Source organism: Nesoenas mayeri (genome assembly GCF_963082525.1).
Source record: "Nesoenas mayeri genome assembly, chromosome: 5".
Lineage (NCBI taxonomy): Eukaryota > Metazoa > Chordata > Aves > Columbiformes > Columbidae > Nesoenas > Nesoenas mayeri.
The window spans coordinates 12849697-13091022 of record NC_137548.1 but is presented as its reverse complement, the minus strand read 5'-3'; the positions used below and the strand labels follow the sequence as shown (position 1 = coordinate 13091022).

Here is a 241326-nt window from a genome sequence, read left to right as displayed (position 1 = left end):
ACCAGCTCAGCTTATTGTAAATGCCTTCTGGAAGTTCCAGGGAAAGGTGTGCCAGATAACTTGAAGGTAATTTTAAAGTCAATACATTTGTGTTCTTGAAATCCCAGTGTTTAAACTTGAGTTTTAAACTTACATTTATGACTGTACATAAACAAAGCAAAACTATGTGTAAATATTTTTAATGAAAAAATAAACATTTTGTTATACCTGGTGTGTATTTCACTGTTTTACTCCTGTTATTCTTGACAAGTTAGTACTCAAGTCTATAATGGAATTGATACTTGAGGGGGAAACAATTAATATGCCATCCTAATTGATTGTGAACACACGCGTTTCTCTGTACTTGTTCATGTCTCTTTGGCACAGAAAATTGTCGTTATGCTTTTCAGTGCAGAGGATGCTCTTTGACATTCAGACAGGAGCTGGGCTATTCTACAGTGAACAGAAAATTCGTTAGGCCATAAACGTATATTTGCATATATATAGATTGCTTGTAAATGTATTTTAAATTTGCATATTTTAACATACATGGGATAATTGTATGGAGTAAATGTCTAATCCAGAAGTCATGTATAATAGCAACTTTTTCTGTGTAGCATCTTTTCGTTCTTCTGATTTTTTTTTTTTTAATTGGAACAAACACAAGAGTTTTTTAAACCATTTTTCACATCCATTCTTCGGGAATCATTGCACATATCGTGTTGAAAAGTAACTGCATTCTGTAATATTACCCATGTTGTTGCTTAAGTTTAATTTCTGTCCTGAGGCATGATTCTGGTGTCTGATGTTTATACCTCCTGAAATGATCTTGCAAGTAGAAATTTTAGACTATTTATAGAGGAGGAGGGAAAAGCTTCGATTTGATTAAAGGTAGTAGAGAAAAATAAAATAAAAGCAACTTGATACTGTATAATCCTAAAGAATATTAAAATTGGAATTGCATTTGTGTTAGATTTCCAAGATGGCTGAAATTTTAATTACTTATGAGAACCAGCCAAAAGTTTTATAATGCAATGAAATTATGCTCACAGCATTATCTTGTTAAAATATCTTCTAATATAAAACTGATTAAGACACAGACTGAAATTTAATAGTTGGAAATATTTTAGCATAGTGGTGTCAATTAAGTTTTCATTATGATTCAAAGACATATTCTTCCTTGTAATCTTATGCAATGAACTGTAATCAAAAAATATCCACATTGCTCCATCATTCTGCAATTACCAAATACTGTTTGGGCTGCAAACAAGCATTATTATGGTCAGATGAAGCTTTTCGAGTGTAATGAATTGTTGGTTAATTAATTTTATTCATAAAATTGTAATCTAGAACGGTTTAAATATTGCTTTAGGAGCAGTTCTTCTAGCTTTATATAGAACTCTCTAGGGCATCATATGCTAGAGGCAAAGCAGAGATCTTCAGCATTTTGAAATGGTTTAGGCTATGTAGATAAACAAACCAGATTAATTTTAGTCTATTTTATACTGTACCAAAAAGTAATAATGCCAATCTCTACCACTTTATTATTTACTACTGGACCGTTATTAATTTGGGGTGTCAGAGGATGCAAGCTATTCAACTGTCTTTATCTCACAAACCTGCTAATTAACAGGCGGTTATTAGAATTATTGTGTTCACTCAGCTGAAATACTGTTGGTGAGTCACTCTATATTTCAACTCTAGGACTAATCACAAAAATAAGGTGTGGCATTACAACGGGACGACTCCGTAGGGACAGGCAAATGTAAAGCTACCAGATCATGGCAGAATAGAACAAAACAGGAGGATCAAAAAATCAGGAGATCTCAAATTTCCTGTTATCCTGATATATGAGTTTGGAACTGCATTCGACAGAAAATATTTGCTCAGCTTTCTTTGGGTACCTTCATCTTGTTCTCTTAATCCCAGCTCCTCCTAACCACTGCTCGCATCTGCACCATTTAATTTTCAGTTTCTCTATCCTTGTTTCAGCACCTTGTCTTCTACATTTTAATGTATAGTAGCCTGTATGCTTGCACTACCTTCATCTTCTTTTCAATAAATTTCTTTTTCCTGTGCTCTGACTTGTGGCTTTCAGGCTTTTGTTCCAGCTGTCATTAGAAAGGTAGCCAGAAATCCCAGAGCACTTTGCACTCCGTTCTTGCCTTTCTCTGTTTTCCAGTTTTAATGAGGCTTACTGCTTTTGGAGAGTCTCACCTCTTTCTTAGCCTCTCTTCTGTCTGCTTCACTTTCTACTTTTGATTGTTTTACTGTCTTGCAGATCCTTTTTATTATAGCTGCTCTTACAAGGTGTACCTACATCCATGTTTTAGTTTGTCAGGAGTGCACTTCTTGGGAAAAAATAATAATAACAAAAAGAAATCTCACAGTTAATGCCACTTACAATGCTTTGTTTTACAGAGCACACAAGTTGCGCTTCTTTCAAATGAAACTAAATGAGAAGATGTGCTCCAAGAGCGTACTTAACATGTCCCAACTGGTGGGACTGGACTGGAGATAGTTCAGAGTATCCCCTAAGCCCAAATGAATGCAGGTTAGACGCTGCATTTTCAGGAGTGAGACAAACTCTACAAATTTACTCTAGTTGGGCATTCATACTTGCTAACATAAACGTAGCTTCAGGAGTTTCAAAGAGTCTCTGGCACCTTCCCCTTTCTTTGAAAAATCTCTCACCTATCTCTTCGTGACTCACCACTCTGTGCAGAGTGCTCATATGTCTGATGTTTTCACACTTCAAAGAGTGGAAATGCAGGAAATTAAATTAGTCTATGAAGGAAAAAGAAAGCAATTTTAGAAGCACTTGATCTCCCGTGGTAGTAAGACAAGCTGGCGCCTGCCCAGAGCTTGATGAATTCTGCCACATGTGCAGAACATCTCTGAGCTGGGACACGGCTGCCTAGTCTATAGTGGGAATGGTGAGTCTCTAGGTGGGAGTGGGAGCTTATTCACCTCTGTTTCCCAGTCCCTGGATATCCCTCTACACAGGTTTATTAATTGTAGAAGCCTACCAGGAAGTACCCAGCTACTGCACAAACATGATAAAGCTTCATCCAAATGTGATTCTTGCTACGTTTTCACCATTTTGAATAAGTGCCTCTTAAAATCAGTCTGAAAACTCTTGCAGGAATTCTTTGGAGAAGGTCGAAGTTCACCAAGGTTGAAAATGCCTGAAGTTACAGTCCAGACAGCTTCAGTGAGATCCATTTGTCTTCAGTTTCCATCAGCAGGGCCACTAAACTCATGTAGTGTTTCTAGTTCCGAGTAAGATTTGTACTAACAAATTGTTTGAAGTATGTCCTTAGAAGAACAATTTATGTAATAACTTGTAAGTGTATTATCCATGGTACAGACTTGATTACCTTGAGAAAACCATTTGCTTGTGTTCAGATTCTTACCACTCTCTTATAAGCAAGCAGCAAAGAATTGCCTCAGAATATCATTTAGATATATATCCTCACCTGTGAACAGTATTATTTTTTCATGTTTTAATGCATAACCACCTCCTTTGTTACCTTCTCATTAAGTAAAACTAGTAAATTCCAGAACCCTTGCACCTCTCTGTGCATAGGAAACTATTTAATTTGAATATGAGGTAAAGATTATCGAATCTTATAAAGCAAATTAATTATTTTGATTTCTTCCCTTTCCTTGATTTGTTTATGCTTGCTAAGGAAAGATCATCTTGTTTCCAAAGAGAATGTCTTATAAGTAAAGATAAAAGATCCATTAGCCCCAGCCAGTCTAAGGGGTTAATTTGCACATCTTTGTGATTTGTTTCAATACACACAATTCCTTGAAATGTAGTAACCATTTCAAATCATGTACTGCTTTTAGTACAAAAGTGAAAATGCTCATTATGCCATTAATATGAAAGATGTGATCTGTGAACTGTAGACATGACATGGACTGATTTATTTTTTTTTTTCCCCAGCCTCAGAGAGATAATATTTTCACCAGATCTATGGCCTCTGAATCTGGGCAAAAGCAATGAAGTGAAATCTTGATCATATCCAAAAGCTCATACAGATCTTTGCTTTGGTCAAACATCAAACATGAGGATTTGTTGTGGTTTGTTTTGTTTTTTGTTTTGTTTTGTTTTGTTTTTTTAATTTTCTAGGAGATTCTAATACTGATGAGGGAAAAAGACATGGGGTTCATTCTACAAGTACAGAGGAAGTAACATTTCTGTTCAGTTCACTGGTACTAATCTCAAGCTCTCTTCAGTGTGTGTTCTTTCCTAATTTTTAATGCCTCAGAAACTAAACGGCTGTTGATGAGCACTCAGGTGTATCACACCCTAATGTAAAAAGATATCTGAGTCATTTCACACTTTCCATAGGATACATGGTATGCAAGAATTGAATATACACAGAAATTCCTCTTTTTTTTTTTGTTTTGTTTTAATCAGACACCATTTGTATATCACAAATTGTAGAATAATGACTAATACCAAGGCCCTAAAATCCTATAGTCCAAGGCTCAATTCTGCAATACTTTCTGTAGTGCTTACATTGAGTGTGTGCATGACTGTTCAGAGATGCGCACAGGAGGGAAGGGGGGCAGCACGCAGTCTGCAGCACAGTCTGTAAAGCTTTGTAGACTAGGAGGAGATTAGAAGGTAAAGGGAGAATGTGCTTGGAGGATGAGCAGCAATGTCAGGTGAAAAATTGTGTAAGAGAAGATAAGAAGAGAAAGGCAAGATGAGAGTAGAGAAGAAAGGAGTCAGCTAATCACAGAACATGAGGAGATTAGAAGAGCTCAGCACTATTCACAGAGGTGTGCACAGCATGGCTGTATCAAGGAAAGGAACTGGCCTGGCCATGAAAGTGAGGGCAAATATGAGATGTGAATAAAAGAAGCTGGAGGATGTAGCTCTGGGAAGACCTTTAGATTTCATAGAATCATAGAATGTCCTGAGTTGGAAGGGACCCACAAGGATCATTGAGTCCAACTCCTGTCCCCATATGTGACAACCCCACAGTTCATGCCATGTTTCTGAGGGCTTTGTCCAGTCTCTTCTTGAACACTGTCAGGCTTGGGGCTGTGACACCTCCCTGGGGAGCCTGTTCCAGTGCTCCACCACCCTCTGGGTGAAGAACCTTTTCCTGATGTCCAACCTAAATCTCGCCTGGCACATCTTCCTGCTGTTCCCTCAGGTTCTGTCATCGGTCACCAGCCCTTGTGAGTTTGCCAGCAGAGGACCTGTTGTGTCCTTGGGCAAGAGGTTGGCTGCTTGGGAAGCTTGAGCAGGCTGGGGCAGTGCAAGCTGACGTGGGTGAAGCTGGGAAGGTAGGTGCCAGTTGATCACTCTCTCCAGGCAGTGACCCGAGTGGAGCCTCCATTCCTGTCAACATCTCAAGTTACTACAGCTAGGGAGAACTCAATGGTCCCTTTCCCATGTTTTTGCTAATTTGCTGTGTGCATACTGTGAGCCTGCTAGAGCAGCAGAACTGCAGTAGATTGGTGACTGCCTCTAGCTAATAATAATAAATCTGCCTCTCAGCTGGTGTTGCTTGCTCAGGCTGTATTGCCATGCTAGCCAGAGCAGAGAGCTTTTCTTTGGCTCACACTGCACCTATCATAACAGATAACATACATTTGCCCCAGGTTTGTGTCTGTGCTTGCACGACAACCCTGCAGCACTTTAGTTTTCAATTAGTAAACCCTGGCAGTGCTACAGCAGTCTGGTCACGGCTGCTGCAATGTCAGGTGAATTTTGCAACCTGTGTTCTTCCTTGGGTAATTGGCATTTTGAGAGCATTACAGAGAAGGCAGTGGAGACATTGTATCATTATTAAAATGAAACCAAATTTTTGGGGGATTCCAGCTTCTGATATAATTTACACTTGAACACCTGGTCTCTACTTCAGAAGTGCAATTTTTAATAATATTTTTATTAATGATGTATAGAATGTTTACCTTGTTTGCCAACATACAAGCTGAATATCAACATTAATTATGCACCTATAGGGATTTTTGCTATTTCGTGCATTTTGAATGCCTTTCAGAGAGAGGGAGGTTTGCAACTCAGAAATCTGACAAGGTTTCTCTGAGCGAAATGGCAATTTCTCCTTTTACTTTTTGAATTACTTATATAAAGTTGCATGCTTTCTTTGGTGCAAATTAACTAAATGCCACTGGAATAACTAAAAATGTGTTCTCTTTTTCAAAATAAAATGTAACTAGGACAAAAGGAAAAACAATCCTTGGCTTAAATGTTTGAATTTTGGCCAATAGTTATGGGTCTGTACTACAAAAATCCCGTGTTCAAATTTGGATGTGCTCACACAAATACTTGACATGCAAAGCAACCTTTGGAAATGGTGTTCCACCAAATGAAAACTCTTACATTCCTTCCTCAATATGGCTCTTTGGTGAGTTTGGGCCTTGGCACTGGAAATATTGCTTTTTGGTTCATGTTATGTTGCCACAGGAATGAGTGACAGGTATCCCTGAGATGACTTCCTTGCTCCCCCTTTTCTCTACACTCCCATTTTCCATACATTATAAAGGATACTGAAACATTTCTTCAGGGACTGCAGTCATAAAAAAATGTATGCGTATACATATATTTATTTATAAAATATGTATATATTATCCCTTTCAGTGTGTTCTAAATTGCCTTTTACATTTTAAAATGCCTTTTACTTAGATGTCTGTCAAGAGAGACCTTTGAAAGAAATCGAATTGTTCACAATCTGGACTGACAGCTGACAGTAGCATTTTTATTCAAGTTAGGAACCCTATCTGTACTTAACTTTCCACTAAACTCTTCTAGTTTGATAAATTCCCATTAGTTTTGCACTAATTATTTCTGAACCTGAGATCTTGTAAGGTGGCAACTATATGAGGGAATACAGAATAGTTTAATGAGAGAACTTGTTAGAGGAAAATTTTGGCAGTAATTTGAGTAAATTATGACAAAAAATATCAATGGGCTCTTCAAATATTTTCTGGAGGAATGCTATTTTTCTTCATAACATAAGGGCTCATCATTGCTCCTGAAATTAATAGTTCTGTTTTTATTTTTAGCATTCATAATTAGACATTAATTTGCTCTCTGAATGCTTACATTTCAAATTCTGTAATCATTCCTTTTTGAGCAAGTACTACTCTAAATCTCTGTGAGAAAAATTCATGACTATTAAGTACATTTGAAGTGTTACTACGTTATCTGAGTGATTTATTTTTACGTTCATGTGGGACATGGTTCAATCGATACTGAAGTCACTGCCAGTCCTTGATGACTCAACAGGAATTCCAACAAAGGCTTCCACAAACGTCACTGTGCAGGTCTAACCCTCACAAGCTCCTACACAAACCTCTTCTTTCTGCTCTTAAATATAACTTTTACCATTTCTCAAGAATTCTTTTAAATTGCCTCATGATTTCTTGCTATTTTTTCCCTCTGCTTGTATTATTTTCTCTACTTCTCGGTCCTTAATGGCCCCTCAGGACAAGGACTACCACATTGCTACCTGGTGCTGGAAGACATTCAGCCATCACTTTATCTGTCTTGTAGAGAACATGCTAAAGCATCGTGGAAGTGGCTGTGGCTGAGAAGTTATTAAGTACATATCAACACAACAGCAGCATCGTTGATCTCTCTATTTTGAATGCCATCTTTGATCAACTAAATAATATGATGACTTGTGAAAAAGGCATACATGAAACACATTATTTTCTGTTCATCTAAGTGTGCTACCCAGTTTTCCAGAAACAAGTTTTCAAAACAGCCTGACATCCAGGCACCTGTATAGGAACATTTTCTGGTGTTATGGTGTATGCATCAGTGAGATGGTAAAGCTTGTTTTTTCTCTATCACTTCTCTGACCTATTGATGCATCTATGACATAGATGACTGGCTTGAGACTATTCTGCTTACTCCCCATAGCCCACTGATAAGGTAAAAAGCATATGTTCTTTTTATCGTATTGGTTATAGAACAGGAGGTCCTGAAGTCGTGTTTGCAGAGGACCACTTCACAGAGAAGACATCAGGGTGAGAAATGCACTTACCAGTTCTCTCTGGAACTTCCTAGGAGAGCCTCACCTCCTGCAGAGCCCTGTGAAGGGACAGGGAAAGCAAAGGACCCTGTAAGGTGCAGCCAACACAATTTTTGCTCCAGGAAGGCTGACACCTTTGAGTGCTTAGCACTCACCTGCATACTCATGCAGCTGAAACACCCCTGTGGCTGCCACAGGGGAGACAGCATCATCTGGGCCACCTGAAGGTCTTCGTAACTGAAAGTGTCTCTGCTGTATTGATATAGGACTTCTTAGGCTGTACTTTGGAAATTGCTCTTACAGGATTTTGGAGGATTTGGGAGCAGATGTTTTCAAAGGATGTGCAGGCCTTGCACTGAACATTTGACACATAATAATGTGCATTTGCAGAGGGAAGTCTCGCTAGCATGGGTAACACCCACTAGTACACATGTGGTCTACAGGGTCCCAAAAAATGTGCAGGCAGTGAGGTATTTACTTACACCACCTCTAACTCAGACGTTGGTCTTTGGCTCATCCAAGCCTGTGAGAAAACTGTCCCTTTGCAGAAATGCTGAGAAAGAGGAAAATAGTATTTGATCCTGAGGGTCTCTTCCAACTGGAATGATACTATGACTCTATTTGGGGAAGGAAAACAAACTGCTATGCACTTTTGTATTGTAGTAGCATTTTTAGGAAGTGTTTTGAACACTTTAGTGCAATAAGTAAAAGAAGTAGAGCTGATAGGTTGCCTTGCACCTTTATTGTGAAGAGGAAAATGATCAGTAGATCCCATATGCCAGGAGTCTGAACACATCAGATGTCAACCTGGCATAATGAAATCTGTGCCGTAGGCTGCACAAGAACCACCCTGCAACTGGCAGCTGTCTTGGGTAAGAGTGCCTGCTGCAAGGAGAGCTTTTCAGGAGGACGACTTCCTCATCTTTCAAGGAATTACCCTGTTTAACCAACATATTTGTTCCTCACTGTAATGTTATTGTACGGTTTTGTATGCTGGTTAAATTCTGTCTTTAAATGCGGCTTTTACTTTTGTGCTAGTATCCTGCATTTAATGTCTCTTCTGTGGCTGGAGGAGAAAAGTACATCTAGCTTTTATAATGCAGCCAATTTGTTTCTCAGGTTTCAGATCAGCTCTTGCTGTAGGGCTGAAACTCATCTAAACTGGAAAGTTTTTAATAGTAAGGAAATTGTCACAATTTAGGTATTGGGAATAATGCATGTAAGTTTACAAGATCAATGGTAGAAAATATCTTTGTCATAATCAGGATGTGGGTATACATGCAAAGAAAAATATCTTCTATTTTTCTATGCAAACAATATAATACAACAGTCAAATTGTAATTCATTTGTTAAATAGAATTCAGAGCAGGTTGCTGTAGCTGCTGGGGGGGTTATGCTGACAAGGATCAAGATGAGTAGTTTATCTGCAGTTTGTGTTCTAATTTGTTTAAATTCCTGAATAATTTTAATGTGATTCAGATGTGTAAGGCAATTAAATGTGACGTTCCACTGCCAGATAGTACACTCTGTGTATCATCAGTAGGTTTAAAATAAGCCCTAAAGCCTTTATAAGATTTGGTGTGTGGGATGTCCCCAGAATGGCTAGAGGCATGAATTGAATTTACTGTAAATAAACTATGGCATGAAAAATTTCACTATTGCCCAGAGAGGAGAGAAAATGCTGATGGATGTCAAAATGATAACATTTGAATGCAGTGGGTAACTCCTGCCTGACACATGCATAGGGCTGGAGCAGAGAAAAATTAATTGATTCAGCCAGCACAGTGAGGTAGAAGCCTGATTCTAACATTACCATTAATTAGGAAAAATTCTGAGAGGTAAGTCCGGTTATACTATATATTTTTTTACCTCTGTTCTGTATTTCCAAGGAGTTGCTGCCCCAGTGCCTGCTCTGCAGATGTGGAGCTACAACACAAGGACACATGATGATTTTCTCTGGTCTGCCCTGTCAGCCTGTGGGAAAATTCAGAACTGATCCTCTCCTGCTTTCCAGGCTCTGTTGCCTGGACAATGGGCAGCAGGCTCAGCAATAATGATGGTAAATCTCACCATAGATCCTGAGGCTCTGGAAGGTCCCCAGGTTTGACTGCTGTTTTCTCCCTTGTTCTCTGATGTGTCCCACTTAATTCTGTTTTTTGTCACTGCACAAACCTGGGCTGAGATTGTATATCCCAAGACTTGAAATGTAAATGTACCTTTTTCTCTCTTGTGCTCTTGTTTTATTTTTTACATTTTTTTACATACATATATATATAGATGTATCCCCCGCCCCAGTATTCACAGCTGCGCACTCCCCTCACATTGTACATTCCCCAAATGTCAAAACCTTCCCAGATGGCCCATGTTACCTTTGTCACTGCTGTAATGAGGAAATGTTGCTGTGTGGAGTACAACTAATGCAACAGCATCTGCATAGCCTTAAAGGAATCATCCTAGGTTTGTACTGGTGTAAATGTGACCAAAATCTGACTAACTGTCACCGGTCTCTGAAAGAACTACTGAAAAAGAGACTTTGCTTGTTGCCATCTGTCAGCAACATTACATTTATGAGGCCTCTTGTAGACTCTTGCTAGTTAACCACCTGCTAAAGAGAGTGAACGTGCTCTGCAGTGAAGTGGGTTCCTCTGGAAAGTCTTTCTCAGATGGCTGGTATTTCTTTGTTGCCTCGTTCATAGCTGTATCAGTCCAATGAACTCCCTGCACAGTCCTGCCTCTTTGAAGCCTTCCATTTTTTTATTTTTTTCCCAGGAAAAGCTATTTCTTTCAACAGTTGTGTGAAGCAGTATCCACTCAGCAGCAGAATATGAAAAGATTCAACTCAGTCCATAAGCATTGATTCATCCAGCTAGCGTGGATGGCACTAATGGAAGAAGGTCCAGATGTGTCAAGGTAGTTTGTGTCAAGGGTGTTGCCTTTTTTATTAGATCCTCCGCATAGATTGATAAATAGCTTTGGCTTGCAAGAAAGTATAATTATAAACTGATGAGTGTTAAGAAATGTGATACATGCAATGTCAGTGCCTGTAGAAACACGAGGTGAAGCCCATCTGCTCCGTAGTAATTTTGGAATACTGTACATTGAGACATCTGCTTTGTTTGAGTTTGAAGGCTTTGTAAGGAGAAAGGACTAGCAGAGGAAGGGGTGGTTCACAGTAATATACTTTCTGCAAATACTGGAGGGCAGTCAAAAGTCAATGCTAGATCCTCTGGTTCTGAAGAGCTCTGGCTTTCATCATGTACTAAGCCAAGCCTAGAGGGCTGGAACGGCTATGGTTGGGATCACAGAGGCTGCAGTGGTTCCCACAAAGGCCCTCTAGAGGCAAGAGGAGTTTCTTAGGGGCACTGGAGGGATGTGTAGGCAGCCATGTTCATGTTAACAGAAATTATTCTACCTGAGGTGCATCCGTGAGAAAAATGAACATGTTATGTAGCTGATTAATTGCTGGTTTTGGACATAAACTAGATACTTGACCCCAGAAAGCTGAAAGTCCATATTTTTTCTGAATCTTAGAGAAATGAAGGGGACTATTTGAACTTCATCCAACATGTAAGGTATGTGTAGCTCTGCAGTGAGGTACTGTTGCGCAGGAACTGGGCTATAAAGAGGAAATTTTAGATTTCACAACCAAAGGGAAAAAAAAGCTAAAGAAAACATGATATTTAGTAAATCTAGGCAGGTAATGCAATATGCATGGCCTATGCAATTACAATCAAGAGACTATTATGTCAAGTACTGTATAATCAAGTAATAAGAGACAATCTGTCCTTCATAAGCTTACAGGATAAAAAAGATAGAAAAAATATCCTAAATTTTGATAAGGATAAAATGCTAATGTTGGACAAATTAACTGTTTGGCAGAGTTTGGGAATTGTGTGTGTGTTTTCATGAGTTGCAAGTTGGGTTATTTGAGCAGGAGCAACACTTTCTCCTTAAACAAAGCAGAAACTTAAAGCTCAAAACAAAATAATCTTAGAAGTGAGAGACAAGTGGAGTTATGTGAAGCTCAAGAAAGAAATCAAGTTTAATTGGTGCCGTCTAGAGTGCCAAAAAGTGCATTTCATCTTCAACATCAATAGAGAATGAAAGAAAAGTAAAAGGCAGTCTAAACCTATTTTAAATAAAATACTTGTTCAGGATCTTTGCAAGCGTGACTTCAGTGAATTTGTTGTGTTTCCATACCTTGGCTCTCTGGGGTCTGAGATCTCAGTAATGAGCTACTTACTGACATTCTTTTCAATTAGACCATTTCTTCTTGAGTAACAAATTTTCTTTTGTTTAACTGATTTAGTTTGGGGATTTTTTTTTTCCCTACTGATACAAGTCAGGTCATTATAGACATGGCTGCCAGCTCCAGCAAAAAACCCCATGTCACTGTAGCTTGCAAAACATGATTTTGTTTTTCTCTCTGAAAAAGAGAGGGGAAAAAAAGTTAAAATGAGACTGAAAGAAAATAGTTTGTGTTGCTAAAAGCCTTTTCCTGGGACTTTTTCATAACGTACCCTAAAGATCAGGGAAACACAGTAAATGTTGTGACTGGAATGTTTTGCTGCATTTTGTGCTGACACAGCCATCATCCTTGCTCTGTCTCCTTTCTCTTATCTATCCAGCAGCTTGTCAGGAAAATTCAAGCTGGTCCAAAAAAGCAAGCTGCAAGTTCTCCACTCAGTTATGTATTTTTTTCTGGGAAGCTGCATTGTGTGTGTTCTCTGGTAAAAATATGAAAAAAACCCCTGTTTTATCACACGTGAGCACTAATGTCTTAGAAATTATTTTGCATTTTAATAGTTTTGATGTACAGATTCATTTCTGAATTTTCTTTCTTCCATTTTCATGTCTTGCCTTCTTCACGTTCAGGCTGTTGTGGACTCTGAAAGCAGAGGTAAGTGGGGATGAATAAGAAAATGATGATTCAGTTCCTGTGCTAAGACCAGGCTTGAGAAATCAAGCTTTCATTCTTTATCTCTTTCTCAAGTTATATCATAAGCAGAAGGCGCAGATTCTTAAAATCTGCTAGAACTAAAGTAGCTAACTCCTCACTATCTAGCTGGATTAGGCATCTCATCTTAGTGGAACTCTACAGGCTTTGGGGATAAAAGCATTTCCCTCACTTCTGGAGGATAAGGACTGTGAGGTTCTGAAGGTTCATTGAAATAAATTGTCAAATTATGGTCAAGTGAATCATAAACCCTGACTTATCTCCCTGCCAAAAATAAGCCCACCAGAATCAGTGCTAGAAATGTCTCAGTTAGAAGTGCTGCTGCTGTTGTCTCTACCTCCTCAGTTTGGTGACACAGAAACTTCCTTGTGAGAGGCTGTGTGCTCTCTGCTATTTGGTAGAGGGCTTCCTCCTCATACCACCTCACACACAACTGGTGTCCAGACTAAGAGGCTTTCTATTGCAGGAAAAAAGCTAAATGAGGGCTTGACTGGGAGCCCACTGAAATTCGTAGCCCTTACGTGCTGAGAATACTTTTTATTCACAGAGTCACACAGAGTTGCAGAATGGTTGGGGTTGGAAGGGACCTCCACAGAAGAAGATTCCATGTGATCTGTTTTACAATGTCACTTGTGAAGAACCGGAAAGGGAAAGGATGCTGACACTATGAATTTAATTAATCTGGGACTTGCTGCTGTTCCTCTTCTTCTAAATCATAGAGCTGTCATGTGTAGTAAATATTGTGGCTCTGCAGCTCTTATGTGTGTCTGCTCTGATTCATAAATTACGAAGAAAAAATCTAGATGGGCGTATAAATTTAAATATGAATTCATTAGAGCTGTCTTCAAAAATAAGAATTAGTCTGAATAATCATAGTTAGAGTATTAATGTATGTAAGTTGGTGATGGGCATGCTGCTGAGAAGGTATTTAACTCTCATCGGGGGTCTTTTCCAATGATTGCATCTATTATCAATCACATTTTTGACCCTCGCAGATAAAGATGTTCTCCCTGCTCAGGGATGTAATAACTGTCTGCAGGGATGATCTTTGCCTCAGCAAAAGAGGAGTGGGGTAGAAGGGACCTTTTCACCTCACACAGATGTAGGATGTGGGGCTGTCAGCAGCTTTGAGGAGCTCCCACCTGGCAGAAAGCAGAGTGCACTTCTCTGCAGCATGAGTGCCCCAGAAAGACAGAGGAGAGGAAGATCAGGGGCACCAAACAGAAACCTTCCAAAACCTGCAAGGAGGTTATCAGGAAGACAGTGCCAGGCTCTTCACAGTAGTGCCTTTGACACTAAGCTGGTGTCTAAGCCAACATTGTGAGGTAAAAAGCTGCCTGGGGACCACTAATGGATGTTCACCACCTGAGCCTCCTGCCCACCTCTGTTGCAGGTGGACACTTTACTCCAGGATCTCTCTGGAATTCTGACCTGTATGGCCAGCTGCAGTTTAAGTCACATTTTAAAAGGCTTTAGGAAACCTTGGTTTAGTGTTACATGGCCCTAAAAATGACATTAGGATCGTGTTTCTCTTGTGATTCCTCGAAAGAGTGGCATTCTTATCTGCTCTGTCTTACTAATCAGAGGTCTGGGTTTGTGGGTATTTGGGGATAGTTTATAAGACAAGTTACTTGTCTTTTAAAAGAGAAAGTCTTAATAAATATAAGATAATTATGGATTAAATCTTAATAAATCTATTTGCACTTTGAAACCTACATTGAAGACCTGTTTGTTAAAATTGTTTTATTGTAGGGAAATGTCATTTTAACTATACTGAAGCAATTAAGAGGTTATGAGCAAGAAACTTATATTTATCTGCTTTTCTAGTTAACGCTTAACATCAGTATAGTTTGGCGTGAAAATGGTTAGTAGCTATTCATTAGAGACAGAACATATATATATATATATACACTTAACTATTGTCGTAAAGGATAAAAATATATTGCTAATACTTAGGCAAATTTTCATGGCACATAGTGGATCTACATATAATGGTGCATCCTCTCCAGCCACGTCATATAGGACTTTGTTCAGCAGAGCACTTAAGTACACACTTCTGAGGTCAAGTTTCTCCTCAGGCACTTATTGTTTAATTTAGAAAACAAATATGGAGGAATTAACATAGACTGAGGAGTGATAATTGCGGCTTTGTAAGCAAGATAGCCTTTGGATCTGAGTGTTACAGAAGATCCCACACTGGGAGGTGGAGAAGAGTCACAAGAGAAGCTTTCTCAAGTGAGGGGAGAAAAGTCATTTTTTCCTCAGAATAAAAATGTAAAACCAGCAAGTGAAAAGGGCAAGACTAAACATCAGTGGAGGCACATCCAGTCCACAAGCAGCAAAGCCTTTCATTGCATGAGAATCCTAGCTATTCTTTTTAGCTCCAGCTAAACAAAAGCTCTCAATTCCTAAAATAGCTTTACTAATATAGTCAAAAGAAAATATCAAAATACCACAACTTGAGAGGGGAACTGGAATTAGTGACAGGCTATTAAAGAATGACCGAATTAGTAAAGTTGATTTATAACAATGTGGTTTTTAAAAAAGACATGGAGGAAAGATTGGGAAAACAATGAAAATCTTCTGATAATGTTGATATAATACCACATGGACAGGAATGTGAAATATTTAACACGTACAGATCAAGATGTCTGGCTGAAGGTCATTAGAAGCTGCTGCTTATGCTGAGGACTGTTGTTAGAACCAAGGTACTTTTGAAAAGTTGCCTTAGCGCTTTTCTAAAAAGTGACATAGATTTCTAAGGCCGGAAATAGAACTGCTGTATGAGGGTTACAGACTTAGAAAACCTGGTACTAAGATGACTCAGGTCTATTCATTTTGGGAAGTACATTAGAGTCTAACAAACTTGCAACTAAACCTGTGCAGGACTTGAAAACAATGTACCTGAAAATGTATCTTCAAACTTAGCAGAGATGGAGGAACAAGAAGAATACAAATCAACTCTATAGGGCTCAAGTCCATCATGAGCAAACCCAAAGTTTCCTCATGAACATCCAGTATGCTACTGCATAATAGCTGAGGAAATTACAGACAAAACAAAAGGCAAGCATATGAAAAATGCTTGCTTTTCAAATGCATCAATTTCCAGGAGACAAGCTGCCATACTAGAAACATGGCCTGGCATTCTTTGCATGAAAATTCAAACCTTTAAATTTGGCTATATGAAAATACATTTCTCTGAGTGAGGCTTCTTTGCTTGTGGATCACTCTGACCAACTACCTATAGTTACTGAGAATTTCAGTGCTGGGAACATCCCACATGCAGTTGCTCTGGTCTGTGTAGTCCCCCCTTTTCTAGTACTGCTTTTCCATACAGTGCATTTGAACAACTCAGTGTTCATATTAAAATATTCTGGTGTTCAGTAGTAGAAAGGTGAGGAGGATGTTCCTTGAAAAAATTAGAAACAGTCCTGAAGGGAGTATCTTCCAAGGAAAAGCTGAGACGACCACATCTGCTCAATTTAAACAATATTTAAGGAAAAACAACATAATAGTCAGTAAGGATTACAATATTGTAAACCTGAATGGGGGACAAGAATTTTATAGGAAAGTTCAAAAGATGTTAATTAGTATTTTAAAATTAAACAAGGCAAAATTAATCTAAGTAGCTGTATAATCATGCTCTATTATAGATGTTGGAGTGAAAATTATTTTAAAATAGAAGTGCTGGAAGGGGAAAATATTAGTTTGATAAATTTTCTAGTTTAGGAGAAGTAAGAAACTGTTGAATTGAAACTACCTGTTTTGTGGCTTGCCATGATTGAAACTCAGAAATTACAACTATAGAAATAGCTTCTAAAAAGTTTAAAAGAAATTTGTATGTGTTATTCAAAATTGAGATTTTGCCTCTTTTTTTTTTTTTTCAGCCTTAATTTTGAGTGAGAAAACGATTTTCACATCTCAAAAATGCATTTGCTTTGCATGATTTCATAATACTTATGCACTGTTGTTCCTAATGGATCGTATCCTATTTCCCTGGTATCTTTTTTGTATCTGTTTTGTATCTCTTTTAATATGTGGTTTGATATGCCTCACTCTGATCTCTTTAAGACTCCTTTGTTTTCCCCTGATCATTGTTCTGTGTCATGCACATTTTACTTTCAGTTTTCATTCATTAAAATGACATTTCTCATCTTCTGCTTCACTGCACTGCTGAGGACTTGCCACTTATTTTCCTCACCCCCTCTGCTCTTACTCATGGCAGATGAAATAATTAATCAAACAAAAAATTCTGCTGTAGGTATCTACAAACCCCTTCAGATGTCACTTGGAAAAGTGAGGTTTTGTGCCAGCATGGAGACACCTTGGCATTTTTATAATGTTTAAGAGAAAACTGGGCATTTATGTCCTTGGGAAAAGGTATTTCAAGGCAAATTCTCAGCTAGTGGAGTGGAGGAGTCTGTGGCATATTTCTTTGTCTGAAGATCTGTTTTGCATTTTTGGAGTCACTTGTCACTAAATGAACCCAAGAGTAGTGTCAAGTTCATCAAACCACACCTGTTTGAATGAAATATAAATAAGCTGTTCTGAGGACAATGTTTCAGGTGCTGCCTTCCATCAGAAACGTCCTACAGAAGGTAAGAGCTCTGAGGAACATTGCAGCAGACAGGCCTACCACTCCTTTCACCTGGGTCAAACTAGATCTTCTCCTTCTGAATGATATATTATTGATTTGCTTTCTCTCTACTACTTTTCTATTTTTAACCAGGTTCAACCTCCTAAAACCTCCATGACTATTAAATCTCTACTTGGGCCAAACATGTCATCTGGAGGCCCAACAGAGCCCTTCTAAATTCACAGCACACAATGGTGAGTCTGGAGACAACAAGCGAAGAATATCACCAATGACATACTCCAAAAATCTTCTCCATGACTGGATTCTTTGGATGATTTTCTCTCACTGCGAAAACTGAAGGTATACAAAAGATTGAAACGCTACCACAAGGAAAATGTAAATCTATTGTGAAAACACTTAATGTATTTCTAGTCTTATGTCAAAACAATCAAAACAAAACATGCCAAAACAGAAGGAATATCTTCTTATAATCTTTCAAAGGTCTTCTGTTTTGAAAAATTAAACCAAACTATAGCTAAACTTGTAAACCTGAGAAGATTTTGGTGATTTTTTTTTTCTCATGTTCATAGAAGTTTTGCAAATTTACTGTCAGTTTTTCTGATCAAGGAGAAATTAAAATTGAAGTTGAATAGCTTTTCTAGCCATTTTGATTAATTCAGTTGAAATTCATTATGGGGTCACATATTGTTCCATAACAGGATTCATTACAGAAAAAATATTGCAAAGTCATAGGCTATATTTCAAGGAAAACTCCATACTAATTCAGTGTAAAGGCTGGTTTTGATCTACATATCAGTGCACATAAACTAGGAAAAAGAGTCAAGTGAAACATAGAAGCTGAATTTGAAACTGCAGTAGTATGAAAGAACATAATAGAACAGGATATTAAATAATCAGATATATAATATCTAGTAGAAACTTAATTTTGTGTAATGGCCAAAATAGCAGTTTAGTGTCAAATAATGAATGATATTATAAAAGAGTTAGGCTGATACTGTGTTCTAGTTCATAAAAGTAATGATTTATTTTTCTATAGCTTACATGTTTTCTTAGGTTAGATAACAGTTAATTTTAACTTCTTACATTCAAATCCTTGTATTCATTGATCAAATAAGTGGATGTCCTGCCTTAGAGATAGTCTAAGTGTTACATACCTGAATGAGTCAACAGTGAAATTTTTTTTGCTTCTGTTTTCTATCTTAGTGTTTCGAATGTGAAATAGCAACTTTTTTTTTTATTTCCAAGTCTATTTACTGCAGATCAGATTCTGCCATAAGAAGCAGTTGGCCTTGGGGAACTTTATTCTGTGTGTTTTTTATGGACTTAATGGAATTATTCGTGGCATGACCTGCCACTCACACTCTCTGTGAGCAAGTATGGGAGCATAAAAGCACAAGGTGTGTTACAGCTTTTGTACTGAAATAAGCCTCGCTTTAGAGTTATGTTGTGCCTTATCTACGTGATATTGTTACCTACCATTATTCTCCACAGTGCCAGTAGAGATCTTGGAGGTGCTGTAGAGATTGGATGCCAGATCTTCAAAACAGCACAGCAAGTGCTTACACACATCAATAATGGTCAAATTTTTATATTATCCATGAAGAATACAGAAAGCAGTAGGAACTGTTGATACGAAATGCACTGAATCTTGATTTAAGATACTTATGTGAGAAATGAGCAGTTCTGTATTGCTGCTTCATAGTTACTTACCAGGTACTTATCAGTTACTTACCAGTTCTCTTTCATAGAATCAGCAGAAAATATATGGGTTTTTAAAATAGATATTGAATGGTAGGTTATTATTTTAGCTCTATAAGGAACTATTTTAGACAGCCACAGTGATCTCACTGATTACTACCACATATTGAGCTAAATAAGGTCTTGCCCCATGCATGAGCTGGTAAGAGTCAGTATTTCAAGTATAGGATACATGTTCAATGAACATGACTTAAAATAGTTGTTAAATATTTATGACTGTATTCTGCTTGTCACCAAGTAGCAATACTGAGGCTAGGAAGAAAATCCACAGGATTCACCTTCCTCTCTTCTTTGTTTTTCTCATTTTGCTCATTTCTTTCTGCTGCTGACCAAGTTGTGTACTCCTTGGAGGTGAAATTATGAGAAACAAAAAATTCTGCAGAGGAAATGCAAAAACTACAGGTAAAACTACAGCTCCTGAGAGCCAGAGGAGAAATTTCCTTAGGCTACAGAAGGCCGAATTTACCTTAAGCTTTAGAAATATCTCTTAGAAATACCAAGCTACATATGAAAAAAAAGGCAACTGTAGAAGGTAGCAGCCCTAAAGACCAAAAAGATTGTGTTGAATATGTGTGACATAGAGGAAGTTAAGTGACAAGTTTTGAGTTTTCTGTGTGTAGAGCCCTGCTTAGTGAATTCAGGCTTCTTGATAAAAATTTTGTTCTCTTGTTTACTTTCCCCGGGTTGATTAGAAGCAGTCCTTCCACGTCCAGGGTTGTGGACTGAGAGCCAGTGCTCTGGAGCTTACAGAGAAAGAGAGGCTCCTTTAGAAAAAATCTAAACCAGGAGCTTTACTCATTAACTTCTGCTGGACTGATGCCACCCAGAGCAATGCCATGTTCTATTGACCAGAGTGTATTTTAATGAAGGAAAAAACCTCAAACCAATGCAACAAACCCCAAACCAAATATATCCACTGGTGTCTTTTATTAAGTAATGCAAAATACAGTATTAATTATGACACTGCATGCATTTTAGACAATATAAATGCAAGCCTACAGAAAATGTGACAAAGAAACCCTCAATTACTTTTGAGGTAGTATACAAGGAAAAATAGGAAAGCAGAAACACAGTGGATTAAAAGAACAAAATATTAGTATCACTTTGTGCATACATTAGTCACTCATAAATACATTTGTATGAAATAATTTAAGATACAATTCCATTCTTGTTAAAAAATATACTTATTCAAATTCACCATTCTTTTTTGTTTTGTTTTCACATGACATTTTATGGTATTTTATCAGGTGGATTTATTTTTTATCACCGCCGTCATGATTTTACCCTTTTCCTCCAAGAGTATAGGCACAGATGGCCTCATGCACAAAAATAAATAAGAAAGCTGCTTGAAGGGAAAAGAATTCTGCTCAAATAGCTTAGGATAGTCTAATAAATACCATTTTGTTTATAAAAATATTTCAGGTTTATAAAAGAGGGGAGGGGACAGTCTCCCATGTGGAAAGGATGTTAAGTGAAAAGTGCTGTGTAACATTTTTGAAGAGATTTTTTTTTAAACATATAGTACCATTATGAATATAATCCTGTTTCTTAGAACCTTATTGTTCACCAGAAGTATCAAATGCTGTTTGCTTCCTTTTGTTTGTTGTCTTATTGCCGTTTTGGAAGATGCCTAGTTCAGAAGGGTTCCGTATAATTGTGCTTTTGTAAGGCTGTCCTTCCGACTCAAACCAGTACTCCCAGTCCGTTGAAACTGCTGCTGTTTGGTGTGAATACCCGAATGGCTTCCTTGCTCCATGGAAGACTGGTGGATTTCTGAAGCCTCCACTGAACTCTGGTTGAGGGACTCTGCTGAGCTGTTGGGGCTCACGTCCACGTATTCTCTTTTCAATACTGGGCTATTTTCGATGTTTTTGCTACTGCATAACTGGACAGTGATCCTTTCATTTTTTTGGTCTCTTGATTCTTTTGTTTTGTAAGTGGGCAATTTTTCCTGTTTACAACTAGTGCTGATGTCAATATTCAGACCACTGTCTGTTCTCAGGAAGCAAGAATCCACAAGTCTGCTTTGGCAGATATCATCTCCTTCTGAGCAGCTATCTGCTTTGTAACTAGCATAGATGGGGCTTGTGCAGCTGTCTCCCTTCTTAATTGGGCTGCTGTAGTACTGCTCCGAAAAGCTACAGGGTGACAGCCTGCCAGTGTTTCTGTAAGAGTATGCACCAATGTCCTCCACGCTCAATTGCCTCCATCGCCCAGGCAAGTCTTCTTCTGAAAGGTGGGTGCCCCTGCATTCATTCCTCATTTTCTGGTTTGCTAAAGCCTGCTGTGGTGTTATGGCTGAGAAATGAAAAGGTTCATTCGCATAAGGAGACAGAGTTCTAGTAAAACTGGGTGAGTTCTCATTGTCATCGGCAAGCTCCATGTGCTGCGCAGGTTTGGACTTGGCAAACCTAGGACTTCCCTGATGCTCGTAACCTGCAGGTGACTTTCTTTCAAACAGTTCATCTCGGCTACTCATGTAGATCGCTTGCTGAGAGGCCGTCAGAGTGTTGGCTTGGGCATTCTCCTTCTCCTCGGAGGTGACGCTGAAGCTGGAATAGGAGCTGGAGGTTGGCAGGGAGGTAATGTACTCTGGGAAGGCTTCATGAGAGAAGCTAGAATGGAAACCATCTTCTTCAACGGTGCTGTCTGTGGAGTTCTGGGACCTCAGGAACCCCACATCTTTCACCTGTGTGTCCACGCTCTGTCTCCTCTCCCTTCTCCTCTCCTCTGGGCAGTAAAGGGCGGTGTCACTGCAGTAGATGTCTGACTTGTACTGGGGCCTTTGTCCAAGTTTTCCAGTAGAGTCCTGAAAATCCCTTGTAGATGGGCTTGACAAGTGTGAAGACAAGCTGTTTGGATCTGGTTTTTCCAGTACTTTGGCAATGACACAAGTGGGTATGGTATCAGCGTATGATGTGTGGCACAAGGGGACAGAAAGGCTGCAGCCGTGTTTTTCCAGATGGATGCTGACTCTTTCCTGAAATTCGGATGGCAACTGTAGCATAAAGAGATGGCAAAGGGGACAGGAAAAAAGAGTGAACAACAGTGCTGGTGTTTGCTTGGGCCTATACAACATTGATAGAAGAGTGCTCTTTACAGTATATGGCTCACTATACATGGTTCTATGACTAATGTAATGGCCATGATCTTTGTGCATTTCTGAAAACAAATGTAATCAAATTACTTTCACTTATTAACATTTGGAAATCTTCATCTTCTTCCCCTCATGGAAAACATTGTGAAATTGAAATGTTTCCTGCCAAGTTAATTCAGGTTGTAAAGAATGTATTAAACAACAATTTTAAAAAGGCAGGTAGGGAATTACAGCCTACAGCAACACTTTCCAGACTGTGTGCATATGTCTGATTTGCAGTTGGAGTGGAGGAATGCGGAGGTCTCTACTAAGGTGAGGAAAGAGGAGGAAGAGATCACATCTATTCTATTCTTCTTTTGCCTTTTTTTGAGCTCATCTTGCCTCCAACCTGGTGCCAAATTGGCTCCTGCCATCAAACATTGCATTTGATATACAATGCTCTTTGAAGAGGGAGGAAAGTTGGTTTCACTGACACTTAAAGCCATGGTACTGACTGCTGTGACAGGAGCTTTCCTGTGCAGGGTAAGAAGCAAATCAAACTGACTGCTTTGCCCCAGCACTCGGACACTGCTTGTCAGATCACCCATCTATATAAGCCTCAACATCTTCCTTTCCAGCAGCTGCTAGCTGACTGCTTTTCTGGTTTCTTACTACACTGACAAAAACAAGAGCTGAAACCTGAATATGCATTATGATTCCTGGGGCAAACTATTCAGAATTAATCAATAAGTCTGTTATGCATCATAACTCATATTGTTTTTGGAGAAAGTCAGGATCAGGACTGTGGACAGTGGTTCCACCTGGCATTCTGTCATGTGGACCAGAAGAGACTGAGACCCTGTGTTCCTCAGTGTAGCTAAAAATCCTGGTAGGTGATGCCGAGGCAGGTTTCGCCAGGCATGCTTGCCTGTCCAGTATTATCCTCCTTGCTCATTTTGGATCTCAATCAATGATCAGACAGGGATATGAGAGAGTGCTGCATGGTGGCTATCTCTCAGTATTTCTTGCTGGAAATCAAAAGAACTCACGTTTGCACTAGGTTTCAAGTTTGTAACTGTGATAAGTCTTTTGATACCCATGTTGATCTACACTACTTAGGAGTTCAGCCCTTAAATACTTGGCTGAACTCTGATTTACTCAGCACTTGTGTTTTATAACTAGAAATCATGTTCCTCTTTACCAAATATTCAGTGGTTTCCCTTCTCATCCTAACGAACCACTCCCTCCTTTGTTTCTCTAAAGAGAGAACCCAACAAATACTGAAGTGGTGTCCTCCTGTTGCTATTTTAAGAAAGAGAAATTTAAGATGCCTGCTCGTTATAATGATCTTATGTTGTATAAGGTACAGAGCTCCTCTTGTAGATTCTTTGTGAAGTTTTAAAAATTGTCTTAGTCCCCCCAACTCAATGTATTCAAAATATGGCATGTTTTGAAATGGCATTCTTAATGTGAAGTAGAATGAATGTTTTTTTAACCGACAGACCTTCCAGGATATTTTGGATTAATCTTTGTGTTGTTAATGAGCTCATATGTCTTCCATTGGAAATAAAGAGTGTGATATTGCCAATCTGCTGGCAGACAGCAATATTAGTCATAGTAAGTACAGATGCAGCAAAGATTGAATAAACAGGTTGTAAAATAGGGCTGCTGTAAATTGCCACAGAAATGAGGAAAAAATACAGTTCATTTAATACGAAACTGCTGTATGGGGCAGCTATTATTTTAGTATACTGTAACACTACTGTTTGATCTATTTTTTTATACATTATATAGATTATGAAATGTGTTAAGAAAAAGAACATTATTTTTAAGGTATTGCACTGGAAACTGGAATAACTATAATGATATTGCTGTCACATTACTGTATTGTACTATAGTTTAGGCTTTTGGATAATCTACAATACTTTGTCAGGCAACATTTGCATTTGCAAGGAATTTATTGGCTGTGACAGCACATTCATACTTCCTAAATTAATAAATACTTGAGCTTAAGAGTGGAGGCCTTGACTATTCAATTGAGTGTATGATAGGCTGGGAAATGGTGGGGAGATCCCACAATTGTGATAGTTTTCTACAAGTGAACCACTACATTTGAGGTCCTAATACTTGCTAACAGGTAGGGTGCTTTCAAGTGTCAGTAAAGTCCTGGTAACTCCTGGATATGAATTGCTAAGCAAAGTCAGTTACCAGGAAAAAAACAGCATGACCAGGACAATGATTAATTTGGAAGTTCTGTCTCAGTTCCAGAAAATCATTGCCCTTTTGACAGAACTTTTGCTCTATCCTTGTTTACCAAAGTTGTTTAGTGCTCTGGAGCACTCTACTGGCTCAGAAATTGTTTATACATTCCACATTCAATTTGCATTATTCTGCCACAGAATTGCACGAGTGAGACCATTTTGAGGGGACATTAACCTGATGGGATTGATAAAGAGAAGACTTTTATCCATGACCTTCAACAAAGCAATACACATGAGGAAGGTGCTATTGCTTTGTGTAGGTCTTGCATCCCTAAAGACGGTCTTGTTCACTAAGATAATATTTGCCTCCCCTTCAAGGAGTCTGTTCTCAAGCCAGGTTTCCTTGGAAGCGAGGATTACTAATTAAAGTCTACACCTGGAAATCAATCATTCAGTGCTCTGGTTGCTTTAGAGAAAGATATTTGTTCTGTCAGTCCATTTTAAAATTCAGGTTTAGAAATTAGCTGGACTGGAAAATAGCTTCAGGAGGAAAATTGATTATGTCAGAATCTCTGATGCCTGTAGCTTGTCATTTCCCGACTCTCACCCCCCCGCTTGCCCCCCTGCATTTTTCAGTCTAGTGTTCTCAACACTTTGGTTTTGCTAAAATGTTTGTTTTTCATGTGATCAGTGCAGGCCCATTCTACCGGACAGCCGAGATTCTGAGGAAGAGTTCACCTTCCAGTTCCATCACTGGCTGTGGTTTTGTCAGCACAGGGCACCAGCAGGTGCACAAGCCCAAGGGTGTGTGGAATCAAAGCCTTAAGGCCACACAAGTTCTGGAATTGATGCATGTAAAATAATCTGTTTTCCATAAAATATTTATTTATTTGAATATTCACCAAGTTCGGTCACATTACCTCCGAAAGCTTATGTGCCCTGTCGTAATTCTTGCTGCACTGGAGCAACTGAGCAGCTAAATTGCAGTCCTTCCTATAGAGTTCCTAGAAAAACAAAAAATAGCCTGTTTTTCAAAGTCTGCAAGTAGCTTGTGGCTTTCAGCCTTTCTTTCATGCCTGAGCAATCTTTTAAAAATTGACTCTGGGGAGGTGTGGAACACAGTTCAATTTAAGGTTAAGATTCCGTGTTTCTTCCACAGTCCTGAGATGTTTGCCCCTTTTACTCCTTGAGGGCAGATAAAATTACTAAAAAGAGAATTTTGAGAACTCTTACTACAGAACAGTAATCTGCATTTCAAAAGATGGATACTTACCATTAGGAACTGGACTTTGTATCGTTAACATGCATGGCTCTATGAAGGCTAAAATAAATCTGATCTTTTAAACAAAAAGAAAATGCAAGAACAGATAACTTTTACTGAGTCTTATCCAGATCAACACTAAGATACTACTTTAGAAAATGCTTAAATAGTTTTATGAGACTGTGGGAGAAATTCATTGCAGAAATACACATTGTATTGTTTTATAAAAGGACGGCCTTTGTCTTATGAAACTTTCTTGCTGGTTCCTGGCTCCTTTCATATCTTGCAGAATGCAGCTACTCAAACATATTAAATCTCACTGCAAATATTTGATACTGCAGAACAGGGTATTTTCACTTGGTAAGAAATTACCATGAGAATTCCACACAGGGAAAAAGAGAATTTCAACAAGCCTCTTATACTTTTTTTGTATTGAATGGCTCCCACAGCCTATTTAATGGGAAAACTCAGTACATAGATTTGCCCTTCAGCTAAATTTAATTTAGCACACATGACTATAACTGTATCCTTCAACCAGTATCTTTGGGTCCCTGGAGGTAAGAGTTGTATGTTGCTTCTAATCAAGGTGCCATTAAAAACCAAATTGGCTTCAGAAGTTGACTTTATAGGTGGGCATAGATAAGACAGACAAAGCATAAAGGTACTATGGACACAAGGCTGGGCTAACCTGTAAAAATTAGAAAATGCTTATAGAGAAAAGGTGTTGAATACTGAAATGATTTTAATTTTCTTCGGTGCTAGTGTTTTAATTTTATCATATGCAGATTTTTACTGTTCCTCTTGTTCTTTGCAGAACTGATAAAGAAATTTTCTATGAAAAGAAAAGGTGGAAATTCTCTTTGTTTTGAAATACAATTTTAGAACTATTCTGTAATAACAGATACAATGAGACATTCCTGGGAGTCTGTGAGGCATGAAGGTAGTAAAGGTGTTTTTTCTATGATCATTAGTTCATTATATCTTCATATTCAAAGGTCTTTAGATACTCTTTTGTGTGTGTGTGTCTATATGATCTTTTATACATGCCACTTCTGCCTTAAATGTACTGGGGAGATACATTCATCTATGCAAGTCTTAAAATTTATATTGGTACACACTATTTTTATTCCTGAAAACAGATGCAAACAGTAGGACTTCAATAATTTAGAAGCAAAATCTGTTGCATGTGCAAGTGGTTTTGACATGTTACATGCACATTAAACACATAATACATTGCTGCACAATATACAGCACAGACAAGTACTCCAAGTTCCATATGGAATTACTAGGCACACAAAAAATTAAATCACTCCAAAATCTAATCCTTTCTTCAAAAGCTGTGAGGCTCTGTTTCTGTGAAGCAGTTGTCATGGAGAGTACAAAAAGTATTTCTGACACTTTATTTTTAGTAGCTTTAAAAATTGCGACAGAAAAATTATATATGGGTTGAATGTACCACGTGTACTTTGCTCTCAACATGCAGGACATGCCATGGGACTGGGGTGACTTTCTGTCTTTTAATGTTTATCTGAATGGAAACTAGCCACATCTGTGGCAACTAGAACAATAATTGGCAATTAATGCCAAAAGTGTTCTTCATAGTCTAAAACATGTTTTTGCATCAAAATCATCCTTTTACATATCTGTCAGAAGAATAAGGGGAAATATAATCAAAAGAAGAAATATTGGCAAGACAAAAACCTGTTCTCCCCATGCAGGATTCTTCAGTTTAACACTCTCTACTTATTAGGCATAATATTTTTTTTTCATAGTTCTTTATTTTAGAGTTCAGAATCTAACCTTTAGCTAGTCATGCTGCACAACTAAGGGTAGAATTTTGTTTCTGAATCAACCTCGATTATGAAGAAGTGGTGCTGTTATTTGAGGCTTCTGGACTGTACTCTAATGTTCGCTGTAGTCCAGAATAATTCTTGGAAAAAGAATACTCTGTAGTTCAGTCCAGTCTAAGATGCCTTTTAAAAGCTATGATTATTGAAAACACACCTTCAAATCTAGGCTCAGTCCTGACTCAGAGAAGTAGTGTAAATGCATGAATACATGTTGGGAGATTGTTACAATATTTTCCCTTTCATTTTAGGCCTGAAATAATGCCACTGATATCAGCCAAATTATTCTGGATTTATACCCGTGTTTCTAAAACCTAAATTTAGTCCACTTCACTTGCCAGGTTCCTTTAGTTACAGCTATTAGAGTTATGAACTAACCATTGTTTCAGCACAATTTCTGTAAAAAATAAAGGGCCAGATTGAGAACTCTTTGTTTCCGCTGGAAAGCTATTAATCACATAGGCACAATTCACATCAACAGTCACATTAATGGGATCAAATGCTCCCTGCCATGATTAAATGTTCATATGAAATATGGGAAGGTTTAATGTAAGATGCTGAAAAATAAGTGCTAAGAGAAACATGTCTTCTGTAGATGAATTTTTATTAGGTGTCTAAGGAATGGCACAATAATGAACTAAATGCCTGCAATGTTCCTTTCTTTGCCCTCTGTTTTAGGTTTGTCCCTGGAAGGTTTTCATGAGTTGGGTTGCCAGCTGCAGTGTACATACCAGTTTTCAGCAGTGTTTAATGAGATGCAGGGTGACAATTGCCAAAGATATTCCCTGTTTTGTTCTACACAGAAATTGTTAAATTATTACAGATGCACCACAGCTGGGAAAAACCTGGCTCCTGATCCCCGAATAATCTGAGTGACCAGGTTGGGTTAATTCTGTCTTATGCTAGTAGAGCTCACTTGTGCTGAGTATCCCATTTGCAGAGGAAATGCAGTAAATGTCAGGCTCTACCTGGTACCTAAAGTCTTTATGATGAATCCTCACCCCATACATGCATTCACACAATAGCTCTGAGCACGTACGTCCACCAGTTTGCTCTGCCAGACTGGAACCAATGACAAAATCAATGTGGAAATATTGCCATTTCTTGGAATATTTTTTTTTCATCTGTTTTAGGTTAGATGTAAGGAAAAAAACATTAGTGGAAAACCTCACCACAACACCATATCATAAGGAAAACTGGATTTACAAAATTACGAGGACAATCAAACATGACTTTTAGCTGTCAAGGCGACAAGTTACTTTTTATGTAAACAATAAGAAATTATTCTATAGTTTCCTGGAAAGCGCATGGCCTAATTTATTTCTGAATATAATCTCAAGATGTATCCATAATTAAATACTTACATTGTCTTCTGACAACTTATCTATTGTCACCTTGGCCTCTATTAAGTGATTATTGAGTGCAATTATTTCATGGCTCAAAGCCCGTTTTTCCTCTTCGTAATGTTGACCCTGTATAAAAAACGGAGTAGTCAGTATTTTTGCAGCTGTCAGAATATTTCAGAAAAAGACCCAAAGGCTGATGTTATTCTCAAATCCAGGGAAAATCACAACAGACCGATATATTTTTTACTATTTTTTTGTTATCTTTAATCAGTAGATGAGGCAACGTATTTTGAAAATGTGGAGGTCAAATCGAACTCACATTAGAAACCTTCACAAAAGTCTCTAGCTAGTCCATGCAAAAATGTTAGATAGAGCATCAGCTATTCCTTATTCGCTACAAGGCAGGTTTCTAGCCTGGAAGTGACTTGGGCTGCTCTTGGCTTTTGCTACAGGAATGTTTCACTTATGCCATTAGCTCCCATTCTCATAGGCGAGAAAGAACAATACTTAAAAAGGAAAGTAGCTGTGTTTGAGCCAATTTCATTTTAGTTGTTGACTGTTCTGACTGCTTTAAAATCCATGAATGAGGTTGTTCATTTCTCAAGATGAATGTTTACCTGATTGCAGGGTTAACACTCATTAGCAGAGTGTGACCCACTGTGGGATAACAGGAAAATAGTCTTCAAACTTCTTGCTGCCTGCTAATTTAATCTTGTTACCAGTAGGCTGTAACTCTGTATTATTAACACAAAGAAATCAGTGTAAAAAGTAAAGTGCCACTGGCCCTTCCCATACTGTGTTTCATTTTCATGTTGCAGTGTATATTGCACCGCCTCATACATTAAAAATTGGTTTGTAGCATTTATAACCCTCTCTCCAGCCTTATGTTACTATTAAAAAGTGTGATAACTTCTGAATGCTCTAGCTGAGATCAAGGCATCTTCCTTGTACTCAGAGCTGTACATGACCAGGTAACAAAGAAGGTCTGAGAATTATGTGGAGGGAACTTTTAGAAAGCAGCGTTGCAGTAGGAACAAGAAGTAGAGCAAACTTTAATGAACATCTGTTTTGTTTGCAAACTCATTCCAGTGACAAATTCACAATCTCACTTCCCATTCTAAAATTGTTAGAGTCATTTGTGAAGGACTTTCTCCAGCAGGATGATTGTATTAGCTACTGAAATTTCCCAAATGCCATATTGCCAGGGTCACACAAAAATCTTCCATCAACACACAGTCGGCACTGTCAGCTAATTGACAGCAATGGGAGTTGTGTGTTTTGAAGTCCAAATGAATATCAAGGTTAATTATACAGCTGCAAAGCACCAGGCTATATTAAGGAAGGGTGATTAAATTGAAAGTGGCAACTCTCATCCCACATTGCTATTTAAAGAAAAACACCTTCTCAAATGGTCTAAGCAAACCCACGGCTTGCTTTAAACAGTGCAGATATGATTAAGGTGTCTTTGTGAAAGTCTGGACTGGCCTGTTTTAATGTCAGCTTTTCTAAGGGCCATCTGTTTCCCACCATTCCAAGACCTCTGTCCTTACAGCCCAGCTCTGGTTCAGGCTTGACACCTCACCCATCCTCACTCCCATTGATCAGGTCCTGCTCCCAGCTGCCTGGGGACTATATCATGGAAAGCCAAAGCGTAGTTTTGAGAGCTTCCAAGAGCTCCAACCTCACTGATTTTAGGGGCTGTGTTTTTTAATTAGGTGGATCGATGTGGTTTTATATGAGGCCCTTAACTTGCATTGATTTTATTGTGAACTAAAAAACTAGGCAATTTGTAAACCTCCTGTACATCTGCGCACCTCTAGAAATCTGTCTCCTTTGAGAGTATGACTGAAGATTACATTTTCAATGGTATTTAGCTGTGTAATGAGGTAGACAAGTACTATACTGGAATCTCCAGCTACCTAAGCACCTGGGAAAGATGTGTCCCCTCAATTTGCCAAGTCATTTCATGCTTCTGTAGGGTCTAGGCCCACTGAGCACAGACTTATTCTTCCAAATAACCATTTATGTTGAAGATTTTATTAATCCTTGTATGACAATCTGTTGTCAATGCCAGGGCAGCTGATTCGTAGGAATCCCTTTTACTCTCTCTCTGATTTCAATAAGTGTTGCTCTTGCCTAACTAAATTGAACTTGACTCAATATATTCTACAGTTCAGGAAGATAATCTGATCAAGGATTTATAGTCTTCAGCATAGAAAGTAGCTCATAAAAGGACAGCAGATTCAGGCTTTGGAAGCAACATTTTCATTGCAGAGTCATGCTGAATCTCACTGAATTATGCTTTCATTTTATTTCAATTACTGATAACTTTTGGGCTGATGTTTCCCAGGCTTTGTACCTGGCCAACTCTGACTTCAACAAATATTGTGCACTGGTAGATATTGGCATCTTTCTCTTGAAATCGCTGTTGTTAACATGAGCAAAATGTCTGTCACACTATGACAAAATGAGGGAGCCTAAGGCTGGACAGGACCCTGAAAGATTTTGACATATTGACCACATACTGCGTGTCCATCTTATGAAGTTCAGGACTTCAGATAGATGTTATTGTGGTCCAGTGGTGGCAGCAACAGGGCAGAGGCTTAATCCTGACACCACTCTGGGGAAAATGGTGCAGCTGGAAGACATAGCATTGTAGTGCTGGATCACTGAATTAGAAATGTTGTCCGTTACTAGGGACTGCAACTTTGAGCCCACTAGTTGCACTTGGACAATCATATTTTCAGCATTGGGTACAAAAGACAGAAAGGGATGAATCGAGGACAGAAATCATGATATCAAGCTATGACTGCAAGTTACAAATAGAAATGCTTATTTTATTTAAACTACTTTTGAACAGACCTCTCCATGTTTAGTGGATTTTAGATGTTTGCTCCTCCTGCTCTTCCATAAGGCTGGTGACCTCACACGTCTCCTTTTAACATCGATTTCTGCTCTGCAGGTGCTTACAAATTGTCTCTCAAATGGTGTTATTGATATGCCAATAGCTTGCAGCTGGGCTGAAGGCTCCTAAAGTCCACTCCAAAATGCCATAGCTATAGGCTGCAATGGATTGAGCTTCTGGTGGATCTTCGTTCAGAAGTCTTTGTTGAGTCAGCTTAGTGCATTTTGCCCCCACCTCCTCACCCAGCACAGAGCCAGCATAAAAGAATGCAGCTCCATAGCATCTGACTAACTTGACAGAACTGCAGTCATGTGCCCATGTCTGAGTCAGATCAAATTCATACTGCTGGATGACTTCAGCAGTGCACAGCACTGATATTAATGTTGGAAGAACCAAGCATTCGAAGCACTTGCTCCTACCCAGGATTTGACGTGAACCTCATTGCTGCCTTCTTGAATCTGATGAAGGAACAGAGTATTTGCTCCTCACAGTGGGATCAGATATTTTATATATATATATATTAGATATTGCCTTTGCCTAGAACCTTGTTTTTCTTATACTTGGTATCTATCACAGTGACAATATCTATCATACCTTCACAGATCCATAAAAATATCATGCGTGACTTTCAAAAGTGTTCGGTATCATCTAGTCCCTGCACCTGTTATTTGTGGTTTAAGTGGGCTGAAAAGGCTTTTGGTAGGTTGGTATAGCATGAAGTAATTAACAGATCAGTGTGATTTGGAAAGTTTCAAAAGCAGGATGAAAAGGTCTGCTTTTCTTGTGTATTAGTGGATCCACAAAGGCTCCTGCTCTAGTACTTCAGCAGAAATTGAGCAGCCTAAAAGTTGGCTCTCTCTCTGGTAATGTTTCAGTCTCCCTTCAATGCTTTCCAGCAACTGGAGAGTGTCCTACTGTAAAGCAGTGTCAGACTATTAGTCATGGCTAGGTTGGTTACTGTCATCTCTGCTGTCCTGTGGGAGCTTTGACTAAAGGTCTTTTGAAATCAGCCTCAATTTTGCAAATGAGCAGTGCTGGTCTATGTAAATGTCAGCCTTTTCAAAGATGGCAAAGTAGATCTGTTCTTTATGTTCCTGTAAGGAACATTTCAATGAATAGCATGTAAATGCTAATGTGAGAATCATACAGTGGTAGTTGAGACCATCAAGGCAGGCCAGCAGCGTTCCATTGGAAATACCCCTGAATGACAAACAGAAAGAGAGACTTGTTCTGTTACAAGTGTCACCAAAGTGGCAGTGGTATCCCACCTTGAATGCCTGGACAGAGGTTTACTGCAAGGTCTTTTGATGTGGTATACAGGCAGAACTTTGTTCGTTTTTTTCTCACAGAGCACCAGTCATGATCTTGTCATTGCAGATATTAATAGGTGCTGTAAGGTATCTGCCAAGCAACTGCAATGTGTTTACTGTTGTTCTGTGGATGGTAGTTGGCAAAGAAGTGCTTGTGGGAGCATATTTTCAAAACAAAGTCTATATATTTTTAGGTGGTATTTTATAATCTCATTGAAATCATCATATGAAGGATAAAATACTAGTTGCAGATGACACAAAACTGGGAGGAGTAGCTAGTATACTGAAGAGTTGTTCTGCCACCCAGAGGGACCTCTACAGGATGGAGAAATGAGATGAAGGGAACCTCATGAAGTACAACAAAGAGAAGTATGAGGTCCTGCACCTGGGGAGGGAGAACCCCATACATCAATATAGTCTGAAGGACACACAACTGGAAAGCAGCTTTGCAGAAAATGACCTGGAGGTCCTGATGGACTCCAAGTTGAACATGAGCCAGCAACGTGCCCTTATGGCAAAGAATGTAACAAGAGCTGTGCTGGGAGAAGTGTTGCCAGCAAATTGAGGGAGGTGATCCTTCCCCTCTATTCAACATTGGGAAGGTCACATCTGGAAAATTGTGTCCAGTTATGAGATAGATATGGACATACTAGAGAGAGAGTCCAAAAAATGTCCAGGAAGATTATTAAGGAATTGTAGAATCTCTCATGAGAAAAAGCTGAGAGACCTGGGACTGTTTAGCCTGGAGAAGACAAGGCTCTGGTGGGATATCATCAATGTATATAAATATCTGAAGGGAAGGTAAAAAGAAGAGAGAACCAGACTCTCTTCAGTGCTGCCCAGTGACAGGACAAGAGTTAATGGGCACAAACTGAAACATAAATCAGGAAACACTTTTACTGTGAGGGTGACTGAGCACTTGGAAAGGTTGCCCAGAAATGTTGTGTAGTTTCCATCCTTGGAGATACTCAAAAGCTGTCTGGACATGGCCCTGGGCAACCTGCTCCAGGCGCCTGAGCAAGGGTGTTGGACCAGATGACCTCCAGAGGTCCCTTTAGACCTCAACCATTCTGCAGTTCTGTGAGATCTGTAACTGATTATGACTATCACACTTCACTCAACTGCTGTGATAACTGGTAAGCGGCATTTGGGGTTGATATGATATAGGGTATTTTAAAATCCTTCCATTAGGAAACACATCTGCCATAGACATTCTGCAAAAATTACTTAATATATAATTAATACATGTTTAGGTCCTAATAAAATAGGAAAAAGGTATGCATTGAATATGGTCTAAGTTTACTTATGTTTCTCCCTGGTATTCCATCAAGACTTCAGACAGACCTCAAGTTATATTTGATGCATGTGAATGCCTGTCTTTTGGAGTCAGTGAAGCATTGTCTAATTATTACTGAAAATTACATTAAGAATGGAGGATGAGGGTGTGTTATCTATCACAAAGAAAAGGCACCCAGATGCTCCATGCATTCTCAGTAATTGTTCAATGACAGTACTTCAACAACGAGTGAGGATGAATTTGTTTTATAACATCTGTCAGTGCGTATCTCATATCCTGGTGAGAAATACATAAAATAGTCATCCCTTGTGGAACTGAATGTTGGGAAAGTATACAATAGTCTCTCCCACAAGGTGTGGAGACTTTTAACTGTTGCAGAGAGTAATAATGTAGCTTAGTTCAAGCTTATGTACACTCTTCTTCCCATCTAGGTGTGTCATGGTCCCTGCTGAGCAAGACACAGGTTTGAAATACAGTGTTTGAACCAAGGGACCTCTTAGCTTGCTGGTGGAGTCTTAAATAGATACCAGGGTGGTGGAGGGGATGGCTAGCCCAGGGGCATATCTAAAAATGTAAAGAAAACAAGAATGAGAAAACTTGTGGTGGAAACAAGACCTTTTTTTCTATTGTAACTCTTAAAGTTAACAATTTTTCTATCTACAGTACTTCCCTATAGACCATATGCACAACATATGTTTTATCAATTGGCTCATAAAAAACAAAATATGGTTTAGATTTGCAGATATCACTGGATATTCTCTGCAGCAATTCATGATTTCAAGCTTTACTGCATGTTAGTTTCTGCTCTGCAGATCTCCATGCTGTTATGACAAATGATGCGTTTGTGTCTGTACATGTTTATGGATGCTTTGGAGCTATGTGAGTTTTTCTGACAGTTTAGAGGCTCGCTATGGATATCTCCTACTCACACTTGCCTGCACCCATGGGTAGAAACTGTAATAAAGCCAGTGAACTGACAGGATGAGAACAACAAGTAAGAATAATGAAAGACATTTCAATGAATAATGAACCTGTATCAACTGATAACAGTTCATGACATGATCCTTGGGGTGCAGGATTTTATTCTGATCATTGTCTAAGAGCATTATTTAGTACATATTTAATTTTTTTATTTACTTCTTTGTATAACAGTCTTATTTTGGTTTAGCAGCAAAATGAGTATCCGAGGGAGCTCTTCACTTACAGACTCACTGACCCCACAAGTCTGTTAAGAATACGCGTCTTTACTAGCAACTAGAGAAAAAGAGTCAAATGTTTAGCTAATCTGTTAGGTAATTCTTTGTCAAGCTGCAAACAAATCTGCAGGAACCTATAGTGATGTATGCAGAATCTGTGGTAGCATCCTGATTGCACTCGGTGATGCACTATTTTCTCATCTTTGCTTCCCACTGTGGTAATCCTCAGGACACCCATCCTTGTTGCAACACCTCTTTATAATGCTATAGAGCCTGGCTTTCAGGAATGGTATTACATTACCATAAAGAGTAACAGTTAATTAATTTTATTTACTCTATGGTACGCTAGATAATTATTTAAAGGAATTTTCTGTTTCCCAACTGCCAAGGACACAGGTAAGGCTGCATTCTTCTGAGACAAATGTATGGCATTAAGGTTTTAAAATGCTCACTTTTCTGAGGCCTTACCTACTGCAAAAACCTGTATCATGTTGGAGTTCTTCCACATAAAGATGATAGTGGCAAGACGATTATTCCAGTGCGACAGGCCTTTCTTATGACGAACACATGGGATAAAAGGAAGTGACAGTTGTATAAGCCGTGGATTGGCTCAGGAAGAGACTCAATTATCTGCTCTTGCCATAGAATAGTTTTTTGCATTTTGTGACTTTATCTAGGAGCTCATCAAAATAATTTAAAAGAGTTATGTGGTAACAGTGAAATGAAAGCAATAGAGGCTTCAACCGAACTACAGGTAAGAAGTGGAATGTTTTGCAAAGAGGAAAAGAAGTTATGTCAATAAGTAGCAAAGGAGAAATACCATTACTTCAGGCCACACTAGGTGGGTTTGTCAGGCTTGCAGCTTGAAACTGTCACTCTAATGACTGACTGTTTGATGCTCAAATTTTCTAGCCATGTAGGTTCATCTCTAGAAATGAAGAAATTAGTGGAGATACAATATTGCTTAGATTCTGCTTAAATGGACTGGGAAGAGAAAGTTTCGTTAATTTCTCTGATTAAAGCAGTAAAATGGCCTAGGAAGGAAACTGTGGAATTCTGAAATTTGGAATCTTATATTAGTGCATAATAATTTCAGATCTTTGTAATATGCAAGTGAATTCTAATTAGAGTTGACTATTTAAGCAAGGGCAATTTCCCAACCAAACAACAAAACTAAGGTTAGACTGTTTACAGTACTTTGCTCTTTAATACTTTGTTCTGCTCTAGGAATTTTTAAATACACATTTCCTGTCACCTCTTGACTTTTTTTTTTCCTAATAATTAGTTGTGTAGAATAGAAATGAAACTCCCCTTCCCCCTGTAATTACTGTCTTAAAATAACTATTTAGCTAGATGCTCTCTCTTGGGGGTTAAGATATTTGTCTCTCAGAAAAGTTTGTTCTGATCTATCACGCTCCTGCGGCAAGGCTGACTTTTCCTCTCTAGGTACATAGTAGAACTTGAGTGCAGAAGACCTATTCTTGCAGCAAAGACTTATGCTGAGCCAGATCTGTGCCCAAGCCCTGCCTGGTGGAGCCTGGCCAGCGACAGCAGCTCTGCTGTCCCTGCAGCGCCTGTCACCGTAGGAGCCCTGGTATTACTCTTATTGCTGTATTATTGTCATTCTGTCTCCTGACCACCCCAGCTCACATCTAGGGCTCTTCCTCTTCTTGAAATGAATCATTAAAAACATATCCACATCCAATGTGTATGCCTTTATATGCTGCTATTTCATCGGTTAAATCTAATATACATTGAAACATCAACACGGATATTGATTGGAAAGATTTTGTGAGCTGGCTGCAAAATTGAGGGTGTAGTACAGGGAATAAGCACAATGCACCTGTGTCTTTTCTGTGTGAACCAGTCCTTTTTTTTTTTATTTTTTTTTTTTTTTTTTTTTTTTAGTAAAAATATGTATATATATCTGCTATTTACTTGGTAAAATCTCATGCTGGGTAAAACTATTTAAGGTTTGGTGGTTTCCATATGCCTCAAAGCAACCCCAGCTCCTTGAGAACATTACGAGAAAATCCCTATAAGTTCTTTTCAAGTCAGATCAGGGGAAGTTCATTGAAGTAAAATGTTCTGCTCAAGTATCCAGCCCTTCAGACTCTGCTAAACTGCATATTTTTGTCTTTTTGGCAGCATCCCAATTCAAACTCCTATAATCAAGTACAATGACTATATTAAATAACCAGTATGAAAAAGTTAAAAAAAAAAAGAAAAAAAAGTCATTACGTAAATTGCTTAAACAAAGAGAGAATTTTACTTCCAGTTCTCCTAATATGTTACTCAAGTCTCCTCTGCCTCCTAATGCAGCTCTTTGCAGAGCTGTTTTGGTGGTTGCTGTTGTAGTGCTTTTTTATATGGGCTTAATTGTAGCTCTTTGGAATTGCTGAGAAAGCCTGGGTGGAGGGACAGGCAGGAGTGTGCTGGAGAGCTGGAGTGAAGTTTGCTGTGTGGTTGTGGTCACATGAGGCTTTGGAATAATAGATATAGTCACACTTGACCCTTATATGACAGCCACTGTTTTTGCTGACTAGTGTTCAAGGAGTAAACTCTCCTGGTATAAGGAAAGGCTGCAGAATGGATGTCTCAGAGTACTGGTTAAGCTTTACTATAAAAGAAGTGCAACATTTCCTCCCCATCGGACTGCTGAGATCAAATCCAAAGAAAACAAAAGACAGATATATTTTTATGAAATATTTGCTCTTACAAGCAGATAGGAAGCTCAGTGCTGTATGCTCCTTACGTTGCTAGTCAGAGTGGTCACTTAAACTGTTGTCTCTGGAGTTTGTGCAGACAGAATCATGGAATAATTTTGGTTAGAATCTGCCTTTTGGTCAAGAGAAATGTCATAACCTTTCTTCAATGTCACAAGATGATTGCTATATGGATCAACTGTCTTACTTGAATCAGCTCTACTCTTCTCTATGCCATTTCAGAGCTATTCTGGAATTTTTTTTGCCTTCTTAACTGCTCTGAATTATGCTGTAACTTCATAGTCCTTTTTTTCAGGGGTGAATCTGGTTTAAGAGGCCTTTGCTGCCACACAGCAGTCCACAGCTCCATCAGTTGTGCTGGCACAACTTCATTGCCATCATGGAAGTCTGGTAGCTGAAAAATAACCATTTAAAATGGAAAAAACCCTTTGTTTGGGAAAGAGGTCTTTTAAGCTCTCTTTGCCATTAAGAAAAGTGTACATGGATTCAATGCCCTCAGTATTTCTTTGAGGTATTCAGAAATCTGGCTCACGGTCTAAATATTTTCTGGTATCTCAAGATTCAGTTTTCTTTGACCCTAGAGCTTTGCAAAAATTTGAACACTGTGATTTCTTGATGCCTTTTATCATAGCTATTAATATATCTCCTAATAATATTAAGTCTCTAAGGTATTATTTTCAGAACAGCTTATAAACATTAATATCCTCCTCAGCAGAGGTTAAGGCAGACCTTATTTATATGTCTAGAGTGTTGTTGTCCAAGCCTAAGCCAGTCACTTTCCTGTCTTCCTTCAATCAACATGGAAATTTCTTCGAAGCATGAAATTCCTGATTGTATAGTGCTTTTTTGAGCATTATTGGAGTAACAGCTCTCCAACAGTGCCTGCTTTTTTCCACTGGCTAATCGAGATACTGAGGATGGAAATGCTTCAGACATTTACATGCTACATAGATATCTAGCTTTTAGATGCCTAAAACTAGGTAATATGAAGCTTATTTTAAGCAACTAGCTCAATGTCATACAAATCATGTTTGGCAGAGGCAAAGACTGAATCCATGTCTCTCAAGATGTAAATCCTGTAATTCCTCAGTAGCTCGCTTGTCTGGGTCTGTAACTGTCCCTCGGGAAGGGGAGCATGAAGAGATTTTGGAACTAGCTGAGGTGGGTTTTCAGTAAATTGGTTGCAAATGACCTGTTGCCAGTTTTGATGGGACAACCTCAAGAAATGGACAATATGCTACTTCTCTGGGTAACAAGACCTCTGTGCCTCTGCATTTGCAAATATTTTTCCCCATTTGAATAAGTCTGGTTCCTGACTGTAGTCATCATTCTTGTTTCGTCTGATTAAAAAAAAGCTCTCTGATATTTAGCATTTTCTCCCTGTGAAGAAATTTATACAAGTCAGTTGCTTTTCTTTGCTACGCTAAACAAGTGATCTCCCTGAGTCTCTTGCTGAGGCAATTTCTTTACCTCTCAGTTTTATTTTTTCAGTTGTCAGTCAGATTGAGTGATTTTCCACACCCTTTTAAAAAAATTCATCCACTGTACTCAAACTGGATTTTCCCTTGTCTGAAACTCTGGCAAAATCATTGTTTTAGTCTATTCACTTTTTCCATGGTTATACAAGTACTATATTTGTCATGACATGCTGCTGGGACCTCCTGTTGAATTGTTCAGCCAGTGTGACTTTCAGAGTCACTGACCTTTCCTGAGTTACTGTTTTCTAGATTATGGCCCCCACCCTCTGCTTCCCACTCCCTGTTTTTTGGATACGGTCTGTAAACTATCTCTGTAGATTTTATGCTTCTAGTTGTCTGTGGGAAAAGATATTTTGATTGAATGGGCACTCATCACCAGTTAACAATGTTGCTAAGCCTTTTGATTTCATTTTATCAACAATAATTTTATGTTCATTTTTAGGACACTGCAGAAAACAGTGATTAATGCTGAAAACTGTACCAGTCACCGAGCTGTCCTGATCCAGCCCTCTGAAAAAACTCTTTTATAATGTAAATACCCCAGTGCCTACTACTTTTTTGAGATGGCTTTCAGTCACTTTGCACCTCATCTACTTTTGATACTGTATCGCTGTGGCTTTTTAATCAGAATCTTATGAAGAGATGTGTGCCATGTCTTACTATTCAAGCATCTGTATTTGATTGCCTTTGCTATGGAAACCATGGTTTATCTAAAAAATTTTCCTAAAAATGTGTTGACTTCCATTATTTATACTCCTGTGATTTAGTTTTGCAGTAACTGAACTTCATGAACAATCATTTTGTGTTTTGTACAGCTTCTATTTACCTCATTCTATGCTTGTTCTCTTGGATATTGGTGCAGATGGGCATTTTTTTTTTCAGCCTCTCAGTATTATCCCAACATTCAGAGACTTATTTAATATAAACATCATCTAAACACATTAGTATGTGCTTTTAATTTAGCTTGGAGCTGGAAGCTAGGAATCCACTCAACCAGTTCTTTTAGGACTCTTAGGTGGAAGTTTATGTAGGCTGCTGGTTTTTTGTTTAATAAGACATATTGGTCAACATCATCTGTAGTTTCCATTGAATTTGGAAGTTGGATTACCAACAATAGTAAAAAATCTTCTGGCTTAAAACAAAGTGTGGCACAAGAGCTCTGCCTCCTGCTAATAACTATTCAGTGAAGAGGGAAAGATACTCATGTGTTTTCTGGCCCATGTGGTAAGGCAAGGACTTGAAGTGGCACGAAGTGCCCCATTTATGTGAGATGGAGATGTTTTCCAGCACAGGCAGTCTGAGATATTGGCTTTGCAAAGCTGGTGTAAGAAGCACATGACAGTTATACTATAGTGAGGAGGGAGCTGCTTCACATTTGGACAACTCAGGGACATAGAGACAAGGTGGGGGGACTTTACTCAGCATTATTGTCCCTGAGTTTTAAGGTACCCCAGCAGCAGTATATCTCTGGGTGCTACACCAACTGATTTTGAAAAACTCTTCTGCAAAGGATCAGAAACTCTTTCTGTAATGAACTTTTCAGTCCAACCTTAACACAATTTGTTTTTTTAGCTGTGCCATTTGTTGAGTGACATTGCTTTGAAAGTTAATTACTGCTTATAACTATTTCATTTACTTTCAGATGCAGCTCTCTGGGAAAAACTAAAACCAAAACCCAATACTCAAAGCCAAACTAAAATACAAAACTTCCTGGTAAACAGACAATGTTAAAATGAATTGGTTTTAATCTGCTCTTCTAGTATTTTTTCACCTTCTCTAAGGGGTGGTCCTTCAATCATGGACGCTGAAATCATCTAACAGCTACTTCCTTCCTGTAAAGGGAAAATGGAAGACTTTGGGAGCCTGGCATGTAAAATATCCTCTGGCATTTAGAAGATTAGAACTTAGGAAGAAACTTTATGGGGACACCCTTTTTAATCACAAAATTTGGGAAAGAATGGAAAATATTTGTCAGAGAACACTGCCATGAAATTAAAGGTTGCAGGTAGATCCAAAGGCATCACTTTGGAAAAGTCCATATCCTTCTCCTCCTGTTGCTTGCCTTCTGATTCCTTCCATTCTGTGTCTCACTGTTGTTAAAAAGTATTCCTAGGAACATAGTTTTAAATTCATGAAACTTTAAATCTAATTAGTAAGACTTTGTCCCCAACTTTTGTTTTGCTACTTTTGTTTATGACTTGGTTTACTGGCTTTTGTTTTCCTTTTATTTCCACATAATTCTGTTTGAAAGTGTCCTCCACACAATGTGATAAACTGCATTTACTAGTTGTCTTCGGAACTGAAATCTAATTTACTGGTCTTTTTCTAAGACTTCCTGTCATAACATTTTGTGTTTTAGGAGTAGATACATAATCTGCTTTTCGGCTTTTGAGGTCTGTTTATTGAGAGAAACATGCTAATGTGGAAGGACACTGAAGAGCTGTGCTGATTCTCAACGGTGATAAGAAATTTATATCAAGGCTTTAGACAAATTCTCTGATGGTCAAAAGGGCTCTTTTATCCTAATTTCTAGCTGTAGCTTTGAACCTTAACAAATGATCTTTCCATTTTGACACTCCAAAATAAGAGAATGAATACTCTTCCCATGCATTAATATATTTGAGGCAATTAAGACACTAAGCTTTAGACAACCTGACTGCTAGAAACTAGTGCTGGATGCCCCTGCACTAGTCTCAAAGTTCAGCAGAAGACATAGGTGTCATTCTTAGAGGGGAGAAGGTCAACTGTATGCTGGATCAAAACTTGTTTAAATTCCCTTCTCTAACCTGCTGTGCTAGAGAAAGGTATTGGTGTGTTCCAGGATCTAGCTCTAGTAAATGGCTTAAAGTCATCAGAAAAAACAAAGCTTGGCTTCCTCTCAATTTGCTTGCTATAGGTCTAGGAAAAAAAAAAATCTAAAATAGATATTTTAAAATATGTTAAAGTAGAATTTAATACAGGCAAGCAGGAGGAAATAAAATTACTTTCATTGCAGGAAAAGGGAGATCTATACTATTTAAACTTCATCAGAGCCTGTGCTAACTGCTTATGGTGATAAAACTAGGCACTATTGGAAGGTAAAGAAACACTTCCTACCAGTCTTGCATGATTTCAAAGTCCATATTTTCCAGCAGATTAGATACAGAAGGTTGATTCTAAGCAATGCCCTAATTGCTATTTGATTGCTAACAAAAATGCAACTTAAGAGCTGGCATGAGGTGCCATGTCAGATTTTAGATTCTCTAGATCTGTCTTGTGTGAAAATGTGGGCATTCATAAATAATTTAGCGAACCCAGTCAAAGCAACATATTTTTTTAATAGGCTTTCTATGTCAGAAAGAAGACCACTGTGATCAGCTCATCTGTTCCATCTAGTTCATGCCATAAACATTTCAATCAGCAAATCCTGTGTTTGAAAAATAGTTTTTTTTTTCTTTTTTTTTGTTGAGTAACTCCCTGAAGACCCTGCAGAAAGGTCGCCAACATTTCATGAGATGCTTCTTGCGTAGTTGAAGAAGGCTGAGTCCATACATGTCCACAGTGTGTCCCATTGCAGTAAGAACCACCCTCCAAGTGGTTCACTGCTCCACATAGTTGAAGGTCAGTACCAGATCAGCACTTTGGGTTTGGCATTTTTGTGAAGGATTTGAGCTGTGGTGGGCTACTCTGAATGGCCATATGAATCTGTCCAGTTTTCCCTGGGAAAGCCTCAGGAGGGCTCACCACAGATCAGCTTCAGTGAGAAGAAAAACTGCATTGAATAGGGCCTAGAATCAGGTCATTGACATGAGGGTGATTGGGAGTGTGAGGACTGTAGGAGACATCAAAAGGAAAAATGAATGTCAAACAGTGAGATCTTTAAACTGTACAATATGTTAATTGTCACTATTTATCACTGTCAAGTGACCACGGACCTGTTAGAAGTTTAGAATTGAAAACCTTAATGTATTCTTTATAGGAACAAAAGCTCCTGAATTATGCAGCAGCCTAAAGTGTTCCTACTACATGTGACTCAGCTTCTCTGTGCATTATTTAGAGAGTCCTATGATATCAGTCTGCCGCTATGTAGCTGCAATCTCTACCACCCATTTTCACTGGCATTTTTTTTTTTTACAAATCCCTAATTCTGATTGCAATAATTGGAAACAGTCCTGCTAATGGATTTCTGCAGTATGCATTCATCTTCATCTAGCTTTGTGGCTGTCTCCAACACTACTTTAAATATATAGCAGAACTGATGGTGACTCCTTTCTAATTTTGGAGAATGAAAGCTGGAATCATATTTGCATTTCTAGTCTAAGAAAAGACTTCAAGAACTTCTAAGCTCTGTGCTAGGGAGTCTTCTGGAAGATGTGGAGCTGCATAAGAACAGTAGGTTAAGATACTCAAGTCCTCTGTGAACAGGAAGGAAGAGGTGGAAACAGCACCTTGCAAGTGTTTACACTACCTGTGAAGATAGAGTAGTATACCTTGACTCAGGTTGGTATTTCAATGTTAATGTGATGCAGATGCAGAAAAAAAGCTCAAGTTATGACTTCTTTCCAAGTTTCAATCAGAAAATCCCTGACCAGAAACCACACATCTTGTACAACTTCAACAACTTCTACAAGTCTTGAAGATGTATATTTCTTTTGTTGTTGTTGTAGTTGTAGTGTTGCTTAAATATAGTGGCCTGAACATTTAAAAATATTAAGGGATTTCCTCTAAGGCTGATTTTCAATTATTCATATGTTGCTAAAAAATGTTCTTCAAATTATTACTAAAAAAGCTCTCTTCTGCATTTCAAAACACAATGGACAAAACAGAACTTTAAATTAGAATTTGCTTCCCAGGCTTAAAATTGTAAAACATTACTGTGCTCATAATACAAAAGATGCACAACATTTCTTTTAAAAGAGGATTAAATATACAATAATCTCATTGGGAAATACTGTGGCGTCAAAACAGAGTTGATGGGAGAACCATCATACTCATGAGGATGAATAGGAATTTCCAAATTGAAGAATCAAGTGTGTGTGTGTGTGTGTGTATAATCCCTCCAGCCTGAGCCTTTTTTTACACTGATGTTAATTTCTCTCCTGTCCCAAAGCTCATTTTTAAAGGCACTTTTCAATTCTCCTGAAAGTGGGGGAAAAATATGATTGACTGTTTCTGTAGTGATTACAGAGGCAGCCACCTCTTGACTAGTGGGAAGGACTGCTGGATAAGAGTCAGAACTGACAATAAGAGCCTGAATAGAAAATGTGTCCATTTTTCAGCTCCTCAACTACATGCAATAGTACTTCTTGATGACAATTACTATTAGGACCCATTCTCAAAATTACTCTAAGTTACTTTGTATATTAACCTGTGCAGGACTCTGAAAGTCCTGCTGTTCTGGCATTCCTAACTATGGAAAATCAAGGGTTAACAAGTACTGAATGTGCTCCTGCTCCCTGAGGTTGAACACAAAGGAACTTTAGTGATTAAATCTGGAAAATTAATGGCCTGAGAGTGCTGAGGAGCTACTTAATGCTCCTACCTTCAAACGCCTCCTGAGATCAGGACAAGTGAAATGTATTTTGCCCTTTAGGAAAAATTAAAAATAATGTCAATTATGACAGTAGTACTGGAAGAAAAAAATGCAGGTGCCATATGGTGTTATGGCATATGCAAACACTGCAAGGATGATTGCTCACTGAAATAAACAGAAATTTTCTACTAGGATGTTACTGCATTCCCTAGTATTGCAGTAGAGCCTGGGAGACTTATTCATGGATCAGGATCCCAGTCAATAGCAAAATGCCATGTAGAGAAGAAAAATGAAGAGATCCCAACATCAGCAGGATCATTGTAGGTCTCAACTGCCTAAACATACCTGAGCTAAATTCTATATTCTTGAATAAGGGAGCCTAGTTTTGTTTGTTAAAAGAACCCTTTAAGACTCATGCTATTCCATCTGCATCATCAGTTTGTATTCATACTTAAAAGATTACTCTTGTCCAAGACACACAATTCTCGATACTCTTCAGTTGGTGGAAAATGTGGCGGGTTTCAAATATGTCACCTAATATACACACATTTTCTATAAGCAATGCTCAAAGAGTGATGGATGAGGGCTGCTGCCTTGCACAGGAGATGCTGTCACAGAGATGCTGATGGTCATCTAAAAATGTGATTACATGGTGGTATTCAGAAGAACAGAAATTACCTTTCATATTCTATTTTAGGTACTGTTTCTATGTTTTCATCTGGATATAATAGTTCTATATATAAACAGAGTATGCTGGTAAGTCCTTCGCTTCCTCTGTCCCCATTACCTCCCCTTTGCAAACAACCACCCCTGTCACTTTTGCATTAGCCAGACTGCAGCCAGATGGCTTGTAGCTGACTCCCTGCTTCCGTGAAATATCAAGGAAACAAGGACCTTTTTCTTCTGGCCTAGATTATTTTGGCTGTAAACCCCTGGTAGCCTTCATTTTCATTTCTGGCACAGAACATGGCCCCTGAAAGAGTATATGATATGAAAGAAAATTTGTCATCTGCTGAAGAGTAAACACACTCAAGTAGGTGTAACGAAGGAGAGTAGCCCTGTGACTGCAGACCTCTTCTAAAGATTTGGCCTTTGTTTCTGTGAGGCATGAAGGGCTTTGAAAATCTGGCACTACACATATAATTGCATTGAATACAGAGCAATGCTGAGAAAATGCTCTGTTCAAAACCAGAAATGCTTGAGGCCAAAGGTGCATTTGACCCTGTGAGTTAATGAGTCTCACTCCTTGCTATTGCAGGCAGCTGTGCTGTAAATCCTAACTGTAAACTGACCACACTCCAGCATCAATGTAACTAAACAGTGGAGATGCCCCTAATAAAAGTTGTTCTAGTCCTCTGATGATGTTCAACCTTTGTCTAATATCCAGCCTAAATTTTTTAATGGCTAGTGTCTATCCATTTGTTATTGTAGCAGCAGTGTCTTTTAGTTTAAATACTTTTTAGCCTCTGCTAAGTTTATTGAAACTTAGACTGATGAGTTTATAGAAAGCAGACAGAACCCCCACAACTTAATTCTCCTAGGCTAAACAAGCCAGCATCTTTTACTCTAATTTCAGAAGATAAATTCTTCATTTCCTTGATTATTATAGTCCTGTTACAGACTGAATTAATCTTCCCGGCATCTGGGTGCCCAGGACTGCATATTGGATTCCAGATGGCCTCATCATGGCCTGGTTCTCTAAAAATGCCTCACAAGGGACATCTCAAACCAAATTATTTTTACAGCTATGATTGACTAATCAAGCAAGAATTTTCTTCCTTTCTGGCAGCTTCAGTGGGCAATTCCTAATTTATAACAGATTTTCTTTGTTAGAGGGCATAACTTTGTTCTGCCTATGGCTGGGCATCTACCTGAACAGACTGTTGAAGCTCATGTACTCAGTGGAGTAACACAACCAATTCCTCCAAGAGACTGGTTCATGCTCTAACTGATGCTGGAAGAGCTTGTCTTTCCCTGCTGACTATAAAATTAACACAGGAACTCCATGTTCCTAAATTGGGTTACTTGGCAGGGTGGGCTGAATCTGGCCAGAGATGTGCAGCACACACCTTTTAGCGTGTGCTACAAAATTCCGTCTTGTTCCTATGACTCAGGGGCATCCATTCTCTTGTATGCTTCCCAGTTGCCACCATGGCAGCACAATTGCTGGGTCTAATGTATAACAAGTGATCACTGTAGAAAGGCCTTATACTGGCTTTCTCTGACCATAAAATGGCATCCTTGGTTCCCTAGAATGTCAGTGGTTCAGCTGCCTTTTCCCTTAGCAAGATCATGTCCTGCTTCTGTGTGGTAATTTTCTATTTAATATCTTAATTTGTATGAGTTACACCTTTTGCTTTGCTCTGTGTGCTCTGTGCTTCACTTCTTTTTGGGCTGTCCTAAGCACCAAATTCTCTGCTCTCCTCTTAGATAGCTTCTTTTTTCTTGTCCAACTACTATTTACACAAAGTTCCTTTTACTATATATTTTACTTTCCCTTGTGAAGTCTAACTCACTTTGAGTTTTGGCATTTGTAACTTTATTTCTACGCTTCATGGCATACAAGTTTCTCCTTCCATGCCTTTCAGATGCTTTCTTTATTAAAAAATATTACCTGGGAGGCAAGTCCTCATTCAGCTAATCCCAGAACTGCTGTATACAATTTACCCCTCTAATTTTCAGTGCATAATCCTGTATCTTTGATTTCAAGAGCTTTCTGGTCTTTTCCACATTCTTGAATTATTTACTCAATTTAAACAGTTCTTTTACTTCCTCTGAATTCTATTAGCCCAGAGGAATATTCCTCTTACTTTTTCTGAATTATTCTGTAAAATCTAAAGTCAGAGCTGCACATGCAAATCTGACATTACTCTGTCTTGAATGTCTTTCTCAACAAAGTGTTTTTCTAAACATTAATTCTTTAATGGCAACCATTTGAGTGGTCCTGCAAGCTAGTAGTAGTTGAACTTCTCAAACTACCTTTGCTTAGTGTGGATTATATCCCATTTACAACTGTGTGAACCTTTTCTGTGCACTGATCTTGTGGTGCCATTGTAGTGACTAAGCAATCTCTTTTAATTGCACTCTGTGCTCTGTGTAGAAAGCACCGTCAATAGATAGGCTGATAAAAATTAATATCAAATAAGGAAGAAAAGAAATGAACTTGTGTTCTGTTACACTTCTAACTTAACTGTGGCTGTAGCTGTTCCCGTGACAAGCAGTGAATTAGTTTCAACCTAACCAGTACCCCACATTTCTATTGACTGGATTTTAGTTACTTTTTCTATTTTTGGAGGAGAATTATAGAAGAAAACAATTATAAGAGCTGTTCTTCCAGGCCATTCACATCACTATGGAATGAACAACTTCTCAATTTTTCCTCTAAGTTTACAAATATGGCTCAAAGTTATATCTCTTAGCTTTGCAGGAAGGGTATGAAATAAAAAATTGGTATTCTTTACTCAGATCTCAGCCATCTAACTGGCTCACTTTCAACTAGATTAAACTTATTGCATTGTAATTATAAGGTGCGTAACAGCAAAAGACTTTAGAAAAATTAGTGACTCATGTGTTAAATTACAGTGCTATCCACAGCAAATGACTATCGCAGTTCCATATCTTCTTACAATTTCTTACCCAATTAAGCCCATTCCTTAGGCATACCTGTTTGTCCTAATACACCAGAGACTAGAGCTAAAAATCCTCCTGGACCAGTAAGGCCTGGAGCAGACTGGTGACATACAGCACATGCTGACCACTGTGCTCATCTAAAATAAAGCATGGGTTAAGGACTTTGGTCAACAGCTTCTTTGGTTGACAGTTTGATTGCTCTAGCGTGCTCACCTGTGTGCCTCCTCTCCTCTCCTCTCCTCTCCTCTCCTCTCCTCTCCTCTCCTCTCCTCTCCTCTCCTCTCCTCTCCTCTCCTCTCCTCTCCTCTCCTCTCCTCTCCTCTCCTCTCCTCTCCTCTCCTCTCCTCTCCTCTCCTCTCCTCTCCTCTCCTCTCCTCTCCTCTCCTCTCCTCTCCTCTCCTCTCCTCCTCTCCTCTCCTCTCCTCTCCTCTCCTCTCCTCTCCTCTCCTCTCCTCTCCTCTCCTCTCCTCTCCTCTCCTCTCCCTCTCCCTCTCCCTCTCCCTCTCCCTCTCCCTCTCCCTCTCCCTCTCCCTCTCCCTCTCCCTCTCCCTCTCCTCTGGAATTAAAGCTGGCACCTTGGAGATCCATTTCTGATCACCCAGAGAAACTTCAGTGAGATGTGTTTGTTTTCTTTCACAGTCTCTATCTTGGGATGTTTGGCCTAAGATAATTTTAGCTCCTTGAACTATGTTAAAGCAGGGCTGGGATTTCAACTGTCCTTGTAGGAACTAATTAATAGGTCATAAACATGTCACTGGAAGAAAATATTTACCCTAAATTTTGAAAAGAAAGTAAATTTGGAGATTTTTTCATCCTCATAGGAGGGGAAAACTCTGCTACAACACCAGTTCTGTCTACCTTTTAATTAGGTTATTTAATCAAGATGCTTTTGATCTGAACATTATTGTTCTGTGTTGCAGTCTGGAGGGACTGATCAGTCTGAGATTCAGCTTCCCATGGATAACCAGCAGCACTTTGTTCCAACTACCTGGAAAAAGGCTGCCTTAGAAAATGGGAATTAATCTTGACTGTGTATTTCAGTTCCATTTCAATTCTTTAACTGTTTGCTCAATGGAAAAGAAAAGAAAACTTAACTGACATTCTGAAAGGCTTTTATGCAGGCACCTGTGCATTTCGAGCACATGGTAACTTATGTAGAATACAGGCTGGTGATTTAAATGGGAATAGCACTGGGAAAAACTGAACAAATAAAATGGAACTAGTACATTAATAATTTTAATAGCATTTAGCTTGCCTCATAAAGAAAGTGGCAGCTTTTATTGCTCATACAAGGACTTCTGTCACTATTAAAGAACAATGCTTCAGCTACTTCTGCTCTAAACTGCAGAGTGTGAAAAACCCCAGTGGACTGAATTCTATTTATTACCTAGCACCTAAACAGCAATTGCAATATTTAAAGTCTGTTGGTAGGGAGAAGAATATTACCTTAAACAAAAACATTTCGCTCAGCATGTTGAGATGTTAAATGTTTCCAGATTCAAATCTGTTGATTTTTATGTTGCATTAACACAGCAAAGTGTAATAGGATTAAAGCTTCATTGAAACATCATTTTGCTCTAAAAAGCTTAGGTGGTACTATTCTCAGTCACTGTAGAGAAATCTTGCTAGATACACTATCTCTTCCTATGCCTGCCACTGATTTTTACCCAATTTTTGCATTCAAATTTTAAAGAAAAGTCTGTCACCACTGACAAAACATTTTGGATCTCATGGTTTCAGGACTTGTGCTGCAAAAATGAAGGATGAGGGAGAGAGCTGAACTTTGGTTTTGGCCAAAAATGTGATTTCAGAAGTGTTCCCTCCAGAAAACTGAAGTGTAGATAGCTCCTGCACGCTTCTGTTTTGTGAAATGGGATCCCTGGGCTTCTGATGTATTCTGTAGTCTATTTTTGCTCTGAATCACTGCTGTACCTCATGGGAACTGTTGTTCATTCAACACAGATGGTGCATAGAAGTCAGTGAGACAAGGACCCAAATGACAAATCCCTGAGACACTTTGGTGCCATTTCTGACACAGTGTGTTCAGTCGAGTTTGCAGTCACAAACTGAACACCTTTTGATTACTTTCTAAATGAAAAGCTGAAATTTGACCTTAAAAATTTGCCACTGTCTGAGAAAAAAATCCAGCATCATCATTTTGGAGACGAAACATCAGACTGGGTAAATTTCCACGGAAAAAGATTTAAAACAAAACTCTTCTACCAGCCTTATAGAAGGCCTTCTAGGCTTTTACTCTCTGTTTCTACTAAGCTAAAATCATCCACTCCTGCAGAGAGCATTGTGGCTGTCTGTTTGCCCTGGATATTTCTAAATCAAATGCAAACTCTGATCATTCTTTAACTTTACACATTTACTTCTTTACACCTTTACTGCTTTACGCCTTCACATCTTTGCTCATGTATTCCCCCCTTGCAAACAGCTGGGGATAGATTCTGACAGAATACTGAGCCTCTCGGTATGAATGGGGTAGCAATTTGCTACTGGGCTAGGTAGAAAAAGATGAAGCAGGAAAAGTTGTGAAAAGTGGATATAAAAATATCCTGGTAAGGTATCTAACTAAGAAGGAATGAAACAAAAGCTGTTTAATTTTCATGATTTACCCTTCTGGTCTATGTGTGTCAGCTTGCATTTTTCAAGTTAAATATTATATTGAGACCGATAAAAGTTCTAAACAACAGAAGAAATGTACTAGTGAGGCCAGAGGTGTATCTACCCTATTACCTGTTCGAGAGCAGCAATGCCCAGAGAAGTGTGTAGGGACAGCGCAAGCATTGAGTCATAATTTCCCAGAATATCCTCCTAGCCTCTGTTAATTTGCAATTTAAAGGCTTCTTTACTTACAGGTTATACTGTAGGAAGATAGTATTGTCTTATAACTTCCTTAATCCAGATGTGATTTCAGCATCCATAATATCCTGTGGCAGGAAGACTGTTTATCTAGATGATGTGTGGATGTGTCTCCCCTTTTTTGTTTTGAATCAGTCACTTGCCCCTGTCATTTGATGTCCTCTGGTTCTTTTATTGACTGTCATGAGAAATCATGCCTATTTACTTTTTCCTTGCTCTTCCATTGCTTTTTAGGTGTTTTTTCTGGGATCTTCCTCTTTCTGCTGTTTCTTCTACAAGCTGAGGAATTCTGTCTGTGTATTTGTACTTTGCATGAAACACGCTCCATAATTTTCTCATCTTGTTGCTATTTGCTGTATTTTTTCCATTTCTGCTATATAATATTTGAGATGGAGAAACTGAAGCTGCATACAATAGTCAGCTTATGGATGCACCATTGACTTTTACTATGGCATAAAAATGTTTCTATTCTTTAATCCTTTATAATAGAATCAAATAATCATAGAATCATTTCAGTTGGAAGAGACCCTCAGCCTCATCAAGTCCAACCGTAACCTAACTCTAGCACTAAACCATGTCCTGAAGAACCTCATCTAAACCCTTTTAAAAACCTCCAGGGATGGTGACTCCACCACTTCCCTGGGCAGCCTGTTCCAATGCCCGACAACCCTTTTGGTGAAGAATTTTTTCCTAATAAGCAATCTAAACCTCACCTGGTGCAACTTGAGGCTGTTTGCTCTTATGCTGTCACTTGTTACTTGGGAGAAGAGACCAACACCCTCCGTACTACACCCTCCTTTCAGGTAGTTATAGAGAGTGATAAGGTTTCCCCTCATCCTCCTTTTCTCCAAGTTAAACAGCCCCAGTTCCCTCAACTGCTGCATAAGACCCTCCTCCTTCATCACCCTCCTCTGCACGCTCTCTAGTACCTCAATGTCTTTCATGATGAGGGGCCTAAAACCGAACACAGTATTCGAGGTGGGACCTCACCAGTGCCGAGTACAGTGGCATGATCACTTCCCTAGTCCTGCTGGTCACGCTATTCCTGATACAAGCCAGGATGCTGTTAGCCTTTTTGGCCAACTGGGCACACTGCTGGCTCATATTCAGGCAGCTAACAAACAACACCCCCAAATCCTTTTCTGTTGGGCAGCTTTCCAGCCACTCTTCTGAAAGCCTGTAGTGCTGCCTGGGATTGTTATGACCCAAGTGCAGGACCTGGCACATGGCCTTGTTGAACCTCATACAATTGGCTTCAGCCCAGCAATCCAACTGGTCCAGATCCATCTCTGTGGCATTCCTGCTCTTGAGCAGATCAACACTCCCACCCAATTTGTTGTTGTCTGTAAACTTACTAAAGGTTCACTCAATCCCCTCATCCAGATCATTGATAAAGAGATTAAACAGTACTATCCCCAAATACTGAGCCCTGGGGAACACCACTAGTGATCAGCTGCCAACTGGATTTGGCTCCATTCACCATAACTCTTTGGGCCTGGCCATCTATCCAGTTCTTTACCCATCACAGAGTACACCCATCCAGGCCATGAGCTGCCAGCTTCTCCAGGAGAATGCTGTGGGATATGGTGTCAAAGGCTTTACTGAAGTCTAAGTACACAACATCCATATCCTTTCCCTCATCTACTAGGTGGATCATCTTGTCATAGAAGGAGACCAGGTTGGTCAAACAGGACCTGCCTTTCATAAACCCATGTTGACTGGACCTGATCTCATGGTTTTCTTGTATGTGCCATGTGACGTCACTCAGAATGATCTGCTCCAGGACCTTCCCTGGCACCAAGGTTAGATTGACAGGTCTGTAGTTCTCCAGATCCTTCTTCTGGCCCTTCTTATAGATGGGCATCATGTTAGTCAACTTCCAGTCAACTGGGAGCTCCTCTGTTAGCCGAGGTTGCTGATAGATAATGGAAAGTGACTTAGTGATCACCTCTGCCAGTTTACTCAGCACTCTTGGATGTATCACATCTGGCCCCAGATGGGATAATATACAGAAAATATACAGAATAGATTTAAATTGGTGTTTTATTAGAAATATCTATTATTACTAAAAACCCTGAGTGGTAGTAGCTAGTTCTGAATCTCTTGGGGCATGTGTGAGGTTGGAGCTGGGTTTCCAACACACTGTCAGGCACTCTGCTCAGAAATCCTTCTGCAGATTGTCACAATCTCCTTTTGCCCTCACTGCCTTCAGGGAATGCTCTCATTGCACTGGCCATCTTCCTTTTACAGGACATCCCTAAACATGCACTGCCCCTCATTTTGATTCATTGACAAAACGAACCAATTACATTTACTTTTCTAACATTTATTATCTTTTAACAGTAGGAAAACACTAATTTATATCCAGCATCATCAGTTATACCATAATTTAAATATAACCACTTGTCTTCTGTACGTTTTCTAAATGTAACGTGTTTAAATTTCAGCAAGTTTATAACAATAACAACTTTAATGCCTTTTTTTTCTGGTTGCCAGAATACAAGCACTACAAGGAACACACCTTGACTTCCACATCATGTATTTCTAGTGCAGATAATTAGAAATAATGCGTGTGAAGTTATGAATCTGGAGTGGGCCGGTTTGCTTAGACATGTAATCATTGTCCTCCTTCCCCTATCCTCATTCTTTTTATTTTGGAGAAGTTTTATCTTTAGCAGCTGAAGAAAAGTTGGAGAGAAAAAGCTATGATACTGCTCCTGGATCCACCAGTCATCTGCTTGGTAGCCCATTCTAATTAAGTACGTGTACTGCCAACTCAAAGGCTTTAATTTTCATGTTTTGCTTAGTGTTTGGTTGGAGAAGAAGTGGGAATAATTGGTTGTAATAATGGACTGTTCATGCCTGGAAAGTAAAATGAACACATTCATGGGCTCACTTCCTTCTGCTGCTGTTGCAGACTGTTTTATTCAAACTGATTTGCACTGGAAGCTTATCTCTAGGTTCTGGCTGTGAGAGGAAAAGTAAATAAGCTCAAGTAATTAGAGTAATGCTCATGCAGGTGCAAAGAGCCTGCACAAAGCTCTATTTACTCTTGCCTTCAAGCCCCTTTAATCATCATTGTGGAGCTTAAGTTGTACATGAGAGTTTTGTGTGGTGTATTTCTCACATGGAATATTTGAGTGCTTCTATTTCACTATGGAAATCCTCAGCCCTAGAGACATATCTCGTACCAAAATAACTCTGAGCATCTTCTCAGTCCTTGATGGAATGAGCCACTTCAGTAATGAGTGGATGAGCTGTACAGACTCCATGGTCATTCAAAGGTTTATAGTTCTGCTTAGTAGCACTGTAAAATAATAATAATTCTGATCTATAAAATTCTACAAACAGTAGGTAAAGGTGACAAATGTAAAATGATGGGAATCAAAGACTGCTGAAAAACTTCAGCACTACATTGGTAATTATCTACATATCTAATGAAGTATAAACCCCTATGGAAATCAATATACTACTGGGATTGTCTTTTCTGTAATTTAATATTTTGCATAATTTTTTTTCTTTGGTAATGAACTCTCCATTTGTTTTCTTGCCCTGCCACTACTTTAAAATTGAGCATTTAAAGCTGTATTGCAAGGATTTTCAAAAAAAGCTTTATTCATGTTACTGAAATTCACAAGAATTGCTTATTTCTTTCTCTTGTTGTGCATCCTAAAATATTAAAGCACAAAATGAGTGATTTATCTATTTAGGCTTACATTAGTGTTGGCCTTAAGGGGATAATTTCAGGCAGAAAGTCTGTAATATTTTCTGCAGCAAAGCTCCTGCTTTAAGGGCAGAAAAATTACAAGGCTGTTGAACTGACACTTCTATTCTCTGATAAACTACAACAAAAGAGCAATTTTACCCCTTTTATTAAGAAAAGCTTTAAGTATAAGCAAATATTTGAGCATGTGTGTTTTATTTTTGGATTAAGGATATGTAAAATTGAGTGAGTCATAGGTTTTAGGGTTTAAAGATAATATTAAATTAGATAATATAATCTCATGTATGAATTAGTTCATTGAATTCCAATCTTGCACTAAGGCAAATAGTATGTGTTGGCTGAGGAACATCTATAATGTAGGCAAATTTCATTGTACCTCCTGTCAAAATAATCCTTGGGTTCTTGTGTGTATTTTTTTTTTTCTCCCATCAATGTGTGATTGGTCTCAGACACAGGACTTGAAGGTAGCTGAAAATTTTAGGCATTTATTTTTATCCTTGGTCAGTTATCAGACTTTGCACCCATCTGCTACCACATCTCTCATCAGTTCTATTCTGTGGAAGACTCTGCATATCTGTTTTTCCGTTGGTGTTTTCTACTCCCAGGCTGACAGGATAACACATTTTCTCCCTGCCAGGATATTAGAGGGAGGATAGGGAAAAATACTGTTAGAAAGGGATCTGCAGCCACCATCAAGACAGTCTTTTTATTCACCCTTTGTCTTTGGGAACCAGAGACCAGTCTCAAACCTGAGTGACAAAACTGGCCCATGCATCTCACTGATGTAGGTCAAATTTGGACTTTGGAAGAACTGTAGATAATGGGGTAGAAACAGGCAAAGAGTTCAGTGTGGATCCACACAGGAATCTTACGTTTCTACCTTCTTTCCCCCGTTCCTCTGTAGTACAGGACTTTTCTCACCACCACATAGCTGACAATCCTCACCATTTCCCACAAGAACAGCCCTGGTCTCCATCCTTCCTCTACAAACTACTGGGAGGGGAAAAGATACTGGTACTGATACTGTCACTACAAGGAGCAGCAGGGACATTATGGCTACTATTCACTACTGTCCCATGTTCTACCCAGGCTGTACCATAAATGCATGACCTCCATGTGCCCTTCTGCTTCCTGTGCTTGTGCTCTCCTCCTAAGCCAGAAAACTTTAAAATTTTTGTAGACAGCAGAACTTCAGGTTTCCTAATTTTGCAGTCAGTGGTACTAATTTCCAGTCATTCTGATGATTCATTTTTACTGTGTCCATTTTCCTTTTCCTTCTTATTTCAGTATTACTTAAATGTAACTTCCTTTTGTTCCCTATCCTGACACCTTTATGTCAGTTTTATCTTCTTGTTTGTTTGCCACACAATCATTTTTTTCACTGACATTTGTGCTACTCTTCAGTCTATCCAGTCCCAAACCTGCCCAAATCTATCCTGTTCCAAATCTGTCACCTCACAAGCCCATTCTATCCTTTTTCTTGGGGAAAAGATACATCGTATGCCTGAAAGCCATGTATCTCTCATACACATTTCTGTTATAACTCTAGCTGTTCTTCTCTGAATTAACTGTCATTCTGTTCTGCAAATTCACTAATTCTGCTTCTATGGGTAGAGACATTCAGCATTGTCTGGGTTGCTGTAGGTACATGATAAAATAAAATGTATACTTTTGTGTATTGATGAATGTAATGGGATACAGGTATAAAGAACATCAATAACAGCATCTCACTGGTAGTTGGTTCTACATTCAGGCCATAAGTAATATCTGAATCATTAAATACTTGCTTGAAGAGATACAGAAGGCATCTGCTACAATGACCGAAGGATGGTAACTACTGACCTAAGGTATAAGCCTTTTTGGTAGAGCCTTAGTAGGTCTGTACTCAATGGGTTAATGTATTTTCCCACTTACATGTTCAGTTAACCTGACAACTGAAATATAAGATTTACTTTTCCTTTATTTTGTCTTTTGTACAAATATGTTTAAATTATCTTCTTTTTCATAGTGCAAATGTAAGGTGTTTTTTCAATTATAATGAAGAAATTAATCTTGTAGACACCTGGCTACTTACTCTTTTGAATTATTTTACTTCTACACTTGTTTGTTAAAAAAGTAAAAAAATGATAAGTTAAACCCATCAGCTATTGTTGCAAAACAAATTTGAGAGCTGTGGGGTTTGCAAATGCAAGAAACTGTCCTTTTCCATCTTCATAATTTTCCATCATTATGGCAAAGTAGGTGTCTCAGTTTCAGCCCCAAACCTAGAAGATTTTTGCAACCACACAGCCAGTCACTTATGAGTAATGACTATTATGCTTAAGAAAAGGGTGAAGGTTTTGTACGTAACACATTTAACAGAGGCTTAAGTATGGCATCGTCTAGTTGAAAAGTACTGAGTAAGTTGTAATTTTTCTTTGTGAGCATACAGCAGCTGATGAGGACTTCTTTGGGAAGGAGATCTGATGGACACTGGGAAAGGTAGAAGATACCTGGGAGAAATAAGCCTGGAGTCCGTGGAGGTGACAAGACAACCATGCATGGAAACTGATGAATGAGGCTATGGTTCTTCATATCCAGTTAAGGACTTTGCCATTCAACACCCACACTTTGATATCAGGAAGTACATTGAAAACTAGCACCTCTTAGTACTAAATTATTAAGACATACCCTTTCTCTGGAATGCATTCTATAGCCCCTATTTATGGGAAAAATGCTGCTGGAGTCACATGCAGTATAGCAGAAGTCTCAGACTGGATTTAAGTGAAATAACATTAAAAGCCCCATGAAGTGCAAATTAATTGGAAAGAGTTTAAGTGGGATCACCAGTTTATTGGGATATCTCCCAAGGAACTTATTTAGTCTAACGAGAATGGATGGCAGTATCTGCTGATTAACTGGAAGAGTGTTAACATATGTTGAGCTTAATGGGGAGGGCTCCGGCAAGTTTTGAAGTGTGTTCAAGGTTTTTCCTAGCTCAGAAGGGTAAGGTCTGCTTTCCTATTACTATTGTCAGAAGATAATTTATTTAGGAATTAATCTCATCCAGACTGTTTTGCATACAAGTTCTTCCTTCCACCAGCAGATTGCCCAACTGTGGTATAATAAGGGAAATATATATTTTTGAAAAGTCAGACCATCTGTCTTCCTACAATAAATATAATTAGAGATAGCTATAAGGTACCTTAGCAGAGGAGGAAAAGCAATTCTGCTGTCGATGGACAGAGCAGGCAAGACAGGATTGACAGATGCTTGTGATATTTTAGCAGCTATGTTCCTAGACTTTCTACTCTATCTGCCTCAATTGGACGCTAAAAAATATTCCTGCACTTATCACTTCAAGAACTCATTGTTATATTTAGCTAATATGCTTAGCTTTACAGAATTGTTGAAACCCCAGCTTGATCATGCATAAAATTTTGCCTTCAAAGTTCCTTTAAATGCCATGTCCAAGATGCATCTCCAATAATTTTTCCTTACACTAACTTTACATATCCTTTCCCTGTGAAACAATCTGTGTTCCTCTAAAATTCTTGGCATCCCAATTTAATATAATTCAGAATTCTTTATGCAGTTTATGCTATAATAAGCTGTGTCTTAACATCTGTTGATGTTGCCATTTAGTTATCCTTAATTGCTGTATAAAGTCTCTTAAGTAGAGAGATTTCAGTTCAAGTTTAAAAACTCTCTCCGGTTACAAGTATGTCCTGCTGACAAGATTTTGATTTAAGACCTAACTCTGTTTAACTTGACTCATGCTTAAATAGTTGTACTGCTGAATTTTAATTCTTTACCTTATATGCAGGGATTCAGGACAGAAAAGTTTGAGTGCAACAATAATCCAAATGATTGATATCAAAGTTGCCCAACTTCTTAATGCAATGTTAATGTTTTCTATAAAATTGTCAGTTAATTTGTCTATTGTGGTATTAAATAAACCTGACTGCCAGAGGCAAGCTGTGCAGGAGTTAGCTATGCAATTATTAAACACATTAAATTAGAAGATATGAACAAAGAGCATTTTCCTTTCTCCTGGCATCTTTCACTTGGTGCAGGTATTTGACTGTATTTCAGGAGTTCTAGGAGAAAATTTATGAAAACAGGTTATTCTTCAGGGCCCCATTTTACTATAAAGACAGTAGTTTATATGACCATTCTGCTCCTTCTTAATTTCTGCTGTCAATTCCTGTTAAGTCTTTCTACTTCACAATCTATTACATTCTTCCTGTGTGAGACCAGACCTCCCACTGACAAAGTGTGGTCATGGAGAAACAATTCCTCTTTTCTCTCTTGCCATCATTTCCCAACCATCAGCCTGTTCCCATCAAGGCTTTCAAACATCTGAAGACTTCTTAGATTCAGTTCCCTGCTCTCCCCACTCAAAAGTTTTTCCCCATCAGAAATAGTCAACTCTCCTCAGCCCACTGTAAGCATGATTTCTTTACTTTTGTACCCACACTGTCCTGTTCAGGACAATAGCTGGTCCTATTCTGCAACTGGGCACTTAGGGAGGGCACTTGTGTACCTCATGGTCTATTTTAATCTTTCTTTTACACAGGTGACTCTTCTTTATGCATTACCAGAACAAATATACAGCATAGATTTCTAATCTAGGGGGAATATGAAAACAGAGTGTTACCTACTCCATGGGAAGTGGTCAAACTTTGAAAAGATTTATAGACTTTTTGAGCCTATACAAATGAACTGTATTATCACACACCCCAAAAAAAACCCCAACACAACCCAAACCAAGACAAAACCAAACAGCAAAAACCAACAACCTCCTGCCAAGAGCCTCCCAGCCCACTGTTTCCTGCAGCAGCTGTATACCAATAAAAACATTTTATACTCCAGAAGGAGTGGTGTGGGGTGGAGCTGTATGTTTTAAATAGGAAATCATGGATGTCATCACAAGGAAGTGTTCATCCAATTACTGAGTCACTTTCAACATAAAATGTTGCAGCTGAGAGTTGACTTTGGTACCTATATCTGTTCTGCAGAGTTTTGCAATTGAATTCTATAGATGCAAGGTTATGCTTAGAAATAACTACTGTATTTATACTAAGAAACCTACATTGACATCATTAAATCTGATCTTGTCACTCTTCCTCTTCAGGTGAATATTTGCCTGAAACTCACTCTATAGTGTAATGGCACAAATGGAAATTCCCAAGAAAGTCAATAATTTAGAAAACAGAGTCAGGAATTGTGGTCTCTGCTTATTGCATTACCAAATTTTGACATAATAAGCAAGAACTTCACATCCTGCAGAATCAAAAATTTCTGCAGAATTACTTAGGCCACCTGTTGTTGATGCAGGAGGAGGGAACAGAGTCTGAGTAGGATGGAGAAAGGTGAGTGGACCCACTGCAAAATCATCATACAGTGTAAGACTACAGGAACTCTCTTCAAAACCCAATATGCTGCTGCAAATCTGAGCAGACGTCAGTGTGTTTGGCAGAAGAAGATGAGAGCAGGTGGAGAGGCTCAGAAAATTTGTAAGAGGATCTTTGTATAAATGACCTTCTTCTGAGGCTTTCTCCAACAGTTGAAACCTTAGGAGAGGATGATCTAAGCCCTTAGAGCTTATCAGATTTTGATTTAAAAACCCACAGGCTTTAAGCTACAGGGACACCCTTCAGGTTGTGCAAAGCCTTTGTTCACTTCAGGTTAAATCTGATCTCCTGTTTATAATAAATAAAGATTTTCTAACTCCTAGGCCTCAGTAAAGGAACTATTTTGTTTTAGAAAGCACTGTTGGAACAACAGGAACAGCTAAGCCTGGAAAGAGCAAAAGATGAGATTTTGTACCCTGCTAAACACAGCATGATATTTAGGGATGCTACTTGTACAGTCATCTCTACAAGACCACATCCCCTCACTCAAACATACTAACAAACACCTATTGCTGTTGAACTTAGAGAATCATACCTGGAATGCGAGTGTAATTTTTAGATAATAGATGTGAGAAGAAAACCATCTGAAAACCACCTAATCATAAATGCCCTAGCACTGGGTAGCTATCTGATAATTCTGTGGTGTTCTTAGCTTAATAGAGTACAGTAAATATGAAAAACATGTTTAGAAAAGGGATTATGCTTTAGACCAGGGATGTCAAACTCATTTTCACAGGGGGCCACATCAGCCTCACGGTTGCCTTCAAAGGGCATAATTTTAGGACTGTATAAATGTAACTTTTATATATATGTATATATACGTAAGTAACATTTATATATAATATATATAACATATAATATATATAACCCTTATATATAATATATAACATAGTACATTTTGGCCCTTTTAAGGCAACCACGAGGCTGATGTGGCCTCCAGTGAAAATGAGTTTGGCACCCCTGCTTTAGACCCTTGAGGACAGCTCTGCATACTTAAATAATAATTCCTGAATTGTTTTTAATAGTTGTGTCCAAAGGGTGTTTATGCCTGTATGTTTCAACACCTGTATTAAGATATCACAGTCATGTTGTTGAGGTGTTTCTATCTCTTATTCAACTATGTAGGAGCCCGAGGACCAGCTGAGCCCTTATACCTAATTAATAAGCTAAAAGCAGGTGACATGAAGCACACATTTTGTCTTAAGTTCCAACTACCACTTCCCTGTATTAACTTTGTTGAAAATCTAGTAGGTGAACAGCAGTGAAGCTCTTAGAAAAAAAAGTAATAAGACCTTTAGTTCACTGCTCATTGCATTTCCATTTTTTATATAATGGCATGTTAGTTTTCTTTCAGTCTTCTGAAAATTCTCCATGGTTATTAGTAATACATATTTAAACCTCAAATGCATGTTTTATATGGTCATTAAAAAATGTGAAACCGTGATTATAAAGAGTTGCTAAGTTAAAACCAACCATTTTTAGTTATCTGTATTTTCTATCATACTTGCTTACTGTTAAAATATAAAATATTTTGTCACCTCATGATATAAAAATATCTTGTTTTCTTGAACACAAAAAGCTCATTGACTTCTCCATTACAGTACTAAAGCCAATGTACTCTCTGCCCTTCCTAGTAGGTAAAATAAGAAAGTAATTTAAATTTCTTCTAGATATATGAACTTCAGATGCATAATTATACCTAATATTGTAGATTTTTTTTTCCTGTATCTTTGTGCTTCCTTTATCTATTCTCTATATTTCAGGGCTTGTAACTACTATTGACTGCTATTAGTTCTTCTTTCTACTTCCTTTGTGTTTAATGCAATATTTTCATAATCAGGCAACTGTCATTGTAACTTTTTAAATTGCTTCTGACGAGCTCTGTACTGGCTGTAAGTGACCATCAGCACAGGTCATTTAAAGGTAAAGATGACAGCATTTTTTTTCCTCTGTGTGGTGCAAATAGCTGATTATAAAGGTATTGCACAACTCATTGCAGTGTGATGGTCTGTAGCAGACACAGACCAGCATGTGATCTGCCTTTGCCTTCTATTAATAATTCAGGAATATTCAAGACTCCTATTTTAGAGCTGCCAGGCACCATGCAGAATGCCATTCCCAAGCTCTGCAATCCACTTGATCTATCCCAAACAAGCTGACTTGCATTAACCATTTCATTCACACAAGTCTTTTCCATGAGCTCCAGCTAAAGTCTGGCACCGATGCATATGCATTGCTTCCAGTTCTTCTGGTTTACTGCTAGATTCTTAGTGCTGACACATAGGCATCTAGAGAGTCTCTTTTCATAATCCTTGGTGACTGGATTGGTTTTATCCTTGACTCATTGATTCATGGCAAATGAGAATACTTAATTTTTTTCCTTTCCATCCCTCCTTCCCCCCTTTTTTTTAATGTTATTTAGGTTGATGCCTGGGTGGTACAGCTCACCAGTTCCACAGACAGTACTTTCCTACTAGCTTTAGCAAAATACAGCTAAGACCAAACAGCTTAATTTCCTCGTAGCAGATGGATCAGTACTTCAAAGGGCCCAAGTCCTCCACCTCAAGCCCCATGTTGAGTTAACAATTCTCTTCCTGGGCATTCTGCTTTTTATCTTGTTTTATTTGTAGGAGAGGAAGGTTCTCTGAGCAGGAGTTATATGGATGGCTTCTGTCTTTCAGCATTCTACTGGGAACTCTTCTTTTGGGGACAACAAAGCTAGATGGCACTAGTTCCTGTGGCAAAAATACCAATAACATTCCTCATTCTAATCTCTGAGTCTTTAGAATTGTGTTAAATCACCTTAAGGAAGATTATATGCAGTCAAAATGTTGGAAGAAGCAGGCAGATCCATGCTTCTTTAGGTCTCTCTTTCAAAAGGGCTTCTGGCCTGTATGTCTTTCTCATGGAATACATGATACTCTTTCATCTCTGGCTATTTACCCAGAAGACAAATTCCTGGGAGTTATCCAATGGAAAGCTGGGCAAAACCATGTATTGAGGGTTTATCAAAATCTCATTGCAGCAGATCAAACTAATTACCTGTGTCACCATGGAGTAAAATAAGCCTTGTGCAAATGAATTTTCTCCTTGTGATGCTATATTTACTGAGCTCCTGTGTCACTGTAACGAGGAACTCTGAGATGTAGATACATTAATATAACAGTATGAAAATTCACAGAGGAACAGAGCAGGTACTAGAGAGGCATCTAACAGGTAGATGACTCTCCAGTCACACTGGGAAGGGGAGACAGCTGCTTTCCTTGGCACAGAGCATTGCACCGGGCTGTTGGCATCACCCCCGCCTAGAGACTATTTCCATCACCAGTGCACTCTAGGAAGAAACAGGTAGCTGAGTTCAAAAGTTCTGCTTTCTGTGACCTGCTGGCAGTATCCAATGCAGGGATCTCTCCTGCTCCTGGGGTGGTCTTGTCCCAGGACTCCAGCCAAGGATCAAGGTGTTACTACTCCTAGAATGGCTCCAAGGGTTTTGCTTGCTCAGCTTGCTCACGTCAATGCCATAAAGACAGATGTTTTGAGCTTTACATATGGAAATCTCAGCACAGCAGGTTGACACAGCTGTAGTTTGCACTCCCTACATTTTCTTACTGGGCTTATTTTGAGATCTAGCAAAACTGAATTCTTCCTTGAGACACCTCTCATTAGCATTTTGAGCTGTGTATTTGATTGCTGTATCCCATTAGAAGGAATTAAATCTATCCTAATAAGATAGATTTAATAATTGATAACCTAGACATCTCTGATAGCCTTTAATCTCCTTTCCTGACATCCTGTGTAGAAATTACAGATTTACTTTAAGTGATGTCCTTTGTCTATGCATGCACTGAATTCTTTGATATCTCTCTGTATCCATACTGGAAATTTGAAAGAAAAATTGCTAAAATATTTAAAGAGGAAAGTATAGAAGTTTTGGAAGAAACCTTAAAGTATTAGGTAATTTGAGACAAAAGCAAATTGTATTGTATTGTGCTCTCTGAAATTAGTCTTGCCTCACAGAAAAGTGCACTTTGTGACAAAATAGAATATATTACTAGTTCGGTATTATCCACACTGGAACGAACTTCATTGAGCTTACTACAGCTGGTGCCTAAAGATCCATTCAGTAAACTATGCTTTCAAAACTGCATTGAGAGACTTTGGCTAATTTTATTAGAGGTTGTAATTCTGATTCTCTGTCTAGTAGTTGAGTAACTGTAAAAGAACTATTTATTAATTTAAAACTCATACAGCTGATTGATGCATGCTAATGCATTTTAGATTTAATAATCACATCTTACTTAATTGAATTGTATTTGCTCAGACAGAGCGTATAATTAAATCAAGCCTTTTCTAATCCTCCTCATGCCAGATTATTCTATGGCACTTTAGGGAAGAGAATAGTCAAAAGTATGCATTTAGTTAATTTAAGCTCATTGAAAAAAATCCATAGTCACATCATGAATGTTTGGGATATTAATCACTTTCTAAAATAAATACATGTATATTTCTGTACTTAATCTGCAATAATTAATAAGTGTATAGAGGCAGCAAGACTGAAAATATGGCTAGGAATGAAATGGTTTTAAGGAAATCCAGCAAAATTATACAACAGATAGTGAAACCCACATACCAGCAAGCAATTTCAGACAGTTGCTTTCAGGTGTCTTAATGGAAAAGGACAGGGTACCATTGTTCATGAGCATTCACTTTCTTTTACCTACTTCTTACTATTTTGTCTAATGATGCAGAACTAAACAAGGCTATCAGAAAGAAGACACAGAAAACAAAGCCAAGACATAGCTGAGAAATCACAGAAGAATGAGAAAATGCTTTACTGAGGCACACTGATGTGCCTGTATATGCCTGGTCAGTTGTTTTCAAGATGCAAGTCTGGGATCAAGGGGATTCCAAGGCATGAAGTATTAAAAAAAAAAAAAGAAAAAAAAGAAAAAAAAAGGCTTGAATGAGAGGGAAAAGTTATTAAGGATTGGGGATGGAATTCAGGAAGAAAAACTAAGGCTTGGCATTCTCTTCTTTTAATGACAGATCAGAGGAACTGAATATATAAATGTGCTGCCAATACATCTTCTGTGTCCATAACACTTAAAAGTATATTCTGCAAAATAGACCTATGGAAATAAGCACCATCTTTTTCTCTAATAAATGATGTATTGCCTCAAGTCCAAATTACTGACCTGATCTAATTTGTTCATCAGAGTTAAATTACAGAATTTATCCTCTTTAATAAACAACACTGGTTGCGGGTTAAAAAATGACCTGCAGTAGAATCTGATTTCTCTTCTTGATTTCCAAAGAGTATAATGTTATTAAAGACAACATTGTGGGGTTATAGTGTGTTGTCTGAGGATTTTGATCTAATGCTCTATGGCATTTCACTTGAAGAATGATTTGCTCTTAATATCATATTCAACTTTGTCCTAGCAAAGGTCTTATAAAGACTTGTTTCCTTGACTACCCCATGTCAAAGGCTTGAAATGTAATTCCATAGCAGTAACAGCAAAAAAAAAAAAAAAAAAGAAAAAAAAAATCAACACTGTTGTATAATTAACAACTTATCACAAAAGGAAATCTGATTAGTGAAATATTGTCAAGGTGCTGCTTGTGAAATAAAGGCATGCTTCGCTTTGCAAGTGATTTGTAAAGCATATGCAGGATGATTATTTGTCTTCCTAGTATAAAACAATATTAGTGTTGGTCTTCAGTGCTTCTTCCTGGGGGCAAGCATGAATTGACTGAGGTCCATAGGGATATTGCCTTTCTGAGTAGGGTACATCAGTTCATACAACTTATCACTGGCAGCTGTAGGTGTTTGCCCCTTATGTGAAATAAAGCCAACTTTCACAGCATACAGTGTGTAAAACTACATTATAATAAAAACTGCTGACATCTGCACCTCCTACTAAAGGTCTTCGTGTCACAGTGTCATCTGGAAATATTCCTGAGGTTTCCCATTCAATGAACACCCTGCATCTCACATGAGGTCAGGGTAAAGGCACCTGTCACCTCTTACCTAGCTCTTTTGGAACAGAAACCTGAGCAGCAAAATTCAGTTGTGAACAGGAATACTGCACCTAAATTCAATGACTGCAAATAAGCATGGACCTAGGCTGGGGAAAGATCCTGTCATTCTTGATGGAGGTTCTACTTAGATATACTCTTTTATATAAAATATGGATGAACAGGGTATCAATGCACATGCTGATTTCTCCTTTAAGCATGAATTAACTGACTGCTCGTCTTTTTCAAGTGTTCAGGACTTTACTTCAGGCACTGGATATCTTCTGTGGAAAGAAGTTTCTTGCTGGTTTATAACTGTTTTATCCTGCTGACTCAGGACCAGTTCTTCAGGAAACCAGAAGATCTGCTGTTTATAATTGAACAAAATCAGTTTGTTGCCTAACTACACTGACAGCAGGACCAACTTGCTGGGAGGCAGAGAGGTGATTTTATTTTTCATCACCTTCCTTGGTCTGCCAGCATTGCAACTATGCTTGAAAAAAATCAGCTTATTATAAGCCTTTCTAAGCCGGCTAGTCAGCTTCACAGCCTGTGCTCTTTCTGCTAGAAATACAGATGAAGCTGACAAAATGGGCTTATAGTCTTTCTGTGTACCTATTGTCTCCCACATTTCACATCAGTGACATGCCTTGCCAGGGTAGAGCCCTGCTGGATAATACAATGCTAAATAAATTATAGCTGGAGGGAAAAGAGATGGTGTTGATTGATGCTGATTCCCTGAAGTCAATGTAATAGTATCTTTTGAGGCTGTGTTAGTGACAGTATGCTAAAAGAATAAATGTTTGTTTCTGGGGGAATAAGGAAAAGGAAAAAAAGTAAAATATTACATATTACATCTCTAGAGAGCAAAGAGGACGCTGCTGGAGGTACATGCCACTTGTGACAACAAAATTAACCAAAGAGCTTATGATTTTGATGATCCTACACACCTTTAGTACTGTTTTGTGAGCATAAAGTATCCAATTAGAACAAGAAAATATACAAATAAATCTTTCTCCATCCCTCTTTTCATTTTATCTAAAAATAATTCATTGTTTCTTGTGTTAATTAATTAATTACACATTCCCTCCGATATCGACAAAATTACATGGTTTTGGGTTCTGTAGTGGCTATACTATTTCCAAAAGGCAATTTCCTTTATTTAGAAATAAAATAGATTACAGAGAGAAAAGACAGAACCCCCCCTACAGGGACCTGGACTAAATTGACCAATACTCTGCTTATTTATGCTTTATTTATGCTTTTAAAAAACAAAACAAAACAAAACCCAAAACAGTGATAACCTCTGCCTTTGTAATTTTCCATTTATTTTGTAAACAAGAGATAAGTAACTAACATAATAAATTCAAGCCAAGAGAACCTAGGAAGTCCTTTGATCCTTTCTGTTGGCAGGGAATATGGATAAAGAAGACCTAGGAGTCATTTGGAAATTTGGTTCTTCCTTCTTGATTACCTTGGTCAATACACTTTGCTCTTCTGTGTCATGTTTTCCACGTTCATAGGTGACACTAGCTTTTATAAAGGACTTTTAAATGTGGAGTGCCTGTTATACAACAACTTTTCAGGCTTATTGTTACTTGTTCTTGCTTTCCCTTTCTTTGTGGTGAATTGCCAGATAAACACAAAGGGCCAAGGTGCTTACAGGGAAGATAGAGGTCAAAGATACCCACATTCTTTCCAGCTACTTTGTAAACAGCAGCTTTTTCTATTCATAGCTGGTCGAGATGGTAGCCCTGGAAGGTGTCCTGAGAGGCAGAGACCAAATCATGGAGATCACCATGAAAAAAATGATCAAAAACCTCAGGTATCAGAAATGCATTCCAGTGGCTGAGAGATAAGACACATTCTGAGAAGGAAAGAGGTCTTGGAACTCTGTAATCATGCAACAGAGAGGATGCTGGAAGCGTCTATTGTCAGTTTACAGCTTCCTTAGGCTGCTGGTACTTGTGGAAAATGTCCTAAGAGGGAGAAACAAAGCAGAAGCTTTCCCATGGCTTTTCAAATAAAGAAAGTAGATTCCAGAAAAGTTTCTTCTGATATCATATTCATTACCAACAATTAGGAAGAAGCTGAACTGCCTTACAAGGCTTCTGGGAAGAAGGATTGCCCTGCCAGCCACATACCATTGGAATAACAATGGGAAATTAATCTCTGTGTAGAGAGGTAGAAAGGACTGAGGATGTCTTAAAGGCTGTGTGCACTTCTGTGCTTGTGCGATGTGGAGCTGTGTTCCCAGCTAACCCAGGAGGATGCATTTATTTGACTGCAAAACTGATGGATCTACTCAGTCTGAACCTGTGTGTGGGTTTATAAGGTTGGCCTTATTACCTACTTAGCAATATATTTTACCTGGAAAATGAGCGTGAAAAGAGTTAGTGAGAGATGGAAATCTTTAGTTCAAAATGCCTGTAAGCATAAAAAGATGAAACCTAAAGGCCTCTTAGAAATGCATTTTTTCAACTGCTATTTTTATAAATGGTTTCTGTAGCATTTATGGCCATTTCCTTCCTTGGAAATGTTGTTTTGCAGTTGTTGTAGTCCACAAAACACAGACCTTCTCTGGCTTCTGTCTTAACTAACTAACCAGTATAAATTTCTCTTGAAATTCACAGCTGTCTTCACTGAATGTGAGCAAATGAGCCTGTCAGGTTGAGCTGACTCTCAACTTTTCTTGTCTTTGGGATGCAAATCCTTTTAAGTATATTTAGGTCATCTCTATTTGATTTTCATGGGGCATACAGTAGGATATGGAAGCAAGTTTTTCTTCATAAAGGAGAGAAAATGAAAAAGATGTGCTTGAAATCACTCTGTTCAAAGTCACTGTCAAAGTCATCATCCTCCATGCAGGAATCTAAGCGTGCTGGGCTTCTGCTTTCCCTAGGTTTGTGTCCGAAATAGGCTTTTTCTCTGTTGCCTTCATCTTTCACTTGTGATTTAAACCATATTGGGGGGTGACTGGGTGGTGTCATGGGCGACTTTGGTGCAATCTAGTGACTAGCTTAAAATCCAAAGCCAAAGCACTGGGCTGACCTTGTTAGATGCTTCTAATGCCTCAATTAAATTCTTCATCAGTTTCCTCACCACTTTCCATATTCTTTACCTTCCTGGCCTGGACAGTAAGCTGCTTCCTTTAAAATTACATTCCCCTGACACGAAGTCTCTGACCATCACTTAAAATTGCTCAGTTCATACTTAATTCATTTTTGGATTTCTCCAGCTGGAGATGCTTGGGTATATATTATGGCTAGCAGACTGGAAAGCCCCGGTTATTCAAGAACTGGATAAATAACTCTTTAATAATATAGAGCATAAAGTATTTGCTGTACCTCTTAGTCCTCCTCTGGCTCACAGGCAGAGGAAGACACAGGATAAAAATCTGTGCAGTGTTCATATAGTGCAGCATTTCAGACCTGATCATCCCTACCACAAATCCCTCTTTAGTGCCTGTTTATATAATAATTTCTTCCAACATTATGGCTGAGTCACACCCCCCAGGCTGCCTTAAAGTAAACTGAAAATCAAGCATTAATGTGATGTAACAGTATTAATCTTGGCAGGTGATAAAACATATAGTGCACTGTGTGCAGAGAGACAACGTTGGCTTTGCAGAGGAGGAACTGAAGCCCCAGGGTCTGGGACTGTGCTGGGGAGCCTGGCAGGGCTGGGGGACCTGCTGCCCAGCACCTCCTGCATCACAGAGCATAGAAGTCCAGTCACATCCCTGATGTCTGACAGCATTCAGTATTGCCTATACTGCTGAAAAGTCCTGAACTGGCCCTGATGGAGAAGAAAGTAATTTCCTTCCTTGAAAACAGTAACCAAACCCAACAGGACCAGGGATGACGCTTGGAAGAACCAGAGGTTTTGGTTTGGCAGCAGGCTTGAGGGAGATGTCTTGGTAAGCTGAGGGATGTGTATGAGTGAGGGTTTACAAGTGTGCTCACTGATTTATCTGGTGGTTCACCTGGTCATCAGGGGGCTCTGCTCCTTGTCACAGGGCTGTCACCTTCCTTGTCCACTTCCACTGTTGCATTTGTAGGCTTTTATTAGGTGCCAATAGCATGCATTTTAGATAGAGCAGAGGTTTCTATTCTGGCCTCTTGAAGAACCTTGCATAAGGGAGCTTATATCATTAAGTAATCTGTCTGTCAAACTGTTACTTTCTAGTTACAAAAGACACATTTTTAGGGTGTTTCTGGGGAATATAGTCTCATGAGCTCTTTGCAGCTGGATTTCTGAGATCAGGTTTTCAAGAACATTCAAAATGGAGATGGGGGAGGAGAAATGGGTGCGATTTTCACTAGCAGTTAGGTTTATTAAGCAGCTATTATTAGGTATCTAACAGTTCTTCCCAAATGTAGATACCATTAAAAATCTGGCTTATGGCTTTAAAGCTAAAGTTACAGAACTAACTGCAAAAAAAAGCCTTAAAACTTCAGAAGCATTTTAAAAAATATGGCTTAATTCCAGTGAGGATTGAAAGTGTGATACAGCTGGTCTGAGATCATATAAAGGATTTCCTATAATAATCTGTACTTGGGATGGCTTGCATCATCTGCTTATAACTACTGTTTGTGAACAAAAAGACCATGGCAGAGCATCCTCAGGAAATTCAGACCAGTGCCAGAGAAAACAAACACTACTGGTGATAACTGGAACTAGACATTATAAAAAGTTCTTTAACTGAACAGCCCTGTCATGGAATTGCAGTGCAAAATTAAAGGTCTCTGCTTAATCTTTTCCCATATCTTAATGGAAAAAAAATATAAAGCTTAATTATTTAAGAAGAGAGCCTGTATATTCCCCTGCTTCACCAGTGCTTACAAGACAAAACAAATCTCTGGTTAAAGACCCCAACTGTGGTGAGAAATGGAATTTATGAGTAGTGACAGCAGAATTTTAGTTCTGTGTTATGTATGTTTCTACAGAGTCATATATTTAGTCTTGCCCAGTTGAACATAGCAAACCCTCCACTGATTTCAGGATTGCATTCTTTAGCTCTTAGCCAACACAGACACTGTAGTTTATATTTTATATTTTTATTTTAAGTTCTGATGTGATAGAAGTTTCAATTGGATACCATTTGCTGTGATCAGAAGTATGCTTTCAAATATTTTTAAATATTTTATAGATTAGCACTCAAAAGGAAGCAGAGCATAGAAGAACTGCTACTTCAGTTTCTTTTCTGTGACTGCTAATGAATTAATTATTATCTTTTACATCCCTTATACCAATAGCAGGCATGGAAGGCTTTAATATTCAGGATACCCAAAAACATTGAAGAGGGAAGCCAAGGTAGAGTCCTAGATTAGTGGTGTTGGACTGGGGCCAGTCACTGTGAGAGGGGGAGTTATGGGTCACCTGTAAAGGAAGGGAGAAAGTTGTCTCTTGGGAGCATCCCCTTCAGGCAGGGGGAGCAAGGGACCAGTGCCCTGAGGGTCTACTTTTCTCTACTTGTTGCATTTGGACACATCAAATGGTCAAAACTTCTTTAAGAGTCTGTGTGTATATATGTGTGTGTGTGTATACATTCAAATGTGTGTGTATAGATGGATGGGGTAGGGGGGAGAGGGAGAAAGTAAATACATAGTTTACATATTTGGATTTGTATAAAGGTAAAGAAATAAAAAGGCTTTTGATTTTGGAATGACAAACTGACTAAATTAGACAAAAAACAAAAAAAACAAACCCACAGTTGTTCTTCCTAAGCAGGAAAGGGAGAGAAAGGTATCCAACAACCCAGTCCACTATAAGCTGTTAATTAACCAGACAATCTGTTGTTTAATACAGCTTTCTCTGAAGTGTTGAGGGTTTTTTGAGTGCCCCAAAAATCAAGTGTTTTGACTTATGTAAATGAAATATGGTACTATTTCCCCCATGTTTTTGTTTTTAATAGAGTTTCCATTAGACATCTTTGGTTTTGTTTTGTGTCTTCAGTTTGATTGCTTCAGTAGGCAAAGCAGCCTGGAGCTAAGTGGTGTACAGAGCCTGACTGATCTTCTTCAAGCCTCTAAAGCTACCTGCAATGACTGTCATGCTAATGGAAAAAAGAAAGGTACAGAGCTCCATGGAACCAGAATTCCTTCTTTCTGTGCTATGCTCTGTAATCTTTCCTCATTGTTTTAAGCGGATGATGAAACATCAGTTTAAAAATTCTTTTCTTTGGTCTGAAATACCCGATAAAAAACCATGGATTTTTTGGAGTCCTTCTTTCTGTGTTTCTAAACTTTTTTTTAATAATTTACCTGCCAGAATGCCTCTACTTTGTTTATCTTTTGTAGCACATATGTAATAAATACTAGGCCACAGGTGGAGATAAAATCCCAAAATGATTTTGGTAAAGGGAAAAAGAATGAAACAAAGTAAGAATGGAGAAAAAACCCCCAACAACATGAGAACAAATGCTATTTATGCTTATACAGTGTTTATATTTATGAACAAATATCAGCTATAACCTGGTTGTAACTTTGCCCTGTTGTTAGCCAGTTACAAAAACATCAGCATTTTATTCTTTGTCAGCTATTTAAACAGACTCCAGAGATAAAAACGATGACATTTTCAAAGATTTGTTTTCTGCTTCTTAGTAAAGGCTGGTGTCCCTCCAGTAGGTTGCCATAGTCCTTATTTACTCTCAAAGCACCGTAATCTGTTCCCTTCATTCCAGGCTGCCTACCCATGAAAATGCTACATATGAGACTTGTGTAAATTGTAGGCTTATCTTAGCATCCTTATAGCTGTATGTGAGGAATCTGCCCAGACCCGTAAACCATGTATTGATCTGTGTGCACTGTGCTTGCTAGGGCTGTGCCAGAGATGGGGCTGGGCAGGATGAAGACCAGGGAACAACTGACCTTATTAAGCCAGGAGAGGAGGAATCAGCTCAGGCTGTGCTCAGGACCTGGAGATCTGAAGTTCAATATTGCTGGTCTTTCCTTTTTAAACATTACCCTCACCTTTCTCTGTAAATTTTAATTTCCTCCTAACATTGAATGTGATGTCCCAGAAGCATTAGCAATGAACCAGGGCACTAAAGGCACTGCCATTTCTTTTAAACATAAAAATATTTTGAATGAATGGTGCTGTGTCTTGTAATTTTAGTCCTGGATGTGAAGCTCATGAATGGTGCAGTGATTTCCTCAGTCACTAATTGGGTTGTGACAGTGACATTGACATTGTGATTGCAGACACATTAGATTGGAAATTAATACACTGAGACTAATAGTTATGACAGTATATAAAAGTCAGACCATCCATGCTCTATTAAATCACTTAGTAAAGGCTGAATGAAAAGTGTCTAAGGAACATGAGAAAACCTTGGATTACCTTATTTACATTTGTTACTTAATGCAAACATAAATATTTAAAACCCATGAAATTATTAACTAAATTAACGAGAATTATTTTAAAGGTAGAATTTACTCAGCCAGATCATCAGCCAATGCAATCTCCATTTAAACTGATGGAGCTGTGTTGTACACAGCTTGAGCTTTAGATCATGATATTGATAAAGTCATATATATTTTTTAAGCATACTGCATTTGGAGCATGAGTTGTGGGTTTGTTTGTTTGTTTGTTTGTTTGTTTTGGATACATATATGTTTGTCCCATGAATTAAGAACCATTAAAACACACTTAATATTTTTTTAAAAGTTCACTTATGATAACTTACCATTCTGTAAAGTTTATCCTCCAGATCCTGATTAATTCTTTGTAAGGCTAGGTAATTGTTTTGTATCCTAAAACAAAGATGATATCATATAATTGAATGTATCGTTTTTTGTGTTTGTTTTTTTTTTTTTACCTGCAATTTTCACATTAGTACAAAACCTTGTTTTGAACTACTTGAAATCTATTTTACCTCCTGTTGCCATTCAGTGAAATGTAATTACCACCTACCTCCTAAGCAAAACTTTGTTGTCATGCCTTTTTGCTATATTTAGGAGCCAATGCCATTAAGAAGTGAAAATATGTTTGCCGTTTGACATTTGTGTGCAGACATGCATAGCAGCACAAGAGCTTACACAAAGAGATTGTATCTTTACATCAGGCTCAGGAATAATATGTCAGAGGGGAAGCCTGAGCTGTATGCTTAGAGAGTACATAAAAAGGTTTACAGACCTCTCTTAATATGGAGAATTGCAGCAGAAACATAGTGACTGCAGCAAAAGCAACATGTAGGCATTGCTACATGACTTAGAAGAGAATATTCCTTCCTTCGACAGAAGTTGAAGGAATTGCTTGTTTTCAAGAGCTAAACACATCCTCTTTCTTTAGGAAATACTTTTAGATATCTTAGCCTGAAAAATGTGGGTATTTACTTTTATCAGCACTGAGGGATTGAATGGATTATCAAAATGAGACTTCCCAGCTTATTCCAGAGCAATACACCAAAGAAAAGTTTCAATCTGTACATCTTTAGGTTGTTTTGTATTGTAATGAGCAAGCTGTGCAGCCTGTGCTGTGAGAAAAATATTATTATTTTGATGGTAGTTGTGCCTTTCTCTTCACAGAAGGTAAGGAGGGCACACCTCACCTCAACAGGATGTATAACAAGTTTAAAGCAAATTTCAGAAGTTCAGCTGTGAAAAGTTTGTCTAAACACATCTATGCTAGTACTGGGAATCTCAGGTCAATAGGTTGAAACATTTTCAGTGGTGAGTTGATTTGAGGTAGTGTGCAAGTGCATTCACTGTAATAGTGAACTCAGATGTAATACACATTCATTCAGCAGACAACTGCTTCCTCCGAGAAGCTTGGATCTGGGAGTAGTTTCCATGGTGATCAGGAAGGGACTGGGATTAAAGAAGTCTTTTCGATTTATCACATGGTTAGTAGCGGCTGTTGAAATCAGAACTAAGACCTGCATTTGAACTATGTCATGGCTGCGAATTGAGAGATCCAGCCCACCCCTTTGCCACAGTGAAGTGTCTCTCCCTGCTTCTGTTGCCATGGAGATTTTCTTTTTCCAGTTAATTGATCAAAACTCTCTGTCCGGGGTCAGGCCAGTGGCTCATGGAGCACCTCACGAGGTTTTCAGAGCTCTTGCTGGGGCTCCCAGTCGTACCATAACATCTGCCACATGGACCTGTTAGGAGAGGTCTGTGCCAAGCATAGCTGCTCGGTGGGCATAAATAACGACATCCCCATGAGTGAAACTCCCCAGGACACTAAGGTTCAGCCCAGACTCAGGGCAGCCATTTCAAATGGACATTACAAATCTGTGGGAACTTTTGGCGTCGTGTACATTTTACAGAGCTGCTGAACAGAGGAAATCTCCTCCCTGTAAGGAGGACCTACAGTGAAGAGCGTTTGCCCAGGTGGTGAACCAAATGGGTTGAAAATCTTTGAGACCTGTACTAACCTACAGGTTGGTCATTCCTCATCAGTTGTCACAGTGATGTTGTGTAAATGTCCAGGTGACTTAAAAGGTTGAAGTTTATGGATCTCTGCTTTGTCCATGCTCCTGTTAGATGCAGCCTTTACCACTAAGCCTCTGTATAGACATTTATTTGTGCAGCTCTAGATATACTTGGGATTTTCACAGCTATTTAGCCAGAGTCAGCACAACAGAGACGAATCTTAGGCTACCCTGTACCCAGCTTTTCAGGGCAAAGGAGAAGGAAGAGACGGTCTTGACAAATCAGTGGGAGCAAGGAGATTTAAACTGGTTTTGCATGTAAACAGCTACTCAGCACTAACATAGTTATGTTTTCCAGGTAAGGCTGCATGCCATGGTGCTGGGAACATGGATTTAGAAAATTAAGGTAAGGCCTGCTGTCTGAGAGCAGAATTGCCCCACTATCTTCTCTGTCATGGTCTACAGTTTTTCTCTAGTAAACCAAAATAGAACAGCTCAAACATGCTTTGCACCCAGGCAGCTCATGGCTCAACTAGAGGTGGTATGAAACTGATGTAAACTTTTAGCACCTGCAGCCTCCTAAAAGTTTGCATGGGTCCAAAAGAATCTGTATAAATTCTTGAAAAAAAAAAGGGAAAGAAATTATTGGGTTGGGGCTTTTCTAGCTCAGGGGTCTCTGTACTCCAGTCTGTTCTGCAGTGTAGACCTATGTGGAGAGCTCAAGGGAGACCCTGAAGGTCCCTTTCCATAGGTTTAAGATCGTTAATAAAAACAGCAGCAATTTTTACTTGGATATCTGGCTCACGATGGTTGCAATGCGTCACTGGGTTTGATCCTCAACTTCTGTTGGCATTTTTTCTCTTGATACAGATGACTGGAAAGTTGGTTACCGTTAATATATCTTCTTTTGGATGGCAACACTTCCGTGCCATAGGTGGTAGATGGTTTTTGCAAGAGCTTATCACAATCTGCTTCTTTGCTTTTAACTTCTTTTGTCTTTGCCCATGAAATTTTCCTCTGTTGTATGTTTAGGAGTAAGTAGCCCACAAACCCTAGCTCTCTAACACATTCATTTTGCACTCAAAAATATGGACCACCTCCCAGTAAAATCAAATCCAATCTAAACAAAAAATCCACAGTAAGTAGGAAGCTGAGCTTCAAAAAATGTTTCTATTGAGAGTATTATGCAAAGGTAGTCAAAATAAGCACAAACACGTGCACACATACACAAACACATACACATGCACATATATGCATAAAACCCAAATTGGAAATCCACTGTGCCAAAAGAAGTGTCAGCAAATGTAGGTGTTAAGGAGAGAAATGGACCCAGCTATATATGAAAGAAAGTGTTAACGGGATAAAAGAGGAACAGAGTAATCAAATCAATCTTTGGGCAACACTGTAAAATAAAGGAGGAGTAGGGAAAATTATTCCAATTTGAAAATGACCAGATGAGCAAATAGTAACCCTGTTTGCAGGAAAAATACACTCAGATAGCCTGAAGGTTATGAAGTATGAAACATTTTAATGTTGAAAATCTGGCGTCTTTGTAAATAAAGTGACGAGCAGGTCAACTTCACAACCCTCTGAAACTACTATAAGAATAAACTCATGTGAATTGATAGCTTCTTATAAAAATTGATGGCTTTTTGTGTTGTTCATATTATTAGGTGACACCCATATGCCTCCAGGTACATATGTGTGCATGTATTAAATGCAGGTTTAGATTCTTGACCAAATGAGGGCCTAATTAAAACTACTCTGATCATATTGTGGAGATAACACACTCCTCTCAGAGACTACGCATCACCACTGCAGAGGAAGCCTGCAAAAGCCTCTGCTTCCACTGAGTCTCAAGCCCTCTTAAGGCCATGAGATATATCTAAAGTAAAACACAGGCTTGGGCTGACTTTCTCTAAAGAAGGTAATTTTACCCAGAGTGCAGTTTAGCTCTCAGGCTGTTAAAATAGAAACTTCTTGTTCAAAAAACCTTTTCCCTCTCTCTTATAAAAAAATTACACCGATTCCTTTAAGAAAACAAGAGTGTTTTCCCACCATTTATTCCAAAGCTAACAGAACTACAGGATTACTGTTCAGAACACCTCTTCAGTCTGTGAAATGTTTCCCTTTTAGTGAAACAATTATGTGTGGAGGCTAATCTCAGTGCTAAATATATGCTTGTATGGGTTTATTTCTTGTGTCTTAAAATAACTCTACTCTCTGGTAAAAGCTAGAATGGGGATCTTGCCAGGTTGTTACCGAGGGCAGAGTCTCAAGGAGTAAACACAACATGAACTTTGGTTCCAAGACTGATATTTGATTTTTTTTTCTTTTTTTTTTTTTTATATTGTCTTTAAAAAGCCATGCTGGTCACATCAGATAGGAAATCAATGTGAGGTATATGAAATCCCCAATCTCTTTTCAGTCACTTTTCAAAGCCTGCTATGCTTTATAGTTAATATTTTCAAACATACTCAGGACTGCCCTGCTTTTGCTCCCATTGGGAAAAAGAAAAAGGCCACCTCTAGATGTTTGTAGAGAGGTCTAAAACTTGGCCATTAAACCACATAACTGACCTGTTTGCTTGAGTAAGAGAAGGGAGGCCTAGCAGCAACACAGGTAATTCTGGATGAATTAAGACCATAAAGGCTTTCAGAAAGGATTTGAAAAGGATGGTCATTCAGCCTCTCAGAAAAAAAAATCTGCATTTTACAGTAATGGAAATTTAATTACAGAGATGCTCTCTAGTATGCAAGTGGGATCTTGTTACACAAGGGTTATTTATTGCGGGGGGGAGGAGGGTGAATTTATCTCCCTGTACAGGGAGTGAAGCAAGACACATGTTATTGACACTAATTTTAGTTCCTTGTTTTTCTCACAATGATTTTCCTCTGTGACATGTTGCTGACACACTTTTGGATGACAGTATTTTTTCAGACATTATCCTTCTCCAGGTTGAGAAATCTAGTTGTTCAACTTGCAGTATGCCTTGCTATTCTCAATAGAAACATTTTTAAAGCTCACCTCGTAAAATATTTTGGGCTTCCAGTATCATATGTCTTCATGGGAGTAATCACCTGCCTGAAACATAATTTTTAATATAAGTTTTCTTCATAATATGGTACGATGTTCCATTAGAATATTGGAAAGTCAGTTCTACGAATCTGATGCTTGTATATGAGTGTTAGACTTTGCCATGAGCAAAAAAAGACTGAGTGGCCTGAGTTTTGAAGGGTGCTTAACTCATCAGTGCCCAATGAAGCTGATAAAAGGCTTTCTTCTGACTAGGAAGCCCTGTTGTTTTAACACAAGTGGATGTTCACCCCCTCTGCTAAATATGACACAAGATTTATGTCATCCATGCCTGAAATAACGTTTCAGGAGAAAAGAGTACCAGCGTTCCCTGTCCTTAAAGCTGAATTATGTTGGAACACAACTACATCAGGAGGGAAGTTACTTTCAATAGCTCCACTCTAAGTGAAGTGATAGGAAAAATTTTGTTGTCAAGAAAACAACATGGAGAATCTTCAGGCTGCTATTGATACATGTGTATAGATTTCAAGATTATCATGACACTGTCTTATTTTAACCTTGTTTCCCTAAATAAGGAAGCATGTAATTTATGAAAGCACACTAGGATGTATTCTAATTTGAGGTTTTACAGCCTCTTTCTGTTTAAAATTTTCATAAACCAATTTGGTTGACTCAGTTTGTCAGCAGTTTTTGGCTTTTTTCTTTTTTTTTTGTCATCTGTAAAGAATGAAAGATATTTCTTTGGGTATAGCTCGGAATGATTTATTCTGAATTTCATTTTGACTCATCCAATAAACTAAATCAAACAGTTCAATTATCTACATCAGTTTAAGAAAGTCCTCACAAGACATGCAAATACATTCCTGCATAAATGGATAATTGCAGGTTCAGAAGTTTTGCAAAAAAGTGAAAAAAAATGATATTAAGAATCACTGATAAATTTAAAGTTACATTACAGACCATTTTAATCAGGGCCAGGAATGTCAGGAGTGCATACTTATTATAATTTGTCATTAACATTAACTGGGCCCCTGATTTACAATAGCACTGTACCACAGCTTAAACAATTTTAAGTCACAGGTTTTCAGTATCATTCTATTCTACTTGGGACTGAAAAGCAAATTATTTGCTCTAGCATAATGTGAAATCTCATAACACTATGTGAATTAAACACAGTCTCAGCTTTGAGAGATGGAAGACCAAATTCCATTCTCTTATATCAGTGCAATGGTGAGTAAAAACAGAAAATATGCAGCAAAATGCACTAAAATAATATATCTGTATATATATGGTATAAGCATATATATGTAGCATATTTATAGCCTTTGTATGAATAACACAACATGGCACTGACTGACATGTATGTTTGCACACAAAAGATATTACATATGCAGCTATGTACATATATTTCTATTTGCATGTTTACTTTCAACACATGCACATCTTACATATCAAATGTAAATAACTTCATGTTGTAGGTAATTTATATTCAGGTGAGTGAAACATATATGCTCAATGTGAAAACACAATGTGTAATCCATAAATAATAAATGATGTATGTTTGAGACTATAAGCTTATATTTTTACTTACATATGTCTTTAACACAGCCCCTTGTAAATTCCTAATAACTCTGTATATTTCAAAAAGTTAGTCACTAACCTTCTCAGTTTTTCAGTTACTTTTTCAAGTTCTTCCTGAGCACGTCTCAGTTCTATTTCAAGATACTGACGTGTAGAATCAAACTCCGTTTCAAGCATTTCCAGCTTATGGGTAGTGTATGACAGACGCTTTCGTAATTCCCCCTTCTGTTCTTGCAAAGTGCTGGAAAAACAAAGACCACAGCTGTAGAATTTAGCTGCTCCCAAAAAGCTTTTCATGATCCACTCTTTGACCAATTCCCTACAGTATAGGTTGGCATTAAGCCAGAGAAGTGTGCTTAATAACTTCTTTACTGCACTTTGAAAATCTTCTGATTTAGACAGTTGACTATCTTCCCATCTGTCCTTTCTGGCACATTCATTGCTAATATCTTATTATCCATAATGGAATATTTTGTGAAAGAATCCTCATTAAAATACAAAATACAGGCTAAGGTTTGGTTTCACACAGGACTTTCCATTTAGAGTTATCTTAAAATACTATGACTGAAGTAGCATATATCAGTATAGCAGTAACTCTAAATAAACTGTGCAAAAATATTCCCTTGCCAATAATCCAAGTTTTAATATGTTTTGTGGAGAAAGAAAACGTCTTCTTTGATTCAACTTCCACCCCTATCCCTTGCCATAGAGCTGCTAGAAATGTTATTGTTCAGCATTTAATCCTGAGAATGGTAATCAATATTATAGTAATTTTAAAGTTATAACTCTTTTCCCATTTTCCCACTTATTTGGGAGCAAAGACTTCCCAGCCTCAGGTTTCACCCATAATTTTTCGCAGTATTTTTACTAATAAAGAAGTTATGCTCTGTTGGTAAGATACCTTCAGTTACACTCCTTGACAAAACAAAGCACTAGACATGGAATTTGGAGAGTTTTTCACTTTGTTGTTTTCTCTTCATTTTAGAGATTAAATAAACATAAAGCCAGGAGATCCAAGCAAAAATTTTATCATGAGGGGTTGAAGTGCCACCTGCACCCAAATAGTCCCGCTGGGTTTGCAGCAATGAACCTGGGCATCCTTCCCCTGCTTTACTGGAGCTTGACTGCGTGATTTCGGGTGAGCTAGAACTGCTCTCACCTCAGTTCTCGTCTGCACAATGGAGATAATTTATCCTTGTCTATTTAGTATGTAAGCTCCCCTTTCTTCTAGCATGTTTGCCACTTGCACAGTAGGACAGGTTTCCAGTCAGAGCTGGTATCACTGGAGGTGACTGTAGCTGGGTTCAGATACTGCATTGATTCACATACGGTACTGAGCTGTTTTCTTGGCTTCAGGTGAGAGCTCTGAGGCTCTACAGAACTGGAGTCTGCTATCACCTAGAGATAAAAGTGCTACCATGTGATGCATTGTGAATAGCCTTGTTTGGTTTTAATAATATGTTTAAAATAATTCTTCCTAAAAGAATGACAAATCTTTATTCCCTTTGATGTTAAATAGACATGGCCTTCAGCTTCAGTAGAATGATGTTTTGAGTCTTCAATTAGACAAGGGACATGGGAACAACATGCTGTTCTTCAAGAAACACTTAACTGAGCTGGCTCTAGTGTGACTGTGGCGATAGGAACTTTAGTAAATTAATGTGAAAGTTTTACAATTGCTGCTTACTTGATCCATGCAGCTTAGATCCAGGAAACAGTCTAATGTTTTGCCAACACTGTGCTCTATTTCAATTACACATATTGCGTGGTTACAGTTATACTTAGATTACCACTTTTAGTTACGTTATCTTAAAATAATATATTCTAATTCAGACATTGAATGCAACTCCAGTTAATGCAATCATTTAGATTTTATATTTCAAAAGGTGAATAAAAGCCCCGAATTATCTAGGGAAATGAGAACCTGGACCCATGCTGCTCATTTCTGCATGTCGTCATTCATGATGTTGCCACATCACACCACCTTTCACCTGATGTGCTTGCTCTACTTCTGGCCTGTTCTTGCTACTCATCTGCTCATCTTGGGAAAGAAGAATGGTCAAAACTGTTTAGATGGAGAGAGATTTGATCTCACGTCTTCTGCTGCTCTAAAAATCTAACCACTAGGGTTTGTACAAATAATAGACAGTAGGTCTTCCAGCTACGTTTTTGGATAAAATTACCCAGGCTGCTGTTCTGTACTGGGTAAGTGCAATTAATGAAAATTAAGTCAGATCAAAGGAGGTTACAACAACCTGCTGCACTGGGGAGTTCTGGCCACAGGCAGAATTTGACCTCTGGGAGAAAGAGAGGTTCTAGGGGTACAAATAGAAAGTGAATGACAAGGAGAAAGGAAAAGGAAGGGAAGGAGAAAGGAAAGAAGGAAAGGGGAAGGGGAAGGGGAAGGGGAAGGGGAAGGGGAAGGGGAAGGGGAAGAGGAAGGGGAAGGGGAAGGGGAAGGGGAAGGGGAAGAGGAAGGGGAAGGGGAAGGGGAAGGGGAAGGGGAAGGGGAAGGGGAGGGAAGGGAAGGGAAGGGAAGGGGAAGGGGAGGGAAGGGAAGGGGAGGGAAGGGGAGGGAAGGGGAGGGAAGGGGAGGGAAGGGAAGGGAAGGGAAGGGAAGGGAAGGGAAGGGAAGGAAAGGAAAGGAAAGGAAAGGAAAGGAAAGGAAAGGAAAGGAAAGGAAAGGAAAGGAAAGGAAAGGAAAGGAAAGGAAAGGAAAGGAAAGGAAAGGATGATCTTTTTCTGAAAACCTTCCTCTTAATGTTAGCTTCCAGTGGCATCTCAAAATGCCATGCCTGGATTCTCTTTACTTATACTGTGTTCTGTTTTTTGTTCTACAAGTCTGTGTTTCTCACAAGGAGTGCTTAATTTTATTGTGTACCCTTGCATATTTGGTAGTGGTAATTCAGACGACATTGAAAGGAGGGATAAAATAAGAAGTCAAAAAGTCATGGAAGTAATTTAGCATTTTCCCTTCTCTCCAAAGCAACAAACTTCACAGACTAGCTCCTTTTTGTTTCTGATTGTCACATACCAGTTAATTAGAAAAGTTCGCTGCACCATTGTTTTAATGTTGGTAAATCAATATACTTTAATTCATAATTTCTCTTCCTTCCCTCATGATTCTTTATTATAATGTGTATATAATAAAGAATTTATATGTATTCAGCAAAAATATTTATTTTTAGATATATATTTTTATATATTAATTTAGTTTAAAAACTAAGAAAATAATTAAATGGAAAAAGTACAGCTGAGAGCAAGGAGAGGATGTATTTGCAGCTAAAAAACAGTATTGGGAAAGCTGGTAGTGCTATGTCTCAGAAAACAGCAATCCTACATTCTATGGACTTTCTGAAACTCTGACAGCTGGGAGGATTGAGGAATTATCAGATGGGATTAAAAATCCTGGACATTTTGTATGAATGGTTCTCTGTTTCTTCTAATGATTTCCAAAGTCCTGCTCTCATGACAACCAGTGGCTTGAAAGTCATTTCCCATTTTGCTTCATTAAAGTATTTCTCTAAAAACAAGGACAGTAAGTGCAATCTTAAATATTTACACTGGTGTAAAAAAAAAACAAAAACAACAAATCTCGAGGGAATCTACTTTAAAGTTTATTAAAAACAGGTCTTCAGACCTTCCAAAGACTGACTTACACCAATTAGCTCTGTTTCTACTTACAAAAATATAGAATAGATATGAAAACATAATTGGCACAGAAATTTGTGCCCAGAAACATTGTAATGCTACTAGTAGTTGCCAGGTTTGAATTCTGAGTTGCTCCCTACCAGAGACCTTGAAGCCCTCTTCCCTCAGGCTGTGCTGCTACAGAGAGACACCAAATTTCCCTTGAATCCTGTTGCTGGAGTTGATTGTCAGCAGCAATTCAGAGGCCATTCAGGGGAGATATTATCACGTGGGAGTTAGCACTACCCAGGCTCTACATTTCATGAAGAAAACAGGTCTATTTTACAGCAGATGGCTGTGCAGGAAAATTCAAGTAGCATCAAATACTCTTCCTACTTTCCTGGTGTAAAAGTATTACCACCCTAGCTTGCACAAAAATTGAAACAAAGAGATGTTTGCATTCCTGGTGTCACCTCTCCCTCTTCAATAGACCTCTGTCCACAAAGGCTTGTGAGTTGCCAAAATGGATGTTTTTTTTTTTCTAGATGTTCCCACCAGTCCATACTTTAAGCTGGGCATCAATCCACTCTGCACAGCTTCAGCCCCAAGGAAAGGTGTGCAGGGTACAATGGAGACCAATAACGTGTTCCTATCTCAGCCTGCAACCATCGGTCAGGATTCATCTGTAGTCTTGGCTGGAGAAGCTCCAGATGAACATATTTCCACCAGAATATTTCAGGCAAAGCTAAGATGCTGTGTGGCAACAACTCTATTCTGAGGAAGGTGTGCTGGGAAACAAGCAGGTTTTCATTGTACCTGTCTGATCTTCTGCCAGCTCATCTGCCTGGCAGATGGCCTGATGACAGAGGAGTGCTGGCATGCAGAATTGGGGCTGTTCATCTGCTTGCAGGTCAGAGGATTCTAGAACTTTTTACCCTCAGACAGCCCACAAATATGTTGCCCCCTGAGCTTTTACTCCCTAAGAGTTGATGTCTATGGGGCTGCCCCATCTGTGGAGCATCCTGGAAACGCCAGGTCTCCAGCTCTGACTGCTTTGGCAGCACTTTCACATCTGCTTGACACCTGTAGGTGGTTATGCAATGTTGTTTAAAACTGGAGCAGACCCATTTTTTTAACTATTGAAATAAATTCTCCCTGAATGGACTGATTACACTCCTTCCCACAGCTCTAGGAGTGAGTGAAACAAAGTATGACTAATGGTGTTAGGAGGTTAGGAGGGAAATTAGCAGTGAAAAGAGTGCAAAACAAGGTCAAGATAAATGCCCATGTCAAATACACTGAAAAAACGTATTGAAGGTTCTCAGTTCCAGGTAGTGAAATGGAAATTTTAATACAGCTGTGAAATCCTGAGTCAAACCAATTGTATTTTGTGGGTAAACATCTCGTCTTGGGAGAAGGAAATCCCTGAACTGGGGCTTGGGGCTTTTGGTCTTGTACCTGGATTTGCCAAATGTGTCTGGGATTATACAGGACAGGTGAGTTAAGGCAAGACTGACCTGACCAGAAACAAATGTCAAAACTGTTGGTCAACTCTGGCTCCCATTCTTAGTGAGTTGTGAAGAGCAGGCACTATCAGGATGAGACTAATCTGACCTATTTTAGAAGCCTACTTTTAGATGAGGTGATGCAAATCTGGAAGTACCCATTTCTGTTAATTACAAAGGGAATCTAGTCAAGTAGCTCAGACATAGACAACCACATCTCATCAGATAACTCCCCCACTTCCTGACTCAGTACTGTGTGTACGAGATGAGGTAATGGTAATCTGTTTCTTGCTTGCTTAGATTGCGTGGAGGCCCTCAAAAAAGAACTGCTTGATGTTTTTAAAGTGTTTATCAGATCTCTTTCATGTCTCTTTTGTGTCACATTCTAAAAAAAGGCTTCATGCAATCTGGAATTTGGGACCACTGAGGGAAATTTTTAAAACATTCTGGAATAGAATTTCAAAAAGCACCTTTTCTTCTTCCACCCTGTGGGTTTTTATGTAGGACAAAGTCATAAACAGTCAGCTGTGAAGGAGTCTAAAGAACAGGAGAGGGTCTGTGGCAAGGGCCAAGGCACCGCCTGTGAGCCCAGCCATGCTGTGCCATCTTAGACTGTTGATGACAGCCAGGAGCGGAGACCTGGTGGGCAGGCAGAGAGCACGGGGCCACGTTTGTGCACTTGATTTTCTGGAAACACTTTTGTAACAGCATGAGGCTGCTGTGGACCTCTGTGAAGGGATGGCCTATTTGGCTCAAGGGGAGCAAACAGACGAGTCCCTATTTTTGTTTCTGATCTTTGAATGGAGTCTATCATCACAGAGATGAGGGCAGTCAGGCAGGTGGAAGGTAAGGCCCTGGGAGACCTCTGCCCAACATGTGGCTCACACCCCAGGGAGCAGCAAGCTGGGACAGAGAACTCTGAGGATGTTCATAGCTAACAGAGATGCCATCAGGTCCTCAGTGCCACTGCATTGCTATTGAATGGAGCTGGGCTGCATTGCCAAGTTGATCTTGGGGCTACCATAGAATTTTGGCTTCAGCAGTTCCCGCTGATCCATGGCTGGTGGTCTGGATTACTCAGGACCTTTTATTCCAGCATGGCTCTGCTGCTGGTCACAGGGTCATGGTAAATCTGTGTGTTGCCCAGGACAGAAAGGCAAGAAAGGCACCCAGACCTTGGCCTAGGAGGAATAGCTTGGAGACGATAGTTGTGTCATTGAATCTGACCCCTTGACGATTCTTTTTAGATTTGTAGTTGTTGGGAAATGGAGCCCAAGCATTTTACAAGTGTTTTTTAGATTAATGAAAGATCTTTAATGAAGCAGTAATTGAATTTCTGTGTTAATCAGGTTTTGATTATGTGTTACATGCTCAGGGTCACTGTTTGAAAAGGCTAATGTCAAAACTATCTTCCTTGTCTGCAGTTTTTGTGCCTAATCTTGTGCTTGCTCCATCTGATTAGGAGGGGGAGGTGATCAAATCAAAAAGTCTAGATCCAGATTCTGAGAATCTAACTACAGACTTGAAATTAGTTTTATTGGCAAAAAAAATACGTTGCTGTAGCACAGACCTAGAGCCCAGCCTATGAATCCTAAAGTTCTTGTGCTCTTTAATCAACAGCTTCATTTGGACCCAAACAAATGTGTATTCAACTTCTACAATAGGCATTTTCCCATAATTCAGGCTCACACACACTTCGTTCTGCTCACCTAATTTTCTGCAAATTTTCACAAAGGTGTGTCAGGTTTTCTGTCACTAAAACAGACCCACCAAGTATCTCCATTCCTTTCAAAGAAGTTTGTTAAATATTTGAAACCTTGGAGTATTAACAGTTTGCCTGACAAATTGCATGCAGATCTTTTCTTCCTATAGATATATATGTACACACACACACACATATATAGACAGATAACTTTTTGAGATTTTTTTTTTCCCACAAGTATTAAACCATTTTAATTTGCTTTCTACTATTTATTTTCAAAATAAAGAACATGAAGCTGGGCTGGGAATGTTAGAGGGAAGGCCTGTACATATGTTTCAAAATAAATGTGTGCTTGATCCAATTCTGGAGCTCAGATACTTTCCAGATGATGGACACGTAAAACAAGTAACTGAGTTCTTTTCTTAGGTTCCAGGCATTCTGGCAGAATTTAAACCAGAGAAGAAGGATGCTTTATCAGAAACATTAAAGAGAATCATGTGGAAGGGAGGTGGGGAAAGATAAAGGAAAATGTGTTTAGCAGTTGAAGTCCTAAGTGCTGTGGGACAGATCCTTAGCATTAGAGCCTATTTACAGCACCTGAGAGCTGATACAACTATGTTAAAACAGAAGTATCACTGAATTTTGGAAAGCAGCTCTTTTGTCACCTAGGATGTGGGTATATGACTGTTGCATAATTTACACAATTGAAAATTCAGACCAGGCAAGAGATATTATGTGGTGCATGTAAACTGTGTTGAGCTTATTTGTAAGAGGTAGAAAAGAGAGATCTCAAAAATAGAACTGAATTATTTTTGGTCATATTGACCTGACAGTCTTTCATTGCATAATGGATGACTTCTATAACAAGTACTCAAAGCTCACAGACACATTTATCCAACAACAGCATTCAATATTAAACATAATATGAGGTGATAAATATATGAAAATTCAGTTACACATTAACATGTAGAAAACCCTTAGAGGAGCAGCTGTCAGCATTGAGTTTTCTTAGATGAATGCCATTATCGTCAGTGGAACGTGGCAAGATTTTAGAAATATGCTCATAATAAAGATATCCACGTTTTTCTTTATTTAAAGGCACTATCCATAACCTAAGAGTCTGAATAGATTGAATGGAAATACCATTAATAAAATTCTGGCTTTCATAAATAGACACTAAAGGTGTTTTTGTTATTTTAAATGAAATTTCTCCAGCAGGCAACTGTGATTCGTTCAGTGTGCTGAAAACTGCAAAGGGTAAATGAAAATGAACAGCTAGAATCCAGACCTGCATAGAGCACTAAGTAATCCAGGGTGCAGAGCACCCCATGAGGAGGAAACAATGTGGCTTTACAAACTGGGATGTGCACCATCCACCACTCACAGCTTGCACCGAGACTGGAGATCTGAGCCAGTCCTCTCAAGACTGATGTAATACTTCTGCTAACTTGGTTTGGATCTGAAGTCTTAAAAATATGTTTCTGTTTCCTCTCAAGCAGGTGGCTGCTTTTGCTTACGAGACACTTTGGAGGTCAAATACCTGAGTATAGTCAGGCTGGCTGTATGTGAGAAATGAATACAGTGCACGACAAAAAACCAAGAGCCTTGTGCCCAAACTCGAATGTGACCAGGGCAGAGTGAAACAGTGGAAGCAGCAGAAGCCATTACAATCTCTGCCTACTTCCAGTGGCACTATTAGGTTCTCCCCAAAGTCTGAGGTGACTGACTGATTTTGGCACTTGTAGGTAGACTCTTAGAGTCAGTAGCTTAAAGGAAAACTGTTAGGTTCAAGTTTTTTTCTCTGTGTTGCCAGAAAATGAGGGGATGAACAGGTGGAAAACAAGGTTGCAAAAGAAGAAGAAAAGCATGCAATTCAAGGGGCGATATGTGGTTTATGACTCATTCTCTAGAGGCAGGAAGAGTATGTTTGTTTTCTCATAACCAGTGAGGACTCTGCATGTGTTCATGCTGTACTCCAGATTTCCCACATGTCCAAGATTGTCTAGTGCTCTGGACCAGATCTGAAATGAGGCAGTTGGTGATGCTAAGAGAGAAGGGAGTTAAATTCTAACATGGTAACCTTCAGCCATCATTTTCCAAGAGACCAGAGACATAACCACCCTGACAATTACCAAGAATGAAGGGATCTTCACAATGCTTGCTGCCCAGAATCTACTCTTGACAAGACTCTGGAAGAAGGTTCATCTCTGTAAGAGCTGCCATTTTTTGGCTTCCCAGAGACTGATATTGTTTGCATAAAACATTTTGCCAGAAGAAATGGTGAGCTAAAATGTAGAGTTGCAGGGTATGAAAAGATAAGAAAAGCAGGAGAAAGGGCTGACTGCAACAAATTCTTTTTGCTATGACAAAGGCTGTTGGGGGGGGGCTGCTTCCCACAGAAAGTGATTTGAAGCTGTCGAACAGACGTTGCCTGCTTTTTAATGTCTGGCAGAGTCCTAGCAGTCTGCACTGCATCTCACTAGGGAATCCAGACTACTAAGCAGTGATGAGAAAAGAGAGAAAAAAACAGGAGTGAGGTATTGAGAAATTGAGGTAGCAAAATTAGAGGCAAACTTCAATTTATGATTTGGAAACCAAAGAGAGCTGTCCAGGCAATTGAGCAAGCAGCCTTCGGTTGCAGCAGCTCCCCTTACAGCTTCGGGTGGCCAGCTTCTAGATTGCTTTGGTTTGTAGTCATCGGTAAGCACTCCCTCTGGAAATTACTGAAAGCAGCTTGACATATCAGCTCACAAGCTTATGAAGTTATATTTTAATTGTGCTATTAAACTTTTCTCACTTTTGCTTTTGTCTGTTTACGTTCCTGATTCATCTGGATCAAACTGTGCTGGAACAGGAATATGTTTCCTCTTGAATTGTGCTTTTTATTTGTCATAGGACGTGTAATGAGAATGGGTGAAACCCACTGTTCAGAAGCAAGCTGAAATTAATATTTCTGTTAAAGGACTGAGGCTGGAGGCAGGGTAGGGGAGTACTATAGAAATGTGCTCTACTAGTAGGGAAGTAATTTTGTTCCTGTTTCATTTGCTATAAAGCACCTACTCATAAGTTGGTGCACAGAGGTTATCACCTCTATTCTCACCTTAGCTATTTCCTTCCTTTCCCAATCCCTTTCTCTTTCTTCTGATTTGAAATTCATCTGTGTCTGGCTCAAGGGACTCATTTTGGTTGGCTGGCTTAGCACTTCCCATCAAAAAGGTTATGCTTAGTACTTGAAAAAATTAAATATACTCTTTTGGCTCTGGGACCAGTTAGAATTACTACTGAGACTGGGGGGAAGGAGGAACTGCAGATACCATTGCTTTTTTCCTTTATAACCAATTAATATTATGTGCTTTGAGCAAATTACTGAATTTGTTTTTTAATTATATGTGGTCACAGTTGTTTTTCTGATCCTCTTTTGTGTCAGAAGACATACAAGGCAGAAGCTCATGTTGTATCTCTAACTTGAATCCATAGATGCTTGCCTTTAAAAAATTGTCAGTGTTTGCCAGATATTATTACTGAAGACCATAGGAGAGAATGCTACTATGGCTTAGAGTGAGACCTCACAGACCACACATTGACCTCACAGACACTGCTATTGGTGCAGTTCTACTGCAGTCTCTGCTTTTTTATCATTTAGTTGCCCCCTCACATAGCTGTGTGACACTAATAAAGCAACATGCCACAGAAGCTGTGAAGTTTACTGGCAGTAGAATAGATAATCAGTTTGTTAATACAAGCAAACAAATTAAATAAATTAATAAATTGATTTAGATGCACTGATTAAATAATATGCCTTAGCCCGGACACACCCAAATTCTCAGCTGTGCACATGTAATTCAGGTTTGGAGGGAAATTATTAATACACACAGACTCGTGCATAAGGAATTGAACACGAACAATGGGAGTTACTGGCTGTTATCTGAATGAAGTTATTTTGCCTGAATATTTCAAGATATTTTTAGTTTTCCTACAATAACAAATTATCCCAAGTTCTTTGATCAACTTGATGTTACAGCAAAAGATGAGAAGGAAAAAAAGAGAAAGGACTTGCCATCTGTCACCTTTGGTTAATTATTTCTGGCCCTACCTTGTTTTATACACTGCAGCACATTATTTTAGGACTTGTTAACTGAGAAGTCTTCTACTCTGCAAGAGTATAAGTGAGTTCACCACCAGCAAGTTCCCCACTGCTCAGCATGTTGTGCCATCATTTCATACAACCTTCCTCCCAATTTAATGTCATGATTTATTAGTTCAAAGTCCATTTTGTCCTGTTCCCTTGGCTGAACTGGCTTTTCAGTGTAAGACTGTTTTCTTGCCTTTTTTTTTGTGGGTGTATGGGGAAGGAGAGGGAACAGGACTGCATTCCTCCTAACTCCTGTTAGCAGTCCAGCACCTTGGCATTAGCTCTTCTGTCATTTTTGGAGTTAGAAAGTAAATGAAGGAGCTCTCTGCAAGTGTGGAGAGACCAAACCAGGCAGCAGGCATCCTTCTGAAAAGATGCTTATGCTATTCATGTGAAAAGCAATATGAAGGGTGTTGCTTCAGAGGGGACCCAGGAGCCCTTCGTTTCCACCTACCTTGTGGATGTCATACCCTAAAGAATCATGAAGAGTGAGAAAGTAGCTTTGTATTCTACAAACTTATTCCAAATTTTCTCTTGTGGCCTGAGATGTGTATTACCTAAACACATAACGGTTTTTTTGCCTTATAACTGAACTACTTTAACATTCTGGGTGAATTCAGACTTGATTTTTTTTTTTTTTTTTTTACTCTCTTGCTGAAATTTTTGTTGCTTTGTTATTATTTTTTTAAAGGTTAAGCTGCACCAGGTTGGATAAAGTAGAATCTATCCTCATTATATAAGTGCTGACAGTTGTCAAACTCACTATCTTTCATTTTCATAAACAAATGTCTTTTTGTTTAGTACCATCAGCAAGCTGATGCTTTTCAATACTATTGGAAGGCAAGTTTCCAGATAAACTTTAAAGTCTAAATATGCTGAAACAGTTTGATTCAGATTTGAGTTAATAAACAGGAAAGAAACAAGCAGGAAATACTAAAATTTCTCTGTAAAAATTTAGATACTTTTGAGCTTTTTAAAATGATAAGCGGGAACTGAAATCTTTGAATGGCTCTTTATTTATTTTATGAAATGGCTAAATAGTCTGAGCCAACATTTTAAGCTTTGGTATACTTGTATACTTGGAGATAAACTGTGGTATTGTCATCCATAAGAGTAAGCTTTTTTTCTTTTGAAAGTAAGAACTACAAGTGGACAGTGATGGTAGAAAAGAGATTTTTTGAGAGACCCCTACAGAAAGGCTACTAAATATCATCCCAAAACTCTGAAATTTCCCACAGGCATCCATTTAAAAACACCACGTAAAATCAAACTCAGTGATTACACTGTGGCTCTGTGAATTCGTTCTGATTAAGAAAGACTTCAAAATAGTCAATCAAATTGGAATCAAGGTCAAACAATTTGAAAAACAGTTTTACATGCTCTGATTATATTTCACTTCACTGGTGATCTCCTGGTTTTAACAGAGACAAGCAATAGAACAAAGTAATTTTTTGCATCAAGCTCGTCTAAACACAGATAAGAATAGAGTGCATGTGCAGAGCTCCAGGGGTTTGAAAAACAGGAATTTGAATCAATTTTCCAAGATGTTTTTTCCTTTTTTTTTTTTTCATTCCACAGAGTATAAACCATGCAAAAAAATACCAAAAGAATCTTACTTATGTCTTTACTACACTAGCAGCACTCTTAAGATGAAAATTCGCACACATTGTTCGAAGAAAATCAATAAACTGCACGAAGAAAATCTAAAGCTTACCCGGTCTTTATTTTTTTAATCTAATTAATTTCTTACATTAAAGTATATTTCAATATTTCACTTGTCATTGAAAACTATTGGATAAGTGAATGACTTTTCTTCTACATAGTTGTCCCTTGAAATTAAACCAAGTAACAAAGAATAAAGAGTAAATTCTGAAGAAAAGTGAAAGAGAATCTAAGCAAAATATGGAAAAATAGTCATTAGTTAAACATATACTATGTACTGCATAGAAACACACAGTAGAATCAGTCACAACTCTTCCATCCTTTCAGTGTCTTTGTATCTGTAGAAGTGAAAAAAATCCTTCCTTCGGGAGACCGAAGATTAATGCAAACCTGATGAAGGAGAGAGACTATACACATACCAGCAATTAGGAAAAGTGGGTTAACTGCCCAGATAACTGTGGTATCAACAATTAAATTCAATGTATTTGCATTATAACAACTACTCCATCAGAAAAAAATATTAACTGATAGCAAGCAGCTGTGGATTTTGCATCTTCTTAAACAGCTTTCCGTTTTTATGCACATTAATAATAACTCTTAAAGGCTTGGCTAGAGCACTATAACAAACAGATCTGCTGTCAATCCTCCAGTTCAGAAAACAGAACACAACTGAATGATGAGAAATTACAGACTGATGTGAAGAGATGAAACGTTTTTACAGACATCAGAAAGTTAGAAAGAAAGCATAACTTCACAAAACATCACTTATTATTTACCTGTCCCAGAGAGTAGGTGAAGATTTTGCGAGCCTGCCCTGGAGAATTCTAGGTTGCCATAGGCAGGTTGGCACCCAGGAATTTCGTACCCTGCAGCATGAATAGAGGATAAACCATGGCTAGGTGTGGCTCATAAGACATACGAGTGAAAACCTAGCTAGATTTGCTGCATATCAGTAGGCTACGGCATAATTTGGTACTAATTATTATTCAGGATATCTTACTTTACAGCAGTATTAGAACTACAAAACAAGGTGATGTTACAGCACACATGTTTAGTGGTTTTCTTGTATGACTATTGTAGGTCAGAATAAGCATTTATAATTGACCTTATAATAGTTGTATATGGGTGCTACTCCATCTACCTTAAAAAGCATTTGCTCTTAAGATTTATGAATCAAGCCCTTATATTTTTGCATTGTAAAAACATCAGATTAAACAAATTTATGCTTCATTGAAAGAAGGTCAGCAAAATTCCTTCTGAGCACCATAGTGAGAACGTGTTTAACAGTTTTAATTAAATCTGGGCTGAGGTTCAAGTTCCACATACCAGGTTCCACACACATCTACCAGCAGCAGAACAATTGCTGCAAGTATTTGCTGGAAATGAAAAACACAAACAACCTGAACTAGCAATATAAGCTATGAATAATGCACAGCAAAAGCAGATCGAGAGCCCAGGAGAAGGCCAACAAGGCAGGTAAATTAGCAATAAGAACTGTTGCCCAAAATTAGCATCAAGCAATGCAGGTAAGTTTCAAAACATCCTGTTCAGTCCTTAGTCAAGCAAATTGTCACTCAAGTCAAAGGTGTTTTTTCCTGAGTAAAATCTGAGTAAGGACTACAGTGTTTCGTTACACAGAATTCCTCATACAGTATTGCTGTGTTCCCTTGCAATATCAGAAATGCAACATAACGTGCCTTGAAGGATAAACTTAATAAAAGATCAGTTTTTCCTCACTCAAGCACATTCATATTTATGAACCAGAATTTTTGCATAAGCTTTCCTTGTGGTCAGTGTTTGCTATACATGCAGAAAATCCTACATTCTAGTATTTGTCATCAATTGCAGGTGGTACTGCATAGTAGGGACCTTTTGTACTGCAAAATAGGGACCTTTTGTACTGTGAACACATGTTTACATAGAGGGAAACATTTCAGGTGGAATTGTGCTATAGAGAGCAGCAGAGAATCTCAGTGTTTATGGGAAAGAAGAACTCTGCTGAGTCTCTTGCAACTCTGGGATCAACCTCACATCAATAATTACTGGCAGGAAGATGATGCTCTTTGAGGCACTCTAAGGAAAAACACTAAGTGAATTCCAGCACAGTACTCTAGTTGTACCACTGAGTTGTTCACTGAATACAGGGGGAACATTTAAGTACCTTTTAACTGCCATACCAGACTTGTCTTAAGTAAGTGAAGACATCCAGGGTTGACAGAAAAAATGATGTTGTCATCACTTGAATGTATAGCAATATTGGCTTTAAAATCAAAGTGGAGGTGAGAATAAATCTCTGTAATCTATAATGACTCAGTATTGTTGGTTCTTCAGTGCACTGTAAGTACTATTTTGTATTATGTATCTCTCACAGTTTTTCTGATATTGTCAAACTGCAAAGCTCATAATCAATACATATGTACTTATTTAATGCATACCAGTTCTGTGGTACTTCACTATATATTTGCATTCTCAAATATGTCTGACAGAAAAACAGTGCATTGTAGGAGTATGAGTTTGAAAATGGTCTCTACCTGGCTCTCCATTTTGTATCTGTATATTTTAGGTACAAAATTATAAACTGCTCCTAAAATTCAGGTCTTTGAAATCTTAATTTTGAACAAAATTGGAAAATTCAGCCATACGTTTTTCCAGAACCAGTGGGAATTTTTCAAACCAGTGCATATTGCATATTTCTCTGCACTTCACTGAGAAACCCTCCATAGTAGTTTTCTAATGAATTAACAAAACTTGCAAATTTTGAAACGGATGAAATGAAAACACCGTCTGGCTTTTCAGACCCAAAATCTAGTTAAATTTGGAGTCTTGGAGTAAAGAAGCCATTTCAGCAGGGACAAATCTCTGCTGTTTTCAGATCCATCACCAGCTCTCTTCCATCTTAATCTAACCTCATACCTTTTACTGATATATAATGGATAGCTTTGCCATAGATAATCTTGAAAAAATGTTTTACGGCTAAGAGGTTTTGAGATGTTTTGACAGAGAGGAGAGGGGTGTGAATTCCACTTCAATGGTTTGCTCAGTGTTTTTCCTGACATCTTTTCAGTAGTAAGTCCCATGTAATTGCTCCATAAATGAGCTAATGCAGAGGAAAGCTCTCTGCTCTAAATGTGGTGGGTCTTTCAAAAACTCCCCAAAGGGATTTAATAACATCCTGTCTCAGTTAATCAGTGTCAGTTGTAGTCAGTCTAATCACATTCTCATGTGCAAGGTTGAAAATTAATTAGTAACTGTAAGATTTATTTATTTGCCTGATATACAAACACAAAAATTAATTTGTCAGCTTCTATAATTTACATGGGATATTGTTTTAGCATTGGCAAATCAGAAATCAGTAAGACACACACACATATATTTTTCTCTAAAGCAATTGCAAATTTTAAAGGAAATAAATGGGAGATGCTTCCAGGTCTGATACTGTGTTGTTTCCTTTTTGAAACAGCAGTTATAAGAAATTTGTAAGTACTGAAAAGAATAAAAAAGTATTTTTATAAATAGTATTGTATAGTCACAGTGTGCAAATTGTAGTTTACTAATGATAAAATATTTCAGATTATCAATTTTTAGAGACTTTTTTTGTTACACTGACGCATGATAAATCAACTCATTTTCCTCTTCTTTCTACAGAGCTTCCCTTATCCCTCATTGATGTGATTGAAACAGACTCCAGTGTCAAGTGAGGTTTGAATTTGGGCATACTGCTGTAATAGCCTGTGTTTCCTTGTCTTGTCCTAGAAGATGCAGTATGTTACTTCAAATACTGTCTGTGGTTCATCTGACAGTAATCGTGGAAGATGCTTAGAGACCTACAGCCCATTTGAAAAACAAAAAAAGGTGGATTTCTCAGTGAAACATGGTCAACTCTTTATTTCACTGTCTAGAGAAGAACAACTAAGAGTTTGTGAGTTTTGGTGACAGATGGTGATTGATCCACTGTGCCTGGAATGGACTCATACACACTGCTTTGTCTATTTCGGAAATAATGTTATGAGAAAGTAAATACAATGTCCATTATGTTCCCTTTTCCATATTTCATAGGTGGTAAGATTTTTAGCATCTGATGTGTATAAAAACCCCTGATTTGTATCTGTTCTTCAAAAACACCATTCTTTTATGCTAGAATATGCATGGTTATTTTATAAGGGCTAATACAAATCTTAATGATTTTTCTGAAATAATGTGTTTTTCAGAAATTACAGAATTTCATGGTTGCTCCACCTGCAAGTGGAGGACTTAGTGTAGACACCCCAAAATCTTGCATCTGTTAAAGGGAGAAGGTGTTTCTGTAGAGCAGGAAAGAATGAGTTCTGGTCTGATTTTAGCTTAAACTCAGTTATCTTTAGGACCTGAAGGGGATTTGAAAGTCGCCCTTAAACTGGGTTGTGCTATTATGATCGCTGTACTTGTCCAATTTAGCCCTATTTTACCCCAGTATGAGGAAGTTAAGCACAAGAACTTCTATATTTGCTTCTATGAACACCATGCAGCTATTTTAAGGGCTTTTATAAACACTAATAACTCCAGATGAAACATTGACAGAGCAAGCTGGAAGAAGTGCAGAGACACCTTGGAACATACTGTCACGACTCTACCTCCACATCCCGACCTCATTGAAGAAGCACGTGGCAGTGATGCTGATTTAGCATCACAGACTTGCAAGACACTACCAGCTGCAATTGCTACCTACTTTCCTACCAGTCATGCCAATGTAGGTAACTGGCTGACATCTCCACAGAACAAAGGCTGGAGCTAATAAAAATGTCAAACAATCCATCTTCTGTGAGGGGGTGGCAGTTCTATTCCTGCAGTTACCCAGAACTGCCTATGACCATAGCTTTAAATAATGTAAAACTGCTGCAGGGACTGCAACAATATACCTTAATGACTATTTTAAATATAATTCCTAATTGAAAAACAGAGTCCTAAGGGACCTTGCATCCCTGCAGTACTAGGACTTGACCAGTAACACCATAGTGTGGACACAGATGCTAACAGGGTATCACAGAATCACAAAATCACAGAATGTTAGGGATTGGAAGGGACCTCAAAAGATCATTTAGTTCAATCCCCCTGCCGGAGCAGGAACACCTAGATGAGGTTACACAGGAATGTGTCCAGGTGGGTTTTGAATGTCTCCAGAACAGGAGACTCCACAACCACCCTGGGCAGCTTGTTCCAGTGCTCTGTCACCCTCACTGTGAAGAGGTTTCTTCTCAAATTTAAGCGGAACCGCTTGTGTTCCAGTTTGAACCCACTGCCCCTTGTCCTACCACTGGATGTCACTGAGAAGAGCCTGAGAATATAACAAGACTGGGAATGTCCATTGAGCAGAAAAGGAAGGAAGATGAGAACACTTATTATCAACAAAGCTAATACCTATTTTCTGACAGTATATGGATAGAGAGATGTTGCTCTGCCAGCTCAGTTTAACACATTTTAGAAGAGAGTGTTTCATTGGCAAAAGGCCTGCTGGCCTGGGAACCTCAGTATCTTTCTAACCAGGCACAAAAATCCACCCTTTTTCTGCATCCCATTTCTTTTTTTCCCACCATTTTTCTAACACACTCCTGCCTTGTCTCTATCTCCAGCTTTTCCCATCTCTGCAATCCCTATCTAATATATTTCTGCTATGGCCACTAGCTCCTCCATCAGCTGCTGCAATGCTGAAGGTAAAAGACGACTTCCATGTCCCCTCTTGGAAACCAGACACTACAGCAAGCTTCATCTGCCAGGAAGACTTAGGGAGGAAATCTTCGGTCTTGAAAATGTGAGACCAAGAACACTTAACTGATAGAACCTATGTGAGATTTGGTTGCCAAACTGATATGTCTCTGTTAACCAGGCATGATTTTTTTTTCAGATACTTTTGAAGTGTGCAACTTTGAATGTTTATAAAAATGTCGTAGCACAAATTCTTGACTATTTCAAAAATGTAACTATTTTCAGAAAACACACGTGGTAAATATTATACAAAACCTTTAGAGTTAAACTTCTGTGCTCATATTATCAATATATGAATGAATAATTATCATTGTATTGGACATGTTGACAGAGAAGTTGTAGTGGGATTGGAACTATCTGCAATGTCTGATTTAGTTTGTTGCTGCCTTCAAATATGTGTGTAGACAAAAGAATTTAAGTTTTGTTCAGACAGAAGGCAGTTGGCTCAGTCCAGGTCTATCGAAAAAATGTAAAGATTTATGACTATATGAATTAATGAACATTCTGTTCTCAAAATGTTAAATTGCCATCCCCTCTGTGAATAATGCCACAGGAGATGACATGAGCTAACCAGTTTTACATAAATTTCTAATAATTAACAACTACTTTAAGCTCTTTCCACATTTTCCCCAAATTTTTCTAACTTTATTGTATTAACTGAGTATTCTAGTTTGCATGACCGTGTGAAGCTTTGTAAGCTTGACAATCACTTCTCTTGGTATTGCTGTGGTGTTTTATTATGGCTATATGTCTTCATATTTTGTCAGTTTTTAAATGCATGAAATATACTAACTGATTTGAAATTTAACAGCTGGCTGAGTACTTTTTTACTGATGATTAGATTTGGGGAAAGAGAAACAGGTGCAGAAACACTCCCTCCTGCAACTACAGAAAAATTTGATAGGAATTAGTCATTCAGTATCTGCATGGAAATAATCACAAATTGTTAATAATATTTCATTCTGAGTCTCCTACTTGGGAAGCTGATCATCTGCATATTGTGAAAAGCATTAGCTAGGATTATTGTCTTGCAGCTTATAAACTATTACTATAGAATAAACACAGTCACACTTTTCAGGATTATAGATCATCTTTGTAATATAATTCAGTGACAGCTGATGGTTTGCATACTGCTTAAATATATTCTGTTATTTTCTGTGGGAAGCAATAGCCATAAACACATTATATAGATGCCAAAATGTACCTGTTGTCTGCAGACATTTCCCACTGGAACTATACTTGCTTAAGTGTTTTATATGTCTCAGGATGTTTCAGTATTAGTAATGGCCCTCCAGTGCTGTCAATGATAACATCCAACTGCTTCTTTGAGGCATAATTTGATGCTGAGTTTTGGTATAGTGGCAGAACTCAGTTTTCATGAGGAATGGTTGTCCACATGCAGGAAAATAAATATCAAACTGACCTAAGGGCTGTCCTTCCCTCAGTTTCCCCTGGGCTCTTTTCTTCAACTCACTGAAGAAGTGTTGTTTCTAATGTAATTAGGCCGTCATGAATCATTTCAATCCTCTCCTGCACCCCGTCAGTATTTTTTCTCTATCATAAATGCTTTGCTCCAGTGTCCTGGTAGCAGATGCGTTTTTCATCCTTTGTCATGGTTTGACTTCAGGCAGTCTTCACACAGGTCCAGCTGCCCTGAGTGCACTTTACAAAGCTTTGTTTCAACATGGAGAACGTTATGGGGTAGCTGGCAGTACATGTCTGGACAAGAAGACTTCTGTGTCTAGAAGTGAATTTTTATCGGTCTTAATGAGACAAATTTGGAAAGATATTTTGGTTTCTTATTATGGAAATAAGGACTATAGATGCTTAAGATATCACCTGCATAAATTAGCAGTACATTAAAAGCTGTCTTCTAAGTTGTTTATTACCAGTGTAATTATCTCATTTTCTCATTTTTCCATTGTCTTGCTTGGAGCCTCTAAGTTTGGGAACTTTGGATAATCACTGATTTTATCATCTAGGAATGGACCATGTAAGGTGCCTTTTCTAAATATATGGATGCATTTACTGCAAACATCAGCTGTGTTCATATTTATATGTCATACCTTTTCCAAAATCTGGTATGATGTTTTAAAGTAGGTATGTGAATGTGTGACTAAAAGCATACTGAATATAGAGTAGAATTAAGTTGACTGAGAATAGCAGCTCTTTTGTGCAAAGACTGGTCTGTCCTTGCATGGTTCCAGCAATCCATGCCTGGTGCCTCCAGAGAATCTGAAAGAACTAGTCATTGCAAAACCTTCCTTTTTAAATGGTACCTGGTTACATGGCAAGTAGAATAAAGCTAACATTTAAGACCGATATATATTCCTTTCACTCTGAACAGATACCCTAAATTGTATCTGATAGCTTAATAACTTTTATTTACTCACAGATTACACAGGCTAAAGGTCTGTTTACTAAGCAGCTCCAGTAAACTATAGAGTGAGGTGTTTCAGCAAGAGAGGGAAGCGCCTGCATGCCAGGGAAAGGGCAGTGATGTCTCTCTGGGAATGCTGTACAGAATCCCAGTCACCTGTTTTCAAGAGAGGGATTCAGTCTCCACGAGGTGGCTTTTTCTGAGACTTAAGCGGCATCTTAGAAAGCAAACTCAAAAGCAAAGCTGGTTCAGATCAGTCCAAGAAAAGAAAGGCTGAGTGGGGATGTGGCTGCCATTTTAAATGTATCAGGGAGAGGGAAAAAATAATTTCCTCTGAAGAAAAACATTGGCTTAAGAACAAGTGAACAGAACTAGTTATGACTACACTTCTGGAAATCACCAGAAGACTTCTAATGATGGAACAACATTATTCTGGAACAGCCTTCCTATAAGAATAGCAGATAGAAAACCACTTAGAAGATGGAGCATGTGGTTGCCTGTGAATGGAGATAACTGTTTCAAAATGTCTGTGTCTTTTGCTAAATTTCTTTTTCGCAACAAGGCTATTGTCATTAGGTTTATTCTAACAGTGGATCTCAGTCCTTTCAAATCTTACTCACTTCAGTGCTCAGTGACATTGAAGTAAAGTGGTACTTGTGAGAGAGCTGAACCAGACAGCAGCTCAGTTCTGCCAATGACAGGACTGGAAGAAATCTCATAGAGAAAGCCAGTGCCAAGTTCTACTTTCCAGAACCTGATGTGGCTAATGAATTTGTCTTCTGATCTCTGCTGGCAATCCATTTATCAGTCCAACACTTTCACATGTTTACAATACCAATGCACTGTAACAGAGTAGTTGTATTTTCAATTGAGAATACTATGATTACAGATGTAATATCCTGAGAAACATTCCCAGGAGATGCTTCCAGGCAGTTTAAAATCAATAGAAACTATGAGTATTTTACATCTCTTCAGACTGTGCTTCTGGTTTGTCTGTATACCATTATCTTTTACCCTGAAGAGAATAGGTGCTTTCTCTGTGGATAGATATTTACATTCCTTTTGCTGAGAATATTAAGCACTGAGTGATCTGCTTCAGATATCTGTTCACTGGAGAGTTGGTAAATATGCATGTAAACAACTGCCCTAGAGTATAATCTGTGCTATTTTTGTGTTATAGTTTGGTAGGTTAGAAGAAGGAATTAATTAAAAAGAAAGAGACTAGATTTCAGTTCACAAATTGTTTTTCTTCTGTCTGCTCAGAAATGCAGTCGAGTCCCCCCTCCTGTCTTCCACCACAGATTTATATTATTTTTGTTACATGCTGCTCTTAGTGAAGAAGGTATTCATCACTGACTGTACCTCTGATGAAATAATTCAGTGGAATTGCCTGGGCTGACTGGCATAGAATTTATCTCTTGTATTTCCACACCGATTTTCTCAGTCCATCTTGCACTCTGTGGGGCTATTTGAAATTGATTCCTTCTAGTTTTATGTGTTTTCCATCATAGAGAACCGATTCTCTCTTGTCTTAGGGTATCCTACATTCATTTTGAAACAGTCATCCATGTCAGGCACTGTTACATTGGACTCTCGGGTTTGTCAAATAAACAATATGGCTCCCAATGTAGAGAAAATCAGTTCATTTCTCTGCCACTCAGCTTGCTTTCCTACCGTTTTCCTTTCTCATCCATTTAAAGTACGAGTTCATTGAGGGAGGACAATTCTCTTAGGATTTTGGGAGAACAGCATGCAGTATAAAGAATCCTTATCTCATGATGGAACTTCAAGGGATGCAGTAAAAAGAAAATGAAAGAAAGATCCTGATGGTGTTAGTTGAGTGGAAGGTCTTTTGAGAAATCTAGAAAAAGCCTAGGAAGAGCAATATCCAGGTGATGGAAGTCCTTGTCATATATTGAAAACACCTCAATATTCTCATATTTGTTTGAGATTATATTTCAAATTAGCTAATGGGAAGACTTGGAAATTACTTTATTATCCTGAATACCATTTTAAACCAGACAAATTTAACTAAAAGGTTGAGTCCAGGACAACACAGGAACCAGAACAGGCTCAGAGGTAAAGAAAATGCAGAATCTCACCACCTCACAGATGGGTGCTACCAGGGGAGGGGGCAGCATTGGGATGAAGAAGCAGGCACTGTGCTCCTGCTTGTGTCAGAGCAAGGGGCCATGACAGCTGCTTCTACAAGAGGGATGAGCAAGAGTTTTTAGCCTACTCACATAATCCTTTCTCTTGGCAGTAGCAGTGGCAGGTCTCTGACAGACACAAAACAGGCAGCTGCCCCAGCAACTGCATACTTTGTCGATGTCTAGAGCTGGCTCTGCAAATCCCATTCTATTTATTTCACGGCTTAAGCCATATACTACACCTGGCATAAGGCCCATTCTATGCTTTGAAAATGCTTTGGAGGGAAAAAAAAAAAAGTGCTGCAAAAGAAAATTGCCAGGTGTGAGCAATAAGAGCACAATTAAATCTATTACGAATTGAATGAATTATCTCCTTAAAAAATATTAGCTGTTGTGGAACTTGTTTTGTGTACCAATTAAAAAATGTATATGTTCAGGTGAGTCTTGTTACTGCTTGGCTAACTCCTGTCATATGCTTCTTTTGCCAGAACTGGCTCTGTTGCAGAAAACAGATTCAGTCTTCATCCAGATGTACATCAGTGAGTCATGGGCACAAGACTGCTTTATTCAGTAAAGATAATGTCTAACTGTGATAACAGCAAACTAATGGATACTTTGAAAGAACTAGAGAGACATAAATCATAGAATCATAGAGTAGTCTGGATTGGGAAAGACCTTCCAAGGTTACCTAGTCCAAGCCCCCCGCAATGAGCAGGGACATCTTTAACCAGATCAGGTTGCTCAGAGCCCTGTCCAGCCTGGCCTTGAATGTTTCCAGGGATGAGGCATCTACCACCCCTCTGCGCAGCCTGTTCCAATATTTTACCACCCTCATTGTAAAAAAATTCTTCCTCATGTCCAGCCTGAATCCCCCCTTTTAGTTTCAAACCATTACCCCTTGCCCTGTCTTAATATGCTCTTCTAAAAAGTCTGTCCTCATCTTTCTTAAAGGCTCTTTTAAGTACTGAAAAGCTGCAACAAAGTCTCCCTGGAGCCTTCTCTTCTTCAGGAAGAGCAGCCCCTATTCTCTCAGTCTGTCAAATGCAGGATGCAGAATGGTGAGAAGTCAATGACATGGAATACAGCTCTCAAAGTGAGAACATTGAGGATTAACGGTGAGACAGGCTCTGAAGTAGTACTTGGCTGAAGTGCAGGTACTGCTATCAAGAGGTGAATACAGAAAGGTTATTTGCTCCAGACACTGTCACAGACACCTACATTTGGGATTCTGGAGTGCCCTAGGAGGTTGGACAGATGCCCAGCTACATGGAGTCAAGCAGCTGAGCTCCCCAGCACTGCTGTGGCTCCTTTGCAGGACAAGTGGTACAGGTCCATGGAGAAGCTTGACCCACTCATGGTGCTTCAAACCCACCTAACCCATAGGGATGAGCAGTACAGAGTTAGTACAGAGCCCAGCAGCTGTGAACTCTTTTTTTAAGGACACAGTGGTGACAGTATATATCACACACTTTTGGTAATTTGAAACTTATTTGTTTCAATTTGAGAGACTTCAGTCCTGGTTCTTCTTTTTCTCAGGCTATACCTTGCTAGGTGGCTGTCGGTGGAGATCTCTGTGCCTTCCATTGAAACCTGACACTGGGTAACCAGGAATACAAAGTCATGAATTTAGCAAGAAAGAAGAAAAGAAGACATTGGTTCTGTAGCTCTTATTTCCTTGACTGCATGGGAGAACAGCATGCAGTCTTTCTTCAACTGCTTAAGTACTCAGGGCTCCTTATTCAGGTGATTTGAAAGTCCCCTATGGACCCAGGGATCTCTTCTTGAAGGAATGCAAAGCCTGTATTTTGTGCCCAGAATATGATCAGTCTCAGATACCAGAAGAGCAAGTATGCATGACTTTAGGTGCAGTATGCTAATGCTAACTTGGCTGTGCAAATAATTGAAATTTAATACATTCTCTTGGATTTGGCTGCAAAGTGCAACTGATAGCTAATTGTAACAGTGTTAATTTGTTATGGTACAAACATGGAAACCAGAAGGTCTGATATGGTAGCTGATCCTCTCAAACAAAATGAAAACCTGTACAAGAAGCCAGGGAGGCAGAATTTCCAGCATGATAATGGGGCCAAGACTTGTGGAAACCTGTTTCCTACTTGTGCAATCTTTATTGGCCATAAGCAATTAGAATCAAATTCCCACCTCAGCCAAAGAATAGCATTCCAATACATCCTAATGTATACTGAGGCTCTGTGCCGGTCCTTCAGGAGTTGGAAGAGTATCAGGTGGCCCATATAATTGAATCTTTTAGGCACACAAAGGTCAAGTGAACCTGTCAATACCAGATTGTCCTCCCCTCACTCTCATGTAATTCTGCATCCTCTAACTTTCCCACGGGCCCTGATAAAAGCTTCCTCCTTTGCCAGAAATGTGCTACTGCTTAATAGCTGAGTAATGGGTTTTGTCTCTGCAAAATACAAGCTTCAGGCTTCTGCCAGTTCCAGACCAGAGCTGCAGCTCCTGCAAGTGCAGAAGGTATTGGGTTAAACCAGGATAGATCAAAGGTTTGTCTTTAGGTGAAAGAACTACTTTTCTTGACTTCTGAACTGGGGAAATCATCATGCCTGATAAATAGACATGACAACTTAGCTAATGAAAATGACAGGGAATGGGTAGGTCTTAATTAACAGGTAAACAGTCCTCCCCCACCCCAATCAAATGACCTAAATGGTATTTGCAGAAGCTCATGACTACTTAATAATGTTATATTCTCCAAGGAACCCCTAGGAATGTGAAAGGAAGTGTTTGGGAGAGAAAAATGCACTAAATAAGTTGAATAATACTATGGCCATATTTAAAGCAGCTCAGTGTGAAAACAGTAAGTCCTCAATTATCAGGTAGTTAATTCAGAATGGTTTGGATTTTCTTTTTGTTATGACATGTTCTTCTTCTTTATAGAAAGAGAATTTGGGGAGCTGAAGGGCTATCTCCACTCAGCTCCATTGGTCTTGCTTGTAGGCAGCTTATCCCTAACACCCCTGTGATTTCCTCTGCATAATGAGAAGTGAAGAGTATAAAATTAAGAGAGCTTTAACTTTCCCATGTCCTTGGATTGCATAGGTACAGCACAAGATCACAGAAAGGACAGAAATTTTGGTTCTACCTGAGGAGCAGCTATTATGCAGGAAGGGTGACAACCTCAACTATAACCAGACGCTGCTCTGACTCACTGCTAACCACTGCACCATTGCAACTGGTGAACATCCGAGCTTTTGGTATTAGGTTCAGAATCTTTTACAACATATTTTTTCTCTATTTCTCTGCCTCTGAGCATAGCTAAACAGTGCATCTCTTTGGTTATTTCAGCAGCACTTTCTCTCAATCTATCCATCCTCTTTTGGAAAGAAGCTACTGAAAGGTTTAGGCTTGATGTTAACAGCTGTTGAGCAATTTTCTTGAAGGAGAATCCAGTTAGGGTCTTTATGCTTTTTTTCTGACAGAATTTTTTCTGCCTGACTCTATTCCTCCTTTGCAAAGTGTACTTCAGCATCATGTCTGAACTTCCTACTGGCAACTACCTCTTTGCTGAGAAATGACATCCTTTCACGGTCTAACGCCCAGAGTCTTGTTCCTGTCTTGTTTTCATGTAATCTACTCTGAACAGCTCCAGACATCTTGGCATACTCCCTATCTGTGCGTCTTGGCCTCTTTCTGATAAGACTTAGAGTCCCCCTGCTCCCTATGGACCTTGGAATGAATGAAGTCGTATGGGAATGAAAAAATCCTATTATTTCTCCCTTGCTGTGTTCAAGTGCAAGAGGAATGGCAGCTCCTGCACTTCTGGGACTATAGACATGTTGACCTGTTTGGACAGCAACAGAGTGGAAGTGTATGGCCCCAGCCCTGTCCTCTGCATGTATCACTGGCCAATATCTGGGAGAGCATCATGGGAGTCAAGCAATGAATCTCCACGATTCTTTTTTCATAAGACTTGTCTTAAAAGCACATTTTGACATTTTGGGATTAATTCCTGTCATGGTGAAGTTAATGTTGAAGGGCCAGTGAGAATTTTGATATGAGCTTCTTTGATTTCTTGTGAGTTTTTTGAACTATGGTCCAAACCTGTGGCCAAAGTTAACTCTTAAGACTTGTATCACATTATATGACAAGAGCTTTACATTCCATGGTGGACTGTCTACTTACAGATTATGTATTTATAACCTGGCAGAGCCATGAGCAGCTACTTTCTGAGTCCTGAAGACTAATCTAGGCAGATGATCAGCTCTATCACCTCATATTAATCAGACTCAAGTTAGCAAAAATCCCTACATGTTAGAATGCTTTGATATTTGATCCCTTTTCAATGCTTTTCTTCTCAAAATATTCCAGAAACATTTCAAACAAATTATTTTTCTTGGGCAGTTAGATCAAGATAAGGCTACAGAAATGTGAAACTAAAGGAGCAAAAGGAAAACTTTAACATTAGCTAGTGATGCATTCAATTAGCTTTGCAAATTTCTGGTTTATGGCATGAGTTAAAATTAGTTACTGCATTAAGTATGAGTAGTAAGTATGGGCATAGCTCCCTAAAATAAAATTGTATTTTACACACATTGAAGAAAGTTGTGTGATCATTTCAACCTTTGCTAAATATTTCATTAAGCATTATGGCAAATAAAATTTTATTTTCATTTGTAAGGGGTCTACATACTGGTGTGAAATGACTTAATTTCAGACAAGTCTTGCTCTCTGATTAACTCCTATGAGTAGGGTAAAAGTATGGATACATTTTTCTGTCTTTGCCTCACTGATGTTCAGTGACAGGTTCTTTCCAACTTTGCACCTTTTTAGAGGACAGTAATTTGCTGAAGGAATTCTTAGCAAGCTGGTGTCAATCTGATTACAATTAACAATATGTTCCATTTCCATTTCCCTCCTTCAAATGAGGTACAAGTCAGAAAAATGGCTTTAAATAAGCTGAGGTCTCTCCAGATTTATCGATTTCTTCAGATTTCTTTTATGTTAAGCAGTAATTTTTTCTATATATCCCTGAACTTTCCTCTTCATTTGGACCTGACAAGGTAAATGAGTAATAAAAATGAAACAGGAAAGGTAGATGCAAAGAAAATGCAGTTGTCTGGATTTATTGAGCCCACTTGATGGTGTTGAAATTATTTTTTTCTTATTTTATAGCCATTCATTCTGTTCAGACCAGCTAGTGTATGTCAAACACCACATAAATGAATATAGAAAAGAACCTTTCTTATGTGTTAATGGAAATGATGTACTGCAAAATGACAGTGTCTACTGGAGCATGGAATAATAGATACTGAACAACTTGTTCTCTTTTCTGTAAAGTGAATTTAAATATAAATATGACATATAACAGCTTTTAGTTAAAATGGATAGTCCTACTAATTCAGGAGGTGGAAACACGTGATTAGCCCCACTGAAGATGAATAAGGAGCAGGCAGGTGAACCACCACAAGTGCTGTAGAGGCGGCACACACACCAGGTTTTTTAGGTTATACTCCCAGCAGCACATATGGCTACCTAATCATCAGATTCTGATGGTAGTGATGGGCCACAGGAGTGCTTTCCTGAAAGCACTTTAACCTGCAGATTACTTGGTGCAGGTGGGCTGTGGGGACAGATCTCAAGGGAAGAATGCTCACTCCCAGCATTGCCTCCCTCTAACATTTGCTGAGGACCATTTGAAAAGTTCGTGAGAGAAACCACTAGGATTTAGGAAGGCTGCAGAAAGAGGTGCCTGATGCACAACTCTTGAGAAGGCTACCAGCAGCCTACAGGGTACATTGCTCCAGGTGAACTGCAATGTGGAAAGGTCTGAGGAATCCTCATTTGAGAGCATAGACTGTGAAGCAGAAAGGTGAAAGGGTTGGAGACAAGATACAGGAACAGAAAAAGAGCACATACTCCTTTTTCCAACAATTTGCAAGATATTTGTGCCTCCTTATACACCACAGCTGAGGTTTCTGTTGCCTGGGGCAGCTGTAGCCTCACCTGCCCTTTGCAATGTGGGAAAGGAGCAGTGAGTAAGCTCCATCAGTCACTCCACCCTCCTGAAGCAGAGACCTCTACCCTTGGGGAGCCTGATACAACCAGTAAAATCCAAACCTGAGGTCCCCTGTGGAGAAACCTTAGGATGAACCCTCAGGTCACAGGACTGATGTCATTGAACCTACAGTAACATGTACCAGGTAAACTTCTGGCTGATGGTATTTCATGCTGTCTTAAAAACAAGGATTATATTTTGGCTTTAGGTTTTGTTCCTCATCCTTTTTAGTTAGTGTGACTGGAAATACTTAGAAAAATCTAAGGTAGAGATATTTTAAGTATCAGTAGTCTTGGAACAATAACTCTACAGTGAGGCATTGTTGCTATGAAGTACTTCAGTATGCTAATTTAGATGAAAAGTGTGTGAATTTGAGTGCTTAAGGTTAGTGCCATGTGCAGAACCTTGGGTAAAAGTCTGTGCTTTAGATATTGAATTGCTGATGGCAGATAGGAAAGGCTTCTCTTGTAAACATCAGACACAAAGGTTTTAATCAAGTAATACCCTTTGCTGGAATTCCAGTCTGCGCCCCAGCCCTGCCCTGCCCCATTTTTCACTCTTCAAGGAAGCTATGTTTGTGTCACACAGTCAGTGAGGAAACCTCTGTATTGAAGGAGATAGATGCAATATTGGTGCCATCCAGCGAGGCCTGGACAGGCTGGAGAGTTAGGCAGGGAAAATTTAATGAAATATAAAAAGGACAAGTGTAAAGTATTGCATCTGGGTAGGAACAACCTCAGGCTCCAGTATAAATTAGGGAATAACCTGTTAGAGATCAGTGTAGGGGAAAGGGACCCGGGGGTCCTGGTGGACAGCAGGATGACCATGAGCCAGCACTGTGCCTTTGTGGCCAAGAAGGCCAATGGCATCATGGGGTGTATTAGAAGGGCGGTGGTTAGTAGATGGAGAGAGGTTTTCCTTCCCCTCTACTCTGCCGTGGTGAGACCACATCTGGAATATTGTGTCCAGTTCTGGGCCCCTCAGTTCAAGAAGGACAGAGAACTGCTGGAGAGAGTCCAGCACAGGACAGCAAAGATGATTAAGGGAGTGGAGCATCTCCCGTGTGAGGAAAGGCTGAGGGAGCTGGAGCTCTTGAGCTTGGAGAAGAGGAGACTGAGGGGTGACCTTATTAATGTTTATAAATATATAAAGGGTGAGTGTCAGCAGGATGGAGCCAGGCTCTTCTCGATGACAACCAATGGTAGGACAAGGGGTAATGGGTTCAAACTGGAACACAAGATGTTCCACTTAAATTTGAGAAGAAACTTCTTCTCCGTGAGGGTAACAGACACTGGAACAGGCTGCCCAGGGGGGTTGTGGAGTTTCCTACTCTGGAGACATTCAAAACCTGCCTGGACACATTCCTGTGTAACCTCATCTAGGTGTTCCTGCTCTGGCCAGGGGATTGGACTGGATGATCTTTCGAGGTCCCTTCCAATCCCTAACATTCTGTGATTCTCTGCTGTGGCCCTGAAACACTTTAGGTGTATGCAAATTCTAAGTGAGCTAAACAAAACACTTTCAGATATTGCTTGTAGTGAACAGGCTGCAAACACAATCTTTGGGCCGATTTACCAGTTGTGTCTTGGCCAGTGAATAAGTATATTGCTGCTATTAAAAATGATTACAGCATGAGGTGTTTACCTATGCTTCAAAAATAGGAATAGTTTATAGTCAGTACAGTTTCCCTCTGACAGTATAGCAGAGTATGCTTCAATTTTTTTATTTCACAAACCATATAAAATATCACAGGCAGTATTCGCAGAATGCAAGTGTAGTGCTTAGTTTTTCCGGTGTCCACCATCCGGGTAAACATAAGGCTTTGAAGCTCTAGAACTAATCCAAGGAAGGGAAATGTTAGGACCCCAGATTACGAGTACCTTCTGGCCTGTTTTACGTGGATGAGGCACTGCAGTACATGTCTAATGGACACTCAGTAGTGAATTACATGGGTACAGCTGCCAATGCTAAAGGTAAATGGATTATTGCTGTAATCTCCATCTCCCTTATTGTTTGGGGGTAAAGAAAGATCATGCTTCAAAGTCTATCAGATCTGCCTTTTAGTGTATAGTATGGGTAGATGTTTGTGATACAGTTTATCTTCGTCTGTGCTAGATTACCTGCTATTCAATGCTGTTTGGCTGCTGCACCTGATCCATTTTTTTCTTCCTTCAGCTTCTTACCTAATCAAATCTTGGACAATCTCAGCAGAAAACAAGGCACAAAGAAACAGCTGAAGAAAGTTTTCACAAATGTTACAGTAATAGAAGACTGAAATAAGGCCACAGGGATGTGCTCCCTGCTACAGTGTTCTATAATCCGCTTCATCGACTGACCAGAATTTTTCTTAAAATTCATTCAGTTTTAGCCTTTATCCCCATCTTTATGGTTACAAATAGTCTTTCAACAGCAAGAATAAATGCATACCTGCTCAGTTCATGCTCATTTGTTTTTATACCTGTGCTGCCCCATAACTTAAAGCATTTATCTCCCTCTCTGCTTGTTCATACTTTTTGTCAGCTTATAAAGAACAAGATGGGATGGGGGGAGGAGGCAGCAGCCAGAAAAATTACTCAGGAATAAGTGAGGTTTAACAAGGAATCTCCAGGTAGTTGAGGTGTTGAATTCAGAGACTGACCTTTTCTTTTCTTTTGTCTTCCTGTTAGCGTTGGCTTAAGCCAGTTATATCCACAGATTTGTGAGATTTGGCTCCATGAAAAAGGAATCACAAAAACCCAACTGAGGCAAATGTAAGGACAACCTGCAAGAGCACCCTAACACCTCATGGGGTGAGGTTAGAGGGCACTGAGAGAGTCAGGACAGGGCACTGAGGGGAAGGGGCTGACCAAGAGTTGTATGAGATGAAGAGCACTTTTGCTGTTTCTCTCTTGAAGAATGTTCTCTTCTATTTGATCTCTGGATGTTTGCTGTTGTCACTGAAGCAGTTTAATAATTTCAAGAAAGATGGAATAGTTATTTTGGTGGTTTTTTAAGGAGGGTTTGCTGATTGCTGCTCTTGGCAGCCTGCTCCTTGTGTTCTCCCAATGAACAGTGCAAATGTAATGGTGTAAATCTCCCAAACACAGATAGCCTTTACCACCACAGTAACAGTGCAATGAGGTAAGTCAAAGAGACCAAGGCTCAAAGCCCAGTGTCAGAGGCAGGGTGGGAGCAAAGACCTTCCTACCCCTGAATTCTCTGTGCAGTGCTGAGCTGCCTCTTCACCCAGGTGTCTGTGGTTTTGCCATGCTCTGCAGGTAGACCTGGGGAGGTTGCTGTGAAATGAGAAGTGTTTCATCAGAAATCATTCCTTTGAAACAGTAACATGTGCCCTGCATAACAAGGCTGCATGCTCCCCCAGAAGAGCAGAATCCACACCTTGGACTAAGCTAAGATGTTTCCAAGGAAGAAGCCTGCTCTGGCAGAAATGCAGGTGTCATAAATGTCAAATCACTGGGAGATTTGTATTTTGCTGTGTCATTTGCAGCACAGGCTACAACTATTTGTTTGTTATTGTTGTTCAAGTAATACATCTTGGCTGGGGAGCTGATAAGGAGAGTCTGAGATTTTTTTCTACCTTGTAGATACTTTCTGTGTGATTTCAACCCTTTCAGTCCTAAGCAAAAGCTTTGATCTTCTCATGAATTCTCATGAGCTGTACAGAATAATCTCAAATAAATTTTAATGTTGTGACCTTCCTTAATATTAAGTTCTCTGCTTTTGCTGGTCAATCAAAGTCCTCTGGGGCAGGTTCAAAATTCTGTGAGTGGATGGCTATATTTGTTTGCTCAGTGTGGTCCCATTGACTGCTGGACTCAGTGACACAGCTTTCCTTCCTAGTGATGCCTGTGATTTTTTTGCAGGCCACCCTCTGATCTTTATTATGGCTTGTTTTTAATAGCATATTCAGTTCTCTGGCAGGTGTTTTTATAGTGCTATAACTAAGGAACCTCCTCTCCTCTTGTAGGCTGAATCCAGTATTGGGGTGTTCACAGAATGAAAACGTTCAACATCATGTGTTGGGAAAACAGCATTTTTGTGAGTTCACAGAGTGAACAGGGATCTTAATTGAACAACAAATCAAACTAATGACTTATTTCAGGTTGCTTTGGAGTAGGTATGCTGGTTGGGGTTACAGAATCTTGAGAAGTGATTTTTAAGATTTCCTCAGAATACTAAATTAATATAGGTTACTGTAAGATCTTTTTTTTAGGAAGAGATTAAAGCCTCTGGCTTTCCAGGTAGGTGCTTGTAAACTGATATTCATATGAAAAAGTTATAGTGGGAAGAGGGTGAGAAGGCACAGTGATGGACAGGCTGATTACGCTACATTGGAAGATCTATTGATTGCACAGTGCATCCAGTTCAACATGTTTAATCACTTTCCACTTTACACAGGATGCTTTATAGCCCTAAGTTGGAATGGTTCTTGCCTGCACATGTGGATAATGGAATAAAAGTAAAGGGCTCTGAGGGATTCTTGAACTTGAGGAAACATCATGTTCTACAAGTAATAATCTGTTCTGGATAGGTATGCACAGTTAAGTATTGTATTTTTTTAATTGTTATTTTATTTTGCATTAGCAAGCACTTAAAAACTGTCCCTGGAACCACACCGTTCACTTCCCTGTTGTAAAACATGACTGTCATCTATCTATTAGTAGTAATGGGAGTGCCTTAGCAGCGCTAGCAAAGGTAATTGGAAAAGATGTCTGTGTTAACATGAAGAATGCCACCATTTGGTTCAAAGCAAAAACTATTTTATATAACTGCATACCACACATTAATTTTCTCACTAGCTCTGAGCTGTAGCTAATCTATGTATTTGCAGCATACCTATTACTGAAATATTTAGACATTTTCAGATATGGTGTTTAGAAGCATTTGATGTTTACTCAACTAATTGGAGAAAATACAGACTATCCACTTCCATAAATGAAAGAGCAAAAATTAATCGAAGAGCAACCACATTATTCTGCAATACTGGATCAACTAGCTTAAAATGGAGTTCCACACTAAGATTAATTATGTTCTGTACTTCCTGTTGAGTAATTACGTTCAATAAAAATCAGTTCACAAAATTCAGTACAAGCTGCCATTTCAGCGAATATTTAGTCGTGTGTAATGGCCTGAGATTCACACCCTGATGTGTTTTATAAAAGAGACTTCCACAAGTCTGTTCCATTTAGTCTTCGAGAAAGGAATTCTGCATGTTCACGGAAACGGTGGGGCCTGGCTTCTTGGAAGCAGTGATATAACAAACGTGCCCAGCAGTGGTGCTTTTTGGGCAGATGGAAAAGCACTTCCCCTGGGCAGTGGCTCTCACATGGAGGTCTTTTCCTCTCCCATGTAAGTGCATCCTGAGGAAGTAAGTGTGATTAGGAACTGGGAAGCACACTGGGAACAGTCTGGGAGAGATGGTGGTGTCAGGAATGGGATAGGAGGGTTCTTGATAGGCACTGTGGTGCGCAGGAGCCAGGGGAATTTCTGACTTTCAGAAGCTTCTTGGGTATTTACCATTGTGACCATTTCCCATACTTGGTTGGCATAGAGGGACAGAGAGTAGGGTACTCTCCAAACTGTCTGGTTGGAGCAGCCTCTACTCTGAGGCTCCAAGTTTGTTCTTGGCACCTGTTCTCTAGCTCATTCCTTGCTATTTTCTCTAAGGTCCCTCAGACCTAGTCCCCAGATGAGAAATCGGTCCTCAGACTGGGTCAGATAATTAATCCCATTATCTTGGACACTCATACTCCATCAAGTTATCTTAAGTACCTACTTCCCCACAGCTGCATTTGTGGGGGCACTCTCATGACATTTTTCCTCAATGGACAGGTATTGAATCAAGAGAAGTTTCATGAAGGTTCTTCTAAATATTTCTAAATGTATCACCCTTTAATTAGCATAAGATGAATGAAAGAGTCATCAAGCCCTGGAACAGGCTGCCCAGGGTAGTGGTTGAGTCATCATCCCTGGAGGTATTTGAAAGACGTGTAGACATGGCACTTAGGGACATGGTGCACTGGTGGACTTGGCAGTGCTAAGTTTACAGTTGGACTCAATCTTATGGGTCTTTTGCTTTTTACTTTGAGTAGTCTGGAAACAACTAGGCAGTGGTTTTAGCCAGCAAACCACTGGCCAAGAAGTGATCTGCCCTCCCTGCAGATCTCTTCAGTTACTATGATGCTCAGTGAGGAGTGCAATAGAAGTATTAGGAGTCCTGCCAGAATACCTCCAAACAGACTGCATTCAATTGTGTAATAACTTTGTATAATTGCTTTTGTTAAGCAGCCCATATTCAAATGTCTCAAGTGACTAAAACTTTTTAATAGATGTTTTGGTATTTACTTACCAGGTTTATACTCTTGCTCTTGGCTATATTCTTGCATTGTATTGACTTCAATAGGGCTTTAGTTACTTTGCCAATGTCAGACTTTTGGTTCTTCATCTTTACAATGATGAGGAGGAACTTCATCAGGTAAAAGAGCATGCCATATTTCATGCATGAGCGTAAGGATACACAAAAATCTAACACTGGCATGGGCAGACATAGAATCAGTCTCCTAACCAACCCCAGCTACAAGCACAAATATGATGTGTACATCTACACATGAGAAGTGAGTGTGTGTGTGTTCATGTCTGCCTACCTCTGCTCACAGCTTAAAATTCTAAAGGAAAACAGGGTACTTGCCACAGTCATTTCCGGATAGAAATACTTTGTCTCTTTCTGGCAAATGCTTTTCTTTAAGTGAAATAGAGTTGCAAAACCATGTAATTATAACTGACTGAGCTTGATGTTTATCAGAAATTACTCTGCTGGATGGTGTCTTTCACAAGGTGTGGGGAAGTAAATGCTAATGTCCTTAAATCGAACCATGTAAAAGAAAAACTTCTGAAAAGCAATACATCTGCAGTTAATACAGGTGTTGCCCTTCAAATGGGAATTCTGAAGTAGAAAGGAGCTGGGACTTGGGGTATGTAGAATCATAGAAGGAATCAGACTAGAAGTGTTTCTGGAGATCATCTGATCCAACATCTTGTTCAAGGCAGATTCAGTCAGATCAGGATGCCTAGGGCCTTTTCCAGTCAAATTTTGAACATCTTGAAGGATGGAGATTTCAAAACCTCTCTAAGCTGTCTACATGACCTTTCCTCTCCCCTATGGTCTAGTCTCAGGCTATTGCCAAAGGCAGAATTAAATGTGACCAAAATTCACACTAAGAAAAAATTTAAAGAAAAACAGAAACAAACCAAAGCCAGAGGTCCCACAAAATTTTCCAGTAACTGCTATAAACATCACTAGTGAAACCTGGTGAAGAGAGGGGATGATTTGATAGCAAATCACTGAATGTGTTAGAGAATTTCAGACTTTCAGGCCTGCTTTGTAATTTCTAGCAAAAATTTTGTGGGACTAATTCTTGCTTAGCCTTGAGTGTAGACTTAGAATCACAGCATAGTCTGGGTTGGAAGGGACATTTAAAGGTCATCTAGTCCAAGCCCCATGCAATGAGCAGGGACATCTTCAACCAGATCAGGTTGCTCAGAGCCCCGTCCAGCCTGGCCTTGAATGTTTCCAAGGATGCAGCATCCACCACCTCTCTGGGCAACCTGTGCCAGCGTTTCACCACCCGCATTGTAAAGAAATTCTTCCTTATATCTAGCCTGAATCTCCCACCTTTTAGTTTAAAACCATTACCCCTTGCCCTGTTGTAACAGGCCCTGCTAAAATGTCTGTCCCCATCTTATAAGCCCTCTTCAGCTATTGAAAGACCACAATAAGGTCTCCCTGAAGCCTCCTCTTCTCCAGGCTGAACAAACCCAACTCTTTCAGCCTTTCTTAACAGGAGATGTGTTCCATCTCTCTGATCATCTTTGTGGTCTCCTTTGGACCTGCTCCAACAGGACATGCTCAAACGATGACTAAATGAGCAGACTCAGCCTTCCAGAATAACTTATCTGTTCTTTAGCTTGCTTCTTGCTTTCTCCTCTGACAGTCTGAATAGTTTCTGCAAGGCTTAGGATTCTGTCCCTACTGAGGGCAGGGTGTCAACTTTCCTGTCATGGGACCCCAGTGCAGGTGGTCCTCCCGTTGCGTGAAACAGATGGTTGTGGGGATCCGACTATGCAGACATTGAGAGGAGCACTGCTGGAATGGGAATCAGAAAAAAATCCCTGTATGCTTGTCTTTTCAGTACCTTTAAGAGCTGCTGCACAGTGAAAGGCTGGACTTCCCTACTTTTTCAGTTAATGAAATAAATGCACTGGATTAAGGAGGAGGCATGTCTGTAATATGCAGCAGATGATCCAATTTTGTTCTTGTGCTTTAGTATTATCATTGATACTGGAGGAATGGTTGAGAAGACAATATTTCTGCCAGTTGTGTGCTTTGTAGCTAACTCTGCCCACTACAGCTGTAGCATTTATTCATTCTCATTCCAACCTTGTCTCTTTGGATACCTGTCTAATTGGATGCGTGACACCTTCTCTGCTAGAGCAAAATGCCACAAGCAGACAAGGTACTCACTTGTGAGGAAAAGCAGCCTGATTTACGATGTACCAAAGCCTGATGCTTGAATAGATGCAGAGCTAAGACTGTTTCTCTCTTGAAAACCACAAGAAGTGAGGAGTGTCTGTCTGGGAGTCACAGACAAGGAAGGCAGGTGAATGCCTTAGAAAGCAGAGCCAAAACCTGCAACTACAGGAAGGGGACCTGGAGTTAGAGGTCCCCATTGCTGAACAAAGGGGCTGGGTGCTTTCATGGGCTGGCTGGTGGCTGTGAACTTGGAACTGTCACCCGTAGGCTCTTAGTTGCTGGGCTAGGGGAGCTGCAGTTGCTAAGCTTATTCATGTAAATGCTGAATCTTTTGTTTTAAATTACATGCTTAAAATGTCCATTTGTTCCCATTTGAATATATTCCATTCAAACTTGCCAAAATTTATGTTCTAAAATGGGAACTGATGTCCCATTCTTTACAATCACTGTATTAGCACTCAGATAGTCTTGCTACCCAGCTGGAGAGTCCTTTGAACAATCACAGCACCTAAATATGGGAGATCCATATCGAGAATGCAGTTTATAATGCAGAACTTAAAGGCCAAACAGTACTTCTGAGAATGGAAGCAGAAGATACAAATAAAAAAAATAAATCAAATGCACTGTTTCTTTCCAAGTCAAAGCAATTGTATAACATCAAATGTAAAGTACGACACAGAAAGTACTGCAATACATATTTATCTAATGAAGACCGAAATAACTTGTGAGCTTTCAATGTCATAGCATCAAATAGCAAGTGTTAACTGTTCTGCAGATGTGAATCTTCCTCTGGTGTATTACTAATGAATAAACTCCTATGTTCTACTTGTACCTGCTTTTTTGAATTAGATAACCACTTTATCGGGGTGCCTCATAGATTTCTATATGGTTAACTCATGTCGTCCTTTTAGTCTGGGAAAGAGCTTTCCACCATCCCCATTTTACAGATGAAAACTGAGGCCTGAAAAAGTTAAAGGTCAGATCCATACAGTCATTTGAATCTTGAATCTCCTCTGAGATGTTTGCAGTATCTATTTGCATTTTGGTGGTTTTTGAGAGGTAAGTAAATGTCTTAAACTTGTTTGTTTCAAGAATTTTCTTGCAAAGATGTTTTTCTTACTAAACAACCCTCCTGGTTTCTTTAACCTTTGCCTTTTGCACCTGTAAGGAGCAGGCAGTGTGGCATGGTGTATCCTGTGGCATCAGCAGCTTTCTGCCATCAGATGCTGCTGCACTCCTGCTCCTCCTGTCTGGGTGCAGCGTGCATCACCCTCAGTGACCAGGCAGCAAAAATGTCTCAGGTTTTCCCGCTTGGCAGAAAACTCTCTTTCCTTTGTTACATCCCTCTAAATGCCTCCTCTAGTGGTCTGTGTAAGACGAGAAGGATCTCAAAGTCTTTTTGATTGATATCTCAATCTGTCTTTTGATTTCTACTGCTGCCTGTTTCGCCCAGCTTCTGTCACTGATAATTTGCTTTTAAATGTAATGGATAAGCTTTCGAACCATCCATCTCCTCCTTTAACCACAGCTTCTCTCAGTGCATTAATGACTGAAAAGTTACATTTTCATTTAATGTGAATTTGCAAAGAAACCTTTAGATAATAGGCAGTTCTAATATTCTGACATTGCTGAAGCTATTAGAAGAATAAATCAAAAGAAAATTTTCCCACTGCTGCCTGCACAAAATGCAGAGAAGGATAAGGCAGGGGCCCCAATGCTGTGATGCTACACAACAGTAATTGCCATAAACTGAAAAGGGCATAGAAATAGCAGCTAGAGTTGGTCTTCTCTCTCTGAAGCTGTGAAATGTCAGGAAGAGGAGGGGGGAAACCCACTACTGAAAGAGAAGCCATATTAATTGCCTTAATCTCACACAATTTTTTTATTCCTTATTGGCTAACCTTTTTTAATGCACAAGAAAACATCAGAATAAATCAAAGACATTACATATAAAAACTGCAATAACTATTTTGATCTGAACACAACTGAGTCCACTCACACTGGTGGTGGATTTAGCTCTTAAAGCTACTTCTAGTAATAGCTTGCTTGCAAGAACGTATGCTGTGGTGTTTATCCAGTATCCCTAAGAGATGTTAAGAGCCTGTACCTGTGCAATGAGTAGCACTGATTTTGTAGGGATTATTTGTATTTAAGGACAACTCTTTGTATCTGGGTCCTTGCTCATAAGTTGTCTATGCTACTATGCTGTGGAGAGGAAATAGTATTGGGGAAAAAAAAGCAGTCACAAAGAAGTTTTGAAATAATTTGTGAAACAGTGAAGCAGCAAGCAGTGCTACGAACATTTTGATTTGTCTGAGGGATGTTGTGTTTTGAAACTCATCCCTGCTTCTTGGCTGAATGAAACTATTGATTTCAGAAATTGTTATTCTGCTCCTGGAGCAACAACTTTGTTCTTTGCTCTGTGTTCTCTGCCCTCTTCATCTTGAGGCAAATAACTCACATCTGCTCTTTTGACTTTGACAGAAGCCCCTCAAAGAACTTGGAGAAGTCACTCAACCATTCTCAATCTCACCTTTAAGAAGGCAATAGATCCTGCAGGAGCCATAGAGGGTTTCTGAGACTTGGTTGACATCTAGAAGTGCAAATGTTCCTTTGTTGGCCAAACAAACCTATACAGTGCAGAGGCAGAAAGTAATTTCAGATTTCTCTCTCTCTCTCCTGTACTTCTGCTCTTTGTTCAATGACAGGCAGGCAAAAATGGCATGTTTTATATTTCCTTTACATTACAACTCTAGTACAACATTCACGATTTTAATGCTTTGCATGCTGATCTAGTGTGTGTTTTTTGTTTTTTGTTTTTTTTCTGTGACTGATATTCAAGTACTTTAATGATTACTCACATCACTTTCATTATGCAGGTAAAAAATGTATCTACCTATACAGTGCAGATAATGTCGTACAGCTGAAAAGGCTCCAGAATCATTAGTAACTTGACCTTCCTGCCTGATTTGTACTTATGAATCTAATAATAAATTATCTATTGACTCTTCCACATGTGATTAATAATGTAACACACTTCTTTCAGTACCCTAATTCAGCAGAATAAACCGTGAGAAGCATTGCAGTAATTTACTATAGTAAGTGCTCTCAGCAACTTCTCTATTTCAGCTGTTTGGTGCTCCAGCATGAAGATAATTATCTTGGTCATTAGTTATATTGTTATTTAATAGTCCCCAGACAATATTCTATTTTTTGCAGGAAGAGGCCTTTCCTTCTGTATCTTCCTCCCCATTACAAAAAATGTTTATCTATGAATTTTTCCCCTTGCCAAATATTTTTTTTCTTTCTGTTTACTACTTTCTCCAAAAAGATCCTGGTTATGGAAAGACATCTTCTGCTTAGCAGCTGCCTCAATAGAGCCACAGGAGACTCCCTCTTCTTGCATCCCTCTGAGGAAGCCGCAGGAGCTGCTCCTGAACCAGCAGGGCTGGGAAGGGAGCGCAGGTGGTGGGGGAGTAGCAGTCAACAGCAATGTGGACTTAGACCACAGAACTGTCCCCTAAAACCTGTGTTTCTCCTTATTTGGGCTTCTAGGGAAATAGATAAAGCAAAAATACTGATGAAATGGACTCTCATTGATGAGAATAGTGAACTTTGGTCTCTGAAGTTTGATGAAAATTAGTCTTTGTTAGAGTTGCATAACACTAGGCAGGGGCTTTTCAACTGTTCCTGGAGTAACAGTGGCAAAACCCAACAGTCCGAGGGTAGAAACCAGGATGACAAAGAATAACTACGTTCTGGGAGGACTTGAGCTTTGATAGCTCAAATAAGAGATTCAACTCCCAAAAACTGCTGGAGTGGAAAATGTCTGGAGCTGACATTGTGCTGTCATGGTTTAGGGATGAGAAGGGGTGAAGTTGTTGATGGAGCATCTCTCCAGAAGGTGAAGAGGTGGAAAACACATCAGGAAAAGACACAAGGCTAGGGAGAGGTGGGAAAAAACGTTGGAGACTTTTGAATTTGAGTGTAGGTGGTTATGACCTCAATAAAAAGAAACTTCCCCTAGTGTCACCCTCTCTCTCAAAGTGATTTTTATTCCTCTGGTTTAAGAGGAACAGACTGTCAACCCTCTTTTATTTTGTCTTGCATCAGTCGCTCTGTGGTACTATTTCTTACAGCCTTAGCAGGAAACAGCTTGTTTGCATATACTTCTTTTAATAAACAACATAGCTTCTAGTTTTCTGAATGTTTTGAGATTTTGTGCTTTCTGCATAGCAGCCTTGTTGCAGTTGTCCTTTCAGACATCTCTGATTCTAAGATGCCAAGAGTTTCTCTCTATCTTTTTGGCTGCATAGAAGATGGTCTTTTTTTTATTTTTATTTTTTTTTTAATTCACTTAGTGACTCAAACTCCACAAAGTACCATTCCTACTTCTCACCAGCTGGTGGTCCATATGCCACTGCATCTCTGCTCTTGTAAATACAAGTTATAAGTCATGTTCACAGATCAGACTTTTGGTGGTTAATATGGCAATATGTTAAAATGTCAAATGATGCAGAATGAGTGAGTTGGGTGCGGGGGAAGGCAGCAGTGTTCGGCACATTTATAAAACTTCCTTTCTGAGGGGTTCCCAGTGGTTTGCAGACATCAGGGGATTCCTGCAAGTCTGACGGGGTCAGCACAGGACTGGGATTTGGGATCCACAGCGTTGTGAGAGAAGCATCTGTGAGAAGCAGTGGCTACCAGGTTCTCAGTGCTGTCTACCAACATGTTTAGGCTCTAAATTAGGAACAAAAAAATACAGTCTGGCACATTGCCCATGAAAGATTGCCAGCTTCTAGCTGAAACTCTTCAATACTCTAGAAAGGGTGGTAAGTGTTCCCCTGAGAAGATGGAAGCTTGTGACTTATACAGTGCTTAGAAAAGAAAAAAAAAAAAAAAAGGAAAAAAGAAAAAAAAAAAAGGGAAAAAAAAAAGAAAATCCTTTGAACTTTGTCAGTGCTTCAGAGAGAATCCTAATGGCTGTGGCTGAAACCTGTGTCTGTAGAGCAGATTCTTCAAAGCTTTAAACCTCGGTCTATGTTTTCACCTTAGTAATGGCAGCACCTTCACCACCTGCATTTCAAGTAGATGTACAATCTCTGACCCATTATACTTCCTCTTTCCATTGCCTAATTGCCCTTAATTTCAGCAATCAGGGCATGACTCTGCAAGCCAATGCCCTAATTTCTAGTGCTGAAGAAAATATTCAGGGTAAGAATAGAAAATGTAACTAATAGCTTTCTGCAAAAGAGCTGTCACTAGTAAAGGGATAAGAGGTTTTTGTTGATTTTACAGATTCTGTTGTTAATAAGAATGTGTTCTGCCATTGTGAAAGTTGTAGTTAACTAGTCTTCAGTTCGCTGGCTCATAGAATAGGTATAAAGAAACAATTTCCAAGTGGGTTTGCAAGATCTTGAATAGTTAATAGCTTTGTGCCATGAATCCATGCTGTAGGTGTACACCGGCTATAGTTCTGATTAATGCAGGCTTGTAGCAGGCGACGTTCTAGATATGAGTGACAGGAGTATCATGTGAGTACTTTGTTCTTCAATGAGTGTAAAATATTATAAATAACATTGCCTTTTTGATAAAAGAATATGTTGCTTTTTCGAGTTGTTTTATGATTCTATTAATCGCTCTGCAAATCTGTAGCTGTTTCCAGCTTCTGTGTGGTCTGTGCAAACCAACACATAATGTAACTAATCTATGCATAATGAGATAGATAACACTCAAAAAGGAGTTGTAGTTCTGGGAAAAATTGGAGTCCTCCAAGGATGCAGTAATGGATTCATTCAGTTACTTAGAATTCAGCATGCAACCATATCTATGCCTATTTATATCTTAAGATGCTTTCCCAATGTTGTGTATATAGAGATGATGAATAAGGAGATGGGACGGTCTACAAATCCAGGCTGGCAATTTAATCAGAACTGTCTGGTCTGCATGCCATGATAATTAGTAGTTCAGTGCTAAAGGAAACTTAAGATGAAAATCTTGGTTAACTTTGTTCTTACTGTGCAATAGGATCTGGAGAGCTCTTCAGGGGGTGGCGATAAGCATACAAAACAACTGGAAAGCCACAGTAGAGAGGTCCAGTCCTTATTGTGTTACCAGCAAAGTATTTTCCAATCAAAACTTTAACTGAAACCTTCCATGTTCCTTGAATCCAAGCAACATGTAGCTGTTGTTGCTTGTCTGCTACGTGTTCCTGTGTTATAATGAAAGGTGTTGTCCATGGTGGATGATTGAAGGGTTATCACTACATTAAAAACAAATGCTTTTAGAGGAGAACAATTCTTCTTCAAAGCAAAGTATATTTAAGCAAAACTGGCTAGATTAACATTGTTTCTCTTAAATCATTCCAAGAGCACTGTGTGCTGGAATTAATGGGACATCTCTCTCTCAGATTTTTTCTTTTATATTTAGGTGATATTCAGTCCTGGTTTGTAAAGAAAACCCTTCAGAAGCTCACAGCATGTGAAATCCACCAGTTCTAGTAACTGAATCTGCTAAGGCTTTGTCTGATTACAAAGCATAACAAAGTTAAAGGAAAGCAAGTTGAAGTCTACAGTCACTGTAAAAATCTGCATCAGCAGCTTTTTCAATGTGAAGGAAAAAAATGTTCCTGCTGTCTGAAGTCACCTGTTATATAGAACTTTTTCCATATATTAAGTAGACAAGACAGCTTTACTTCTTTAAACTGACATTTGTTAGCAGACTACCTGTTTAGTGCTACAATTTCCTGTACTTTTAATTTCTCAGAAAAAAACAACCAGCCAAACAAAACAACAAAACAACTTCATGACTTTTGGGTTGTGGTCCCCCTTGAAGATTGAGGAGGGAAGGGGCTGAGGGGAAGGGGATGTCGTTTTGTTATGAAACAGTGTAGGTCAGCTAAATTTGGCTCAAAGAAACCACTGTCAGTCTTCTCTATCTGACTCATTTCTTCCCTCTCCTGCCCATATGCTCTGTTGCCAGAGCTACCCCTGAAGTTATACAAAGGACTAATTAACCTTCCATGAAAAGGCCAAGACTCTGGAACTTGGTCCTTTCTTCACATGGGACTGGAGAGGATATCTGTGTTATCTCCTAGACCTTTCCTGCCCTTGGTTCCTCCAGTAGTAAAAGAGTAAAAGAACATTTGATATAAAGACAAGACACAAACTGATGGCCTCTTGTGAAGAAATAAAACAGGACCTAAGAAACATGAAAACATGCTGCAGGGGACTCCACAACTGGGAATGTTATTTTAGCAAGGGGTCTCCCAAACCTACCACAACTGTTCCAGCTGCAGGGCAAGGGTACTGCTTTGCCTTCCACAAGTTGTCAAATGGAACCAAAGTGAATGACAGGACTTTCTGTCAGCCTTCTTTACTCCTCACTCCATCTTTACTCTAAGCTCCAGAGCAAAGATTGGCATCAACAGGCTAGCCTAGACTACTTTTCAAAGCATGGGCTGGCATTCTACTTGGAAGCCTGCTTCTCATGCTCATTGCACTTGGTGGCATTCATACAGTAAGGAAAGGGATAATCCAGGAAGATTTTTCTCTTCCTAAAGGCTTGTGAGTGGTCAGAAATGAAGTGGAACTGCTGAGGCTCAGATTTGTCAGGGTTGCACTGCTGATATGGGTTGAGAAACCAGAAGCTTCTCTGCATGGTTCTGTCTGGCACTGTGTTTGCAGGACTACAAGAAGATAGCAGAGTGGGTCTGCTGATGTGCAGATTTGGACACAAGCCAGGCCACTCATGCACCCCATTTAGCATGAATGTCTATGAATTCAGCACTGGAAAGGAGTAGGACGGGGAACAGTTTGGACTTGTGTAAAAACTTCTTGTTCCTTTGACTAGAACAATCAAATTTTTCTGTGTGTGGAGCTATGCTGTTGTTTTCCAAGTAATTTACTTAAATATCATTGCTGCTCTTTCACCAGTCTACTTGCATTGCTTCAGGCTAGTTTGCTGTCTTTCTCATTTTTATCCAGCCTTCAGAGTATTTGACTCACTTGATCTTTCACTCTTTAATTGTTGGTCTTTCATCAATCTATATCAGAATGCAAATACAAATTAAAACGTCACAAGCTATTCACAAGCTGAGAGTCAAAACCAAGCATACAATTTATCTTGAATTCAAATAGAACTGTTCCAGTGCTATAGATTGTTTGTATGCAGTCTAAAAATATTTATTTCCCTACAGAAAGCAGCACTTTCCCCATCATGAAGGATGTGCCTCTGTTTGTGAATGTACTTTGTTACTAACTCCCCACTGAGTTCTTGAGAATATTGGGTAGAGCTGCAAAACATTTCTTTTTCAGACACTCATGGATTTGCATTAAGTCCTGGAATATACTTGGTACATGTTGGTCTGGGCTGTTTCTGATCAGCTGCCTAGAAATACTACTTCCTTGTTACAGAATAGAGATGGGATTAATACCAAGAGAGAATAATATCTCAAAGGTCAAGTGACCCAGCAGTTATAAACTTAGTTAAATACGCAGGGGCAAAGTCATTTGCCATGCATTTAGTGCTACTTAAATGTCATTTCAAGCACCTACATCTGTAGGAATTGTTGGCAGTAAAACCAATTATACAGATATATAGACAATTTCTATCTGTAGATACAGGTGAAGCAGTGAAATCTATATTAATTTGTGCAGTACCTTGGTTAAGCCAGCATCCCTGAGTGAAATGGCAGCACAAAGATTTAACAGTTTTAAAACAGAAAAGCACTGAAAAGAGGAGTGCTGATTGCTTATCTCTTCAAATTGCTACTGCAAGAATGAGCTCTTGGGGGATGTTGAGGGAAAAGATTAAGTAGCCATTCATTGCTGGGAATTCCAGTATCGTTCTTGGAAGACCTTAAAAATAGAGCAGCTCCTTAGGCTGATCTTCTTGTCAAAACGACAGTTAGAGGTAACAGAAACATAGAATGAGCTCATTTGTTTGACCGGATCTGTATAGAAGCTTCAAAGTTAAGGAAGGCCCTTTGCTCTGACATGGATATGAAACTTGGTCTTGTTGAACAGAGGGCAGCAATTTGGAGCTGTTGAGTCATTGGAGCTCCTTCTGAACATGAGGGTCTTTGTACCACAGCAGGGACTCCCCAGAGAGCTCAGTGGCTTCCAGGACAAGTTTAAAGCTGGTTTTTTTTTTTTCTTCTAGGACACCCTTCTCTTCCTCCTTCTCTTTTAGAGACGGATAAAATCAAGAATAAGTGGTCAAAATTTGCATTTTACTCTGAGTAGCGGAAAGTGCATTTGTGTAGTCATGAGTCATGATGTGCCAGTACTCCATGTAAGTCGGTCAACTGCTGCTTTGTTGCCTCTATGCCACAATATTCCTCTCAAACACCATTTGCCCTCCTAGATGCAAGTCTGCTGCATGAGGTGTGTGTATGTTCTCTCGCACACAGTTTCTCAGTTATGGTTTTGCTAACACTGTGACAGTTGGGCAAGTTCAGGATAAAAGCTAGATTTCTCAATTATTTTCAAAGCTTTGTAAATGCATGTATGAAGAAAGTCATGCTCTAAGAGGCAATATAACTGACTGTAATGTGGAGCCCTTTTTTATTCCAGTATAAACGCTATTAGAAACCAAGCAATGAGCAGTGACTCTGTGTGCTATTCAATGAGGTGGATCCTATTGCACCTGAATGAGTTGAATAACAAGAGTTGTGCAGTTCACATGAGCAGTAGGATGGTCACACACATGAGGGAAATCTAGCAAGGAGCTACAGGCACTTATGATATTGCTATCCCATTTGAGGGCTCTGTAAATTATACAACCCTTGTATTCACGAATTCCAAAAAGCGTGATTATAGCTCACTATCTACTATCTATTTTTCAGCACATCATACTTCATGCTAAGCTGGCTGTAAGTCATCACTAAAATATTAAGGCAATTCATCCCTTTTGATTTTTTTAATGTGAAAACCTTCACAGTTTTGGTATATTTCAGATGCTTTTAACTTTTAAAGAACATTGAATCAAATGTGGTGATATGGAGTTTTTATTTGAATGCATTCTAAAGTCACTTGTGTGTAAATCAAGGATTGATTGGTAAATTAAATTGCCTAAGCCATGCCAGCAGTAGTGGAGCTGGCAATTGCAAAAGCCTGTAATAGAGTGTTGCAGACAAGTTATCTCCTTCCTTTCATCAGTCTGTGCACTGTAGCAGCAGCAAGCATTCAAATTGTACTTGATTTCACCACAGAGCACACTCAAGTGTGGTTCACCAACCGTACTGCCCTTGAACCATCTGGGATTTGCAGCTTGGAACCTCTTATACTCTCCAGCTTATGTTTTGTTGCTGCTGTTTGCTTTGTAAGTCACTGTTTTCACTGTTCAGCACGAATCTCTTGATAGCTTTGCTCAGAGCACTTACATAAACTGAAGTCTAGTTGCTGTTAGCAATATAAAGGATGCAGAGACCATCCAATTTTCCCTCCTTTGAATTTTCTGACCATCGAGCATCATTGCCTCTTTTTGAGGTGGGGGGAGGGAGTGGAAACAAACCCCACCAAAATAGGAAAACAAACAAACAAACAAACAACCTGTTCTGGAAGCTCTACTCCCTGTGCTACAAAGTTTTTGAAGTAATCAGAAGCATTATAAGCAATGATTTCCTGCACCCCCCCCCCCCCCCCCCTTTCTTAAATATTTGTCTAAAACATCCCCTCATTTTTTTAAATTTTTTTTTTTTTTTTTTTTTTTTTTCCCCTGAGCAGGTTATACTACTGCTCAGTGATGCACTTTGCCTTGCAAGAAAGGGTTAGGCAGAGCATTATTTGTACGCTCGGTATCACCTTGGTCCAGTCTCTTCCTCATGACTCACTGCAGCTCCAGTTGATGCCATGGCTCATCTCCTCCTACCTACTTCCTTGGTCTCTTCAGATGTTTGCTCAGCTTCCACTTATCCCTGCAGGCCACTTTACACAGCTATACCCAGTTTCATTCAACTTGAATCTATTCTGCTCTCTGTTCATGTCATATTTCTTGTTTGCTGAATGCTTTTACTCTACTCAATATTTACCTAGAGCTAAAAGATATTATAACACAACACTTGTTACAGCAGGTGACTGGAGATGATTCTTTCCATATCAGCATCACTGCCTTTTGGATCATTCTTCCAAGCAGCATAGAGCAGTTCAGGGTACAGGGCTGTAGTGAAACAGAAGAGTAATCCCCCCTGGCTCAGCTAGGTAGTGCTAATTTGACTGACTAGCCTGGGTAAAAGTAATACTGAAGTCCATCACACTTAATTTCCACTATAACCTACACAAGCATATTGTGCCCTTGATAGCAATAATAAAATTCTCAGAGGTGCTAGTATAGGTAGATCAGTGTTGCTCTGTGCCCCAGCCCATCCCAGGTCCAGGGCTATAGTTCCCCTGGGGGCTGTGAATATATCCTTGTGTATACATTGCTCCCATTGCTATGATTGACCACCACTGAACTTGAAACTGAGTGGAGTGTCTGGGAGGAGGAAAGTGGGGTTTAGCTGTGCTGCACTCACACCTTGGATACCAGAGTGAACAAATCACATGTGATGAAAAATAGCACTGCAGTACTGTCACTGCTGCTGGGGCTGTTTGGGAAATGAAAATAGGAGATAAAAATTAAAACCTTTTTTACCTGTTTGAATATAAGTAGACAGCTCTCTTTTCCTTTTTTTCTTCCTTCTTTCAAAATGGACCCAACATTCACCCCAAACTCTTAGCCCTTTCACACTATCATTTCCGTCTTCTCTGTTTCTTCTGAACTTGTCCCATGCCATCTCTTTGCCTGTGTCCTGAGTGGGGGGTTGAAGTCCCAGCATAAGTGAGAGACTGCAGACATTGCTGAGCAGATGCTGGAGCTGCTGCTTGCGCATCACTACTGCTGTCCTGTGGCTTTATGCCTCTATACAAGGCAGCAGCTCCCAATGTTTTAGCTGTGGATGTGAGGTTAAGATCTAGGGTAAAGTAAACCATGTTTGTTGGTTAACTTTCTGGGAAAAAAATCCTCTCTTTTTGTTCAAATAACTGTGGTACAATTAATGTAGATACAGGATGAGAGAAGGAGCAAGGATAAGGTGGGGATGGCAGGAAATTGCAGTGTGTTCATTAGCATGTGAAGAGGGCTAAATTTATATCAAGTGCAAGGAAGGCAGCATGATCTAGTGGGCATTTAGGAAGGTATTCACATTTTCAGTGAACTGTCACAAAAGCTTTTCTCTAGGACTGCATGTGCCTCTGACTTTCCTTTTGAAGAGACTGCTATTCCTTCCTTACCGCAGATGAACTCAAACATACTTGAGAAAAGTCCAAGTCTGAAAATTCAAGAGACTTGGATTGAGCAGCTGACTTACTACCAGCTGTGTATGCAAAACAAATCACTTCATTTTCATATGCTCTGAAGCAAGGACTACCATGAATGGTGTTGTCTCACAAGTTCCTTGATACACAGATCACTTTTACCAGAGATCCCTGGATGGTTAGTAAAGTACTACTAATGATGCTATCAAAATAATGTAATCCTCAGTTGGGGGATACCATGGTTACATTGCAAAGTAGAAAGTCAACCTCCTTACAGGCACTAATTATGTGAGCCTGGCAGGTGATGTTAGTGGTGATGTGTCCCATTTTGTGTACTTTTAGATAAACAGTTCTGCCTATTGTGGATCTTGAAAGCTTAGAACTGAAGATATTGATTTACAGAGTTTCTGAATTGTCACTGAAATTTTAGGAATGTATTTTGAAAAAGAAAAAGCTGTTACTGAACGATATCTATCACTTTAACTGGTATTTCCTGCCAAGTGAGATATTTCTCACTGTAAGGAACACTGACAATCTGGTCAATATTTGTGTACAAAAATATATCTGGAGGTCTGTTATGCCACACATTACAACATTTTCACCTGAAAGGTTGAATGTTGTAACCTTTATTTCAAGCAGGATTAAAAGGAAGCAAAGAAAAAGCTACCAGGAATTTGTACAGGAGTTGTGGTGGAATTGGTATTTCATTTGCACATCTAGACGTTCTATGGATTCAATTTGACTTAAAAGAGCAGTTTCCAGAGTAATCGCAATTTTGTGTGCCAGCAACCACAGATTTGCAAGGCCTTAGACTTGGAAGGCATGTGCATCTCTTGAATATATGCACCAAATATAGCACATTGCTAAGAGTCAAAATAAGATAGTATAGGTATATTTGAAATTTACTTAACTAAGATTTTCAGTCCTCATTTCAACATGAAAAGAACTAGATTCAAAAAACTGTATTTAAAAGGTTGTAGCTAGATGTATTTAATGTTTAAAGTGACTGTATAACCATACACAGCCAACCTACATAACTGCAGATCCTCAAGAGGTTTGTGATTAGCAGTTAGCCTTACTTCCTGCCTAACATATTGGTATCTTGAGATGTTATAAACACTATGTACTGCTAAGAATTGTACAGTGTGAACACTTCATTGCAGTAACCAATTCTTCTAGTTGAAGTTTTAGCACAAAATAGCATGTTTCCACATCTAGAGGAAGTCATCCCTGTGTCAGACTAAATATTGATAACCTCCCACCTCCGATTCCTGTTACTCCTTCCACCTCTAATGCTGTCATGGCAAGCCCCTGCTGAAAAGGGCAGGATGTGACACTGCAGGTCACAGTGGCTTCTTGGTCTGTGAGGGGAATTATTACTGCATTACGTGAGATGAATTACATCTTGACAGCTAGATTCTGAGTGAAGGAATGTAGCAGCAAGATGTGTATTTGTTTTCTACACCATTTGTTGTGCTGCCCTTCCTCAGTGAATTTGGGGCTGAACAGAGCATGAGTCATCAGTGGTTCTGTTTTGCAGGCTCCTGTATTTGCCCCTCTGTCTGAATGAGCCCCGCCTGCTCCAGTCCTTGGGGATGCCCCAGATGCATTGGGTTGGACAATGTGGAAAGCTCACTCTAAGGCTTCTAGAGCTGCTTTTAAAAATGTTTGACCCTGTGGGCTCCCAAGGACTGCCAGTGTGGAGCAACTCCTCTGAAAAGTGTGATTGATTTTCTGTGCCTGTTATTCATATTTAAAAGACTTATCTTGAAGTGCACTGTGGAATGAAAACCTGGATTTCTCTAACCCTGAGGGTTTTAACCTACACTTGGCTGTGTAGGTTGTTTTGTGGGTATCCACCTTGCTTCTCCTGTTTCTCCAACAGGAATTTGGTTTGTTTCCTTTTTGCTAATTCCAGACCCCTTTCTCCCTCTGTTGCTCTAGCCTTGTAGTCTCTGTGCACCCCAGCTCCACAACTGACATGGGCTCATGCTCTAATCCTCAGGCCAGCACTATCCCAGCTCATGTGGGATGGAACATCCTCAGCTGGTTGCAAAGAGAGAGTGGGGAAGGAGCTGGGCTCAAGGGATAGGGCAGAACATATTCAAGTATCATGTGGGAATGGCTTTTCCTGTGACATTGCATTGGTTTCTACACGTAACAAAAATACCTCTTTCTTCCTGGCCCACCCTTTTCCCTCTTGTTTTTTCTTCCTTCCCCTTGCTTCAGGCTATCTATCTTCATGGTCTCTCTGAAGACACTGTGCTTAAAAGACAAGGTAACCTGCTTTTTACATTGGTGCTAGACTTGGATAGGGTTAGGAAAAATCTAATTCTCTGAGGTCTGTGGGTTCACAGATCATTTAAAATAATGAATCCAGACTTGATTACTGTTTTCTTAAACTGCTGAGGGTTCTGTCAGTTTGCAACCAAGAAGATGACTACAGACAGGGAGCCTGGAAGAGTTTGGGACAGAGCAGTACAGCTCCTACCAGAGGTCCCCTAGCACCACTCGCTGCTCCCTTCAGGAGCGCAGGGGGCCCTTGCACTGGCCCTGCACTGGCTTGGATGATCGGGACAAAGGGCTATCAGAAGCAGTTTTTACAGATGAGAATTGTAAACGGAAAACTTCATTAACAAACTACTGACACAGCCTGACCCTTCTCTTGTTGGAGTTAATAGCAGGGCAGTGTGGGCTTTTACATCTGTACAGTGCTCAAGAAGCACTGAGGTAAGGACTGCTGCATGCCTGACAAGCTACAAAACCAGGGTGCCAGGAAAATGGAGCTTTATGGTTATTTACTCTTGTCATAGCATATTCTTTCATTTTCAATACATTCCTGAGCTCATTCTCCTTGGCTCTGCAGCCCATGACTGCAAATGTGGCAAGAGCCTGTCTGCTAAAAGCAGCGGTTAAGGCACCTTCAGGAACATATTGCAAGTATTGTATTGCATTTGTATACACATGCTTATCAAGCAAATATGTACATATGTATTTGCTTGCACCTTCTAGGAGAGTAATTCATGACATGAGCATGCGTACATCATAGGCGATCTTGTTTGGACTATTTACTAAACTCAGGACCATATACTGTGGTGCTTTCTCAGTCATTGCTCAGGAAAAACTCACAGCTTTAACATTATAGTGTTTATATCCACGTAAACCCATAATGTCTTTTGTAGAGTTTATTATTCAGTTCAAAATTTATAAGACTTCCATCATAATGAGACAGTACGAAAAATGTGCAACTGAAGCACTTTATAAATAAATTTGATCAGAAACTTTTGGACATGCATCTTCACTGTAAGAGACTTAACCTCCTTCTCCTTCTCAAATGAAAAGGAGGATTTGGTTTACAGCCCAGAATTCATTAAACACTCAGTCAAATCTCTGTTCTTTCATATTGTCACTACTTCCCCAGTTGTTTCCAGAATTTTAGAACTTTTCTGCATTTCTAATAACTCAGAGTAGCCATTCCAAACTCAAGGAATCTAAGAAGTTGTGCTTGGACAATAGTTGTCACTAACCAAAGTCACCAGGTTCAGAGAAGGAATTTGGGCTTATCCAATAAAACCAGGTAAGAGCATAGCCAGAGTTTTGGGTTATTTTAATAAGTTCCATAAAATATTGAAAGAGTAGTAAAAAGTTCAGTATTTCTTTATCACTTTGATAATACCTGGGGATTTTATTAATAGACAGATTTTTTTTTATTATTATTTTTTTTTTTTTTTTAAATGGGCTACAATGCTTTCTTCTTTCTTTTTCTTTCTTAACAACATACACAAAAGCAATATCCCCCAAAGCAGACTTGCACTCGGACATGAGATGGAAAAGTTATGTTTATAAAAGCCACCTCCTTTTGCTTAAAGCAGAGAGATGTGCTGAGAAACTAGTACAGTATGACAACATTTTAAACACAGAGGAGACAAGATTTATCTGGCTGGTATACAATATAAAACAAAAATCGAACACCAATGTTACAGCATTATATTGAAACAAACCACAGTAATTAGATGCTTTGAAGTCAACCCTATATTTTCTTCAGCTTTTTCATGAATTATTGATCCACTTTCCTCATTAAATGGAATGGCAGGCTCTTGCAGTAAATGGACAAGTGACTACAACATTTATATAATCAAATATCCTTCGCATCCGGCAATAAAACATGTTTATGTGTAAAACATCCTTTCTGAATTGACATCCCTGCAAAATAGATTTACTAGACTAACCACATTCCTTTTCTTTTGTCTCTAAAACACAGCTTCCCTTGCATCATCATGCAATCCGGTATTTTACACTGATCATATTAAGCAAAATATTTTCCGAGAGCCTGTATCGTCCATTGTGCAACAGAACATTTCTTCTCGATAATGAGATGTAAATAAACGTCTCACTTACCTTATTTTCTCCATCTCTGCTGCAGAGGCCTACAAGAAATCAAATAATAGGAGCAAGTGAATGAAAGAAAACATTCACTCTGCAGATTTATGCATAGTTAAGGCTTTCCAAATGGTTTTCGACAAGTGTCTACAAAGCGACGGTAAGTGAACCCCACATCTGCATTAGCCGAAAATAACATTGACAGATGAACTGGGGAATAATGCAGCACACTGCAGGAGCACTGTATACCCACGAGCCATGGGCAACAGAATGACTCAGTTGTAGCGCTGAGGCAGAAAATGGGGAGGGAAAGAAAAGGAAAAAAAAAAAAAGAATGAGTGAGCGGCAGCGAGTAACAGGTTATTGTGCCTCCTGGGTTTCAAAGGAAAAGTTGAAATGCGGAGCTCCCCTCCGCAGGGTGGGCACGGCAGTGGGGCGCTGCTGGCTGGGGAACGGCGGTGACTTCATCACACGTGCGTTTTGAGTTCAATTCATCATCTTTCTCAGAGCCCGGCAGATGGAAAGGACACAAGCTCGCCTCCTTAGTGGGAGTTTCGAGTAATCAAATTACTTTCCTCAAGTAATACACTATCTTGACAATTAGCATCTCAATACATGGAGGCTTTTTGTTAACCCTTTCACTGCTCTGTACACGGGCTGCAGCTGACAGCTCTGATAACACCTCAGGTCCCTCTGCCTGCCGCTGTGTCCGGGCTCCCATTGATCCTCTGACAGCACCTCCATGCCCCTGCAGCCCTGAATCTTTACATCCGAGCAGAACCGTAGGTGGTCATTTCATTAATCTGCCTCATTTCTTTTTACTGTACCGATGCTGTAAATCCCTACTCTATAGCATAGAGACTCATTAATCTCTCTGACATATATCAAAAGCATAGTCTTGTTAACCCTTTGGTTCCTTGTTCAACATTCTCTTCTGTAGATCCTTAATAGCTGCTTCCACTTCATTTTATCACACCACTGGCTCAGAATCTCATCAGTCCTCCTGGTTCTGCTTTTGGTAACTAAGGAATGGGCACTCACAGCCATCCTGCAATCTCCAGAGCCAGATAAATTCTAACATCACAGATTCTCTTATTTATACTGAAGGCGTTGTCCATTAATCATGAACACTTTAAACCTTATTGATTAATGGCTAACAATCATATTTGAGTATGAAATGAATTAAAGATTAAATATAGGGAAATGTAAATTTAATCAGTTAACCAGTAAAAAAATCTGTCAAACTCCTTAATAAAACATCCTAAATGACAAATTGTTGGTTCTTCATTGGGTCACTCATCTTCCTTTCTTCCTATTTACTTTTGATTTATCTATTAGATAAATTGTCAGTCAGACCGGTGTTTGCATGATAATTTCTGATCACATGCATTAAGGATTTTAGGCATTCACCGTAACTTTGTATGTGAGAAGCCAGCTGCAGGAAAAGTCCTCCTTAGCTTTCCAGTAACGGATGTAATATATGTCTTACATAGTCCCTGCACGTCTGTTGGAAGCACAAACTTGCCTGTGGTAAATCCCAGATTTTGAGATTAAAAATCTAACCTAGAGACTCATAGTTTCTTTCTCTAATTTGTATCCATCCATTGAGTCCATGTGTATTCTGTAGCATTCAGGAAATAATTTAAAGATTGCTGGCCAGAAAATGAATCACAGGGGCTTTGTCCCTGGGCATGGGAAGCTGCTGGCAGCCTCAAGGGCTTGCCAGTCTGGTTTTCTGGAGATGAACTGTCAAAACCTGTCCTAATCGCCATGCTCCTGTAATTTTGGTGAGGCTGCACAGAGTTTTCTCCAGGGCCACTCACTATTGCTTTGCCTTGAACTGTGACAGTCACTCATGAAAACAAAATACTTAGAATATCTGATTTCAGTGCTTCTATGATAGCAATATCTACAGAGATAAGGGAAAGCTCCCTGGCCTTGCTTTTTCCTGGTGCTTTGAATATTATTTTACTCATGGGGTCAGAGTGGGGTTTGTTTCATGTGATTAAAGCACAGAATGGAGAAGAGGAGCTGTAGGCTGGGTTTCTGGCTACACTTATCAGTGAACGCAGGTGAGTCATTGGCTGCCAATCCTGACAGGAAATTAGTGGGGGAAAAAAAAGCGCAGTAAATGCCTGATATCAAAACAAAAGATAAAGTGAACTTCAGTTACTTCTGTATGAACTCTTCACCTTTTTCTGTTTTGTTTTGTTTCTACCTGCTTGTTTTGTGTAACACGGCCCATTTTCCTTTGGACCATCAGGGATGTTGTGCTCTGCCTTTCCCTGACAAGCTGTGCAGCAAGGAGAGGGCTCCTCTCTGATGTGGGAGCAATTGATTCAGCTGAGTCCTCCTCAAGGAGCTTTCTAGGCTGCAGAATTGCAATGCTCAGTTGTTTCTTTTGATGGGGATCAACTTTCAGCAAATAAATAGGAACAGATGAAAGGACTAGAGCCTAGGTGTTTTTCAGGGAAATGTCCTAGCTTTAAGGTTAGAGAGTAAGAACTTGAGATGTTGAAAACAAAGATAAGAGAACCCGTAGAAACATGGATTTCATCTCAAGTATTTTTTTTTTTTCCTCCCAGATAATTGTGCTCCTTAGGAGGGTCATTTTTTATTCATCCTTTACTTTTTCCTCTTTTTCTTCTTTTTCCCTTTTATTTTTTTTTCCTCATTTCTTCCCTGACCCCTCTTCCCTGCTCCCTTCTTTTGGAAAAGCCTCAGCAATTTAAAATAATGTTAAAAGTCTGTGGTTTTCTGAAACAGCTCTCTTTTTACCAGGTGAAGTTTTTACTAAGGCAGAATTGCTGTTTCCTAGCCAGATCCCTGCCATTGATATAGCCTGTGGAAATTTAGAGTCTACATCATCCTCTCACTACTCTCTAAGAATGCTCTTACCTAAATATCCTACTGAATTGATTTTAAAGCATGTTCTAAACAGCTCTGAATTGGCCACTTTTAGAAGCAATCTTGTCCTGAAAGTCTTGTGGGACTTACTTCAAGCAGAAAGACTGAAGTAAAGGTTGGTATGAGAATATCCTTTATAGTATGTCATTTTTAAGTTGCTGCTTGCTAGTGAGTTGATTTATTTCAAGTGTTTCTTGATCCCTGAACTGAGCTGTGTGATTGAAGCTGCGTGATTTTTTTAAAATAAAATATTTTTAATTAAGATTACTAATTAACTTTAATTGCAGAAATAATAGATATGATTTAAATAACTTTTATTTTTTTTTTCAACAAAATAATATAATCATTGTAGAATCATAGAATACCAGGTTGGAAGGGACCACAAGGATCATCTGGTCCAAACTTTCTTGGCAAAAGCAGTCTTGACAAGATGGCCCAGCAACCTGTCCAGCTGAATCCTAAAAAAGTCCAGTGTTGGGGAATCCACCACTTCCCTGGGGAGATTATTCCAATGGCTAATTGTTCTCATCATGAAAATTAGTGTGACTAAAGAATTTATTTAATCAGCCTAAAAATAACAATTTTTGCTTTTAACAAAAATGTCAGGTCCATTAATTCAATATCCTGTATTTCCATACACAGTTTCCTACTAGAATATTGCAACTTGTTTGAAGATTTTCCTTTTAACAGAAGTACCTGGTGTGGAAACTTTGCGTGGAAGCACTTCCAGGCAACGCCTAAGAGTACTGGTAGAAACTTGATTTGTTTCCAAGTAGTTGAAGAAAGCAAGTGTAAAACAGAACAACTGACAAGATCCTCCTTTTCTGGAAGTGCTGAGTGTTTGAAAGTCCATTTTGGAGCAGGTATTGAAAAGGCAAATCAGTTGTCCTTTTTTGAATCATCCCCTCCCCTACTGTCTGCTTATTGTAGATTGCAAGTTGATATTCTTTGATATCCTTTGAGCACAAAGTAATTTGCTGTCTTGAATGAAAGAAGCAATGCTGTTAACGGAAACTCCAGGAAATTTTAGTGTGGCTTTTTTTCTCTTTAGAATATAGTTACTGTTTCAGTCAGCATGACAACTTCTCAGTTGTTTTCAAATCAGCAGAATGAGGAAAAATACTGTGATCCCCTAATTTTTTATCTCCCTATGTTTGATTAATGAGTCAACCTCAAGACAATGACAGAACATTCTTAGTCACTGCCATACATAAAACTTCATAGAGTAATGTAATTATTTGATTTTTTTTTTTGTTATATGATCAGTATTTATAGTGTTGATTATTGAATCAAAACCTTTTTAAAGAAAATAAAAATTTATACTGATAGTCTGTCTATCACAGAATCGCAGAATGTCAGGGATTAGAAGGGACCTCAAATATCATCCAGTCCAGTCCACCTGCTGGAGCAGGAACACCCAGATGAGGTTACACAGGAAGGCGTCCAGGCAGGTCTTGAATGTCTCCAGAGTAGGAGACTCCACAACCTCCCTGGACAGCCTGTTCCAGTGTTCTGTCACCCTCACTAAGAAGTAGTTTTTTCTCAAATTTAAGTGGAACCTCCTGTGTTCCATTTTGTACCCATTACCCCTTGTCCTTTCATTGATTGTCACAGAGAAGAGCCTGGCTCCATCCTCGTGACACTGCTCAATTCACATGGTGACAGCATTGGTAAAATACTGTGTTTAGAATTTATTTCCTTTGTTTTATTTTCACTTTCTGAAGGACAAGCAATGATGAGATTTCAGATCTTCCAGATGTCTAGTGAAATCTTCCTAATACATGTATGAAAAAGGTAAAATACTCTGGAAGTCACATATTTATTTATTTATTTGTTTGTTTGCTTGTTTATCTATCTATCTATTTATTTATTTTTGTTGTTATTTTCTTGGAAAAGGATGTTTCATTTTAAAGGGAGGGATAGGAGCCAAAGCCTGGGTCACCAGTCTTCCCATTGAGTTCAGTGGACTTTGGATTGAAGTGTGGGTAGTTGTTAGCAAATGTATAAGAAGAATAACAAGAAGTTACTGCTGCTCATTTAGTCTGACTGTTATTACTCTACCTTCTTCTGTGACGAGAGCTATAAATGAGAGTTCACTAAAGATGTCTGGACTGCTGGCACATTTGTTAACTGCCACATGTTTTTAACCACAAATAGTTTGTTCAGCATTTCTTTTGTGTTCACAGTTATAGTAAAGTTTTATTGATAGGAACAACTGTGGCCATTTTATTTATTTAATTTTTATCTATGGGGTACAAGAGTAAATATTTGATTTAATAAAATTGACAGACCACATAATTTGATAGGATTAATCTTTAATTAGATTCTTAATCAATTTTTAGAGATTTCTTTGTATAGACTTTAAAGTACCACTCTGATGCCTGAAGAAAGACTAAAATTTAATCTATAGAAACTTTAACAGAGCTGGAGGAAGGATGTGGCTGCATTTGATTTGGCTTAATGTATGCAATATATGCAATTGCTGTTTATGAAAGAAGAAAAATCTTTCTGTAAAAATCTTGCCTGAAACTGTCATAGAGATACAAAGAAAATTGAGTCCAGTTCTCCACAATTGCCATTGTAATAGATATTTTGTTCAGAAAGCTCCTCTCCTCCATGTATACCTCCACACCATGAGCTATAGAACACCTCCCCTATTCTCAGCCTACCTGAAGACAGTTAATACATAAAAGGTGGAGAGGATTAAGACTGAGAGAAGAAGGCAGAAGAGGTCAAGACTAACACCCTATATACCCACAACACAGAGGAGCTTGTTGGGAGAATCGGACATTTTCCCCTGGAAAGAGGAACATCACACAAAGTAGAAAGAATCACAGAATCATAGAATGTTAGGGACTGTAAGGCACCTTGAAAGTTCATCTAGTTCAATCCCCCTACCAGAGCAGAAACAACTAGATGAGGATACACAGGAAGGCATCCAGGGGGGTTTTAAATATCTCCAGAGAAGGAGATTCCATAACCTCTCTGGGCAGCCTGTTCCAGTGTTTGGTCACCATCACTGTGAAGAAGTTTCTTCGCACACTTAAGTGGAACCTCATATGTTCCAGTTTGCAGTCATTGTCCCTTGATGGAGCCTTGGCTGGCTCCATCCTCCTGAAACTCACCCTTTACATATTTATAAACATTAATGAGTTCATCCCTCAGTCTCCTCTTCTCCAAGCTAAAGAGACCCAGCTCCCTCAGCCTTTCCTCATGAGGGAGATGATCCACTCCCTTAATCATCTTTGTTGCCCTGTGCTGGACCCTCTCCAGCAGTTCCTTGTCCTTCTTGAACTGAGGGGCCCAGAACTGGACACAATATTCCAGATGTGGTCTCACCAGGGCAGAGTAGAGGAGGAGGAGGAGAACCTCTCTAGACCTGCTAACCACCCCCCTTCTAATACACCCCAGGATGCCATTGGCCTTCTTGGCCACAAGGGCACAGTGCTGGCTTATGGTCATCCTGCTGTCCACCAGGACCTCCAGCTCCCTTTCCCCTACACTGCTCTCTAACAGGTCATTCCCCAACTTCTACTGGAACATGGGGCTGTTCCTGCCCAGATGCAAGAGTCTATTCTTGCCCTTTTTATATTTCATTAAATTTCTCCCTGCACAACTCTCCAGCCTGTCCAGGTCTCGCTGGATGGCAGTACACCCTTCTGGCGTGTCGGCCACTCCTCCCAGTTTGGTGTCATCAACAACAGTGCACTCTATTGCCTCATCTAAGTCAGTGATGAATACATTGAATAGTACTGGTCCCAGTACCAGCCCTTGAGGCACTCCACTAGATACAAGCCTCCAACTAGATTCCACTCCATTCACCTCAACTCTCTGGCTTCTTTCCTTCAGCCAGTTCACAGTCCACCTCACTAGCCGATCATCCAGACCACAGTTCCTCAGTTTAGCTGTGAGGATGCTGTGGGAGACTCTGTCAAATGCTTCACTGAAATCAAGATAGACCACATCCACTGTTTTATTATCATCTGTTCACCTGGTTATGTCCTCATAAAAGGCTGTGAAGTTGGTTAAGCAAAGAATTTTAGGGTTTTGTTAAGCTGGGGGGTTTTTGTATGTGTGGCCTGAGGAAAAGCATCTGTCATCCAGTTTAGACAAAAGCAACCATGAGTAAGATATACCAGATCTCTCCACACCACCAAGAGTAGCATTGCATCTTCCAGGCATTCCCTCCCTATCTGGGAAAAACTTCTGACCCTTCTCAGGGTGAAAGAAGAAATCCTCCACAGCAAAATTAGTTGATAAATAGAACTCAGATGTTTGGGGATAACTGCATCCAACAAAAAAGTGGCGTAAATGGACACAAAACAGTAAAGAAATAGATAAATTGTCTTTTGAATTCTCAGAGCAAATGACTAAGTTCAATGCAACTGAATGTGCATCTCCAGAACACCACTACTCTGTCATGCAACATCCATAAGTCTGCTGGGCTCTATCTTGAAAGATTTATCTTCCCCCCCCCCCACCGTGTGTTCCCAAACACTATGAAAGTGAAATCAGGGTCATTCTAACCATGTTAAATTTTGTATGACCAGTTTATCTCTGTTTGATGTTTAAAGCTTGTTACTCCCACCCTGTTTTTGAATTCTCATATGCATTTGTAAAGAGACATCTTATTTGAGAGGCAAAACAAGACATAATTCTTTGACTGCTCTCAGAAGATGGTACTCCTTTCCCTCAGTCATTTCAGTACCCCTTCTCTGGATCTATTCCAAGTTAGCTTAAATCTGATTTGAAAGTGGGTGATCAGAGCTGTACATCATGTGTAAAACACATTGGCAGTAACTTGTATAATAATATAAATGCTTCAGTGACTCTAAAGAAAATATATCTGCAGAGCATCTTTGGCTTGTCTCAGATTTCCTGTGGTTCTGTCACATTAGAGGCTCATAGCTATTTTACAGCCTAACAGTGTGCTTAGGTCCACATTTCTCTGCTGCTTCCAAATGACAAGCTCCACAACATGATGTGGATGTTTTTTTGTTAAATTTCATTCCATTTCCATTATTCTGCTTATAAATAAAACAATTCTTATATGAGCTTCCTCATTGTTGTCCATACCTCCAAATGCCTTTATCATTTAGCCAAATCTGTTTATTGACTTAGATTCACATATATTTGTAAAAAGATGTGTCCAAAACCTTCTTCCAAAGTTCTGATAACCTCCTCCCCGTCAGACAGACTTCCTTTTTAACATGTTACACTTTTTTTAGAAATACAATTGTCACTCAGGTTAATACTCTTGAATTACTCTCCATTATATCAGTTTTAGACAGTAATTCTCAGCTGATAACTTTATGAACTGCTTCATGCAAATCTAGATGAATCAAGACATACTCCTTGAGTATGAAATCAGTTCTCTTAACAAACTTACTCTTGCTAAAACCTTTGTGTCTCGATTCTCTGTATCCTTGGTTGCTCAGCTTGCTTGACCATGAAGCCTTCGCTCCATTTCATGCTACTTTTTCTCTTTATGAGTTACATTCTAACTCTTGAACCAATACACACGGTGAAATGCTTTGCTTCTGAGATTTCCACTTCATGTGTCAGTTGACCAGGATTTGGAGCTGTGGATTACAGCAGGATTCCTGATATCTCCAGGGTGAATAGGCTCAGTTTGATCCTGCCTTAATTATGGTAGTTTCTGGTAAACCTTCCTCATTTTTTATCAGATATCCTACAATCATTCCCATTTTCACTATTCTTACTGAAAGATGAGGCAAAGTATCCCTTTAATAACTGGACCCCATCTAAGTTACTTTGAGCTTCTGTCTGACCTTCAGCACACACAAGGTCTTCCTTCTTTTTTCTTTTTCTGTCTGCATGGCTGAAGATCTCCTCATCACTGGTCATGTAAAAATCCTTGGCGGGGTTAAACTTCCCTGAAATTTTGGCTGAAAGAGAATGGGGAATAACCACAACAGAAATAAGAGAAAAAGAAGTCTCAGGCCTTTAATTTCTCTATGGCACATACTGCATATGTGAACATGTATCGAATAACCACAAATTAAATTGAAACTGTAACCTACAGGCTTCTCTTTTGCATACTTGGGAAAATAAGGCATTCTCAAGCTCTTTTATTTCCTGATATTTCAGGATCTTTGTTTTGCTTCTTTAATTTCATTTTCACTCTGTAAAGTCTCAAAGCCAGGTTCCCAACAGGGGCAAATCAATAGAGCTCCAGTGAAGTGAAGCCTTGCTGATTTATACCACTAGAGGGTCTGCTCTTAAATGGCTGTTTCAGTGAGTCAAGCTGATTTCTGTCATACCCAGCATTCTCACCTAGCATGAAATGTCATAGTCCTTCTCAAAAATGCAGTCTCAAAAGAACCCACACCTATTCTCCATGTTGCTTGGCAAACTATCCAATGAAACCTGAACAAAGATGCCTGAAAACAGGCATCTCCCTGACTTAAAATGGCAGCTAGGACTCCACTCGAATTGTTCAGTATACTTTTCCTCAATCAGATTATTTCAACCTGTGAATGAAATTAATGTGATTAAAGTGCTTATTTGTATTAAAACAGCATTGTAGCCACCAGCAGAGATGAGGATCTGTGGTGCTAGGAGCTGTACAAACTTCTCATATGAAGACAAAAGCCTTTCCTGAACAATCCAGCCAGCTAAAATAGAGACAGATAGGTGCGGTATTCTTGTTTCCTTTATGATGCAGAGACACAGCAGCACTTTTCTGTTGTGAGAATGGATCGATGAACTATGTTTTCTTTACAGTTATTCAGCACCATATGCTGCCATAGAATTACAAAAGCTTAAAATAGTGAGGTGAAGCCACACTTTTCAACTGACTCCCTGTACATTCACTTCCAGCTAGCTTAACTCCAGTACGACTCCACCAGCTATAGTATAACTGTAAATATTGTAAATGAGTAGAGACCGAGGAGCCAGAGGAAAATTCAGTCTAATTGACTAACTAGAGTCTTTGTCTCTTAAACTAATACATAGCACTACTGACTGCACATTGCTAGTATACTTACGTGGATGTCTGTATTACAGATATTGGTAACTGTAATTACAGACATTAAATTAAAGTATTTAGCCACAGTAGTTGTCATTTGAAAAGCTCCTGTTTGTCAATAGATAACATAAAGTGATATCTGAGACAATCAGGAGTAACTGCAATCTCCTGGAGTACTGACTCCTAGTGTGTTAAGGGTGGCCATATACTGAGTGGGACCAAAGCCTGGGTTATCGTGAGCCAGGGTGGCATATGAATTCTAACATAGCTGATCCTATGCATTTCTGTGTTTACATATTTATATCTCTACATATGTCTCTACATACTGGAGATGCTTTGTTCATGAATGTTGATGGTGGAAAGTGGGAGAGAAAGACGAGAGGGGGAGCAGAACTGCAAAATTCCTACGTCCTACTCTTGTATGTCTACATCTACCTAGGTGATAGGAGTAATCACCTGTTAAACAAAACTTCACCTTTTATTTTTCTTGTGTGGTCACTAGCTTTGTGCTTTTTCAGCACTATCACTAAAGGAAGGATTCATAGGAAGGCAACTAGAATGCTAAGAGAGAAAACCCTTCCTAGCAAAAACAAGGCTGAAATGAGTAAAGGTAATTGTCTTCAAGCAGGGAAGAAATAACTGTAAAGAGAAAGGAGTTCAACCATTTTCCATGTTCATTGTGGACTGAATAGCAAATATGGAGTTCAAAGTGAAGCCAAAAGATTTGGTGAAAATGTTAACAGGAATGTTTTAATCACAGGGATAGTTATGTACTGAGGGCATCACCACAATTGCTGTGGGATGTTCCATCAATTTTGGAAGGATTTACATACAGCTTTCCTGTCTTGGGGTGGGAGGAGAGATTAGACACTGTTCATGGTCCTTTCTGACTCTTCTGACTATGACTGCTCCCCCTAAAAGAAAGAACAACATAAACCAGAGCAAACATTTCTTCCAACAAATGGCATTTGCTCTGTTCTTTACTGCCTTCAACAGAAGTCAGTTTCTAAGGCACCATTGCTTCTCTGGGACCCATGCACTGGGGAGCTGAGTCTCCTAAAAATAGGACATTTGTGTTCATGGCTTTTGCCACTTATGAACTTATCTGTGGACAGGGAAGAGTAAAATAAACAAGGTGCAGCGATATACCCAGACACTGTCACGGATATTTCCTTGAAAAGAAAGGCAAACTTCAAAGCTTTCACTTCTCCTGTCACACAACACTAGTGGAAAACAATATCTATTTATTGATTCGCCTCATTTTTTTATCCCATTTCCAACCAACGTGTGTGATGCTTCAAAGTCATATCGGTGGGACTATATCTATTTCTGGAACAATGGGTATTCCAGTGAATAAAAAGCCATGGCCCATCATAGATCATTTGGATATGTGCCTGTAATTGTTTAAGTAAAGAATTTTATTGAAGCAGTAAAAGAATGAGGCCAGAGAACAATATTAAATAGATCTTTGATCTTCCTCCTTTAAACTAGTCTTTCTCTTCACCAAAGGAGAAGCATCTTCCTAATAATATTATGGATGAGATAAAAAAATATCTCCCTAAAACCACAGCAGACTAGAAGGGAATTAAGATGCTACTTGAATCAAAGGAACTGGTTCTAGTCACTGCTTTGGCTTACATGCCAGGAAAATCTAAGTGTAGGGAAGAAAAGAGGAGACTATATTCCTAGAAGTGCTGTTGTTTGATGCTGGTTTTCTTTTTACCTCAGAATACCAGTGGAAAACCTACTCTGCACATTTGCAGCCTCGGTGGTGTTCGGGTACATGCAAAATACACATCTGTAAAACAGCCTTAAAAAGTTGCATGCCTCATTCTTTCACTGTTAAAGTTATAAACTATCTTTTGACATCTATCTGGAGGTCAAGGAGAGATGATGGACCATTATATATTCATAACATATCTATATAACATATACCTATATTTACATGGATAACTCACTGAGAGCCTCAAGATGGTGACTATTAATTACCATCCAATTAATCTGTAAGATAAAATAGGGCTTAGAGAGGTACCTATTTTACCAAGGGCTTCAGTTCCTTAAGGGAGTCCCGAGTCCAGATGATGCTGAAAGACAGAAGAGACTTGAACCTTACTGTCCCAATATTTCAGCTAATTTGCTGACTATTTAATCTACCTCTTCTTCACCTCTTTTTAGTCAGGATTTGAAAATAAAAAAGCTCATTTTGTCTGCTCCTCTCTGTACTCCTGCACAAGAACCCACCAGATTCCCACTCTAACAGTGCCTAGCAAATAAGGTAAAATATTTCCTAAGCTGCAGTGATTTTGGTTTCTGCCAAGCCACGGTGTTACTCATCTCTGTCAACATTGCTGAGTCCAGTTGTGTCACTGCAATAATTTTAAGTATGAAGTGACTTCTACACTGGACTTGGATGTTGTCTTAATTGCTACAGGGTCATAAGAAATCTCTTTTTATTCACCGCTTGCACATTAGTATTCTTCTCAGGGTTCTTTTCTGTGAGTTGAAAGAAGTCTGTTCTTACTCCTACACAAAACGTGGAATTGTTAGACTTTACTGTGGAGACATTAAATCAGACTCTGGAGATTCCTTTGTCGAAAAGGAAGCTGTATTGTTAAAATTTCATCTCGTTTTTGCACGTGTCACATTTCACAGGAGCATTGAACCTGTATTATCTAGTGGCTTTGCTTGCAGTCTTTCTTCACATAGTGCTATTTTTAGATTTTTCATCCTGTTGGAATTCAGTAGTTGTCAAGGCAAGCAAGAGAAGATAGCTAAGGTTGAATTTGTCAATGATTCAGCCATGTTCGTTGTTACTATTACTATATAATCTTACTGTACTGGGGGACAAATACTGCATGCAGGACATATAATTGCATGGAACTGTCAGGTTTTAGACTGAAATTATGAGGTGCGAAAATATAATTAGAAACTGAATTTGAATCATTACAGAATAGGTAGAAGGTTATCAAAAGACTCTGGGGGAAGTTGTAGTTTTCCTGAAAGGAATGTCAGTCCCCCAATCTTTGACTTCAGCTACGATTTTGCCCTTTTCCACTCTTTCCTGCCCCATATGTCACCATGGACACTATTTCATATACCTTTACTGTCACATGAAGAAGAAAAGAGTTTGGCTGTGGTTTTACATGCAGACAGTTAAGAATCATATCAGAACTTTATCCTATCCTGGTGCATGATAAGAAATGAGGGCATTTGCAGTTAAACAGAATCAGGCTCAAAATCTGTGAAAAGGTTGACTTCAGTGGGCTACAGATTGAGGTGTAATATTGCGATGTTACACTGAGCAACTGAAAAGACATGAGTGAGAAAATAGACATATTTTCTTAATAAGTGAATATTTTTGTGATGTATACACATTTAAACAGTACTAAAGGAAATGATACAGCAAAGCACAAAACCCATATGCAGTTCTGATAACAAGGGTTATTTCACTGAAACTCGTGTGCTCTTGCGATTAACATATCTCCTGGGTCATAAAGAATGCAGAATTTTAAAGATCACTAAACTATAGCCGTCAGTGATTTCCAAGTTTCTAACTGTGCCCTCTCAGACACTGTAACAAAAACACTGATTAAGATGATATTGAATATTTCCTTTAACGAAGTTAAAATCAGGAAATAAAGTCAACCTGGCTAAACCTCCACAATGGCACCACTGGCAATGGGTGTATGTATCCTGAGATGTTTGGGTGCCAGGAAGACAAATGCACTTGCTGTATATCCAAGCTGGGAGGCCCCAAAGGTACAGGGAGCTTCAGATGGTAAAGGCGCTGGTCTGAGGCTTCTCAGGGTACAGACTGTGTGCATGTATGGGAATGGAGGTGACAGGGCTGGGGATGACCAAATTCTCTGAACTGTCAGCGCTTTCTGTGTTGGCTGAAACCTTGCCAGAGCACTGAAACTAAGTTTATAGATATAAGACACACAAAATAATATTGATTGACAAAGGATTTAAGGATAGTATATTACAGATACATGATAAAATACCTACTTGCAGAAATCCAACAACTCTTAAACTTTCCTGTTCTACAAATTTGAAGTTAAATCACAAATTTTAACCAGTAAGGTGTAAACTGCAATTGTTTGAGTACTGTCTGGCAGGAAAACCTGATTATTGCCAGTTTGCTCTTTGCAGTGTGGAATATTTGCAGGACTGAAGTACCAGTCTCCTAGCAACCACAGATCCTCTAAGAATCTTCTCTTTGATAGTCCCTAAAATATGTTAATGCCACTAGATATTGCAAAATAAAACACTGGGATGCACACCTAATGAGATAAGGAATTTTGATTTTTATCTTCAGTCCAGAGTAACAATGCACTAGTCTGCAAGTGTAGCACAGTTCTGACAGTTGACTCAACCCAGTTGAAGCTGCTAACTGTTTTCATTTTGTTTAATTAGATTCTCATTACTAAATCCCAATAGTGCAAAGACTTATACACATAACTGTGTACATGAGAAGTCCCAGTGAACTTCATGTGACTATTTATGTATTTAATTACTTGCTGGACTAAAGATTTACTGTCTGAATTTTAGCAGACAATATTTTAAACCTACTGCTTCTCTCTCTTCCCCTGGTTATCTACACGCATCTTATTAGGAGATTATTCTCTGACAATCTGTTATACATATGCTGAGAAACAGAGAATTTAAATCTTGAAAGCAAAGTTTAAAGCTCATATTCTCATGGGAGATTTTGATTCAGCAATTATGTTGTCCTCAGAGCATTCACACAGTGCTTCATCCCTCCAAAGTGCAGTTAATCTTTCAGGGTGCAACCCTGAGAGCAAGAAGGAAAGGGAAAAGGAGCAAGCCTGTTAATCAATTCAAATGCCTACTACGATGAACAGCTGCAGCGGTGTGCCAAGAGACATCAAAAGGGCTGCACAGATGTAAGCCAGCCCAGGATGCAAGACTCTGCATTTAATGTAGAATCCCAAAGGATATATTCATGCTGCTGCATTGCTATTTTTAATGAATGAAGCCGGAAGCACCATAGTGCCAGGCAGAACTTGTTGGAAGGGACTGAAATACCAGATTTCTGAAAGATAAAGAGGAGACTTCACCAATGTTTTTTAAGAAAGATTACACCCCGCCCCCCCCCCCCCCCCCCCCCCCGCCCCCGAGCTGTGGCTTTCTGAAGAAACAAAGAGAATTCAAAGAGAATAAACTGTACAAAATCAGTTCTCAGAAAACTTGGAATTAGCAAAAATAGATTTTTGCTTATTGAGCTGTGCTATAGAGAATACATGTATGTTAAGTCTCTGTAGGGCAATTGTGATAATTACACAAAGGACAGCATTTCTCATCCATTGCTGCTGATTATTGTTTAAGTGCCGTAGAACCTCACAAGTTTGGTCTTTATTACATTCATTATAGAGGCTTCCCCTTATTGCTTTTAATAGGCAAAGGACAATAGACCATTTGTAGTAAGAATATCTGTTTCGTTTCTTTTAGAGTGAAAAAAAAGAGATGATAGAAGAGAAGTGAAGAGTATGAGAGGCAGTGTCATGTCTCTGTCCTCTAGAGCAGCCCTGCCTGAGCTCTTGAGTGCAAGATGGAGGGGAACTTTCCTTCTATTTAAAGCACTTCTATTTGTAGCATATCAAAAAGAGCTGCCACTAATTGCTGTGCATGTAATCAGTAAGCAAAGCTACAGTAAAGAGAAGTGGGATCCTCCAGGTGATGGAGTCCTCTGTACTTGAGGACTGTGGCCTTTTGGAGTAATTATGAGATAATTATGTATAGTAATTATATAGGTACTTCTAGAACTTCTAGATTTCTGTAACTTCTAAGAAATATTGCAGACATATGATTCTGTGCTTGTATGGAGTTCTGACATTCAATATCTTTTTAGAAGTTACTGCAGAGGCAGGGAAATCTCCTTCTGTGAGTTCTCTGGTGTTTGCTGTCAGTAGACACTGCCAGTCAGATGATTATTGCAATGGTCCAAAAGGAAAGTTTCTTACAAATTGGACTTCTACAGGAAAAACCAAGATCATAAGCAGGCCTAAAATTATCTCTATTTTTATCCTACTACTTCACTAGCAAAATATGATGATGGAATTTCTTGACTGAAAATACAATTTTTCTCTGTTCAACAAGATTATTTATTTCCTAATGCCTGCGTCATTATTTAGCACAATAGTAAAACTCATCCCCACACCAGCAAAGTTGTTTAATTTCTTGTTATATGGCAGACACATTATACAGACTGTTCTCCTTTGTGACCCTAAATTATTTCTGAGCCACAGACTATATGTGAAGCAGTGCTATTGACCAAGGTCAGTCAGTCTTCTGTTCACATCCCAGGTGGCTGTCATTGAGATGAAAAAGGAACTGAAACATAAGGAGAGCCTACTAAAAGGCTATAGAGAGGAGAAGAATGGGGAAGTATCAAATGATGACAGCCTACACCTGCAAACATGTCATGTTGTACTGATGAAATTTGTAAGAGAAGTATAATTGCCTTAATAGTGTGCCCTCCAGTACATTGCTAGCATAATGGTTTTCTGATGAATACCTGGCAAAGATGATAGCTCAGGAACAGAGAGGTTCTGGCCTTTCCCTAGCTGTGGAGACATTACAGGACTGCTCTCTTTCACCAGATGTCAACAAAAAGTCACTGGACTCTGAGTGCTTGTCAAAGAAAAGCTTTTAATATGGGCCAGGGAAAATTCTCCCTTGCCAGGTGGCAATAAAAGAGACTGAACAGGCCACATCAAAGTGACTTCAGTCAAAGCATCCCTATTAATTACTCCAAAAGAATTTCTGGGCAGGTACAAATGCAAAGAGAGTAAGAGTAAAGGAGAATTTCCTCCACTGTTATCAGACCTACTGTTTTGAAAGTGTTTATTTTTTTTTTAGTTGTAATTTTTTCAAAGGGCCTGAGCTTCTTTAGAACTGTGTTATGTCCATCACTACTAAGAGAATGACAAGTCTTGGCATCAGGAAGAGAAATGCGCAGAGATGAAAAAGGACAGTCACTTGCAGAGATTCAAGGATATTGTACAAGTTTGGAGAAAAAACAAACGTCTGAGTAGGATCTTAATAAATTAATGAGCAATGCTCTATAAATAGTGTCAAAACCTGCTGGCTTTCCAGTCAAGGTTAAATGAAGACATAGTGACTTTCTTTTGAGAAGTCAGCTAAAAAGGAAGCTAGTGTTTCAGACAGCAAAGGGGATGTTAGCAACCTGGGTTCAATTTCTTCATCTACTTGACATTTCCTTTGTGACTCTCAGTAAGCCTTTTGAACCTTAGTATTGCAAAAGTAATTAACTGTACTCACATATGGAGGTTTGAGGTTTAAACTCCTATAGCTTACAGTGTACCTGCACCGCAAACATCACAACTCATGTAATGACAATTGCAATTCTAATCCTATTTCAGCTCATAGAATCATAGAATAGTTTGAGTTGAAAGGGACCTTCAAAGGTCACCTAGTCCAACCCCTCCTGCAATGCACGGAGACATCTTCAACTACATCAGGTTGCCCAGAGACCTGTCCAGCCTGGTCTTGAATGTTTCCAGGCATGGGGCATCTACCGCTTCTCTGGGCAACCTCTTCATGTGTTTCACCACCCGCATTGTAACAAATTTCTTCCTCATGTCTAGTGTGAATCTCCCCTCATTCAGTTTAAAACCATTACCCCTTGTCCTGCTGTAACAGGCCCTGCTAAAAAAGTCTGTCCTCATCTTTCTTATAGGCTCCTTTTAAATACTGAAAGGCCACAATAAGTTCTACCTGAACCTTTCTCCTCCCCAGGCTGAGCAACCCCAACTCTCTCAGCCTGTCCTCACAGGAGAAGTGTTCCATCCCTCTGATCATCTTGGTGGCTCTCTACCAGGTCTGTGTCTTTCCTGTACTGAGGGCTCCAGAGCTGGATGCAGTAGTCCAGGTGGGGTCTCACCATAGCAGAATACAGGGACAGAATCACCTCCCTTGACCTGCTGGCCATGCTTTTTTTAGTGCAGCCCAAGATTGGTCTTCAGAGCTTGCAAGCGCACATTGCTGGCTCATGTCCAATTTCTCATCTACCAGTATCCCCAAGTCTTTCTCAGCATGGCTGCTCTCAATCCCTCCATCCCTCAGCCTGTATTGATACTGGGGCTTGCGCTGACCCAGATGCAGGACCTTGCACTTGACCTTGTTGAACCTCATGAAGTTCACATGGGCCCACTTCTTGAGCTTGTCCAGGTCCCTCAGGCGTGTCAACTGCATCACTCATCCTGGTGTCATCCATAAACTTGCTGAGGGTGCACTCAATTACACTATGTAATTGATGAAGATATTAAACAGTCCTGGTCCCCTAAGGGAAACCACTTGTCACAAGTGTCCATTCAGACATTGTGCCATTGACCACTTTCTGGGTGTGGCCATCCAGCCAGTTTCTCATCTGCCAAACAGTCCACCCATCAAATCCATGTTTCTCTAATTTAGAGAGAAGGATGTTTTGGGAGACAACATCAAAAGCTTTACAGAAGTCCAGATAGACAACATCCATAGCCCTGCCTTTGTTGACTGACGTAGTTACTCTGTTGTAGAAGGTCACTAAATTGGACAGGTGGGACTTACCCTTTGTGAAGCCATGCTGGCTGTCTCAAATCACCTCCCTTTGCTCCATGTACCTTACCATCTGTTCCATGATCTTCCCAGGCACAGATGTGAAGCTGACAGGTTTTGTAGTTCCCAGGGTCTTCCTTTCTACCTTTTTTTAAAAATGAGTGCAATGTTTCCCTTTTTCTAGTCACCAGGGACTTCACCTGACTTCCATGACTTCTCAAATATCATGGAGAGTGGCTTGGCAACTGCATCAGCCAATTCTCTCAGGACTCTGGAATGCATTTCATTGGGTCTCATAGACTTGTGTATGTTCAGGTACCTTAAGTGGTCATAAACCTGATCTTCACTTACAGAGGGAGGGACTTTTCTCCCTTAGTCCCTGTCTTGCAGTTCATTTTCCACTCAAGAAATGTGGGAAGAGAGTTTGCCTGTGAAGACTGAGGCAAAGAAGTTGTTGAGTACCTCAGTCTCCTCCTCAGCCATTGTTAACAGTTCACCAGTCTCGCTCATCAGGGAGGGCATGCTTCCTTTGACCTTTCTTTTCTGGTTGACATACCAGCTCTTCTTGTTATTTGTTGTGTCCTTTGCCAAGTGCAGCTCCAGCTGCACCTTGGCCTTCCTGACCCTATCAGTTAGGAGCACTGTATTATCACTACACTAATTTGATGAAAAAGGCAAGGAAAATATCACTGATAAAGATTCAGCTCTATAAACTGAAATGTATTTAGTAGCTGTTAAAGGTTCTGTTTTCCATTTAAACTGGATTTTTGTATCAAAAAGAGAAGATGTTGCTGTGGTTCAAGACTCCATTTCATCTGGCTTCCTGAATCTTGTTTTTCAACAAATTCTTTGTCTAAAAATAGGACTAGTCAGGAGACAAATTGATGTTTTGTGTCTTGATATTGATACCTGTAAAACAATAGCTGTAAACAGCTCTTCCCAATGTCACAAATATTCAGAAAGAAAAAAGAACTAAGGACTTCAGAGACAAAAGGAGCTGGACTCAGTACAAAAATCACAGGCAGCATCATATCTTTAAAACACTTATGTCTGACTATGGCAAGGAAGTGGGTCATTACATTAGGTATAAATTAAACCCAAGGCACTTTTCTATTGGTAGTGATCTTTGGTGTGACAATACAGTTGTGCATATCAAGTTGTGAAATAAGTGTTCTTATGTAGAAATAAACAAAGAGAAGCTATGAATTTGCGAAATGTTTCATAGAAAAGTAGATGGAATTTTAGCACTAAAAACCTGGTTGAGAAATTAACTAGCCCAATAAATTGGGGACAGGCAGACCACTAAACAGTAAAGCATATAAGCAACTGCGAAGTAGCTGAGAGTATTTTCTTTAAATAGCATTCTGGATGTCCAAAAATGAAAGAGTCACAATGAGAATCTGAACCTCAAGGTAGAATATTATCATCTCATACAGTTGTACATTTCATATTTGAAGAGCATGAACATGAAGCGCCAAGGGAAGAGAATCAGGAAAAGAGGCATTGTCACGAGTGTGGCAGAATAAATAATCCACTGAAACAAATCATATGAAGCATAAAATGAAAAGGATTGAGACAACTAAAATCAGGAGAGGATTAAAAAGCACATTCAACTGGACAGAATGCTGTGCTGTCCTGTCTAGACTGTGCTTTTGCCAAGAGAGGTTGGACCAGATGACTCTTGAGGTCCCTTCCAAGCCAGTATTCTACGATTCTATGGCATATCTAGAAAACCCAGGAGTAAATTGAACATAAAAGGATCAGCAGTAAAAATAGAAATTTCAGTATATATTATTAATATATCTACATAATTATAGTCAACATAACAAGAGCCCTTTTTTTCACAAACACTGTAGGAAAATGCCTGAGCCAGTTGGAGAAGGCCCATCCTCTGATGTTCTTTTTTTTAACTGGGAAAGGATCTAAAGTTGTAGACTGAAATTCTGGCTTTATTAATCTCTGTGTGATTTTCATAATTTGATTTCACTTCTCCAGAATTTCATCCAACAGGCATATTCCTCTAGGGTAAAGAATTCACTTTAACTTCCAGTTAGATATTAGTATTTATCAGGGAGAGAATGACTTCACTCTTCTCCCTCTTAAACTAAAGGGAACAGCAAGGATTTGCCTGTAAGCCTGTGCTTCAGATGTCATGAGAAAGGGCTGTCAGGGTCATCTCCTCTTTAGGCTTCAGTGAGGTCAGTCTAGCAGCATGGCCATGACTACAGAGCCAAATGAACCCTCAAAAATATTTAATGCTGTCAGGTAATTATTTTTGTCTCTTTAGAGCAATAACTGACACATGTGAAATGAGTTAGTCAAGTTTTACAGGGAGAATTAATACATTTTATTACACCAGTTAGTACATTCTGAGAAGCAAACAGAAAACCACGAAGTTCCTGCAGTTTTATTTGGAAGAAACAAACATTTAAACACATAAAGAGATTTGTTGTTGTTTTTTTTCCCCATTTGTATCTCTTGGCCCAATTCTCTTGCCCTGCAAACATTGCTTGTTTATATCCTTATGTTTTTGAAGCAAAAATAGGCCTGTGAAAACGTATGTTATGGATGTTGTATATCCTTGCGTGTGACCCACTTGTCTTCAGTTTGGTGATGACCTAAGCACTCCTCTGTCTCCTAATCTTCCACATCAATGATCTTCAGAGGTGTGTTTTGGAATTCATCCTTCCTGGTATCATAGCATCTAAACTAAAGGTCTTATCCCTAATGTTTCACAAGAAAATGTATAAAGTGACATAGTGAGTAATTATGAAACAACCTGTAAGCAGGAACTAACTTTCTAACTCCTGTCAGGTAGAATTTGGATTATACCTTGCTGCCTGAGGATATATATACCTTCAGATAAATGTCTAACTTTAGTCTGATTTCTACTCATCTTTAGACCTTCAGATTGTTTTGTGACAATGAGTTCCATGTGCAACTTAATCTGTTTAAAAATCACTTCTTTTGATCAGTTTTGAATGTATTGCCTTTCTGTGTCATTTGAGCCTTTCATTCTTGCATTATGAAGGTAGAAACTGGAGCACCTGACACTCGTTTTTCTACCCAAGTTTTTGCATATGTTTCTCCTAAACTCAATTCATTATTTTTGCTGTCTCTTCCTAAAAAAGTCTTTTAACTACTTTTAGTTCATCTCTCTTAAAAACTTTCTGTTTCTGCCTGGTTTCAGCAAGATGAAGATCAGATATTTTTTCAGTACTCTAGAATGGGTTATATTGTGACAAAAATTACCTTTTTTCCTACTTATTTTTTTTTTTTTACTACAGCAGGGTTTATCAAGTATTCCTACTGAGTTTTCCATGAAGGTTTTTTGTTCTGTGCCTGTCTTTTCTCCCACAAGAAATCTAGATTTTTTTTGACTCAAAGCACACTTGGATTTGTCAGTATTGAATTTTGCCTTCCCTTGTGCTATACCTGCATCCAGCTCTGTAGGTTCTCCTTGAAATCTATCATCTCTTGATTTCCCCAAATAAGTTTGTGCTATCTCTAAGGTTTTTTTCCTTCATTCTTCATCTGTTATTCTGAGATTATCGCTAAAGCATGACTCACCAGTTACTGTGTTAACCTATTAGTAACCTTTAACTTTTATTAACCTTTGGAGAACTTAGTCTTATATTTTCTTTTTCGTAGCTTATTTTGAATGACAACAAAACTTCTCTCTCACTCCTTTCTGACTTGATTCATCTAATAGGACCTCACATTTTATACAGAGCTCTCCAGGACCTAGAAAAAACAGCATATGCAATCTTATGGAATGACCTGGAGAACACTAACTTTAAGAAACTTTTGAGAAGGAAGTGTTGGAGAGTTACACACCAGAAAACTTTGCTTCTGTTCCTCAAATGAGCATGGACTATACCCTCTTTGAATCTATTTCCACGCATATGAATTTCCTCTGGTGTTGTATAATTCTTGGGTCTCTCTTCAATGCAGTCTTCGAACTTTTTGTCAATCTTTCTAACACTAATCTTGTCTGTTCTGTGCACAAAAGTGAACATGCCTCATTAACTTCCTATCCCTCTAGTTTTAAATCCAAGGTTATGGTAGCTTCTTTTCAGCCACATAGTCAGAACTCTTTCACCCTCAACAGAGTCTATTTTACAGTCTTCTAGCCTGCAAGTATAACACTTCCTTCTTACACCTAGATGTATAATTTTATCATTGACTATATTAATGCTCTTTTAAAAAATTGAAAGTGAGATCAATTTGTTCTAATCTCGTAATTGTTTACCTCACTGTGAATGTTTGTTTTACCCATGAATTACTAATAATTTTAAGTTTTCCTTGCAATCACAAATGGAAAAGCTTAATACTGTTAGGCTTGATTTGTGAGATCCTTGTAAGGTGATTTCCTCTGAAACGACCCTTCAGAGAGCTGTTAGTCAGTTCTGTATTCACTGAAACAGTGTTTTATCGTTACTGTATAGCTCCATACATTTTTTTAAAGGAAAGCACCATGTCATATTATATCAAATATCCTTAGAAGACTGATACATCTGCTCTTTTAAACTCATCAGTTCTTGAGGGAATGTTGGCCAGAGTGTGAAGCTGAGATTGTCTGTAGGGACAGAAGAAGCACAGTACCTCTTATTAGAGTGATGAAGCTTTATAGCACTTAAAAAAACCCCAGTTTAATCCCTTCCTTTGAACCTGCTGTGATTATGCAAGTCTCAGGCTGAGAAATCGGTTGTTACAATTATTTAGCAGCATAAATTTAGACTCAGGCTCTGTGAGGACTGTGCAACCACTGCTTTTGAGGGTGTCCTTTGGTCCTGACCTTCTCCATTCAGACTGGGGACCTGGCTGAAACACATGCACTGTTGCTCCCTTCTGGACAGGGCAGCTGGATTTTCCTTCCCTGAAAAGTGTGACAGGACAGTGATAGGGGAGACAATGCAATCCAGAATATGACATTACATAGAATCAGGATTACTGGGGACTTATATGTGAGTGTAGAATCATGCAAAGTTGACTGCAATTAACATCAGGTAAAAGGAGACATAAATTCTTCTACTTAAATATGTGGTTAGTTCTGAAGGAAAAGCAGGTTGGGGAAGGAAATGCAAAAATAATGTAAATGTGTTGTCAGATAAACAGCCTGAAGGCAAAGCACCATTAAAGAAAGACTACTGAAATTTCTATTTAGAAATATTGAGAAAGTTATGCCAACTTATAATAAAAAGACATCTGAAAAGTATAAACAAGATAAAGAAAGGCCTGTTCACAAAAAAAAGACCTTTTTCCAAAGGAGCCAAAAGCAAGGGAAGCGTGACTTGTTTGGAAAAAAAACAAGAATTTTTTTGAACATTTTTTAAACCAGCTATACTTCTAATTAATAACTTATGTAGATAGAGTTTTAGACATGCACTTGCTTAGAAGACATTCTTACCTCTATACTAATTAGTTTAGTTAAATAAATGATCAAATATAAGGCTGTGAAGTTCTGAACATTTATCAAAATATTTCAAATTGATGCTGGATAAACTATTAATAACTGAAGTCACAGGAGTAAACTATTTTTAACCAAAGGAAAATCTTAACATTCTTTATCATCAGAAATTAAATTCTTGGTGAAATTATGCAAATCAAGTTGTCTACAAAGGTTGTTAGCAGTGCCAGCTTTTCTCCCATGGCTCCAGAATGGAAAAGCTACATCATCCTTCTCCATGAAGAAATAAAAGGCTCAGGTAAATGTGACCTTCACAGCATTTGCCCTGCTCCCTGATTGCTGTATAAACTTTCTCCATGTCCATGACAAGAGCTGTAACTGGACAGTTTTCAAGGCATTTCAGGACTGAGCAGTGCCTGTGCTGAGATGAGCAGGAAGGTAGCTGTCAGCAGGAGTTTGGGGTGATCTGAATCTGACTCCATGGGAGGGACAAGCTTGTGAGGGGTTCTGCAAGCTTACCAGACTACCACGCTGACCAGTTCATATGTGATGAAGTCCAAGGGAAACTGTCACTACATTTACCTCCTGGGAATCAGCCCCAAAGCTGCCCCTCTGTTACCTCCAAGCAGTACTTGTTGCATGCATCTCATCCAGTTTTGACATACAACCCAAAGAGTAAGGAAGAGCAGTGACTCCAAGCACATGCAAGTACTTGTCTGCCTTTATTTGTTTCTTTGTCTGACAGATCAGAAAGCAAAATGCTGCACAGTGAGTGTTTGCAAGATTAGGCTCCCAAATCCTTTTCTTCACCTTCTTCAGTAATGAGCAGTTCCACAGTGGCCATCATGTTTTATACATTGATAATAACAGCACTCATATCATTAGACTTCCCTACTTACAGTATTTGGCATAATCCTCAAACCATATTTTTCTGCAAATAAATAAAACCCAGTGATAGTTTCAGGCTTTTAGGGCAGAAGTGCATAAAAAGCTATAACTCCTTTAGTGCTTGCTTCTTTTTTCCTGAGTTCTCTTTTGTGTTTTCTGCTTTTGATATTTAGAGAGGTAAAGTGTTAATATAAAACACTAACATGGCTGTCAGTTAAGTTTTAATGTGTTCTGTTAAGTAGAGACAGGTGGAAATGTATTTCTGAATAAAGAGTATTTATCTGAAGTATTGTAGGCCCAGAGTGAACACACAATACCCCATTAAACCAGTTGTAAACAGAAACACAACAATTATAAAGAGAAGCAAAGCTGTGCAAACGTCTGCTAGACGTTTTTTTTGAGCATTTTTAGAAATACAGAAAACAACTGGAAAAGATTTTAATGGTATACCCGTCATCTGTGAAAGTAATGGATGACTACAGAAAGCAAGATAATAAAAAGGTACATTTATTTCTGACAGTAGCAAGTTCTGCTGCACTTTTACTGAAGTTAATTGTTTCCAGCTGATCCAGACACAGTAATTTAACTGCAAAACTGCATTACAGGGGTTTGAGTGCTGTACTTGACACAGAAACGTAAGGTATTTTTAACTTTGAGCTATAAAAGGAAAGTGCAAATATAGAAAGTCTGTGACTGAACTAAGTCTGAACTGCATCAACTTTGCAGTTCAGAGATGCTGTGAGTCCCAGGCTGTGGCTGACAAAACCAGCACGACTGCTGGAAGTCTCAGGACAAAGCTTAGACAAGACAGTTAAATTTGCCACTTCATGTAGTCATTCCATGCAAACAGAATATTCAGGGGTTAACAGTGTACTGACATTATAAATGGAATTGATTTAATTTTTTTTGGTTACATACAGCCCAATGGGAATTACATATGTACAAAGGAATAATGTTTTCAGGAACAGAAATTTAGAGGGTACACATGGGGTTTATGAAGTTCATAGATTTAGATGTCCTTACAAGACCAATGAAGACAGCTTTGCAGATATATTTGTGCACATTCAGCACCTTTGTTATATTTGTTACCCAAGAAATCTCCCTAGAAAATATAACACTCATGCCATTACTAAGGTTGACAGAGGTGACTCCCCGATTTGGAAGAAAAAAAGAGTTAATGTGATAATAGGGTCTAAGTAACCTTAGAAATAACCAGATTAACTGGTCTGGAGCTAAGGACTGTTCACTGCCATATAGAATTTTTCTTCTCAACAAACTAAAGCAATCTAGAAGCCAGTAATTCTCTATTTTTTTCTTTGCATCATCCAGGAGGGACATGCCCATGTTTTCATAAAATTCTGTTATGACTAGGGGGTTCATAAGCTTTATTAAGTGTGAAATAGCTAAGAAAAGCTATTTGTGTCACAATTCAGTGTCAACCTGTCTGCTCTGGTAAACAAAGAATGGTGTGCAGAGGTCTGTGGGAACAGATAATTCTCTTGGAGAATGTGTGTCTAATTTAGTTGCTGAAAGAAGGCTCTGGGAGAGACACTCATGCAAAACTGCCCACTGAGAAAGGGCTGCTCACTTCACATAGTTTTAGGAAACTGAGGAGGGAAATAAACAGTTGTCCATGTATTGAGGTATTATGGCACAAACCTCAGTTTTCCCTTGGTACCTCAAGAAAGTTCAACCCATGCTCTCACCAAACTAAAATAATACCTTCATTTATAAGTATCTTTCAGCGCTATGCCTTTACCTTGCCGAATAGACTGCACACAGTGTTCTTGAAGTTATTTCCTCTCAGATATAAAGATTATTTGATATTCTAGCACTCAGCATAATTTAATTTTCTATTCTGTAGTTCAGGAAAAGATATCATGTTTTCAGTAACAGGCTACATCTTAAAAGTTCTTAACAAAAAGCAAAGCAAGGCATAAACATTTAAGAACAGCAAGAACAGAAACACTCCTAAGCAGGATAGATCAAGTACTGTGGTTTTATATTGGGTAAGCACTACAGAGGTATATGAAAAAATTCTGCTGTACATTGGCATGGACTCCTCAGACTATGTATATAAGGAAAATAATTGATCATTCGATGAGTTCATTCCTTCCAGCTTTCTAAGGTCTGTTTTTGCAACACATCCATGAGATGATCTCAAAACACTACACAAAGAACTATTCTTATTTTACAGCTGGGGAAACTGAAACAGTGACAAGATGGGTCAAAAGTTACACAATAAACCAGTGAAGGCAACTGTAAGAAAAGCCAGTATTATGCCCTCCCTTGCTTTGACTGTCTCAGGAAAGCTTTCATCTGCCTCAAGAGCTTCCGTTATACTCCAAATTTAATAGAAGGGTCTCATATGTAGTGGTAAACCCCCATAAATCTATGTCCAATTTCACCTACATTTTGCGGCAATGTTTATCTGGAAAATAGTTGTTGGTACATAAACCAACAATCAGCATGGAGCAGCTGTCATGTTAACAATTGTTGTTCAACAGAAAGTAAGGATTTGAAAGACATTTGTTAGCTAGTTCTTCCTGACATATTATTGCAATGCACATACACCTTCATAAAATCCCACTATAGCTTAGAGGACACATGCTAATATTTATTATAGCTATTAGGCTTCATAGTTTTGAGCAATGCAAGAATCAAGCTATTGATCTGTAGTACCAAAATAACGAAGTTATTAGAGGAGCTACCTGTTGTTTTTCTTCTGATGATAGAAATCCAATAAGAGTGGAAAATACGTAATCCCTAGTTGTCATGATGTTTAGCTAATTATTCTGTTATTAAATAGTGACTCAGACAGAAGAGTTCATTTGTTTCTTCCTTCTCAAAGAACTGGAGAGGTTATGCAACGAGAAATTCAAAGCTGAATATTTCTTCTCAGCACCCTGCTCTTTGTCAGTAACGTTTCCCAACTCGAGGGAGAGATTTATTTCCTTCAAGGAAGGAACACTTAAGACGTGAATGAATACAAGAAAAGCAGGAAACCAACCACAGCTGTCAATACACAATTTCTAGAGCCGTAACGCTGCTGTGGTAATATCAGACAGAGAGACAATAACCTGTAAAAGTGATTCCTGTAGACCTGAGCTCAAAAATGAAGCAGTTAGTCATGTTAGTACCCAGAATTTGTTTTGAAAGCTTGATGTTTAAAGAACAAAGCCCCTTTCCTTCCCAGATTGCTTCCTGCAATATTAGCTCTTACAACCCAAACTGGTTATGAGCAAGGTACAAAAAAAAGCTGGCAGTAGCTTGTGAGGGGAACAATCCTACTTCTTTCTGCCTTTGCCTATTTTCAACATAAACAGATAAATAATAATTTGCCAACAGCTTCCCTCCTGCTGTAGGGGAATGTTTCATGTTTTGTTGGAATAATGAACAGGCTTTTTGTTATTTTCTACCACCATATGCTTCTTTCCCGTTCTGCATTTGCAACTCCTCAGTCCAGCTCCCAGTTTTGCAGCACTGAGAGTTGAAAAGCAGACTGGTTACAGAAGGTGGGTAGAGCAAGGGGAAGGTGGGAAAAGAGGGAATTGTGCACTTACCCCCTAACACTGTAAGGAGAACTTAGAGCTGCATAAGGTCTGCTGTTGTAGCTGTCAATGAAGCAAAAAGCCATTTACTTTTAACTGGGGACTGAGTGGCTCAACAAAAGAGCCAAACTAATTTTGTTTTAATTATTTATTGTGTTCCAATTCTCATTACTGTTTCTGTTTTAATTGTATTTTTAATTAACTGCATTAATTGTAATGGACTGTACACTTCCCTCATGTAACTTTGTTGACTGGTTTAGCATCCATTTTGGTTTACTACAAAGTCAAAAAAAGAAGCAAGAAGAAACTTCAAAATACTGAAAGATGAAGAAGATGGGTACATCCAAAGCAAATGGAGAGTCTTTTCTACATTTTAACGTTTAATATTGGCACCCATGAAGACAATTTTAGCAGTTATTTTTACCAATTTGTTATTCCATTTTAATTCTTACGATGAGTAACTCTGGCTTTGCATAGTTTGCAATATGGTGATTCTGTTCCTCCTTGTGACAATCTCTCGTGTACTGGGAAATATTTTATCTTCTACTGCTGTTTGCGGACAGGCTTTGCTGAAGTGGTAAGTGAATGTCTGGCACAGCATTGCCTCCATCTTTCCTCTGTTTGTGTGCTCCATTGTGGGGAATGGTGTCCCTCCCTGGAAGCAGGGCTGGGCTGGGCTGTGGGCCTGGCTTGATGGAGCCCATGGCCAGGCAGGGCAGGGCCATTGGAAGTTGAGACTGGCCTTGTACAGCATTGCTGACACAGGGGCTGGCAGCCCTGGGGGGCTGAAATGGGATCTGAGGCTGTGGGCAGAATGGGGGACACCTCAAGTAGACAGGACCATTGAGGCCCAATGGTGCCCTCCAGCCCCTGTTTACCAGCAGCCATTGGTGTGTTATTGCATCCTGCTGGCTCACAGACAGTCCTAGTTTTCTTGTTGCAAGACTGTGATTCAGCTCTGAGTCTATAGAAATAGGACATGTCTGGTACTTTCTGTGAGCTCGCAGCACAACGCAGCATAGTGAGTGGTGCAAAGGTCTGGCTGGCTGCTGTAGAAATAAGGGATTGTGAACCAGTTTTTGAATCCTCAATAGCTGCTCATTTTAACTGTGCTCACAAAGCAGGTTTTTGTTACTACGGTTATCTAGGGAATAGCTGTTTTAAGGGTGAAATGTCTCTTTATTTTCAAGATAACAAGTCTTGCTGTATGAACAGGCCTAGTATTTATTCCTCATTCTCTGGTTTTTTTTTGAAAATGCTCTCACTATCAAAGCACGGAGCAGGAGGCAGAGACTGCCATACCACTGATGGTTCTTGCCCAACTATCATCAATTATTAATACAAACAGCTCATAAGCTTGACAGATACAGATGTGCATTTGAATAATTTTAGTTTATCTTTGCAGATATTGAATTTAGTGTTGGAAATTGAGAGCTGTTGGCAAACAGTGTCATAGCAGAAGGCTTTACAGGCTACAGTCTACGAGCTATGTGTTCAGGAATAGGTATTATGATCTGGTGTCAATTACAGAAACATGGTGGGACAGTTCACATGACTGGAATGTGGTCATGGATGGCTATGACCTTTTCAGAAAAGACAGGCCAGCCAGGTGTGGTGGTGGAGTTGCTCTCTATGTGAGAGAGCAACTACAATGTACTAAATTCTGCCCAGGAGTGGATGATGAGTGAGTTGAGAGTGTATGGGTCAGGATCAAGGGGCAGGCTGGCAGGGGTGACACTGTTGTGGGCGTCTATTACAGGCCACCAGATCAGGCTGAGGAAGTTGATGAGGCCTTCTATGGGCAGCTGAGAGTGGCCTCACAGTCACAGGCCCTGGTTGTTGTGGGTGATTTTAACTTCCCTGATGTTTGCTGGAAGGACCATTCAGCCAGCCAGCCACAGTCCAGGAGGTTCCTCCAGTGCACTGATGATAACTTCCTCATGCAGATGGTGGAGGAGCCGACTAGGAGAGGTGCACTGCTGGATCTCATCCTCACTAACAAGGAGGGTCTGGTTGAAGCAGTAAAGGTTGAGGGCTGCCTGGGTTGCAGTGACCACGAGATGGTGGAGTTCAGCATCTTGTGTGGCAGGAACAGAATAGCAAGTAGAATTGCAACCCTGGACTTTAGCAGGGCTAACTTTGGCCTTTTCAAGCAATTGCTGGGGGAAATCCCGTGGGCAAGACTGCTTGAAGGAAAAGGGGCCCAAGATAGCTGGATTGCATTCAGAGATTGCTTCTTCCACGCTCAGGATCAGAGCATCCCCACACGTAGGAAGTCAAGGAAGGGAGACAGAAGGCCTGCGTGGTTGAATAGGGATCTGTTGGGTATGCTCAAGAGGAAGAGGAGAGTTTACAGATCATGGAAGCAGGGGCTGGCCACTTGGGAAGAATATAAGGCTGCTGTTAGAGGATGTAGGAAGGCAGCTAGGATAGCCAAGGCCTCCTTAGAATTACAGCTGGCGAGAGGGGTCAAGGACAGCAAAAAGAACTTTTTCAAATACATAGCAGATAAAACTAATACCAGAGGCAATGTAGGCCCACTGAGGAATGGGGTGGGTGCCCTGGTGGCAGAAGATACAGAGAAGGCAGAATTACTGAATGCCTTCTTTGTCTCTGTCTACTCTGCCGGAGGCTGTCCTGGGGAGCCCTGTACCCCTGAGACCCCGGATGAAGCCAGGTCAATGGAGGAGTTTGCTTTAGTTGATGAGGACTGGGTTAAGGACCAATTAAATAGTCTGGACATCCATAAATCCATGGGTCCAGACGGGATGCATCCGCGGGTGCTGAGGGAGCTGGCTGAGGTCATTGCTGGACCACTCTCCATCATCTTTGCCAAGTGTTGGGAAACGAGAGAGGTGCCCAAGGATTGGAGGAAAGCAAATGTCACTCCAGTCTTCAAAAAGGGCAAGAAGGAGGACCCGGGTAATTATAGACTGGTCAGCCTCACCTCTGTCCCCGGGAAAGTAATGGAACAGCTTGTCCTTGGTGCCATCTCAAGGCATATCAAGGATAAGAGGGTTATTAGGGGCAGTCAGCATGGCTTTACCAAGGGTAGGTCATGCTTGACCAACCTCATAGCCTTTTATGAGAATGTGACAGGGTGGATGGATGATGGCAGAGCTGTGGATGTGGTCTACCTTGACTTCATTAAAGCCTTTGACACAGTCTCCCACAGCATCCTCACAGCTAAGTTGAGGAGGTGTGGTCTAGACAATAGAGTAGTGAGGTGGGTTGCAAACTGGCTTAAGGAGAGAAGCCAGAGAGTGGTAGTCAATGGTGCGGAGTCTAGTTGGAGGCCAGTATCTAGTGGAGTGCCTCAGGGGTCAGTACTGGGGCCAGTATTATTCAGTATATTCATTAACGATTTAGACGAGGGAATAGAGTGTACTATCAGCAAGTTTGCTGATGACACTAAGCTGGGAGGAGTGGCTGACACGCCAGAAGGCTGTGCTGCCATCCAGCGAGACCTGGACAGGCTGGAGAGTTGGGCGGGGAATAACCTAATGAAATTTAACAAGAAAAAGTGTAGAGTCCTGCATCTGGGCAGGAACAAGCCCAGGTTCCAGTATAGGTTGGGAAATTACATATTAGAGAGCAGTGTAGGGGAAAGGGACCTGAGGGTCCTGGTGGACAACAGGATGACCATGAGCCAGCACTGTGCCCTTGTGGCCAGGAAGGGCAATGGCATCCTGGCGTGTATTAGAAGGGGGGTGGTTAGTAGATCAAGAGAGGTCCTCCTTCCCCTCTACTCTGCCCTGGTGAGACCACATCTGGAATATTGTGTCCAGTTCTGGGCCCCTCAGTTCCAGAAGGACAGGGAACTGCTGGAGAGGGTCCAGCGTAGGGCAACAAAGATGATGAAGGGAGTGGAGCACCTCCCTTATGAGGAAAGGCTGAGGGAGCTGGGTCTCTTTAGTTTGGAGAAGAGGAGACTGAGGGGTGACCTTATTAATGTTTATAAATATATAAAGGGTGAGTGCCACGACGATGGAGCCAGGCTCTTCTCGGTGGCAAACAATGATAGGACAAGGGGTAATGGGATCAAACTGGAACACAAGAGGTTCCACTTAAATTTGAGAAAAAAATTCTTCTCAGTAAGGGTGACAGAGCACTGGAACAGGCTGCCCAGGGAGGTTGTGGAGTTTCCTTCTCTGGAGACATTCAAGACCCACCTGGACATGTTCCTATGCGACCTCACCTAGGCGTTCCTGCTCCAGCAGGGGGATTGGACTAGATGATCTTTTGAGGTCCCTTCCAATCCCAAACATACTGTGATACTGTGATACTGTGATACTCCAATGCTGTTGTATCCAGCTCACTAGAGTTATTTTCAACACTGATCTCCCAAAATTTAGTTGTAGATACAGTGGTGATTTGAGGGATGGGAGGAATAGTGGGATGTTTAAACAACTTCTGTCCATTCTAGGTACTGAATAAGTTTTCTGTAGCACCGGAAAAACAAACAAACAGACAGACAGACAGACAACAACTTGAAGGCTTTTCCACCAAGGCTGATTTTCACAAATGGGAAAGCTTCCTTCACCTGGTGGATGAGGGGAAAGCAGTGGATGTGGTCTATCTGGGCTTCAGCAAGGCCTTTGACACTCCCATAATATACTCCTGCAAAAGCTGGTAGCCCGTGGCTTGGACAAGTGCACTCTACACTGGGTTAAGAACTGGCTAGAGGGCCGGGCCCAGAGAGTGCTGGTGAATGGGGCTGCATCCAGCTGGCAGCCAGTCACTAGTGGTGTTCCCCAGGAGTCAGTGTTGGGTCCAGTCCTGTTTAACATCTTTATTGACGATTTAGATGAGGGGATTGAGACCATCATCAGCAAATTTGCTGATGACACCAAGTTGGGAGGGTGTGTCGACCTGCTGGAAGGCAGGAGGGCTCTGCAGAGGGATCTGGATAGACTGCAAAAGTGGGCTGATTCCAATGGGATGAAGTTCAATAAGGCCAAGTGCCGGGTGCTGCACTTTGGTCACAACAACCCCCTGCAGCACTACAGGCTGGGCGCAGAGTGGCTGGAGAGCAGTCAGACAGAAAGGGACCTGGGGATACTAATTGACAGGAAGCTCAACATGAGCCAACAGTGTGCCCAGGTGGCCAAGAAGGCCAATGGAATCCTGTCCTGTATCAAAAATAGCGTGGTCAGCAGGACAAGGGAAGTGATCCTTCCCCTGTACTCTGCATTAGGGAGGCCACACCTGGAGTACTGTGTTCAGTTCTGGGCCCCTCAGTTCAGGAAAGACATTGAAGTGCTGGAGCGGGTCCAGAGAAGAGCAACATGACTGGTGAAGGGACTTGAACACAAAACCTATGGGGAGAGGCTAAGGGAGCTGGGGTTGTTTAGTCTGGAGAAGAGGAGGCTCAGAGGTGACCTCATCACTCTCTATAACTACCTGAAGGGAAGTTATAGCCAGGTGGGGATTGGTTTCTTCTCCCAGGCAGTCAGCAATAGGACAAGGGAGCATGGGCTTAAACTCTGCCAGGGGGAATTTAGGCTGGATATTAGGAAGAAATTCTTTACAGAGAGAGTGGTCAGGCATTGGAACGGCCTGCCCAGGGAGGTGGTGGACTCGCCGTCCCTGGAGGTTTTTAAAGTGAGGTTGGACATGGCACTTAGTGCCATGATCTAGTAAACAGACTAGAGTTGGACCAAGGGTTGGACTCGATGATCTCTGAGGTCTTTTCCAACCCAGTCGATTCTGTGACTCTGTGATTTAAAGTTGATAAAGGCCTGCTTATTCTTGGGAAGTCAGTATTTTGGAAATTTCACAAGCATCCTTTCAAAAGTATTACTCAGGGGTATAAGTGTGCTACTGTAGTTTCCAAATCAGACAAATGAGCAGAATTGCATGTTTTATTTACTCTCCATAGACGGATAGCAATATTATCTCAAAGCAAATGCATCTACTTGCTAATACCAAATAGCATTGATCCCCCTGACACCCCACTCACAATATTATGAACCACCCTCTCAGTAAGATTTTGCAATCAGTTTTGTGTCTATCTATTAATATTTTTTTCCCAATGTTTTCCTAGCTTGCTTATGAGAATAGAATGGGAGACTGTTTTACACCCAAGATTTATGGCATCTGTTGCTTCTTTCTTATCCACAAGATGTGTTTTCCTGTCATCTAAAACTCCTGGCACTGAAGAGTTTCATCTGAGAAGGTCAAATTTAAGCCCCTTTGCAAAGAGGAAGTCATTGAAACAAATGTCTGAGCCAGTCTGTGAAAATGCCATTTTTTAGAGCTTTATGAAAAAATATTTATTTTATAAACATAAAACAGCTTCCCAAATGGGGTCCTGCTTCTCCTTATCATACCTGAGGCCAAAACCGGCAGTTGCTGATGTTCTGAGACATGAGTCACGGTGTTGGGGCATGTAGGTTTCATTTATGAGGCCCACATTTAGTATGAAGCTCTTCAATCAATCTTATAACTCATAAAAGTTTCTGCTCTTGAAATTTTTTGGTCTCAAAATTTTAATGCTACAGTTTCTTATGTGAGACTAAAACTCATGGAGCATGAAGACCTACAGAGAACACAGGTTATTTCAAGTGAAGCTTTGGAAGAGTAATGTAATACTGATTCCCTTTTTTCTGTCCCCAAAATGCATGCTGTGCTCAGTTCATATTAAGAAGTGAACTTCTATTTTACTCAGGTTAGACATTTGAGCATGGGGGAATAGGGTAGGGTGTGTGGGGGAGAACAAGGCATACAGTACATCAGTGGGCAGAATTTTAATAGACCCAAAAACCTTAGAATGTGTGAGGCAAAAATATTAGTCACTTACAAGTAAAAAATAAATCAGAGTGACCTCTGACTCTGGGCAGTGCCCTGCACTTGAACCTTTCTTGGTAAAATTTAGAGATTTTCACTATGTTGACCAGATGAAATGGTTGTGTTAATTATCACATATGACTGTGGAAGCGATTTACTGTATGCTGAAATCTTCTGCAATACACCAAAACCACGCTATGGCAGAGCAGAAAAAAACAGAGATTGTAAACATGACAAACACAGGCTACTGGATGAAAGAAAAAACAAAAAATGGGTTGAAATGCCTTTAAAATCTGTTGTCATATATTACACAGAAAGGCTTTTAGATCAAACCTGCACCAGAGAAGAAAGATCTATTGGTCTTTTCCACCTCTTGCTCTTTTGCCTTCCCTTGTCTGGCTCTGCAGTTTTCAGGCATCTATGCTGATGATAATTGGTATAAGCCTGTTGTGGCTTGCATTACTCTGAAAGTACCATTTCTTTCTAAAGTCACCCAAAGATAGAGAGTGCAATTGAGAAGTGATTTTCAAACTCAAAGAAAGGGGAGAAGTCCCTTTAGCGAAAATCACTGGAAAAGGAACATGAAACATTTTTGATTGCCAGTGTTGCCTTTCTGTTGTTGATGCCAAGAGATATCGAAAGCAATGTGAACGGCATGCACTCAGCATTTTTCTCTGGCTGAGTAGCTGCCCCTCTGAAGGCAAATAGTAGATTTGGCTGGAAAATGGTTTTGTATTCTGGCTGGAGCCCTGAATCCTCTGAAGAAATTTGCCATTACAATAACTTCTGTTTCTTTGCGGGTTGGGGGGTGAGGAGAGGGAAAGTTGGGCAGGGAGGAGAGAGTACAACAAACCCTAACTTCAAAACTTGCAGGCTTTATTGTGATATACTTAATTTCATTGAAAACACATTCTTTTTATTGCCAAGGAGCTCAGACTGTCTTATTTTATCCTGTCTTGAATAAATAGCTTACTCTTTCGAATTCTGGCTTATAGATGTCTACGCCCTGTAAAGAAGATTTTGATCTAATTTGTATTTGATGAGCTGAGAAGCTGTAAATGACCATATGCGTCATCTTGGGAACATTGTAGCTTTATGCTCTGTATTTGACTAGACGAAGGATCCATTAGTGACCCAACGGAGGTGTTTTAGAGCAGGCAAGGAGAACTCTCTAAACACCATCTGCTCATACTGTTTCTTGTAAAACGATGTCACAGCTGCTGCTCTAAAAACATTATGCTGATCTCTCCTACAGTACATGGCTGCTGCACTCCTCTCAGCAGTAGGAAAAGGAGTCAGTGCCACATTATTGGGACAAGAGGTGTTGAGTTAACTATAGATGAAACTGTTCATGGCCTTCTTGGCTTCCCATATCTTGTGATTGTACCGTAAATGTTACAAAAAAAAATGGAGAGGAGTCAGCACTATATTTAACTGATGAATCTGGGTAAGTACTTACACTGTCAGTCTTTGATGAGGTCCATCTTGCCCCAGCTTGGCTGCTACTGGTACAACCAATACTTTTACTTGCTTCAAACCTAACATGGCCAAGTCTGCTCAGAGATTGAGGAGAGATTTAAGATAGCTTTATCAAAGGAAAATTGAGTCTGTCTTTGATTCCAGATGGAGTGAGGATCAGAAAACACTACCATTTCTTTTGGCTGTCAGATTTTATACCTTAGAGTATTTGGCTGCCTAACACCTATGAAGTGTTATAAAGCTAATTTACCTACTAGGGAGCTCCAAGTGTACACATCTGCAAACACTTGTAATACTTCTCATTACTACTGCACCCGGAGTGACAATTTCATAATAGTGGTGTATAGAAAAACAGCCAATGTTGGTATCAGGAGAGAGGTTATAATGATGCAATAGGAATACTTGGAAGTACTGAGAAACTGCAGCACTAATTGACTAAAGATGTGGTACTCGACTTTCCACATCCGAATGCAATTGTTTTGACCTGTTATTCTTATACGGTATTACCAGATGCAGGGACTGTTTTCAGGGATCTGCAGAGGATGAAAAAACAACAGAGTGAAGTTTTCATTATTTTTATTGCTGGCAGCTCAGTGGCTATGCTCACTTCCTATGATAATGAGTTTAAAACTAGTAAATCTGAAAACTGCTGTATTTGTCTGATGTCTCTGAATGTTGAAAAGAAGTGACTGATATCTTCTCTCAATCAAGTTTTTGGTAAAGGTACTAAGCCATGTATTTTAATATCTATTTTGATGGAACATTTTTAGACTACCGACAGCCTCATTGTCACCTCTAGTTTGCAAGGCAGAGGGGTGCAAACATCTAAGCCATGTAGTGTGAGGTAGCAGTGCAAGACAGAGGCCAGAATGCCAGGAAAGGTGGTCATGTGTCATTTTCCATTGTAATATAAGACTCATATGAGGCCTTAACTATATGATTTGTCATATGCATGTCACATGCTGAAGAACTGATGCATTTGATATAGTTCTCCTTCTTACCTTCCTCTGGTAACTTTGACTTATCAGAGCTGTGGATCAGAGTTTCAATTTTGCTGCTGCTGAGGGCAATTCTACATTCCTTTGCCTGTCTGAAAGAGCAGCAGGAACACACCAGAAAACAGGACACCGGAAGATTTTCAGGCCTGTGTTCTCCTGCTGACTTCATCACTGATCTGGGCAAATCACTTCACCATTCTGCACTTCTGGTGCCACGTCTTACTATTTATCTTTTAGTGTGTTACATGCATGAGTCAGTTAAATAATAGATATGTTCCACTATAAAGTATTAGAACCCAAATCTTACTTGTAAGCATCACTGTACTGTAAATGGAAATGAAAGATTAGGCATTCGTCCAAGAACAAAACAATTGCCTTTTTCACAACATGGTAGCAGACTGGAAAGGCCGGAAGAGGACTGGAAGCCTTCTTTTATAAAAGAGCTTTGGCCTCGAGCAACAAAAATCACCATCTTGTCTGCTCTTTCAGTGAGATTCTGCTAGAACTTGGGTGCCCTAGAAACTGAGTTTCTTTAGAAATGGAAGATTGGTTGAATTTTCTACTATTATGACATTCTACCACAGCCTTTGCAGGACAGTCTTGCTCTGCCTCAGGTTTCTGCATGCCTGGAAGTTCAGGTGTGCAAGGGTATAATTTCCAAAGATTCCTCTGCACTTTCAGAGAGCCATCCTCATGCTAAGGCATTCTTTTTTGCAAGAGAACCAGTAATGAACAGCAGGAATCTTCTTGCATGACAGAAAGCAGAAAGAGTAGAAAATTGTGTCACTTTCCTTGTTTGTGTTAATTTCTATGACACTTCAGTAGGCTACCTACAAGGTTCCTTAAGAATTAAACAGCCTGTCTGGATTAGGTGTTTCAGGGTTTTAATCTTCTTCACATCCTATATAAATGTTTAGATTGGTCACATTTCTTCTTTACAGTAATTCTGGTAATATTAATTTCTTGTGAGGGGAGTGAAAAGGAGTGTTATTCTAGCTTGTGCTTCACCCTTCTGCATTTTATAAAAATGCAAGCCTTTGTAACAGGCATTTGTCCCCTTGTGTCTTGAGGGCTATAGAAATTAAATACTTTAGGTCATACATTGATTGAAATCAGAGTGAGAATGAATACTTGGTTTTCAGATAGTTATGCTAAGGCCACAGGAGGGAATTGAAATACTTATATGGAGCCAAAGTGTGGCCCTTTAGACTGAATTACACAGGAAGCAGCATGACTATACCAGTGACTCCTCAGGTGCCTTGTCCTGACAAGTGGCTGTAGCATCAGCCTGAGCTGGGTGATGAGACTAGTGCAATTCTTTTGAGAGATGAAGGACAGATGGAGATGTGAGACGAGCAAGGATGCAGTTAGCTTGGTAGCTGCAGTATGTCAAATGTGGAAGAAACTCTGAAGCTGGAGGCAAACCAAGCTGAGAAGCCCACCTAGTGTGTTGCCATGTAGACAGCTTCAGAAAGAGTCTGTGTTCATGCCATGATGTTGTCTAGGTAATAAGCAATTGTTGTTGAGTCTACCTTCATTGGTGCAGCTTTGCATGCATGCAGCTAAATTTTTCTCAAACTTATGCATAGTTACTTCCTATAGAGCCCTCTCACCACCTGCCTGATTCAGGCATATTTTATAGCATCTGAAGTCTTAACTTCCAAAATGGTCTGAAGTCAGTCTCCTGTATGATTATTTAAGAACTAAATTTTTCCCATAGTTTCCTCCTGGAAAAATAGCAGTGGTATCCAAAGCTTTCCTGAAGGCACTGATTACTTGGAACAAATGTATTTAAGATAAAATGTGTATTAAAAGACACAGACCTGTCTGCTTTCATGCCTGGCTTTGTTTGAAAAATACCCTGGATTTGAGGAAAATGTGTATTGTTTGGACCCATCCACATTTCTTACTCTCTGTGTTCATCAGTTCTTTGACAGACTTTGACAAGCATGCCTACTCAGTTCTAACAAACTTTTCATTGTGTACAACCCTTCTCAGACTTTTATTGCATTTTTCAGTCTAATGAACTGGTCATTTAATTTCAACCTGGAAATACAACATAGTCTTGAGTTGTATACCCTCCTCTGCACTGGTGTGGATTCAGAGACTTTCTTTCCTCTGGTCAAATCAATTTGTTTTCCTACTTACTTATCCAGTGACTCCAAATTTAGATTAATGCATAGACATGAGAAATAATTTCATCCTGCTGTCCAGGTTACTAAAATATTTAGACCATAGCAATGTCATGTCTATCGAATTTTGTAATTGCCTTCTACCTATCAGAATTCCCTTTAACTTCAGTCACTAAATGGAGCATCCTTTTTGATGCTACTAGCTGTCTGGAAATTCCTCTGCACGGATCTACAGTGAAGCTGTTTTCTTTGTGAGGTCTCATTTCAGTGGCAGCTGTTTGCAAACCGATAAATATTTGCTCCAGAAATGTCCCTGAACTTTTTGACCATTTCTCAGAAGTCTAAAAACTCAAAATCACTTTAGTGGGTCTGGATCCAATATAGACATCAAATGTAGTGCAGACACAGTTGTGGACACCTCAGGGTCTTCAAAAAATGTGACAGGAGGCAATGTTACAGCATTCCTCTTCTATGTCAGATTTTTTTTTTATTAGGTGCAGCTTGTTTAACCTCAGACTTTCAAGCGTGTTCTTTTATGCTCTTCAGAATGTATGTTGTTATACTTCTGCTATCCTGTTTTAATATCTAAGTCAATCTAACCGGATCCATTTTTTCTCTCACAGATTATCTTCCGCATATGAATAATAACTTGATAGCTGAAACTTGAGACAGTTTTGGGCAATGTTCTAGATGTGTATTCGAATGAACATTACATAACTAAGTACTTTTAAAATATCTTTACAATAATGGCACCCAAGATTGTTTGTACAGTTATACTTTTGCTTCATACTAGACATACTTTAGATGAGGACTTAGGCTCCATAAATTGCATTGAAGTCAAAGTTTTTTGCATATAGGAGACATGAATCTGTAAGTGTGGCTGAATGTATTTTGGTTTTGTTTTTCATCCTGACACTCCTTTCTTGTGTGGAGCTTTGCATTGTGAGGCATTGTTAGTTGGGGTAAAATGCTTGGTAACTACTGTGTTTAATTTAAATGACTAGATTTAGAGCAGGCTGATACTTAAATTGGAGTAGACTGATGCCTACATTAACTGAGTGGAATTATAGAGCACTCAGGAGTGTTTAGTCAGTTAGTACTCGATCGGTTGGATGTTCCAATCTGTGCAGTGTGAGCAAGTCCACTGGAAAAGATGCTCTGACAGATGGCTAATTGAAATGTGAAAAAAGTGCATCCTACCATGGACTCAGGCTGGAGCCTCCTGGCTCCTTTGCAGGACAGTTCCCTTTGTGGAGCTGTGGCATGACACAGCATGCAAATTCTCTCCATGCTTCATTATCTTTCACCTCTTCTCCCTCCGGCCATCTTTGATAGGTAACAAGCAAAACATTCAAGGACATCCTAAGCTTGGATTGGGGAAGATTGCATGAAATGATTGCATGAAAGACTGGGATGTCTTTTGTTTCTTTGTTTTTAAATTTGAATAGACCTTTTAAAGAATAATGTAGCTGAAGCAGCTCCTATTTTAGCAATATCTGTGTATAGCCTTAAGCAACAGTTCCTGGACCTTTATTGTTTTAGCAGCATTGCAACTACTGCTCTGGAGACGTAATACCATAATCTATCAGTTCAAGATTGGGCAGCTCAGGATTTCCGACAATATCATGCAAGCAAAGAACAACAATTTTCCCTTTACCCCCCTCCATAGATGTAAATACTTCTTCCTTAACCAACCAAAGAATCTCATAAGAAAAAATTAAAAACTTAAATATTTTTGGCCAGACCATAGAAGAAAACTTCATCCTTTTTTTTCCTGTCTTTTTCAGTTCTTAAAGCTTTTTTTTCAGAAAAATCAAGAAAGAAATTATCAATCTAGCTGTTTTAACTCCAGACACACAAACCTTAGCAGTGTTTCCAGGATGTCAGAGCTCTTTCTAGTACTTAAACCCACTACCTGAGCATGCTTGTTGAATGCAGAGAGACCTGAGCAAGTTCTTAAGCTAGTGAGCTTGACTGCCTGATTAGTTTCCCACAGTACCCTCTTCAGCCTTTTCTGAGCGTGCCTTTACTGCTCGTATAGAGCTGACCTGGTTATATAAATGCCTTTCTTGTTTGATCCCATAAAGTCTTCCTTGAAGACACCAGACTAAAATTAGTAGAGAGTTGTATCGTCTATTTCCTTCCCCTCATACCTCCTAGAGCTGGTTTCTTCAGCTACTAAACATAAACCTTCCATGTTTGGTTCACCCTGGTGAAAAGTATGTGTCCACAGTAAGAACTCATTCAGGAAGACAGAAACACTGCTCAAATAGTCACATTAATGCACAAGTACTTGTCACATACCCCCCAAAGAAGTGATTTGAGAAAGCTCACCATGCTTGTACTTCTAGGTAGAGATGCAGATTTTGTGGCTGGCATTCCTTTGCTTTGGGAAATCATAACTTCTACAGGTAAGCCAGAACTTGTTCTATATGAGGTGCCATTTTCAAGTGACCTGAGAGAGTGACTTGTATCCAGGGACAAAGATTTCTCTAATTTGCGTGTTCGTGGTCCAGCCACCATGTCATCATTTCTCAGACTGTCTAAGTCTACTTCTTCATGGGTTTTTCCATCTGGAATGTTGGCTTTCCAGCTTTCAGGAGACTTTCTCTTAATATGCAAATCATCTAGGCTTCTTGCAGTGGTTGGAAAGGTGTTTTTCAGTTTAGCAGCTCTGTATGCCCTCAGGCTCATGGGATCAAGCACTCTGAAAGTAACTTCATTAATAAATTGAGAGAATTTGAGTTTAGCTTCTATTTTTTCTTCCACAACAGACAGTGAACTTGATGATCCTTGACTCAACAAGCTCAAATCAGATGCAGAGGAACTGCTTTTCTTGTGAGTCTTCTTCTGTCTCTGGAGCTTTTGGCTTGCATTTCCCACTTCTGCTGGGTATAGAGAAGAGTGTTCCAGTCCGTGGGATTTTTCACCCCCTTTCTGACAGTGCTTTGATCGATGGGGTCGATAGCCTTCATCCTTATTTTTGCTTTTAACAAAGCTTTTAGCTTCTGACCTTGTGCTACCCTGTAACTCAAAGCTGTCCTCACTGGAGCTGCAGGGTTTTGAGTAACTGTTCATTGTCAAATCTCCAGAGAGTTTCCTCTCTGCATCGGTCTGCACTCCTGGCACACATGCAGTGGTGGATGCACTGCATGCTCTTTCTTCAGTCACCCTGCCAACCCCCTCTTGCTTGGATGGTCTTCCAGGCACAGCACCCTCTGGCTTAACAGGGGAAATGGAGCTCTTTGACAGTGACTCCATTTATTTTTGTGTCTGCATGTCAGCTGGCATCAGTGAAAGTGGCATTCCCATAAATCCTTTATCTTGTGAGACAACTGGCATCACTTTGAAAAGCATAACAGTGCAGCCACCACATTTTATCCCATATGCATATGTTTCATAATTAGATCAATAGCCCATTCTCATCATTCTAATTAACCATACTAATGAACAGAATCTAGAGAACATGCAAATTTTCCAGTGTATTGAGTGCTTAGTGGATGAACATAGGCTTTCATTGATCCAAACCAACGTATTATATATTCCTGTCTCTTGAACTGGAAAACAAACTACCATGTTGTAGATCAATTCTCACTAAGTAAAGTCTGGGGTGGTTCTATTTCAGGGCTTTTTAAAATCTGATAGTAGAGAAGGTCATGCTATATTGTCCTAATGCTAGTAGTGTTTGCTATTCTATTAGAAAGCTTAGTGACAGATCTGCTGGACCCAGAAAGACAAAAAGAGAATGTGATTTTCACTTTCTACCTGATTGTTCTTGCCATTATTTTAATTCTAAAATATCTCTAAAGGTTTGAACCCAAAGTGAGGTGCAATATTTCAGCGTTGTAAATGAATCTGAAGTAGTAATGTGTTATTCAAGTATCTTGCATGTGAAGCTCTTCTGTTCTGTACTGTCTTTATAGACTGACAAGCCTGAACTCTGAAGTGCAGAATTTCTGTTCTTCCTTTATATGTACAGGAACCTAAAGGCTAGTTTAAGTGAGCTCAAGGGCTATAGTTTGACTTTATAATCCATGTGAAGGTTTGGAATGTCCCAATGATGTGCTGCCCCAGGAACTGACTGGAGAATGAACTGACTGATAAACTCAAAATGGGATTTTTTTGCATTTTCTTACTTTAGGATAAGGGTGAAAGCAAGTCATTTAACCCTTTTTGTCTGGTGGGACTCAGGCTCCGCTTAAATCACCATCATTGCCAACACCATGACTTTCTGACTGATGAAATGCAGCATGTGGAGAAAGAAAAGAAAAGCAGAAACCTGAACAACCTCCCTTAAACACTGGGCAAAATGACATGAGAAGGATCCCAGGAAAAACTGAGGAGTAGCAGCAGGTGGCAAGGAAGGGGAAAAAAAGTCAGTGAAGACCATATTTAAAAGTATCACACATAACTGACAGGTCAGTGGCATCTTGAGTAGAAATGAGCTTAGGAAGCAGACATTATATTTAGGTCCTTCATTATAAGTCACTTTGCTCACTGCACAGAATTTATCATCTCCACATTGGTAATTCCAGGACTCATTTAAATCATAGCTCATAAAAGCTGCTGAAGTGATGCAAATCTCTCAAATTAACATAGTAAATGCATTAATTTTTCAAATAACAGAGGGACAAGAAGATCCCTTTAACACATAAGAAATCAATTGCTTTTACTGGAATTACTTTCAGAAATGCTTTCATATTTTCTATGGGACTATGTCATTCCATTGCATGTTGCAACCTTTATCCTGATCACAGAGACAATATGGCTTAAAATGCATAAATCGTATCCACACTGTCTTGTTTTAGATGAATTTATTAAAGTTGCTGGGGACACCTTATGGCAACCTTCCAGTACCCAAAGAAGACTTACAAGAAAGCTGGAGAGGGACTTCTTATGAGGGCATGCAGTGATGGGACAAGGGTTAAAGACTTTAAACTGAAAGAGGGTAGACTGAGATTAAATGTAAGGAAGAAATTCTCCACCATGAGGGTGGTGAGGCACTGGAACAGGTTGCCCAGAGAAACTGTAGATGCCCCATTCCTGGAAATGTTCAAGGCCAGGTTGGACGGGGCTTTGAGCAACCTGGTCTAGTTGAAGGTGTCCCGGTCCATAGCAAAGGAGTTGGAACTAGATGATCTTTAATGTCCTTTCAATCTGAACTATTCTATGATTTTATGATTCCTCTCTCACTTGAATGTGAATGGTAACAGTTTAAAGGGTTGGCAAATCTTTCTGTTGTCAACACAAGGATTTTCGTTATGACCTTTTCAATGCAGTCCGGGAACAATATGCTCTACTTTTTTCTTGTAAAGCCAGAATTTAGGTCCTAATACAGACCTCTGCAAACTTACAGTTACTCATTGAAACAAACAGGATTCCCCGAAGAGGTAGAGTCTATGCTAATGCATCTCAGGTCCTTTGCCTTCCAGGGTCCATTAGAGCTTGGCAAAGTGTAAGTTCTGCAATTTTAATGGCCTTTATTAATATATCTGTTTCAGAATCAGAGCAATTCTCTTTGTTGAGCCAGAATCTGTAATGGCTTGTACATATTTGGAGAAGAGGTTTTTTTTATTCATGAGAGAAGGGGCTCATTTGTGCATGAACAAAGCTATGTTAACTACAAGCAAAAATTCAGTTATCCATTGCATATATGCAAATTTCAAGGTGTGAATGTGACAGAACTCTGTGGTACAACCAACAAAAATGGCTTATATAATTCTCTTCTATTGTCAGGAATGTTCTGAAATATGTCATCTGTATAGCAGTCAAATATATATATATTTTTAAAAAAAGAAAAATGTCAGATTGTAGGTTATACATAACCTAGGTAAGGTTGTAGGGTTTTTATACTGCTGATGCTGCTGCTTCTCTTTCTTCTGATGGTTTCTGCTTAGTGAACTTAGACATATGACGTAGACTTATCGAATTATTAAGGTAAGCCACAGCTGCAAAATGACAAATAAGTCTTCTTAATTCAATGATATAGGTCTTTTCACATCAATTTGTCTAAATCTTGATTGGAATAGATGTTATCAAAATTTATAGTAACAATACCTATTCAGTGATCTGTCTTAAATAAATTCACCTAAATAGATAATAAAACATAGAGAGAATATTATTTCTACTAGTCACATATACAAATAGAGAAGCTGAATATTAAACCAAAATATTCTTAACAATCTAGATGTTTGACACTTTGAACTCTTTTTCTAATGATTTGATATGCATGATTTATTTTCCAGATGTTAAGTGAGTTACTTTTTAAAGTGTTAAAATTATTTCATCTTATACATCTAAATCTCTTTGAAGACATTGCTGATAAAGAGAATTTCTCATTCCAGTGCAAGCAGGTATGTCTCTGAATAGCAATGCATTGCTGCAGTATTCTGGGCTGTACTCTTGGAACAAATACCTTTAGAGAGCTCAAAATCTGTTATTTCTTGTTGCAACCTGCCTCTGGTAAGTAGATCTTTACCTGATTTCCAAGTTCTTCTGTCACATTAATATTAAAATAATCTGAAGAGAAAAATTCATGCATCAATTTTTCCCTATTTGAGAAATAGTGGGCACAATTCTTGGAATAATACAACATGGTTGGGCAAATCAACTGCAAAACATCTGACCTAAGCGATGGACTTCACTGTAAGTAAGAAGTCCTTTGTTAGCAGCTCTGTCATTGGCCTGTTTTTTGACCATTTGTGAATATCTGCACTTTCTTCTGTAGCCACAGTTGACTGTCCTTAAAAATTAGGAAAGGACTGTCTTTTTCTATGCATTGGTACACTATCTTGAGTATTGACCCTGATCAAGGGTCTTTAGGTTCTATCAAGACTCACATAGTAAAAATTCATAAGTGAACCATTTCTAGGGACTCAAGTGGATCCAGTTTATAATTTTGTGTAGTTCAATGGCTAAAATGTTCTATTCTGTTTTAGTATTGATATAAGAACATAAAATGAGCAATACTGATCCTTTCCTGCTAGACTGACTGCTGAATCTGATACACTTAGAATGACAGCTAAGATCACAGCTTAAATGAGACTTTCACAATGATTCGATATTTCATTTGACAACACTGAAGCATTCAGGGTATTGTCTAGTGAACTTATTACTTAGGAAAACACATGAAGATTTTTCTAAAGGTTACTTTAGGCCTGTTTATATTCTGAGTGTCATTTTACATGGACATTATCGGAAGAGTGCATATTTTGTATAAAAATGGAGCACAACAGAGATATCTGCAAACATGACTTGATGCAATGTAATGTCTCTATAGACCAATGTCTGAAGACTTAAAATTGAAAGCTGAGTTTTGTGGGGGAAAAAAAATATAGTAATTCTTCCCTGACTTTTAAATAATATCCCTGATTTTTAAACTTCATGGGATTCTAAGTTTTACTAATAATATCAAAAGAAATATAAGCTATCTTGTATTTGCTGCAGTAGGTTGTTATGACAACTGAAAGTTTCTTTGTGTAGAGCTCTGGAAGATTTGATCATTTTGGGGTCAAAGCAGACAATATTCAACAGTTCTAGTACTAAAGAAGTGGGCAAAGTTTTTGTATATCTAAATTTTTTTTTTTTTTTGAAAATTAATGATAATATACTCCACAAGTTATCTACATTAAAAATAAACAAAGATTTTCCAAAATTTTGAAAGGCAAATTTTAGGTTGTTAATGAAAAAAAAAAAAAAGCGGAAATCAGATTTTAAACAATATTGGGGTTTATTTTAATTCCAGTTAATTTTGGTTGCAGAGCCTTTTTTTTAGTTAGTGAGTAGCCTCCAAGATTTTGCATCAATAATTAGACTGTTCTCTGTGCTGTTCTTGTTGCAGCAAAGAGTGAGTTTTTCCATTATAATAGAGTGTATTTCCTGTAAATAATTTTGTTTCTTATTGTCAGTCAGCCTGTCAGTTGTTCAGAAGCACTAGAGCCAAACCCACCAGAGTTGGAAGGCATTGCAATTAATTTCAAAGTTCTCAGTTTTCCCCACAGATATGTAAGTCCTTCAGCATATAGTCCACTCTCAAAATAGATGTAGACCAACTCTTCCAGTCCCCATTCTTGTTCAGATATACTCTTTCCTTCTGCCTTTAAGGAAAAAATTATTGCATCCTACCCACTGCTCTTTGCACTTAATGCAGTTCATTTTGGACTGTTTTACACTGTTCTAAAATTAAGTTTGTCTCTTTAAATAATACAGATGTTCCACTCTGGATTTATTTTATTTTATTTATTTTTCTTTTCTGTAATAGTTGCCAAATAGTAAGTTGTTTTTAAGACAAGGTTATATAGCCCAAATTAACGGCAATAATATCTATTTCTAGGATGTTACCTGTCACACAGCAAAAATTCAATTTCACTGAGTATTACCTTCACCTTTTTTTTTTTTTTTTTTTTTTTAAACAAATTATTTCTAATGACTGGAAGACACAGACAACGCTGCCTGTGGTCATTTTCCTTCACTAGGTTCCACTTGAAATTCTTGAAGTAATAAGGAAAATTTCAGCAGATGTTTGCTCTAACTCTAAGATCCAGCTGTCTTCAGGACCAGTAGAATGAAAGCTCAGTTCCTTTATTTTAATGAATGATTCTTAATGGGAACAAGTTAAAAATCTTAAAATGAGTTTTTCCTCTCTCTGGCAACTGTTGGCGGCTCTGTATAATGTACTGACAAACAAAAAATTGGACCAGTGCCGCCACCATTTAATCAGTCTGTATTCTTAACAAATGTTACATTTTATTGGCATGAAAAAGGACATAAGGACATGAATAAGTACTGTAGTGCCTTACAGACCAGAGACATTTAAGAAACTCATATTCCTATGCAGGAATCCAAATCTGAAGATCTAAAGGATCTAGATTCTTCTAAATTCTTATTAGTCTGCCTGTCCACCATGATGAGGAAAACATTTATCTGTTTTACAACTACAGAGTGGACAAACTTAATGCACCAAATTGCTGTGCCATCTTTTTAACCAATAGTCACAAGTCTGAATCATTTAATTTATAGCTATGTACTAGACAGAGCTGTACTAAGCTTGTAAGAAGTGTCAAGCATTAGAAGAAAGATGTTTTTAGCATAAATTCTGCACCACCCTGAAAAGAGTCACTGTTCTCTGAAAAAACGCTACAGCTGCAATAAAACTAGAGCCAGCCACTCATTTAACATGCAAGCAATATTTATAGCTTTAAAATGAATTAAAAATTAAGGAAGAGAAAAATGTAAGCTCAAAATCTTTTAATATACCAATTTTAAAATTATTTTTATGGCAGTACAACAGAAGAGTCTTTTGAAATGGTTCCTTAGTGCATTCAGTGCCCTACTGTCTAAGCATCTTCCATTACTGTGCAAGCAGCCAAATTAGTATTAGTTGTAAGCTGTTGGCTGTTGTGTTGTCTGCTCCCTAGCAGTAGAAAGTTGTACTGTGGACAAATGTTGCTGTGTATATTTTTAAAGCTGCTCAAAGAAACCTACCAGGCACTTGTGGCATTAGATAATGACATTTGGTTACCCTTAATTCCCAAGGGACTTTTTCCCTTTCATTCTTTCATGAAGAGAAATTTTACTCTTGCTGAGAAAAGCCAAAGAAATGAAGCTTCAGACTGTGATCTTTTTTCAAGGGTTTTAAGTGATCTTTTGTTTATCCACACTTCAGACAGTGGACTGCTTTGAAGAAAGAAATGCAAAATTATATGAAGGCTGATCTACAATATAGGGAACAGATTTGTGGGCTAGTTAGGCCAAGCTTCAGAGCATATACGCTATACTATTTTCTTTGTGTTGGAACTTCTTAGCACTAAAAGCTTGTTATGTCACTTGCCTGCCCTCATCCAACAGAGATGGAGTTTCCTACCTAATGGAAGATAATAGCACCTGCAGATAACAGTTTCTTTATCAGATTAGTGTTTAGTGACCTACTGTGGCTGCGTACCTTGACTGTGAATGAGTCCTCAACATGCCTTCTGTCCTCTGCCAACATCTTCTTTTTCTTGCTTAGCTTCTGCTTTAGCCAGCTGCTCCATGAACTCTTCTTCACGTGCTGAACCTTCTTTGTAGCCGTGCTGTAGGATGAGTAGAGCTGTAGGTCATCTGCATTACACTAGCATTTGATTCTGTCTCCAGTTCACATTCTAGTTGCTTGATGAAAAGATAGCAAAATAATTGATCCTTCTGAGAATACACAGATGAGGAGTCTTAGTTTCTTCCACTGCTCCTTGAACATGTGTGTTTTCAGGAAAGAGTAAAATGCTTTGAGTCTATTCTTAAACTTGTGCTTCTCTGAGGTAGGATGGCAGTGTAATGTGACTTTCCAATTTAAGCATATAGTTTTCCTCATTCTACTCTCTCTCTTCCTATTTCCAAGCCCCTATATCTCTTTATTATTATTATTACTATTACTATTATTATTATTATTATTATTATTATGCAAAAAAGGAGAAAAAGACATAAGAAAATTTAAGACAGTAGAGAGGAAATGTGAGTGGAAGATTAGAATTAGGTTCTCATGCAAAATCAGACTTGGAATAAAAATACACTTACTTTTTGTTCAAGTGGAATGAAAATATTTCCCACCCATTGAATTCTGCTTTATTTTAAAATTAATTATATTTTTTATACCAATTTAACTTCTTTTACTTAAATCCATTCCTAGTTTGATACTGCATGGCACACTGAGCAAGGCCTTGCTGTCTCTGAATCTGTATAACATCCCTTTTTGATGTGTTACCACATCACTGGTGAATTAAGGTTGCTCAAAGTCCATCTCAGTGATGCTTCCAGGAATATAGGAAAGATCTTTCAGTAAAGCCGCATTTCTCTTGTAATATTTTTTACATCTGCAGGAGTATGTAATTCTACTAATTAAATGTTAAACATAGAGGAAAGTTCAAGACTGGGAGGCAAGTCTTTGTCAAATGCATAAACCACAAAGGAATAAGATGTTGCTATGATATTCTCTTTTTTTCCCATCCCTGTCCAGTGAGATGATTCAAATTAGTAAATTCTGTGTTAGACTGAGTTGTTTAAGAGCATATTACTAAAATATACAGCTCTTTGTAGTGCGTCAAACCCCTGGGGGTTTTGACTTTCATAAGAATGATTGACCTGTACTAGGTTTGTGGGATTTCATTAGAATTGTTCTTATGGTGGCTTAGGAAATCACAAAGGACAAGGAAGGAATGAGCTTTTTTATCTAGGCAATGCTGTCTCCTTGATCATGAAGTCACCACTTCCCCTCGGAGGCCTCACAAATGCAGCCCTCTTCCTCCTTCTCCTCACCCTCCTAGTCTGTCTCAGAAATAGTTCCCAATGATTGCTTCCTCTTGTTGCTGAATAGTAATAGCTGTGGAAATTATCAAAGCTTGTTAGCGGTGTTACTACTCACTGATGTTTCCCTTGCTCTTGTGGGGATGGTACCATAAGTTTTACTACTTACTGGCCCTGTTATAAAAACTCTGTGTTTTCCTGAGATTTTGTGAAGGGCTGTGGGATATCAGGCTAAATCTCTCCTTTATTGGCGTCTCATTTGTTAAGTTGTTCAGAGCTGGCCTTAGGAAGCTTAGTGTTACTTGCAAAAGGAAGTATATATTATTGTTCATCCTAACTGTAACACAGTAATTTTCTTATCTCTGCTTTCATTCTTTATCTCTCCATATGCATAATCTGCCAAAGACTTACTATTTCTATTACACAGAAAATAAGGAAATGGTTGTTCCAGTTCCATGCTTCAATATGCCCTGGAAAAGTTTGCTTAAAAAAGCTTGCCTGCATATAAATGAGTTGGCTTAGCAGTATGCTTTTAAATTTGTTGTTCTGAGTAATCTGAAAATCACTGGGAGAAATAAATGGTAATTTCTTGACTCCTGTTGTCAGGGGGTGTTTGGGGTGGATAACATCAGTGGGAAGACAGTATTTAGGTAGTTTTTATGGAAGTTAACTAAACAATTTGATTTTTTGGGTGCATATTTTTTCCCTAGATAAAAAAATATGATAAAGAATATTATTTGGATGTATAGGATGTGTTTGTGTTAAAAGTTTCTAGGATATTAGTACCAGAGCAGTAATGTCTCAGATGCAGCTACAATATAGTTTTGCTGAGTGCTGCAAACCTGCGTGTTTGCAATCAGAGTTGCATGTCATGGGAATTGGTGCTAAGCAGCTAGGACTAAATGAGAAAAAAAATGATTGTTTGCATATGATTTTGTGTGTATTTGCACACCAAATACAAAGGTAGCCCTGTGAGTTGCCTGTTCCTAACTCCTTTCTGCTACAACAGCTGCAATTTAAACATGAAGAAAAATATTGCTATATTTTTCTTCAACTCCCATAGTCCCACCCCATTTCATTATATTAAACAGACATTCATCAGAGCTGTTTAAATACTGTTGCAGAAAGCATGCTACAGTATGAGCTGTTTGTTTTGGGAAATGACATGCATTTTTGTTATTTTTCATACAAACGATTATTTACCTATGCTCTGTTCGGTTTAATAATAACTAATACTTTGTGTAGTTATACAAAGTCTTCCATTGCAAATATTTTCTTTCAGCATTTAATATAAACCTGAGGTGGGTTTAATGTGTACATACTAGCTTTATTAATAATATTAATGCCACTATCTGCTTTTTTCCTATCTTGAAGATAGAAATGATTTTGTTAATTTCATACTTAATGGCCAGTAGCATATTCAGAATAAATATTGCGGTTCTGATGAGATCAAATAGACATGTTTCATGCTGTGTATTATGCAAATAAAAGATACATAGCTTATTAAAAAAAACCCAAAAAAACAAACACACACACAAAAAACCCCAAACTATCATGACTGTCAATTATAAATAATTTCATTAACTTTCTAGCACTGCAGCTTTGGGAAGCTTCATCCATATAATTTGCTGTCTTGTACCTTAATGTATTAAATATTTTCTTTTTAAGACAGTAATGTCTGCCAAATGAAACAACAAAGCACGTTAATTCATGTTTAAAGCAGGCTTTCAGTTGTCATATTGCAGCACTTCTAATTCAATGCTGAAGACTTCTTTACTCCCTGTTATACATTTTAAATGAAAAAAACCCAAACGTGCTGTTAAGAGAAAGAGATACTTACTTGAGAAGGATTCAGCACGCTCTGTTCTGCTAGTCCACAGACTGAAATGATGGAGCCAGATTTAGAAGTAGCTTATTAGGTGCATGCTGCTTCAACAGTTACAGCTTTTCTTTTTTTTTCTTAACTGAAAGACAGGATCGTTTTCTTTTAATGAAGCCAGCATAGAATGATATGCTGCCTGTGTTGCTATGAGAGCATAAACTTGCAGAGCAAAGTCAAGCAATTGCAGAGCAACTTACCAAGGGTCATTCGCTATCAACTTGGCAGAGCTTTTCTGTATAGTCACAAACTTTGACAGCATCAAGGAGGGTCATGGTATGTCACAAATGCAGGAAATTACTAGTTAGTCATGTACTCTTGAGTTTGAAAGTGATTGAGTCGGTATTGTTTGTGAATATAAGTAGAAAACTGGGTAGAGATAAAATCTTTCAATTGAAACACCCACTGAATTCCCTGAAGAGGGGACAAGGTTCTGTTCATAATCAAAGTGTAGTACCTGCTACTCTCCTTCACTCTGGTGGTTGTAGTCTACTTCTAGAAATACAGTCCTGAGAAAGAAGTCTAGAAACTGACCCCAAATCATCATACAAATGTGAAAAACTAAGTATTTTGGTTTGCCTTTGATATTTTGGGAGAAAAATTTCTAAGTGTCACATTTTTGAGCGTACATGAGCCATTGCAATTATAAAGGTATATCATTATGCTTATAAAATCATCCATATGTCTCTATATGTTTAATATATAAAACCCTACACACTTTTGGAGTTTTAGTGATGTCACCATTTGAAGTATTCAGATGTTTTTGTTAGAATTCTGAGTGTGTTAGGGCCAACACAAATACATACATCATGGTCCAGTTGTCAATTATATCTGCAGTATTGCACTGCAGTGAAGAAATCATTCTTTAAATTTAGCCCTGCATTTTGAAACATTCCACTTTAAATTGTTTTTTGCCCAAGAATGTTTTTGGATAGGGAGAGTTCTTGGATGTATTTATCAATTGGAAATTACTCTTGAGTAGTCAGGTTTTGACTTATCCTGATTAGTTTGGTCCAAAAGACTAGAGCCTTTTTCTCTAATGTGAAGACAGAGGTGAACTGTGTTATCACCCGCACTCTCTGTCTTTAGCTTGCCAGCCTGACCTGAGGAGATGGCCAATGGTTAGCCATATCTCCATACCTTAACTTCAAAACAAATGGTGTCAGGGCAAAGTGAAGGATAACTGGTTACATTCAGTTATTGCACAGTTCCTGTTGAGTTCCTACATGCAACCAAGACAGTGTGGAGTGCTCAGGAGCTTCCCCTTACAGTTGTTCCTCATCTGAGTTTTGAACCTTGAACAATGTGCAAGACCTGGGTATTCAAGGAGGCAGATCTTCTCTGCATCCTAGAGGCAAACTCCTAACAACGCACCTTCTTTCACCAGAAAACAAACAAATAAACAAAGAACCTCAAAGAGATCTTGCCTCTTCAAAGGCAACGATTAATGCCTCTGAACTAACACTCAAATCAAAACTCATCAGAAACTGCTGAAATCCAGCACTCATTGCTCCTGACATATTCAAGATAAAGACGTCAGGCAGAGGTTACTGTTATGGATTCCACAACTCCTGGTGACTTCAGTAGTAGAATGGCTCCTTTAGCCATAAGACCTTGCAACCACATCCCTGCTTGTGTTCCCATTTGCTTTAGCCACTGGTGGCACTGAAAATATTTGGCTGTTCTTTATTCTGTTGTTGTTGTTTTCAGCCCAGCAAGGCCACTGCATAGCTCTGTAACGAGTTTTTCCATGATAAGATCTTCTGACTAGCAAATTCTTCCCCTCATGCTCTGCTGTATCTTAGACACAGACTGGTAAATTCAAGACAAATGCAAAAGGGCAGCCATTATGCATCGGGACCTCTAAGACACGTATGGGGAAGGGAGGAAGAACTTTGCATTTCTTATGAGAAATGACACTTTTTTTTTTTCCAGTAAACTGACAAGAGACTTTACTTCATTTGCAGATTTTGCTTTAGGCACTGCCATACTTACATTTGGGAGGTTAGAGAGACAAAATATTGCCCACCATGTATGTGTATCCCTTTTTCCTTTGCGTCTTCCAGGTGCAGAAATGTTTGTCCAGGTGGTAGTTGTCAATTCCAAATTGGCTTAATGAAATTCCAGTTCCAGTTTCCAAATGAAAGTAAGGTAAGGCAGAGAAAGTCCTCATTGAACAAGTCGCTTATCGTGAACAACAAATAAATTACCTTTTTTTTTTCTACCTCCTTTTCCATTTCTCCATCTTCTTGGCTTGCTTTTCCTCTTGCACACTATGCAGTGCTGTACCAAACAAGTCTCTTTTCACTCCCTGCTCCTCTTTGAGCAGAGCTTTCTGCTGAATCCATAATCCTGTTATGAATTCCTGTACAGAACACATGAAGAATTTCAGAATGAATGGCTGGCACAGCCACTGAGCTTAGGGAAAGATACAGAATTTATGATCACTAGACTGGCTGAGAAAACAGTAACATGATTGATTCTAAGTATATCTTGCAGAACACTGCTATCTAACCACTCATTCTTTCTCATTTTTTTTTTCTCCACCTCCCTCTTCTCTCGGTGAAATAATTGCTAACAATAACCTCAGCAGCAGTAGGAAAAGAAAGTACAGTCAAGCCTCAACTTTGAATTTCAGCAGTAATGTAACTGGAATCTTTGGTGTAGCCAAATGGGATTTGAAATGGGTATTTTAAAACTCATTCAGTGTGAGGGGAGCAGGTCTTGGAACGGTAAGGGAATGAATGCAATGAAGCAGTTATTTCTAAAAGTTAATCCTCCAAAAGATAAAAGCAAAAGTCTAGGCAAGGCTGATACTGTTGTTCAGTTGCTAATTGACTGTGTAACTTAATTTGTTGGTAACTTTATGAGGACAGGATGCAGTTTTTATTGCACCAAACAGAATAAGGATTAACTCCTCCAGCACCTTCGAGCCCAACTTGAATGAATAACAAGGATTGCCACAGAAAGACTGTTGAGTAACTTCAAGCACTGTTTAAGTGTCTGTGAAGAAAGTACATCTCCAAGTGATCCTGGGTAATATGTGTGAAAGCAGTCTCAATACTTGAAAGACAATGAAGCTTTGGAAAGTTTAGTGCCTATTAGTGCCACCTTATTCAGTGTCACCTTCTTTCAGCATTAAGTTTTAAATCCCTGTGGTTATAAATACTTTCATCACCTCAAATCCTTTGGAGAAGGAAGGTGTATGAAGATTTTTTTTCTGTTGCTAAGCCACAAAATAATGGAAGGGGCTTGATGACAATAGCCTTCAAAATCCTTCCCTGACAGTCCAATGACAGTTGTGTAAAACTTTACAACCCCCAGTGCTTAAGAGGGAGAAAGAAAGGTGGCATTGACGTTCCTTTATTAACTCAAACCTACAGAGGAACACTGTCATGGTGCAGCCAGGGCTGGGGCCTCCTAGGCACAAGGAGCCACAGGGGCTCCCCTGGGGCTGTCAGAACGGTGGCCTCACCAGCCAAGGACTTGTGTTTGCCCTGTAGTGCCCGTGTTCATCCCTTGGACAGCCTTGGGGAAAGTCATATGCTCTTGGTGACTGGAGTGGCTAGTTAGGAGCAGGAGTCATAGGAAAGATTAGCCCTGCAAATGATTTACATTGATGCAGCAGGACTTTGAACAAACATAAAGTCAGCCATCAAAAATTGAAGATCTTGCTAAAGCTATTTTCTCAATTTGACCCAGCTACTCTGAACCTGCGTTTCTAAACAAAAAATAAAAATGCCCAGCTTGTATCCTGAAGACCTAAGCTGTATCTTGGCTGGGGGATTATTCTGTAATTTTAAGTCCTCCGGGAATTTTCAGCAGAATAAATGTGTCTTATCTGGCTTCAGTACTCATCACTCTGTCAAGTGTAATCAAATATGGATAGAGGAGAGGGGACATAACCTTGAGAGAGGGGGTGTGCTGCAAATTCAAGCAATATATAGCAAGTTCCCTTTCACGTGTGCACTAATCTTTTCTCCCACCATGTTTATCACTCTCCAAACATAGCCTGCTATGTGCACATCAGTCATTCTCAGCTTTCAGCAGCCTGGCTATTGCACACCTATGCACAGTTTCCTACAGTCTTCATTCATTTCACATTTGTATCAACATCTAAACACCTCTACAGAAACTGTAGCATACACAGAAAATGAATGTTGTTAATTAATGTGTTTGTGAGGAGAGTTCTGCTGGAAGATGGTCATGCTGGAAGATGGTCATTCTGGACACTTGTAGGTTAGATTTCGTGTTCCAGTACACCTTATCTCTTCTTACAAAAAAAAAAAAAAGCCCGTGTAAATAACACATGCAATGGATTTTGAGGATCATAAAATTTACTTTTGTGAAAAGAAACACATAGGAATTTGATGGTGTCAAGCTGAGAACATTATTAAAAGTAGGTGATATAATACTACCCTGTTGAAGCTATTGACTCCAATAGAGCTTGGAGCAAAAAATACTTAACCTTGAGTCAGTCCTGCTAAGAACATGACCTGCTAGCAATCTCTAAACTTCAAGTGTATTTAGTTAACTCTGGAAATAAAGCTACTAAGCTAGAATGCATTTAGAATTTATGAACTATTTTGGTATTCCGCCCCCCCCCCCCTTTTTTTTTTTGTGTGTTGCTTTGAGTCTAAGGATTTTCAACAAGATAGTGTTCTTTATAGCATCTGTAACCAGCATTTTTCCAATATGTTGCCAATGCCACTTCTCCATTTATTTCACCTAAAATTGCTTGAAGAAGATGCAAGGGAAGCAGAATAAAAAAATCACACTCCAGATGCCAAACTGATTTGCAGAAATGCATATGACTGTTAAGCTGTATTTAGCCAGCTTTTTGCTAAGTATATTTGTTGTGCATTGTTAATTTTGACTCATTTGAAAATGAGTCTCTCTTTTAGTCTCTTCAAGGTAGTAAAGGGGCATTTACAGCCCTACATAGTGCTAACTAATGCGAGAAAATAAGCTTTCTAAACCATAAACATCTGTCTTGTTTCTAAAGTCAAATAATGTAAGCTACTTCTTACTAATAGATCTGCCTTTTAACCATTTTTCTAACTAGTCCTTCCTAATCTTTAGCAAAAGTAGGAATAGAAATGAAATAGTATAGAGTATTATAATGTCTTACAGGTAGGAAAGATTACTTGTGATTTAGTCATAATATTCTCACTTCCTGATATGCAGAAGCTGATCAGCAACAAGTTTCAAAATCATGTTTACTTGTTTGAATGACTGAGGAAATATTGATGGCTTTAGGATGTATGTTTCAATCCAGGACATAATATGGTTATTGCTTTAGAGCCTTACTTTGAACAACCTGCTTTTCTCTTAGAAGGGAAAACGTAAAACAAAGAGATATTTGTAGGGGCTGTAATTCAGTAAGATGCCCATGTAATCCTAACCTTGTCCAGAACTCAAACATATCCATGAGCTCTGAAACTGGAAATTCTGCTTCAGGACAGGTGTCATTAACATACTGCTAATGGGACATGACATCCCATTCTACCAGGTTGTATGACACCTGCAGGTTGGTAATAATGTGGGCTATTTTCTTTGCTGAAATGTAGTGTTTCTCTTGCAGGGACTGATGGATGGTTTCTGTCAACAGAGAACACCATACTTACTCACTAGCTAAATGATAACAGTACAGGATCAGCATTCTTAAAGTAATTCTTATGGTGAAAATAATTTTTCAACTGTTTATACCACCTATCATGCAAAACAGCCAATTTTCTGCATCTCTCTGTCTTATAAAATGTACTGTATTTTATTTGCTGTGTTTTATTTTCCTGTGCATTTTATGAATATACCACATCATGGAATCATGTGATTCTTGGATTTCATTTATAAAAAGAGGAAACTGTGCTTTAGCAGGAACACCTGTTAAATGTTGCATCTGCAAAGATACAGAAGTGAGAAGCCCCAAAACAAAGATCCAACATTTATTTTAAACTGCAATTAATTTGTGTTATGCATGACTCAAAAATAGTTTCCATTAGATGGAAATTATGGTTCATTTGCATTGCAGTTTGCAGTTTAAAGATGTTTCAGGACACCATGTAGACAGCGTGACCAGCTGGTAAACACCATGATCCAGCTCCAAATAGGCTTGATGTGTTGTAAAGTGCTGATCTAGACTAAACCAAATTGTTCTTGTACATGTTTGATTCTACTGAGGAAAAATAATAATATCTGCTGCATTAATGATTAAACTCCAAAATGCAGTTCTAGGTGGTCTTCCGTAGGTGCATACATACTAGAGATACTTCTAATAAGCTTTTATTAAGTTTGTGACAATGAGGAGGCTCAAAATTTCATCGTCCAAGTGGTAATGTTTGGATTAATTTTGAATTTTTGATGTTCCCAAGAATGCAAGGAGCTCCAGAAATTTAACCTGAACTTGTGATTGAACTGACAAATATCCCATTTAGAATTGTTGCATTAGAATACTGTTGAATGGCCCTGATGCCTTATCAGAGGTCTGCCACATAATGTGGTGTTTCAGTTTTACACAAGAATTTTAGCAAAGCTGTGCCTACAAAGTAGTCTATACTTCACGTCTTAACTCCTGAAGAATTACTCTGTTACCGCTCTTGTCCTCAATGAATTTCCCTGAAGAAATATATTGTTTAAAGAGGCTTTCTTCTGCTAAAACATCTCTTATTTCTGGCAGCTAATAAGATCATCTTTTACTTCGGTACTGTCAAGAGGATTATAATGAGGTAGGCTGCATTAGAAGATAAAGAACAGAAATCCGCAATCAGTCTGGCAAAAGTGTTCAGATCCTTATAGTGGATTGTAGTGATAGATAGTGGACCAACAAAAAAAATTACTATCATTATTGCATTATCTGTATTTTTTGCTGTAAGGGATACCTTTTGTTACCTTCCCTCTTCTGAATTGTAAGACTCGTATTTTGAGTATTCATGTTTATTTTGCTCGATAGAATTATAAATGAAAGTGTTTCTGTGAGGATAAATTTGTTAATGGGGGAAGCTGAATTTGCACTTTGATACAGTATGTTGCTCCAGGATTTTAAGGGCTAATAACTTCTACCTGCATTTCTACTAGGAAAAGTAATATGAATCTTCTATCATTATTGTTACAAAGTTGGATAAAATAATATTTTACATGCAATTTTGGGGCTATGTACCTCTGGGACCTTTTATTTCTGCAGAATATTTTTTGATTCTTGAGTTTTAAAAAGACAGAGAAGGAGTAAGCTGAGGAATGAAAGCATGTCTATGAAGTTCAAAACAAGCATTTCAGAGCTCCCAGGAATGGCTAAGCACGTTATTTGAGATATAGCAGTCGTTGTAGCACACATTAGTAATAGTAGCACTGGACCAAATCCTAGAATGAACAGAAAATGTTGTCTGTTGTAAATGAACTATCTTCAAAATTCCAAAACTTGCTTCAAGTAATATAGTAGACCACAAGCTATGAGAGGCATTCTAGCAGGCAGAAAGGATTGCTTAGAGAGATTAACATATGTGGAGTATTAGATTGTATTCAAGAAGAGGGAAAGAAGGAAGGGTGGATTCATGAAGCTAATGAATTAAGAGAATGGATAAGTTCTCTTCCAATGTAGCATACCTACCATACAGAGAAGCTCATGTTTCCAGGGCAGTTTGGATGAGGTGTCTTTGCTGATCTGAATGCAAATTTAGGTATTTCAGACTGCTATATGACATTAGAGGATAATAATTTTCAGAACTGCTCAATGTTACTGCAGTTGAAAATTCAATCAAATCCCTGATATTTAAATGTGGTCGTACCCAAACATGCAGCAATGGATTTTTTTGAGACCCACTAATACAGAGAACTAGCTGATCATTGTCTCCTGGTTGTGTTTGCTACCCTGAGGCATCAACAGCTTTCTCAGGGGATAGCAGATATCCTTTTAGCAATGTTTTGGGGCTTGGCCTTCTCAGCCTTCAAGGAGGTGTTGCTTATCTGAGCACTCCTGGGCCACAGTGAACATCGTAGATCTCTGCACCCGACTCCTTTGCTTACATATCCAATTTGGATAGCAGTTTTCTGGGAAAATCTATTACTATCTTTTCCAGATGTGAACAATACTACTATTTTGATACATGTTCAGGTAGGAGAAACAAGAGAAAATTTGCTGAATGTCTGATGCCTGGTAGATATGAGTTATGCTTCATGAGCCTCTGCCTGACAGAGAGACAGCTCTAGTGAGTCCACAAAGAGCTATGCAAGGATGCAACCCACAGGAAATTTTTGGGAAAATTATATATCCCACCTGAATGGAATTTATTAACTCACAAAGTACCTTATTTCCTGTTGCATATTTTCTCGAGTAGAAGATATTCAGATCCTATACCCTAGTTATCAATCGTGCTAATAATCTTACAGTGAAGTATAAGGGCTACATATGAGATACTTTATCAATTGCTGCAAATGAGGAGATGAAATATTTTCCCCCACACTGCCTAATATTTTACTATGATTGAACTGTGGTAATAATGGATTTATATTTGCATGTCTAATGCAGGGTAAGTAAATGCAGAACAGCAGAGTCAGAATTTGTCAAGAGTACAGAATGTCTAGTTAATGCATTTTTATGTAGGTGAAAAGCCCTCATTAGATTTTGACAGAAATACACTAGTTATAAAAGATAAACTATTATTTATCAGAGCAATGTGCTATATTTAATACATGAAATATAGAAAGTCAGGAAGACAGGTTCGTATTTTACTCTGACCAGGAATTGTTTAGATTAAGTCTACTGTCAAAATCCAACTTGGCAAATTTCTTTTTTCCCATCCTAAGGCTTTCCCTTTAATTTCAATTTAAGAAGGAGATTACTTTTGTTTGCTGCTTAACTGGAACTGCTTATGTAGTACCATGCTATGTAGCAGTTCCCACGGGTTTTCCTGAGGTACTGACAGTCAGTGATGGATGAAAGGATGAAATGATATCTGTGTAAAAGAAGAGGTGTATTTCAGTTTATAAACTGGCATGGATTCTTATTAATTACTGGAATCCCATCACTGTGCTCAGCACGGCTTGTTTCAAGGAAAGAAGAGCTACAACTTTAACTGTGAAATGCTTACTTGAGTTAGGAACTGGCTATGCATCATGCCTTTTGCCATTCACACCTGTTCCACTGCTTTGTGCAAGATAGGTTACCCAGTAGCTTCTCAGAGGAAACCTTTGACGTTCACCATGCAATGCAACCTCCACTTCTGTGCTCACCACGCTTCATGATAAGGCAAAGTATTCCATTCCTCAGGCAGCACTTCTGAGACCAAGCTTTTACTCTTGTGTTAAACATGGTTTAATCACCACATTTTTGCTATTAATACCTCTATTTTGAAATACCTAATTCGCTGAACTAATCATAGAGTCATTTTTTTCCAACACATAGTGAAGGTGCATTACAACTTAATCTTAGCATAGGATAACTTATATCCCTCATATATAACCAAAGAAAACTGTTCTTTTGATTTTTTTTCTGGACTATTGAATGTCAATAATTTTGGGGTCAAAGCCCCACTAAAGTAATGAACAAAACTACTCCTGGGATTTGGTCTGTAAACTCTACTTTTGCAAGTTAGACTGGTTGTTTATATGCTAGTAAATTAACATTTCTAGCACTGGGGCTGGCTGGCACAAAATAACATTTTCTGCATGTTTGATCCCTCTTATCCTCTAAAATAGGAAAGTTACTTGCAAATTTCCTACTTGGAATGTTTCTTTTTCCATATTAATTCTTAGACAGTGTCCTGGAATTATTTAGGAAAGGCCTAGTTATCTGGAGTCAAAGCTGTAGGCCTAGTTATCTGGAGTCAAAGCTGTGCCAGGCTATAATGTCATTATAATGGCATAGATAATTTTGTTTCATTGACTAGGATGTTTCTTTGTACTGTTCACTAACAGAGGTCTAGTCTACTAGGAAATAATTTCTTGTAACTGTTTATCAAAAAACCACAGGAGTTCCATTCTGTAACATTTCTGTTTCTTTTCCAATTTTCAGCTGTCTAAACTCAGCTAAGATAACAGCCCTGGTATTACTGCTAGTTTATTCTGTAGAACTATGCTGTTGCATCATGTCTGGGTCTTGAATAATCCAGTGAGCTCTTTGTCTACCCGATTCTGTCATCAATTCTCTGATGCTGATTTCCCAGAAATAGCAAAAATTTAATCTTTCATCATTTCTATTGCTCTTTTCCTCACTTTCTCACCTGTATTTTTACACTCATCTGTTCTGCTTGTTGCCTAGAACAAGTACAGTCTAAAATCAGCACACTCTTCTTTTATTCTTTGGTGCATGGATTAGAAATTCTAACTCTAGATAACTACTCTTAAATATTGTGTCACTGCATATAAATGTAATCTGTGCCTAGGAATAGGCTAGCACAAGGATTCATAAGTTTGTCATTGCTGATTATAAATTAATCCCCCAAAAGTTAGTCTGAATAATTATTTTTTCAAAAAAATGTTTGTCATAATGGTTATCAAATTGTCTTTTATGAAACTTTCAGGAACACCTTATTGACTTATTGACTGGGAAAATTTATTATTTTATCCACAATGTAATTTAGTAGTTAAGGAGTACTATAATATATGCTGTAAGCTACACTGTACTTATGATAGTAGTCTTGCAAATCCTTACACAACAAAGTGAATAGCCCATAAATAATACCTTTTATTGCATAGACACAAAGGTGAGGAACCAGATTTGGTGCTCTGTTTGTATTTACAGTCATTGTATTGATCACTCAAAAATTTTGGACATCTCAAAAACATGGCATCAACTATGCTAATTAAAACTGGTTTCAGCTGGAAATCTGCCTTCATTGCAACCTTTTGGTGGCAGTGAACACTGTAATTCAAGTTCTTCTTAGTTTTTCATTTTCACTTCAAAAATAGTTTTGGGGATTGAAATGGAAAGAATGTTTGCTGAAACAGATTCTGCTTTTGACAAGTAGAAAGGGGAAAGTGGTATCACGGAATTGAACAGGCCAGGTTGGAAAGCACCTTTGAAAGTTCACCTGATAGAAGCTTGTATGAAAAGTAAGCCTAGATGTGGTTATCTAGCACTCTGTCCAATCACATCTTGAAAAACTCCAGTATCACCGTGCCAAGAGTAATTTAATCTAAGTAACCTGAAAATAGTTGGATTTTTTTTTTATTTTTAAGAATGTAGTAGCCATTGCTGTAAGTTTTCACTGTTCAACCATCTGGGTTTATTTTTACAGAATTTTGAAACTGAAAAATGAACTTTTATTAATAACTAGAAAAGCAAAATTTTGTGGATCTTGGGATGGTATTGTCAGAAAAGTCAATCTGTTTAAAGCTTGCAAACTAAAAAAAAAAATTTGTTGTACCATGCAGCCACTCACTCTCATGTGGTGAGATGGGGGAGAGAATAGGAAAAGAGAGAAAACTCATGGGTTGAGATGAAGACAGTTTAATAGGTAAAGCAAAAACTGCACAAGCAAAGCAAAACAAGGAATTCATTCACTGCTTCCCATTGGCAGGCAAGTGTTCAGCAGGGCTCCGTTGCACATAACGGTTACTTGGGAAGACAAATGCCATCACTCTGAACATCCCCCTCTTCCCTCTTTCCCCAGCTTTATATGCTGAGCATGACATCATATGGTATGGAATACCCCTTTGGTCAGCTGGGGGCAGCTGCACCCCCAGCCTACACACTGCTGGGGTGATGAGGGAATCAGAAAAGTCCTTGACTCCATATGAAACGTCCCTGTATTGTCCACACTGTTTCCAGCACAAATACAAAACACAGCCCCATACGAGCTACTATGAAGAAAATTAACCCTATCCCAGCCAAAACCAGCACAATAAGCTAAAATAATGTCAAGCAAGTAGAAAATACTCTAATTTAGCTGGGTGCATTAAACACAGCAGAATGAAACTCTGTCATCAATGAATTAGATATTCTAATGGGAGATATCACATTTCTTTAAAAATCCTGAAATATTTAGAATGGTACAAAGCCTTTATGAAGCTCACACCATGTCTTGACATCTTGTCCTGGTCAAGTTGTTCTAGTGTTTAGCCACTCTCACAATAAGAATATTTATCCTTATGTTTAAAAGGAATTTACTTTATTTCAGTTTGTGCCCATTGCCTCTCATCTGGTTACTGTAGCACTAAGAAGAGTTTGGCTCCATCTTCTTCACTTCTCTCCATCGGGTTTTTATATGCATCGATAAGATCCTCGCCCTGAGCCTGTTCTCCAGGCTAAACAACCCCAGCTGGTCTAGACTCTTTGCATTTGACAGATGTGTCACATATCTCATCATCTTCACTGTCCTTCACTGAATTCACTCCAGTAAGTTTCCCTTGTACTGGGGAGACCAGAAGTGGACTCAGTACCCCAGGTGTGTCTCACCAGGCTTCAGTAGAGCAGAAGAATCACTTCTCCCATCTTGCAGGCAATAAACATCCTAGTGCAGTCCAGGATGCTGTTGACCTTCCATGTCATGGAGGCACATTGCTATCTCCTGTTCAACTTGTCTACCAGACACCTCAGATCCTTCTCTGAAAATCTACTTTACAGCTCGTTGACACCCGGCCTGTGCCAGGGCATGGATTATTCCTCCACAGATACAGGAATTCCTTTGCATTTTCTTTTTTTTCGACTTCATTTCTCTCTACCTCTTTCTCTAGACTGTCAAGTTCCACCTAAATGGCAGCACAACCTTTTGGTGTATCAAACATCCTTCCCGTTTTTTAATCATCTACAGACTTGCTGAGGGTGGACTATGTACAATCATCCAGCTCATTAATGAGGATGTTGAACAATTTTAGCCATGGTTTTCATCCTTGAGGTGTAGCACTAGTGACTTATATTTCATTAAAGAGAGGATCAATGTACTTGTGCATGATAAAATGAGAAGAAAGGGTAAAGGAAGAGGGAGGGAACAATGGAATTTTGCCTATTATGCTTCTAAGGCTGCCCTTGCTTAGCTCAGATATTGTGGTATTTCCTGTTTTGCCTTCCTTCCTTAAAGATCGAAGTCCTGCAAGGCATATATCCAATATGAGCTTCACGAAGTTGGTGGAAAAGAGGAAAATGTAGAACGTACATGCCTCTATTCTATTGACATGTGGAAGAGCAGTTTCACTTACTACGGAAATTCCTAGTTGTTTCAATCTTTTTTACTGGTAGTGACCAGTAAACCAAGGTGCAGAGGAAAGTTTCAGATAAAGAATGAAGTATTTGGAAATGAAATTTTTGAAGTCCAGATCCTGACATAATCAAACTATGGGGTTTGGTTTTGGACCACTGTTAGAGAACAGTTCTAAACAATTAATATAGTTAGTTCATGTGCTATACTGAAATTGAATGGAAGGAACAGAGATGCTGGCAATAAGTCAAAGTTGAAGGTACTTATTTGTCAGGTTTTCCAGCACAGTTTCTGACCTTTTAAGAAAGGTCACTCGCTCACTGCAAAGGAAATCATCTTGCAATCATCTCCTCTCCCCGCTTTGGCTTGATTTATGTCTTATAATTGCAAGTATCATCTGAAAATGAAAAATAACATAATACCATAAAGGTGCTATTGGAAAACAGAAAGTAACATCACTTCCATTATTGCTGACATGAACCAAACTGATCTGTGAATAAAAGCATAGCAGCTGATCAAAAGCTCCCATTTTGTTGTTGCCACCAGAGACACATTTCAAAATAGCATCTCTCTTTGTGGTTTCTTTCTTTATTTTCAGTGTTGTTCTCGCAGAAAATCTTTTCTGATTCTGGGAAAAATTAAGGCTCATTATTGGTCTAATACAAGCTCATAGTTGTGGAGATGTTTGTGGCAATGAGGTAAGTACAGAAGGGATTTGGAAGAGGGAAATAGCATTTCCCATGTGGTTAAGCCCTTCCAAGGCTTAGAAGGCAAAATGGAGAAGGAAGAGATAAGATAGTGTGAGAAGGGAATAAAGATGCAAATATGTAAATTAAAGGTAGCTTGGTAGATAAATTGGTCTTATAATGGCTACACATCTTCCACTACTTACTGTGTGAGCTTGGGAAAGCCAGTCAGTCTTTGGTACCTTAGTTATCCATTTCCAAATATGTAATTACCTCACAAGGGCAAAACCAGATGGTGGAATACCCAGGAACTACATAGGAGATGTAAGACCCCATGAGTTATGAAGTGGAAGAGTTATGAAACACTGAGAGCAGACAACCAGGAAGATGCTGAGAGGTGCTGTTCAGTATGAATCAAACCCAAATGCCTGTATATATTCTTCTGCAGTTTATACAACACTGTGTTGCACAGCTTGGTTGGTATGATGCACTAAAAAAGATTCTCTTTTACAAATTAGAAAACAAGAATATCAGGGACTAAAAATGCTGAACCGTCATCTGAAATGGCCGATTTTCAGAGTTGTCTGGTTTTTATTTTTATTTTTTTATTTTTTTAAGAGGCCAGATCAAAAAGAAAAATTCCAGAGAATTTGCAGGAAAGGCACTGTTTAGAACAGGTGGCCATTTAGTTAGCCTTATACCCAGGCAGTATTGTATTTGACAATATATTCTGTAGCAAGAGTGCAAATCCATTTTCAGAACAAACTGCAGAAGACAGAACTTCACTACATTATTACTGAAACATGCTCAGGCTCCACTCCCTAAAGCACCTCTGTCAATCAGCTGGTGTCTTCCAGTGACTCTCAAAAATGCTGACTGAATATAATGAATAGTTTAATCACTGTTTGGAGATGTACACTAGTCATTAATGACTTGGATGAGGGACTAAAGTGTACTATCAGCAAGTTTGCTGATGACACCAAGCTGGGAGGAGTGGCTGACACGCCAGAAGGCTGTGCTGCCATCCAGCATGACCTGGACAGACTAGAGAGCTGGGTGGGGAAAAAATTAATGAAATATAAAAAGGGCAAATGTAGAGTATTGCATCTGGGCAGGAACAAGCCCAGGTTCCGGTATAAGTTGGGGAATCATCCATTAGAGAGCAGTGTAGGGGAGAGGGACCTGGGGGTCCTGGTGGACAACAGGATGACCCTGAGCCAGCACTGTGCCCTTGTGGCCAAGAAGGCCAATGGCATCCTGGGGTGTGTTAGAAGCGGGGTGGTTAGTAGATAGATAGAGGTCCTCCTTCCCCTCTACTCTGCCCTGGTGAGACCTCATCTGGAATATTGGGTCCAGTTCTGGCCCCTTCAGTTCAAGAAGGACAGGGAACTGCTGGAGAGAGTCCAGCATAGGGCAACAAAGATGATGAAGGGAGTGGAGCACCTCCCTCATGAGGAAAGACTGAGGGAGCTGGGTCTCTTTAGTTTGGAGAAGAGGAGACTGAGAGGTGACCTTATTCATGTTTATAAATATGTAAGGGTGAGTGTCACGAGGATGGAGCCAGGCTCTTCTTGGTGACAAACAATGGTAGAACAAGGAGTAATGGGTTTAAACCGGAACATAAGAGGTTCCACTTAAACTTGAGAAGAAACTTCTTCTCAGTGAGTGTAACAGAGCACTGGAGCAGGCTGCCCAGGGGGGTTGTGGAGTCTCCTACTCTGGAGACATTCAAAACACACCTGAACACGTTCCTCTGTAGCCTCATCTAGGTGTTCCTGCTCCAGCAGGGGGATTGGACTAGATGATCTTTCGAGGTCCCTTCCAATCCCTAGCATTCTATGGTTCTATGAATTCATTATATACCCACATGCATTTTATTGAATGTTATTATTCGTAATGCAAGACAGAGGTTTAACTGAAAGCTACTACTTGGATCTCAAAGAGTTTTTCCTTCTAAAATGTGAGATATTTTGATTGTTCATTCATATTAAACTAATAAAAAAAGGCTTTCCTGTCAGCTTTCTGTCCATATGATCATTACTAATTCTGTTTTACAGACAACACAAAATCCCTGGTTCATCTTTAAAGAGTGCCTTGTAATCTGCTGCTCCAAAATACTATTTAGCAATAAATATGATTATCAATGTCAAATCTCCAAGCAAGCTGCTGTAGGACAGTTTGAGTATCCTATGAATTGTGTGATCCTGTCATTTTTCTCTGAAACACAACTCAGAATAAAGGTGCAGAATGAAAGGCCTACATATGGCTCCTTGTATGACAATGAAACAGTAGCAGTATAGAAAAATTACTTTGGTTTGTGGCTTTGGAAGTAAAATAGGTAAAAAAAAAAAAAAAAGGAGCCTGCCATGATTAAAATCACTGTCAAATACACACCTTGTCTTTCTCCCAGTGTTCATTCAGCAGACATTTTCAGTATATTGGGGAATATGATTATTCACTGATGAGCAAGACTGGCTATATAGTGAAAAACAGATGACTGACACCTAGCTTCAAACATGGTTAATTCTTATACCTGCTGAGCTGCTTGTATAAATGCTGATAAGGAATCTGACATGGTGCTGATGTCTGCACAGCAACAGGAGATAAGAGACTGCAGTATAGTGAAGTTGACTTCTCAACTGGAATTCATCAGAATTAGGGCAGCATTTAAAAATCTTACTTGCCTGAACTGGAGCTTGAACTGTCAAAAAGCAGAGAAAACAGTTCCACATACATACTATATGCATGTATGACAAGACTGCTGGTCTGTTTACTGGATGTCTTCCTTCTTAAGATGATTAGAGGGAGGAAAGTGTAGGAAATAACTATGGAGATGAAAGGAAAAGGTAATTTTCTGTCCGTACACTTCACGGGGGCTTCTTTTTTTGCTACTACAGAAGGCATTTGAGAGTCAGGTCTTGCTTGCTATGGCCTTACTTTTAAACATCAGAGTAACCTAAGCTGAAATGTTATTTTTGGATTGTATATATTAGATTATAATATGGGAAGAACAATATATTATTTAGACGGGGACTATTTTTGTTAATTGCTTACAAGATTTTGTGAAAAGCAGCACAACATGCTCTCCACTTGCATCTAGAAATTGTCATACTTTACTTTTCCAAAATAAATGGAGGAGTAGAACTCTGAGCTTTGACATAACCACTATGATCACAAAATACAAGTGCTACCTTACACAGAATAAGAGTGGATCTGCCTGCTTAGGAATTGAATGCAATATTGAAACTAAGATATTTGTGGTTCTGTCTTGTGGGTAACACATTGTTGACTCAGAAATAAAAAAGGAGCCGTATTCTGTCCTGAGTATAAAACCCGAGCCTGTACACATGAAAGTGGAATTATTTCTACTTTGCAGGGATTCACACATAATGGCATTTGTAGTACCTCTCTGCTATATTGACTAGTAGAAGCTAAAAGGTTTAGGAAGAATTTTTTCCATTAGAACCTGTTCCGTTGCTGGAAGACCTTTACGGAAATAAAAACAATGTGCTGAAGATACAGGCTCTTTCTGTGTTGGGCTTTGTGTCACTACTGTGAATGGCTTATACTTAATATTCTCCTTAAAGACATTTCTTTAACTTAACTGAGCCTTAGTTGTACTGAACAAAGGTAGCGTAACTTTGTAACATTGTTATCCAGTTCTTTGGTATGCAATCGTTACAGAAGCTAAAACTACATTGTAGGGGTAAGTTTTGATCCCTCATTCTTACTAATAAAATTTCAAAAACACTGTCTGAAATGTTTTATGCAATAATATATCTGAGCCTACAGAGAGCTTCAAGCTCCAACTTTCATGGGAAAGGTCGTGGATAAAGCCAGTGGTCACAAACTGCATATGCAGAGTCTTCCCTTTCCCCTCCCTCCAAACCTTTTCCTTTAAAAATTATGGAGTGGGTGAGGGGGTATGAAGGAAAAGGATCAATGCATAGGCCTGAATTCCACTTTTGTTCTTTTATTAAGTTTGGGGGGCCACCCTGTTTAAAGAGGAAAGCAAGCATTTCAGGTGGTGAAAAAACTGTAATTCTAATAACGTTGGAAGTCTAAGGTAATGAATTAATGCCTTATTGTGCCTGGGCTGAATGGTTAGCTTAAAGTTAAGCAAAAGATTAGGAGCTATTGAAATGCAAATATTTCATCCTGCAATGGGGACTGAGGAGGGCAGGAGACATTTCCAGACCACAGGAGACTTGCAAAGAGACGACTATTCAGATCTCTGTGCTGGGGGACTGCATTAGTCTTCCTTTTTCTGTGCATGGCTCAGACTTAAAGCAGTGAGAGTCAACTATTAGGTGAGGACGATCGTCTCCTGGGAGTGGGTAGTGCAGAAGCAAGAGACACTCAAGAAGGGACAGGGCACTCAGCAGCATGAAGGCAGCTCACCACAAGATCAGTAGCAGCCTGAGTTAAGCTTTGTTGACAGGCAAAAGCTGACAGCCCTCAACCGTGAAAGAGATGTTGCTCGAGACTGAAAGCAACCAGCTAGCCTTGGCAGAGGTAAAGACTGTAAAACAGTGGTTACACTGCAGAACTAGGCAGCACTCCCCTAGTTATCTACTGTGTTGGGACTTTCTTGTCTTCCTCTGAGAAGGCAATCGATTCATGTTTACAAATGATGAAAATTAGCTCATTAAACACCAGGTTTAATTTTCTTAGATTGATTGAGAGGCTTGGGACAAAGTTTTATTGCAGCCTTTTAAATCTGAGCCTGGCCCTTGTTGCTGCTAGTTAGGGCTTGTGAGAAGTTACAGCTGCCTGTGTTTATCCCAGTAAGAAACTAGTGGCTCTGCAGCTTGCTGGTAGGTTGGTATAACTACCAATTCAAAACCTCTTAGGTTGGTTCAAAAGACTTGCAAAATGAAAAGTAAAACAGTGTTATTTTATTTAACAGAAGTTTTTTATTTTTTTTTTTTTTTTTCTTACAAGCACATAGAAATAGAAAGGAAGGAATAGATTTACAGGAATGCTAAAAGGGCAAGTGCTCTATCAGTCCTTTTCCCTATTAACTGCCCTAACAATTATGTTTTAAGGCTTGAGGGAGCATGAGTCCAGTCTTTCCTCCTTACCTGAGGTGTACAGACTTCTCTCTGTGAAGTGCTTGTAACAACCATACTAGCAGAGATTTAGAATTTGGTTCTCCTTGATCTTCCTTGTTAATGCTATTCTTCTCATGTCCTCTAGGTTGAGGATGAATCCCACTTTTTGAGGTGTGTAGTTTGATAGTTAACAGCACCACAGTTCTAAGGTGGATCTACAGCTCTACTGTTGTGAAGTATAGTGGTAAGGTTTCCTTCAAAAATTAAAAATTAGTTTTTAGCCTAGTGATTTTGACTTTTACCAGGGAAACAAAATGTTTTTGTTTCTGTTGTTGGTTACAAAAGCAAGTAAACATTTTTAGAAGTGGAAGAAGACCAAAAAGAAGGATTGCAGTCATACCTCCAAATAACTACTGATTTTCCTCTTACTTAGAGAAGGTTAGGAGATGTGGGCTCAACTCTCCATATCATCAAAAGGGACAGTTTGTCCCGTATCTCACCTAAGCTGCAGAGGAAGGGGACAGTAGTTCTTACTTCCTCTAGGGATGCCGGCCCTCCTAGTATAGCTGGTGTGTCCAGTTGAATATACTGTATTCCATAAACAAATACATTGCCTCAGATTGAAAATAGTGCTATCTCTAGTCCTATCAACTCTCCCTCAAGAGTGCATGTATGACATGAAGAGTTTCATTTGTACATCTAAGCAGTGAGGGAGCTGTACCACTGCATTAGATGCTGGAGGGAGAAGAATGTCTGCTCTTTGTCCCATCCTCAGTAAAGAGATAAGAGGGCTGGCAGAATGGAAGCTGGAGATGCAGCAAATGGGTCAGGCTCCAAGAAGAAGCTGACTTGCAGGTAACTGGGATGAGCTAACCTCATGGCAGCTACAGCTTTCTCACAAGGGGAGGAGGAGGAGCAGGCACCAAACTCTTCTCGTTAGTGACCAATGACAGAACCCAAGGGAATGGCAGGAAGATGTGCCAGGGAGGTTTAGGTTGGACATTAGGAAAAGGTTCTTCACCCAGAGGGTGCTGTAGCACTGGAACAGGCTCCCCAGGGAGGTGTCATGGCCCCAAGCCTGATAGTGTTCAAGAGAAAACTGGAAATGTCCTCAGACACATGGTGTGAACTGTGGGGTTGTCATATGCAGGGACAGGAGTTGGACTTGATGGTCCTCGTGAGTCCCTTCCAACTCAGGACATTCTATGATTCTATTATTATTCCAGCCAGGGATCCTTCTATGTTGAGCTATTTTAGCTGGCTGAGAAGAGCTGGCAGCCTTCCTTACAGACTGGATGAGAAGTCTGCATTTTGCTGTTTGCAGCTGGACTGCTCCCCACTGGTCAACTGATCGCTACTTTCCCTTGGCTCAGAACTTGGAGGAAGCAGCTGGTTCTGTAACCTGACTGGATTTGTGGAAGTTTCTGCAAATTTGTACATAATCAATTATAAAACCTACATGTGCAATGTATTATTTGCTGACTAGCAAAGTAAAAGAGCCAATGATCTGAATTCTTATTTTTCCAACATAGCATTTCTTCAGCTACTGGATTAAAATAACATTACTGGTATACAGGTGTTGTTCTAATCAGCTATTTAAAGGTTTCAGTTATTCATTGCTCCCCAGGACAGGATGTCATTAAAACTTTGACACTCTAGTGTTTGATTAACTTATGTTTCCTTATTCATTTAAGGCCATGCATTTCAATGCTAACAGCAAGTAATAGGTTTGCCTTTACAAAACATAATTAGAGAATAAATTACATTGTGTACTTTCTGCAGTCCTAATAGTCTGGAATCTTTGAGGTGAATTAACTTTACTGTAATTGCAGTGCTGTGGCAAAGGATCATAAAAAACAAGATGTTTTTATATAGGCATTTATTTTGAATAAATATCCTGTTTATTTATGTGTAATTTTAAGGTAAAAAAATTACGGTGGCCCAATTTAGCTTTTAATCTGATGTACTGTAGCCTAAACAATACCTGCTTGAAAACTAGAATTTTATGGCTGGAAATCTTCATGTGCGGAACTGGTTTAACAGCTCTTCAGTTATCAAGCTCTCAGCTGTTTGTAACGAGAAGATTAAAGTTTGGTTAAATGTTAAATGCTAGTTATTAGAGTCAATCATGGGAAAGAAAACATTTGTAAGAACAAACTTAAATTAAAAAAATAATCCTGACAAACTTGCAAGATACTGATAGTGTCTTTTAGCTCCTGGTAGCAGTGTCTATTGTGTCAGAATGTGTTTTTCAGTGCCTGAAATACTACGGAAATTTAGCCAAGGTGTAAGTCTTAAAGTAATTGAAGTTTGCACAATCTCAAGAGTAACTTCAGTTTTATTGACTAATAAGTTCAAATATTCCATCATGATTGAACATAGGCTTAGACTACAGAAATAATGTGAGCTTGATCTGCAGTAGCTGTTCTGGATCAAGATAAGCATGGACATTAAAGCATGGAGTGGGAAAGCTGCCTGTCTTTCTCATCTTCTGTGATGTCTGTGCCTGCATCTGCTGAAAGAAGAGGAGGAATACATGATGCAAAAGCAGAGAGAACAAGAGCTGCACAGCAAAATAGAAAGATGGGGACAAGAGGTCTAACGAAAGTGGGATGATGAATAAATTAGGTGAAATGGGATTTCATTGAAGAGGGAAGCAAATTAACTGAAAATTAAGAAGCAGACAGGGAGTGATTGCATAGAGACAAAGAATTAAGGACACAGACACCTAAGGATAGCTGAAGAAGTATAGTGTACACATGGATCTACTAAGGGGTGGTATAACTGCTTGCAAAAGAATGCTGATATGAAGAACAGAATCTTGAAGAAAAACTTGGGTATTTTACAAGTCAAAGGAGACAAAGATAGATTGACGTAAAATGTGCCTGTTTATTCTACCGTATCTAATATGAGATATCAGAATCTGAAGAACACTTAGAATTAGATAGTCCTCTAGGTTTAGCTTTCATTACTTTCAGCCACATCTCCAAGTATTCAAATACATCTGTAAATCCAACTCTACGATGTCCAGCTGGACACTCAGAAAATGAGGCATGTAGTGTGGCAGAGGTCCTACAAAACAACTGCTTTATGATACAGGCTTTAATGACATGATCACATGTGTTTATACAAGGGAAGATTGTTCTAGTGGTACAGGCTATTTCTGACACTTTCTGCTGGACGTTGTGGTTTTGGTGTTTAATTAGACATCTACAAATATGTTTATTTCTTGCATCAGAATCTTTTAACAACCAATGTGGTCAAATTAATCTGCCTTGTAATATAGATGCACAGTGAATATAAATTATTATAACGGTGAATGCTCCTGAGCTGTGCTTGAATTAACCTCACCTATTCACTTGGCAACCTTCCGCTCTCCATTACAGCCTGAGCATCACTGTGCTTCCTGCCAAATCACAGTATCACAGTATCACAGTATGTTTGGGATTGGAAGAGACCTCAAAAGATCATCTAGTCCAATCCCCCTGCTGGAGCAGGAACGCCTAGGTGAGGTTACAGAGGAACATGTCCAGGTGGGTTTTGAATGTCTCCAGAGAAGGAGACTCCACAACCCCCCTGGGTAGCCTGTTCCAGTGCTCTATCACCCTCACTGAGAAGAAGTTTTTTCTCAAGTTTAAGTGGAACCTCTTGTGTTCCAGCTTGATCCCATTACCCCTTGTCCTATCATTGTTTGTCACCGAGAAGAGCCTGGCTCCATCCTCGTGGCACTGACCCTTTACATATTTATAAACATGAATAAGGTCACCCCTCAGTCTCCTCTTCTCCAAACTAAAGAGACCCAGCTCCCTCAGCCTTTTCTCATAAGGGAGATGCTCCACTCCCTTAATCATCTTTGTTGCCCTACGCTGGACCCTCTCCAGCAGTTCCCTGTCCTTCTGGAACTGAGGGGCCCAGAACTTGACACAATATTCCAGATGTGGTCTCACCAGGGCAGAGTAGAGGGGAAGGAGGACCTCTATCTATCTACTAACCACCCGCCTTGTAATACACCCCAGGATGCCATTGGCCTTCCTGGCCACAAGGTCACAGTGCTGGCTCACGGTCATCCTGTTGTCCACCAGGACCCCCAGGTCCCTTTCCCCTACACTGCTCTCTAATATGTAATTTCCCAACCTATACTGGAATCTAGGCTTGTTCCTGCCCAGATGCAGGACTCTACACTTTCCCTTGTTAAATTTCGTCAGGTTATTCCCCGCCCAACTCTCCAGCCTGTCCAGGTCTCGCTGGATGGCAGCACAGCCTTCTGGCATGTCAGCCACTCCTCCCAGCTTAGTGTCATCAACAAACTTGCTGACAGTACACGCTGTTCCCTCGTCTAAATCGTTAATGAATATATTGAATAATATTGGCCCCAGTACTGACCCCAGAGGCACTGCACTAGATACTGGCCTCCAACTAGACTCCGCACCATTGACTACCACTCTCTGGCTTCTCTCTTTAAGCCAGTTTGCAACCCACCTCACTACTCTATTGCCTATTGCCAACGGGCACCTCTCCTGTTTCCCAAGACTTGGCAAAGATGATGGAGAGCGGTCCAGCAATGGCTTCAGCCAGCTCCCTCAGCACCCCCGGATGCATCCCATCTGGACCCATGGATTTATGGATGTCCAGACTATTTAATTGCTCCCTAACCCAGTCCTCATCGACTAAAGCAAACTCCTCCATTGCCCTGGCTTCATCTGGGTTCTCAGGGATACAGGGCTCCCCAGGACAGCCTCCGGCAGAGTAGACAGAGACAAAGAAGGCATTCAGTAATTCTGCCTTCTCTGTATCTTCTGCCACTAGGACACCCACCCCATTCCTCAGTGGGCCTACATTGCCTCTGGTATTACTTTTATCTGCTATGTATTTGAAAAATTTATTTTTGATGTCCTTGACCCCTCTCGCCAGCTGTGATTCTAAGGAGGCCTTGGCTATCCTAGCTGCCTTCCTACATCCTCTAACAGCAGCCTTATATTCCTCCCAAGTGGCCAGCCCCTGCTTCCATGACCTGTAAACTCTCCTCTTCCGCTTGAGCATACCAAACAGATCCCTATTCAACCACGCAGGCCTCCTGGCTCCCTTTCTTGACCTCCTACGTGTGGGGATGCTCTGATCCTGAGTGTGGAAGAAGCAATCTCTGAATGCAATCCAGCTATCTTGGGCCCCTTTTCCTTCAAGTAGTCTTGCCCACAGGATTTCCCCCAGCAATTGCTTGAAAAGGCCAAAGTTAGCCCTGCTAAAGTCCAGGGTTGCAATTCTACTTGCTATTCTGTTCCTGCCACACAAGATGCTGAACTCCACCATCTCGTGGTCACTGCAACCCAGGTAGCCCTCAACCTTTACTGCTTCAACCAGACCCTCCTTGTTAGTGAGGATGAGATCCAGCAGTGCACCTCTCCCAGTCAGCTCCTCCACCATCTGCATGAGGAAGTTCTCATCAATGCACTGGAGGAACCTCCTGGACTGTGGCTGGCTGGCTGAATGGTCCTTCCAGCAAACATCAGGGAAGTTAAAATCACCCACAACAACCAGGGCCTGTGACTGTGAGACCACTCTCAGCTGCCCATAGAAGGCCTCATCAACTTCCTCAGCCTGATCCAGTGGCCTGTAATAGATGCCCACAACAGTGTCACCCCTGCCAGCCTGCCTCTTAATTCTGACCCATACACTCTCAACTCGCTCCTCATCCTCTCCTGGGCAGAATTCAGTACATTATAGTTGCTCTCTCACATAGAGAGCAACTCCAGCACCACGCCTGGCTGGCCTGTCTTTCCTGAAAAGGGCATAGACATCCATGACCACATTCCAGTCATGTGAACTGTCTCACCATGTTTCTGTAATTGCTACCAGATCATAATCTCCCGACCGAACACAGGATTCTAACTCCTCCTGCTTATTCCCCATGCTGCGCGCATTGGTGTACAGGCATTTCAGGGAGCGAGCCGAGCACACCAATTTCTCCCTAGGGGCACAGGGTGCACCTGGTCCTCATCAGATTTAGAATGCTGCCCCACTGGGACAAGCCCAGCTACAACCCCATCCCCCTTCAAGCCTAGTTTAAAGCTTTCCAAATGAGCCCAGCTAATTCCTGACCCAGCATCCTTTTGCCCCTGCGAGATAAACCTTTCCCACGTGACACTGTCCGGACTGGAGTCTTATAAAACTAACCATTATCAAAAAATCCAAAGCTCTGCCTGTAGCACCAGTCTTGGAGCCAACCATTTAGAGACTGAATTTTCCTATTCCATCCCACATCGTCCCTTGAAGATAGAAGAAGTGAAGAGAAGACCACTTGAGCCCCTGAGTCTTTCACCATCCTTCCCAAGACCTTGAAATCTTTCTTCATTCCCCTCAGACTAGGGGAAACAGCTTCCTCCCCATCTGTCTGGAAGACCAGCAGTGGGTAGTAGTCTGTCGGGTGCACAAGTTTGGGGAGCTCTCTAGCGATATCCTTGATCCGGGCTCCAGGTAGACTACAAATTTCCCTAAGATGAGGTCAAATAAACAGCCAAAGAAGTGAATTCTGGGTCTCATGTCGCAAGCTGCCTCTCCCCTACAGTAATATCCACAGAAGGGCCAGGCTCTCCCTGGTGAGGCATACCTGACAGCCTCTCACAGCCATGGAGGAGGAGATAAGAGACTTTCTCTAATCAGGCCTTGATGCTAGTGCTTCTATTTTTGAAATAGGCTTATTCCAGTCCTTGAGCTTAAATCAAAACAAAGCTGGGGTCCTGCAAAGCTAAATGGATTATATTGTCACAACCTCTTTTTCTCGCAGCATAACTCTTTGAATAGATTTTCATTATTTGATCTGAGATAAAGACATCAGCTTATTGCCCCTGTATAGCAGTTCTCTATGTCTGTAACTTCAATCTTTAACATTTCCATAGGGCACTTGAACCACTTGGTTTGCAATAACTTTTATCTAGACTCTTACTGATAATATTTTTACTTTTCCCTGAGAACAGTACAACATCATAGGTCCAGAAGCTAATAATCACTAAAGGGTTTAACCACATTTATCCTTTGTAATAGTAGTTGTTTCTTTCACGGTATCTGAAATTTCTCATTGACAATTCTCTTTAAACTATGTTTGTTTGTTCATTTGTTTGATTTTAACCTGGAACTTTTTTCCCAATCTTTCTCTTATCATTTTGAAACTCCTATAATTAAAGAAAATCCTGATTTTTGTGCCCTATATTTTCTCCAGCATTATAATTTGGATTTGTAAAATCACATTGAGCAAGTTAAAGATTCCAACAATTACAAAAAATGGCTGATTTAATGTCAGTTCTTCTCCTTCCCTACACTGCCCCCAGAAACAACCCACATGACTTTCATAAAACTGTATTGTGGTCCAAATTATCTGCGTTCTTTTTTGCTAGCTGTTGGGCAACTTCCATTGATTAAATTCACTTGTTTGTGTCTGAGCTTTGTTTCTCTATTCCGGGCTCTGCTGATCAATATACCCTGTGCTGAATGAGTTCAAAATGGTTCAGACTTGCTCAATGTGTTTTTGGCAAAGCATTAGATTATATTTAAAAAAAAAAAAAAAAAAAGGAAAAAAAAAGAGAAAAAGAGTAGCTTTTCTTTCAGTCTCTTCCTTTGCATTTTGGGCTGTATAATTAGTTCTAGTCTGTGATTTAGACTTTGTTTTATCAGAGTTCAGTAACAAACACCCTGGTTCTTTGTTGTGGTATTCGATTCTAGTTGTCAGAAAATCAGCCATGTTCTTTCCTCCTTTTCTGTGTAGTCACCAGAGTAGAATGGTTTAGACATCTCTCCATATCCAGAATGACATTTTTTCCTTACATCTTTTTTTTGCTCAGAAATGATTATGCATGATATAAGGTAAGAAAGAAACAAGAGTTTGGATTTATTTATTATTTTTTTATTTGTTTGGGGTGGGTTTTTTTGTCAACTATCTCAATAAACTAACTGTAATACTTGGGACTTTCATTTTGCTTTTTCTACACTTAACAACAGGAGCAGTGATTCCCACCAGCAAGATTCATCACTTGTTTTTGTATCAAAGCTCCCTGACATAAGAAACCTATATCCTGGTGTCACTAGGGAAGTATCCATAACTTTGTTTCCAACTCTTCCCAGATCAAGTTTGACATTTTTAGAGGTGTTAAGTGTATAAACCACATCTTCAGCATCAATCTTTTTTTGTTACATATAACTCTAACGCTCTTGCATGCTGACTAGGGCCTTTACTACCTCTGTCTGACCATTTCCTTGCAAACCTCTCCTGCAGTTTTCTGAAAAATCTGCTCTGGTGAGTGATAGAAGTAATTTCTGATGTCCAGAATTACCTTTGCATTCTTTTGTCCTGTTATATAGGTCTCTTCAACAAAGTCACATTTTCTCTAGTTGTACAAGGCTTTGCTGAGGAGGTGAGAATTGAGCACTGGCTTCCTCAATCCTGTGCACTAGCTACAAGTAAGGGGGATGATGAAAGATGAAGTGGGAAAGGTGCTAGGGTTTTACGACAAGCTTCACCTGTGCTGTAGGTAGCTGATGGAGAATGCTGTAAACTGAACCTCTCTGTCTTTATTCAAACAGCATCCATGGCATATATGTGACTCAGACTCCTACTTACTGGTAAAAAAAACAACTTAAAATACAAATTGAGATGCTCCTTCTACTCTTCCTTCTGCTCTCCCTCAAAATAAGTTTCTAAACCTTTAGAGGTCCTCGAAGTATTCATTGATGGTATATTGCTATGAGCTTAAATGTATCCAAAATTGCACACCTTTCTCACACAGGAAGAGTGAGTACAAACTGACTCAAAGAGCTACCAGCTGGGCTTTATTTTTAAAACTGAGTGTGATATCTATCAGATTTATGATACAAATGTTCACATACAAATCTACCTCAGGTTAGTAGTGTCTTTAGCCTTTCAAAATCTATATGTTGTCATTACAAATTCTTTGAAGGAAAAAAGCTCATTACTCCCCAAAATGGACAAATCATATTTATCTTGTATATAATATTCTTGATGCTTTCCAGAAAAAAAAACTTGGAAATTGCTTTTTTATGGTACTTAAAGAAGTATGATTATCTCAGGAATGATTCACAAACATATGAAGATTTTTCTTTTGCCAAGCAAAGCTAATACTCTTCTGTCAGAATTTTAATCTTCTTGAACTCTCTGTTTTTTATAATAAATGATGTTGGATATTGTACATATTTTACAAAATGACAAAATCACTGAATAGGAAAATTAGCTCCAGTGCCTAGCGCAAAATCACATTCAAACATTTATTTCTGTGTGATAGTTAAGGACTTTCAAGCTAGCATTCCAAGGCAAGATGTGAGGGACTCTAGCTTGGTTTTAGTTTTGGAGGAATAAAAATTATCTCCATTGCTCTCTTCCCTGAAGCTGCATGTGGACAGTTTTTGTTAGACTTGTTTGCCCTCTGCATGGAAATCAAGTCAGGAAAATCATCCACGGTAAGGGATTGCCAGACCAAGTGCCTTGCTGCTGGGAAAGGATGGCTTGTGTCTCTCAGGGAGATGAAACACGCCTGTTCCTGCCATTAGGATGGACCTGTTACCCAGTCCCACAAGATGCAGGCAGCAGTGCTTCCGAGGGAGAACAGCTCTCATTGTGCCTTTGTGTGACAGTGCCTGTGCACAGCCTTGACTGGGGGCAGTCTGTCCTCTGATCTCACCCTTCATCATGCACACCGATTTGCACTACTCTGGTGGTACCTGCCCAGAGGACCAGGAGCTCTTTCAGCTGCCAGGCTTCAGCTGTGACCACACCATGTGCCAGAGCAGCTTCATTAGGGTAAGCAGAGTGGGGTCCTGGGGGTCACAGGCTGCGAGGCCATTGGAGAGGTCCTGGCTTTGGATGATAAAGAGCACCTTCTGTGATTCATTCACTGGCCATTGCAATCATTTGTATCTTGTTAGACAAAAAAGAACATTGATTAGGGACAGAAGAGTCCAACCCCTCCTGTAAAATCGAATTCTTGTCCCAGTAACACCTGGAAGGCCTTTGGTTTGGAGTATGCCAGGAGGTAAATCTGGGTTATTTTTGACTGAGGAAATGCAAAGCATTGCAAAAAAAAAAGCAGTGTACTGAGAACACTTTGGCAGCATCTTTTCCTTTTTATAGCAATCAGGATAAATTCTCACTTGATTGGAGCTGTAGCAAAATGCCACGAGCAGGGGACCAGCACAAACAGCTTGGATTCTTGTTCCATTATCCTGAGTACTACACATGAATGATATGTTAAGAATTCATTGGAGTGGGGCCTTTAAAAATCTCAGCGGGAATTTTGTCTGAATGAGATCTGGGGAAAGCTTCAATAGTGGGCCAGAAGACAGGAATGTAAATAAGTACCCAGACTGAGATGGAAGTCTGTGCCTGTCAGAAGCTAAAATAACAGTTACTTAGAGCCAGCTGAGCCTCTATTTATTATATAAAGATTAATAATCTGAGTGGCAACCAAAAGGTGACATGATTCAGAAATCAACTTCTCAATTTTTAGAAATATGGAACAGGTTGGGTTTTATAGCAGCAGATGTAAGAGGGGAGGAAGAAGGGGTAGGGCTGTGAAGGAAGCTGCAACATGTTTTTTAGGATGTATGAAAAGCATCTGGCTGTGAACCAAAGGAAGGCATTTACATTTCCAACCCTGAAAGATAATCAGAGATCTATAGAATCAAAACCCATGAAAAGACAGTTCATACAGTATGAGGTCAAAAGCAGTTATGTGAATGCGCTAAATAAGCACCCGTTGTAGCCCATCTGAAGGAGAAGTAAGAAGAAACTCACTCTGCAGTTTCTCAGCAGCACAACAAGGAGAGAATGTGACAGGTACTGTGCAATGTGAAAGGAGGGAATGAGGCAGCACAAAGATGAAGTGGCAGTGGGCAGCAGAAGGTATTGTTACTTTATTCCTAATTTAGGACAGTTGTAGCCAGGATGACGGAGTCTAATCATCAGCAAAGATGTACATTATTCAGAGGGACAATCAGTCTCTTGTGGTTCTTGGAGATACTTCTAGGTGCTGTGGTCACTTAGGTTATCATTAACCTAAATGTGGTCATGTCCGGTCAAGGGTTTTTTTTCTTCATTTAGTCTTCTTTTAGTGCCTTTCTCTTTTACCTGTAGACAGGTGATTCCTTAACCTGTGGGACAACTTATTGAGGGAAGTGCTTTTGGTTTGATCTTAGCTAGGGGGCGATGTCCATGCTGGATGCCTGAGCAGTGCCAAAACAATTTGATCATGTTGTGTTTGGAAAAACATGTTATAGCATCAGCTTGAAAGACATATTCTTTGCTAGATCAAGCAGAGAGAAACATTTATAAATTTATTTTAAAGAATTTTAAGCTTTTCAGTCCATGTTTTCAGTCACAAACTTCAGTTTTATGTACTCATGTTCACACATACACCCCTGTTTTCCTGGGCAAGAAATCCTTTCAACAGGCATTTAAAACTTCTCATTTTGAGACTTATTCTGAAATAAGTTTATAAAATGGTCAAATAGCGCTGACTCACTCTGGGTAATGGTAGTTTGGCACTGGCATTGGTAAACGGTGGGATTTCCAGGTCCAGTGGAAGGTGCATGTGCAGAAATTTAGCCTTACATAACATCGGAGTGCAAACCAACTTCAGAAGACCTCAACTCAGTCAGCAAGACTGAAGCTGCAGCTCACAAATTAATTTCCCATAGTCTGTCTTTGTGACAGCTCTTACTAAATTTGAAGAGACCTCACTTTTAATCCCTGAATTGTTGTTTCCTAAATAAATGCTTTGTATGAGAACAGTACCACAACGAAATTTGAGAAATTCTGGGTTTTGACAACTTTTAGCACTTTATGGAAATCTGTCACTACACATCAACTTTGTTTCTCAAAAGCAGAGTGGAGTTTCTTGCTTTTTTTGAAAAGCACCACATATCTATTCAAATGTTCAGTTATCTTTTTCATTGTGCTCAGTGCTGAATAATGTGAGGTTGAGGCAATGCATCCAATAAGTTGGTTTCAGGACTCAGCACATCTGGATTTTTTCAAAAGGTGATACAAAGCCAAAGAGATGCCTGGATACACAGCATGTAAAAGGTCCTTTTTCAATAACTTTAAAGTTCCCTTATATACAGCTGTCAAAGCCGACTGGTCACACATTCCCTACCTACCCATTCAAACAGTTTTTCCTGTCTTCCTTGTTTCTGCCAGATGTTTCAGACATGGATAACAGTGGAGGAAAGATGTACTATGGAGGTCATCCAATGCAGACTATTCCCAGACAAGGTTCTAGGCTCTACTCCAGTAAAACCAGACCTCCAAAGTGTCACAGATTCAGATTCCCAGTGCACTGAACTCAAAGATGTGGCCAGATGTAAGATGCTCAGCATCCCCTGGTTTCCGGCTGCAGCATTCATGGCTGCATTTCTCCAAAGCATTTTTATTTATTAATTTCTCTCTTAAAAAATAAAAAAAGTAGTTATATCCTTAAAACCTGATTTGTTGAGTTATTTTTTTAGTAGCTGTTTTTGCAAAGAAAACTAAAAATGTGTTTACCAGCCAAATGATCTAAAAATGACCCAAGCAGGCAAATACTTGTACTCTAAATTGGAAAACAAAACAAAACAAAACAAGTGGCAAGAAGCTTCTCTTAGGCAGGGAAATTGAATCTTTCTTACTTAGTTGATTGATTGGTGGATTGATTTCCATTTTGAATATCATATAACTGTGATTTCTTTGGGGCTTTTCCCCCGCTCTGGTAATTTTATTACTTCCTTATTCAAACAAGTAAATATAATGGTTTTTTTTTTCTAATATGTCACATATGAGCATGGTGTTGTTGCCACTCTTGATGCTGCTCTGAAGCAGTCAATTAAAATAATTACAAAAAACCTAAATCAGCTTGGAAGAATTTGTGATTTATTTTTATTTTTTATTTTTTAAATGGAAAGTTCACGACTTAGTGCTATACATAGTCTCTAGTCCCAAGCGACATTCAAAGCGATAGCGAGTACATAAATTTTACTTAGAAGAAGGTTACTCAGGAATCAAATAACATACAGATTAGAGATTTTAAATGGAAGGCTCTACCAAGGGTACTGCTCTGTAGTTCTGCCAATAAAAGCCTTAATTGGTCCTGGGGAAATTCTAGCTTATTTCTGAGTAGAAGTAGCATGGGTGCACAGAAGGGAGAACATGGCTGTTGATTATTTCCTTGTCCTTCGTTTTGTTTCCTCAGGTTAAATGTTTTCTAGGCAAAATTTTTGGGGGCAGAGGGAAGATTCCTTCCTTAGTTTTTTCTTTGTCACAATTTTGCTGAAAGGGTTGGGGGTTTTTTGATTTTTTATTTTTTTATTTTTTTAATTTTTTTTACTTTTTAATTAGAAATTAGGTTTCTGTGCCATGGTTAATGGCTATTCAGAAAGGTTCCTAGGTTACTTCTCTAAACACCAGAGAGAAATGTCATTTGAGGGACTAATGCAGAGCAGCAGGTTAATCTACAAGTCTGAAGATGATTGAGTGTGAATCCAATACAGTTTTCTCTCTTGCTTAACCAGAGGACAGAGATCAGCCTAGGTATGGTGAATTATACTTTTCTGAGTGTTTGCAGACATACAGCCAGTGCTGAGTGCTGGTTGAATTGTACTCATCATCGTTCAGCAGTACTGATTTGTAGTTGTACTAATAGAGAAATCACATTTTAAAGTTTCAGATAAATTATATTAATATAAGGTTGAGGACAGAAAGAAGGACTAATGACAATCCATGGCTACCTTTGCAATGCAGAAGCTGACTCTGTGGGAGGGGGGTTGACAGCCTATATTGGCCTGACCACACACACACATCTGTGTTGTTTTGACTGAAAAAGGGTTAATTTTCTTCACACAGTTAGAAACCTTTCTTTTTCATAGCTAGAATGCTCATTATTTGGACTTAGTCTGAGAAACAAGGGGTAACACCAACACAGAGCTAATGCTTTTAATTGCTCTGGTCTGAGAGTCAAGGACATTCTGAGCACTCTGCCCACAGGCGTGAGGCATCGAGGAAGAGGGGGATGGATTGTGCAGAGCTTGACTGACATGCGGACTGATCAATGAGAGTATTCCATCCTGTTAGTGTCATGCTTCAGATTTAAGAGTGGGGCCTTCTGGTTTTCTCTTCTGATCTCTCTGGCTCTTGCTTGCTCTGAGGCACAGCTGGAGGAGTTTCAGTCAAGATGATTAGTCTGGCCTTTTTGCATTTTGCAGAGGTCTCTGGACTTTTCTGTCTTTTTCCTTTTTTCTCTCTTTTGGATCAGCTGTTCAGGACTGGAGTATCACCTCCTGGGACTGGCTGCTGAGTGTGGATGTAGTTCATGGGGAATGGCCTTGGGTATCTTTTCTTTCTATTTTATATATATATTTACTAGCAGTGTAGTAGTATTTTGTTATTTTATTAAACTGTGTTTATCTCAATCTCAATCCCTTCCCTTTTGACTCTCTCCCCTAATGGGGTCAGGGGAGGTCAGGGGAGGGGGTGAGAAAGAAGCTATCATGGTTGTATTGCTAGCTCAGGTTAAACTGTGACACTGTCCTCCTATTTCATTAACATTCTTCTCTCCAGAGTATTTTTCCTCCATGGAGAATTTAAAGCTTTCAATCTTTTATGGTGTAAGGTATAAGATACGTGCTGGATGTATTGGATAATAAATGGGTACTGTTGTTACTGACAAGAATGGTTTGAGGATCTGCTTCTTCCTCACATACCTGAGGTGGATCCACTGCTGTTGTGAGGAGCATTCAAAGCCAGAAGTGCTTCTTGACCACTGCACTCAAAGCAGTGAGAGAGTAACAGGCTTCAGAGGAGTCCACCTGTCTCCCCATTCACCATAGCCAGCCCTTTTGCAATGAATTATTTAGGGCTCCATGCTGCTGTTCTCCCTCTCTTGGACATCTCACTGTTCTCTAGTACTGAGAAACTTGTTGGGTTTTTTTTTGATGGGAGCTCAGCTGTCCGGGTTTTTCTTTCCCCGCTCTCTGTGAATGTGGGAGAGACATTGTTGCATCTGTTCAGCTCAAGCCTTGGTTCATTTTTTTTGCTCCTTGCAACCATAAGAACCAGTTGTGTGATATTTTTATTATTTTTTGAATGGAGTTAAGATATCCAAGTTTTCAAAATGTCTGAAGATCTAGGACAACAAGGACACAGATCAATGAAGAAACTTTGGCAGATCCAATCTTTACTTATTGATATGCTAATCATTAAAAAAAAAAAAAAAAAAAATCAGATCTCATCTGAGAAATAGACTTGGAGGTCTGATCCTTTGAAGCTTGACAGGGACATTCACTAATACGCACCATTATATTTCACATAAGTCTGGATCCTCATTTGCCCCATCCTGGGGACTTTTCCTAGAGAGCATTTAGTTTACTGCTATAGAAGTTCTGGAGAGAAAAGAGAATGAAAGAGTACTTAACACTAATCAAAAAACAAGACGTTTGCCTTCTCTTTGACCATGAAGAGAGTAAAAACACTTGCTTGGGACACAGGGAGATAATGTAAATTTTTAAAAATAATTTTACACAGCAGCTTAATCCATATCCACAATGATTCCACAAACCAGCAAAATTACTCAGAGATAACATATAAAAATATGAATGTTTGGATTTTTTGCAAAGTCTTGTTTTGTCTGGTTGATTGGTTATTGTTTTTCCTGAGGGAGGTGTAATCTGTCAGTGTGGCTAAATTTGGCCTGTCATCTTAATGATGCATCAAGGGACCTATTAGGTGTATTTCACCAAAGATTTGAATTCTCTGTGAATTCTCTGCTGTTTGCCCTTCGGGCATGAGATAAACAGCATTGGGTTCAGACAGTTCTCCATATCAGGATGCTCATGTGTTTCCCATTAGGCAAATGGAAAGTTTCATGATAACAATCTTTTGCTATCTCTCTCTTTTTCTGTTAACTGAAAATGGAAATCCATATTTTAAGTACTCTGCTTTCTATAGACCTTAAAAACTTAATGAAGATTGTTAGACCAGAGTATCCAGAGTATGCACAGAACATTTAATTACCAATTTCTTCGTATAATTGAAAATTTGTGTTCTGGCACCAAAGTTGAAGGAATGACTTTTCAGCTAAGGTACCTTCTAATTAAATTATTTATTGCGTGGCATTTCAAATATGGCAAAGGTTTGCCATATGTTTCCTTCAAATTTCTTTAGATTTTGGGTGCCTGAGTCCCATAGACTTTAGCATAAAATCAAAATGTTGACCTGTTCTATTTCTAATGACTATACGACAGTAAAAGAATTGCCTGAATTTTTAATACTAGCATCACAGAAATAAGAGATGCACAAGTGCCTAATGTGCTCAGTTTTTAATATGATTAACCACTACTACAATAAATACAGTGAAAAGCCAGGAAAGACCATGGCTCCATTAAGAGAGGTCATGTGTGCAACACAAAGATACTAGACACATTACTTGCTGGAAGTGATACAAAACAGTTTACAATGTAAATACTTCAGGAAGACTAAACCAATGAGGAAAAAAAAATGTCAGGCTATTTCGTTTATTTGGAGTTTTTAGTGAGTTCCTGAAACCTTCTGAATTCAGACAAGTATGTGAGATTTTGCATGATCAAGGAGGTTTACTGACATGTAAGTAAAGTGATTAACTAATTCAGTTTTGTATCATTTTTAAGTTAGGAAGTTTAAAGGCATATATGGCCTAGGTAGTACTGCAGGCTGTCCTCTGCTACAATATAACCTTCTATTGCTCTATTAAAATAGGATGTTTAGATTCAATGGATTTGCTCAGGCAACAGATCTGATAGGTAACAAATTTCAAGCATCTCTTTCATTGTGATTTTCTGCAACGTTATGCATTTTTTTTCTCTGTTTTACCAGGGAAAATTGTGGGAAGGAGTCTGATGGCACCTGAGAGCTTGTGGTTTTTGTTTGCTTCCAAAGGTCAGTCTGTAGCTTGCTGCTAGGGAAGCCCTTAGAGTAGAGCTGGGAGCAATGCCAAGCGCAGAAGGCTTTGCTGAGCTGATCTGGGGACAAGCTCATTCTGCCCTATTCACTCTCAGACAAGAGATGTATAATATCTGCTGACATATGGGGGGATGTTTCTAACTCCTCACAGAGGCTGACCGATGAACTGTACTTTGAACTGACATCTTTTCTAGGACAAGTTGTCCCTCTGTGCCAGTACAACAACATTGTCAACAACTACCACTTGACAAATGAACACATCTGCTCATGTGTGCACAAGGTGCAAGGGCAGGTTAAAGAATGGAGATGGTCTATTTTTAACTCTTTCCTTACATGATCTTCAAATTGTGATTCTGCTCCTGAAGCCACAAGCTGCCCTTCTTAAAATGTTTCTTGTCCTGCTTTTTTCTCTAACTCAAAAGAGTAGTAGATCTTAAAAAATAATAGCTGATATATTTGGATGGCTACAGTAAAATTTGGAAAAAGCAAACAAACAAACAAAAAAATAACCACACACCTCAAACAACATACTTAAAAAAATAAAAATAAAAATAAATATACTCTCCTAAATTGCCTGAAATGACTAATATTATTAACAACCTCTAATCTTGATGACCAGCTTAAGATTGATGGTTCTGTCATAACTGATCTTTTGTGACTAGATCTTCAGCATTTCTTTGAAACTGTTTGACCTTCTGTTCCAGAACCTCAAAACCAAACTGCCCACACTCATCTGAATAGTATTCTTAGCTTTTATTTGAAGTTTCCTTCTCTTTGGGATTGTTTCAGATGGCAGCATGCAAGCTTAGGTATTAGCAAGTTGGTTAGGTTTTCTGTGGTCTTCTCTTTGTAAAAAGAGCTTTAGACTTCTGCAGTAGTAGCTCATCCTGGTGATGATTTGTTATAACAACTCAGAAGTCCTTTAACTCCACAGTAAAACAACCTCTCTCAGATACCTGATTGATACAGCAGAACTCTATCCTTCACTTACATGTGCAATGGTGTCAATCTTTCCCTTTTGTTTTCCTGTACCAGAATATGTGTATTAAGCACATGATGTTTTGGCTTTTGTCAATGTATAGCCTGAAAGTGCTGGGAAGGCAGTTGGCAAAGAGAGTGAGCTGTAAGGATAGCATCCTTTCATAAACATGCCCTCAACCTCTGCCAAGACTAATTTTCAAAAACCTGTAGGGGTTACCAAGAGTCCTGGCCTTTTGCCACTTCTGATCTGACTCAGAAAATAGAACTATTTGCACTCAGAGAACATTGTAAAAACAACAAAACAAACAAACAAACGAACAAAGTTGAAAAAATCTATTTAGCCTCTGTCTCTTGTACAACTCACAATCTGTGAGTCTACTGATCAGATCCAAAGCAAATCTCTTTGACAATATAAATTAGACAGTGAGCTCACTGGAGATCAATTGTAAATATAAAAAGTTTTCATACAACCCAAAATGTGTGGTCAGCTCCAAAATCTTGGTTTGGAGCTAACAGGGGTTTGGTTAACACGGCTGGCAGATCACTAGCTGGTGGATACTAGCGCTGCTTTAATGGAACCACAGTGAGGAGAACAGTGAATGTTAAAATGGAGTTAACGTTTCAACTGATAGTATAAAGGCTAAACAACATTAAGGAAGACCACCTTAGTAATCTCATCTTTCAGTGGACTGACAATGGGTTTATAATAGCATCTGCAAAATACAGTTGCATGTTCATCCTTTGATTTTCTACTGTCTTTTAATTTTACCTTTCTGCTTCGGTGAGAACCCACCAGTAGTACTGTATCCAGCTCTGGTGCTCTCAGTACAGGAAAGGCATAGACCTGTTGGAGAAGGTTCAGAGGAAGCCACAAAAATGATCAAAGGGATAGAACAGTTCTGCTGTGAGGACAGGCTGAGAGAATTGGGGTTGTTTGGCCTAGAGAAGAGAAGGTTCCAGGAAGACCTTATTGCAGACTTTCATACATAAAAGGGGCCTATAAGATAGATGGGGACAGATTTTTTAGCAGGGCCTGTTGTGATAGAACTAGCAGTAATGATTTGAAACTAAAAGAAGGGAGATTCAGGCTAGACATGCGGAAGACATTTTTTACGATGAGGGTGGTGAAACACTGGCCGTTTGCCCAAAGAGGTGGTAGATGTCCCATCCCTGGACACATTCAGGCTCAGGCTGAACAGGGCTCTGAGCAACGTGATCTAGTAGATGGTGTCTCTGTGCATTGCAGGAGGGGTTGGACTAGTGACTTTTAAAGGTCCCTTCCAACCTAAAGTATTCTATGATTCTATGATTTTGGCTGACATGCAAGACATCTGACACAAGTTTAAAAACTGAACATTGTATCAATCACATGCAACAGTAACTTTAGAGTCTCAGAACAACTTTCGCAATTGCCTTTTCTGGATTCATGTGTTTCAGCCAAGATGTATAGGAAAACCCTGATCTGGGGAGCAGCATACAGAAGGTGAGGCTAGCTGGTGTTCTCCTCAAGTCTATGCTAACTGTGATGTGAAAGAAGTGGCTTATCATGCCAGCCTATGTGTTGAATTTGCTTGAGCCACAGGAATCCTAGGCTGTTATATTCAGGCACTAACATGAATTTAAATAAGGTGAGTCTTAGTGTAAGGAGAGGCAAACAATTATTTCAATGGAGTTATGCCTATGTCATGGTTACCCTGCAAAGTACCTCTTGCTTAAATTGGATAAATTCCAGTAAGTGTAGACCTCTCCTGAAAGCCCAAACTTGCTAATTGTATTATTCATAAGTCAACTCCCATAAGTATAAAGCAACACATATTACATCAAGTAAAGTGAATCCTGATTAGGGAAGGGAATTTTTAAAAATAACTTGCACCTAACTGTGCGTGAACTGTGAAATATATTTGTAAATTAATTTTTTATTTCTGCTTGGCATTTTTAATCTTGAGTGCAGCTGTAACCATCTGGTACACATCACTGTGGGCATACATGGAAGGCCAGAGATGCAGACAGCAACTTCACTAAATTTACTTCCCCTCTTTCCTCTCTCCTGCTTCTCATCCATATTAGTAAAAAGCTTTTACTGGAATGATTGTCTTTCACTTGGAGAAAGAGTGACCAGAGTTTTCATAATCATCCTTCCCTGGTCATGGCACTGGTTCTCAGCTCCCCCACCTTCCCATTTTTGCACACTGTGGAAAGAAATTGCATCATCTCATCTACCTCTGTGCATGACTGTACAGTACAACTAAAGTAATTGCATAGTTAGCCTCTACCAAGAAGTGTGATCTTGCCCTTGCCCACTTATTTCCAATGAGATTATCAGTCCTGTACATTCTGCTTGCATTGGTGATCATCTGATCCCCGAAGAAGAACATTAAGAAAGCTAAACCAGAATAGGGTTGGTTGTCTGCTGGTTAAACAGCATAACTTGACATGTGAGGAGTCAGAAGCACATGGCCAGGCCTGGAGCTGCAGGAGACCAATGGGTCTGTCCCTGTGCACAGCAGTCAGATACTAAGATGGATTGGCTAAGTCACAAGCAGCACATTCAAATGCCCGAATTAGCTTGGTCTACTCTCAGCACTAAAGTGGAATTAAAAAAAATGCTCTCAACTCCCATTAAACACCTTTAAATATTCAAATGTTTAAATATTTAGGTGACCTGTACTGCTTCTAAGAGGCTCCAATTGAAGCACAATAGTCTGATAATTCAGGTACCCATTCCTAATGGCCTGAGCACCCTCCATGAGTGGAAAGAAATATAATGATGTCTGATCATTTCAGAGTCCATAGTAGCACTTTCATTTGGAGCACTTCTGTGGTTTTAAAGCCCATTTCCCAGATATTCTCTCTTCCTATTGTTGGTTTGTTTCAGGGTGTCTTTATATCCTATGTTAATGATAATTTTTTCCTTTAAATAATTCAAGTTTGCTGTCAGAGCCAAGTCTGTTGTAACAGAGTCCATTACTTGTTCATCAGAGATGAGTTTTGTTCAGAGATATGAAATCCATTAGGAAAAGTTTAAATGAAGAAATACTGCTCATTTTGCAATAAAGTCCACTAAAAGACCATGAATGCAGAGAACAACAGGTAGAGGGAAGAATAGCTCAAGTGAGTCAACATGCAAGTCTTTCTATGTTCTTTGTATTAATCTTCAAATGACACTATTCCACTTCTTAATTTCAGTTATTACTGTGATAATAGCATTCAGATCGTCAGTGCAGTGTGACAATTACAGTAAAGAAATTATAGCATTCAGATTGTCAGTGCAGCATGACAATTCCAGTAAAGAAATTATCCCTAAATCTTCAGTAGGAAATTCATCTTTCAATCTAACATGTACAATAGCTCCTGTCAGCATAAAGAGAAACTATTGCTTTTATTCAAGTGACCTGGTAAGTACTACCCACTACATCAACCAATAAAACCTTGTCTCAGCAAATTAGCTCTTTATAACACTGTCAGGAACCTGCTGTTGTTATCACTAGACCAGCTACTTTGATTTTAAATCTTTTTGAGTGGAAAGAACTAACTTAACATCTTAGTGAATGTAAGGAAGTTTTCAAGAATTCCAGTGAGCATGTCAGATGAAACCCACTCAGATGCAGATTTACTGGGGAAGAATGGAATGAATATAAATCCTACCACTACGTCCTGACTTCTGCTCTTCTGCCATGGGACTGAAGCTCATAAGCTTCAACTGCCTACTGCAAATTTTCCTTGAATTCCGTATGTCTGATGCACAGAGCAGGGAAGAGGGAGAGAACCTGTCACACTATGCAGAGCCCTAAGTTTCTCCCTGGTTTCTGCCCCACGTTGCTGCCCAATTCCGTCAGATAATACCCCAACAACATTGTTCCTGTTTTGTAATAAGGCTTAATTTAAGTGAAGTCAACACCTTGTCTCCTACAGAATCATAGAATCATAGAATCATAGAATGCTAGGGATTGGAAGGGACCTGGAGAGATCATCTAGTCCAATCCCCCTGTCGGAGCAGGAACAGCTAGATGAGGCTACACAGGAACATGTCCAGGCAGTTCTTGAATGTCTCCAGAGAAGGAGACTCCACAACCCCCCTGGGCAGCCTGTTCCAGTGCTCTGTCACCCTCACTGAGAAGAAGTTTCTTCTCAAGTTTAAGTGGAACCTCTTGTGTTCCAGTTTGAACCCATTACCCCTTGTCCTACCATTGTTTGTCACTGAGAAGAGCCTGGGTCCATCCTCATGACACTCATCCTTTGTATATTTATAAACATTAATAAGGTCACCCCTCAGTCTCCTCTTCTCCAAACTAAAGAGACCCAGCTCCCTCAGTCTTGAGGACAGTATAGTTATAGTTAGTTATAATTAAACAGTAAAGTTATAATATAACTATAATTAAACAGTATAGTTACAATTTCAGACGATGCTCTGCTGAGGTCCTCCTCCTAATTATAACAAAAGATCATAATGTTCTTTTTCCCACTGAAGCTCCTTGATGTAGTTTGTGATGCAGCTCGTATCTCTGCCTTGGCTCCTAAAAACCTGAGTAATGAATGGAAATACTGAATATTAGGTAAAGGGGTTTTGTTTGTTTGTTTGTTTTTAATCTCTGACTATTTTACAGGAACTTTACAGGTAAATCTGTCTCTATTGTTAAAGTCTCCATCATCAGGACTTCCTTAGGCTTTGCTTCTGTATGAGGATATAGCGGAAGATTTGGTGAGATTGGTTAAATGTAAATACACTCAAGTGTAGAGAAAGCACAAACATCACACTCATTGTTTTACTGGCCTTATGTGCTTGATGAGTAGACCCTCTGTATTAGATAACATAGGCCTGTGAGAAACTCTAGGCACCTTATCACTATGTCTGAGATTCCTGCTTTGTTGTGAGAAAGAGAGGAAGGCTGCGCCTGCCTGAAGCCTTGAAATACAGGCAAGCTCAGCAGGCCCAGTGATCTTCCAGCAGGGCTGAACTGACCAGCGCCTGCGTCCCCGCTTGTGTCACCTCTGCCTGGGAGCTCAGATGTGGCTTCGGAGATCCCCCAGTAGAGAGGTAACTACAATAAAGTTTGCTCTTTGCAATGCATTCGTGGCCTCTGGCTCTTCTTGCCACGTGCCTGCGTATGTGTACACAGATTCTCATCCTTACTATTGCATATCTATATGAACTTCCTGGCTGACATTGGATAGACTGTGTAGAATGAAGTGAGGGTAAAATGAAACATTTACTATGCATCTCTGAACATCCTGCATGTCAAAAAGCAATTTCCTGAATGATTTTATTGAATTCTGAGGGCTTTGGAAAAATTGAAAACCATATGTCAAAATACTGAAGTGGTTTTAGTATGAATTTTAAAAAGTATTTGGAAAAAGGGCCATCCTTAGAACATCCCTTTGTTTAGAATGTTAATTTTAGTTTACTATGCAACTTGATGTAGTGAGGTAGTCTGTTGGTCTGATGAAAATCCAGGATGGCTATATTATTTAGCAATTCCTAGTGTTTTAGTACAATTTATTCAAATGAAACATAGCATCTAAAGCTGACATATCACAAGAGGCCATTTTGGCCTTGTCCCAGCCCCAGGTCATGATGATCTATGCTTCTCTCACTCCTGATAGACTTGTCCTTCTTACTCTTGATGACTCATGATTGTGGAGATTTCAGTTTCCCTTGACAGAATATCACATGCCTGCACTACACTTACTGATGAAAGGTTCTCCTAATAGCATACTTGAATATTCCTTGCAGTAATATATGCCCATTCTTCTAGTTCTTCCCACCATGGACATCTAAAATGGCTCTAGAAATCTTTGTGTGGGAATCAGAATAGAAGTCAGTATTACAGCCAGGGCTTGGATGGGAGGATTGCATCACGGGTCTGGTGAGCTATTCCTATTAGTAGACCCTAATGTAGCATTCACTTTTCATTGAAACAACATAGCATTTTTGACTCACATTTGGTTGATGGCCTGGAGTATCCCTATGATACTTTTTTCCAGGACTCCTTCACAAGCGACCCACTCTGATTAATATTCCGCAAGCACACACAGCAGCAGTATGTGTGATTAGTGATGCAAGTCAAGTGCCTTTCTCCATGGATCTGCACTCCAGTTCTTGGCTTCACATTCATTGCATGGGCAGGCAATGTCTATATCCTAACACTCAGATCTTTGGGAAGGTGAAATGTGTTTTGTCACTTACTGAAGGTAAATTTGCAAACTGCAAATCAAGTCAGTTGTATCCATGGAAACCTCAGTTAAACATATGGGTATGCAGATTCTCCTCTAGTCCTCTGATTGGATCTGGCTGTTCTGCACACCAAGTCTTTCTAGTTCAAAAAATAAATCGATGGGAATATTTGTTATATCCAAAAGTCTGTGAACATAAAGGATACTTATAGACTTTCTTAATGGATTCCATTGCAACTTAAGAGAAATCTGTACTAAATAACATTTTGTTAATTCACTATTTAAAGCCTAGATTAGAATTCCCAAGTGGGCTGATTTTTCATATCCTTTCATGAGCTTAACTGGCACAAGATTTGAGCTAGGAAGCAGAAGTGTTTGGGCAATTTCAGAGAGTATTTAGCCAGTGAATATGACACCATTGTGACAGTGTTTGAAGAACAATACTGGAATTCAGTATTAACCACATGAACTAATATATAAGTTGTTCTTAGTTTCTATTCTACTAATTAGGAAGCTGCTCTGAAATCATAAGCAGAGATGTGAGAGAACACCTGACCAGTTGATCTGAATTCTATTCCTGATTCAGATACTAATTTATGACCTTGTTCAAGACATTTTGTCTTTGCTACTCTGTTTTGCAGTTAGGCAATGTTTACTGGCTTCCTGTTCAGAAACTTATAACTTTCATGGCAATGAGAGTGGAGAACTATTGTAAGCCTTCATCGCTGTGGTTGCATATGTGCATATGTGTTGCATACTCAGCTATGAAATTGGCCATAGAACTTCAAATGTTTTGTACTGTCAAGTAAAAATTTCTGGGGAGGAATTTAGCTGCAAACTGTTTTCATTATGTACTTATGCCTTTCCCTCTTTAGGAAGTAACAATTTTTAACTTTATATGTCTGCCAAATCAGAAGAGAATTCAGAGGACAATTCTGAGTCAGATGTTAATACTTATGCTAAATACCAGATTACGGCAGATAGTAGCACTGTGAGAAACTGTCAAAGAAAAGTTCAGGAAAATCTTTGAGAAAATATTTGGGTTCAAGATTAGCTCCACCTATAGTGAAGACCCTTGATTTTTCTTTCTACTGACATGAAGCTCGGTGAGGGTGCCAGCAACTTATTTCAGATTTGCATTTTCATTGTTAAATGTCCCTTTGATAGGGGCATTTCTAACATTTTTTTGAAAGTACAATGTTTAAAGAGTTTTGCTTATTATAAAAAGAAGAATGAATTTAAATTTTAATAAGAAAAACCCACAGTGTGAACCAGCATTAAATCAGAGGTTTCTTCTGCTGTCTTTCGTCCTCTAGGGTTTTTCGAGAGACTAGTATAATTCTAATATTACTTATCTTCTCTATTTCATATGATTATTTGCTCTTATTTATTATTATTTATTTATTACCAGGAATTCCAGTTACAATCTTTTTAGGCAAACAGTTTCATATAGCTCAATAGTTTGATTATATTAAAGTTTATGGGAGGAAATGCTTTCCGAAACAAATACAGGTAGGTATTTTTTTATTTTCAACTACAAAACCCAATGCACAAGTAATTTTTTTATTATAGCATTTGTCTAAATTTGCTGTAATTATGCTTAACTGATCAAAGATGCTCTTGGGTGTTGGTAAGGCCTTGCTAACTTATCCTTTATTATTGGGTAAAATCAGGAAATGACAATTTCATTAAAATATACATCCATAGTTCTAGTATGACATTATTTTTACAATCAGGAAGAATTTGAGCAATTATGATTCCCATTAACATAAGATGCAACTTTTGAGGCCTAATTCTGAAATGTAATGAACAGGAAAGAAGGCTGTTCAAGTTTATTATTATTGTTGTTGATGCTGTTATGCTTTTTGTTATTTATAGATTTGTGTGCACAGCTACATTACCTTATGAAACCCAAGGAAGAAAAGATAGAAATCACATGATGTTGCAGAAAAGGTGAGAAGATACTTCTGCTCTTATATAGCTCTCTACAAAAGTTAAACAAAAATAAAATATGCAACACTGGTTAAAAGGGAACATATGAAGCTTTTTTAATTGATGCAGTAATAATTCCAGCAGTAGTTCCACTAGAGAGTTGAGGCTTTGGTGTTACTTCTTTTTGCTGTCAACAGAAAGGAAATTGCTTTTCTCACAATACGTGAACCAGACTACACTAAACTCAATGGCCACTTTGCTTCTTAGTGATTTGTAGCCATATTTTTAGTCCTACTTTCCACTGAATTCACATGACTTTTGAAAATCCTGCTAAAGACTTACCCATGCATTTAGGTTCCCAATGACATTCTGTTTAGCACAGAATACAAAGTTGTATTATTTTTTGCTGAGGTCCTAAATTAAGCTTAGTTGCCCAGGAGGAATTGTGTTCAACTTGGATAATTATAGAATCATTTAGGTTGGAAAAGACCCTTGAGCTCATCGAGTTCAACCACATTAATACCACTAGAAATTATGATTGCAAAAGGTAGAAAATTTGTATTTGTTTTATAACTCAATATTATTATTCTGTTCCGTTGGCACAATGAAGGCTGTAAAATGAAGCAAATAGATTTTTACAAGAAGATATCCATCTAAGCTTATCTCCTGTCCTCTTATGAAGGGTATAAATTAACCAGTTCTAGCCTTCATACTCTAAATGTTTCCTTGTGGGGACTTCGACTCCCTCAGAAAAAGTCACATTCCCCTTTACATTCCAGTAACGGTGCCTGAAGTAAAGGAGGTGCAAATAAAAGAAAACTCTTCTCTCATTTACATCTTTTACAATTCTTTTAATTCAGAATGGGACTGGTTGGAGATCCATGGAGTTAAATTGTCACAAAAACTGTAGTCTCTATAGGACTCAGCATCAAGGTGTAACTACATCTTTATCAGTCAAATGCAGTAGCTGTAAATTAGTTAGCCAGATTGTAAGCAAAAGTACAATTTCTACACTTATTATTTTATTGCAGTTTAACCAATATTTTTTTCATGTTTGTTGCTCTCTGACAGGAATACGCTTTTTAGATGCTGTAAAAGTTGGATTTTCTGCATTAATCTCTGGGTTCAAGACACAGATTCTCACAATAGTCTTATAGTTTTCTTTAGGAGACAGTGTTTTGTATTTATTTTATATTTTTAGTATGCTGTTGTGTTTGTTCTTGCTGGTTCGCCATTCAAAGTTTGGAAACTTCTCTCCAGATTTTGGTAGTATGCGGCTATGGAGGAAACTGATGTCGGTTTCAGAATCAGTTGTCAGTATTTGTAGACCTTTATAAAAGGTTACACTGGAAATGTCTATTTATCTAGATTTTCATTTACCCTAAGTAACTACTAAATCTTATCATAAAAGGAGACACAGAGAACTCTGAATTAGAACTAGTCCTGCTTCTTGACTGACCTTCTAGCAAAATCTCTCATGTCAAACTGTCTGTGAAACCAGTGGGCATTGATCACTTAATTTCACCTTTTTCTTGTTAAAAAGCTCTCCAGCACTCTGACACAACTGAGAGCAAGTTTTGGCTGCATGAAAGGTTGACATTGTTCTCTTCCTAAAACTCTTTCATATCAACTGTATGGAAAGAAGGTAATAAAATATAAATTCTTGTTAAAGACTTTGATTGTCTCTTTCACAGAACTTTATGATTTTCTGAAACCTAAAGGGAAACAGGTGTCCAGCTGTCATCAGAAGTCACAGTGAGTAGGACAGCTAGTTCCCTTTGGAAAGACTTGCCTTAATATTTTGAAGTGAATATGTCATTCATGTGATCCACAAAGCATGGACTCACTTCAAATATCTTTTGCAAGCTTCTAAAGAAGTCATACCATATTTAAACATATGTCTAAGGGTTGTTTGAATTTAAGGAATGTAAATCAATATAACCTCAAGTTGCCTTTATGTGCACAAGGATCTAAGAGATTTCTTGTGATGGAGAGAGTGCAATAACTTGTCTTTCAACAGACAATGGGGACATCTAATAGCACTTGGTATTTGCATATTTTTATCATGTCTGCAGTATGTTGGCAGCTTTTACCATGGTGGAAAGGTTACTGGACTGGAAGGAGTGGGTGATAAGGACAGAAGAGCTGATTGTGAACATCCCACAGGTTTGACAGCAGCAGATTTGGGTGCTCTCAAAAAGGCCAACATTGACCTTGGTGTGACTTTTACATTGAAGAGTGTAGTGATGCCTGGAAAGCTGTATCTGTCTGTAATGAAAGAATAAGCATTAAAGTTATTTTCTGAAGGGGTGAAAAAGTTTGTGGAGTCAAACAGAAAAGACTGATATGGTGAAATGTAGCATGAAAAAGAAAGGGCCTGGTGTAACTACACTTATTAGACCTATGAAAAAAAATGAAATTAATGCACATTTCATTTTCCAGTTCATCCAATAATGGTATAGAAATCCTGCCTGTGCCGTGCTAGTTCTTTTCTTGGGTGCCTGCATCTAGATAAGATGCTTGATCTCATACTCCTTATTTCAGTTTTCATTAATTCCAAGGTATGTGTGCCCTCATGAACTCTTGGTCATCACTTACATGTGCAGTATTTGTGCACAGATTCTGTGTTTCTTCTTCAACATGGCAGCACATCCCTATTTATCTAAGAAATAATGTTAAAGGGAACAAGGAAGATAGCTTTGTTCTGCAAACGTGGCATCCTTTCAGATGAAATATTTACAGTAAAGCATATAGAGATTTGTTTCCATTTGTTTAGATGTCAAAAGACTCACTAGATTTGAGATGCTTATAAATTATCCCAGCTTAGGTTAGGAGCTTGCCAGTAATGTGTGATTTAGGAGAAATTTTTAAATAGTTTATTTTCAGACAACTGCAAATATATAAATATTTTGTGTACAGGAAATGATGCCCTGATTTTTTTATAATCGATAAAAAGGCTTCTATTTATTGTAGTTTGTGCTTCAAATGATAGTGTGCATTGACTCTTGTTTTATCTAAAGATATTTGCTGATGTCTAATAAAGATGGCAATTTGTGTGCTCCTGAGAAAGTTTGCAAAGAAAGTATATGATTACAGCATTCTGTGGTATGTTCAGCCCTATCAAGCCTCTCCTATTTAAAGCAGATGATTCATATGGTAGTTTGATACCGTGCACAATGGGGTGCTTTGACTGGTAATAGGGGTAAACAATCAAGTAGAGGAGTAAGATGCTCACTGTACTTCCATCTAGGAGTAAAAGAGGTAAGGCTTGAAAAAAGGAGGATTCATTAGGGAGAAATATTTCTGTAACAAAGGCATAAGTGCAAATAATAGCATTGATACTTTCTACTGACATCTTAGTGTCAAAATAGTAGTGTATAATTGAATACAAGCTTCAGAAGTTAATATGCTTCTCAAATGTTTGCATGTACTACTGGCTCTATGTTCAGCTGCTCTTAGGCACTTCCTGATACTTGTCTTTCATGTTAATTCACTATGGGAAGATTTATATTTATGTACTGTAATTTCTGAAAATCCAGCAGTTGGCCCTGGACAATGTACAACAAGTATTTCAGAAGTGCAGCCTAGCTGTTTCAGGCTCTGATATGCAAATAAAAATAACATTAAAAATGTAGCAAAAAGAAGTCATCCTCACTGTTGTGGTGGCATAGATTGCCAGTTCATGCACAAAATGGGATTTCTTATCCTGGATCCAATAATATTGAAACTAGAATTTTATAGTATTTTGGTGAAGGGGGCTTCATTCTCTCTAGCCTCCTTACCCCCAACCAATCCTTGTATTGATAACCTCAGCTTTGTCCATTTTGATGGCTATTTTCTAGTTTATAGGAATGCCTGTCGCTTAGTGTACTGACAAGAAGGCAAGACAGCTTAATGAACTTCGATGTGGGAATGGCAGAATGTGCGGTTCTAGCTAAATAGCCTTGGACAGATTATACAAAAGTATGTTTTTTATGAGTGTAAGAAGTGATAGCCCAGGCCAATGAGAATGTTATCTCAGGCTGGAAAACTGCCCCCTTATGTATGATGTGTGAATGTTGGGCTTGGACGTGTGAATGAGTGGGTAAGGATGCTGCCCACAAGGTACACATGGGAATGTGACTGCAAACAGCCACAGCATGAGTGTGGTGTGTTTGGGATAGCATTTTCTGAAAAAAAACATCCTGTCTAACCTCTTGGTCCAGCCCTGTATCTGTAAACCTATAAATTGAGAACTGTTAAGAAAAGTCAGCTCAGCTCAGCTCTGCTCTCGCTGCTAACAAGAAATCTGTGTCTGTGCATCTCTGCATCTGCACGCGTCGTTCCTCATCACTGCGGCTCAAACCCTACTACTTTTGATTTTGAAGAGGCATTCATAGTATAAATAATTTTTCACTCAGAACAAGGGACATATTTCTTGGGAAATCCTTCAAGATTTTGCTAAAAAGGGCTGAGAAGAGCGATCATAAGAGGAAAACTTACCTCTCTGGGATGGATTGTTCAGTAATTGGGAGAAACAAAAAACAGCAAACAGACTCATAGGCCTCAAGTTTAGGGACCTAAGACATCGTTAGACCACATCACCTGGTTTTCTTTATAACACAATTACCTTGCTCTCAGTTATCCCTGTAATAAGCACAACTTCTTCTTACACTGAAAAAAAACCCAAACCAAAATTCTCTTTCCCTCCCCTCCTCCCAGCTTCTTCTTACATGGGGGAGAGGAAACTGGAATAGTGTTTTAATACCTGACATTTTCTTCCTGGTGAACTTCATACTCCGTAATCAAGTTATCTTTCTATATTGTCAGATAATTTTTATTTTTTTTTTTCTTTTTTGATGGGTGTCTTAAACAAGCAGAAACACCATATCAGGCCTAAACATTAGTCTTGCCAGTTCTCTGTGGAGGAAGAAGGCACATTCTTTTTCCTGACACTCAATTAAAACAATGCAAACTCCCCAATACTTTTTAACCCAGCATGGCTTACGAGTTGTATGATCACTGTGACCTCTAGTATTGAAAAACTTTTTTAGTGCTTCCATAAGTTTTGTGATTGTTCACTAAAATACTGAAGCATTCTACTTTCCCCATTTCTATAAACTGAAAAAAGAAAAAAGTATTGTGAGTTTTGGTTTTATTATTTATTTTTTTAAATTCTAAATTAATTATATGTTCCATCTTTGCATGGGGGCTTCGTGTTTTGTTCTGTTTTGTTTTAAATATGTGTCCAAATGGAGCATTCATCAGTGTCATCTACATGCTGTGTGTCCTGTTACCCATTCCAGCCATAGCCCTCAGCCATGGGGTCACCTTCTGCAGGCAGGGGCTGCATTTCTCTTCTCTGACAGAGAACTTTAAGTTGGAGGAAACATTTTTTTCTTTTGTTTGAATGGGTAGAACTCACATTAGTTAAGATCACCCATAGTGCACTCTACTTGTCGTTATTTGTATTCTGCAAATATTTATTTTACGTAGGTTTGCTAAACTCAGAAACTAATGGGGGAACACGTACAGGGTTGGGTATTTATATATATAAATATATTACCATTTTATGCCTCACTGAGAGCCTCTTCTTCGGGTTTGCCACTTCTATGGTCCTTGTTTGCTTAGTGTGTGCTTTAGAAATGCTGTGCAGAGGTTTTTATTTATTTTTCAAGAGAATACAGTAATGTAGATGAGCGGCTTAACAAGTCAGGTATATTTTGTAGTTGCTTATGTACATCAATATTTTCTCCTAAAAAATTAAATCAGACTTGCTCTGGGAATACTATTTTATATTAAAAGATGTTGTTTGACACTAATTATGTCATTTATCAGCTAAATGTATAGTCCATTATTCTAGCCATGGCTGAGATTAGACTCACTAGCCTATAGTTGCCCAGATCATCTTGCTTATTCTTGTGAAGTACTCACAAGTATTAAGATTCTTCTCACCTCTTGTATTTCCTACTTATTCCACATTTTTTTCTAAGATGGGAAATTAGTGCCCAAGGCTTATCATGGAGAATTTGTAAGATTCTTGGGTGCAAATTCTCCAGAACTGCTTGCTTTAGTGTATTTAACATCCCCTTTATCTACAAGTATACTACGAAGTGTTCTCTCTCAATACGTATACCATCTGCTTTTTTCTAAGAATAGATTATAAATGTCTTCAAATAGTGTTGCCTTTTCAGTATCACTTAAAATTTTATCATGTCTACCAAGTAAATAGGTATGTTTTATTGCTATCATGTATCTTAATCATGTATATACAAATTTGGAAGCTATGTTTTCATAAATATTCATAACATTATTTTTATCACCACATGTTGATTTTTCCCATGTGTCCTTAGATTTTCTCATCAGTTTTCTATATTTTATAAATTCTAATTTACACTGACATCCATTTCTCCTGTTTCCCTTTCTGTCATTTTCCATCAATGGTAATTGCCACCTTCATTCATCCACTAAGCTGCTGCTTTTTAACAGTCTCTAATAAAATTTGTTCATTAAGAAATCCCAATTTCTTTTAATATTCCTCCCACTAATTTTTATTAATTTCCTTGGTAAAATTAACCTTCTTGATGATCTGTGCTTGTGTGTGCAACAAAGTATTTTAAGATTATTCCACTTACTTAGATCAAAATCAATGAGTTACTAACATTGCTTCCAATTCATCCTTCAATATTAGTCCAATGATTAATTCATGAGGACTTATGAAGATAAATTACTCTTCAGTTAAGAAACGACAGACTGTCCTAGAGACTTGAATAGTATTTTACTGTTTGGCAGCAGAATGCCTCCTGTGTCTGCTTCCATAGTCAAAGTCCTTGCTAATACATTTCATTTCTTTCCAGATATATAAACATACATCGAGTTTATCAGTAACTCAAAACAATCAATGGGATTTTTAATACAGAATATTATATCACCCTCTCCTTTTCCTTCCTCCCCACCTTTATTTTTGTATTTATTCTTCATTTCTTAGCCATATTTGCAGAGGGTTGAACACAAAAGTGCTTAGATATTTGTGCTAGTTTGCTGCTGCTGTCACAAGCTCATATTGAGATTTTATCCCTGGTGTGCTGGCGCTGAATTTTGTTACACCCTGGTTCTCAAGAAACTAAAGCCAAAAGGTAGAAACATGAAGTGGGGTTCACCCCCAAGTTACTTATGGGGATGAGCTCAAAATTTAAATTTTGGCACTTGGCCTTCAAAACAGAAGAGCCACAGGTTCACCTCTGCAAACAGAGCAAAAGAGGAAGTAATGCAAACCAAAGTCCATTTCCTCAAACCAAATATCCGATTTGATAAGGTACGTGATGTTAAAGAAAACATAATGACTATTCTAGGTCTATGAGATCTCCTGTACACTTGAATTCCCTTTCCAGTTGACTTTCCGTTGCTTTACTGACACTGAAAATGTCAGTGAGGGGAAGCTGCCAATGTCTTCCAGAAATTTAACTTCTGCTGTCTACTCTGAGCAGTTTGATGGTATAAACTATGCATAATGCACCCAGGTTTGTGCAGAAAGCAAAGATCTTTTTGCATCCTTTTCATATTTTTAATAAGTGCTTTCCAATAAGCCTATTTCTCTTTAACAACAAGGAAACCAATGGGGTTCTCTAAAATTAGTATTTGTAAAAATTAATGAATGATACCTTTTATTTATCTCCAGAGAATATTAATTCCTTCCACAAAATTTCAGTAGTACAGACCATTCTTTCTACCTGGATTGTCTGATTCTTCTTGTGGTTTTGAATAAAGCAGGCACTTTAAGATGTACTTGGAAATTTGTTTTGGTTTTTGCCTTTAGTTAATGTCTGTGTAACGTGTTGCATATCATTGGCTGGATGAATTAAAGGGCCTTTGCTATGAGTTTTATTTTTGTTACATTGAAAAACTTTACGGCAAAAAGCAGTTTTAACAGTACTCTTTATAATGACAAAGGCTGTATTTCTGCCAATACTCACTTGAGATTGAATTTTTTTTGGCAGCTTTCATGACACTTTCTATATTAATTTTTCTATCACAGTTTGAGTTCCTGGGTTTGACTGTTGTGAGCTACACAAAAATCCCAGCAAGTGCTGACTGGAAATGAATTTTGGAATTAAAAACATGCTATTATTATTCAGTGGTGAATAAACTGACTCCAGACACCGATGTTGGGAACTGAAAGAAGGATCTAGCAGGCTGGGCAAAGCAATTTGTGATGGTCTCAGAGCATAGCAACACAGTAACAGCAAGAAATCTATGCTGGACTTGTAATGCATATGTGTGTACAAAGAGGATGCTGCTAGCTTC

General features: G+C 39.1%; 1 protein-coding gene across 1 annotated transcript; it reads right to left on the bottom strand.

Moving 5' to 3' along the window:
• Nucleotides 1-20948: 20948 nt before the first annotated feature.
• Nucleotides 20949-178069, bottom strand: BEGAIN (brain enriched guanylate kinase associated; the record flags this gene model as incomplete). Its single annotated transcript, XM_080345642.1, has 8 exons — nucleotides 177305-178069; nucleotides 135264-135292; nucleotides 94513-94602; nucleotides 81185-81346; nucleotides 74800-74866; nucleotides 29068-29175; nucleotides 25516-25599; nucleotides 20949-22316 (listed from the first exon to the last, which is right to left on the bottom strand). The coding sequence occupies exons 1-8, from the start codon at nucleotides 178046-178048 to the stop codon at nucleotides 20949-20951; spliced, it is 2652 nt and encodes an 883-aa protein (XP_080201768.1). The 5' UTR covers nucleotides 178049-178069.
• Between the last annotated feature and the right edge of the window lie 63257 nt (nucleotides 178070-241326).